The 263,479-nt window shown below is 48.9% G+C and overlaps 54 protein-coding genes and 3 non-coding genes across 57 annotated transcripts; 27 read left to right on the top strand and 30 right to left on the bottom strand.

Annotated features, from left to right (window-relative positions):
* Positions 1-48,440: 48,440 nt before the first annotated feature.
* On the top strand, positions 48,441-48,816 carry DCS_06480 (uncharacterized protein; the record flags this gene model as incomplete). The annotated part of the gene is made up of 2 exons (XM_040803770.1): positions 48,441-48,450; positions 48,539-48,816. 2 exons carry the CDS (start codon positions 48,441-48,443, stop codon positions 48,814-48,816), a joined length of 288 nt encoding a protein of 95 aa, XP_040653874.1.
* Positions 48,817-63,268: 14,452 nt separating this feature from the next.
* Positions 63,269-65,031, top strand: DCS_06479 (protein arginine N-methyltransferase; the record flags this gene model as incomplete). Its single annotated transcript, XM_040803769.1, has 3 exons — positions 63,269-63,899; positions 63,966-64,082; positions 64,154-65,031. The coding sequence occupies 3 exons, from the start codon at positions 63,269-63,271 to the stop codon at positions 65,029-65,031; spliced, it is 1,626 nt and encodes a 541-aa protein (XP_040653873.1).
* A 611-nt stretch (positions 65,032-65,642) lies between these two features.
* DCS_06478 (oligonucleotide transporter) lies at positions 65,643-67,701 on the bottom strand (the record flags this gene model as incomplete). The annotated part of the gene is made up of 5 exons (XM_040803768.1): positions 65,643-65,843; positions 65,926-65,934; positions 66,016-67,129; positions 67,217-67,338; positions 67,411-67,701. The coding sequence occupies 5 exons, from the start codon at positions 67,699-67,701 to the stop codon at positions 65,643-65,645; spliced, it is 1,737 nt and encodes a 578-aa protein (XP_040653872.1).
* Positions 67,702-70,508: 2,807 nt separating this feature from the next.
* DCS_06477 (WD repeat protein) lies at positions 70,509-74,961 on the bottom strand (the record flags this gene model as incomplete). The annotated part of the gene is made up of 9 exons (XM_040803767.1): positions 70,509-70,765; positions 70,821-71,049; positions 71,102-71,352; positions 71,406-71,652; positions 71,713-72,186; positions 72,252-73,332; positions 73,495-74,537; positions 74,605-74,802; positions 74,881-74,961. 9 exons carry the CDS (start codon positions 74,959-74,961, stop codon positions 70,509-70,511), a joined length of 3,861 nt encoding a protein of 1,286 aa, XP_040653871.1.
* Positions 74,962-78,865: 3,904 nt separating this feature from the next.
* Positions 78,866-81,002, top strand: DCS_06476 (Oligomeric Golgi complex subunit 6; the record flags this gene model as incomplete). The annotated part of the gene is made up of 2 exons (XM_040803766.1): positions 78,866-79,192; positions 79,248-81,002. 2 exons carry the CDS (start codon positions 78,866-78,868, stop codon positions 81,000-81,002), a joined length of 2,082 nt encoding a protein of 693 aa, XP_040653870.1.
* A 6,979-nt stretch (positions 81,003-87,981) lies between these two features.
* Positions 87,982-88,617, bottom strand: DCS_06475 (uncharacterized protein; the record flags this gene model as incomplete). Its single annotated transcript, XM_040803765.1, has 1 exon — positions 87,982-88,617. One exon carries the CDS (start codon positions 88,615-88,617, stop codon positions 87,982-87,984), a length of 636 nt encoding a protein of 211 aa, XP_040653869.1.
* A 2,455-nt stretch (positions 88,618-91,072) lies between these two features.
* On the top strand, positions 91,073-92,403 carry DCS_06474 (Oxysterol-binding protein; the record flags this gene model as incomplete). Its single annotated transcript, XM_040803764.1, has 2 exons — positions 91,073-91,141; positions 91,201-92,403. The coding sequence occupies 2 exons, from the start codon at positions 91,073-91,075 to the stop codon at positions 92,401-92,403; spliced, it is 1,272 nt and encodes a 423-aa protein (XP_040653868.1).
* A 430-nt stretch (positions 92,404-92,833) lies between these two features.
* Positions 92,834-94,146, bottom strand: DCS_06473 (putative FBA1-fructose-bisphosphate aldolase; the record flags this gene model as incomplete). The annotated part of the gene is made up of 4 exons (XM_040803763.1): positions 92,834-92,923; positions 92,983-93,756; positions 93,820-93,930; positions 94,039-94,146. The coding sequence occupies 4 exons, from the start codon at positions 94,144-94,146 to the stop codon at positions 92,834-92,836; spliced, it is 1,083 nt and encodes a 360-aa protein (XP_040653867.1).
* A 1,926-nt stretch (positions 94,147-96,072) lies between these two features.
* DCS_06472 (putative BCS1 protein precursor) lies at positions 96,073-97,464 on the bottom strand (the record flags this gene model as incomplete). Its single annotated transcript, XM_040803762.1, has 1 exon — positions 96,073-97,464. One exon carries the CDS (start codon positions 97,462-97,464, stop codon positions 96,073-96,075), a length of 1,392 nt encoding a protein of 463 aa, XP_040653866.1.
* A 1,216-nt stretch (positions 97,465-98,680) lies between these two features.
* On the top strand, positions 98,681-100,168 carry DCS_06471 (histone deacetylase phd1; the record flags this gene model as incomplete). Its single annotated transcript, XM_040803761.1, has 1 exon — positions 98,681-100,168. One exon carries the CDS (start codon positions 98,681-98,683, stop codon positions 100,166-100,168), a length of 1,488 nt encoding a protein of 495 aa, XP_040653865.1.
* A 472-nt stretch (positions 100,169-100,640) lies between these two features.
* On the bottom strand, positions 100,641-102,179 carry DCS_06470 (uncharacterized protein; the record flags this gene model as incomplete). Its single annotated transcript, XM_040803760.1, has 2 exons — positions 100,641-100,844; positions 100,959-102,179. The coding sequence occupies 2 exons, from the start codon at positions 102,177-102,179 to the stop codon at positions 100,641-100,643; spliced, it is 1,425 nt and encodes a 474-aa protein (XP_040653864.1).
* A 4,241-nt stretch (positions 102,180-106,420) lies between these two features.
* On the bottom strand, positions 106,421-108,030 carry DCS_06469 (uncharacterized protein; the record flags this gene model as incomplete). Its single annotated transcript, XM_040803759.1, has 2 exons — positions 106,421-107,623; positions 107,683-108,030. 2 exons carry the CDS (start codon positions 108,028-108,030, stop codon positions 106,421-106,423), a joined length of 1,551 nt encoding a protein of 516 aa, XP_040653863.1.
* A 1,213-nt stretch (positions 108,031-109,243) lies between these two features.
* DCS_06468 (uncharacterized protein) lies at positions 109,244-111,593 on the bottom strand (the record flags this gene model as incomplete). Its single annotated transcript, XM_040803758.1, has 5 exons — positions 109,244-110,860; positions 110,914-111,012; positions 111,084-111,204; positions 111,263-111,357; positions 111,414-111,593. 5 exons carry the CDS (start codon positions 111,591-111,593, stop codon positions 109,244-109,246), a joined length of 2,112 nt encoding a protein of 703 aa, XP_040653862.1.
* Positions 111,594-112,749: 1,156 nt separating this feature from the next.
* Positions 112,750-113,863, top strand: DCS_06467 (eukaryotic translation initiation factor 3 subunit EifCj; the record flags this gene model as incomplete). Its single annotated transcript, XM_040803757.1, has 3 exons — positions 112,750-112,768; positions 112,945-113,063; positions 113,138-113,863. 3 exons carry the CDS (start codon positions 112,750-112,752, stop codon positions 113,861-113,863), a joined length of 864 nt encoding a protein of 287 aa, XP_040653861.1.
* An 805-nt stretch (positions 113,864-114,668) lies between these two features.
* Positions 114,669-116,359, bottom strand: DCS_06466 (mitochondrial distribution and morphology protein; the record flags this gene model as incomplete). The annotated part of the gene is made up of 2 exons (XM_040803756.1): positions 114,669-116,057; positions 116,294-116,359. The coding sequence occupies 2 exons, from the start codon at positions 116,357-116,359 to the stop codon at positions 114,669-114,671; spliced, it is 1,455 nt and encodes a 484-aa protein (XP_040653860.1).
* Positions 116,360-117,679: 1,320 nt separating this feature from the next.
* On the top strand, positions 117,680-118,566 carry DCS_06465 (KH domain containing protein; the record flags this gene model as incomplete). The annotated part of the gene is made up of 3 exons (XM_040803755.1): positions 117,680-117,749; positions 117,806-117,948; positions 118,009-118,566. 3 exons carry the CDS (start codon positions 117,680-117,682, stop codon positions 118,564-118,566), a joined length of 771 nt encoding a protein of 256 aa, XP_040653859.1.
* Positions 118,567-119,582: 1,016 nt separating this feature from the next.
* On the top strand, positions 119,583-121,118 carry DCS_06464 (Enolase; the record flags this gene model as incomplete). Its single annotated transcript, XM_040803754.1, has 5 exons — positions 119,583-119,706; positions 119,765-120,018; positions 120,072-120,163; positions 120,214-120,264; positions 120,323-121,118. 5 exons carry the CDS (start codon positions 119,583-119,585, stop codon positions 121,116-121,118), a joined length of 1,317 nt encoding a protein of 438 aa, XP_040653858.1.
* A 5,199-nt stretch (positions 121,119-126,317) lies between these two features.
* DCS_06463 (uncharacterized protein) lies at positions 126,318-127,034 on the top strand (the record flags this gene model as incomplete). The annotated part of the gene is made up of 1 exon (XM_040803753.1): positions 126,318-127,034. One exon carries the CDS (start codon positions 126,318-126,320, stop codon positions 127,032-127,034), a length of 717 nt encoding a protein of 238 aa, XP_040653857.1.
* Positions 127,035-128,586: 1,552 nt separating this feature from the next.
* On the bottom strand, positions 128,587-128,658 carry DCS_t80. The gene has a single exon. It is a non-coding gene; the product is annotated as a tRNA-Gln (tRNA).
* Positions 128,659-128,753: 95 nt separating this feature from the next.
* DCS_t79 lies at positions 128,754-128,825 on the bottom strand. Its single transcript has one exon. It is a non-coding gene; the product is annotated as a tRNA-Gln (tRNA).
* Positions 128,826-129,897: 1,072 nt separating this feature from the next.
* On the bottom strand, positions 129,898-129,969 carry DCS_t78. Its single transcript has one exon. It is a non-coding gene; the product is annotated as a tRNA-Gln (tRNA).
* Positions 129,970-132,353: 2,384 nt separating this feature from the next.
* Positions 132,354-133,676, top strand: DCS_06462 (apurinic endonuclease; the record flags this gene model as incomplete). The annotated part of the gene is made up of 3 exons (XM_040803752.1): positions 132,354-132,555; positions 132,616-133,227; positions 133,306-133,676. 3 exons carry the CDS (start codon positions 132,354-132,356, stop codon positions 133,674-133,676), a joined length of 1,185 nt encoding a protein of 394 aa, XP_040653856.1.
* A 258-nt stretch (positions 133,677-133,934) lies between these two features.
* On the bottom strand, positions 133,935-137,557 carry DCS_06461 (checkpoint protein kinase; the record flags this gene model as incomplete). Its single annotated transcript, XM_040803751.1, has 3 exons — positions 133,935-136,042; positions 136,096-136,420; positions 136,583-137,557. 3 exons carry the CDS (start codon positions 137,555-137,557, stop codon positions 133,935-133,937), a joined length of 3,408 nt encoding a protein of 1,135 aa, XP_040653855.1.
* A 1,745-nt stretch (positions 137,558-139,302) lies between these two features.
* DCS_06460 (AMP deaminase) lies at positions 139,303-142,429 on the bottom strand (the record flags this gene model as incomplete). Its single annotated transcript, XM_040803750.1, has 5 exons — positions 139,303-139,684; positions 139,757-140,877; positions 140,941-141,896; positions 141,965-142,354; positions 142,423-142,429. The coding sequence occupies 5 exons, from the start codon at positions 142,427-142,429 to the stop codon at positions 139,303-139,305; spliced, it is 2,856 nt and encodes a 951-aa protein (XP_040653854.1).
* A 2,711-nt stretch (positions 142,430-145,140) lies between these two features.
* On the bottom strand, positions 145,141-146,558 carry DCS_06459 (UDP-N-acetylglucosamine transporter YEA4; the record flags this gene model as incomplete). The annotated part of the gene is made up of 5 exons (XM_040803749.1): positions 145,141-145,749; positions 145,818-146,161; positions 146,244-146,260; positions 146,333-146,358; positions 146,424-146,558. 5 exons carry the CDS (start codon positions 146,556-146,558, stop codon positions 145,141-145,143), a joined length of 1,131 nt encoding a protein of 376 aa, XP_040653853.1.
* Positions 146,559-147,785: 1,227 nt separating this feature from the next.
* Positions 147,786-149,648, bottom strand: DCS_06458 (protein phosphatase PP2A regulatory subunit B; the record flags this gene model as incomplete). The annotated part of the gene is made up of 6 exons (XM_040803748.1): positions 147,786-147,809; positions 147,862-148,442; positions 148,561-149,215; positions 149,281-149,378; positions 149,465-149,505; positions 149,605-149,648. 6 exons carry the CDS (start codon positions 149,646-149,648, stop codon positions 147,786-147,788), a joined length of 1,443 nt encoding a protein of 480 aa, XP_040653852.1.
* A 1,407-nt stretch (positions 149,649-151,055) lies between these two features.
* Positions 151,056-155,052, top strand: DCS_06457 (uncharacterized protein; the record flags this gene model as incomplete). The annotated part of the gene is made up of 3 exons (XM_040803747.1): positions 151,056-151,371; positions 151,432-154,380; positions 154,442-155,052. The coding sequence occupies 3 exons, from the start codon at positions 151,056-151,058 to the stop codon at positions 155,050-155,052; spliced, it is 3,876 nt and encodes a 1,291-aa protein (XP_040653851.1).
* Positions 155,053-156,036: 984 nt separating this feature from the next.
* On the bottom strand, positions 156,037-157,843 carry DCS_06456 (GTP-binding protein YchF; the record flags this gene model as incomplete). The annotated part of the gene is made up of 4 exons (XM_040803746.1): positions 156,037-156,588; positions 156,815-157,300; positions 157,360-157,431; positions 157,493-157,843. 4 exons carry the CDS (start codon positions 157,841-157,843, stop codon positions 156,037-156,039), a joined length of 1,461 nt encoding a protein of 486 aa, XP_040653850.1.
* Positions 157,844-158,677: 834 nt separating this feature from the next.
* Positions 158,678-159,503, top strand: DCS_06455 (UPF0326 protein hag1; the record flags this gene model as incomplete). The annotated part of the gene is made up of 2 exons (XM_040803745.1): positions 158,678-158,779; positions 158,838-159,503. The coding sequence occupies 2 exons, from the start codon at positions 158,678-158,680 to the stop codon at positions 159,501-159,503; spliced, it is 768 nt and encodes a 255-aa protein (XP_040653849.1).
* Positions 159,504-159,787: 284 nt separating this feature from the next.
* Positions 159,788-160,546, bottom strand: DCS_06454 (uncharacterized protein; the record flags this gene model as incomplete). The annotated part of the gene is made up of 1 exon (XM_040803744.1): positions 159,788-160,546. The coding sequence occupies one exon, from the start codon at positions 160,544-160,546 to the stop codon at positions 159,788-159,790; it is 759 nt and encodes a 252-aa protein (XP_040653848.1).
* Positions 160,547-160,821: 275 nt separating this feature from the next.
* On the top strand, positions 160,822-162,504 carry DCS_06453 (mitochondrial inner membrane translocase subunit TIM44; the record flags this gene model as incomplete). The annotated part of the gene is made up of 3 exons (XM_040803743.1): positions 160,822-161,777; positions 161,829-162,300; positions 162,355-162,504. The coding sequence occupies 3 exons, from the start codon at positions 160,822-160,824 to the stop codon at positions 162,502-162,504; spliced, it is 1,578 nt and encodes a 525-aa protein (XP_040653847.1).
* A 1,821-nt stretch (positions 162,505-164,325) lies between these two features.
* On the top strand, positions 164,326-167,181 carry DCS_06452 (vacuolar sorting protein; the record flags this gene model as incomplete). Its single annotated transcript, XM_040803742.1, has 4 exons — positions 164,326-164,459; positions 164,526-166,743; positions 166,815-166,961; positions 167,017-167,181. 4 exons carry the CDS (start codon positions 164,326-164,328, stop codon positions 167,179-167,181), a joined length of 2,664 nt encoding a protein of 887 aa, XP_040653846.1.
* A 1,389-nt stretch (positions 167,182-168,570) lies between these two features.
* Positions 168,571-171,327, top strand: DCS_06451 (Transferrin receptor-like, dimerization domain protein; the record flags this gene model as incomplete). Its single annotated transcript, XM_040803741.1, has 1 exon — positions 168,571-171,327. The coding sequence occupies one exon, from the start codon at positions 168,571-168,573 to the stop codon at positions 171,325-171,327; it is 2,757 nt and encodes a 918-aa protein (XP_040653845.1).
* Positions 171,328-171,633: 306 nt separating this feature from the next.
* On the bottom strand, positions 171,634-172,241 carry DCS_06450 (membrane-associated progesterone receptor component 1; the record flags this gene model as incomplete). The annotated part of the gene is made up of 2 exons (XM_040803740.1): positions 171,634-172,120; positions 172,189-172,241. 2 exons carry the CDS (start codon positions 172,239-172,241, stop codon positions 171,634-171,636), a joined length of 540 nt encoding a protein of 179 aa, XP_040653844.1.
* Positions 172,242-175,981: 3,740 nt separating this feature from the next.
* Positions 175,982-179,456, top strand: DCS_06449 (heavy metal tolerance protein; the record flags this gene model as incomplete). The annotated part of the gene is made up of 7 exons (XM_040803739.1): positions 175,982-177,988; positions 178,077-178,260; positions 178,319-178,349; positions 178,401-178,571; positions 178,619-178,958; positions 179,010-179,376; positions 179,437-179,456. 7 exons carry the CDS (start codon positions 175,982-175,984, stop codon positions 179,454-179,456), a joined length of 3,120 nt encoding a protein of 1,039 aa, XP_040653843.1.
* A 1,095-nt stretch (positions 179,457-180,551) lies between these two features.
* Positions 180,552-184,627, bottom strand: DCS_06448 (RING finger domain protein; the record flags this gene model as incomplete). Its single annotated transcript, XM_040803738.1, has 5 exons — positions 180,552-180,666; positions 180,733-181,727; positions 181,823-181,925; positions 182,990-183,936; positions 184,019-184,627. 5 exons carry the CDS (start codon positions 184,625-184,627, stop codon positions 180,552-180,554), a joined length of 2,769 nt encoding a protein of 922 aa, XP_040653842.1.
* Positions 184,628-189,041: 4,414 nt separating this feature from the next.
* Positions 189,042-190,700, top strand: DCS_06447 (galactokinase; the record flags this gene model as incomplete). The annotated part of the gene is made up of 2 exons (XM_040803737.1): positions 189,042-189,679; positions 189,746-190,700. 2 exons carry the CDS (start codon positions 189,042-189,044, stop codon positions 190,698-190,700), a joined length of 1,593 nt encoding a protein of 530 aa, XP_040653841.1.
* A 1,525-nt stretch (positions 190,701-192,225) lies between these two features.
* DCS_06446 (uncharacterized protein) lies at positions 192,226-192,498 on the top strand (the record flags this gene model as incomplete). Its single annotated transcript, XM_040803736.1, has 1 exon — positions 192,226-192,498. The coding sequence occupies one exon, from the start codon at positions 192,226-192,228 to the stop codon at positions 192,496-192,498; it is 273 nt and encodes a 90-aa protein (XP_040653840.1).
* Positions 192,499-196,564: 4,066 nt separating this feature from the next.
* On the top strand, positions 196,565-198,209 carry DCS_06445 (uncharacterized protein; the record flags this gene model as incomplete). The annotated part of the gene is made up of 2 exons (XM_040803735.1): positions 196,565-196,790; positions 196,828-198,209. The coding sequence occupies 2 exons, from the start codon at positions 196,565-196,567 to the stop codon at positions 198,207-198,209; spliced, it is 1,608 nt and encodes a 535-aa protein (XP_040653839.1).
* Positions 198,210-201,814: 3,605 nt separating this feature from the next.
* On the top strand, positions 201,815-204,662 carry DCS_06444 (Sulfatase domain containing protein; the record flags this gene model as incomplete). The annotated part of the gene is made up of 3 exons (XM_040803734.1): positions 201,815-202,047; positions 202,129-202,373; positions 202,441-204,662. 3 exons carry the CDS (start codon positions 201,815-201,817, stop codon positions 204,660-204,662), a joined length of 2,700 nt encoding a protein of 899 aa, XP_040653838.1.
* A 1,264-nt stretch (positions 204,663-205,926) lies between these two features.
* Positions 205,927-206,964, top strand: DCS_06443 (uncharacterized protein; the record flags this gene model as incomplete). Its single annotated transcript, XM_040803733.1, has 1 exon — positions 205,927-206,964. One exon carries the CDS (start codon positions 205,927-205,929, stop codon positions 206,962-206,964), a length of 1,038 nt encoding a protein of 345 aa, XP_040653837.1.
* Positions 206,965-208,083: 1,119 nt separating this feature from the next.
* Positions 208,084-209,406, bottom strand: DCS_06442 (ADP-ribosylglycohydrolase; the record flags this gene model as incomplete). Its single annotated transcript, XM_040803732.1, has 1 exon — positions 208,084-209,406. The coding sequence occupies one exon, from the start codon at positions 209,404-209,406 to the stop codon at positions 208,084-208,086; it is 1,323 nt and encodes a 440-aa protein (XP_040653836.1).
* A 2,121-nt stretch (positions 209,407-211,527) lies between these two features.
* On the top strand, positions 211,528-212,055 carry DCS_06441 (uncharacterized protein; the record flags this gene model as incomplete). The annotated part of the gene is made up of 1 exon (XM_040803731.1): positions 211,528-212,055. One exon carries the CDS (start codon positions 211,528-211,530, stop codon positions 212,053-212,055), a length of 528 nt encoding a protein of 175 aa, XP_040653835.1.
* Positions 212,056-212,782: 727 nt separating this feature from the next.
* Positions 212,783-213,684, bottom strand: DCS_06440 (ras-related GTPase, Rho2 subfamily; the record flags this gene model as incomplete). Its single annotated transcript, XM_040803730.1, has 4 exons — positions 212,783-213,073; positions 213,133-213,324; positions 213,440-213,518; positions 213,650-213,684. 4 exons carry the CDS (start codon positions 213,682-213,684, stop codon positions 212,783-212,785), a joined length of 597 nt encoding a protein of 198 aa, XP_040653834.1.
* Positions 213,685-217,221: 3,537 nt separating this feature from the next.
* Positions 217,222-221,147, top strand: DCS_06439 (stress response protein nst1; the record flags this gene model as incomplete). The annotated part of the gene is made up of 3 exons (XM_040803729.1): positions 217,222-218,613; positions 218,685-220,784; positions 220,848-221,147. 3 exons carry the CDS (start codon positions 217,222-217,224, stop codon positions 221,145-221,147), a joined length of 3,792 nt encoding a protein of 1,263 aa, XP_040653833.1.
* A 366-nt stretch (positions 221,148-221,513) lies between these two features.
* On the bottom strand, positions 221,514-222,356 carry DCS_06438 (uncharacterized protein; the record flags this gene model as incomplete). The annotated part of the gene is made up of 1 exon (XM_040803728.1): positions 221,514-222,356. The coding sequence occupies one exon, from the start codon at positions 222,354-222,356 to the stop codon at positions 221,514-221,516; it is 843 nt and encodes a 280-aa protein (XP_040653832.1).
* A 3,685-nt stretch (positions 222,357-226,041) lies between these two features.
* Positions 226,042-226,716, top strand: DCS_06437 (translation machinery-associated protein 20; the record flags this gene model as incomplete). Its single annotated transcript, XM_040803727.1, has 1 exon — positions 226,042-226,716. One exon carries the CDS (start codon positions 226,042-226,044, stop codon positions 226,714-226,716), a length of 675 nt encoding a protein of 224 aa, XP_040653831.1.
* Positions 226,717-228,080: 1,364 nt separating this feature from the next.
* DCS_06436 (uncharacterized protein) lies at positions 228,081-229,495 on the bottom strand (the record flags this gene model as incomplete). Its single annotated transcript, XM_040803726.1, has 4 exons — positions 228,081-228,993; positions 229,053-229,111; positions 229,178-229,336; positions 229,421-229,495. The coding sequence occupies 4 exons, from the start codon at positions 229,493-229,495 to the stop codon at positions 228,081-228,083; spliced, it is 1,206 nt and encodes a 401-aa protein (XP_040653830.1).
* Positions 229,496-231,635: 2,140 nt separating this feature from the next.
* DCS_06435 (uncharacterized protein) lies at positions 231,636-232,631 on the bottom strand (the record flags this gene model as incomplete). The annotated part of the gene is made up of 1 exon (XM_040803725.1): positions 231,636-232,631. The coding sequence occupies one exon, from the start codon at positions 232,629-232,631 to the stop codon at positions 231,636-231,638; it is 996 nt and encodes a 331-aa protein (XP_040653829.1).
* A 1,333-nt stretch (positions 232,632-233,964) lies between these two features.
* On the bottom strand, positions 233,965-235,150 carry DCS_06434 (uncharacterized protein; the record flags this gene model as incomplete). The annotated part of the gene is made up of 4 exons (XM_040803724.1): positions 233,965-234,372; positions 234,478-234,557; positions 234,639-234,732; positions 234,812-235,150. 4 exons carry the CDS (start codon positions 235,148-235,150, stop codon positions 233,965-233,967), a joined length of 921 nt encoding a protein of 306 aa, XP_040653828.1.
* Positions 235,151-238,158: 3,008 nt separating this feature from the next.
* On the top strand, positions 238,159-240,475 carry DCS_06433 (uncharacterized protein; the record flags this gene model as incomplete). Its single annotated transcript, XM_040803723.1, has 2 exons — positions 238,159-239,518; positions 239,574-240,475. 2 exons carry the CDS (start codon positions 238,159-238,161, stop codon positions 240,473-240,475), a joined length of 2,262 nt encoding a protein of 753 aa, XP_040653827.1.
* Positions 240,476-244,674: 4,199 nt separating this feature from the next.
* Positions 244,675-246,584, top strand: DCS_06432 (uncharacterized protein; the record flags this gene model as incomplete). Its single annotated transcript, XM_040803722.1, has 2 exons — positions 244,675-244,810; positions 244,879-246,584. 2 exons carry the CDS (start codon positions 244,675-244,677, stop codon positions 246,582-246,584), a joined length of 1,842 nt encoding a protein of 613 aa, XP_040653826.1.
* A 1,341-nt stretch (positions 246,585-247,925) lies between these two features.
* Positions 247,926-249,596, bottom strand: DCS_06431 (drug resistance protein; the record flags this gene model as incomplete). Its single annotated transcript, XM_040803721.1, has 1 exon — positions 247,926-249,596. One exon carries the CDS (start codon positions 249,594-249,596, stop codon positions 247,926-247,928), a length of 1,671 nt encoding a protein of 556 aa, XP_040653825.1.
* Positions 249,597-251,241: 1,645 nt separating this feature from the next.
* Positions 251,242-252,228, bottom strand: DCS_06430 (uncharacterized protein; the record flags this gene model as incomplete). Its single annotated transcript, XM_040803720.1, has 1 exon — positions 251,242-252,228. One exon carries the CDS (start codon positions 252,226-252,228, stop codon positions 251,242-251,244), a length of 987 nt encoding a protein of 328 aa, XP_040653824.1.
* A 508-nt stretch (positions 252,229-252,736) lies between these two features.
* Positions 252,737-254,687, bottom strand: DCS_06429 (uncharacterized protein; the record flags this gene model as incomplete). Its single annotated transcript, XM_040803719.1, has 4 exons — positions 252,737-253,657; positions 253,717-253,886; positions 253,940-254,040; positions 254,128-254,687. 4 exons carry the CDS (start codon positions 254,685-254,687, stop codon positions 252,737-252,739), a joined length of 1,752 nt encoding a protein of 583 aa, XP_040653823.1.
* A 4,758-nt stretch (positions 254,688-259,445) lies between these two features.
* Positions 259,446-260,365, top strand: DCS_06428 (uncharacterized protein; the record flags this gene model as incomplete). Its single annotated transcript, XM_040803718.1, has 2 exons — positions 259,446-259,584; positions 259,653-260,365. 2 exons carry the CDS (start codon positions 259,446-259,448, stop codon positions 260,363-260,365), a joined length of 852 nt encoding a protein of 283 aa, XP_040653822.1.
* A 1,011-nt stretch (positions 260,366-261,376) lies between these two features.
* On the bottom strand, positions 261,377-263,230 carry DCS_06427 (uncharacterized protein; the record flags this gene model as incomplete). The annotated part of the gene is made up of 5 exons (XM_040803717.1): positions 261,377-262,093; positions 262,158-262,384; positions 262,451-262,585; positions 262,660-262,948; positions 263,075-263,230. 5 exons carry the CDS (start codon positions 263,228-263,230, stop codon positions 261,377-261,379), a joined length of 1,524 nt encoding a protein of 507 aa, XP_040653821.1.
* Positions 263,231-263,479: the final 249 nt, after the last annotated feature.

Here is a 263,479-nt window from a genome sequence, read left to right as displayed (position 1 = left end):
AATACCCTTATTGTTCGACTGATTTGTACGCCTAGGAAGAAGGCGGCCTGTCCGCGGTCTTCGATTGGGTAAACCATATGTAGTTGTTGCTTCAACTTGTTAATATATGTACGGTTTGGTCCAATAAGTAGGCAGTCGTCGATATGGCTAACTATGTAAGTACTAGTAGTACTGTTATAGTAGATAGCCGGATTAGATACAAGGGGGCTGTATCCGTATTGTTGTAGCAGTTTGGTAAGTGCCTCCTGCTATTCTCTAGGTCCTTGTTTTAAGCCGTAGAGTGCCTTTTTCAAAAGGATGCCTTATTTGACTGCCGGATTGTAGCCTAGCTTAGCTAGTAGCTTAGCTAAATTATTAGTCTTATTAAGACTAATAAATGCTTCCAGTCCCTCAGGGATTTCAAGATAATTGACTTTAGGTAGCTCACTGTTTAGGAAAGCACCAATAAAGTCAATCTGTTCGACGTACCAGTTGTTCTGGGCAGCTAGGGCTAGTAGTATCCTCCAGGTAGGTGGAATACTAGTAGTTGCAAAAGTCTCTAGGTAATCGAGGCCTTCGATTTGCATAAATCCCTTAGCTACTAGTCGTGCCTTTGAATTTGATGGGGTTGTTCTGCTGGTCCTTTTTGACTCGTAGTACAAGTCGGCTTTTCAGAAGTCGTCTGCCAGTTGGTATTTCTTGAAGGGGGATAAAATAGAATACCCCTGCCTGGATAAGCTGCTGGAATTCCGAGAATATAGCACTTATCCACTGGTCTTTGTTATCTGACTTAAGTACCTGTTTCCAGCTAGTAGGGCTCGCTACTATTTAGTAGTTGCTTGGCCTTAGCTTGGTAGCATAGGTCCTGGATCCAATACGCTAGGTTAAGATCCATTGGGTCAGGGTTGTCTTCTGGTTCTGGTGCATCTGGAAGAGAGGTATCTGGTAGATCCTCTATTGGCTGGGCCAGGACCCCCTCTATTGTACTAGTCCTAGTAAGACTAGTTGGTCCGTTGGCTCCTTGCAACCTACTGGTCCTAGTAGGACTAGTAGGTCCGTTGGTTCCTTGTAACCTACTGGTCCTAGTAGGACTGGTAGGTCTACTAGTCCTAGTAGGACTAGTAGGTCCGTTGGCCCCTCTGTCTCCCTAGGTGTTAGGGACTAGAGGTATTTTGCGAGATATAGTCTTCTATCTCAATTTCCCCTCTGACTCTAGTTCTTGAAGACTAGGACTTAGTAGTCGTTGAAGTCCTTGGGAGATAGGGCCGATACCTTCTAGGACTTTAAGGAAGGTAGTTTTTGTAACTGCCCTTCTAGAAGGTATATACACAAGGTATGTTTTTGAACCTAGCGTTGCTAGTAGCCTTGCTGGTTCTATGCGTTGTGCTAATTTAGCACTTTGAATCCGTTTCTGGTGTGGGATCAGGACTTCGCAGTGGGCACCAATAGCCTTATAGGCTGTAAGGTTTGGTGGTGTTTTTAGCCCTTGTAATTCCTGCTTGAGCAATTGGTAGGGGCTTAAATCCCTGTTGGTAATTGCAGTATAGTTAACTAGGTTGACTATAGCAGGAAGTATAGCAGACCAGAGGAAAAGTAGGAGGCCGGCCCAGATTATTGTTGCGCGTAGTCGGTCCAGAATAACTCGTATAGACCGTTCGGTAAGTCCGTTTTGTTCGGGGGTGTATGGGCAAGACGTATCGAATAGTATTCCTTTGGTACCCAACCAGTCCTAAAGCAATGTATTGATTTCAGGTCCTCCATCGTAAAATAGCCTTTTTGGGTAACGGCTATAGTGTGTTTTTTAGGCTTTGAAAGAAGTTCTTTATAGCCTGGAGAATAGTTGGTCCTTCCTTATTAGGTAAGATGTATACCAACGGAATCGGGATTTTCGATCGATAAGTATTAGTCCAATGGATTTTCGGTCGTAGGATATAGGTTTAATCCCGAATATATCCCCTTCGATAGAATTAAGTACACAGTCTGGATCCTCGATTGGATCGTTTGACTGTCGTCTGGTAGATTTTGCCCGTATGCAAGCAAGGCATTGAAAATCGGTAGCCTTAATAGACGAGAAGTTAGGCAGCCCGCTAGTAATTTTACTAGTCTTTTTCAAAAGTGGCAGACTGATATGTCCTAATCGGATGTGCCAGATGCCTGCTTGTTGCAATAGTCTTTGGTAAGACTGGTTGCTGGATTCCGAACTAGTAGTCGGAATGGCCTGTTCCTCGGTACTAGCAGTGGGGACTGCCAGTAGGTCTGTTGCCTCTATAGGGATTGGGTCCTCTATAGGGTCTTTGTATAGGGTAACCTTAGTAAGGTCCCTTGATCCAACCGAACTAGTAGTTGGGCTAGGATCTAGTCCTGGTATAGGTACTTGACTAGGTACCGACCTAGGTGTAGATCTAGGCACCGGACTAGGCACCGATCTAGGTGCCGGACTAGGCACCGATCTAGGTACCGTCCAGTCTTCTGCCTCGTTGGCCCAGGAAGGTGATTGCGAAGGAATTTCCACTGTTATTCCGTAGCTACTATAGTAGCTAAAGTAGGCTGAGTCTGATTTGCTCAGATAGGGCGTATCTTGGCCTTCTTGTTGTAAGAAGAAGCCGTGCCTCTGGAAGTCGAGTAGGCCACATACTTGTCGGTTCGAGTTGTATAGGGATTCCTTAATAAGTGTTCCCCCTAATCCGTAGTGGCGGATTCCACTGATAATATTGACTTCCATTTTCGGAATATATAGTGCATCTTGTAGTACAAGAGTACTATAGGTTGGTGGATCGGTATTAATTAATACCGTAAATTCTGTATTTCCAATTCTACTAGGGTAGATTGGGCTACCTCCAGTTGTAATTGGTTGTGCCTGGGATTTTGTAATTGGTCGGAAGGTTGTAAACTTAGACCGATTATTTACCAAATGGCAGGTTGAGCCAGTATCGTAGAGTAGGCCTATATGGTATATATTAGCGTTAGTAACGTTGTATAGTGTACCAATATTACCTAAGTTAGGTAATATTTCCAATTCTTCTGTACAGTTAGAATCGGTATCTGATTCCTGGTAGGAATAAGATGAATCCATACAGCCAGCGGCTAGACTGTAGTTACCAACTAGGAAACTAGTAGTATCCTTTGGTTGGTTGGTCGATTGGTTGGATTTCTTTTTATTAGTTTGGCTCGACTGGTTAGATTTCTTTTTATTAAATTTCTCTTTCTTCTTTTTCTTAGGTACTTGGGATACCTTGTAGCTGAATGTATTCGATCCAGTAGTACTGGAGTTTCGATTTTCTTCCAGAAGGTTAACCATAAGGTATTGTAGACCTAGGGTATCTGTTTCAAGTCCTAAGGCTCGGGAAGACTGAATGGTATTGCGTTGCATAGCAACCCATTGTGGAAAAACAGGCTTAACTGTTGCAAGGTATCGGTTGGCTTGATCCAGTGGATCGATTGTTACTCCGGCTAGTTGTAGCCTAGTAAGTCGACTGTTAAATTCAGTATTAAATGCCTCGAGTATTCCTTTGTACCCCTTAAATGTAAGGGTGTGGTAAGCGTCGTATAGGTTAGAGCGTTTGGCTTTGTAACCTTCGGAGTATTGTTTTTTCAATAACAGGAAAACCTCAGTTGGGTTTTTGATCCATGCAATAGATGCTAAGGTTTCTTCCGTACAGCTGTCCCGTAATAGCATAAGCAAACGGGCCTGATTTCTGCTTGAGAAGTTGGATGCAATTGAAGGTTTATCCAGAAAACTTTCTAGGTCCAGGGCTTGAAGTTGAATTGATAGGGATTGCTCCCATAGCTCGTAATTCTCGGTGCCTTTGAGTTTTGCGTATTCCGGGAATTGGTAGACTTTTTTATTTAACTTGTAGCTGGAGTTAGAATCCTCTGTCTTTGTAATAGTAGTACTATTACTGAGATTGCTAAGAGTTGACTCGATTGTATTTAGTCGATCTTGTATCTGTGGAACAACAGTATTGAGTTGTTGCATAGATTGAGTATGTTGTCGTAAAAGTTTATCGATTTGCGTTTGCTGTACCAGTAGACGTTTTTCGATTTCCGACAGGTTAGTTCCCTGACCTTGATTGGTGGGATCCATTTTCTAGTTAGTAACTAGATTCCGATTTTGCCTTACCTACCTAGCTAGTAGTACTAGCAATAGGTCTTCTACTAGTAGTACTAGTAGGAGTTGAAGCTGTAGTTAGATGACCAACAGTTACCAGTAGTACTGGTAGACAACGTACTAGTAGTACTAGCCGTTGGGGGAGCCGTTTGGTAACCAGGGATTACCAGTAGTACTGGTAGATAACGTACTAGTAGTACTAGTAGTTGGGGGAGCCGTTTGGTGACCAGGGATTACCAGTAGTATAGTAGGTAACTTAGTAAGTCACAGGATTCGATCAATCGTTACCAGTAGTACTAGTAGGTAACTTAGTAAGTTACAGAGATCGATCCGGACGATTTACCAGTAGTACTGGTAGGCGACTTAGTAAGTCGCACAGATCAATTCCGGAGGATTGATTGTAGTCCTTCCGGGCTCATAACCTCTTGCAATTTGCGTGCGCAAGAGGAGGGGTAGTGGAAGTATATCGCACGGACCAGGGAATCAATCAAGCTGTTAGTAACAGCATAAGGGGTGCCAGTTAGTAACTGGGCAAGAGTGCACAATTAGTAGTACCGAATTATACAAGCGAATGCGATTATATTTCAAAAAGGAGAAACTATTCTAAGGGAATGGCTACTGCCTTATATAGGTGTAGAAGTGCAGTAAAGACTGTTCCAGCTTGTTCCATAAGTAGGGTAAGTAACATTCCGGCTTATTCCAAGAAGTTCCAGCTTATTCCATAAGTAGGGTAAGCAACATTCCGGCTTATTCCAAGAGGTTCCAGTACATTCCATAAGTAGGGTATGGAATATTCTAGAATATTCTAGAATGTTCTAGAGCATTCTGTACTATACCTAATTAGGCAAGTATCTCTAACAAATAGTTTAGAGAAATAGTATGTTGTATACTATTAGTCAGCTCTGTATACTTACTTATACTCTCAGTATAGTATAGTATATCTGCCAGCAGTAGTACTTCTAGCAGTTGCTACTGGTAGTAGCAATAATAGGATAGTATCCTATTTGGGTAGTCTTACTAGTATAAATCCTAGTATTTTAACAAGTATAACTCTTAAAAACAAAAGGGGAAATACCTCTTGGAATAAAAGGGGTAAAATAGGAAGGGTATATAGTAGAAGTTTAGTTGCACAAACTATTTAAAATAGATATTAATTAAGGCTATTTGTAATAGTAGGAAGTGTACTAGTTAGTAACTAGGCAAGAAATACAGATTTAAATAAGTTATATAATAGTACTAAGGGATAATTTAAAAAGAAAGACTATTGTATTTCTTATACTTATACAATATGTATTTATAGTATATATATATCTTATATAGTTTTATTCTATTCTAACTATTTATTATAAAGTTACTAGATAACTACTCTAGAGCTCTTAATAATATTTATTAAAAGACTTAAAGGAGGGAAAACTACTTAGTAACTAGGGCTTCTAGTTATATATATACTTTTTAGTAGGTCCTTTAGTTCCTTTTGTTTTTATATATTGGACTAAGCCTAATACTATAATATATTGTCTTACTTTATCTATTTAAAGTAAAGTTTATTTATAGCTATAATTAAACTACCCTTCCTTAGGCTAGTCTTCCTATTATTATAGCCCCCTTAAAAAGTTTATTAATTAGTTAGGTATTTACTAGGTATATAATATATATAGCCTCCTTCCTTTTTATTCTTTTCTTAGGAGCTTACTAATTACTTAGGGTAACTAGCTTTACTTTACTTTAGCCCCTCCTTAGGTATTTACTAAGTACCTAAGGCGCCCTACCTTACCTTACTTTTCCCTTTTATTAATCCCTTTATATTAAACTTTCTATTTATTTTTTATTTATACTTATTATTTTTCTTTTTTTTAATTATTATACCTGTTTATCTTTTAGCTCCTTACTATATAATTTTTATTATTAATCTCTTTACTACTTTTTACTATACCTTTTCTTTATTATTATTATTCCTTCCCTATAAGGTAGGTTATTACTTTTTTATTAAGGCTATTCTATATATTTTTTGGGTAGTTAACTAATAGATTAGTATTAAGAAGAGTTATTAATTTCTTTTTTACTATTATTACTCCTCCCTTATAGAGGATTTATTTACCTTTCTATTACTACTACTATTATTATATTTACTACTATAGGTACTCCTCCCCCCCCCTCTAAATATAGTTTAGGCCTGTATTATAGCTATTATACTAATAAGTTAAACTACTATTATACTTTAGGTAAATACTTAGTAAAGAGTAATTCCTTTAATAAGAAGTTTATACTTTTAGAGGAGGTATATAAAATATACCTTCCTTATATTAATTATCTTATTACTAATAGCTATAATAACTATATACTAAGCTATAGTACTAGTTACTATATATATATATATATATATATATATATATATATATACTAAATATATTTAAGTACTATATTTATTTACTATATACCCTTAGCTATATTGTACTTTATATAACCTTTATACTTATACTTAGTATAATATTTATATTTTAGTTAAGGCTTACCCTAAGGTTAGATTTATATTAAGTACTTATACTATCCTTTTACTTAAAGTTTTAGCCTTAGGCTAAGTTTAGGCCTATATCCTAGCTTTAGTTAAGATAAAGCCTACCTTTATATATTCTACTTATACCCTTACCCCTATACTAAGTATTATTTCCCCCCTTACTGCTATTAATAATAATAACCTAAACTATACTCTTATCCTTACCGTCAATACCTTAACTCTAACTTAAGTAGGTAGTCATTCTAGTACTATACTAAGTATATAGCTTAGCGTATTTACCTAAGGTATAGCCTAGGCCCTAATAGGTATCTAGAGTAATATATACGGCTTTACCTACTATTAGTAGGTATAGGAAGGTATTAGTATTAAGTTAGTAGCTACCTTAGCTAAAATATATTATAATATCAATAAGTTATATAAGTCTTATATAAATAGTTCCTTCTTATTATATTATTTTACCCCCTTTACTTTTTATATTATTTATAATAATAGTAGGTTATACCTATTTTATATAAATAATATATTTTTATTATATTACCCTATTACCTTTACCCTTTATATTACCTATATTACTTAGTACTTTTATTTTATACCCCTACCCTCCTTAGTTATATTTTACCCCTACTTAAGTATTATAATATATAGTTTTAAGACCCTCCCTAAGGAGAATATTAAGAAAAATAAAAGTAAGAACAAAGGTAAAAAGGGTTTAAAGAATTCTAATAAGTTTAAGTAATATAATTAGTATATATTTATAGTAGTATTAGGTAAGGTCCTTATTAAGGCTACTTTAGGATTAGTTTTTTCCTTTAGTATATTTAAAATTTAAAATTTTATTTTATAGCTTATTTATATTTTACTATTTATATAAGGATCTTCTTATTACTATATAAAATCTTTTAGGGCTTTTATTTATATAAAGGCCTTTATTAATTTTTAGGTTAATTATTTATAACCTAGCTATTTTATAAGGGTATTATATTATTCCCCTTAGCTTTAGGCCCCCCTTATTACTAAAATATATTTAATTTAGTATTCCTTTTATAAGGTATTATTCTTATTTTAGACTAATAATAGGCTTAGCTTTAAATCCTATACTACCTAACTAAGGGGTTATTTATTACCCTTTTAATAAGGTTTATATAAAAAGTAGAGTATAAGCCCTAAAAAATATTTAGTATTACTATAAGTAGTATTAGTACTATTAGTACTCTTGCAATTTGGATGCGCAAGAGGAGGGGGTAGTGGAAGTATATTGTACGGACCAGGGAATTAATCAAGCTGTTAGTAACAGTATAAGGGGTACCAGTTAGTAACTGGGTAAGAGTGTAAACTTAGTAGTACCAATTTACATAAACGAATGCGATTATTCTTCTACCTAAAGTATAAGGGAAGTACGGCTATTTATGCCTATAGAGTAGTACCGTATAGGTCCAGATTGTAGCTGCGCAGTTATACTATAGTCTGATCGCCCGTTTGGTTGCACAATGGTTTAATCGCCCATTTGGTCGCACAATGGTTTAATTGCCGTTTCGGTCGTATAATAGTTTAATTACCCGCAGTAGTACTGTGGGCTAGTAATAGCTAGTAGTAACTAGGAGAGCGGTAATTGTTATTCCGATTAATTAGCTCCTGTAGTCGACTGGCTACTATGTATATAAGTTGTATTGTAGTAGTAAGTTGGCCGGTAGTAGTACTACCGTTAGTCGTTCCGAGTAGTAGTTCGGAGAAGTAGTATATTATATACTATTGGTTAACTCGGTATGCTTACTAATACTTGCAGTATAGTATAGTATCTTTACTAGTAGTAGTACTACTAGTAACAATAGGATAGTATCCTATTTGGGTAGTCTTACTAGTATAAATACTAGTATTTTAATACCCCCTCTATTTAGCTAGTATAACTACTGCTAAATAGGGATCCCTTGGAGACCTAGTAGGCTAAGGTAGCGTTAGAAGAGATTAGCGGTAAGGGCCTTAGTAAGGCCATCGGTAGGTATAGACTTAGTGTTTAGGTAACTGATTTTGGCTAGTCCGTTTACTGCTTCTTGCCGAATATACCGGAACTTTAGCAGTATATGCTTTGTTCGGTTATGCTAATTGGGATTATTAGCGTTAGAGATAGATCCATTATTGTTGCACAAAAGTAGGATAGGCTTTTTAAGACCCTTGCCTATTTCTATAAATAAACTATCTAGCTATTTGAGTTCCCGAATAGCTTTTAGTAGGGTATCCGATTCTGCCTCTATGGTAGAAAGAGCAATAGTATTGGCCCTTTTTGATTTCCAGTAGATTGGTCTACCTACTAGGGTAAAGAGGTAACTACAGCTAGGAGTACTTAAGCAGGCTACTATTCTTACAATTTGGATGCGCAAGAGGAGGGGTAGTAGAAGTATATCGCACGGACCAGGGAATCAATTAAGCTGTTAGTAATAGCATAAGGGGTGCCAGTTAGTAACTGGGTAAGAGTGTACAATTGGTAGTACCGAATTATATAAATAAATGCAATTATTCTTCTACCTAAAGTATAAGGGAAGTACGGCTATTTATACCTATAGAGTAGTACTATGTAGGTCTAGATTGTAGCTGTGCAGTTATACTATAGTTTGATCGCCCGTTTGGTCGTACAATGGTTTAATTACCTATTTAGTTACATAATGGTTTAATTGCTGTTTCGGTCGTACGATAGTTTGATTGCCCGCAGTAGTACTGTGGGCTGACAATAGCTAGTAGCGACTGGGAGAGCGGTAATTGTTATTCCAATTAATTGGCTCCTGTAGTCAACTAGCTACTATATATACAAGTTGTATTGTAGTAGTGAGTTGGCCGGTAGTAGTACTACCGTTAGTCGTTCCGAGTAGTAGTTCGGAGAAATAGTATGTTGTATACTATTGGTTAACTCGGTATGCTTACTAATACTTGCAGTATAGTACAGTATCTTTACTAGTAGTAGTACTACTAGTAACAATAGGATAGTATCCTATTTGGGTAGTCTTACTAGTATAAATACTAGTATTTTAATACCCCCTCTATTTAGCTAGTATAACTACTGCTAAATAGGGATCCCTTAGAGACCTAGTAGGCTAAGGTAGCGTTGGAAGAGATCAGCGGTAAGGGCCTTAGTAAGGCTATCGGTAGGTATAGACTTAGTGTTTAGGTAACTGATTTTGGCTAGTCCGTTTACTGCTTCTTGCCGAATATACCGGAACTTTAGTAGTGTATGCTTTGTTTGGTTATGCTGATTGGGATTATTGGCGTTAGAGATAGATCTATTATTATTGTACAAAAGTAGAATAAGCTTTTTAAGACCCTTGCCTATTTCTGTAAATAAACTATCTAGCTATTTGAGTTCCCGAATAGCTTTTAGTAGGGCATCCGATTCTGCCTCTATAGTAGAAAGAGCAATAGTATTGGCCCTTTTTGATTTCCAGTAGATTGGTCTACCTGCTAGGGTAAAGAGGTACCAACAGGTAGACTTAGAGGAGTCTAAGTTACCTGCAAAGTCGCTATTGGAAAATCCGAGTAGATTGGGTACTGTAGGCTTAGACTAGTAGTAGATAGCTAGGTCTATAGTTCCTTTTAGATATCGAAGAAGGTTCTTACCGGCTGATAGCTGTAGGCTAGTAGCCTGGTGTATATACTGAGATAGCCATTGGATTGCAAAGGCTATATCTGGTCGGGTTAATAGTATAAGGTATATTAAAGTCCCTACTATTTGTTAGTATACCAGTTGGTCGGTTGCGGACAAGGAAGTAAGGGGCGTTATAGTAGCCTGCTTAAGTACTCCTGGCTGTAGTGGTATTGCTACTGCCTTGGCCTCCTTTAACCTAAATCGGGATAGGGCTTCCTTAATATACCCTTTTTGACTAAGAGTAATACCCTTAGTTGTTCGACTAATCTGTACGCCTAGGAAGAAGGCGGCTTGTCCGCAGTCTTTAATTGGGTAGACCTTATATAGTTATTGTTTTAACCTATTAATATATGCAAGGTTTGGTCCAATAAGTAGGCAGTTGTCGATATGGCTAACTATATAAGTACTAGTAGTACTATTATAGTAGATAGCTGGATCAGATACTAGAGGGCTGTATCCGTATTAGTGTAGCAGTTTGGTAAGTGCCTCCTACTACTCTTTAGGTCCTTGTTTTAGGCCGTAGAGTGCCTTTTTCAAAAGGATACCTTATTTAACTGCTGGATTATAGCCTAGCTTAGCTAGTAGCTTAGCTAGAGTATTAGTCTTGTTAAGACTAATAAATGCTTCCAGTGCCTTAGGAATTTTAAAGTAATTGACTTCGGTTAGCTTACTGTTTAGGAAAGCACTAATAAAGTTAATATATTCGACGTACTAGTTGTTTTGGGCGGCTAGGGCTAGTAGTATCCTCTAGGTAGGTGGAATACTAGTAGTTGCAAAAGTCTTAATGTAATTAAGGCCTTTAATTTGCATAAATCCCTTAGCTACTAGTTGTACCTTAAATTTAATAGGGTTATTCTGCTAATCCTTTTTAACTTATAGTATGAGTCGGCTTTTCAGAAGTCGTCTGCCAGTTGGTATTTCTTAAAGGGGGATAAAATAAAATACCCCTGCCTGAATAAGCTGCTAGAATTCCGAGAATATAGTACTTATCTACTGGTCTTTGTTGTCTGACTTAAGTACCTGTTTCCAGCTAGTAGGCTCGCTACTAACTAGTAGTTACTTTGCCTTAGCTTAGTAGTATAGGTCCTGGATCCAATACGCTAGGTTAAGATCTATTGGGTTAGGGTTGTCTTCTGGTTCTGGTAGTGCATCTGGAAGAGAGGTATCTGGTAGATCCTCTATTGGCTGGGCCAGGACCCCCTCTGTTGCGCTAGTCCTAGTAGGACTAGTTGGTCCGTTGGCTCCTTGCAACCTACTGGTCCTAGTAGGACTAGTAGGTCTACTAGCCCTAGTAGGGCTAGTAGGTCCGTTGGTTCCTTGCAACCTACTGGTCCTAGTAGGACTAGTAGGTCTACTAGCCCTAGTAGGGCTAGTAGGTCCGTTGGTTCCTTACAACCTACTGGTCCTAGTAGGACTAGTAGGTCTACTAGCCCTAGTAGGACTAGTAGGTCCGTTGGCCCCCTCTGTCTCCCTAGGTGTTAGGGGACTAGAGGTATTTTGCGAGATATAGTTTTCTATTTCAATTTCCCCCTCTGACTCTAGTCCTTGGAGACTAGGACTTAGTAGTCGTTGAAGTCCTTGGGAGATAGGGCCGATACCTTCTAGGACTTTAAGGAAGGTAGTTTTTGTAACTGCCCTTCTAGAAGGTATATATACAAAGTATATTTTTGAACCTAGGGTTGCTAGTAGCCTTACTAGTTCTATGCGTTATGCCAATTTAGTACTTTAAATCCGTTTCTGGTAAGGGATTAGGACTTTGCAGTAGGCACCAATAGCCTTATAGGCTGTAAGGTTTAGTAGCGTTTTTAGCCCTTGTAATTCCTGCTTAAGCAATTAGTAGGGGCTTAGATCCCTATTGGTAATTGCAGTATAGTTGACCAGGTTAACTATAGTAGGAAGTATAGTAGACTAGAGGAATAGTAGGAGGCTAGCCTAGATTATAGTTGCTTGTAGCTGGTCCAGAATAACTCGTATAGACCGTTTGGTAAGTCCATTTTGTTCGGGGGTATATAGGTAAGACGTATCGAATAGTATTCCTTTGGTACCCAACCAGTCCTAAAGCAGTATGTTGATTTCAGGTCCTCCATTATCAAATAGCCTTTTTAGGTAACGGCTATAGTATGTTTTTAGGCTTTAAAAGAAGTTCTTTTTAGCCTGGAGAATTATTGGTCCTTCCTTATTGGGTAGAATATGTACCTAACGGAATTGGGATTTGCGATCGATAAGGATTAGTCCAGTGGACTTTCGATCGTAGGATATAGGTTTAATCCCAAATGTATCCCCTTCAATTAAGTTAAGTGTATAGTCTGGATCCTCGATTGGATCCCTTAACTAGTGTCTGGTAGATTTTGCCCGTATACAGGCAAGGTATTGAAAATCGGTAACCTTAATAGATGAAAAGTTAGGTAACCTACTAGTAATTTTACTAGTCTTTTTCAATAATGGCAGACTGATATATCCTAGTCTAATATGCTAGAAACCTGCTTATTGCAGTAGTCTTTGGTAAGACTAGTTGCTGAATTCCGTACTAGTAGTCGGAATAGCCTGTTCCTTAGTACTAGCAGTAGGGACTGCTGGTAGGTCTGTTGCCTCTATAGGGATCGGGTCCTCTATAGGGTCTTTGTATAGGGTAGCTCTTAAAATGAAAAGGGGAAATACCTCTTGGAATAAAGGGGTAAAATAGGAAGGGTGCGCAGTGGAAGTTCAGTTGCACGGACTATCCAAAATGGATATCAATCGATGCTGTTAGTAACAGCAGGAAGTGCACCAGTTAGTAACTGGGCAGGGAATACAGATTTGAACAAGTCAAATAGTAGTGCCAAGGGACAATTCAGAAAAGAAAGACTGTTGTGTTTCTTGTGCTTGCTTGCGCGCGTGCGTGTGTTCAGCGTACGTCTTGTGTGTGTTGTTTAATTGTTCCGTAAGTTGGTTGAACCGATTGGAAAGATCATCATACTGCGGTTGTTGCCTTTGAATGATTGCCTCAAGTTCCGACATGATGGGTGTTTTAGTAGCCTGACCTTCCTTGGTGGAATCCATTTTGAAAACACAGACACAATCTAGTTAGTAACTAGATTTTCGGTTTACCTTTCTACTAGTAGTACTAGTAGTTACAACAAGTAGTACTTGTTGTATTAGCAGCTGGATGCTGCAGTTGAATTGATTTCCTGGAATTGCCGTAAGTAGTACTTACAGCAGAAGTGCTTCAGGAAGTACAACAAGTAGTACTTGTTGTGTTGGCAGCTGGGTCGATTGTTCCGGAGGATTTTGGTGTAGTCCTTCCGGGCTCATAACCTCTTAAAATGAAAAGGGGAAATACCTCTTGGAATAAAGGGGTAAAATAGGAAGGGTGCGCAGTGGAAGTTCAGTTGCACGGACTATCCAAAATGGATATCAATCGATGCTGTTAGTAACAGCAGGAAGTGCACCAGTTAGTAACTGGGCAGGGAATACAGATTTGAACAAGTCAAATAGTAGTGCCAAGGGACAATTCAGAAAAGAAAGACTGTTGTGTTTCTTGTGCTTGCTTGCGCGCGTGCGTGTGTTCAGCGTACGTCTTGTGTGTGTTGTACCTAACTATCTAAGAGTGTAGGAAAGGGAGGACCATTTTATACCTGAGAGGTAGTACCTCAATCAGTGCAATGTGCACGTGTTGGAATTCTGTCTTATTCCATACAATGCATCTCCGAACAATCTGCTTGCATTCAATGCAGCTCCAAATACTCTGGTTGAGTCATACTGCAAGTTGGTTGCAACTAGCAGGGTTGATCAGTATTAGGGTTCGGTCGCGACAGTACAGCAGCAGTGCTGCAGTAGTCGAGTGGGCCAGTAGTAGTACTGCTGGCAAGCAACTGCTAGTTGCAGTTGGGTGGGTCCTTCCGCGCAACAGTAGTACTGTTGGCGGGCAACTACTAGTAGTAGTTGGGAGCGCGTCAATTGACGGCCCGATCAATGATCTTGCTTGGTTGACCAAGTACCACTTTGCACGTAACGTGCGACAGTAGTAAATTGGCTGGGCAGTAGTACTGCCATCAATTGTACCAAGTCGGAGCGAGGAGAATTTGCATAGCAAGTGCAATTCGTCAACTCGATATACTACCTGTACGTGCAGTACAGTGGTAGTATATGGGCAAACAGTAGTACTGCTGCCCGGTGTTGCAAATGGCAACACATAGGATAGTATCCTATTTGGGTAGTCTTACTAGTATAAATACCAGTAATTTTAACAGTAGCCTTAGTAAGGTCCCTTGGGTTAGCCGAACTAGTAGTTGGGCTAGGACCTAGTCCTGGTCTAGGTCCCGGTCTCGGTACTGGACTAGGTACCGACCTAGGCACCGATCTAGGTGCCGACTGGGATGCCGATCTAGGTACCGACCAGTCTTCTGCCTCGTTAGCCCAGGAAGGTTACTGTAAGGAAATTTCCACTACTATTCCATAGCTACTGTAGTAGCTTAAGTGAGCTAAGTCTGGTTTTCTTAGATAGGGCGTATCTAGGCCTTCTTATTGTAGGAAGAAGCTATACCTCTAGAAGTTAAGTAGGCTATATATTTTTCGATTCGAGTTGTATAGGGACTACTTAATAAGCGTTCCCCTTAATCCATAGTGTTGTATCCCACTAATAATATTAACTTCCAGTTTCGGAATATATAGTACCTCTTGTAGTACAAGAGTACTATAGGTTGGTGGATTAGTATTAATTAATACTATAAATTCTACAGTTCTAATTCCACTAGGGTATATTGGGCTACCTCTAGTAGTAATTGGTTTTGCCTGGGATTTTGCAATTGGTCGAAAAGTTGTAAACTTAGACCGATTATTTACCAAATGGTAGGTTAAGCTAGTATTGTAAAGTAGGCCTATATAGTATACATTAGTATTAGTAATACTATATAGTGTACTAATATTACCTAAGTTAGGTAATATTTCCAATTCTTATGTAGAGTTAGAATCGGTATCTAATTCTTAATAGGAATTAGGTAAGTCCATACAGCTAGCTGTTAGGCTATAGTTACTAACTAGGAAACTAGTAGTATCCTTTGGTTACTTGGTCGATTGGTTGGATTTATTGGATTGGCTTATTTGGTTGGATTGGCTCGTTTTGGATTAACTGGGTTGACCGGATCTAGTAGATCTATTTCCTTTCTTCTTTTTCTTAGGTACTTGGGATACCTAGTAACTAAATGTATTTAATCCAGTAGTACTGGAGTTTTCTTTCAGTAGGTTAGCTATAAGATATTGCAGGTTAAGGATATCCGTTTGGAGTCCTAGGGCTCGAGAAGATGCAAGGGTACTATTCTGTATAGCGACCTATTGTAGAAATACAGGTTTAACTATTGTAAGGTAATAATTGGTTTAATCTAATGGATTAATTGTTATGCCGGCTAGTTGTAGCCTAGTAAGTCGACTGTTGAATTCGGTATTGAATGCGTAAAGTATTCCTTTATACCCCTTAAATGTAAGTTTATAGTAGGCCTTATATAGGTTAGAGCGTTTAGCTTTATAACCTTTGGAGTAATGCTTTTTCAAAGCAAGAAAATATTGGCTGGAATTTTAATATATATAGTTAATTTTAAGATTTCTTTTGAGTAACTATCCCGTAGTAGTATAAGTAAATTGGCTTAATTTCTGCTTAAAAAGCTAGAAGCAATTAAGGGCTTGTCCAGAAAGCCTTTTAGGTTAGGAGCTTAGAGTTAAATTAATAGGGATTACTCTTATAACTTATAGTTCTTAGTACCTTTAAGTTTTGTATATTCTAGGAATTAAAATGCCTTTTTATTTAGGGCATAGTTAGAGTAGGTATCTTCTGTCTTAGTAGTAGTAGTACTAGTACTAAGTGTTAACTTAATAACGTTTAGTTATTCCTGTATCTATAGGACAACAGTATTGAGTTGCTGTAACAATTCGTTAATTTGCGTTTGTTGTACCCGTAGATATTTTTTAATCTCCAATAGGTTGATCTTCTGACCTTGGTTGGTGGGATCTATTTTCTAGTTAGTAACTAGATTTAAATCTTACCTTACTTATCTAGCTAGTAGTACTAGCAATTAGGTCTCCTACTAGTAGTACTAGTAGGGAAAGGAGATGTAGCTTAGAGACCAAGCATTACCAGTAGTACTAGTAGGTAACGTACTAGTAGTACTAGTAGTTGGGAGAGCCGTAGTTTGGTGACCAAGAGTTACCAGTAGTACTGGTAGGTAACGTACTAGTAGTACTAGTAGTTGGGGGAGCCGTGGTTTGGTGACCAAGAGTTACCAGTAGTACTGGTAGGTAACGTACTAGTAGTATAGTAGTACCAGTAGTTGGGGGAGCCGTAGTTTGGTGACTAAGGATTACCAGTAGTACTGGTAGGTGACTTAGTAAGTCACAGATTCGACCAAGAGTTACTAGTCGTACTGGTGGGTGACTTAGTAAGTCACAGGATTCGATTAATCGTTACTAGTCGTACTGGTGGGTAACTTAGTAAGTCGTACAGATCAATTCCGGAGGATTAATTGTAGTCCTTCCGGGCTTATAACCTCTTGCAATTTGGATGCGCAAGAGGAGGGGTAGTGGAAGTATATCGTACGGACCAGGGAATCAATCAAGCTGTTAGTAACAGCATAAGGGGTGCCAGTTAGTAACTGGGCAAGAGTACACAATTAGTAGTACCGAATTATACGAATAAATGCGATTATTCTTCTACCTAAAGTGCAAGGGAAGTACGGCTATTTATACCTACAGAGTAGTACCGTATAGGTCCAGATTGTCGCTACGCAGTTAAACTATATTTTAATCGCCCGTTTGGTCGTACAATGGTTTGATTGCCTATTTAGTCGTACAATAGTTTGATTGCCGTTTCGGTCGCACAATAGTTTGATTGCCCGCAGTAGTACTGTGGGCTAACAATAGCTAGTAGCGACTAGGAGAGCGGCAATTGTTATTCCAATTAATTAGCTCCTGTAGTCAACTAGCTACTACGTATACAAGTTATATTGTAGTAGTAAGTTGGCCGGTAGTAGTACTACCGTTAGTCGTTCCGAGTAGTAGTTCGGAGAAATAGTATGTTATATACTATTGGTCAACTCGGTATGCTTACTAATACTCGCAGTATAGTACAGTATCTTTACTAGTAGTAGTACTACTAGTAACAATAGGATAGTATCCTATTTGGGTAGTCTTACTAGTATAAATACCAGTATTTTAATAACTATAACGCCCCTTACTCCCTTATCTACAACCGACTAACTAGTATACCAATAAATAGTAGGGACTTTAATATACCTTATACTATTAACCCGACTAAATATAGCCTTTACAATCCAATAGCTATCTTAATATATATACCAGGCTACTAGCCTGCAGCTATTAGCTAGTAAGAATCTTCTTCGATATCTAAAAGGAACTATAGACCTAGCTATTTACTACTAGTCTAAGTCTACAGTATCTAAATCCAATCTAGTTGGATTTTCTAATAGTAACTTTGCAGGTAACTTAGACTCCTCTAAGTCTACCTATAGGTACCTCTTTACCCTAGCAGGTAGACCAATCTACTGGAAATCAAAAAGGGCTAATACTATTGCTCTTTCTACTATAGAGGCAGAATCGGATGCCCTACTGGAAGCTATTCGGGAACTTAAATAGCTAGATAGTCTATTTACAGAAATAGGCAAGGGTCTTAAAAAGCCTATCCTACTTTTGTACAACAATAATAGATCTATCTCTAACGCCAATAATCCTAATTAATATAACCGAATAAAGCATATACTACTAAAGTTCCAGTATATTCGGTAAGAAGCAGCAAATAGGCTAGCCAAAATCAGTTACCTAAACACTAAGTCTATACCTACCGATAGCCGTACTAAGGCCCTTACCGCTAATCTCTTCTAACGTTACCTTAGCCTACTAGGTCTCTAAGGGATCCCTATTTAGTAGTAGTTATACTAGCTAAATAGAGGGGGTATTAAAATACTAGTATTTATACTAGTAAGACTACCCAAATAGAATACTATCCTATTGTTACTAGTAGTACTACTACTAGTAAAGATATTATACTATACTATAAGTATTAGTAAGCATATTAAGTTAACTAATAGTATACAATATACTACTTCTCCGAATTACTACTCGGAACGACTAACGGTAGTATTACTACCGGCCAACTTACTACTACAATACAACTTATATATATAGTAGCAAGTTAACTATAGGAGCCAATTAATCGGAATAACAATTACCGCTCTCCCAATCGCTACTAGCAATTTACTAGCCTATAGTACTACTGCGGGCAATTAAACTATTGTACGACCGAAACGGTAATTAAACCATTATACAACCAAATAGGTAATTAAACTATTATACAACCAAACGGGCGATTAAACTATAATATAACTATATAGCTACAATCTGGACCTATACGGTACTACTCTATAGGTATAAAATAGCCGTACTTCCCTTATACTTTAGGTAGAAGAATAATTGCATTTATTTATATAATTCGGTACTACTAATTGTATACTCTTACCTAGTTACTAACTAGTACCCCTTATGCTGTTACTAATAGCTTAATTAATTCCCTAGTCCGTACGATATACTTCTACTACTCTACTTCTTACGCATACAAATTGCAAGAGTAAGGACCCCAGTACAATACGTATAGTAAGGAAGGTAGGAGCACAAGAGGAAGTAAGAAATCGTAATAATAGCCTTAAAGGAAGCAGTAATTATAAAGGAGGAAAGAGGAAAAATATAACTTACCTATAATAAATATATAAGAAATACAAAGGGGTAGTACAATAGGTCTATAATAGAACCTTAGCTATAGAAGTATTAATATATATACCTAGTAACTACTTATAAATAGGATAGAGGAGCAGTACAATAGGGCTACAATAAAACCTTAGCTACAGAAGTATTAATATATACGCCTAGTAACTACCTATAAATAGGATAAAGGCAATAACTAATAAACAAAAAAGAAATAAGAGAGTTATTAGGTTAGTTAAGGACTACTGGAGGAATTAGGGAAGGAGGGGGATATATTATAATATTAGGCTTTACCTAATAAAGCTATATCCTAGGATAAAGTTACGTACTACCGTATATAACTTATATCCTATAACTAAGTAGGTATTAGAGTATAAGTACTTTAATACCTTATACTATAAGTTAGAGTTCTATGGATTTCTTAATAACTATTTCCAATTACTAAATACTAGTAGTACTAGTAACTCTATAACAATACCGGCCGTACTATTCGGATTTATTAGTCTCTAAATTCTCCTTACCCTTATTCTTACTCTTGTCCTCCTTAGTATTCTCCTTAGGGAGGGTCTTGAAACTATCCGTTATAGTACTTAGGTAGGGGCGGAACATAACCAAGGGGGGTAGGTACAGGGGTATAAAACAAAGGTACTAGGCAATATAGGTAATATAAGGGGCGGAGGCAATAGGGCAGTACAACGGAGATATATTATCTACATAAGACAAGCGCAACCTACTACTATTATAGGTAATATAAGGAGTAAAGGGGGCAGAATAGTATAATAAGAAGGAACTACCCGCATAAGACTTATATAACTTATAGATATTATAGTATATTTTAGCTAAGGTAGCTACTAACTTAGTATTAATACCCTCTTGCGCCTACTAATAGCAGGTAAGGCCGCATACGTTACTCTAAATACCTATTAGGGCCCGAGCTATACCCTAGGTAAATATACTAAGCTATATACTCGGTATAGTACCGGAACGGCGACCTGCTTAAGTTAGGGTTAAGGCGTTAGCGATAAGGATAAGGGCGCAATTTAGATTATTATTATTGTTAGCAGTAGTAGGGGGAGAGATAATACTTAGTATAGGGGTAAGGGTATAGGTAGAACGTATAGGGGTAGGCTCTATCTTGGCTAAAGCTAGGGTACAGGCCTAAACCCGGCCTAAGGCCAGAAACTTAGGCAAGAGGACGGTATAAGCGCCCGGTACGGATCTAACCTTAGGGCAGGCCTTAACCAAAAAATAGATATTGCACTAGGCGTAAGTGCAAAGGTCGTACAGGGTACAATACAGCTAAGGGTGCATAGTAAATAAATACAGTACCTAAACGCATTTAGCGTACGTATATATATACGTACGGTAACTAGTACTACGGCCCGGTATATAGTTATTACGGCCGCTAGTAATAAGGCAATTAATATAGGGGAGGTATATTCCGTATACCTCCTCCGGAGGTATAAACTCCTTATTAAAGGAATTGCCCTCCACTAAGTATTCGCCTAGGGCGCAGTAACGGTCTGACCTATCGGTATAATAGCCGTAATGCAGGCCCAAACTACGTCCGGGGGGGGGGGGGGAGGAGGAGTACCTATAGCGGTAGATATAACAGTAGTAGTAGTAACGGAAAAATAAATAAATCCTTTATAAGGGAGGAATAATAATAGTAAGAAAGAGATTAATAGTTCCTACTAATACCAGTCTATTAGCTAACTACTCGAGAAATATATAGAACGGCCCCAATAAGGAAGTAGTAACCTACCTTACAGGGGAGGAATAATAGTAATAGAAAAAAGGTATAGTAAGAAGTAGTAATAAGGTTAATAATAAAATTCGTACAGTAAGGAGCTAGAAGATAGGTAGGTATAATAGTTAAAAGAAGGAGGAACAATATATAAAAATAAGAAAGAAACAAAAAGGTTAATATAAAAGAATTAGTAAGGAGGAAAAGCAAAGTAAGGTAGGGCGCCTTAGGTACCTAGTAAATACCTAAGGAGGGGCCAAAGCGGGATAGAGCTAGTTACCTTAGGTAACTAGTAAGCTCCTAAGGAAAGGACAAAGGGGGAGGAGGCTATATATATTATGCACCTAGTAAATACCTAACTATTTAAAAAATAATTTAAGGGGGGCCTTAACAATAGGGAGGCTAGCCTAAGGAAAGGTAGTTCGGTTATAGCTATAGATAGACTTTACTTTAAATAGGCAGAGCAAAACAGTATATTATAGTATTAGGCTTTACCTAATATATAAAAACGGAGGGAACTAAGGGACCTACTAAGAAGTATATATATAACTAAAAGCCCTAGTTATATAGTAGTTTTCCCTCCTTTAAGTCTTTTAATAAATATTATTAAGAGTCCTAGAGCAGTTGCCTAGCAACTCTATAACAATGAAGTAAAATAGGTAATATAAAGGGTAAAAGCAATAAGGTAATATAATAAAGTTATATTATTTATATAAAATAGATATAAACTATTATTATTATAAGTAATATAAAAAGTAAAAGGGGTAAAATAATATAATAAAAGGGAACTATTTATATAAGACTTATATAACTTATAGATATTATAATATATTTTAGCTAAAGTAGCTACTAATTTAAAACTAATACCTTCCTATACTTACTAATAGTAGGTAAGACTATATATATTACTTTAGATACCTATTAGGACCTAAACTATACCCTAAATAAATATATTAAGCTATATACTTAGTATAATACTAAAATAAATTACTAGCCTAAGTTAGAGTTAAGGTATTAGTAGTAAGAATAAGGGTATAGTTTAAATTATTATTGTTAAAATACTAGGATTTATACTAGTAAGACTACCCAAATAGGATACTATCCTATTATTGCTACTACCAGTAGCAACTGCCAGAAGTACTACTGCTGGCAGATATACTATACTATACTGAGAGTATAAGTAAGTATACAGAGCTGACTAATAGTATACAACATACTATTTCTCTAAACTATTTGTCAGAGATACTTGCCTAATTAGGTATAGTACAGAATGCTCTAGAACATTCTAGAATATTCTAGAATATTCCATACCCTACTTATGGAATGTACTGGAACCTCTTGGAATAAGCCGGAATGTTGCTTACCCTACTTATGGAATAAGCTGGAACTTCTTGGAATAAGCCGGAATGTTACTTACCCTACTTATGGAACAAGCTGGAACAGTCTTTACTGCACTTCTACACCTATATAAGGCAGTAGCCATTCCCTTAGAATAGTTTCTCCTTTTTGAAATATAATCGCATTCGTTTGTATAATTTGGTACTACCAAGTTTGCACTCTTACCCAGTTACTAACTGGTTCCCCTTATGCTGTTACTAACAGCTTGATTGATTCCCTGGTCCGTGCGATATACTTCCACTACCCCTCCTCTTGCGCACCCAAATTGCAAGAATTATTATTAGTAATAGTAAAAGGGAAAATAATACCTAATATAGGAGTAACAATATAAGTAAAATATATAGGGGTAGGCTTTACTTTAGCTAAAGCTAAAGTATAAGCCTAAACCTAACCTAAGGCTAAAATTTTAAGCAAAAGGATAATATAAGTACTTAATATAGATTTAACCTTAAAATAGGCCTTCACTAAAATATAAATATTACGCTAAGCGTAAGTATAAAGGTTATATAAAGCGTAATATAGCTAAAGGTATGTAGTAAATAAATATAGTACCTAAATATATTTAGTATATATATATATATATATATAGTAATTAGTACTATAGCCTAATATATAGTTATTATAGCTACTAGTAATAAGGTAATTAATATAAAGGAGGTATATTCTATATACCTCCTCTAAAGGTATAAACTTCTTATTAAAGGAGTTACCCTTTATTAAGTATTTACCTAAAGCATAATAGTAGTCCGACTTATTGGTATAGTAGCTATAATAAGGGCCCAAACTATACCTAAGGGAAGGGGGGGAAGTACTTATAGCAATAGATATAATAGTAGTAGTAATAATAATAAAAAGGTAAATAAAATCCTCTATAAAGGAGGAGTAATAATAGTAAGAAAGAGATTAATAATTCCTACTAATACTATCCTATTAGCTAACTGCTTAAAGTATATATAAAACGGCCCTAATAAGAAAGTAATAACTAACTTTATAAGGGAGGAATAATAATAATAGAAAAAAGTATAATAGGAGGTAATAAAAGAATTAGTAATAAAATTATATAGTAAGGAGCTAAAAGATAAATAGGTATAATAATTAAAGGAAGGAGGAATAATAAAGTATAATAAGAAAAAAAACAAAAAGATTAATATAAAAAGAGCTATAAAGGGGAAAAGTAAGGTAAGGCTAAGTACCTTAGGTACTTAGTAAATACTTAAGGAGGGAATAAAGTAAGATAGAGCTAGTTACCTTTAAGTACTTAATAAATACCTAATAAGGAGTTAAAGCAAAGCGGAAATAGTTACTTTAAGTAATTAGTAAACTCCTAAGAGGAGGATAAAATAAGGAAAAGGCCATATATATTAAGCGCTTAATAAATACCTAAAAAAAATTATTTTAGGGGAGCTATAGATTAGGAAAGCTAGCCTAAGGAGGGGTAGTTTAGCTATAGCTATAAATAGATTTTACTTTTAGTATTAGGCTTAGCCCAATATAGGAGAATAAAGGGAACTAAGGGACCTACTAAAAGGAATATATATAACTAAAAGCCCTAGTTATTAAGTAGTTTTCCTTCCTTTAAGTCTTTTAATAAACATTATTAAGAGCCCTAAAGCAGTTTCTTAGTAACTCCTTAATATAAATATTATACAATTATTAAGTAATTACTATAAAAATCTTAATAAAGTTTACTAAAGGACTTAAAGAAAGAAAACTTATTTATTAATTAAAGCTTTCTTTTTATATATACTCCTTAAGTAAGTTTATTATTTTATTTTATTCTCTATTATATAGTTATACTTAGTTTAATATTATAATATATACTTTTATATAGGATTTAGCTTAGTAGTAATTAATTTTTTTTTATTATATATATATATATATACTTACTTATAATTATTTTTAAGTTATTTAAATACTTATTCTTAATATTAATACGTATATTAACTATTTAAAGTATTATTATATATAGTATTATTTATTTCTATAATATATATATATATATATATATATATATATATATATTAAATACTTAGTATTAAATTTCTAGTAGAGTATAGTACGAATTCTTATATATAAGTACAAGTAAGTACATATACTTACGTAAGTATTATTATGGAATTCTTGAACTTAACTATGGAGTACCTGTAATACTAGTACTCCTACTTAGTATTTATTATTCTACGTGCATACTTATATAAGTATACTCCGTACATAAGTATATATACTTATATTAATTAATACTGTACTCCGTACGGAGTATATTTATAGTTTGCTTAAGCAATAATAGTAGGGCTTACTAGCAGTAAACTGCTCTTGTAATTTGAACTAAACTACTACTCGTACTACGCCCTACCTAAAGGTAGTACTTACTATTATAGCGCGTACCCTACCGGATTGCGTACTTTTTCCCTCCTTTATCTTCAATTTCTAATATCTTTATAACTACAATAGCTATAGATATTCCAATAGTTAAGATATGTACCCAAGAGGCTATAGATTATCTTAATAAGTTTCCTAACGAAAAAATTACAAAGGTTGCCCGAATATTTAAAATCCCTCGTTAGCGCCTATAACAATAACTATCCGGTATTAGTCCAAAGACTAATATTTAAGGCCATAATACTACGCTAAGTCGGCTAGAAGAAAAGGTATTATATTGATATATTAATAGGCTTAATACTACTAATTTTACTTTTCGTTTAGAGTTTATTATAGATACTGTAAATTATATTCTATCGGAGAGCGTATTACTAAATTCCTTAGCCCTAGCCCTAACTATTGGAAAGAATTAGACTATAAGATTTATTTAACGGTATTAATATATAAGGCAATACTAAAAGAAGCTTAATTTAAACCGCTAGGCCTCTAAGGATATAGATATAGTTATATCCTACTTTTAATAGCTATAATTATTACAGAGTTGCTAGGCGACTGCTCTAGGACTCTCAATAATGTTTATTAAAAGACTTAAAGAATAGGAAAACTACTTAGCAACTAGGGCTTCTAGTTGTGTGCGTTCCTCCTAGTGGGTCCCTTGGTTCCCTCCGTTCTCCTATATCGGGCTAAGCCCGATACTATAATAATAATAGGTAATTAAAAGTAAAGGTATCCCCCCTATAGACATTTGGAATATAGACAAAATAGGCTTCCGAATTAGGGTTAGTAAAGACTAATTTATTATAACGAAAAGAAAAAGAGCTTATTTCTTTAGTATACTTAAGAATAAAGAGTTAGCAATAGCTATTAAGGCTATCTCTACTAATAGACAATATATACCTACCTTTCTTATACTAACTAGCTAGCTTTATATATTATAGTAGTACTGTATTCGAGAGCTTTATAACTGTAATGCGCGGATAGGTTAACAATAGTTAAGTAAGTAAGTAAGCTTTCTTTTAGAAATAAAGTAGTATTTAAGACTAAAGCTTAACCCTTCTTAAGTTTTTAGACTTACGTTCCTTTTGTAGCCGGAGTATATCCTACTCTTAGGCTGCCCTACCTTTCTATCTACCTAGGCTTTACCTATACGCCCCTATTTACCTGGGCTTTACCTATACGTCTAGCCTTATAATTATTCCCCCTCCTATAGGGACTGTCTTAGTACTATTCTAGAGACTCCTTAGTTAGTATTATTTAATTTAATTTAGGTAGACTTACTCTTAAAATGAAAGGGGAATTACCTCTTGGAATAAAGGGGTAAAATAGGAAGGGTGCGCAGTAGAAGTTCAGTTGCACGGACTATCCAAAATGGATATCAATCGAGGCTGTTAGTAACAGCAGGAAGTGCACCAGTTAGTAACTGGGCAGAGAATACAGATTTGAATAAGTTAAATAGTAGTGCTAAGGGACGATTTAGAAAAGAAAGACTATTGTGTTTCTTGTACTTTGCTTGCGTGCGTGCGTGTATTGTGTGTACCTAACTATTTAAGAGTGTAGGAAAGGGAGGACTATTTTATACCTAAGAGGTAGTACCTCAATTAGTACAATGTGTACGTATTGGAATTCTGTCTAATTCTATACAATGCATCTCCGAATAATCTGCTTGCATTTAATGCAGCTCTAAATACTCTGGTTAAGTTATACTGTAAGTTGGTTGTAACTAGCAGGGTTGATTAGTATTAGGGTTCGGTTGCGATAGTATAGCAGTAGTACTGCAGTAGTCGAGCGGGCCAGTAGTAGTACTACTGGCAAGCAACTGCTAGTTACAGTTAGGTAGGTCCTCCCGCGCAATAGTAGTACTGTTAGCGGGCAACTACTAGTAGTAGTTAGGAGCGCGTTAATTAACGGCCCGATTAATAATCTTGCTTGGTCGACTAAGTACTACTTTGCACGTAACGTGCGATAGTAGTAAATTAGCTGGGCAGTAGTACTACTATTAATTGTACTAAGTCGGAGCGAGGAGAATTTGTATAGTAAGTGCAATTCGTTAACTCGATATACTACCTATACGTACAGTACAGTAGTAGTATATGGGTAAGCAGTAGTACTGCTGCCTGGTATTGCAAATAGCAATACATAGGATAGTATCCTATTTAGGTAGTCTTACTAGTATAAATACTAGTAATTTTAACACCCCCTCTATTTAGCTAGTAAGGGTACTGCTAAATAGGAATCCTTTAAAGACCTAGTAGGCCAAGGTATCGTTAGAAGAGATTAGCAGTAAGGGCCTTAGTAAGACTATCGGTAGGTATTAACTTAGTATCGAGATAGCTGATTTTAGCCAAGCTACTTATTGCTTCTTGCCGAATGTACCGAAACTTTAGTAAGGTGTACTTAGTGCAAGAGTGCTGATTTAGGTTGTTGGTATTAGAGATGGATCTATTGTTATTGCATAGAAGTAGAATGGGTTTTTGAAGACTTTTACCTATTTCTGTAAATAGACTATCCAGCTATTTAAGTTCCCGAATTGCTTCTAGTAGGGTATTGGATTCTACCTCTATAGTTAAAAGAGCAATTGTGCTTGCCCTTTTTGACTTCCAGTAGATTAGTCTACCTACTAGGGTAAAGAGGTACCTATAGGTAGACTTAGAGGAATCTAAGTTACCTGCAAAGTCGCTGTCTGAAAATCCAGATAGGCTAGGTACTAGGGACTTAGACCAATAGCAAATAGCTAGGTCTATAGTTCCTTTTAGATATCGAAGAAGGTTCTTACCGGTTAATAGTTAGAGACTAGTAGCCTAATGCATATACCGAGATAGCTATTGGATTGCAAAGGCTGTGTCTGGTCGGGTTAATAGCATTAGGTATATTAGGGTCCTAACTATCTATTGGTATACTAATTGGTCGGTTGCGGGTAAGGGAGGAAGAGGTATTATTATAGCTTGTTTAAGTATACCTAGCTGTAATAGTATTGCTACCGCCTTAGCCCCCTCTAGCCTAAATCGCAATAGTACTTCTTCGATATACCCCTTTTGACTAAGGGTAATACCCTTAGTTGTTCGGCTAATCTATATGCCTAAGAAGAATGCAGCCTGCCCGTAATCTTTAATTGGGTAAACCTTATATAGTTTTTGTTTTAACTTATTAATATATATAAGGTTCGGCCCAATAAGCAAATAGTCGTTAATATAGCTAACTATATAGGTACTAGTAGTACTATTATAGTAGATAGCTAGATCGGATATAAGAGGGCAATATCTATATTGTTAGAGCAGTTTGGAAAGTATATCTTGCTACTCTTTAGGTCCTTGTTTAAGACTATAGAGTACTTTCTTTAAAAGAATGCCTTATTTAACTATTAGGTTGTAGCCTAGCTTAGCTAGTTACTTACCTATATTATTAGTCTTGTTAAGACTAATAAATACTTTTAGTCCATTAGGCATTTTAAGGAAATTAACTTTAGGTAGCTTACTGTTAAGGAAAGTACCAATAAAGTCGATTTATTTAATGTACTAATTATTCTGGGTAGTAAGAGCTAGTAGTATCCTTTAGGTAGGAGGAATACCTATAGCTGCAAAGGTCTTTAGGTAGTTAAGACCTTCGATGTGTATAAATCCTTTGGTTACTAAACGTACTTTGAATTTAATAGGATTGTTTTGCTAGTCCTTTTTGACTCGTAGGATAAGACGGCTTTTAAGGAGTTGTCTACTAGTTAGTATTTCTTAAAGTAGGATAAAATAAAATACTCCTACCAGGATAAGTTACTGAAATTCAGAGAATATAGTACTTATCCACTGGTCTTTGTTGTTTAATTTAAGTACCTGCTTCCAGCTAGTAGGCTTACTACTAACTAGTAGTTACTTTGCCTTAGCTTGGTAGTATAGGTTCTTAATCCAGCATGCTAGGTTGAAATCTACTGAATTAGAATTGTCTTCTAATTTAGGTTTATCTAGAAGAGAGGTATCTGGTAGATCCTCTGTTGGTTGGGCTAGGACCCCCTCTGTAGTACTAGTCCTAGTAGGACTAGTCGGTCCGTTGGCCTCTTGCAACCTACTAGTCCTAGCAGAACTAGTCGGTCCGTTGGCCAGTTGCAACCTACTAGTCCTAGTAGGACTAGTCGGTCCGTTGGCCAGTTGCAACCTACTAGTCCTAGTAGGACTAGTCGGTCCGTTGGCTAGTTGCAACCTACTAGTCCTAGTAGGACTAGTCGGTCCGTTGGCTAGTTGCAACCTACTAGTCCTAGTAGGACTAGTCGGTCCGTTGGCTAGTTGCAACCTACTAGTCCTAGTAGGACTAGTCGGTCCGTTGGCTAGTTGCAACCTACTAGTCCTAGTAGGACTAGTAGGTCTACTGGTCCTAGTAGGACTAGTAGGTCTACTGGTCCTAGTAGGACTAGTAGCCCCCTCTGTCTCCCTAGGTGTTAGGGGACTGGAGTTGCTTTACGAGATAGTAGTAGTTAAATCTACTATCTTAATTTCCCCCTCTGACTCTAGTCCTTTAATACTAGGACTTGGTAGTTGGGGAAGCCCTTGGGAGATAGGGCCAATACCTTCTAGGATTTTTAGGAAGGTAGTTTTTGTAACCGACCTCCTAGAAGGCACATATATAAGGTATATTTTTGAACCTAGCGTAGCTAGTAGCCTTGCTGGTTCTGTTCGGGATACTAGTTTAGTACTTTAAATCCGTTTCTGATAAGGAATTAGGACTTCGCAATATGCACCAATAGCCTTATAGGCCGTAAGATTTAGTGGTATTTTTAGTCCCTATAATTCCTGCTTTAGTAATTGGTAGGGACTTAAATCCCGATTCGAAATTGTAGTATAGTTAATAAGATTAACTATAGCAGGAAGAACGGTAGACTAAAGGAAAAGTAGAAGGCCTACCCAGATTATTATTGCACGTAGTCGGTCTAGGATAACTCGTATAGACCGTTCGGTAAGTCCGTTCTGTTCGGGTATATATAGGTAAGATGTATTAAATAGAATTCCTTTCTTACCCAACTAAGTCTAGAGCAATATATTAATTTCTATACTCTTATCGAAAAATAACTGTTTTGGGTAATAGTTATACTATCGTTTAAGGCTTTTGAAGAGATTCCGAATAGCCTAAAGAATAGTTAATCCCTCCTTGTTGGGTAAGATTAATACCTAACGGAAGCGGGATTTTCAATTAATTAGTATAAGACCTATAGACTTACGATTATAGGATACTAGTCGAATCCTAAATATATTACCTGCAATTAAATTAAGAACGTAGTCTGGATCGTTAATAGGATCCCTAGACTAGCGTCTAGTGGATTTGGCCTAAATATAGGTAAGGCATTGGAAATCGGTAGCCTGAATAGTCTAAAAGTTAGGCAACCTAGTAGTAATACTACTGGTCTTTTTTAAGAGTAGGAGACTAATGTATCCTAGTCGAATATACTAAATGCCCGCTTGTTGCAATAGTCTTTGGTAAGACTAGTTATTGGATTCCGAATAAGTAGTTAGAAGAACTTGTTCCCTAAGACTAGTAGTTGGGACTACTAGTTAGTCTGTTGCCTCTATAGGGATTGGGTCTTCTATAGGGTCTTTGAACAGGGTAGCCTTAGTAAGGTCCCTTAGTGTAGCCGAACTAATAGTTAGGCTAGGTACCGATCTGGGTACCGACCGAGGTACTATGGAAGGTGCCGACCGAAGTACCAGGGAAGGTACCGACCGAGGCACCAATAAAGGTACCGACTAATCCTTTGCTTCGGTAGCCCAAGGGGGGGGTTAGGAGGGAATTTCGACTGTAATTCCGTAGCTACTGTAGTAGCTAGAGTGGGAAGTATTTGATTTCGTTAGATAGGGCGTTTATTGACCTTGCTGTTGTAGGAAGAAGCCGTATTTCTGAAAGTTAAGGAGTCCGTATAACTGTCGATTTAAGTTATATAGATATTCCTTAATAAGTATTCCTCCAGACGTATAGTGGCGAATTCTACTAATAATACTAACCTTTAATTTCGGAATATATAGTGCTTCTTGTAAAACAAGAGTACTATAGATAGATAGATTAGTACGAATTAGTATAGTAAATTTAGTATAGCTAATACCTTTAGGATAAATTGGACTACCTCCTGTTGTAATTGGTTTTGCTTAGGATTTTGCAATAGGTCGGAAAGTTATAAACTTAAGCCGGTTGTTAACTAAATAATAGGTTGAGCCAGTATCGTAAAGTAGGCCCATTCGGTACGTATCGTTATTATTAACACAATATGTTATACCAATATTCCCTAAATCGGGTAATAGTACCAATTCTTATTCGGAATTAGAGTCGGTATCTAATTCCTAATAGGAATTAGGTAACCCTATACAGCCAGTTGATAGGCTGTAGTTACTAGTTAGAAAACTAGTAGTACCCTTGTTTAGTGTATGGTTTTTGGTTCGATTGTATTATTTGGGTCGATTGGGTCGATTAGGTGAATTAGGTTAATTGGGTTAGTTAGGTCGATTGGGTCGGTTGGGTCGGTTGGGTCGACTAGGTCTAGTAGACCTATTGTCTAGTGTTTTGGGTAGTTGAGTTATCCTGTAACTAAATGCTTGGAAACTAGGACTATTAGGATTTTAATGTTTTTCTAGTAAGTTAGTCTAAAGGTATTGTAAGTTAAGGGATACTATATTAATCCCCAAGATAGTATTAGTTTGGAGATTATTGCATTATATTGTAGCCTATTGTAAGAAAATAGGACTAATAGTTATAAGGTATCGATTTGCCTAATCTAAAGGGTTAATACTTACTCCAGTAAGTTAAAGTCGGGTAAGGTAGCTGTTGAATTCTAAATTAAACGCCTTAAGTGTTCCTTTGTACCCTTTAAGTGTAAGGTTGTAATAGGAATCGTAGAGATTGTAACGTTAGGCTGCCTGGCCCTTTAAGTACTATTGTTTTAGCGATAGATAGGTATCTATTGGGTTATAAATCTATGCAATTAATACTTGCGGGCCCTTAGAATAGCTATCCCGAAGTAGCATAAGTAGGGAGTATTAATTATAATATAAGTAACTAATAGTAATTAATGGGTTTTTTAGAAATTCCTCTAGGCGAAGGGAACTAAGTTAGATGGAAAGTAATTATTCCTATAAGTTAAAGTTCTTAGTATCTTTAAGCTTAGTATACTCTAGGAATAAGAATACCTTCTTGGATAGCTTAATATTAGAGCTTAAATTAGTTACCTTAGTAGTAGTAGTACTACTACTGTATATTGGGATTCCTTGGATAGGTATATGTTCGGGCTCTATTTTGTTAAGGCGTTTTTGAATTGGTATAATGGTGTTGTTTAATTGTTCCGTAAGTTGGTTGAACCGATTGGAAAGATTATTATACTATAGTTATTGCCTTTAAATAATTGCCTTAAGTTCCGATATAATGGGTGTTTTAGTAGCCTAACCTTCCTTAGTGGAATCCATTTTGAAAATACAGACACAATTTAGTTATTAACTAGATTTTCGGTTTACCTTTCTACTAGTAGTACTAGTAGTTGCAATAAGTAGTACTTGTTGTATTGGGAGCTGGATGCTGCAGTTAAATTGATTTCCTGGAATTACCGTAAGTAGTACTTATAGCAGAAGTGCTTTAGGAAGTATAACAAGTAGTACGCAGAAGTGCGTTAGGAAGTACAATAAGTAGTACTTATTGTATTGGTAGCTGGGTCGATTGTTCCGGAGGATTTTGGTATAGTCCTTCCGGGCTTATAACCTCTTAAAATAAAAGGGGAATTACCTCTTGGAATAAAGGGGTAAAATAGGAAGGGTACATAGTAGAAGTTTAGTTATACGGACTATCCAAAATAGATATTAATTAAGGCTATTAGTAACAGCAGGAAGTACACCAGTTAGTAACTAGGCAGAGAATATAGATTTAAATAAGTCAAATAGTAGTACTAAGGGATAATTTAGAAAAGAAAGACTATTATATTTCTTGTACTTTACTTATATGCGTATATGTATTGTGTGTACCTAACTATCTAAGAGTATAGGAAAGGGAGGACTATTTTATACCTAAGAGGTAGTACCTCAATTAGTGCAATATATACGTATTGGAATTCTGTCTAATTCCATACAATGTATCTCCGAACAATCTACTTGCATTTAATATAGCTCTAAATACTCTGGTTAAGTTATACTATAAGTTGGTTGTAACTAGTAGGGTTGATTAGTATTAGGGTTCGGTCGCGATAGTATAGCAGCAGTACTGCAGTAGTCGAGCGGGCCAGTAGTAGTACTACTAGCAAGCAACTGCTAGTTGCAGTTAGGTAGGTCCTTCTGCGCAACAGTAGTACTATTGGCGGGCAACTACTAGTAGTAGTTAGGAGCGCGTTAATTAACGGCCCGATTAATAATCTTACTTAGTCGACTAAGTACCACTTTGCACGTAACGTGCGACAGTAGTAAATTGGCTGGGCAGTAGTACTACTATTAATTGTACTAAGTCGGAGCAAGGAGAATTTGTATAGCAAGTACAATTCGTTAACTCAATATACTACCTATACGTACAGTACAGTAGTAGTATATAGGCAAGCAGTAGTACTACTGCCCGGTATTGCAAATAGCAATACATAGGATAGTATCCTATTTGGGTAGACTTACTAGTATAAATACCAGTAATTTTAACACTTACCTTATTGTATTATTCCTACTATTAGTTTAGTTATCCTCTACCTTCGGCTTATTAATCTAATTACTATTATATCTCTTATACTTAATTATTATTGTAGTATGCTTACTGGTTAGTACTGCCTTAGGCCGTTAATTAGTTACTATAGTACTTATTGTATTTATACCTATTGTTATACTATACCTAATATAGCCTTAGGTTTTAATACCCTAGGGATTCTGGCCTAAGGCTATTACTTTAATATATATATTTTATTATATTTTTATTAACTTCCTTTTTCTTTTCTTTTCTTCTTTAAGACTAGTACTATAATAATTTTATAGCTCTTTAATAGTATTTAATAATAATAGTAATAGTAATAATAATAATAGTAATAATAATATTCTCTTAATACTTAGTATAACTCTTTTTTATAAGTATTTTATATTAGGTAGAACCTTAGTCTTTCTTAGGACTAATAGCCTTAGTTACTAGTATAGGAAGGCCTAGCATTAGTCTATATAGAGGAAGGCTCTTTTATAACTTTAGGATAGAATCCCCTTAGGTAAGTCCCCCCCTATATTCCCTTTTACTAATAGGGCTAGGGCTAGGGCTTCCCTATATAATAATAATAGTAATATAGGTAGTATTAATAGTATACTAACTCTTTAACAAGTTAATAAAGGTAAGTAGTTTATAGTAGCCTTATATTTCCTTTTGCTTTTCTTTTACTTTTCCCTTAAGTTTATTTAGTTTTTCTTTTTCCTTTTTTTTTTTTTTTCCTTTTCCTTTCCCCTTATTTAAGGAGTTAGTAAGTAAAGCTAGGTTAGTAACTTCTTACTTAAAATATAGCCTACCTATAAGTAGTAGGAGTTCTACTATAGATAGGGTTAATATAGTTAAAAGGGTTAGTCCTAGGGATAATATTAATAAAGGTTAGGTTCCGCTAAATAATATAGGTAAGGTTAAAGGTATAGGATTAATCTCTAAGAATAGCCCTCCTATAGGAGGAGCTAAGGAGTTAATAACTTCCTATTAATATTAATCTTATATTTAGGTATAACTCTTTTATAGTAATATAGTATAGAATTCTTACCTTTAGTATATAGTATATTTTTATACTATAATTACTACCTATAAGTAGTTTAAGCTAAAAAAGCCCTACGTTTTTTTAACTAACTATATTTATCCTATAGTATAGTCCTCCTACTACTAGTAGTATAATAAGTAATATACTACTTACTCCTAAGTATATAGCTTTTAGCTCTTTAGAATTAGCTTATATTTACTAACTCTTTTAGGTATAGGTAGTAGTATTTATAGCTATAGATTATAATAACTTAGTTATAGTCTATAACTATATTTATTACCTTTACTTCTAAAGGGTAGAAGTATTCCTAAAGGTAAGTAATATATTACTTTAGGGTACTAATAGTAGTAATAATAATAATAGTAAGTACTTATTTCTTTTTTTACTTAAGGAATAGTATTAACTTATTATTTTTACTTAGTACTTAGGTAAGTCCTTTAATTTATCTAAGGGGTAATACTAAAGGGAGTACTATCTTACTAGTACTAAGTATATAAATAAAGTATATATTAAGTCGGAAGGAAGTTATTATATTATTTTTTACTAATATACTTATTAGGCTAATTAGGTTACTTATTACCTTATAATAGACTTATACTATAAAATACTTATTAAGTAATTACCCCTTCTACCCTTTAGATTAGTATATATTTTTATTATATTATAGGAATTATCCCTTAGGAGTTAGTTAATATTTTTCTTTTTTAGGCTACTATTAATCTAATTACTTAAAAAGTAATATAGTATTTTGGTCTTTTAGCTAAAAATACTAAGTACATATTTTAGTAAATAGCTCTTATAATATATAAGCGTAAGGTAATTATTATATTACTAAATAAGAATTTAAATAATAAGGTTACTTAGGTAATTTTATTATTTTATTCTATTTTTAGTAATACTAATAGTTACTTTATTTTTATTCCGTAAGAGTAATCTTATTATTAATAATAGGTTTATATATTTCCTTATATTTTATTTTCCTTTTCCCTTTATTTTATTATTTTTATTTTTAATTTAGTATAAATAGTAATAGCTTTAGGTCTATAGGTAGTCTAAGGGTTTTTATTAATATATTTTTTCCTTTTCTTACCTTAATACTCTTTTTATTCTTAAACTATTTTATAGTTTTCCTACTCCCCCTTTATATAAGTAGTAACTTATTACTAAGTTAATTAGTTTAGTTAGGAATTAGTATAGAATTAGTAGGTTATTAGTAGGGTAACTATATTTATACCCTATATTTATTACTATACCCTTTTGTTTAGGTTTTTATATAATTTTTTCCTTAGGCCTTTTTATTAAAGGTAGGTTACTATTACTTTTAGTATATTTTCTATATCCTTTTTATATACCTATTAATTATATTTTACTAGTTAGTCCTTTTATTTTATAAAATATAATTAGGCTCCCCTTAATTATTAATAGTTATATATTTCTTTAACTTCCTATTTACCCTCCTTATCTAATAGGTTTAAAAGTAGTATATTATTTATACTATTCCTTTTTTAGTCCTACTCCTTCTAAGGTTTTAGTAAGCTAATATAAAAGATATTATATAGGTATAAGTATTTATTAGGAAGTACTAAGCGGTATACCTATTGGTTGATTGTTTCTAAAATCCAAAAGGGCTTAATATACTTTAGTATTAGTTTTTATTTCTCCCCTTTAAGGTTAATATTCTATATAAATAGTAGTATTAAGTTACCTATATTAAGGGATAAAGGATTATACCTATAGTTATAGTATTTTGCCTATATTTCTATAGCTTTTCTTTAATACTCTTTTAGTTATTTCCTAATTTCTATTAGTTTTATTACTCTTACCTTTACTTTTAGAACTATTACTATATACCTATTATCCTTTTCTTTAGTATAGAACTATAGGTAGTAACCTAATAGTACTTAGTTTAGGGAGTAACCTATAGTTATATTAACTATATTATTATAAGTAAACTAAGCTACTTATAGTAAGTTAGCCTAATTAAATTAATCTTAATTAATAAAGTATTATAAGTAGTACTTTAGTACTTAGTTTATTCTTTTGGTTTACCTATTAGTTTATAGGTAAAATACTATTAATAGTCTTTTAGTTATCTAAAAGTAATAGTATAGTTCTAACTAAAATTAGCTTATAAATACTAGCCCTTTATTACTTAATACTCCCTTAAGTATACTAAAATAGAGCTTTATTTTGTAATAAAATAACTATACTAGCTTAGCTATATTAACTATAGTTTAGTATAGGAGGAATATAAAATATTTAGTTATTCTATTTACTATTACTAAAATTATATTTACCTTTTTTCCCTTAAATTAAGTAATAAATAGCCCTATAATAAAGTCTATTATTACTTTAGCCTAAGGTCTATTAGGAATTAATAGTAACTATAACTTTCTATAAGGGTAATATCTTCTTAAAAATACCCCTTAGTAAATTAAGTATATTTATATATAGTATTTTATACTTACTAATAAGCCCTTTTAGTAAACTACTTTTTATAGTAATTATATTATTCTTTTAACTCTAAAGTAGCCTATAAGAGGATTATTATAATATAGCTATAAAAGCTCTTAGTATACTATAGTTTTATTTAGGATATAGATATATTCTTAGAAATATAGTATCCTTCTTAAGTTTACTAACTAATCCTTATTAAGTATACTATTTTAGCTATAGATCTTTATACTTTATAGCCTTTTTATCTTTAGGTTTTTGCTTTAAATCTTATAAAGGTAGTCCTTTAGTAACTTAGGGGTAGTATTATATACTATTCTTTCCTTTAGGTTTTCCTTTACGGACTATTAAGTAATAGGCTATTTATAATTAGCCTATTTTCTAGCCTATTAGGCTATTTGGAAGGGGTTTAGTTATTATAATATTAGGCTTTGCCTAATAGAGCTATGTTTTAGGATAGAGTTACGTACTACCGTATGTAACTTATATCCTATAACTAAGCAGGCATTAGAGTATAAATACTCTAATACCTAGTACCTTAAGTTAGTATTCTATAGATTTCTTAATAACTATTTCTAACTACTAAATACTAATAGTATTAGTAACTTTATAATATTTAAGAAATCTCCCTTCGTTATAGTAAGTAGTAGGCCGTAGACTATTAAATAATAGATTAATAGGATAATAATATACTACCTAGCGAATAAAATACTACTACTAGTTAACTACTACCCGACTAGTTTATAGAAATCCAGTAGTTACGCTAGTAAATTACTGCAGTAATATAGTACTAAGCGTCCTAAGAGGTATAGCCCGGTACTATACTAGGATCGGTACGGACCCCCTTAACTATTAATAGCCTAGTAATACTTCCCTAAGTCTAATATAAACTAATACCAATAGGGGTACTATATAATAGAGATAAGACTATATTTATAATCTAGAAGATACTTATAGCCTATAAGCTAGTTACTAACCGTAAGTTTATCGGTACTAATAAGGACCAGTAGATATTTATCTAGTAGTACTTAGCGCCTAAGATTTAGTCCTATATTATAGCCTTCTTTAAAGTAGGGCTATTGTACTAGTACAACCTATTATAATTCTTAGCTTACCTTAAATCCGTTTTTACTAACCCTTATCGGATAGAGATAGTATAAACTAAGCTTAAATAACTAAAGTAAGTAAGCAATAAGGTATTTACCTTATTTTATATATACTTTAAACAAAAGTTAGTATTAGCTAAAGGAATAAATTAACCTAATAAAATTAAACTTATTAAGCTATATTATATACTTAATAAGACTATACGGAATAGTAGTATTAGGTACAATATCCTATAAGATAATTATAAGGCAGCCGTTAATATTTACTATAGTATTATAGTAAATATTAAATTATACCGCTTAAAGGAGAAATACTAAAATTGCTATAGCTATATAATAGTCCTAATAAAACCTATAACGGATAAGGACAGTAATATATAGATAACGGGTATTAATATAGTAATTATAAGGCGCTATTACCTAGTAACCTAAGGAATAAGGACTAGCCTAAGGCAGTCTTTAAGCTAGTATATAACTTAGGTCTCTTATAGTATAATTAATATATATAAGGAGGAGGGTACTTATTTATACTACGGATTTAAGTAGTACTTATTAAGAACTATAAAATACAGCCTATAGTATAACTAGTACAAAATCTATCTATTTATTAGGTAGATATAGAGAGGGAGAATATATAAGAAGAATCCTTAGATTAGTTCTTAGAAAATAAAGTACCCTTAAGCTAAGTCTTACATAAGGGTAAGATAGTATAAATAAGGACTAAAGCAAAAGGACTAAGCATTAAAAGAAGTAATTTTAGGATATTAAGGTATAGTTAGATAGGCTACCGTTCCTTATCCTAATACTTATAAATTCTACCTATTTCTTAAATATTTAAATCGATTATAGTTATAATTATTATAGTATAATTAGTAAATATATAGCCTAAAGTCTGTACCTTAAGCTTATTCTACTATTAGTATAGTACTAGTTAAAGATAGCTATAGTAGTAATATACCGCTAGGGTAGCCTAACGGAGGTATATTTATATATCTTATATATAGTATAAGTTACGCTTAATATAGATAGCTAGGAGTCTCTAGTTGTTGGTTCGGTTCTGGGGGAAACTGGTAATAAGAGATCTCTTTCAATGGATTCAATTTGGTACAAAAGGAGGGAAAAGAGGCTGCCCCTGAGCGGCCACTTTTATCCTCTCTGTGATCGTGCCCCACACGATTACGTGATCCTAGCCTACTATTGGCCACTATATACATACAACATATACAGGCAGCTCTTTAAAAAGTGCTTAAATCCTACCTGCTCCTTCTACTCCCTATCGACCCAACCTTCGATACGTATATCTATCTGATTCGTAGATACTAGTCGCTCCAGTACCTTATTAGGCTGGACCTTTGTCATTGCGTCGGCTGGGTTATCGCTACCGTTAATCCAACGGATTTCCGATATCTCCCGTCGCTTGTAGCTCTGTCGTATTGCCATAATGTCAATCATTAACCTCTTCTCGGTTGTTGATCCTAGTTTAACTAGGCATTCGTAGAGCGAATACGAGTCCGTACACATAATAAGAGGGATAGTCGGTATCTGTAGTCGGCTAGCAATAGTATTAACTGTTTGGGTTAATATATAGCCTATATCCAGTGCCGATACTGTACCGTATATCTCGGAAGTAAGTACACTCCTAGTAACTCGTTTACACTTGGTGGATAACCAATGTATAATGTTACCCTGTATTTTGAACTACTCATCTGTATGTTCAATTTCGTTGGCCAATACAATAATATAGCCAATCTGGGAGGTTAAGTCTTGGTTGTTGGTAAATAATCCATCCGCAAATATAAACATCTTAAGGTCCGTTATGGCTAATGGTAAAAATCGTAGTCTACGGTCCTTATAGTCTAATTGCTATTGTATGCGTTTGTTAAGTGCAATAATATCGCTATCGGTAGGTAATTGTGCCTGTGCTGCTACCGAATAGTCCGTTGCTGCCTCTGGTTGACAAATTGAGGCTAGGTAGGCTCTACGTGCCCGTTGTTGGATATATTGCTGGTTGCGGTCGGGATTATCTGCATCGACTAGTTGAAGGTTATTTGCCTGACCTTTCTGGCGTGTATTGATAGTACCGTTTTCAATACTAATCTGCAGACTATTAAAATCCTTAACGGATCTATCTGTTAGTATTGTCTTCGGCTTTGCCGTAATATTGTGTTTCTGTAGACTGTGGTCTTCTCTTTCCATAAATGCATTATTACCCAGTTGTATTGTATCATCAGTCTGCATGCCTATAATACCAATAGCTGTATTATTGGGGCGTGATACTATTAGGTATGGGTCGTAGCTGCTTTGATCTATTTCTAGCTGTTCCCTATGGTGGTTCTGGTACGTAAGGAACCAATGTACTCCAGCCTCTGGGATCCCGTATAATGGTTGCATAATGCGGAATATAGTACCCTCTGGGTACCTACTTATAATTTCCCGAGGCGGTCTCGCTAGGATTTCACGGTATAATAGTGTAGCCGATTAGGTGTATGCCTGCGTAATGTCCCGTAATGCTAGGTGGAATCCGTAATGTTGCTGTAGCATTGGGGCAATAGCCAATATCAGGCGCTGGCTATATCGGAGGATAGTCGGAGACTGTGTTAAAATAAACCGTTTATCGTGGTCACTATGGCCTTGTACTACTAGTCGGGATTTCTTAAACGGAACATTAATAGCCTTATCCTTTATTTCCCGTACTAGTCGCAGGCTAAAGATACGGGTCTTGTGTACCGTAGGGTCGAATTGGATAGGTATAATAATACTACGGCCAATCAGGCTATCAATTTCAGTAGCATTAGATAATTCAAACGGTTCGCCGGCAGTGGTAATCTTGCCCTATGCACGTAACTGTAGGGATAATTCCCTATCCTTGTGTTCCTTCTGCGATAGAAACGTATTATGTATATCCAGTACCTGTGTAGTAGCAAATAGCTGTGCAAAATCCTCGTTATAGGACATCTGCTGCCGCGTAGTCCGTAGAGGGTAACGACGCATAGTAGGTACTGTAACTGGTGTGCTTGGTGTATTTGGCTTACAGTGTATAGTACTAGTTGCAATACTTGGTGTATCTGGGTTACGTTGTATAGTAGGTGCTGTATCTAGGTTGCGTTGAGTAGTCGTTACGGTAACTAGTGTATCTGCGTTACGGCGGGTAGTAGTTGCAGTGACTAGTGTATCGGTTGCCTCTACTGTACTAGAGTCTTCGTAATACGGTTTAACGCAACTATTCCGGAAGGTCGATATCTTAGTACCGATATCCACACGAATATTAGCGTTATCAACACCCATGACCTTATAAGGTCCGGTCCATCCCGCTCGTTCTAATCCTTTAGCCGTACGGTATACTAGAACGTTACTACCAATCGGTAGTAATAATGGTAGTACTGCAGTAGTATCGGGACCGTTACGGGCCCGTAGCGTACTATTTACCTTTGTCTTAGCATATATAGCCCGCAGTTCCCGTATTGCATTATCTAAAGCCTTTGCGCGTTTTACCGTTCCTGCTGAAGGTGGTGAATCCATATGCAGTCTTGGTAATGCACCAAAAACAAGGAGTGTTGGTACTAGCCCATTAGGTCCTGCCGTATTATTTATAGCCTTTACAGCCATTTGTAATACGGCCTCCTTTGTAGCCAATTCTCCTAGTTCTTTACCTATAATTTGGTAGGCCCGGCGTAGTGGTCGGTGGTACCGTTTAATTTTACCAACTGACCAATGTGCCTCTGTCGGTACTTAGTGGCATATGATTCCCATTAATCGTACTTCTGCCCGGAATGCAGATGCAGTAAAATTGGTACCCGCATCTGTAGTTAGTATATTAGGAGGTCCTAAGTATGTATTAATCCAGCATTCTCGTAACTTTTCCCAGGTAGCCTGTGGAGTCATATTGGGTAGAAATCTTGCAGCCTGAAATGCAGTTGCGGCATCTACTATATGTAGGGTTTTATTGCTGTCTAGATCCATAATATCTACTATAATGTTATAGTTAAATTCCATATCGTCCTTTAACGTAAATTTAAATCTGGTAGGTGCGTTCCCCTTGATTTGGCAATATTGGCAGAATTTGTTCATTAATGCAATCCGGTCATATTCGACATCGTTACCGGAACGTTGCAATAAATTGTATAATTTAGCAACTGATGGGTGCCCAAATCGTCGGTGTATTTGGCGCATTTGTACATTTGTTAAATAGATAGCTGCGTTTTCTTCCGGTCTTAGTGAAAACTATAGGTGTCCCTATTTCCTAGTTACTGGTATTGTAATCTTGCCGGTCTTGGTGTATTTAACGATTTTATTCTTCTGTGAATTAAAGTATGCCCCTAGTCGGTCTAGGTCTCGTAGGTATAGTAGAAATAGTGTTTTGGTTCGCATAATATGGAATGTTATTGTTAAAATTACTAGTATTTATACTAATAAGACTACCCAAATAGGATACTATCCTATGTGTTGCTATTTGCAACACCGGGCAGTAGTACTACTGCTTGCCTATATACTACTACTGTACTGCACGTACAGGTAGTATATCGAGTTGACGAATTGCACTTGCTATGCAAATTCTCCTCGCTCCGACTTGGTACAATTAATAGCAGTTGTTACGGAGTCGCTAGGCGACTGCTCTAGGACTCTTAATAATATTTATTAAAAGACTTGAAGGATAGGAAAACTACTTAGCGACTAGGGCTTCTAGTTGTATGCGTTCCTCCTAGTAGGTCCCTTAGTTCCCTTCGTTCTCCTATATCGGGCTAAGCCTAATACCATAACATACCGTCTCGCTCTACCCGTTCGAAGTAAGGTCTAGCTATAGCTATAGCTAACCCACCCTTCCTTAGGCTGGCTTCCTAATCTATAGCTCCCCCCTTTTTTTTTTTTTTTTTTTTTTTGGTATTTATTAGGTACTAAGTGCGTGCGGCTTCCTCCCTGCGTTGTCCCCTGTCGGGAGCTTACTGGTTACCCGGAGTAACTAACTCTACCTTGCCTTAGCCCCTCCCTAGGTGTTTACTAGGTACCTAGGGTAACTAACTCTACCCTGCTTTATCCCCTCCTTAGGTATTCCCCGGGTGCCTATAGCGCCTAGCGTTACCTTACTTTTCCCCCTTACTACTCCCTTTATATTACCCTTTCCGTTCCCTTCCTGTTGCGCTTTATTGTTCCTCTTTCCTTTAACTATTATACCTGCCCGTTTTCTAGCTTTTTACCGTACGATTTGTTATTAACTCCTTTACTGCCTCCTATTGTACTTACTCCTCTATTACTGTTGTTCCTCCCCCGTAAGGTTAGTTACTGCTTCCTTGTTGGGGCCGTTCTGTATATCCTTCGGGCCGTTGGCTGATAAGCTGGTAATAATAGGAACTGTTGATCCTACTCTTGCTACTATTGCTCCTCCCTTGTGGAGGACTTTGTTACCTTTTCGTTGCTGCTACTGCTATTATATCTACTGCTGCGGGTGCTCCCCCCCCCCCCCCCGGACGCGGTTTGGGCCCGCATTACGGCTATTATACCGATAAGTCGGACCGTTGCTGCGCCTTAGGCGAATACTTAGTAGAGGGCGATTCCTCCGACAAGGAGTTCGTACCTCTAGAGGAGGTGCGCGGAATGTACCTCCCTTGCGTTAATCGCCTTGTTACTAGCAGCCGCAACAACTGCGTACCGGGCCGTAGTACTGGTTGCCGTATGTATACGCGCGCGTATGCTAAATGCGTCTAGGTGCTATATTTATTTGCTGCGCGCCCTTAGCTGCGTTGCGCCCTGCGCGACCTTTGTACTTGCGCCTAGTGTAACGTCTATATCCTGGTCGAGGCCCGCCCTAAGGTTAGAACCGTACCGGGCGCTTGTACTGTCCTCTCGCCCGAATTTCTGGCCCTAGGCCGGGTTTAGGCTTGCACCCTGGCCCTAGCCGAGATAGAGCCCGCCCCCGTGCGTCCTGCCTATACCCTCGCCCCCGTACCGGGTGTTGTCTCCCCCCCTGCCGCTACCGATAACGATAACCCGAACTGCGCCCTTGTCCTTGCTGCTAACGCCTTAACCCCGACTCGGGCTGGTGGCCGTTCCGGTAGCGTACCGAGCGCGCAGCTCGGCGTGTTCGCTTAGGGCGTGGCCCGGGCCCTAACGGGCATCCAGAGTAATATGCGCGGTCTTGCCTACCGTTAGCAGGCGCAGGAGGGCGTTAGTACCGAGTTAGTAGCTACCTTGGCCGAGATATGCTGTAATATCTACGAGTTGCGCGAGTCTTATGCGGATAGTTCCCCCTTGTTGCGCTATCCCGCCCCCTCTACTTCCTGCGTTACCCGCAATAGTAATAGGTTGTACCCGTCCTGCGTAGACAATGCAACTCCGTTGCGCTACCCTATTGCCTCCGCCCCTTATATTGCCTAAGTCGCCTGGCGCCTCTATTTTATACCCCCGCCCCTACCCCCCTTAATAACGTCCCGCCCCTGCCTAAGTACCGCAACGGACAGTTTCGAGACCCTCCCTAAGGAGGATACCGAGGCGGATAAGAGTAAGGAGGATACAGAGACCGATAAGTCTAAGTAGTACGGCTAGTGCGTATTTATAGTAGTAGTATTGGGTCGGGCCCTTATTGGGGGCGCTCTAGGGCTGGTTTTTCCCTTTAGTATAGTTAAAATTTTACGTTTCGTTTTGCGGCTTACCTGTACTCTACCGTTTGTATAGGGATCTCCCTATTACTGTATAAATTCCTCTAGGGCTTCCATTTATACTAGGGCCTCTATTGGTTCCTAGGTTAATTGTTCGTAACCCAGCTATTTTATAAGGGTATTGCATTACCCCCCTCGGCCTTAGGCCCCCCTTATTGTAAGGATGCGTTCGACTTAGTATTCCTTTTGTAAGGTACTGTTCTTATCTTAGACTAGTAGTAGGCCTAGCTCTAAATCCCGTACTACCTAACTGGGTAAGGGGTTGTTTGCTGCCCTTTCGATAAGGTCTATATAGAAAGTAGGGTGTAAGCCCTAAGGAATATCTAGTGTTACTATAAGTAGTGTTAGTACCGCTAGTACCGTAAACTTAGAAGCTACTTAGTCTAGCTTCCTGTATAGCCTGTTGGTTTTAATATATCTAAGGCTGAGCTAGACCTTGTTACCTACTTAGAACTTCTCTATTGGGCGACCCGAAGCTACTACCGACTTATATAGGCGTTATTGTATAAAGGTAATAGCTGCTTGTATAATTTCTGTTCCTTCCCTTAGGTATTATAGGAAAGTAATAGCCCTTCCTTTTGGTATTGTTATACTTACTTGGTTGTCCTTTACCCTAGGTATTGTACCGATTTTATAGCCTAATAATAGCTTGTTCGGGCTGACTCCTGTAACTAAAGACTCCCTATTGTTTAGGGTAAGCTGGTAGGCGGTTAGGTGGGCCGGCCAATCGAATTGCTTAAACGAGATTAGGATCCGTAGGGTAGCTTGAATTTCTTAATTTACCCTTTTAGTACCCCTATCCGTCTAGGGGTAGTATAACGTTAATAAGAGTTATTCCGTACTAATAAGGGAGTATAGGGATATCTAGAACTTACTAAGTCAGTTTAATCCCCGATCCGTTATAATCTGGGTAGGAAAACCCTTAAATTACTACTAATAGGTCTTAAACCGTTCCGCATAAGCCTCTATACTTATTGTAGTTATTGCCTTTAGTTAAATAAATTTAGAGAGGCGGTTTGTAATAACTATTAAGAATTAGGGGTCCTTATCGTTCTATACTAGTAGGTTGGTTATAAAGTTAATCGATATCTGCTTTTAATAACGGTCTGGTGGAGGGATTAGTTATAGGAGTCCCTGTCTTTATAGATAGCTCTTACGGCTCTAGTAGTAGTAGTAATTCCAAACATACCGTACTACGTCCTGTAATATACTATCCTAGTAGAAGTCCCGCTAAAGTACCCGGAATATTCCGTTTCGACTCGGGTAGCCCGATATAGGTAATTCGTATACCTATTGTATTATTTGCGTTATTAGTAGTTCCTAGGCTAGTAACTATAGGCGTCCCCTATAGTGTATTGCGCTATAGGTATTAATAGTATAATTGGCCGTTTGTTCTTTTATCTTTACTTTTACCGGGAATTTCTATATGCCTATTGTAACTGCTTGTCGTTAGGCTTTGTATATTATATCGTTTTGTAACGCCTAGTCCTATAATTCCTATAGGTAGGGTTCTGGGAAGAGTAGTCGGCCGGCTAGTGTATTCTGTAAAAATAGCGTTTCCTTCCCTATCTGTCCCTATACTGCTAGGAGTAGTTGGGATATATCGGTAGCTCTTTGTCCCCCTTCTGTCTCTGGATGGGGCCGGTCCGCCCTTGTGTTTGTAGCTATTGTCTCTTAGGCGCTTGGTACTTTACAGCCGGCCCGGGCCCGGTCTGTCTCCGTATTTGTAATTGCTGTATCCTGGGTGTCCTAGGCGTTAGGACCTTCTTATGCGGGTTGGCCTTTGGGCGCCTCCTGTAGTGTAGAGATTAATACCGGCCGAAGTATTTGTCTTAGGCGTAGTGCGTCCTCCTTGTCTTATTCCCGATACAAGAGTGCATCCGGCCGTTATACTTACAAGCCTAGTCTATACTATAGTAAGTAATTAAAGTTTACAAGGACTTCCGCCTACTGTACCTATTGTTCCGATATCTCCTGCGGTTTAGTAAAGTATTTGAGGTTCTTATAGTCCGTTAGAATAGTAAATAGTTCCGTAACGCCTTATAGGTCTGCTAACTATGCCTTAAGATAGCTAATAACTGCTAGGAGTTCCTTGTTATGGATTGTATAATTTCTTTCTGCTGGTATAAGTTTGGCTAAGTAGTAGGCTACTGGTTGTAGGACCCCCTTACTGTTGATTTGCAAGAGGTATCCGCTTAGTACTTTGCTTAAGAAATTGGTCTTAACGAGAGTCTTCCTATCTGGGTCCTATTATGCTAGGATTAGGTATAACGAAAAGGTACGCTTAAGGGATTAAAAGGCTGCGTTCTCTTTAGGTCCCTAGCGAAATAGTATACCCTTCCCTGTAAGGGCTGTAAGTAGTTCCGTAAGGCTTACAAAATTAGGAATAAATTCGCAATAGAAGTTTGCAAAACCTAGGAAGCTCCTAATCCCCCTTACCTTAGTAGGTAGTTGCTATTCTTAAATTGCAGTAATTTTCGTTAGGTCGGGCCTAACCTTTACGCCTGCTTGGATAATAAACCTAAGGTATTTAACTTCTGTTGTTATAAATACGCACTTATTGAGATCCAGGTACAAACTGGCTGCCCGGAGCTACTTAAGGATTTCCCTAACCTTAGTAAGGTGGTTAGCCTTCGATCCGGAGGTATAAATTAGGATATTGTTTAGGTAGGCTATAACCTACTCCCCTAATTTATCCTGTAATACCCTATTAATATATCTTTAGAATAAAGCTAGTACCCTAGCTAGACCGAAGGGGTAGACTAACTATTCGAATAAACCAAATTGTATACAGAATGCTATAAGCAGTTTGTCTCCTAGTACTATACGTAACTTGTAGAATGCTGCTTATACGTTTAGTTTAGTAAACTAGCGTATACCTAAGAGTAAGGATAGCGTTTCTTTAACTAGCAGGAGTAGGTAGTAATCTGTTACGGAGTCGCTAGGCGACTGCTCTAGGACTCTTAATAATGTTTATTAAAAGACTTAAAGGATAGGAAAACTACTTAGCGACTAGGGCTTCTAGTTGTATGCGTTCCTCCTAGTGGGTCCCTTGGTTCCCTCCGTTCTCCTATATTGGGCTAAGCCCGATACTATAATATACCGTCTCGCTCTACCCGTTTGAAGTAAGGTCTAGCTGTAGCCGTAGCTAACCTACCCTTCCTTAGGCTGGCTTCCCAATCTGTAGCTCCTCCTCTTTTTTTTTTTTTTTTTTTTTTCGGTATTTGTTAGGTACTAAGTGCGTACGGCCTCCTCCCCGCGTTGTCCCCTGTTGGGAGCTTGCTGGTTGCCCGGAGCGACTAACTCTACCCCGCCTTGGCCCCTCCCTGGGTATTTACCGGGTGCCTAAGGTAACTAACTCTACCCCGCTTCGTCCCCTCCTCGGGTGTTCCCCGGGTGCCTGTAGCGCCTGGCGTTACCTTGCTTTTCCCCCTTGCTACTCCCTTTGTATTGCCCTTTCCGTTCCCTTCCTATTGCGCTTTGTTGTTCCTCTTTCCTTTAACTATTGTACCTACCCGTTTTCTAGCTTCTTACCGTACGATTTGTTGTTAACTCCTTTGCTGCCTCTTGTTGCGCTTGCTCCTTTATTGCCGTCGTTCCTCCCCCGTAAGGTTAGTTACTGCTTCCTCGTCGGGGCCGTTCCGTATATCCTTCGGGCCGTTGGCTGACAAGCTGGTAATAATAGGAACTGTTGATCCTACTCTTGCTGCTATTGCTCCTCCCTTGTGGAGGACTTTGTTACCTTTTCGTTGCTGCTACCGCTATTATATCTGCCGCTGCAGGTACTCCCCCCCCCCCCCCGGATGCGGTTCGGGCCCGCGTTACGGCCATTATACCGATAAGTCGGACCGTCGCTGCGCCCTAGGCGAATACTTAGTGGAGGGCGATTCCTCCGACAAGAAGTTCGTACCTCCGGAGGAGGTACGCGGAATATGCCTCCCTTGCGTTAATCGCCTTGTTACCAGCGGCCGCAACGACTGCGTGCCGGGCCGTAGTGCTGGTTGCCGTACGTGCGCACGCGCGTACGCTAAATGCATTTAGGTACTGCATTTATTCGCCGCGCGCCCTTAGCTGCGTTGCGCCCTATGCAACCTTTGTGCTTGCGCCCAGCGTAACGTCTACATCCTAGTCGAGGCCCGCCCTAAGGTTGGAACCGTACCGGGCGCTTGCGCCGTCCTCTCGCCCGAATTTCTAGCCCTGGGCCGGGTTTGGGCTTGCACCCTGGCCCTGGCCGAGATGGAGCCCGCCTTCGTGCGTCCTGCCTACACCCTTGCCCCCGTGCCGGGTATTGTCTCCCCCCCCGCTGCCGCCGACGATGACGACCTAAACCGCGCCCTCGTCCTTACCGCTAACGCCTTAACCCCGACTCGGGCTGGTGGCCGTTCCGGCAGCGTACCAAGCGCGTAGCTCGGCGTATTCGCTTAGGGCGTAGCCCGGGCCCTGATGGGCATTTAGAGTGACGTGCGCGGTCTCGCCCGCCGTTAGCAGGCGCAGGAGGGCGTTAGTGCCGAGTTAGTGGCTACCTTGGCCGAGATGCGCTGCAATATCTGCAAGTCGCGCGAGTCTTGCGCGGATAGTTCCCCCTTATCGCGCTGTCCCGCCCCCTCTACTCCCTGCGTTACCCGCAATAGTAGTAGGTTGCGCCCGTCCCGCGTGGATAATGCGACTCCGTTGCGCCGCCCTGTTGCCTCCGCCCCTTATATCGCCTAAGTCGCCCGGCGCCTCCGTTTTATGCCCCTACCCCCGCCCCCCTCGATAACGTCCCGCCCCCGCCTAAGTACCGCAACGGACAGTTTCAAGACCCTCCCTAAGGAGGATACCGAGGAGGACGAGAGTAAGGAGGATATAGAGACCGACGAGTCTAAGTAGTACGGCTAGCGCGTATCCGTAGTAGTAGTGTTGGGTTGGGCCCTTGTCGGGGGCGCTCTGGGGCCGGTTTTTCCCTTCGGTATAGTTGAAATTTTACGTCTTGTTTTGCAGCTTGCTTGCGCTCCGCCGTTTGTATAGGGATCTCCCTATTACTGCGTAAATTCCTCTAGGGCTTCCGTTTGTACTAGGGCCTCTATCGGTTTCTAGGTTGGTTGTTCGTAACCTAGCTATTTTACAAGGGTATTGCGTTGCCCCCCTTGGCCTTGGGCCCCCCTTGTTGCGAGGATGCGTTCGACTTAGTATTCCTCTTGCAAGGTGCCGTCCTTGTCTTGGACTAGCAGTAGGCCTGGCTCCAAATCCCGTACTACCTAACTGGGTAAGGGGTTATTTGCTGCCCTTTCGATAAGGTCTATATAGAAGGTAGGGTGTAAGCCCCAAGGAACATCTAGTATTACTATAAGTGGTATTGGTACTGCTAGTACCGTAAACTTAGAAGCTACCCAGTCTAGCTTCCTGTATGGCCTGTTGGTTTTAATATGTCTAAGGCTGAGCTAGACCTTATTACCTACTTGGAACTTCTCTGCTAGGCGACCCGAAGCTACTGCCGACTTATATAGGCGTTGTTGTACAAAGGCGATAGCCGCTTGTATAATTTCTATACCTTCCCTTAGGTATTATAGGAAAGCAATAGCCCTCCCTTTTAGTGTTATTACGCTTGCCTGGTCGTCCTCTACCCTAGGTATTATACCAATTTCGTAGCCTAACAATAGCTTATTCGGGCTAACTCCTGTAACTAAAGACTCCCTATTGTTTAGGGTAAGCTGGCAGGCGGCTAGGTAGGCCGGCTAGTCGAATTGCTTAAACGAGATTAGGATCCATAGGGTAGCTTAAATTTCCTAATTTACCCTCTTGGTGCCCCTATCCGTCTGGGGGTAGTATAACGTTAATAAGAGTTATTCCGTACTAATAAGGGAGTACAGGGATATCCAGAACTTGCTAAGCTAGTTTGATCCCCGATCCGTTATAATTTAGGTAGGAAAACCCCTAAATCGCTACTAATAGGTCTTAAACCATTCCGCATAAGCCTCTGTACTTATTGTAGTTATTGCCTCTAGTTGAATGAATTTGGAGAGGCGGTTTGTAATAACTATTAAGAATTGGGGGTCCTTATCGTTCTGTACTGGTAGGTCGGTTATAAAGTCGATCGATATCTGCTTCTAATAACGGTCTGGCGGGGGGATTAGTTGTAGGAGTCCCTGTCTCTGTAGATAGCTCTTGCGGCTCCGGTAGCAGTAGTAATTCCGAACATACCGTACTACGTCCTGCGATATACCATCCCAGTGGAAGTCCCGCTAAAGTACCCGGAATGTTCCGTTTCGACTCGGGTAGCCCAATATAGGTAATTCGTATACCTGTTATATTATTCGCGTTGTTAGTAGTTCCTAGGCTAGTAACTATAGGCGTCCCCTATAGTGTGTTGCGCTGTAGGTACTAATAGTATAATCGGCCGTTTGTTCTTTTGTCTTTGCTTCTGCCGGGAATTTCTATGCGCCTATTGCAACTGCTTATTGTTGGGCTTTATATATTGTATCGTTTTGCAACGCCTGGTCCTACAATTCCTATAGGTAGGGTTCTGGGAAGAGCAATCGGCCGGCTAGCGTATCCTGTAAAAATAGCGTCTCCTTCCCTGTCTGTCCCTGTACTGCTGGGAGCAGTTGGGATATGTCGATAGCTCCTTGTCCCCCTTCCGTCTCTGGACGGGCCCGGTCCGCCCCCGTGTTTATAGCTATTGTGTCTTGGGCGCTTAGTACTTTGCAGCCGGCCCGGGCCCGGTCTGTCCTTGTATTTGTAATTACTGTATCCTGGGTGTCCTAGGCGTTGGGACCTTCTTGCGCGGGTTGGCCTCTAGGCGCCTCCTACAGTATAGAGATTAATACTGGCCGAAGTATTTATCCTAGGCGTAGTGCGTCCTTCTTGTCTTGTTCCCGACGCAAGAGCGTATCCGGCCGTTATGCTTGCGAGCCTGGTCTGTACTGTAGCGAGTAATTAAAGTTTGCAAGGACTTCCGCCTACTATACCTGTCGTTCCGATATCTCCTGCGGTTTAGTAAAGTATTCGAGGTTCTTGTAGTCCGTTAGAATCGTAAATGGTTCCGCAACGCCTCGTAGGTCTGCCGACTACGCCTTAAGATAGCTAATAACTGCTAGGAGTTTCTTGTTGTAGATTGTATAATTCCTTTCTACTGGTGTAAGTTTGGCTAAGTAGTAGGCTACTAGTTATAGGACCCCCTTGCTGTCGATTTGCAAGAGGCATCCGCCTAGTGCCTTGCCTGAGCAATCGGTCTTAACGAGAGTCTTCCTGTCTAGGTCCTATTATACTAGGATCGGGTATAACGAAAAGGTATACTTAAGGGATTGGAAGGCTGCGTCCTCTTCGGGTCCCTAGCGAAATAGTATACCCCCCCCTGTAAGGGCTGTAAGTAGTTCCGTAAGGCTTGCAAAATTAGGAATAAATTTGCGGTAGAAGTTTGCAAAACCGAGGAAGCTCCTAATCCCCCTTACCTTAGTAGGTAGTTGCTATTCTTAAATTGCAGCGATTTTCGCTGGGTCGGGCCTAACCTTTACGCCTGCTTGGATAATAAACCCAAGGTATTTAACTTCTGTTGTTGCGAATGCGCACTTATCGAGATCTAGGTACAGACCGGCTGCCTGGAGCCGCTTGAGGATTTCCCTAACCTTAGTAAGGTAGTCGGCCTTCGATCCGGAGGTATAGATTAGGATATCGTCTAGATAGGCTGTAACCTACTCCCCTAATTTATCCTGCAAAACCCCGTTGATATATCTTTGGAATAAAGCTGGTGCCCCGGCTAGACCGAAGGGGCAGACTAACTATTCGAATAGACCAAATTGTATACGGAATGCCGTAAGCGGTTTGTCTCCTGGCGCTATATGTAACTTATGGAATGCTGCTCGTACGTCCAGTTTAGTAAACTAGCGTACCCCTAAGAGTAAGCGTAGCGTTTCTTTAACTAGCGGGAGTGGGTAGCGATCCTATTGTATAATCTTATTTAGGGCCCGGTAGTCTATGCATAGCCTCTATCCTCCGTTTTCTTTCTTGGTAAGTAGTATTAGTGCTGCTGCTGCTAACGAACTTACCCGTATCTATCCCTTGTCCAGTAGGTCTGTAATCTGTTTGCGGACTTCGAGTAGTTAGTCTTGTAGCAAATTGTATAGTGGGCCCTAGGGTAGCTGTAGTGTTTCTCCCTTGTTGTTTTGTTGCAGTTGGATGTAGTGGTCCTGGGAGCCCCGGTGTGGTAGTAGGCCTAAGGCCTATTCCTTATCGAAGAGATTAGCGTAATCCTAGAGGGCTACCGGGAGAGTAGGTAGGGCTATTGCTGTTATATTTATGCTTCCGGGTGCTTGTAGTGCTGTTTCTTGTAGTTTTATTGCTATTTCTCGCAAGCTTGTTACTACTAGTACTCCTTGTTGTTTCCGTAAAAAGGTTTGTACTAGCGTAAGGTATACCTCCTAGGACCCGTCGGGAGGGCGGATGTCGTTTGCTTGTACGATTTAGTTACCTACCGCCCCGATTGTAAGGGTCCGATCTATTGCGTTTAGGGTAACCCGTTGGTGTTTTATCTATAGTAGACCTAATATAGCGTCTCGACTTAGGCCTAGGATAATGTATAGGAGTACTGGGCTCTCCTAGCTATTTATATCGATTGTCGTACAGACTATATTGGTTATTGTAGGGTAGGCGAGGGTATTGCCTGTATTCCGCCGAGATATTGTAACAGCCGTTTAGAGTAGCCGTTTTGTTAGAAGAGGGATAAGCTTAAGTTGCAGGCGTTAGGCTATCCTTTTGCTAATGGCCCTATAGTAGTTACAGCCGCTATCGATTTAAACATTAAGGAATCTTATAGAATTTACAAGTATAGCAATAAGGAAGGGTAGTCCGTCTATCCTTAGTGTAATCTTTTTAAACTTAGTCTCCTAATTCCCCTAGTTCCTTGTAGTCCGCTTGCCTGTAAACCCTTTGTACCTCTGTACGAGACTTAGCTTGGAGGCGCTTTATTTCCCTCCTCTTCCTTGGTCTCTAATTCCTTACGAATATATTCTTCTCCCCAAGCGGCCTAAATGCTTGTCCCTAGGGTATATAGGATTGCGGCTTGTTGTAGGTATTATTGGATATAGTAGCCTCCCTCCCTGTAGTGGATATATATACCGGCCGCCCTATGCCTGTCTCTTTCTTTTTGTATAACCTATTTCGCCCGCTGTTGGGGCCCGCCTTAGCCCCGGTTTGTTTTTGTTATTGGTCTAGTTATAGCCGCTCTAGGCCCGGCCGTAGCCCTAGAGCCTGCCGTATTGACCCCTAATATTGGGGTGTTGCCGTCCTTGTCGGGTCGGGGGGTCGCTCTGGCCGTCCCCTGGCCGGGCCCGCCCCAGTCCTTGATTTTATCCTTTATGCGTTGCGATTCTATTTCGGATGCAATTCGTTTATATGCGTCGACCGCCTTATTGTAGTTATCTATTGTAGTCCCCCGCCAGAGGATATAGTCCCTTATTCTCTTAGTTAGTCCAATTTGGAGCTTTATAAGTTTTACCTCGCTAGGCTAATGTATCCCTCCTGCTAGTATAAGCTTCTCTTCGAAGCGTATAAGGAACGCTAGGAACAACTCCGACGTCCCTTGCCTAATATCCTCCAGTTCAATAACCGCTAGTCGCTGGCGGTAGGGGTCGCTGTAAGCCGATTTAAGGTACGTTAGAAATTGGAACGGGTCGTAACCAATACGGGAGCCTTCCTCGAAGTACGTTATAACTTATCGCTGGACTTTAGCCGAGAGGTTTTGCTAAATAAAGATCCATTGGTCCTAGGCGGACCCGATAAAGTCCCTATCTACCCGGAGCTTGCAGTCCATGCAGAACTTCCAGGCTGCAAAGGTGCCCTTATTACCGTCGTACGGATCCCCGACCGGAATCGGTTTGCGTTTAATACGGGCCCGTAGTGTGCCCGATTTATCCCCGGTCCGTTCCTGCTGGGGGTCGATTGTTAAGGTGTCCATTGGCTGGGCCGACGAGTGCCCTGGGTCCTACTGTACCTATTGCTGCCTATTCTTTTATAGAGCTGAGATTTATACGGAGTACGTTTCCATTTAGGCATACATTCGGCCAAACTCCGTATGGACTTTTGCTATAAAGTCCTCTATGACTTGCTGGAGGTTAATTTCTTCGGGCTTCCCCTTATCCATTTTGACTTACGATAGTTAGGCTTTTCCTTCCTCCTAACCGGTATAAGTAAAGTCTTTTAAATATTACGGAGTCGCTAGGCGACTGCTCTAGGACTCTCAATAATGTTTATTAAAAGACTTAAAGGATAGGAAAACTACTTAGCGACTAGGGCTTCTAGTTATATGCGTTCCTCCTAGTGGGTCCCTTGGTTCCCTCCGTTCTCCTATATCGGGCTAAGCCCGATACTATAATACAATCCTATTATATAATCTTGTTTAGGGCCTAGTAGTCTATATATAGCCTTTATCCTTTGTTTTCCTTCTTGGTAAGTAGTATTAGTACTGCTACTGCTAACGAACTTACCCGTATTTATCCCTTGTCTAGTAGGTCTGTAATCTATTTGCAGACTTCGAGTAGTTAGTCTTGTAGTAAGTTATATAGTAGGCCCTAGGGTAGCTATAGTATTTCTCCCTTGTCGTTTTGTTACAGTTGGATATAGTAGTCCTAGGAGCCCTAGTGTAATAGTAGGCCTAAGGCCTGTTCCTTGTCGAAGAGATTAGTATAGTCCTAGAGGGCTACCGGGAGAGTAGGTAGGGCTATTGCTGTTATATTTATGCTTCCGGGTGCTTGTAGTACTGTTTCTTATAGTTTTATTGCTATTTCTTGTAAGCTTGTTACTACTAGTACCCCTTATTATTTCCGTAAAAAGGTTTGTACTAGCGTAAGGTGTACCTCCTGGGACCCGTTGGGAGGGCGGATATCGTTTGCTTATACGATTTGGTTACCTACCGCCCCGATTGTAAGGGTCCGATCTGTTGCATTTAGGGTAACCCGTTGGTGTTTTATCTATAGTAGACCTAATATAGCGTCTCGACTTAGGCCTAGGATAACGTATAGGAGTACTAGGCTCTCCTAGCTATCTATATTAATTGTCGTACGGACTATATTAGTTATTGTAGGGTAGGCGAGGGTATTGCCTGTATTCCGCCAAGATATTATAATAGCCGTTTGGAGTAGCCGTTTTGTTGGAAGAGGGATAAGCTTAAGTTATAGGTATTAGGCTATCCTTTTGCTAATAGCCCTATAGTAGTTGTAGCCGCTATCGATTTAAATCTTAAGGAATCTTATAGAATTTATAAGTATAGTAATAAGGAAGGGTAGTCTGTCTATCCTTAGTATAATCTTTTTAAACTCGGTCTCCTAATTCCCCTAGTTCCTTATAGTCCGCTTACCTGTAAACCCTTTATGCCTCTATGCAAGACTTAGCTTAGAGGCGCTTTATTTCCTTCCTCTTCCTTAGTCTTTAATTCCTTGTAAATATATTCTTCTCCCTAAGCGGCCTAAATGCTTATCCCTAGGGTATATAGGATTGCAGCTTATTATGGGTATTATTGGATATAGTAGCCTCCCTCCCTGCAGTAGATATATATACCGGCCGCCCTATGCCTGTCTCTCTCTTCCTGTATAACCTATTTCGCCTGCTGTTAGGGCCCGCTTTGGCCCTAGTTCGTTTTTGTTATCGGTCTAGTTATAGCCGCTCTAGGCCCGGCCGTAGCCCTAAAGCCCGCCGTATTAACCCCTAACATTAGGGTATTGCTATCCTTATTGGGTCGGGGGGTCGCCCTAGCCGTCCCTTAGCTAGGCCCGCCCCGGTCCCTAATTTTATCCTTTATGTATTGCAATTCCATTTCGGATGCAATTCGTTTATATACGTCGACCGCCTTGTTGTAGTTATCTATTATAGTCCCCTGCTAGAGGATATAGTCCCTTATTCTCTTAGTTAGCCTAATTCGGAGCTTTATAAGTTTTACCTCGCTAGGCTAATATATCCCTTCTGCTAGTATAAGCTTCTCTTCGAAGCGTATAAGGAACGCTAGGAACGACTCCAACGTCCCTTACCTAATATCCTCCAGTTCGACAACCGCTAATCGCTAGCGGTAGGGGTTAATATAAGCCGATTCGAGGTACGTTAGAAATTGGAATAGGTTGTAACCGATACGGGAGCCTTCCTTAAAGTACGTTGTAACTTATTGCTGGACTTTGGCTAAGAGGTTTTGCTAAACAAAGATCCATTAGTCCTAGGCGGACCCAATAAAGTCCCTATCTACCTAGAGCTTACGGTCTATATAGAACTTTCAGGCTATAAAGGTACCCTTATTGCTGTCGTATAGATCCCCAACCGGAATCGGTTTGCGTTTAATACGGGCCCGTAGTATATCCGACTTATCCCCGGTCCGTTCCTGCTGGGGGTCGATTGTTAAGGTATCTATTGGCTAGGCCGACGAGTGCCTTGGGTCCTGCTGTACCTATTGCTGCCTATTCTTCTATAGAGCTAAGATTTATATAGTGTACGTTTCCATTTGGGTATATATTCGGCTAAACTCCGTATAGACTTTTGCTATAAAGTCCTCTATAACTTACTGGAGGTTAATTTCTTTGGGCTTCCCCTTATCTATTTTAACTTACAATAGTTAGGCTTTTCCTTCCTCCTAACCGGTATAAGCAAAGTCTTTTAAATATTACGGAGTTACTAGGCAACTGCGCTAGGACTCTTAATAATATTTATTAAAAGACTTAAAGGATAGGAAAACTACTTAGCGACTAGGGCTTCTAGTCGTGTGCGTTCCTCCTAGTAGGTCCCTTGGTTCCCTCCGTTCTCCTATATTGGGCTAAGCCCGATACCATAACAGTAGTACTACTGCCCAGCCAATTTACTACTGTCGCACGTTACGTGCAAAGTAGTACTTAGTCGACCAAGCTAGATCATTAATCGGGCCGTCAATTGACGCGCTCCCAACTACTACTAGTAGTTACCCGCCAACAGTACTACTGTTGCGCGGGAGGACCTACCTAACTGCAACTAGCAGTTGCTTGCCAGTAGTACTACTACTGGCCCGCTCGACTACTGCAGTACTGCTGCTGTACTGTCGCGACCGAACCCTAATACTAATCAACCCTGCTAGTTGCAACCAACTTGCAGTATGACTCAACCAGAGTATTTAGAGCTGCATTAAATGCAAGCAGATTGTTCGGAGATGCATTATATAGAATCAGATAGAATTCCAACACGTACACATTGCACTAATTGAGGTACTACCTCTCAGGTATAAAATAGTCCTCCCTTTCCTACACTCTTAGATAGTTAGGTACACACAAGAAGCACACGCTAAAAACACACGCACGCGCGCAAGTAAGTACAAGAAATACAACAGTCTTTCTTTTCTGAATTGTCCCTTGGCACTCCTATTTGACTTGTTCAAATCTGTATTCCTTACCCAGTTACTAACTGGTGCACTTCCTGCTGTTACTAACAGCCTCGATTGATATCCATTTTGGATAGTCCGTGCAACTGAACTTCTACTGTGCACCCTTCCTATTTTACCCCTTTATTCCAAGAGGTAATTCCCCTTTTTATTTTAAGAGTATTAATATATATATTTAGTAACTACCTATAAATAGAATAAAGGCAACTATATATAAATAGAACAAAGGGGCAGTACAATAGGGCTACAATAAAACCTTAGCTATAAAAGCATTAATATATATATCTAGTAACTACCTACAAACAAAATAAAGGTAAAAAAAAAAAAAAAAAAATTATTAGGTTAATTAAGGACTACTAAAGGAATTAGGGAAGGAGGAGGATATAGTATAATATTAGGCTTTACCTAATAAAGCTATATCCTAGGATAGAGTTACATACTACCGTACGTAACTTATATCCTATAACTAAGCAGGTATTAAAGTATAAGTACTTTAATACCTAGTACCTTAAGTTAGTATTCCATAGATTTCTTAATAATTATTTCCGACCACTAGATACTAGTAATACTAGTAACTCCATAATATTAGTACCTCTTTAGGTTTACCTTTACCTTATTAAGGTTAGCCTTTTTCGGCTTATAAAGATATTTTATTACTTTTATTCCTACTTAGAGCTTAGGGCTTATTATTTTATAAAGGTATTTTACTATACTCTTATATATATATATTTCCTTCCCTTACTATACCTATAAGCTACTTTTATAATAGTACTAGTAAGTAGGTATTACTTAGGGCCTTACTCTTATAAGTAGGTCTTCTTAAGGGCCTATTTACTAAGTTAAATTTTCTTATTTTATATTTAATAATAAAATTAAGGACTATTAAGTCTATATACTAATATACTTATTACCTAATTAACCTTAGCTTATTTATAAAGGTCTATAGGTTATAGTAATTTAATAATACTTTTACTAAAATTATTATTCCTTTTATATATTATTACTAATATCTAAATAACTTAATAATAGTAAATATTTTATAGTTTAGTATTTTATAGTTTTATTCTATATTTAAGAATTTCTTTAACTAAAATACTATTAAATACTAATACCCTTAGTTATTTAGTTAGAATAGGATACCTACTATTATAAAACTTAATATATCTATCTTAATTTTAATAGGTCTTATTAGATTAAAATAATATAATAGTAAAGCCTTTCTAAATATATTTTTTAGCTCTTAAAAGGCTATTAGTTTTTTTTATTTAAATAGACTTTTCTTAGTTTTTTCTTATTTTTACTTCCTTTAAGGAGTATATATAGGGGTACTATAATTCCTAAATAGTTTTTAATAAATCTTTTAAAAAATTTATAAAACCTAAAAAATACTTAAATATTATAGAATAAGGTAGGCTCTTCCTATTAGGTTATAGCCTATACCTTAGTTAAATCTATTACTATTTTATCTTTAAATAGGATAAATCCTAAAAACTTAATTAATTTTTAGTACAATTTATACTTATCTAAATTAATATATAACTTTACTAACTATAACTACCTTAGAATCTCCTTAAGATATTTAGTATATTCCTAGTAGTTTTTTAAAAAGATTAGAATATTATTTAAGTATATAATATAAATTATATTTATATACCCTTAGAGTATTTAGTAGATATAGTATTAAAAGGTAGCTAGTATATTAATTAACCCAAATAGTATTACTAAGTATTTAAAATACCTATAGTATATTCTAAATACTATTTTTTATTTATTGCCTTTTTTAATTTAAATTTAATAGTAAGTATCCTTAATATTAATCTTAGAGAATACTATAGCTCCTTAGTATTAGTTTATAATCTTAGATATTAGTAGGAGGGTATATTAATTTTTTACTAAAACCTTATTAAGTCCTTAGTAATTTATATATAATTAAAGTATATTATTCTTTTTTAATATAAATAGAATAAGTAATCCTATAGGTAACTTTAAAGAGTAAATTTTATTAACTTATAGATTTTTATCTAAATATTTTCTAAGCTTTTTTAGCTTTATTTAAGAGAGTAAGTAAATTAATCTATATAGTAGTAATATATTTAGTTAAAGATTAATTATATAATCTATTTATTTATATACTAATAGGATCTTTATACTATTTATATTTAGGATATTCTTAAACTCTTTTAGCTTCTATAGGATCCCTTAGGGCTATTCCTAATAACTTTTTAGTAACTTAATAGGACTACCTTTTATTCCTATTACTATAAAGATCTTTACTTTATTCCTATATTTAACTTAAAACTTTTTAAGTAATAATAGCTATACCCTTAACTAATCCTACTAAAACTATTAATATACTCCTATACGGTTTAGGTAGATCCTTAAGTTAGTTAATATTAGTATCCTTAGTATAACCTATATTTAGTTTAGAGTTAGTCCTATATTAACTTTAATATAGTAATAGGTAAACTCCTTTTCTCCCCCTTTACTATTTATTATATATATAGGTACTTCCTATATCCTATAATTAATAGTTTAAAGACCCCCTATAGCTTAAAGGTTGCTTTTATTTATTAAGACTTAGTAAAGTCTATATTACCTTACTATTTATATATTAATAAGGTTTATATTAGTATAGCTATTTAGTCCTACCTTAACCTCTTAGGTAGTTTATCCTAGAATTATTATATTAGCTATAAACTAAGGTAGTACCCTATATTTTATATTACCGACTAAGGTAAGGGTAACTACCTTAGTTATTAAAAGTTTCCTATTTCTAGGGTTTTAGGTATTCTTTTACTTAATAGCCCTCCTTTTAATAGTTAAAATAGTAGTTATTCCTATTTTACTTTAGTAGTAGTAGGCCTTTACTACTATAAACCCTTTTTAAGCCTAGGGTTATAGATTTTTAAAAGAATTCCCTACTATTATATTAGGATTAGTATACTTTTATTTCCTTAGTAACTTTCCTTTAATAATTTAAGTTCTTTCCTTCTTTATATTAGTTTTCCTTTTTAGTTAGGTTTTAGTAAAGTCCTAAAGTTATTAGGCTAGTTAAACTATTTCTTCCTATATATACCCTTTAATATTCTTATATAGATTAATTTAATTCTATAACTTTAATAGTAACTTATTAAAATAAAAGTAAGTCTAGTTAGGCTTTAGTACTTTACTAAAGTATTTTTTAATTAAGTTTAAGTAAATACTAAACTCTATTAGGAATTAACCTTCTTATTATATTACTTTTTATTATTATACTATTAAGTAGGCTTAATAGTTAACTAAATCTCTTAGTAGGGTAAGTATTTATTTTTAGAAATAATCCTAATTATTTTTAGCTATAGTTTATTAGTCTTTTAGTAGTTTATTTAGGTACCTTTCCTAGTATACTTAGTCTTAGGCCTATATATAGTTAAGGGTTAATAGGATTTTTTAGTAGTTCTTCTTAAACTTCCGCCTTATTTTATTAAAGGTATAGTTTAAGTTATTAATCTATTTTTACCTTTTTTATAAAGCTATAGGTTACCTAAGATTTAGTATATTTTTTACCTTAACTTCCTAGTTATTCTTTAAGGAAGTATCTAACTCTCTTTAGGCCTTTTTCTTTACCTTCTTTAGTAATAGCTAGTACTTATCCTTAGGTAAGTATAAATTTCTTTTTCCTTTTCCTTTAGCCTCTTTAACTCTTATAGCTAAGCTAGTTATTTTTATACTATAGCTAGTATTTTCGGAATAAAGGGTTCCCTTTAGGTACTCCTTAGTATTATTTTAAGGGAACTTAGTATACTTAGTATAAGGGATACTTTTAGTATTATATTTATTTTACCCTTTAGTAGGAGGTATAGTATCTCTCTTATACTATATATAGTAGGTACTATTTTACTTAGGTAACTATAATAAAAGCTTTAGAATTATAACGTACGGATAGGTTAATAATAGTTAAGTAAGTAAGTAAGCCTTTTTTTAGAAATTAAGTAGTATTTAAAGCTAAAGCTTAGCCCTTCTTAAGTTTTTGGGCTTACGTTCCTTTTATAGCTAGGGTATACCCTACTCCTAGGCTACCCTACCTTCCTATTTACCCGGGCTTTACCTATATGCCCCTGTCTACCTGGGCTTTACCCGTACGCCTAGCCTTATAATAATAATATAGTTATTACTTTATTAAATAGTAGCTATTTAAATAATTAATTAAGCCTCTAATGGATTTAATACTTTAATTACTATATATCTATAACTAATAGCAAACGCCTACTAATCCTAAACGGCTATAGATTGCATTATATAATTAAGTTTATTTTATTTTATAAAGAAAAGAATATTATTCCTTTTGCCCTTCTACTATATCTTATATATCTTCTCCAACCGCTTAATATAGCTATTTTTTAGCCGCTAAAGCATTATTATACAAAGGCTCTTAACTTTATAGTCCGAGATAGCCTTATTAATATTACTAAGCTTAACTTCCTTTCAATAATCTAAGAAGTTCGAAAACAAGCCTTTAAATATACTATAATACTATTAGTATTTAAAAAGACCGGTATCTATCCTTTAAATCCTCAATTAGTTATTTAATTAATATAAATACAAGTACTAAAGACCCCCTCTCCTAATACCCTTAATATTAGTTCTTCTAACTTCTTAATACTAATAATACTATAGTAGGTTAGAAAGATTACTAAACGGCTAGAGGATTTAATAAACAATAAAAATAAGACTCTTAATAATACCTTTAACTATAACCTTAACCGTTTAATTCGAGGATCCTTAATAATAGCTATAGAGCTAATATAGGTAAAGAGGGACCTTTAGCGGATAAAGAAGGCAGAAAGAGCTTATTAACTTTATCGGGTATTAAAGAATAAGGTCCTTAAGACCGGTAGAATCCTTACAGTTAAACAAGGCCGTCGAATAGTAGAGTTAAAGGCAAATAACTATTACTTAGGCTCGAAGGAAGGTAAAGGCTGCGGATAAGAAACTCTATACTATAGCGAAACGGGTATTTATTAATACCGCGAAAAAGGCACAAAACTAACAAAGAACTAAAGTATTGGAATATCTATAGGTTTGCAATAAAAAGGGTGGTCTTTGTATTAGAAAACGCTATTGAATTGGAAGCTATTACCAAAGTACGCGATCCGGTGGGGTGCGCGCTGTAATAGTGAGCACCACCTTTAGGTGGGGCGTGGCACGAGTAACCCACGAGCCAAAATCTTCAACGACAAAAAATGTGTATAGAAGGCCTAGGCACTGTTTGCATTCCCAAGTACGCGGCGAAGTGGTAACATCCCAAGCGAAGTAATTCCATACCGAAGGTAAGAAGCCCTCTATGGAAAAAACAGGTTCCCCCTACCTTCCGAGCTCATTTCGTTTCCAGTACTCAGTATACACTCGGTATTGACATACATTCCAGCAATACTTGCCCATTCGCGAGTTTGTCGATCACAGCTCTCACCAAAAGTCTGGAAACTCCATTTTTTTACTTCACCAAACTGTCCTGGTGGCATGGCGACTCGGGATCTCACGTCGTCCCCAATTGCAGGCAATGGTCCTTCATCAGACACGTCGGATGACAGCGATTGGGCTGATATCGAAGCTGATGAAGAAGCGATATCGTTCGTATCGCTGTTTGACTCAACGACCTTCCAACTGCTCGATACCATGCTGGACCACTGTGAACAACACCATAACTTCAATTTGAGAGCCAATGTTGCACGGCTGCAACTTGATTTCATGGGGGCCGTCAAACTTGTGAACTTCATCCGCCATCGTGTGAGGAGTCAAAAGCCTTTGCCAGCTGCAATCTCCCATCATGACATTGACGATGACACCTACCTCGTACCAGTACTAGAAAATGATTCCGTCCTTTTCTCGTTGGAAGATGTCTTGGGGTCAGCTCGAGATTCTGATGGCGACCACAGTGATGAAACGACCAACGCCCTACAGGATCGCAATGCCCAGCTTGAGGCTGAGCTTGAATTGATTCGCAGAAACTTTATGCATTATCGCCTCGATGTTGAGAGAACGCTCGACCGCCGCTGGGGCGATGAGCACCAGCATGAACCGAAATTCTCGTCTCCCGATATTGAAATCAAGGACCAGTCAGACTACTATTTTGAATCCTACGCCTCAAATGGTATGTATTTCATCATTTCATCATCTCCCGGTCAACTAAATATACTTGCGGAGCTGATGCGCGCAGAAATCCATGAAACTATGCTGAAGGACCAGGTTCGTACGGATGCCTATCGAGATTTCATATATGAGAACAAGCATCTCTTTAAAGACAAGGTCGTACTGGACATCGGCTGCGGTACAGGTGTGTTTTCCGAATGTCCGTACTTTTGTATCCGGGATCGTTCCTAATATCTCCGTGTCCACTGATTGTAGGTATTCTGAGCATGTTTTGTGCCACTGCTGGGGCTGCGCAAGTCATTGCGGTCGACAAGTCAGAGATCATTATCAAGGCGAGAGAGAACATCTTCAACAATGGACTGTCGGCGATCGTGACCTGCCTAAGTGGAGCCATCGAAGATGTCAAGCTTCCGGTCGACAAAGTCGACATCATCGTCAGCGAATGGATGGGGTACTGTTTACTCTACGAAGCTATGCTGCCAAGCGTGCTCTATGCTCGTGACAAGTACCTCAAACCTGGCGGTCTGCTGGTGCCCAGCTCGGCCACTCTTTGGATCGCACCGGTCGATAACCAGAACTATTGCGCCGAGCACGTGTCCTATTGGCGGGATGTCTACGGCTTTGACATGAAGGCAATGCAGGAGGGCATATTTGATGACGTTCGCATTGAGGCAATGCCTGCCGAATTCATCTGCGGAAGCCCCTTTCCGTTCAAGACGTTTGACTTGCGCAAAACGAGGACAGAGGATTTAGTATTCACGGCAGACTGGCAGTCAGATCTAACAAGGAACATTGAGAGCATCGACGGGTTTCTAATTTGGTTTGATAATTTCTTCGCGACGTCTGGCGATGAACAACCTCCAGCGCCCCAAATGACTACCTCTGCTTGGGTCAAGAAGAAGCCTGGCAATGTAGCCTTCACAACCGGGCCATATGGGACCGAGACGCATTGGAAGCAGGGATTTCTACTTATCGACCCAAAATCCACCCAAACAAATGTATCGACGTCAAGTCAGTTGTCTGGGCAGGTAACCTTCGCAGTGCTCGAGGAGAATGCCCGCGCGCTAACGATTGATGCTCAATGGTCTGTGGCCGACCAAAAAAGAGCAAGTCAGTCATGGAAGCTCAGGTAGAACTTGAAAAGGCCAGGATCGGATTGACTCAAAACCTGTCAATGGTCCAAGTACGGAGCAGTAGTCGGCTATGGATGCATCAGATAGTCTTAATAATGTGGAACACCGAAGCATTGCAAGACTAAGTTGACGATGCTGAGGAATCCCTCCCCCAAAATAAACCCCTTCCAAAAGCAGTTAGTGAGAATGAAAAAAAAATCAAGTATAGATGTGCCGAATCATACAGATGCTAGGATAATGAGCGGCGTGTTTGATCGTCCCAAGAATTGAACCCAGTACCAGCTAAAAACGCCGCCCATGGCCCGGGCCAAGGTGAAGGACGGGACGTTATACATGCCTGCTGCCAGTCAATATTAACCCCCAAACTCTCTAAAGGATGACTTACCGACGGCGACGGCGACACCCCCGGGGACCCAGGGCCGCCATATCCTGCCTACAGACCAGGCTCTGACCATGGTTGTGCCCGCGAAGAGCAAACCAGCGCCTGTCGCCCACTCTTTTACCATGAATGGGAGCCCCTGGCCCGTGACAAGTCGGGCGGTGAATACCCAAACGTATGCCGTCGGAACTTGGAAGACCTCGCCGGGTATTGTATAGACCCTAATCCTCTATTAGTCCAGGATTTTTGCATCATTCTCTGGAGAGATACGACAAGGCTGCTCCCACGTAGTATAGAGACGATAAATCAGAGCACTGACAACAGCACCCACAGTGGCACCAATCACTTGACCCCAGAATTGGGCCTTTGGAGCTGCTCCAAGCAAGTGACCCGTCTTCAAGTCCTGCATCAGGTCACCCGCCTGCAATGCGCCCTGTTCCATAGGCATAAGCATCTAGGTTAGAGGGAACATGGGAGAAATGCAGCAACGGCCTAGAAGCTGCGGCGAGACGTACCGCTTCCGACTATGGACAGCGTCTGGTCAGCGTCTGGCCAGTTAAGAAGTTAAAACTGGGACCACGATGCAGGACAAGCAGGGCTCATACAATAGCACCAGCGACAAGGTTGATGAGAACCCTGGAGTTATTTGACTGAGGAATGACGAGGGCGAAAAAGAGCTGCGCAAGTTTGCTGATACCGGATACAGGGTTCAAGTCCGTTTCCCCAAGTGCCCTGGCCCCCATGATACTGAGGACCAGTGCTGCAAGAAGGGCAATGGCCGTTGCGTAGAGTGGCACGATGCCACCAAACACGAAGCGAATCGTGGCAATACATAACATGATGGACACGGCGAATCCTGCGATGAGGAGGCTAGAATCTATTAGATGCTCTGGTGGAGCGTCGGTAAGATTTTCCGGGGAAGCGTCGTTCCGTTCGTCCTCACCAATATTGTCATTGGGTGAATCACTGATGGATGGAACCTGTGGATGGATGTCGTCCTGACTGGGAATGAGAGTGTAGTAATGGGAAGTGCGCCGGGTAAGAACGGATATCGCACGACGAAGCACTTTGGGCACTTCACCCACTATTGATCGCATAGCCATGTTGCCAAGGTTGACAACCGCATCGGCGAGCATGATGGACAAAGCGATCCAGACAATCCAGCCTCTGCTACCACGCTCCCAGTTGTCAACAGGGCCGGGGGCCCATCCTCTGGACTTGGCCAGAGGACTTAGTACACCCCATCCAACAACTGCACCGAGGGCCATGTGAAGAGTGGTCTCGGCGCCCATAATGATGCCCTGGCCGACGTAGGCCAGACTAGGGTTGAGCGTCCATAGCCAATTATGAGCTGCGACAGTACCAAAAATGGGAATGTTGCGCAGGGCTGGAACGAAGTACGTGCATATGGTGAGAAGGCCCGAAGCGAGGAAACACAAAATCAAGGACCGCATACTGGATGCCGAGTCGGACGATGGCTGCGAGCCGGTTCCTGTCCCAGATCCCTCCTGGCCGGCTTCGGTAACTTCATTGGGCGGCGTCTCTTGACAGGGGGTGACGACGTCGGGGGTAAGGCTTGCGAAACCTCCATGAGCGGCAGCATCGAGATGCTGCTTACTCCAAGACAGACCCCCTTGATCGTGCAGCACGGATATGAGGACGGCTGTGCTGAAGCCACTTGGAAATTTCAGCCGCTCACGGATGATAAACTGGCGCCGTCTATACCCGAGCGTCCGGAGAAGTTAATCAATGTTATGTCTCGGCTGCTTGCCGTGCTGTGCGGTTGGAGGGTTTGGCATTACTCACAAAGGCACAGCGAAAACGACGCCGAAATAGCACAAGCCAAGGGACCAGGCAACCAGCTGTGGAAGGCTCAGCGAGAGAGCACCCTGTTCGTCTGGGGACAAAAGATATTCCATGGCTGGGATCTGCAGAGAACCATATGAGAACAAGATGCTGGGGGGGGGGACGCGACACGACAATTTGAGCTGTGATCTTACCACGCCGACGAAGCCGCAGCCTAGGGGCATGATAGCCATGCCGCACGCGACACTCTGGAGAAGGACATTCTCCACCGGCGTGAAGGGGAACTGCAAGTGGCGACGCAGCAGATTGAATACGCCAAATCCCATGAGGCTGGCAGGCATGGACATGATAGACACCCAGCCGGTCTGCAGGCCAAAATAAACATTGGCCGCGCATATTACTGTCCCGACCCCGAGCCCAACGGCAACGCTGCGCAGTGCAAAGTGGCGACCCAGTGGTAACGGGGACCCCGTTGTCGGGTCCATGGGTGAGCTCACTGTCGATTCTCAACTTTTCTGTTGCGGGCGAATATGAGCATGACAATAGAAAAGACTCCAGAGCTTGACTGACGGCTCCAATAGGAGCAGGCACAGAGCATAACAGTACTGAGTACTCGAACCATACTTAACATCGGCGCCCAGGAGGCACACCCCTACGTTTCCCCCCATACCTGTGACGCCTAGGCTTGCCGCTTATATAGATAGCACCGGCTTAGCTCCTATAGGGAAACCTCTAAGATATCCAACTGCTACTAGAGCTATTGTAACTACCCGGACTGTTATAACTGCTAGGGCTGCTGCTATAACTATTAGGGTTACTATAATTACTATGGTTGCTATACTTACAGAGTTATTTTAATTATCATAAGTACAGTCATTACTGAAGATATTGCAACTACTCTTGTTATTATAACTACGAAGGCCATTACCATAACTATTGCAGCTACTATAGCTACTAGTAATATAGTCCTGTTCTAGACAGGCATCTGCTAATAAGACTAAATACTAGATACTTATGTATAAATTCAAGATACTTCTTCCTATTATATATACAAAAGAAGATATTAAAATTGTAAGGCGCGCTACAGGCGTATAGGCCTTATAAGCAAATGTAGGGTGCAGTACCCGCACTAAGTGCAGATACTGGCGGATCTTTTGACAGTTTGGCCATTTAGTCGAACGGTTAACTGGTCTATTGTCTATATGGGTATACCTCCCCATATGTGTTACAAAAATAAAGAAGCATTTTATATAAGAATTCCCCAGGGCTATTATTATTAGCTTGACTTATCTTTGCAATTGATGCGCAAGAGGAGGGGATAGTGGAAGTGTATCGCACGGACTAGTGAATCAATTAGACTATTAGTAACAGCAATAAGGGGAGTGCCAGTTAGTAACTGGGCAAGAGTGCACAATTAGTAGTACCGAATTATACAAACGAATGCAATTGTTTCTTCTAGCTACAGTACAGGAAAAGAGCAGCTATTTATGTCTACAGAACAATCTCCAATAACAGCTTAATCGGAGATTCTATCGTAGGTTAAAAGCTCTATCGTACTATGGCTTAATGGCTGAAACCATTATACAGTTGGATGGCTGTTTCAGTTATACGTTAGTTGACTGCTTCCAGTCATAAGGTTAGATAGCTCGTCTCAGTCATTAGGTTAGCTAATTCCATCACATAATGATTGAGTGGTCCGGCCTATAATAGTATTATGGGCTGGCAAGCGCTAGTAGCAATTAGGAGAGCAGCAATTGTCGTTCCGATTAATTGGCTCTAGAGGTCGACTGTCTACTACCTATATAGGTTATATTATAGTAGTGAGTTGGTTGGTAGTAGTACTACCGTATGTCGCTCCGAGTCGTAGTTCGGAGAAGTAGTATGTTGTATACTATTGGTTAACTCAATATGCTTACCAATACTTGCAGTATAGTATAGCATCCGTACTAGGAGTACTACTACTAGTACTAATAGGATAGTATTCTATTTGGGTAGTCTTACTAGTATAAATACTAGTATTTTAACAACTTATACTTAAAAATTTCATATTAAGTTATTATAGCCTGGACTTACTTTTATAGCTTGCTTATAGGGGGAGAGCCTTATTTCTTTATTATCTTTTACTTAAAAGGTCTTTTAATAAATTTTTACTAGGATTTCTAGGGAATTGATATAGGAAATTTGTAATGAGCGGGACAGTTTAAAGACAGTTAGGTAAGTAAGTAAGCCTTCTTTCAGAAATTGAATAGTATTTAAGACTAAGTAAAGCTTGACCCCTTTTGAGCTTCCGTACTTATACTCCTTTTGTAGCCGGGGCGTGCCTTACTCCTAGGGCTACCCCGCCTTCCTGTCTACCCGAGCTTTACCCGGGCGCCTAGTCTTACAAAATCGATAATATTTGAAAGGGTTTTCCTTAGTATAAGTAATAACTTATCTTATAACTAGTTATATTATATAATAAAAGTTAACTAGTAAGAAAATTACAATACGAGTATTATTGTATTAGCCTAAGCCCAACTGGATAATATAAGACAAGGAGGATAACAGACCCACCCAAAAGCAAAGGGTATATATAGAAAGGAAGCCCTAACGGATAAGTAGTCCTTTTCTCTCTTTAAGTCTTTTACTAAACTTTATTGAGATTCTTAGAGCAGCTGCCTAGTAACTCCGTAATAAAAGTAAGAAGAAGATATAAGACTTTCTTAAAACGCCTACTTTTATAGAAACAAAAGGCTGTAGCTTATTATTACTCTTATTTAGTACTATTTTGCAAACCCTTTAAGGAATAAATATATAGTATTTAACAAGTACATTCCTTAGTATAGTATGTATATATTATAACCTATTTTGTTACGGAGTTAATAATTAGCTGCTCTAGGAATCTCAATAGTATTTACTGAAAGACTTAAAGGAAGAAAGACTACTTATTAGTTAGGGCTTCCTATTTGTATGCGCTCCTTAGGTAGGTCTGTTGTCTCCCTTTGTTATATGTTATACATATGGGCTTAGCCCGATACCGTAACATATTTAAGTATAATAAGTACTTATACGTTCAATTTTACTTAAACTAGGTTTAAATATTATATATAAGTAGCAAGCCTTAGTATTATAAGTATATATACGCTCATATATGTCTACTACATACTATAATTATTCTTTTAATAATTAATTAGCAATGAATAGCCCAGGACTCCTTATTACAAAAACATAATTAAACTACTACCAAAACGAATACGCATATACCAATTTATAGAGGAGAAAGGCAGGTGGGAAATAAGGAGAAATTGCTATATTACAGCCCGAAACTATCTAGTAACGAATTCGCGTCGGGCTCCTCAAAAACTGGGGGGACCGCTGCTGAAGCCTTCGCAGCCGATTTCGCAAACATATTTGCGCTCTCATCCTCGTCTCTTGGTTTCATCTCAAAGTCGCGCCGCGGAGGAGGCAAATCGTCGACAACCAAGGAGCTTCTTCGGCGCAACAGTTTTAGCGGGTTAACCTCACCACCAAACCCAGCCGTGGCTGGCTGCTGGAATTCCCAGTTTCGCACTATAGAACGAGACAGTCAACACACGGGTTCCTGCCTCTATCTGCTCCGACTTACCCAGATCTAGGCCCAGTAGATCGCATCCCATACGGTCGTACAATTTTGCGCTGTGCAGCACGAACTCCCATTCTACCCTTGGAGTTATTTTCGACGCCCCTCGGAGCGTTTGTAAAGTCTGCTGGCGAAGTTGCGAGTAAAGGACAACCAGAGCCGGGTCATCCGTGAGGAACAGCCGCGACTTGATGTCGGGCGAACTCGGAGTTTCAAGGAGCGCATACACAGGCATCTGTCACGCCAATTGTTAGCATTTGTACAGCTTTGGCCGACATTACACATACTACAAGGGCCCTGACTGCCATGTCCCTGCGGCCAAGCATCCAGAATGCCCACGATGCGAGCCATCGGTTTCCCTCCTGGGCTGCAAGGGGGAGAACCTCATCCTGAAGCAGCTTGCACAGAATTGGCCCGCCGTCTCCCTCGTATGCTCGTGTGATAGCAACGGCCAACTGAAGGTCTTTCAGTTGCTTCAAGCAAACTTCGGCGGCATCCTCGAGGTGGTCCGCAAGTAGGAAGAAGGCAGCAGCGTATTCTGTTCACCCACTCAGCATAGTGCGAACGTATCAAGACACACGTCAAACTCACCAAATCTTCGCTTGCCAAGCAACGCGTACGCATTCTTCAGCGCCGCTCTCTGCCATTTCGGGTCGTCGAAGTTGTTTGACAGCAACCGTTGCGTCGCCGCCTGCTCCCTATTCCAGCTGGCCATCCGCCACAGCCTCTGCAATACTGTTTTCTTGCGAAGAGCCAGGTAGAAGAGGCTGCAGTGAACAGGGTTCTTTTCTTCGGTTTTGATGTATTCGTTTTGAGCAATTATCTCGAACTGTGCCCTCTGTGCTGTCGGTCAGCCATTTCCAAATTACGAATCCGCGTGAGCCTTCAGGTCACTTACCAACGCCTTCACATCAGAAAGCCACATGAAGATGCCACTGCCACGAGCGTGATGCCAAAGCATCTGCCCGTGTGCCTGTCGCGAGACAAAGTCGGCGAGCAAGTCCTGACTGCTCGAATGATAGGCCCAGTTAATTTCCCTCCACGATAATAGCGCTTCGCCAGTCTGCCCCTTTCGTAAGGAATTTTGTCGGTAAAAGAGCATGAATCTGGCAGCATTCTCATCCATCGACCGACGATGCTGCTCCACAAGTGCTACGCACTCTACCATATCAGCAAGTTGTATCTGTTCATGACCCGTAAGCTGAGGTATCCCGATTCTTAGCAGTCGCTCATTGATAGCCACCGCCATCTGTTCAGAGAAAATCTCCGTGGCATCCCCGACTTCATCCTCCCGGCCCTCAACTCCCGGCATGTTGTACGTTCCATTCAAGTAGGAGTTCTTTGCCTTGCCGGGCACGAGACTCCGGGAGATCTAGAATACGACGGCTCCGTCAGCATTCTCAGTGCTTCAGAATATACAACCATCTGTCAACTCACCGGCATCGTGTGGAAGTCCTGCAAATCTAGACCAAGGTAGTCATCTACAGCTTCGCCCGGAATGAGGTACTTGAGTGTCTTGTGTAGAGCCGCAAGGATTTGCCGGACTTGAAAACTCTTTCCGGCCAATATACACTGGCTAAGGAACTGTGGGTGAAATAGGGGAATGGGGCCGTTGAATCTCTGGACGGCTTGGAACAGGTCCCACGACCCGTCCCTACGATTGGCCGTACGAAAATCCGCAATGAGAGAGTCAACACTGCCGGCATGTCTGTCGTATATGAATAACTGATTTCCAGCACCGACAACTAAATGGCCATCCCCAAGCCAGGTAGAATCCCCAATAGGGTGGGGCGTGAGGGGGCGAGTACTGATCTCTCGGATTGGTGCCCAAGCTGGCCCTTTGTTGAGGTAGTCAAACCGCATCTGAGATACCAGAATGACGCGATATTGGAAGCCCACAGCGAGAATTGACTGACTGTCCGGGGTGGATGTCCAGTCAAGATCTTGAATTTCGTCGTGCAGTTTGTAGTTCTGTTCATATTCCAGGCGGGAACCACCAATGTCCCATATCGTTAACTGGGATCTTGCTGAGTTCACCAATGCTGCCTTCTTTAGCATGCTGCCGCTCGCCAGAGCTGGGTTGGTAAGCCCTGTTTCCGTGCTGCACGTCGAAAGCCAGTCAACGCACCGGCGCGAAGGGTCGATGCGAGCTGTCCAGAGGTCGACCCGGCCAGTCCACGTATAGGACATGGCAATATCCCTGGCAAATACGTCCAAAGAGTCCGATGTTACCGGGAGTGAGCCAGCAGGATCAACGGGGAGGACATATTTTAGCGAATCGGGCATGTTTAGTTCGAAGCGACAGAACTCGAATATGGCCGCGCCCTCGTTGCCAGCTGGATCATCCAAATAGTGCGGTAGATTTGCCTCCCATACTATGCCTTGTCGATCCGAAGTTATCATGGCTACGTGAGCCGTCGTCGACTTTCTGGCATCAGGCCGAGGCAGTATGATAAGACAGAGCGGTGTACCTGAAATTTGGAACGCACATCGTGCAAGAGGAGCCGCTATCTCTGCCCTGCAATCCCATAGTGATAGCTCAGTTCCACAAATGAGAATGACGAAGCGGCCCTGTCGAAGGACACATATACGATGAATATGCCGCTTTTCAGGAATGGTGCTCCGGCGAGTTAAAGCCCTCAGGGGCGGCAATGACGACGAGTGTTGCCAGACAACGCACTCGCCAGCAGCGGTCCTCGACACAATAGCTCTACCACTAAAATTGCGCACTATCTTCTTTATAGGCGCAGAATGACCAGACCAAACTGTCTGCAGGGCAATGCCTTTGTCATTGTGTGTGGGGTCGAGGAGGTCTGCAACATCCCCCGTGAAGACGCCCACTCGGCCGTCAAACACGTGGAGGAGCATGTATAGTCGTCCGTCTGGCTTTCCACAGTACGTTTCGACCTGAATATGACTGAAGCGGTTGCCGAAAGGCTTAAGGAAGGACGATATGCTTTCAATCTGTCGAACCTGGACGTCCGCAATGTTTAGTATCTTTCCACTGCTTCTGGAGACTTTGCCGACATTTTCAAGAGCCCATGCTGAAATACCTCCGTTGCTGTAAAAAGCCAGACATATTTCGGGGTTCTTGCGAGCAATGGCCACAACGTAATCCAGGGCTACATCGTCAGTGCTATAATTGCTTGCCATGCGATCTTTCGCAGCACTTTCCACCGCAGTAGTAAAGTCACGGCCATCGATGATGCATACAAATCGACAGCTGGGCGAAGTAGGTATCCCGCTACCATTTTCATGGAGATCCACCTGCCCCCAGAGACGCCAGTATCGCCCGTCACTCGCATCCGGCGCAGTCCATATACGGACACGAAAGTCGAGACAAACTGTATACAGGACATTCTCGACGGTTTGGTCCAGGTGATAAGGTTTTCGCCACCTGATAGACGTGACGATGTCGGGGTGGCGGAGATAAGTCATATCAAATCGAACTTCGTCCGGACCGTAGGTTAGCCGCCTCCATACCTTTGGCAGTCGGTCGTGGTGACTGACACTAGCGATGTATGCCGAGTCGTATGAGATGATCGATGTCATGACCGGGTTGGGGAGAGATTTGATCCACGAGCAGGTGGGCGGATGGGTCTTGGTCGCGAAGAGTGAGAGCGTGGTGTTGCCAACGAGAAGCTCTTCGGAGCTGCCCCAGGATAGCGAACATGGCGCGGCTGACTTGAGTGAGGAGACTTCGAAATAAGCCTGCCGAGTCCACTGCTTGCTTATCAGCCCCGGTCAAAGGCCATGCGAGGAGCGTGCACGGTCAGTGGAGGTAGGTAACCTTTGGATTATCACCATCGACAGAGTTGACTGGTTGGTATATTCGAACTTGCTCAGCGGAACAGACGGCAACTTTTCCCGACGCCTCGTCAATTGCAATCGCTTCTAGCTGGTGCTCGTCATCGTCATCGTTGTACACGGTCTGGAGTACTGTTTGAGGGCCATCGAGTATGGTAAAGGCGCCGCCTGTTGTGTACACCTGTAGAGATCATGCCTGCCTCAGATTTTCGGAACCAGTCCGTGTATTTCGTGGTGGACCAGAAGCTCGAGAACTTACATTGAGATGCCGGCCTTGCCAGAGGCCAGTTGCCAGCCCCTGGACGCTGGACTGTGGCTTTCCCGGTAAAACAATAGCCATCCCTGCCAGATATGACTTCCTTCGTAGGCACGATACCTTGCCTCATCTACCGCGTTTAAGGTACCCAGACAGAATTACCATGAAAAGAAAGACCATGTCTGAGAGGTATTGCGATTGAGGTGGGCACAGCAGACTTTGCCAGCTTCAACATGCTACGGAGGTAATAGGACAGCAGGCACAAATTAATCACCCAGGTGCAAGGTGCAGTCGGCTATAAAGAATGTTCCAAGTGTCGGGTATATTGACACTATAGTGTACTTTGATCTATGTCCCTCGTGGGGGAGTCCTTGCGGCTTTCGATACTTCATGACCAAGCTTACTGACCTGTGCGCTAGATCAGCTGAGATGATACACTACTCCAATATACCGAAAACAATTTGTTGCATTCTGCCTAGACACTGGATAAATACGTATACTAAGAGCAATTATGATATAAAGAAAATATTATACTTTATACATTATATAATTATTCTATATATATTAGTTTTATTGTATTTAAGTTATAAGATAAAGTATAATATTTATTTATATTAATCCTTTTGTATAATTCTAAACTTAAAGAGCTAAAGTAAAAAGCAACTATAAATACTACCCTTAGTACTATAATAATTTCGCCTAGGTAGGGCAAAGGTATAGAATAGTAATTATGTTATTATAATAATATAGTTGTAAGGCTGTTATAATATTAGGCTTTGCCTAATAGAGCTATGTCTTAGGATAGAGTCACGTGCTACCGCACGTGACTGTACTCTATGACTAAGCAGGTATTGGAGTATAAGTACTCCAATGCCTGGTACTTAGGTTAGAGTTCTGTAGATTTCTTAACAACTATTTTCGACCACTAGATACTGGTAGTACTAGTGACTCCATAACAAAGGCGCACTATAAGCGTAGGCCTTAAAAGCAAATGTAAGGTGCAGTACCCGCACTAAGTGCGGATACCAGTAGATCTTTTAATAGTTTTGGCCATTTGGGCAAACGGTTAACTAGTCTATTGTCTATATATGCATACCTGTTGCGGAGCTATTAGGCAACTACTGTTACGGAGTCGCTAGGCGACTGCTCTAGGACTCTCAATGATATTTATTAAAAGACTTAAAGGAGGGAAAACTACTTAGCAACTAGGGCTTCTAGTTGTGTGCGTTCTTCCTAGTGGGTCCCTTGGTTCCCTCCGTTCTCTTGTATCGGGCTAAGCCCGATACTATAATAACTACTCTAGGAATCTCAATAAAGTTTATTAAAAAACCTAAAGGGGAAAAGGGCTACTTGTCTATTAGGGCTTCCTTTTTGTATATATTCTTTAAGTAGGTCTGTTGTCTCCCTTGTCTTATATTATTCAGTCGGGCTTTGTTACGGAGTTGCTAGGCGACTGCTCTAGGATATTACGGAGTTGTTAGGCGACTGCTCTAGGACTCTTAATAATATTTATTAAAAGACTTAAAGAAGGGAAAACTACTTAACAGTTAGGGCTTTTAGTTTACATGCGTTCCTTTAGTAGGTCCGTTAGTCCCTCTATTTTATATCCTATATTAAGCTAAGCCTAATACTATAACATTCTTACCTAGTTACTAACTAGTACACTTCTTACTATTACTAACAGCCTTAATTAATATCTATTTTGAATAGTTCGTACAATTATACTTCTATTATATACTCTTTCTATTTTCCCCCTTTTTATTTTAAGACTAACTAACTCTACTAGTTGTATACAACTAGTAGTATAACTTAACTTGTTATGGTCTTAGGCTTTGCCCAAGCACAGTAGTTAAGAAGAGCAGCAACGGCTCTTATAAGCGTAGCTAATTGACAAAGCATTGGCTTTCTTTGTTAATGTCACGAAGCTGACTAGCAGGAAGGCAGTATGCGCAAAGACTGTAGAATTTTCGGACTAAGGAGGAAGAAAAGAGACAGAAAACAGCAAGGGCGGCGAGGAACGGCCTATATACCCAGACGGTCCGCGCGTCACGTGACGGGGGGTGTAGGGTAGGCTAGGAAGAGAATACGATATACGATATTGTCACAGTTAATACGTACCCATTTACTAGATACAATAAGGGGGCGCCGCATAGCGCAACGGCTAGTAGCATAGCTACTGCTTATGCCCTACTGGGGTTAGTCCGTTATGTAACTAGAGTATTTAGAGCTGTATTGTATGTAAGTAGATTGTTTAGAGATATATTATATAGATGTTATGGTATCGGGCTTAGCCCGATATACAAGAACGGAGGGAACCAAGGGACCCACTAGGAAGCACGCACACAACTAGAAGCCCTAGTTGCCAAGTAGTTTTCCCTCCTTCAAGTCTTTTAATAAACATTATTAAGAGCCCTAGAGCAGTTGCCTAGTGACTCCTTAACAATAGAATTAGATAGAATTCCAATACGTATATATTATACTAATTAAGGTACTACCTCTTAAGTATAAAATAGTCCTACCTTTTCTATAATCTTAGATAGGAATAAGTAAGTATATAAGTATAATAAGAATACATAAGTCTTTCTTTTCTGAATTGCATCATAGTACTACTATTTGACTTATTTAAATCTGTATTCCCTGCTTAGTTACTAACTAGTGCCCTTTTTACTATTACTAATAGTATTAATTAATATTTATTTTGGATAGTCCGTATAACTGTACTTCTACTATATACTATTCTTCCTATTTTCCCCCTTTTATTTTTAAGAGTATTTAGTCGAATACTTAAGTTAATTAATCGGATATTATATTATTGGGTTTAGCTCAATATAGAATACAAAATGGAGGGAATAAATAGACCCACTAGGGAACGTACATAAACTAAAAGCCCTAATCGGTAAGTAGTTTTTTCTTCTTTAAGTCTTTTAATAAACATTATTAAGAGTCCTAGAGCAGTAGCCTAGTAACTCCGTAATATCGGAACTCTAATAGCTATTCTCCTAACTACTACTAGCCGCTATTAGCTAATAGTACTACTCTTAGTAATTTTAACTATAGTATAGGGGTAATTAAGCCGGTAACTTACTGTACAACACAACTAAGCAGGTAACCTACTGTATAGTATAACAGACTGGCTACCTAACTAAATAGGCTTATATACGTATATACAGTACGGTATAATAGACTAGCTACCTAACTTCACAGACTTATCTATACGCATATTAATATAGTAGTTATAGTCTCAACCTAGGTATATAAGGTTGTTAAGGTACTACCTTACAGGCATAAATAGTCCTATTTCCCCTATACTATACTTAATTAAATAATTGCATTCGTTTATATAATTTGGTACCCCTAAGTTTGTACTCTTATCTAGTTACTAACTAGTACCTATTTTGCTATAACCAATAGCGTAATTAATTCCCTAGTCCGTAAGATATACTTCTATTACCCTTACTTCTTATATACAAATTGTAAGAGTTATAATACGCCTTTTTTAAATACAGCTACATTAAATATAATGGAGGCAATAATTATTAAATAATAGTCTTAACTACCTAATACTATAAGATCTTTAAGGTATTTTAATATAAGAATTAAGAATAATTTAAGGATTTTATTAGGGGCAATATTTGAATTTGCTTTATAAGATCTCTTGCTAAAATATAAGACAAAATTGTTTATCTGAATTATGTTTTTATATAGCCTGAGTTCTATATAGTTTATATTTTAATTTTTTATTCGACTTCAGAAGTTTTGAAGGGCGTTCATTGTGTTCAGTAATACTAATTATAATACAATAGAACTAGGGTTATTTTAGTCGAATGATTAGGCTACTCGAAACCAGGGAGGGCTGTGGTTGGGTGGTAGTTTACTCGCCTGGGCAAGCTCTATCCACCATAACAGCGAAGCGATCGGTTCAAAAAGCGGCCTCGTACCAAACAAAACGCCAGGCACATGTCAACCCTGCCGCCTCTCCTGAGATTATATGCTAACATTCCCTGGGAGTAACCCATTCAATCAAGACATGGCCGTTGATTCGATATCGCTGGAAAGCCTGGGCAATAGTCTACTGGCACTCCCTGGCACGTCGGTATCAACAGCCTCCAAAGGCTCCAGTCCTCTTACGGAAAAGGTGACCGCCATACTGTCCACGTCTTATTCCGATGTGGAATTTCGGGAAGCTCTGTCCCTCCTTGATGCGAGAGGCGTAGAAAACAGTGCTAAATCCCGACGTCGAGTAAGACTTGATTTGCACAAGGAAGTCCTTGATAGTAACAGCTCAATCATTGATGAGTTTGGGCATATCGCGGAGGTAGGTGTTTCGTGCACAGCCAAGCCACTAATATGTGATCTGATTATCCGATTAGCAACTTTGCCGCATCAAAGCTACACTAGATAAACTCAACGAGGGATATGACGACATGAGGGAAGGAGTCATTGTTGCTCATGCTGCAACAATGCCAGCTCTAGGCGAGGCCAAAGCACACCTCGACGCACGAAGCCAAGTGGAAACGAAGCGAAAGATTTTGGAATCTTTCAAGGAACATTTTGTGCTGACAGGGGAGGAGATTGCAGCCCTAACGTCAAAATCTGAGCCTGTTGATGACCAGTTTTTCGACACTCTTTTGAAAGCGAAGCGGATTTGCCAGGATTGCGAGATTTTGCTCGGCTTCGAGGGACAGAAGCTCGGCTCTGACTTGATGGCACAGTCGTCCAAGAACATACATCTTGGCTTCCAGAAATTATACACATGGGTTCAGCGGGAGTTCAAGACGTTGAACCTTGAGAATTTGCAAATGAATCCATCGATTCGGAAAGCTCTCCGGGTTCTGGCTGAGAGGCCCTCCTTGTTTCAAAGCTGCCTGGACTTTTTCGCCGAGGCACGAGAGCGAATCCTCTCGGATGCATTCCACGTTGCTTTGACGGGAACGACAACCCTTGGCGTAGAGGAGCCTTCGGCAAAACCTATCGACCTGGCGGCACATGACCTTCTCCGATATGTTGGAGATATGTTTGCTTGGATCCACTCAGCAACCGTTAGTGAACGTGAGACTCTTGAGGTCTTATTCATTGCAGAGGGGGAAGAACTCGCTAGGGGACTCAAGTCCGGCCGAGACGCTGAGATCTGGCGTCTCGTGGCCGATGAGGACGAAAGTGACAACGAATTTAACGCGCTTCGAGCTCTAGGCGACTTGGTTGATCGAGATGTTGCCGGGGCGTCACGGACGCTTCGACAGAGAGTCGAGCAAGTCATTAGGTCAAACGAGGACATTATCTCAGCATACAAGCTCTCCATGCTTATTAACTTCTACCAAATCACATTTCAGAAGCTCCTCGGTATGGACTCCAACCTAGTAGAATGCATAAGGAGCCTCGAAGAGGAAGCTCTGCGCCAGTTCCGATCCCTTGTCAGGGATCATATCGCAACTCTGCAGGGTGAATTTCAGCACACACCACCAGACCTAGGCCCTCCCGCATTCTTACACGATGCACTTAAGCAATTAAAGGCGATAATGAAGACATTTGAGTCATCATTATCCTCGAATGACAGCAGAGAAGGTGACTTCGAGAAGGTGCTGGCTGAGGCTTTCGAACCTTTCATGTCGGGCTGTGACAACATGGCAGAATCTATGCAACTTCCGGACGGCGCGATTTTCCTCGTGAACTGCAAGCTTACGGCAGTGAAATGCCTTGGAGTCGCTGATTTTACCAACCGGAGAGCAGACCAGCTCAAGGATAGTATCCGCACTGAGACGGCAAAACTTATTGAAGATCAGCACCGCTTCTTCTGCGAGGGTTCTGGTTTAAGTCCTTTGCTGGGGCACAACGATGAGACATCAAAGGAGCAGCTGAACAAAGACACTATTTTGAAAGCCAGCCGCAGGCTGGACGAGTTTTTGCCTTCGGCGCTGATGGATGCCATGGAGAGGCTAAGGTATTTGCAGGACTCATCATTGGCTCACGAGGTAACGGAACTTGCGGCAAAGCGATTTTGTGAGGATTTTAAGGGGTTAGAGCAAGAGTTAGAGCGGGTCGATCGGGACTCAGAGAATCCAGGCGAACCCGGCTTGAGGTCTGTATTTCCAAGGACGACGACTGAGATTCAGGTCCTTCTATCATAGCTCTTACGAGTATTATCTCTGCTTGTAGCCAAGAACATTAATCAGTTTAGCAATGAGTAACTCTTGAGTCATTGGTGTTGCGGTATCAGGCTATGGGGTCAGTCCGTAACAATTGTTACGGACTGACCCCAGTAAGGCATAAGCAGTAGCCATGCTACTAGCCGTTGCGCCATGCGGCCCCCCCTTATTGCATCCAGCAAAAGGGTACGTATTGACAAAGAAAGCTAATGCTTTGTAAATTAGCCACGCTTACAAGGGCCGTTGCTGCTCTTCTTAACCATTGTACTTGGGCAAAGCCCAAGACCATAACATAATGGCTTCTTACGCTGTAATCCAGAAGTTGGTACTATTTAAGGCAAGTCTATTGATTTATACCGTTTAAATACTATAAGCCGTATCAAAAACTGGTTCAATTTACTAAGGACCTCTGAGATCCAGGCTATTGCGCAGTAATACTGTTGGTTCGGTTCTGGGGGATTCTAGTAACAAGAGATCTCTTTTAATAGATTCAATTTAGTACGAAAGGAGAGAAAAGAGGCTGTGCTAATACAGCTACTTCTATCCTCTCGATAATTGTGCGCTATATAATTACGTAATCCTAGTCCACCATTAGTTACTATATGCATACAATATATAAATACTATTGGAATATAAACAAAACTGGGATCCTTAAAGGCCTCGGTAGTAACGGCTTAGTACTTAAGAGGTCGGATAAGACATTCTAACTAAAGAATAAAGCAGGATAGCATTATTCGACTACTATTGTAGAATTTATATTGGTAATAAGCCAGGGTTAAGAGCTTAGATATAAGGCGCGCTATAGGGGTATATGCCTTATAAGCAAATGTAAGGTGTAGTACTTGTACTAAGTGCAGATACCTCTCTTCCAGATGCACTAGAACCAGAAGACAACCCTGACCCAATAGATCTTAACCTAGCGTATTGGATCCAGGACCTATACTACTAAGCTAAGGCAAAGCAACTACTAAATAGTAGCAAGCCTACTAGCTGGAAACAGGTACTTAAGTCAGACAATAAAGACCAGTAGATAAGTACTATATTCTTGGAATTCTAGTAGCTTATCCAGGTAGGGGTATTTTATTTTGTCCCCCTTTAAGAAATACTAACTGGCAGACGACTTCTGAAAAGCCGACTTATACTACGAGTCAAAAAGGATCAGTAGAATAACCCTATTAAATTCAAGGCACAAATAATAGCTAAGGGATTTATGCAAATTAAAGGCCTTAATTATATTAAGACTTTTGTAACTACTAGTATTCTACCTACCTAGAGGATACTACTAGCCTTAGCCGCCTAGAATAACTAGTACGTCGAACAAATTGACTTTATTGGTGCTTTCCTAAACAGTAAGCTACCCGAAGTTAATTACCTTAAAATTCCTAAGGGACTAGAAGTATTTATTAGTCTTAATAAGACTAATAATTTAGCTAAGCTACTGTTATAGTATCGGGCTTAGCCCGATATAGGAGAACGAAGGGAACCAAGGGACCTACTAGAAGGAACGCACACAACTAAAAGCCCTAGTTATTAGGTAGTTTTCCCTCCTTTAAGTCTTTTAATAAATATTATTAAGAGTCCTAGAGCAGTCGCCTAGCGACTCCGTAACATTTAAAAGACTTTACTTATACCGGTTAGGAGGAAGGAAAAGCCTAACTATCGTAAGTCAAAATGGATAAGGGGAAGCCTAAAGAAATTAACCTCCAGCAAGTTATAGAGGACTTTATGGCAAAAGTCCACACGGAGTTTGGCCGAATGCACGCCTAAATGGAAACGTACTCTGTATAAATCTCAGCTTTGCAGAAGAATAGGCAGCAACAGGCACAGCAGGACCCAGGGCACTCGTCGGCCCAGCCAATAGATACCTCAACAATCGACCCCTAGCAGGAGCGGACCGGGGACGAGTCGGGTATACTACGGGCCCGTATTAAACGCAAACCGATTCCGGTCGGGGACCCGTACAACGGCAACAAGGGTACCTTTGCAGCCTGGAAGTTCTGCATGGACCGCAAGCTCCGAGTGGATAAGGACTTCATCGGGTCCGCCCAGGACCAATGGATCTTCGTTTGGTAAAACCTCTCGGCCAAAGTCCAGCGACGAGTTATAACGTACTTCGAAGAAGGCTCCCGCATCGGTTACGACCCGTTCCAATTCCTAACGTACCTCGAATCGGCTTACAGCGACCCTTACCGCTAGCGACTAGCGGTTGTCGAACTGGAGGATATTAGGCAAGGGACGTCGGAGTCGTTTCCAGCGTTCCTTATACGCTTCGAAAAGAAGCTTATACTGGTAGGAGGGATGCATTGGCCTAGCGAGGTAAAACTTATAAAGCTCCGTATTGGGCTAACTAAGAGAATGAGGGACTATATCCTCTAGCGGGGGACTATAATAAACAACTATAACGAGGCGGTTAACGCATACAAACGAATCGCGTCCGAAATGGAATTGCAACGCATGGAGGATAAAATTAGGGACCGGGGCGGGCCCGGCCAGGGGACGGCCAGGGCGACCCCCCGACCCGACAAGGACGGCGACACCCCAATATTAGGGGTCAATACAGCAGGCTCTAGGGCTACGGCCGGGCCCAAAGCGGCTACAACCAGACCGACAACAAAAACGAACCAAGGCCAAAGCGGGCCCCAACAGTAGGCGAAATAGGTCATACGGGAAGAGAGAGACAGGCGTAGGGCGGCCGGTATATATATCCGCTGCAGGGAGGGAGGCTACTATATCCAATAATGCCTACAACGAGCCGCAATCCTATATACCCTAGGGACAAGCATTTAGGCCGCTTGGGGGGAAGAATATATTCGCAAGGAATTAGAGACCAAGGAAGAGGAGGGAAACAAAGCGCCTCTGAGCTAAGTCTTGCTCAAAGGCACTAAGGGTTTACAGGCAAGCGGACTATAAGGAACCAGGGGAATTAGGAAACCAAGTTCAAAAAGATTACACTAAGGATGGATAGACTACCCTTTCTTATTGCTATACTTGTAAATTCTACAAGGTTCCTTAATATTCAAATCAATAGCGGCTGCGACTGCTATAGGGCTATTAGCGAAAGGATAGCCCAACGCCTGCAACTTAAGCTTATCCCTCTTCTAACAAAACGGCTACTCCAAACGGCTGTTATAATATCTCGGCGGAATACAAGCAACACCCTTACCTACCCTACAATAACCAACATAGTCCGTATAACAATCGATATAGATAGCTGGGAGAGCCCAGTACTCCTATACGTTATCCCAGGCCTAAGTCGAGACGCTATACTAGGCCTACTATAAATAGAATACCGACGGGTAACCCTAAACGCAACAGATCGGACTCTTACAATCGGGGCGGTAGGTAACTAAATCGTATAAGCAAACGACATTCGCCCTTCCGATAGATCCCAGGAGGTATACCTTACGCTAGTACAAACCTTTTTACGGAAACAACAGGGAGTACTAGTAGTAACAAGCTTGCGAGAAATAGCAACGAAACTATAAGAAACAGCACTATAAGTACCTAGAAGCACAAATACAATAACAACAGCCCTACCTACTCTCCCGGCAGCCCTCTAGGACTACGCTAATCTTTTCGATAAGGAATAGGCCTTAGGCCTACCACTACACTAGGGCTCCTAAGACCACTACATCCGACTATAATAAAACGACAAGGGAGAAACGCTACAGCTACCCTAGGGCCCACTATACAATATACTACAAGACCAACTACTTAAAGTCCGCAAGCAGATTACAGACCTACTGGACAAAGGATAGATACGGGCAAGTTCGTTAGTAGCAGTAGCACTAATACTACTTACTAAGAAAGAAAACGGAGGATGGAGGCTATATGTAGACTACCGGGCCCTAAATAAGATTATACAACAGGATCGTTACCCACTCCCGCTGGTTAAGGAAACGCTCCGCTTACTCTCAGGGGCACGCTGGTTTACTAAACTGGACGTACGAGCAGTATTCCATAAGTTACGTATAGCGCCTAGAGATAAACCGCTTACGGCATTCCGTATACGATTTGGTCTATTCAAATAGTTAGTCTGTCCCTTCGGCCTAGCCGGAGCACTAGCTTTATTCCAGAGATACATTAACGGGGTATTGCAGGACAAATTAGGGGAGTGGGTTATAGCCTATCTAGACGATATCCTAATCTATACTTCCGGATCGAAGGCCGACCACATTACTAAGGTTAGGGAAATCCTCAAGCGGCTCCAGGCAGCCGGTCTTTACCTAGATCTCGATAAGTACGTATTCGCAACAATAAAAGTTAAATACCTTGGGTTTATTATCCAAGCAGGCGTTAAGGTTAGGCCCAACCTAGCGAAAATCGCTGCAATTCAAGAATAGTAACTACCTACTAAGGTGAGGGGGATTAGGAGCTTCCTAGGCTTTGCGAACTTCTACCGCAAATTTATTCCCAATTTTGCAAGCCTTACGGAACCACTTACAGCCCTTACAGGGAAGGGTATACTATTTTGCTAGGGACCCGAAGAAGACGCAGCCTTCCAATCCCTTAAGCGTACCTTTTCGTTATACCCAATCCTAGCACAATAGGACCCAGACAGGAAGACTCTTATTAAGACCGATTGCTTAGGCAAGGCACTAGGCGGATACCTCTTGCAAATCGACAGCAAGGGGGTCCTACGACCAGTAGCCTACTACTCAGCCAAACTTACACTAGCAGAAAGGAACTATACAATTTACGATAAGGAACTCCTAGCAGTTATTAGCTGTCTTAAGGCGTAGTCGGTAGACCTACGAGGCGTTACGGAACTATTTACTATTCTAACGGACTACAAGAACCTCAAATACTTTACCAAACCGCGGGAGATATCGGAACAACAGGCACAATAGGCGGAAGTCCTTGCAAACTTTAATTACTCGCTACAGTACAGACCGGGCTCGTAAGTACAATGGCCGGATGCGCTCTCGTATCGGGAACAAGACGAGGAGGATGCACTACGCCTAGGATAAATACTTCGGCCGGTATCAATCTCTATACTGCAGGAGGCGCCCAAAGGCTAACCCGCGCAAGAAGGTCCCAACGCCTAGGACACCCAGGATACAGCAATTACAAACACAGGCACAAATCGGGTAAATACAGGGACAGACCGGGCCCGGGCTGGCTGCAAAGTACTAAGTGCCCAAGATATAATAGCTACAAACACAAGGGCGGATCGGGCCCGTCCAGAGACAGAAGGGGGACAGGGAGCTATCGATACATCCCAACTGCCCCCAGCAGTACAGGGACTGCTCCCAGCAGTACAAGGATAAATAGGGAGGGAGACGCTATTTCCACAGGATACGCCAGCCGGCCGACTGCTCTTCCCGGAACCCTACCTATAGGAATTGTAGGACTAAGCGCTACAAAACAATACAATATACAAAGCTCGACGACAAGCAGTAGCAACAGGCGCGCGGAAATTCCCGGCAGAAGCGAAGACAAAAGAACAAACGGCCGATTGTACCATTAGTGCCTACGGCGCAATATACTATAGGGGACGCCTATAGGTACCTGCCTAGGAACTACTAACAACGCGAATAATACAATAGGTACACGAATCACCTATATCGGGCCACCCTAGTCGTAACGGAACATTCCGCGCACTTTAGCGGGACTTCCACTAGGATAGTATATTACAGGACGTAGCGCGGTATGTTTGGAATTACTACTGCTACTAGAGCTGTAAGAGCCGTCTACCGAGACAGGGACTCCTACAACCAATCCCCCTACCAGACCGTTACTGGAAGTAAATATCGATCGACTTTATAACCGACCTACTAGTACAGAACGATAAGGACCCCTAATTCTTAATGGTTATTACAGACCGCCTCTCCAAATTCATCCAACTTAAGGCAATAACTATAATAAGCGCAGAGGCTTATACAGAACGGTTCAAGACCTACTAGTAGCGATTTAGGGGTTTTCCCGCCCAGATTATAACGGATCGGGGATTAGACTGGCTCAGTAAGTTCTGGACATCCCTATGCTCCCTTATTGGTACGGAGTAACTCCTATTAACTTCACACTACCCCCAGACGGATAGGGGCACCGAGAGGGCAAATTAGGAAATTCAAGCTACCCTAAGGATCCTAATCTCGTTTAAGCAATTCGACTGGCCGGCCCACCTAGCCGCCTACCAGCTGGCCCTAAACAATAGGGAGTCTTTAGTTACAGGAGTTAGCCCAAACAAGCTATTGTTAGGCTACGAAATCGGTACAATACCGAGGGTAGAGGACGATCAGGCAAGCGTAATAATACCAAAAGGGAGGGTTATTGCTTTCCTACAATACCTAAGGGAAGGAACAGAAATTACACAAGCGGCTATTGCCTTTGTACAACAATACTTACACAAGTCGGCAGTAGCTTTAGGTCGCCTAGCAGAAAAGTTCTAGGTAGGCGATAAGGTCTAGCTTAGCCTTAGACATATTAAAACCAACAGGCTATACAGAAAGCTAGACTAGGTTGCTTCTAAGTTTATAGTACTAGCAGTACCAACACTACTTACAGTAACACTAGATATTCCTTAGGGCTTACACCCTACCTTCTATATAGACCTTATCGAAAGGGCAGCAAACGACCCCTTACCTAGTCAGGTGGTACGGGATTCGGAGCCAGGCCTACTGCTAGTCTAAAACGAGGACGGTACCTTGCAAGAGGAATACTAGGTCGAATGCATCCTTGCTACAAGGGGGGCCCGAGGCCGAGGGGGATAACGCAATGCCCTTGTAAAATGGCTGGGTTACGAACAACTAACCTGGGAACCGATAGAGGCTCTAGCACAAACGGAAGCCCTAGAGGAATTTACGCGGCAATAGGGAGATCCCTATACGAACGGCGGAGCGCGGGCAAGCCGCAAAACGAAACGTAAAATTTCAACTATACCGAAGGAAAAAATCGGCCCCGGAGCGCCCCCGATAAGGGCCCAACCCGATACTACCACTACGGACACACGCTAGCCGTACTACTTAGACTTGTCGGTCTCTGTATCCTCCTTACTCTCGTCCTCCTCGGTATCCTCCTCGGGGAGGGTCTCGAAACTGTCCGTTGCGGTACTCGGGCGGGGGCAGAACGTAACCGAGGGGGGCGGGGGCAGGGGCACAAAACGAAGGCGCCGGGCGACTTGGGCGATATAAGGGGCGGAGGCGATGGGGCGGCGCGACGGAGTCGCGTCGGCTATACGGGACGAGCGCGACCTGCTGCAATTGCGGGCGACGCGGGGAGTAGAGGGGGCGGGACGGCGCACCGAGGGGGAACCGCTAGCGCAAGACTCGCACGACTCATAAATATCGCGGCGCATCTCGGCCAAAGTGGCTACTAACTCGGCACTGACGCCCTCCTGCGCCTGCTGACGGCGGGCGAGGCCGCGCACGTTACTCTGGATACCCGTTAGGGCCCGAGCCACGCCCTGGGCAAACACGCCGAGCTGCATGCTCGGCACAGCGCCGGAACGGCCACCCGCTCGAGTCGGGGTTAAGGCGTTGGCGGTAAGGACGAGGGTGCGGTTCGGGTCGTCGTTGTCGTCGGCGGCGGCAGGGGGGGAGACAACACCCGGCACGGGGGCGAGGGTGTAGGCGGGGCGCACGGGGGCGGGCTCCATCTCGGCCAGAGCCAGGGTGCAAGCCCAAACTCGGCCTAGGGCCAGAAATTCGGGCGAGAGGACGACGCGAGCGCCCGGTACGGTCCCGACCTTGGGGCGGGCCTCGACCAGGATGTAGACGTTGCGCTGGGCGCAAGCACAAAGGTCGCGCAGGGCGCAACGCAGTTAAGGGCGCGCGGCGAACAAATGCGGTACCTAGACGCATTTAGCGTGCGCGCGCACGCACGTACGGCAGCCAGCACTACGGCCCGGCACGCAGTCGTTACGGCCGCTAGTAACGAGGCGATTAACGCAGGGGAGGCACATTCCGCGCACCTCCTCCGGAGGTACGAACTCCTTATCGGAGGAGTTACCCTCCACCAGGTAGTCGCCCAGGGCGCAACGGCGGTCCGACTTATCGGTATAGTAGCCATAACGAGGGCCCGAACCGCGTCCGGGAGGGGGGGGAGGAGCACTCGCGGCGGTAGATATAATGGCAGCGGCAGTAGCAACGAAAAGGTAAACAAGTCCTCTACGAGGGAGGAGCAACAGCGGCGAGAGTAGGATTAACAGTTCCTATCGTCACCAGCTTGTCAGCCAACGGCCCGAAGGACATACGGAACGGCCCTAACGAGGAAGCAGCAACCTACCTCACGGGGGAGGAACAACAGCAATAGGGGAGCAGGCGCAACAGGAGGCGGCAAAGGAGTTAACAACAATTGTACGGCGAGAAGCTAAAAAACGGGTAGGTACGATGGTTAAAGGAAAGAGGAACGAGAAGCGCAACAGAACGGGAACGGAGAAGGCAATATGGAGGGAGTAGCGAGGGGGAAAAGCGGGGTAACGCCGGGCGCCTTAGGCACCCGGCGAGCACCCGGTAAATACCCGAGGAGGGGACGGAACGGGGTGGAATTGGTTGCCCCGGGTAACCAGTAAACCCTAAATAGGGGACGATATAGGGAGGAGACCGCGCACGCCAAGCACCCAACGAATACCCGAAAAAAAAAAAAAAAAAAAATTCGGGGGAGCTACGGATTGGGAAAACCAGCCTTAGGAAGGGCGGTTTGGCTACGGCTATAGCCAGACTTTACTTCGAACGGGTGGAGCGAGACGGTATGTTATGGTATCGGGCTTAGCCCGATATAGGAGAACGAAGGGAACCAAGGGACCCACTAGGAGGAACGCATACAACTAGAAGCCCTAGTTGTTAGGTAGTTTTCCCTCCTTTAAGTCTTTTAATAAACATTATTGAGAGTCCTAGAGCAGTCGCCTAGCGACTCCGTAACAGCTACTAGCTAAGCTGTTATGGTATCGGGCTTAGCCCGATATAGGAGAACGGAGGGAACTAAGGGACCCACTAGGAGGAACGCACATAACTAGAAGCCCTAGTTGCCAAGTAGTTTTCCTATCCTTCAAGTCTTTTAATAAACATTATTGAGAGTCCTAGAGCAGTCGCCTAGCGACTCCGTAACACCTTACTTATTATTTTCTTTTTCTTTTCTTCCTCCTTAGTTCGAAAATTCTACAGTCTTTGCATATACTGCCTTCCTGCTAGTCAGCATCGTAACAATTAGGGTTAGTCCGTAATATAAGTATAACTAAATACTATAGTAAGTATAATTATATTCTGAATTTATTTTAAACTAGTATAAATTCAAAGTAATTATTATAAGTAAAATAATTATTATAAATTAAGAATAGCTCTTTTGTAAGTTACTTTCTATTTTTAAGTTTAATAATTCGGCTTTACTTTTCTTATACTAAGAGGGGAACTCTAAATACTATAAAATTACTAAGTTCTTACTTTAGGAATCTTATAAAGGTTTATTAAAAGACTTATATAAGGGAAGTCTATAATTAAACTAGAGCTTCTAATAAATAGGTTATTTAAGTAGGCCTATAACTACCTATTATAATAGGCGGACCGGTTTAAAGATAGTTAGGTAAGTAAATAGGCTTTCTTTTAGAAATTAAATAGTATTTAAGACTAAAGCTTAATCCCTTTTAAGCTTCTGTATATATACTCCTTTTATAGCCGGGGCGTACCCTACTCCTAGGGCGGCCCCGCCTTCCTGTTTATCTAAGCTCTACTTAGGCGCTTAGCCTTATACCTGTCTTATACTATGCTTATGTATAGCCTGAGACTGTAATAATCTGCTATATTAGTTCTACTAGTACTTATATAGTTAGTTATATTAATAACTGCTTCCTTAATTGAATTGTTATTATTTCAATTATTGCTAGCCCTTTATTATTAATTGCGGACTAGTATACAACTGCGGCTATTTTATTCTTGGATTGCCTAGACTAAAACACATGAAAGGAAGCTAGCAGTATCTCTTAACGCAAGTCTAATGCTGCGTTCAAGAGAAATGAACACATCACCATCGTCCTTCCAGTTTCCATTAACCTTTCATATCGACCGACTTCACTCACAAAATCATTGCCAGCATTCTTTGCCTGGGTAGATGCCACTATGTCTTCAGCCTCTGCAGCTACTTCATACTCCCAAGCTGCTGCGAGTAGCTGGTCCGCCTTTCTGAAGGTACGCTGCTGAATTACGATGGCTGCAACTGTGTAGCTAGGCTGACTGGTAGGATGTAGTCCATCGCTTCCTTCAACGGCGATCTCTCCTCCCTCACCGCGCCACCCTTCATTCTCTCCTCTCAGTCTCTCACTGAGTTCTCATCCTATTGGGCCACCCACCCACCAATCCTCACTGCCCCAGCAGCCGAGGCCGACCCAGCCAAACGCGCCTTGCTCGTCCTCAAATGGTTTCTTTCAACACTCAAGCACCAATACGCCAGTCGCAGCGAGCAGTTTGGCAACGAGAAGAAGCCTCTGAATCCTTTCCTTGGCGAGCTTTTTCTCGGTAAATGGACTGATGAGGTTGGCGAGACGACGCTTATCTCCGAACAAGTCAGCCACCACCCCCCAACGACCGCGTACTGCATCCACAATAAGAAGACCGGAGTCCAGCTTGAGGGCTACAACGCACAAAAGGCCACGTTCAAGAGTACAATTATTGTGAGGCAAATTGGGCATGCCGTGCTCACAGTCCCAACTAGATCAGCGAACAGCAAGCAAATGACGGAACGTTACCTCATCACACTTCCGAGCCTGCATATCGAGGGCCTGATTTTCGGCACTCCGTTTGTCGAGCTAGATGGTACAAGCACGATTACTAGTTCAAGCGGATACACTGCCAGAATTGACTACAGTGGAAGGGGCTGGCTTTCTGGCAAGAAGAACACCGTTACAGCCGTGCTGCACCCCACTGGCAAGGAAGAAAACGTGCTGTACAACATAACCGGGCAATGGACCAAGGAGTTCGAAATCTACGAGGGCCCTGCGAGGAATAACTCCAAGTCAACCCTCGTCTCGACCTATGATGCCGCCGGGACGGCCCAAACAGAGCTTCAGCTTGCGCCGGTCGAGAAGCAGCACCCTCTGGAATCCCGCAGAGCTTGGGCCAAAGTAGCTGAAGCTATCCAGAAGGGTGATATGGATGCAGTATCAACCGAGAAGAGCAAAATTGAGAATGCGCAGCGGAGCTTGCGAATCAAGGAACGAGAAGAGAGCAGAAGTTGGGAGAGACGGTACTTCGTTGCAGTCCAAGGTGACGACGAGACCCTGCTTGCGCTGGGAAAGGACGCTGGAATGCCAGCCAATGGCGATCAGGATAAAACGGGTGGTCTTTGGAGATATAGCAACGAGAAGGCAGCCTTGGTCTCAACCGAGCAGTTGAGCACCGTTGATGATCAACGGATTCGAAAGGATATCCTTGGACAAGAATCGCCGAGCTGAAACGACCCGCAGAGCATAATATGATAGGATGTCACCGTCCCAGCCGCAAGGGAAATGTACAGAATTCGTTGGGATGGGTGTTTATCATCATACACACGGAAGTAAATCCAAACGTGGCGCAAAGGAAGGTTGGCGACCGTTTGGGGTGCTGCTGTACAATCGTCGGAATGAATCCGATATTGCCTCCAAGACTAAGACTGTTCTATCAGGCAGCTATGGACATCATTCGGTGGCCCCCGTGTGGTATTTTGGAACGGACGCAAGGATGTCATGTCCATTATTGTAACACCTTGAAATTCCACACGTCACTCGCCGGTGCCACTGGCAGATGGCTAATCTCTATATAATTTTAGTTGACGCAAGCTTTGCCCCCAGATCGTGAACTTGTAAATCCGTCAGGCATTGCCCAGGGTTTGGTATACGCCCGTCCCTACACCTGTCCGGCGCAATTGAAGTCCTTCAGGGCCTCAGTCACTCGCTTAGACATGGTTTTTTCACCCTCTCGAACCCAGACGCGGGGCTGCGATTTTGACCATTAGCCGTTTCATTCGGTGCCGTATTAGCAGGGGGCAAACTTACGTCGAAATGTTTCTTGTTGGGCTTGTCTGCGCCGTCGGGGTTGCCAACCGATGTCAATAAATACTCTTTCTTGTTCAGCACGTAGTCTCGAATGCCGGACATGTAGGCGAACTGCATATCCGTATCCATGTTGACCTTCACGACGCCGTGGCCGATGGCGTCCAGGTACTCCTGCTTGGACGAGCCCGAGCCACCATGGAAGACAAAGAAGACGGGCTTGTCCATCTTGGAGCCGAGGGAAGCCTTGACGTGGGCTTGATGCTTGCCGAGGAGTTCGGGGTGCAACTTGACGTTGCCAGGCTTGTAGACGCCGTGCACATTTCCGAACCCGGCGGCGATGGAAAAGTACGGCGAGATGGGGGAGAGGGTCTTGTAGATGGTGAGAATATCCTCGGGCTGAGTGTAGAGGGCGTTGTTGTCGACATCCTCGTTGTTGACGCCATCCTCCTCACCTCCAGTAATGCCAATCTCCATCTCGAGCCACTGCTTCATGGGGGCAGCGCGCTTGAGGTACTTGGCAGTGGTTTCAATATTCCAGGATACATCCTCCTCAGACAGGTCGATCATGTGCGAGCTGAAGAGGGGTTCGCCGTTGGACTTGAAGTAGGCTTCATCGGCGTCGAGCATGCCATCTAGCCAGGGCAGGAGCTTCTTGGCACAATGATCAGTGTGCAAGACAACAGGAACGCCGTACGAGGGAGCGATGGAGCGGATGTAGTGAGCACCAGCGACTGAACCGGCGATGGAAGCAGCCTGGTCACCGTTGCTCACACCCTACCGACGACCTAAGTCAGCAACCGATGCGACCGGGGGTGGAGAACGCTGAGGCCCTGATACCTTCCCAGCAAAGTAGGCTGCGCCACCCTGCGACATCTGAAGGATGATGGGAGACTTGGCATCGCGGGCAGCCTCGAGGGAGGCGACGACGGTGGACGATGAGGTGACGTTCTGCAAATCGCATTAGCAGGCGATGAATTGGAATTGCCATCGAGGCAAGAGGATATGCCAACTGGAAGTGGAACATATCAAGGTCGAGAAGACACCGGGGAGACAGACAATGGCGGGAATAGCGAACTGCTTCTCGCGGGCGTACTCGAACAGACGGAGCACGTCATCGCCCACAATGACGCCTGACTTGCGGCTCAGAACATCGGTAGCACCCATTGTTGCTGCTTTGAGCTGTCGATTAAAATATCTGCATGAAAGACTTGTAAGTCACTTGCAGATTGACTGTTGGATGGGATTTTTGAAACTGGCAATGAAATGGGCAAAGTAAGAGAGGGATGAGGGGAGTCATATTGTGGGGTTCGTCGAAAATCGTTGGGTCCAGCGTCAAGGCGCTTGGAAGCATGAAACGACGGAATGGAAGGCGCGCAAGTAATACCAGTTAGGACCAAGCAGGGTTCGGCGATGACGGCGAGAGACGCGCGCGGGGTTTTCAATTCAAACAAATGACATCGCAAACACCCGACTGCCTATATATATGTCGAAAGCGAGTGGGGAAGGGCTTGTAGGACTTTTAGGGGCGAAGGAGGTAATTAATCAACTTACACGAGGGGGTAAAGCGAATTGTCGTCGATTTGACCGAGGAGTTGGCAGCAAAGGAAGCTGGAGAGAGGAGGAGGAAGTGTTGAGGGGTAGCGACGACGGCGAAGTCCGTGTAAGTAAGTACTTACACTATTACAGTATGAACAAGCGAGTACGGGGTACTGCTGTGAGTGTTAATTGTCCGAAGTGAAGGCGACGGAAGTGGGTGCCAACATGCGGGGCTCGTGCCATTTGCATTGGAAGTTGGACACCTTCCATGTTCTTCCATCCGTGAAAGTCGACGGAAAGCTATTACGGGACACCTGGAAGGGCATGACCATGAGCTCGCTCTCACTAATAAAGACGTACTTGCATGAATTCCTGCCCGCGTACATGTAGACTGGAAGACTAGCTTGGCTGCCTAGTACTGCCGACATATTGTCGATGGCCTCGTACAGTCGTACAGTACTCCCTGGGTCAACGGGCGTCACAAACTTGGGCAATTGCTCTTCGGCAGGCCATGATGATACTCTGTCGTAATTTGTGGCCTGCATTCATATATATGCATTCATTGTCGAACGATTTGTCATTCCTTCCAATTATATGCTTGTCATGCACATGGGGCTTGAGAGAGTGGCAACGTTCCGACCTACAAGCTCGAGGCGTTATGATGGTAGCTGATATTAGACACAAAATACGTCTGAGTATCTGATTATGCATGTTGCCCATGGGCCATGCATGCGCACTTGCACGGCATGATTCTAAGATGAGTATCCGGTCGCGTACTCGTACATGTACATCGTTCTTTCGCGGGCGGGGGCGATGCACCTGAACTTGATCACCGCCACGCTGCTTCATGAACGCTGTCGATAGTCCACCACGGTTGTCTCTTTCAACAAGTTCGGACAGTGGCTGCTCGTTACGCAGTATGCATTGCGGGTGGGAAAATCTGCGTCCGCATGACTGTGCACATGTCCGACGAACAGTTGAGCTGGAGATGGACCGAGTGGTAGGCTACTTGATACATCTCTTCCGACTGTTGTGACTGGCAGCTCTATCGAGCCATCGAGGCATTGACATAAGTGGTGCTTGGTGGGTATGACGGGGGTAGATGCGGCCCACCCCTTGTGACAAGCTCCATACATGGGTGCATGTCGTCATCCGATCGCTTTCAGTTACACCAGGAAAGAAAGAGAAGGGCGTCTGCCTCGTGATGCCAGCCCTCTTCCAACGCGGGGCAGTTGGAGCTTACTCGGACGTTCCATTTACATCCGGGCCTCGAACAGTCTTCCTTCACGTTTTGCCCTCTCCTTCAGTGCAGGGAGGGTCACCCGGGGAGCGACAACCGTACGGGTGACACGTAGACGCTTCGGCCTCGCAGCTCGGCCCGCCTCCCCCCCTCGTGAGTGGTAGGGCGAACGTTGTTCGCTTAATAACATTCGTTATCCAGGGGGGGGGTATCTCACTTCATCATTTTGTCAACGTCAATAGGGATATGAGGGACTGGCTCGTGTCTGGAGGTATGAACTATGTGCGGGCAAGGTGGCTTGGCTGGTTCCTCATCTATCTGACTGCACAGCCCCTGTCTGTTTCTGTATCAAACTTCTCCGGAATTAGGCTACCGGCCGAGTTAATTGCCCCTTCCATGTCATTCTTGTTGAAGAGGAACAGGCCCTGGATTGCAGCGGTGCTGAGAAGCCGGGTTGGCCCATTCGCACCCCGGTTTTCGACAGCCAGCCCTAGGTCTTCTAGTCGTTGCAGGAACCGTTCTCTTCCGCGGCCATCAGTATCAACGTCGCCGTAAAAGCGATCCCACATCCGTGCTGCTTGGTATTTCGTCGCCTCGCCGATTCGGATCATCATGTCCACTCGTCCGGGACGAATCAGGGCCGGGTCTAGGCGGTCTATATGATTCGTGGTCAGGAAGGCGATGCGCTCCTCGCCAGCGGCGACACCGTCCAGGGCGTTGAGCAGCCCCGAAAAGGTCACGCTCGCTCCCGAGTAACCGTCGGCATCGCGCTGCTTTCGATTCACGAACGCCGCATCGGCATCCTCGAGCAACAGAAAGCTTCTTTTCGGCAGTTTGGTCAGGAGAAACGCCAGCTTATCATCCGTCATGCCCGTCTCGCTCAAGTTGATCATTGCCACGCTGAAATCTAACTCTCCGGCTAGAGCTTGGATGAAAGAACTCTTGCCGCTTCCAGGGGGGCCAAACAATAGATAGCCCCTTCGATAGGGAATGCCTCGATCCACATACCACTGTTGTCTAAACAGGAAGTCCTTGACGTCATCGACGATGTTCTCCTCGATACCCTCGTCCAACACCACGGAGTCGAGTGGGCGCTTCTTTCTGGGATCGCCGAGGGGCTTCCACTCCAAGCCTCGTGCCGAGTACACAACCGTCTTACCCTCGCTTGCATTAGCCGCCAGCTTATGCGCTTCGCCGAAGACGGTCTCGAACACATGTCGGTTGGACCAGAGCGTGGTCAGCTGAACGGTCTCGTGCGGCTCCCCCGTGTTCATGTTCGCGGTACTGTGCTTTTCCCTGGTGACGGCAATGTAGGCCCCGCCAAACTTGACAATGTGCTGTCCATAACCAGGGTTGAGGAAGAAATGTGCATCCATCTTCCCGCCAACGCTGGCTCCCGCTGAATTAGTCGCCGTGGTGACGGACAAATTGTGTACGCGGGTGACCCGAGATGCGATGAACCCAACATTTTCATGGGGTTGTGATAGCCAGGCAAGGATCCAGGGGTAGGCAGGATCCTGTTTGCCGATCTCGACGTTGACGATCAGACGACGTCGAACGGCCCCGAGGACGACAATGGCGCCTCTGCGGGCAAAGGCTGCAGCGGCGCCAAGCGAGGCTAGCCCAATGCCGCCAGCGAACAAAGGATTGTCGAAGAGGGCATCGAGACTGAATGGCGAGTGCGGGGATGAAGCAGTCGACGCCATGTCGACAACCCCTGACGTTCAGACGGCGCCGCCGCTTCTGTCAGGTTCGCCTGGCACGGTACACAACGCAAGTGATGGGGTTTTGGTAACAATACGGAGTACGTTAGCCCGATAAAGAAATCCTCTGCCTTCGTTTCGGGAAATAGTGACTTGTGTAAGTACATGTACTCCGCGCGGAGTACCAGGGACTCGAACCAATCTCCTTGTATTACTCCGCACTGCGGGAACCGTAATCCAGGGTACGGAGTACTTACGTACGGAGTTCGTACATACTTACAGTAAATCATATAGGCTTCGTTTCGTGTCAGCCCCTTTTTGCTTCATGTACTCCATAGCTCGGATACAACAGAATATATAAATGAATATAACTCTGTGCAGATTATTATAATGCCTTGTCTATACCTATCTCTGAACGTATTTAAATCTTATATATATATCTTTCTTAATAAATTTCATACTGTTCCGGAGTCACTAGGCAGCTACTCTAGGAATCTCAATAAAGTTTATTAAAAAACTTAAAGGGGGAAAGGACCGCTTGTCCATTAGGGCTTCCTATGACTTTGGGGACTTATTAATATGGAATACACATCTGAGTATAGAATTTACAAGTAGTAATAATATATATATGTGAGTTTTCTAGCACTTACAATTTGAAGTATTAATAACTACACCAGTATTTCTTACACATTTATTTAATAGTATTCTTACTTACTATAACTCATCATATTACATGATATTACTAAGACGACAAAAGGTTGGTCTAAGTAAGTTACAGTGGAGTACAACTACTGTAGTCCTACTAATCCTTGCGTATTTCGGCGCTACAGTACAGTACATGTAATACATGCAGACTGTACACATGTACTGTACAAAGTAATTTCAATTGGTGAGTCGTGACCCAGACCCGCCCAAAATCAACTACTTACTGTAGTTGTACGGAGTAGATTACTGTACGACTTTATCGGCGTGACATGTACTTATTATTAGTACGGAGTACAGTACGAACTTTGTGCAACTCGACAAGCCACCGCCAATTCATTATCTCGTGGGGTTCATACTCAGACAGTCCGAATCTTTGTTTCGCGCTGGCCGGTGCCCCAATACCGACCCTACTCATCAGACCTCCCCAAGACCCCGAATCTCGAATCTCGGAACAAGCGTGCTTGATTCATTTACAAGTCGCAAAAGTGCCTCGTCGGCCTCGACGGCCACGAACATGGCCCCTTTCCAGCTCCCCGTCCCGAAGCCAAACTACCTGCCTCACAAGTTTGACGAATCCCAAGACTCCATTGTCGAGGAGTACAATTCTCCCTTGGGCCTGGCCGGCGAATTGCACAATATCAAGTTCTACAACAAGTGCAAACGCCTGGCTGAGGAGTCTGGCATCACCCGCCCCAAAGGCTACAATGTCTCCTTCCACTGCAATCCAGACATTGAGAAACACCACTTTGGCATGACACACCCCATGAAACCTTGGCGTCTGACCCTATCGAAGAGCCTCATATACTCGTACGGCATGTCATTCGCCATGGACAATTACATATCACGTGCTGCCACGTACGACGAACTTGCCGACTTCCACTCTACTGATTACCTCGACTTCCTAGGCACCGTCCTCCCCGAACCAGTGCCCCGCGATGTGGAGAGCCAGAACCCGGACCTCAAGTTCAACCTGGGTGGCAGTGATTGCCCTTTATTCGAAGGCCTTTACGATTACTGCTCCATGTCCGCCGGCGGCGCCCTGGATGCGGCAAGAAAGCTTTGCTCCAACCAGTCCGACATCGCCATAGCCTGGGGAGGCGGTCTCCATCATGCCAAGAAGGCCGAGGCATCCGGCTTCTGCTACATCAACGACATTGTCATTGCCATCCTGCAGCTGCTGCGATACCACCCCCGCGTGCTGTACATCGACATCGATGTCCACCATGGCGATGGCGTAGAAGAGGCCTTTTTCTCCACCGACCGGGTCATGACGGTATCGTTCCACAAGTACGACCCGAACAACTTCTTTCCCGGCACAGGGGCCTTGGACGACAACGGGCCCAAAAACGAGCACAACCCCGGGGCACACCATGCCATCAACGTTCCACTGAACGACGGCATCACCGACGAGCAGTACGACATGCTCTTCAACACCATTGTTGGCCGCACCGTCGAGAAATTTCGACCTAGTGCCGTTGTCCTACAGTGCGGCGCTGATTCCCTGGCAGGAGATCGGCTCGGCCGGTTCAACCTCCAGGTGCAGGGCCACGGTGCTTGTGTTGATTTTTGCAAAAAGATGAAACTACCCCTAATCCTCTTTGGCGGTGGCGGGTATACCCCTCGCAACGTTGCTCGCGCCTGGACCTACGAGACGAGCATCGCCATCGACTGCCAAGACAAGATCGACCCAATCCTCCCCCATCACACCCCGTGGCGAGAACAATTCCGCCACGAAACCCTCTTTCCAACTCTGGAGCAGATACTGGGCGAGCCACGCCAGAACAAAAACCCTCAGAAACGCCTGCAGGACATTGTACACCATGTCACCGAGCAGCTCCGCTTCGTCCAGGCAGCTCCCAGTGTACAGATGCAAGCCATCCCACCTGACCTAGGGGCCATTCGGGATGAGGTCGAGGATCGGCTCAGGGAGCAGGCCGCCGAAAGAAACGAGGAGCTGCGCCGCATCAAGGAAGCAGGCATCGCGGTACCGATGGAGTTTTGATCCGTTATCGCGACCGTGGTCTACCGTGGACCGGTAGGCATGCTGAAATGCAACGATTGTCGATACCCATCACCAGATAATCTCACATATCGACCAGTGTGCGTATATCCGTCTAATCACCCACACCCTCCATGCAAATCGGCGCCACATTCCGTACCTGGAGGTCTCCAGCACGCAACAGCGGCAGGGAGGGCATCAAGATTCAGAACAAGCCAGTGCCACTAGGTAGAACCAGGTAGGGTGGCTCTACCCTACCGGCAGCCAGTGACAATCAACTCAAATGTCCGATGCTGAACAGTGGAGGACAAGCGGTCACGCTTGAGGGAGAGGTGGGAATTGGAAACTGGAGCGAAACTTCATACGTCAAGCTGCCTTGGCTGGCTCGGGCACAAGGAGCTGCCGCCAACAAGGTAACGGACAAACAGACATCACGGGAAGCAGAGTGCCCGAGCCGTCGAATCATCCAATGTGTTCATCCTCCTGTCGACCCCCCCTCCCACATCTGCCCGACGGGGTACTTCTGCGCAGCCGGGATATCCGTCGGAACACCTTGCCTTCTCGCAAACTTCAGCTTGGTTTCAACCTCACCGTCCCTTTGCGAGTCTGAAGGACAGGAAGAGCGCATATCCAAGAAAGAAAGTGCACGAAGCGGTTGGCCTATGACGTCCTCAAGAGCCTTGATAATAACGAATCACGACGTTTTTGGCAGGGTCAAGGGAGGCCTGGATTATGATGTTAGGATGATTTCGTCCGAACGACTCCAAAATCATAGAATGAAGGAGTGACTTACTGTGCAGCCCGCCGCGACGCCATCAACGAACTGTCCGTCCTTGTAACCGCATTTTTTATCAACGACACCGTCGACGATAAGCTGAATGTTGAAACCCAACTTGGCGGTGCTGACAGCAGAATTCGGGGCGATGGAGAAAAAAATTCTCCCTTTCGCCAAGCCCGCACCAATATTCATCGGAGCTTTGTCACCTGCACCGTGTAAATCAACGAGGCTATCCCACACACACCCATCTTTGGCGCCCATGCCTTTCTTGTTGACATAATACTGGGCGGAGGTGAGTTTCCCTGCCCAGACATAGTCCTTTTGCTGGTCGTTCACCGTTAGTGCAACTCCCTGGCCGGGCTGTGCGATGGCAGGAATGACCATGCTCTCTGTTCCAGGATAGTCGGTGCGGCAGGTGGAGACAACTTCGTCGAGATCGTTCTGAATTGTGATATTACCGACACCTCGCTGGCAAAGTGTCGTATGGCTAGGACGGGTCAGCTCGAGAAAGCCATCCGAGTTGCAGAAGAGGCCACCGATGGACTCATTCCTCGCTCCCTGGGCCATGGGCCACTGAGTCTTCTGATATCCAGGCGGGCAGGCATAAGAGCACATGGTGTACGGGCTGCAGGAATCCCCGTCCCTACTAGTTCCAGTTCTGATATACTCGATGCTCGTGGTTTCGCTGGTGTAACCGGGGACATGCTGGAGGCCAGACCATCCACCTAAGCCCAGCCAATCCAACGCAACTGCGCCGAACTGCGAGGGAAACTCGGCGCACTTGATTGTGTTGCTTACAAACCGTTCATCCAAGCCAGAGGCACCTTCGGAACCGGAGTGGATTGGGGCCTTTGGATTTGAATCGGAGAGTGTCTTCCTAGGTGGTTCGGCCGGCGTCTCCGCGTGGGGTGGCTTGGATGGGGGTGGAGGCGGCGTATCTTTATCATCCTCCTTGAACTGGGCTCCGTTGAGAGACTCGCAATTCGCAGACTCGCCTTTTTTTTTCAAGCTGCCGTCTTGAAGTCCATGCCGGGCCACTTCGGCAGGGATAGGTTTTCCCTTGGGAGTCGTGTACACGTCCGGCGCAGAGACACACTTGATCACCAATTGCTGGCGCCGTTCATTCCTGGCCGCCGTATCCTCGTTGAGATGGCGGTGGAAGCGGCTGTGCGAGTGCGCAACGACACCCGCAGCCAAGGTGGTCGCGAGCGCGTAGTAGCCGATTAGGTTCTTCATGGCAATGCGATGATGATAAAGGTCGATACAGTCTGGTCCTGGGTTGCATCGCGAGCCGTTAGCAAACTGACTGTGACGGAGAACGTGAACGTGCCACAGGCGAGCTTCTGATCTAGCATCAGACAAACAAACCATGTACGCGCCAGAGGGGTGACGGAAGCAAGCCGATGAAGCGGCCCCCCTGAACTCGTGTGGCAAACTTGGACCACCGGACAGACCTACCGGAGTGTTAGGAGCGGTTGTATGGTAATCAAACTTGGCGACGCAAATGCGGAAGCGAGAGCAATGAACCAATGCGTTGGGCAAAAGAATGGGCGAACGGGCCAAAGGAGTGTGGACGAGCGTTGGCTCTAGCTGGATGACGAACGAAGCAATGCGATGCAGGCACGAAAGGCGAAGTAGTTATACAACTTCCTACAATTAAGTGTAAGTAGTACGTGAGTATGGAGAGAGCTACGGAGGAACAGATGAGAGATACGAGAGATGGGTCTTACCACCCGGTGCCAGCTGCTCTCTGCCAGGGGCACGGCACGGCGGCTACTGGGATAAAATGTACATTTGTTTAAGTGCAGGCACCATTTTGAAGATGATTCGTCGGGATAGGTTATTAATTTTCCAAGCCGTAATACTCCGTACAGGTAGTAATACTGTAACATGTTCCATCCATCCACTTCATTATCCTAGCCTAGCATAGCTCGAGTTAAGTGTATTGCACAGGTGCGCTACGCGTTTTTCGTGCACGTACAAGTACTTACTTACCAGTGCGTGCAGTATGTACTTGTAAGTAGTGCACTTAGTTGTACAGCGCTTATACACTCGGGCAAATCAACCCGAGTAATACTCTTTAAAGTACATGTACACTCCATATTTGTACAAGTATCTACAAGTACTGTATGTGCACATGCACATACTTGCACAACTTTAGTGCGGAAGAACTTGTTGTCCATTGTACATGTACTTACTTATGCAGGAAACCTGGTAGAGATCATGTGCCCCCAGGGAAGGACCCTGTTTGGGGAATTCCCAAGTACATTTGAGCGGCCGAGAGGCCACAGTGTATTACTCGTACAAGTTACTTCAAGTCCAGGTGTACATGAATGAGCACGTACCAGTATTATTACTTACCTGCACATGCACCAGCACTTGCAGCGAGTGGCGAGATGGAGTTGAGTACTGCACTTGAACGTGCAAGTAAGTACATGTAGTTGCAATACATGTACTGTAGCCGTAAAAAAGAGATCATGTACAAGTAGTATATGGCATACTTCTCAGTACATGTAAGTACAAGGAAGTGTACATGTATTACATGTTAGCTCGTGGATGATAAGTATACCTACCTAGTACGGACTAGGTTAGGTATACGGAGGATTAGTGAGTAATGTACTCCGTACAATGAGTTGTATCTCGGCGTACGGAGTAATACCACGTGCGCCCAAGTACACCTGCTTGTACATGTATACCTACCTTCCATGCACTGAACATGTACAGTACAAGTAATAGGCGTACATATAGTATATGTATAAGTATGTACATGTACAGAGTGCAGCAACAAGTAGTGCGAGTAAGTAAGTAATAGATGTACTTACAGCAGCACTATTATGTACATGTATGTATGTACAGTACAAGTTTACACTTGTGGAGTAGGTGGACATATTCATGTACGTACTGTTACGGGGCGGCGCTGTAAGACAAGGTGCCGCTCGTATTTGTGATATTTAACGTTCCATGTCTCTTTCACTAATGTACAATTGCTGTCCGCGTTCTTATACCTTTGTGCGCAGTAGCGTACGTGACTAAGCGGAATTGCACGTGATGATGCGGGCTCGCTCATGTGGGGCGCCGACTTTATCGCAGCGAGCCGTTGCTTGGGCAGCGCCCAAGTGAACATACGGGGTGTAACTGTAACCCCTTACACGTACTACTTCGTATAAGTGTAAGTGCTTCGTGCTGCTAATAAAGCGACTAGTACTCCGTTCTCTGCACGAAGTACGGAGTAATACGGAGTATTATATACCAAGCTGGTTCACCAGTATGAAGTATGTGTACTGCAAAGTACTTAAGTACATCTGCTTCGGTGTACAAATAAGTACATGGACACCTACTTTCAGCTGTGTCATTAGACAGGGAAGGCTTGTGCATCCGATTTCACCAAAGCAATTGCCGTTTGTGCGGAGTACCTGTTGGGACTTCCATCAATTACGGAGTACCACCCACCCCTACTACTTACTAGCACTGCTACGTGACTAAGTGTACAGTACTGTAGTCATATGTGCCAGTAAGTATTCGTCCAACGTCGTTGTACTTGCATGTAGCAAACGTGTACTCCGTAAGTACTGTAGCAATCCATCTGCATGCGTACCACTGGTACTTGTACAAATAAGTACTTGAACAAGAAACTCGTGTTGGTGGTGTAAGTAGGGAGTATTAATAATGCTCGTTGCTCGCGTCAGCACCTTGAAACCAAACAAACAAACGGCCGGGTCTCCAATTTAATTCTATTACCAGGGGGCACTTGTTTGTAAGTACTGTAAGTGAGTACATTTACACCAAAAAGTATTACTGCAAGTACACTTCAAGTTCTCCGTACAGCAAGTAAGTAAGTACTTCAGCCTAAGTAATACTCCGTAATACAAGTACTCCGTGCTCCCTACCGAGTATTCACGGCCGCATTGCACCACATTAACGAGTGGAAGGTTCGTGGATTCATTCAATCTTCACCAACAAAAAGTACATGGTGCGCTCCTCGGATTCTATTGAAATTTTGTAACCCAGCCTAGAAAATGCATGGATGCATATACATTCTTGCACATGTACAATAGTGCAAGCGAGCCTACTACAGTATTCCGTTAGGGAACACCTCTACCTGGGCGCCGTAGGAACTCAAGAGCGGTTCCCAGCTGGCTGGCCACTTCACGTGAGGTGAGACCACCAAGTACCCTGTAGTAATTTTTACCTTGTAAAATTTACTTGTACATATACTTGGAACAGGGTCATTTGAAGTACTTAGGTGTACATGTACAATATGCACCGTGCACTACTTGATCCGCAATTGTACACATACTTACAAGTACAAAGTACGGAGTTCATGTACATGTATGTACTGTACATGTATGTACTGTACATTATATCAATAATAACAACATCTCCTGCCCAGAGGTCGGTCACACGACAACGCACTGACTGCACCCATACTGTGCGTGCAAGTACAGTACATACTTACCTGTAGTTGTACGGTATAAGAACGCATGTACGACATGCACATGTAGTTACAGTATTATTACTTGTGAACACCAAAATGCACAGTGTTATTGTAATCTTAGTCACGTACTTTGCGCTGAAGTACTTACTTACATGTAGGTGTACCAGCATGCATGTCCTGCTTCGTACACATGTACAGTAACATACTGTACTCTGCATACTTCATGTACAAGTACAACTAAGTACATATTGTTATCCTCCATACGGAAGCACGTACCGTATGAATGAATGGGCCATTGTAGCAAACAATGCACCTACTGTGGCGTCCATGTCAACCGAAGTTACGAGGTGCGCCTGCAGTTTTGCTACATTATAGGAGCAAGTCAGGTGAAGCGCTCAACTCGGCTAGCAACGGATAAACATCCTAAATCTACCTGTAATATATACTGTTCAAGCAGAGCCTTCCTCAGCTAATTCAGGTGATCGCAGTGTACTGTAGTTATTGCAACGGCCGCTTGGATTCAATGTACTTCAGTAATACTGTACACGTTCAACATCGCATGCGGGTTACTACTTGTACGTACGGCAAGACTGGCCCTGCCGTACTTGCAGCATTTAACGTCTCGCTTACGCCTGCATGACCGACTTCTCCCGATAGCACAAACCACCCGTGTCGACAAGGAACCGTCTGGAAGCGAAAAGGCTCACGGGGATTACTTGAAGTATTTTTCTTTCCACAATTGCGCTTCTAATCGAACGTATCTGACAAGTTCAACACTTGAGATTCATGCATCGGAGGGAGTGTACTGTAACGCAAGCACAGTATGCACAGCAATGCACGGTTCTACGTCCAAGCATGTACAAGTCAATACATAAGTATCTATCAAGTATGTACGATAGTTGAGCCCAAATAACAGGCCGACTGCTGTGGCAATAATGCTTCTTCTACTTACTCCGTAGCTTCTTAAAAAAACAAAACCCACTCTAGTATCAGGCCGAGTCTGTGGATCGAGAGGCGATGAAAACACGGCAAGGCATCAAGCTCACTCATGTTCCCCAGGCGTGATGAAAGAGTCGCCGAGTTGGCTGAAAGGTTCCACTTGCCAGTCGTGAACGCTTCCTCGAAGATACGCATTGTGAGTACCGTCAACGTCCAAGGCCGGCATGGCGGCCATCATGTTGCCTTGGAAGGCACCATCCTGATAATCGTGTGCCCAACCTGGAGAGACCAGGTATTGGTAGGTTGGCCTCCCTGTTCTTGGGAGTAGCAAAGGATCTATGCACAGCCCGGGACCGATTGCAGAGAAATCAAGGCATAATTCAGCGTCATGCGGCGGCCGATGTGTCTGGGCCGCAAAGTTCCCTCCTCCTCCCGGTGGTATTTCTTCCTTGATTATTGGAACGTTTTCGTAGACAGGCTCGGACACTGTGGAAATGTCTTGGTAATAACTCGGCTGGTCGGGTTCCAGCATGATTCCCGACGGGCACCAGAACGGCATGTTCGGGGGCGGATCGTACAACGTCGCGCCTCTGGGAATCCCCATAGGATCGGGTTGCAGCTCGTAGCTCCATTGACCGGGACCGCGGCCGTACGCTGACCGCGAGTTGCTTGGATGTCCATTTGCATCCGGAATCAGAGCCACCCCTGATGTGGCGGATGCTTTCTTCTCCCGCCGGTGGCGATCGCCAGCCTCCTTGGGCTTCTTGCCCGATTTAGGGGCGTACTTGTAGTCGGGAAAGGCCGCCAGGTGCTTCTTTCGCTCCGTGTTCGCAAGGCCCTTGAACATGGCCTTGACAGCCGGCTTCTCCATACCCCACGATTCGCCACAGACCTGTGACACCACCTGCTGGTTATTCTTGTTCTTGGCGGGGATGACCTCCTCCTTCGCCACGCTGCTGTACGCTTTGCGGTAGAGCACGAAGTCGTTCAGCGGTCGCTTGACCTTTCCATTCCGCGTTCGTTCGATCAGCCGAGCCGACTCGTCGCGGTTGACGAATGCTTCAACGGCCTTGATCATTTCCCCGGACATGGACGCCGCCGCAAGCTCGCTGAGCGGCCGCAGGAGGGAGTACTGCTTCTTGCCCGCCTTGGCCTGCTTCCTCTTCTTGCCGACGGCTGCCCGGGTAAGCCGCCGGCTCTCCAGACGCGGCATGATCTTGCCGCCCATCGAGGCATCCAGCGTCTCGTGGGATGCGGGAGCATCGACGGCCGGTGGTGATAACTCAGGTGTGCGGAAGGCACGGGTCTGTTCGTCCTGTCAGCAACGGAGAGGCCTGCACGTGATGGCTTGATGCGAAAACATACACAGTCGTGTTGTCCGCTTGGAACGCATTCATCGAACCCGTCACAGGCCAAGCCACCTCTCGAGACAGACCATCCTCCCCGAGGAGGGCACGAGTTGGCGACCCACGAAGGCCATCCATTGACGGATGGGTAGCTTACGGAGGTCGTCGTCACAGTCGGGCATTGGTGTGGCAGGCCACCGTGACCTGCTGCCACATGTTGGTGAGGGCTCTGCGAATTGGCCTTGATGGCCTTCCCTGAAGCGAGCGACGAACCCTCGGCCGCCTTCAAGGAGTGCCCACGACGAGCCGGTCGGCCGACGGAGGAGGCGGGTGAAGGCGAGCGGAGTCTCATACCATGGATTTCCATCGTACAGACGGCGGAGGCTTCAAGAGTAGCGTATGGCGTAGTTATGGAAGATGGGCAGCACGTCGCACTCTGGCGTTGTCCCCAAGCCGAAGCGTGTACGATGTGGCCAACGGGAGCGTCGGGCCGTAGTCGACGATCACAAGACGAGAATCTCCAGCCCTTCTGGGCGCGAAGTCTTCTTATCAGCTGTAGGCGGCGACGTGGGTGGTCGGCCGCATCAAGAGATTCGTTGTCGTCTGCAGGAGCGTGAGGGGGGGAGTGGACGATGTGGTGTCTCGGCGCGGCTGGCCCGGACCCCTTCGAGAATGGATTCTAATGGGCTCTTATGCCTCGCCATTCTTGATCTCAAGCAAAACGTCTTTGTATCCATTGCGCACGACTATGTGTGTGTCCGAACATCTATAGTCCTGTTTCTCAGCCCTTCGTGCTCGTCTGCAGCCTCACGTACGCAATTGCGACGCAAGCCATGCCGCATCCGGCTACAAAGGACATATCACCGTGCACATCTCCTGGCAGATGATCGCCATGCGGCACGCAATCAGCGGCGTGGGTCCTTGCTCCTTGCTCGGTGCCATCGTGCGGCACCATCGCCTCACGCCCTGTTGGAGGACAACAAGCACGGGACAGAGCGACGACGTTCATGCACAATGACCCAAAAATATGCCGCAGCTGGAGTAACACGTTGCGGGCATGGCTATACCTGCCCAGTGCTGAGGTTCTGCAGGGACTCAAAGCAACGTATCGGAATATGGTTCGTGTCGGTTCCACGGAGCGTCCTGGTCCTTTGAACCCCAGAAACTGACAAACGTCCGGTGGGACACATATGTTTCGGTGCAGAGCGTACGGTGCTTTCATACTGATCAAACGTTCAGAATTATTTCGTCGCTTTTTTTGTGCAATCTGAGATGTGTCCCTGGCAGAGCTGCCGGAACCGAACGCGTAGTCGTTTCCTTCCTCGTGTTCGATCGGACTTGTCTGTGTATCATAATTCTGATTGAACATTGAAAAGGACACGGAGCTGGCGATAGAAAGAAGCCTCGTCGTGTCGATGATGATGAGGCACATCCTCAAACTCTGGGTTCGTAGGCTGGTGTCGATGTTGACAATGGGGTTGCGTCTCGCTGACGCTTGTCACCGTAGCCACCGCGAGCAAACGGCCAGCAGGGATGACCTTGACTGCCGTGAAGGACTGGGTGTAAGCATGGATGGGATGTTAGGCCCCGCCAGCTCCGGCAGCATTCTCCGTCAAAATATTTAGGTTGTGAACTGTGTTGCTGTCTCTGGCACTGCTTTTCTCGCCGTAGGCCGGTTCATGCGAAGTGTTGGATACCTCCAAGATTAACTGACGGTCCATAGTGGATGGCGCGGTCACGTCGATGATTGATGGATCGACGTTTCGTGCCAGCTGTTTGCTGTCGGTCGCCGCAGCGGGATTGGCGGGCGTTGAAGTTCGAGAAACTCCCAGCTCCGCGATGGCAGCTCTATCATGGACACTATCGAGGCAGGGAGATTGTGTTGGTTGGATGCGAATGGCCTCGTTCTGCGTCACAGCCCTGCCCACCGTGGTGGGCTGAAAATGAGATCCACCCGCAGTGTGAGCCATACCGATGATGCTAAGGTGGTGCAAAGTAGTAATCCCGTCATGGGCAGATGGCGGTTGAGGTGGTGTTGGTTGTCCCATCATGGGCATAGAAGGGTCTCGACCCGTGGAGACGGGAGATCGGACCAGCGGCTCCATGGTGTTGAAGCGGTCCTCAGGGCCCAGGATGACGGGCGAGACATCAGTATGCCCGGCAGGCGTAGGATTGGTGACGGAGCGGCCGGACGGGTTCAGCTTTAACTTGATCACAGTCCTAGGGGGGGCAAAGTCGGCTTCACCGCGTCGCTTGCAGGGACTGCAAATGAATCGGAACTCGGGACGTTCGGCCTCGTCCTTGCTAATGCCCAGGCACCTGCTGTGTTGCCAAACATTGCACCTCTCACAGGCGACACTATGCGTGCCGTCATCGATTTGTCCATACAACCCGCAGGTGCAGTCGAATACCCAGTCCTCGCAGTCATCCTCAAGATCCTGGAGGGCTTGCCTGCTTTTCTGCATCTCCGCTTGTAGTCGACGTTCTGACATTCGGCCAGCAGTAGTGTGAGCATTCTTACTATCCGCTGACAGTTGTGCCAGCTCTTCTTCATGTTGAAGCCGGCGAGTCTCTCGTTCCTGCAAGCGGCGCTGTCGCGAGAACATTCTGAAGTCTCGCGCCCGTTCCAACTTCAAGCGCTCTGCTTCTTCCTTCCGCTTGGTTTCCTCGGCCTCTCTTTTCTGTCGCTCTGCTTCCATGTCCATGACTTTCTGTTTTTGCAGCTCAGCCTTGCCCGCCAGTCGGCTTGACCTTTTCGCGTTAGCCATTTTGGCCAGGTTGAGGAGTTCTCGCTCTCTCTGCAGCTGATGACGTTTTTGTGACTCCTCCTGTTTTTCCAGGATGGGGACAAGGTGCATCTCCAGCTGTTTTCGCAACGTTGTTTCATTTCCGTCTCGTGTCCGGGACAGACTTTCCAGAACCCTCCTTACATCCTGGAGTGTGACGGCGATGCACTCCCAAACATGGCCTCCAAGTCCATCATCAACGGGCTCTACCTTGCCGCCACCTTCGACCCTGTGATCTGCGGAATTGGCCATCCGCCTTGCGCCGGATTGTTGTCGGGCTCGGAATGCTTTACCCTTTTTTGATTTCGTCCGAGGGGGTGCTTGGGGGGGTTCGCTCAATCGGTATACGCGATTGTCATCCAGAACATAGTAGGTCCGGTCTTCCTTGTCCCAACCGTACGGCTCGATTCGCTGGGCGTCAAGTTAGCGCCGGCGGCGGTAGAACAACCAAGAACAAAAGGTACCCAGCTGGCCTGTTCAACGTCTCTCTGCTCATCCATCTTTTCACGAAGGCGCTCTGGACGAATCATGGCCCATTGCGTCAGTCGTTGAAGGACTTGGATCTACGGACAAGGCGGTTACTATACAGCCATGTATGCCCGAGCGGATTATTTGACGGGTAATGGCAGTGTACCTTTGTGAATACATCGAAGTCGGCAAATTTGTGAGCGTTATCCTCGTTACCGAAAGGATTTCTCTCCTTGGGTGCCTTGGATGTGTACATCTTACGCATCTGGTCGTCGAGTACATCGCGACTACATGTGTTAGCATTAAGAATGTCATGGAGAAACAGGGGAGGGAGGGACAATATACGTTAGCCCACGTTGCGACGACACCAACTTGAGGACCGCAAGAGCAAGGTCCGGCAACAGGGTAGAGTGTGGGTTGAGGCACTCGGCCTCTATATGCTGCACGCGGTGAATTAGCGACTTCAATACTGCGCTAGCGGTACGGGTTGGCAAACCTCAACATCAACGGAGTCGTCAATGTTGGCCGCTCTACCGAAAATGTAGACCCATTGACAAAAGTTGGCAAATTGCCACATATTGCGAATGCGACAAAGCAGATTTGTGCCCGCATCGCAATCTATCTTTGCATCGGTCTTATCATCCGAAGCCTGCGAGGACCGCGTGCGTGATGACATCGCGTGGGTGGTAACCGTGACTGGCCGTGTCGCTGGTCGTCGGGATCGAAGCTGTTCCAAAGGAAATTTATGCACACTGCGAAGACGGTGACAAGCCGTGTCGCCGAGAGCTGCGAGGGGAGGGGGGCAAGGTAGGCTGACAAAGAAAAAATATTAAGAGTTGCGGTTGATTGGTTTCGTACAAGATCTTGGCTTGGGTGATTAAGTTTGGCGGGTTCTGTGGCACAGCTTCGAATGAAGTAGAGCTAATGCACATGTAATGGGTGTATATAAGTATGTATGTATGTTAGTGGCCCTCTAATAATGCACGATGATGAAGTTTGGACGACAGGGCAGGTCAAATCTCTTGTGGATTCAGTTCCAAGTAATAATCCCTTTACTTCGTAGATTAAAACCCCTTGTTCTTTGTACGACCGTATACGGTAGGATTAATCACAGATTAAATACTATATATATAACCTTTGTAATTAATTATATTTAATACAGTATGTGCTTTTTCAGATGCAAATTTCATAATTAATACTTCAAAATTACTCTGACATTTTTAAAAGTATAACAGTGCTATTACCAGCATCCTATAATTACTTAACATTTGAAAATACAGTAAATGCTGCATTTCTCTCAGTATTTAAGAAGTATAAATATGTGTATACTGTACAAATTGCACTAATTGTTATCAATATAATATTAAGGATAATGTCTATAAAATAAAATTAAAGTCTTATAAAGGATTTTTTTTTAAGCTTACAGTGTTTGCTAAACTCAATTTAAATAAGTAGATTGGCGCTTATTCGCGTCACCAATATGCAACATATTATTAATATTAATATGTTATTTCATTTGCAGAGACGAACCAGAAGCATACTGTACTTAAAACTCTGTTAATGCTAATTTAGGGATAATAAGTGGGAACCCTGGACAAGGCTGAAGTGAAACATGGAACGAACCCCGCCCATAGCGCTGCCTGCACTTACGAGCAAGATCAGGACCAAAATTCTGATCCTAACCACCTATTCTACGTTTCCGCCACATCCGGCTTTCCTACTTGCATCAGAAACATCTCACGGTCCTATGGCTTTGCGATTTCTTGACGCAACAACCGAATCTTACTTACCGCACGGATTCTTTGAAAAATTCAGTGACAAAAGCCGGCATCATGCCCTCCCAGAAACACGGTATGCCTTGTTCTCCCACCTGGGCCATTGAAACGGCTCATTTCAACCATGGTTGTCCATTCGAGTTCAGCCTCTGCGTAACAACGTACCCACCGTTGTCATGTTGCACTTCCCGAGGAAACATTCTGCATGAAAAATATTGGATAGTGTATCGCGACGTCGTGGTTCTATTCTAGCTGCTGACGGCAAATTCCCTGTAGATGACGAGTCGAATGACTCCAGTACCCCCCCCTCTTCCCCTCCAGTCGTTGCTGCTCGTCGACGCCAATTTGGCGATGAAGAAGACGATAGTGATGTAAAGATTCCATTTCCGAGCCTGGGCCAAACCGCCAACAGCCGTTGGCTAGCATGTACTGATGATATTCTTAGGTGCTTGATTCCTGGGATGCTGCCGAGGATTCCGAGGTAGAGCGTGAGAAAGCCCGGCACGCTGCGGAAATGAAAGCAAAGGCCGCCGCCGCCGCCGCCGCCGCCAAGAAGCCAAAGACACAGCGTGTCGCGGAACACCAAGCTGAACGTGCTCGTCAGCGCGCCATGGACGACGAAGAAAGTGACGACGACGAGACCGAGGCCGAGCGCCGCGAGCGCCTGCGCCGCACCGAGCAGGAAGCTGACCTCCATCATGCGGAGGATCTCTTTGGCCAGGTGGGCATAAATAGTGGTCGCAAGGCTCCCACCATTGGCACTGCCGTTGTAGTTGACTCGAATGACCCCACAACTACCGTCAACCTCGCCAGTCTCGCCCTGTTCAGCCCGCATACAAAGAAGCAGTTTGAGCTGTTGCGCGCCACAATTGCCCCCATCATTACAGGTAATTCCAAGAAGGCGCACTACGGCCTCTTCCTCGAGGAGTTCGTCAAGGAGCTCGCCAAGGATTTGTCCAGCGATCAAGTCAAGAAGGTTGCCAGCGCACTCACCCGCCTGAGCAATGAGAAGCTGAAGGACGAGAAGGCCGCTGATAAAGGTGGCAAGAAGTCCAAGGCCGCCAAGACCAAAGCTTCACTCGTCGCCAGCCGGCCTAACACGACGGATACGACGACATACGACAACGATGATTTCGGGGAGTATGCTGGCCTGCATCAATATGCGGACTGATGACAGCGATGCTGACAAGTTGATAGTGATGACTTTATGTGAAGTGGCTGACGGAGGAAATCTCGACTTTCCCGTCCCATTGCTGGCCGGCTAACATTTCTCGGACTGGGGTTGCGTACAGTATATTCGTCGCATTCTGCCTGAGCGAACGTGTTCTCGAATTCTTGGGCTGAGCATCTTAAAGTCACCGGAGCCCGCCTCTGTAACGCCAAATTTTTGGGTTGATGCCGTACACACGGGTAGATAGATCACTTGCGGTAGAACCGTTACGACCGTGGAGGGGACCGTGAGACTTCGGAGTGGAAGCAACGAATATGCCCCTCTCTTGACACGGAAGTGGTAGCTTGAGAGTTGCATTCAGCGCATTGAAATAGATTGGTTCTGCAACCTGGCATTTTGTTTTCTAGACATGGATGTGAGCTTGGCAACCGGGCCGAAATCTCGCCTGAATAGGGGAACGCTCTGCCAGAGCTGTAGAATGAAGGCAACAACGAACTTGAGAACCTGCCCTGTTCCTTGGAATGTTTCATTACGTCCTTTGTCCTGTTTCGCGGATACCTACTTTAGGTCGTTCGACAGATCGTGACTCTTGCCTCGTCCGCGGTGACTGTACCACGCCCACATAACGTCCCTAGCAACTTTCGGAGATATCTTGCTACGTCTGGTTTCACGCCAACGCCGCGCGTCAATTGACTTCGTGACTCGACATGTATAGGCTCGAAGGCCGTTGATTGTGACCTCGGTTTGCGCTGCGTTGCCAACACAACTACCCAGTAGAGAAAAGAGTGGAAGGAGGGGGGCTCCGTCAAACAACGTTGCCTGCCATGCCCATAAAGAGGGCATGGACAGCCAATGACAGTGTCCAGAATCCCACTTTTTTGAACCGTCGGACGCGGCTCTGCTGGTCTTCGACATCTTTTGCAAAAGCCTCGTACATCTCGGCCGACGCATCATTCATGAGTCCGCAGTCGAACACGGTCCAGCTGCCGTCAAAGTCGCCTAGACGCTTTATAATGCGACAGGCGATGGGTATATATGTCCTCTTGACATTAATGTACGCGACGATGGGACGTACCAGCGCCTGGTTAATGTAAGATATGTCTCGTGTGAAGAGCGGCACAGCGGCTTTGACATCATTAAGGTGGATCCGCAAGTCCATAATAAGGTACCGGCGGTTTTCTTCGTTTCGTTCGTTATCGTCCACTTCGGTCCGCTGCTCCTCCATCTTGCCGAATGCTTCCGAGAGATGTCCAGAGCGGTGAAGGGTGGGCACCGGATCAGCGCCGTGCTGCAGAAACCGCTCCCGGTTCAATGCTACTGCTTCTTCGAGCTGGTCGTAAAAGTCGGACACGACCTTGGTGATGCCGTCATCGGTATCCGCCGGAAACATGACGTCTGCAACGATGTCAACGTTTCCTTCGTAAATCCATCCAAATGGCCCTTCCACGCCGCGATTCAAATGATCAATCTTAAGCCCATCTATCCTAAGCCTGCTAAATCTCTTCCAGGCGTTTGACTCTCCAACCCCTGCCAAGGCCATGCCATGGTCGTGCCCGGACGCCACGCCGTGCGTCTGGCGCGGGTGGATTGTGAAGAGTGAGCCATCAAAGGACCCCGACATATGATTAGCTGATAAAAAGTCGTAGAAAAGCCACTGTTTGCGCAGCTGAGGGAGTTCGCAGGAGTAGATGCTCATTGAAAAGGGTCGGAATCCGTCCGGTTGATGTATTGTCAACAATAGGTCTTCAAGTTTGAAAGATTCGATCTCGAAATCTCCCGATTCATGCGCGTGGCGGTAAGACAGAGGGTCAATCTGACCCAGGGGCCATCGTACTGACGTTCGGTCCAGCACACCGCGGACTCCTGTTACCTCGACGTCCTTGAGCAAGCCTTTGCCATTCCACCAATTGATGAATGACAGCGTGACATTGACGTTCGCTATCGTCACATCGAACTGTGTGTAATTGCCATCGTCCTCCACGCCAGTTGCATTGGCAATCTGTGGATGCCGTCCTGCTGCCGCCACGGCCGCAGCATCGAATGAACCTTTGCTGACGGATGACTCAATTTGGCCTGGCCGTCGAGACACGAACACATTGCGGAAGGCGATAACACCGTTTCTCCATTTTGGGACAATGGCGGACTCGAAAACGACCGTGACGCCAGCAGATTGCGTCAAGTAGTCCCCAACCCACTTTGCCAGGGTTTCTACAAACCGTTAGTGCTACCAAGACTTTCGCACGCCGCTGACTTGAAACGCTTGCCTTGTGCGAAGACGGTGTTGATGGAAAAGATGAGGAGGGAGAAAAAGGTTGTTGTCCCTGCGAGTATCCAAACAAGATGGCCGAGCATGAACCACGAGACAAAGGCACCCCATTCATCGATATTCCAGGGTCGCATGCTCCTGATGGACATCCACTTGAACCTTACTCTGACTCTTTCCCAGAACCCATTCGCCGCAGCGAGAAGTTCTTCTTTTGTCGGACGATGTGGCATTTTTGGTAGATGAAGATATTTGGACATGGAAGAAGCCAACGAGTCGGCTTCGATGTCGTGGCGGTTTTTTTCTTCTCCATCGGCAGCGCAACCGACTTGATCGTCACTACCAGCTTTGGTGACTGGCAATGTCGCGTTCTTCGACTGCGGGCGTCCTGAAATTGCGCGTGGATTGTTGCTATACCTTCTTCGCTGCAGCTGCCAACGGAACGCAGGGCGTAGGCCGGACTGACAGCATCTTTTGTGAAGCGCAGGATGCTTGATTGAGGCCGAAGGATGAACGATATCCAGATCAAATGGAAAAATGGACAGGAAGGATTGGGGTTTCGTAATAACTGATGACTGCGAGTGAATCAACGACACTGGCCACAATCGACGGTCGCAAGGTCGCAACAAATGGCTGCGGAGAGGGCCATTTATGACTTGGGGTTGTTGGCTGGCTGCTCGAACGAAACTCCCCATAAGCCAGAAAGGGACGCCCTTAGACATTATGTCGGTTCATGGCGCTCAGGTCAAGCGATTGCGCTGATGGGAAGAAGTGCGATGGTATTCTTGTGGCAAGAACGGGCCGAGACGACGACTTTCGAAAACAATCGGTACCAGCCGGTACCTACATGTGGTAGATAGTTGTACTTGCAGTGCTTCTGCCGCGTAGTCGAAATAGTGCTTAGTACGGAGAACCTACTCCGTACTTGCTTAAGTCAAGTACTTACATGAAGGTAAGTAAGTAATAGTGGTATTAAGTACTCCGTACAACTACTGTAAGTACTGTAGTTTTAAGTACTTCAATGACCTCAGCGTTGGTACGGAGTACTACCAGCTGGCATGTTGGTATCAGTACGTACGGAGTACATACTTAAGCAAAAGCACTTGTAATACAAGTGTACAACTACAACGTACAGTATGTGCATGTACGGAGGAGTATTACTCCGTACAGTACTTATTACTTCATGCACCTTCATCGTGCGATAAGTACTTACTTACCTAAGTAGTACTTGCAATTACTCGGAACTTGTACAGTACTTACTTAAGTATATGAACCGTAAGTGCAGGTCATGTACCACTTAGTCGTCGGTTCTTGGCGTCGTTCTTGGCGAGCTGGACCAATCGATAAACATAGATAAGCCACCACAAATTTTCGTTCGCAACACACCAAAGTAGCCAAGTGCTGCCTTCAATCGGGTTCTCGGTTTCTACGACTGACCAGACGACTTGACAATATTGAAACACTTACATTGACGGAGTAGTTTGTGCGACGTAATCAAATCAACTATAGTACTACGATCCTAGGCCGTCGTGCAATAGTGTCGGCACATCACCATGCCCGCACCAACAGCCTTGAAAGGGACCGAGGCCCCGCTCGGCGTTGACATGGCAGTTCCAGGCCATGGTATGTATATCCGACTCTTTACTTCCGCCCAGATGAGCTGACCTGAAAACCCCCAGAATGCGATGATGAATTCCTTCTTGGAGCAAAAGATCACATGGCCACCGAATCACTCACTTCGGCGCCACGAGAACTTGACAGCGATGACGCCATGGCCATTGACGAAGAGGGACGGCCACGGTTCGCACCGGCCAGCGATATCGTACGCCAGCATCTCTACCAAGACATGGGGCTGATGTTTTTGTGACTGACTGTGAGATAGGACCCTGTCACCAGAGTTGAGATCCGCAAGGTTCCCGTACCGCCACACCGCATGACCCCTCTGAAGCAATCATGGCCCTCCATTTACCCTCCTCTAGTCGAGCACCTGAAGCTGCAATGCCGAATGAACATTAAACGAAAGACCGTGGAACTGAGAACCTCAAAGCACACCATCGACTCCGGTGCGCTACAAAAAGGCGAGGACTTTGTCAGGGCCTTTACTTTGGGCTTTGATGTCGATGATGCCGTCGCTCTGCTGCGATTAGACGACCTGTATATTGAGACATTTGAGATCAAGGACGTAAGGACCATGCATGGTGACAGCCAGACTCGTACCATTGGTCGAATAGCCGGCAAGGATGGCAAGACCAAGTTTGCCATCGAGAATGCTAGCCGCACAAGAATTGTGTTGGCGGACTCCAAGATTCACATCTTGGGAGGATTCAGGAACATACACATGGCACGGGAATCGGTTGTTAGCCTCATCCTCGGCAAGCCGCCTGGAAAAGTATACGGTAACCTGAGGACGGTTGCCGCTAGGATGAAAGAGCGTTTCTAATAGCAAGATGCGTAAAACCCATGGGAGCATGGCAAGGTGCTTCGGCAACGAAGAAACACATTTCCTGGCTCGGTCCCAGCTGAATGCCACAAATACAGGCGTTATCGTTACATTAGTAAACGGGGCTCACGAATGAGCAAGTGGCACCCAGTCGCATCCATTCAACGCCATATGAATCCTCACTCAAATTCGCAGCAAGGCTCGAGGCGGATAGATACAAGGCTTCGAGGCCAATAGTCCACAAAATGCGACGCATAAAGCAGGTACCTCGAAGCTGCCGCAATATTTGTTTTGGCGGTAGTGCACAAGGCATCTGACAATGGCGCGGTGGATCGAAGCCATTGGCCGATGGTAGGCTTCAAACTTGGCGAGAGGCCTGGAAAGATTTGAGTCATGGCTGGCCAGCTGAAGCTTTCTGGCCATGCGACGAATATGAGATCATTTTTCCCAACGTAGCTCCAAAGCCTGATGCCCCACCTTAATATTTAACTACTCATCGGGTCGCACCTTACTGTCTACTCCTCTCCCTCAACAAAAACCTCAAACATCTTCCCCCTTCGGCTAATTCTTTTTGAGAAAAAAAAATACTCGAGACGTCTAGTTCAGGTGCGTATTCACATGATGATCTAATTTCATTATGTCTACGCTTCCTTCGTCCCCTCCCCCAAATCGACTTCAATCTCGCCATCTGACAGTCCACCTTCCCCTCTCACCTCCGTCGTCAAGTGCCTGACACCCCTCTCTGGGAAACTCAATATCCATCGACAATTGCAACGACCAGGCAGGAGCCTAGGCATTTACTCCCTGTGTACACGCGGTTGAGTGCAAGATACCTCGCCGTGAGGATTGCCTCCAGTTGTTATCCACGTTTCTGAATTGCTCACGATTGTTGCCCCCACCTGATCTAGCGTTCTCCCATCCCAGAAATGCATTGTGGCCCCTATCTTCTTCATATACACGCCCTAACACGATGACTCGTTTAGAGAAATCTGATACGCTCATATATCTCATTCAAAATGGCCATCACCAAGGTTCATGCACGATCAGTCTACGACTCGCGAGGCAACCCCACTGTTGAGGTTGACGTCGTTACCGAGACAGGGCTCCATCGCGCCATTGTTCCATCCGGAGCTTCTACCGGTTCGTCGCCAGCTTTGTCTGCCGTTTGCATTTATGTGTTGCTTATTCTGAATTGTAGGCCAGCACGAAGCTTGTGAGCTACGCGATGGTGACAAGTCCAAATGGGGCGGCAAAGGCGTTGGCAAGGCCGTCGACAACGTTAATGCCATCATTGGCCCTGCCCTAATCAAAGAGGCCATCGATGTGAAGGATCAATCCAAGATCGATGCTTTCTTGAACGGACTCGACGGCACTCCCAACAAGACCAAGCTTGGCGCGAACGCCATCCTCGGTGTCAGCTTAGCTGTTGCCAAGGCCGGCGCCGCTGAAAAGGTTCATCGCTTTGTTCGCATGATAGCCGGAGAAATACTGATGGGGTATTTTAGGGTGTCCCTCTGTATGCTCACATTTCGGACCTCGCCGGAACAAAAAAGCCTTATGTCCTGCCCGTTCCTTTCATGAACGTCCTCAACGGCGGGTGAGACTTCCTTGACTGAAAAGTAAGGGGGAAAGTGCTGATTTGTCAAGTTCTCACGCCGGTGGCCGTCTTGCCTTCCAGGAGTTCATGATTGTCCCTTCGTAAGTTGCAACCAATATTTTTGGCAAACGTCAAAATGCTGACAGTGGCATCAACCAGTGCTGCCCCTTCTTTCTCGGAAGCCATGCGGCAGGGTGCTGAGGTTTACCAACAGCTCAAGAGCCTGGCGAAGAAGAAATATGGCCAGTCTGCCGGCAACGTTGGTGATGAGGGTGGTGTTGCTCCTGACATTCAGACTGCCGCAGAAGCCCTTGACCTTATCACAGACGCCATTGACAAGGCCGGCTACACAGGCAAAATGAATATTGCAATGGATGTTGCATCGAGCGAGTTCTACAAGGAGGCAGAGAAGAAGTACGACCTTGATTTCAAGAATCCCGAGAGCGATCCAGCCAAGTGGATCACATATGAGGAACTTGCCGCCATGTACTCTGACCTGGCGAAGAAGTACCCCATTGTTTCCATCGAAGATCCCTTTGCTGAGGATGACTGGGAGGCCTGGAGCTACTTCTACAAGTCCCAGGATATCCAGATTGTCGGTGATGATCTAACTGTCACCAACCCAGTGCGTATCAAGAAGGCGGTCGAGCTGAAAGCTTGCAACGCGCTTCTGCTCAAGGTCAACCAGATCGGTACTCTAACAGAGTCGATCCAGGCTGCCAAGGATTCATATGCCGACGGGTGGGGTGTCATGGTTTCTCACCGATCTGGTGAAACCGAGGATGTCACTATCGCCGATCTTGTCGTCGGAATCCGATCCGGCGAGATCAAGACTGGTGCTCCCTGCCGGTCCGAGCGTCTAGCCAAGCTCAATCAGATTCTCCGCATCGAAGAAGAGCTTGGTGACCAGGCCATCTATGCTGGCGAGAACTTCCGCAAGGCTGTCAACTTGTGAAAGGCCAGGGAGGCCCGGGCAAGGCAATCAAACTTTTTGACTCGGTCAACCAAAAGGATTGTGTCCAAATGGCCATAGAGAATTGAAGACATCTTCAATCTGCCCCAACTGAGTGACGAATTATTGTTTAGTAGGTGCTTTGCATCAATTCCCATGCCATCTGTATTGTACTAGTGATAGTTCTTAGGGCTTGTAAGTAATCGATTGGGCAGGAACCTGGCCCCCTCTTCTTACATGCAATCCGCAGCCAGGCAATTTAGCCATCACCCAGCTCTGACGCATGTACGGAGTACACTGCCATAGAAATACGGTCCCTGGGGACAGCTGTGCTGTCACAAACACAGAACCTGGCGACCAAGGCATCGAGGCAGTCGTAGTATAGAGGATTTTTAATGGTAGTTTCGCTTCAATGGCCAGGATAGATGAGGAAGAACGAACATCAACTTGATCTTGGCAAGTAGGAACACTACTTCTATTAATCAGTGCTCGGTCACTTCGGTCACTTATAGCACGTCAGCAGCCAATGATCCGAGGATATAGACTTCACTTATTATTAGTTGATAATATATTGTTTTAGCTCTAGCATTGGCTGAAGTACTAGGGCCGACTGAGAGTGTTTTATTTAGCCAAATCAGCTATTATTAATTAACTCGTTATTCTTTATTATGATATGACTTGTTGTTATCAGGACGAGTCGTAGTCTGTTAAATGCAAAAATGTATGACCAACTTATACCTAACCAACAGTGTAAGGCTAGGCGCACGGGTAAAGCCCGGGTAGACAGGAAGGTGGGGCAGCCTAGGAGTAGGGCACGCCCCGGCCACAAAAGGAATGTGAGCATGGAAACTCGAGAGGGGTCAAGCTTTAGTCTTGAATACTACTCGATTTCTGAAAGAAGGCTCACTTGCTTACCTGACTGTCGTCGAACTGGTCCGCCCATTACAGAAGCTTGAAAGGGGTCAAGCTTTAGTCTTAAATACTACTCGATTTCTGAAAGAAGGCTCACTTGCTTACCTGACTGTCTTCGAACTGGCCCGCCCATTAATTACAAGCTTGGACAGAGGAACAAGCTTTAGTCTTCAATATATCCTTACGCTTGAACAAGGCGCATTTGCTTACCTAACTATCTCCCAACGGGCTCGATCATTACAATTCTAAAGCTTCTACGGAGTATTCTAGTCACCTAAGCAAGGATGCCGCCTACAACACGCAGCACTAGGGATACGCCTTACGTCCTTCAGGAAGGCGGAAACAAACTCAATGCTAGGAAACCTCTCCAACGCCAAGTACGCTAAGCTCCCTCGATACAACGGCAAGTGAGTGCACACAAGGAACCATTAGTTCCAGAAAAGCTGGCTGCAATACGGGAACGGCCTAGCCCAGCTGCAGGAGCTACGGCAGCTAGAGGAACGAGAAAAGGAACTCCATACCCTTCTGGGGATAGGGACCGACAACCAGCAAAGAAAAGACAAAAGAAAGAACCAGACAAGAATCCGACGCTTCCTCAGTAAGCAGTTGCGAAATCGAGGTAAAGAATATCCCGGAACTTAGGCAACCTACTACACCCCAGAAGAGGCAGGAATGGCTTAACGACCTTAATTGCGTATTCAATAGAGCAAGGCGAAGGTTTAAGAAAGATTACCAGAAAATTCTCATAGCCCTGGATTATATACAGGCCCAAGGACGGGCGCGCTGGGAAAGATATTTGGACGAACTGCCGAAAGACCGCCGAGACGCAGCCGAGAACGACTGGGACCTTTTCCAAGAATGGACCCTCACCCTGCTAAAGGGAGGGGCCAACTACCGGGCCCACCTAGCAATACAACGGCAAAACGCAAAACAACGAGAAGGCCAGTCACCAATGGAGTTCAGCCTCTACTTGGACTCAATTGAAAACTGCTTCGAAAGGGCACTAGAATCCGAGCGGGCGTATACCTACTTCGGTAAGCTACTACCGGGATTGCAACGTCAGATCAACCTATACAAGAACATCGAAGATCATACCCGAGAAGAGATAGTCCAACTGGCTCAACGACTTTGGGATGCAACCGAACCCCGACCCAAGCGAAGACTGGAGGCGAAGGCGAAGGGGAGGCTACAGCGGGCTGCTTACCTTCATCAACCCGTCGAGGAGTTGGCGTACCGTCAACGTCGCCTATATCGCTCTCGTCATTACACAAAGAAGCCCCAGCCCTAGTCCTATTAGCAGAGGGGGACATACGGGGGGACTCACCGAAAGGGATTCCTGTTATGGTATCGGGCTTAGCCCGATATGGGATACAAGATGGAGGGACCAACAGACCCATCTGAGGAACGCACATAAACTAGAAGCCCTAACCGCCAAGTAGTTTTCCCTTCTTCAAGTCTTTTAATAAATATCATTGAGAGTCCTAGAGCAGTCGCCTAGCGACTCCGTAACAATTCCATCCCAAAGCCGCAGCAAAACCCGTCTCTGCATAGACCGACGCCGGGCCTCCCTACGCTGGTAACTAGGGCTATTAACCTCAGGAGAAGGCTAAGGTCCCGCCCGGCGCGGATCGTTTGCGAGAGGGAGTTATGCTGGACTTCAGGTGGCTGTATCGTTTTTGTTGTTGTCGTTACTGTCGCTGTCGTCGTCAATGCTGCCAAAAAGTCGTCGAATTATCGTGGTGCATTCTTAAGGAAGCAAAGAAAAGAAGGAAAATCAACAAAGACGCGATGGGGATATATATTGGAGCGACGACCTTGGCCAGAATCCCCAGGGTGTCGAAACCTAAGCCACCCTACAATATGGTTGCAGCATAGCAACGGAATGAACACGACGAATGCGACAGCAACCGATTGACGGCCTAAGGCAGAGCCCAAACGGGCACAAAGGCAAGTGCGAGAGACGCGACAGCAACCAGATTGACAGCCTTAGGCAGAGGACGGCCGCTATAACAATACGACTAGCAGTAGCCGACTAGCGACCGAGAACGGTCAGCACCTAGAAGGCCAGGATGCCGATTAAGGACAATGAGGCAAGCAGATACGATAAACGAGGTAAGTCTATTCGAACTAGGTTAAATAATGTGTCGCGCCGACGCGCCAACGGGCCTGTAACGGGGTTAAAGTCCGGGTAGTTAGTTGCGTAACGGTGTCCACATCTGCGCTATTTAAGCAGGCACAGAGGACACCTGGTGGTTGGCAACAATAGCATCAAGAACACCAATAGATTGATCCTGCCCCATGTCACGATCCTTGATTCGTTGTAGCCCTAGTCCAGGCGGACCCCCTTTTCCTCTGTTGCATCTTAATGCTAGCCGGGAAACTCCTGAAACGAGACCGAGACGGTCCCTATAGGAGGGGGATAATAATTGTAAGGCTAGGCGTAAGGGTAAAGCTCGGCTAAAGCCGGACAGCCGAGTAGGCCCAGACCAGTGGGGTCTGCCCTAACTCTAGGGGCTACTAGAGGTACGGAACTGCAGAAGCTTGGACAGAGGGACAAGCTTTAGTCTTGAATATATCCTCACGCTTGAATAAGGCGCACTTGCTTACCTAACTGTCTCCCAATGGGCTCGATCGTTGCACTAAGTATAGTAAGCTAGGGAGGTTACTGGAGAGCAAGAGGATAGAATGAATATCGAAAATGAGACTCTGGACATTAACCTTAATCGCCTAGTTCGAGGTTCCTTGACTACCTACAACTGTAGAGCCAATGCAGGTAATAAGGGACATCCAGTAGTTAAAGAAAGCAGAAAGGGCCCAGAAACTCTACTGAGCATCAAAAATATGGTTCTCAATACTAGTAGAACCTAGTAGGTAGATAAGCCCATCAAATAGTAGGTTAAAGCAATTAATGTCATTGCTCAGAATTGAAAGAAAGTTGTCCTAATGTGAAAGAAATTCAATACTACAGTGAGAAGTGCATTTATCAGTAATGCAAAACGTTATAACATTAAAAGGCGTATTAGAATATATATATGTCTATACTAGAGAGATCAGTCTTGGTAGTATAAAATATAGTTAGATTGAAAGCTATTATCAAAGTGCCTGTTAGTGCTTGGCTTGGTGGTGAGCACCACCTTGAGGTGGGGCGTGGTACGATTAGCTGTAGAGCTTACGGAGTACCTTCGGCTGTCCTTTAGATGTACCCACATCGCACCTCGGGTCACATGCTAGTTGAGTCAGACTCCAGAAGTATACCTTCCAGTTGCGACCAACACCCTGCAGCACGCCTGCCCACTTACTTGAACTCAGCGGCAGCTAAGCAATCGTTGTTCAGCGATCGAGCTGTATCGTGAGGATATCGCAAAGTTCGATGGCGAGCGTTGATATCACGCAGCATGTGTCGTTGCGACCAAGTAAGTTGTATACTCTCACCATGTACTCCTACTCCGTACTGCCAAGCTGCCCAGCCTGGAGGGTTGGTGCAAGTTATTTGTGGCTGCCGCAGCAGACTTGTAGACTCGAATCGATCAAGCCTTACGAGGTGTGCCGATACTGTTGCTAATTCCTTGCAGTGGCAGAAGCACAAGATATAAATGAACCGGTAATATTACCACTTCCATGTCTTCGTCCAGGAAATGCCGCGAAGCTAGCCTGGAAATGCACGCAGTGGCTAGTTCATTACTTTCAAACTACCATGGGCTCCGACGTATTCAGAATCTGACACCCTGACAGATCCCACCAGCAAGTGATACAACAGCAACGGCCGAGAGGAATAGCGAATGGAACGCCAGCGCCATGGTGAATGGCAGGGAATCCCCAGCACCAGATGGCGGACCAAAATCGAATGCCGTCACACTGCCTGATGACGAGACAAGGCAGAGGGGTCCAAAAGAAAGAACGATCGATGGCAGCAATACAGAGTACCCCCCGCTATCGTGTGAATCTTTGCATGAGCGATACGAACAGGAGGCGTGGAGAGCCGGCGGCGTTCGATTTGCCCCGCTCCGTATCCCGCTTACCCGACGCCTACAGACAGCGGCTGTTTTCTTCCACTGCATGTCAATCGTCGTCATAGTATCTATATTCTGGTTCACCTGCGCCAATCCCCTGTCATGGCCAATTCTGGTGCCGTATCTGGTACACTTAACGGCTTCTACCTCCCCAACCGATGGAACGCTGTCATATCGGTCCGAATGGCTCAGGTCCTTACCACTTTGGAAGCTGTTTGCCGGATACTACCCCATGAAACTGCATAAGACGCACGAATTGCCGCCAAACAGAAGATATATCATGGGCTACCATCCCCATGGTATCATCTCCCACGGCGCATGGTGCGCATTTGCAACCAACGCCCTAGGGTTCTCGGAAAAGTTCCCTGGGATCACTAATAGCTTGCTGACACTCGACTCCAACTTCCGCCTTCCCTTATACCGCGACTGGATTCTGGCCATGGGTATCCGGTCGGTTTCGAAGGAGTCCATCCGCAACATTTTGTCCAAGGGTGGGCCGGACAATGATGGCCGGGGTCGCGCTGTTACGATTGTGATTGGCGGTGCCCGTGAGTCCTTGGAAGCGCAACCTGGCTCTCTACGACTCATACTCAAGGGCCGCAAGGGATTCGTCAAGATGGCCCTTCGGACCGGTGCTGATCTAGTCCCTGTCATCGGCTTTGGCGAAAACGACCTGTATGACCAGCTCAGCCCTACAACACACCCGATGGTTCACAAATTGCAGATGTTCGTACTCAGGGTATTCAAGTTTACGATTCCCGCGCTCCACGGTCGTGGCCTTTTAAACTACGATGTCGGTCTTATGCCGTACCGCCGACGGGTCAACATTGTCATTGGAAAGCCGATAGAAGTACCAACCACTTTCGGATACCAGCCGTCACAGGATGATATTGATGAATATCATGACCTGTATGTTAAGGAAGTCGTAAAGCTTTACTCGGCGTATAAGGGGCAATTCTCCAACGGCGAAGTCCCTGGGCTACAGATCATATCATGAACTTCCGCAAGTGAATAACCACCCCATTGTTTCATTATGAGAGGGCTACGAAGAGCCGGTAAATTTATTGATAAGGTAGTTGTAAAATACGGAAATTTTGCTTAGATTTATATATATTGGCCCATAATGTTGTCTGATTATTCATTGCTATACTGAATTGGGATGTAGGGATGGATAAATGAGCCGTAAAAACAATATGGTGCTACAAAGAGGGGAAGGACAAGATCTACTACCCTATTCATTATCTTCTCTCCAATCCAACTAATGCTAACTGTTTCCCCTGGCCTGCCCTGATTGTGCATTGAAGCTGTAATAGTTCACGTTTTTTTTTTCTCGCATCCTGAAAGTTTGCTAGGTATAGTGATTTTGGTGTTTGGCTTGTAAGTAAGCCAATACAATTACCCCGACACAAAATCAGCAATTTATTACGTGTTAATGTCTTTTTATCTACTTGTTAGTTTTAGCTTTGCTACTCAGCAGGTACTAGTCATTAGACTGCATACTACTTAGATGCCAAAAATATATATACACTATGTTTTGCTTATGGAGTAGCAATAAATCATTATTTATTAAGTGTCTGGAAACTAACTAACTCTTTAAGTAGGCATGTCGGACGGAACACACGAGTACTTGTGGAAAGTACTCCTAAGGATAAAAATAGTTCACTTAAGAGGTAATAAAAGTAAGGCAGTCTGTGTGCTAGCAGGGTAAAGCCCGGGTAGACAGGGGTGCACGGGTAAAGACCGGGTGGACAGGGGCGCACGGGTAAAGCCCGGGTAGACAGGAAGGTGGGGCAGCCTAGGAGTAGGGTATGCCCCGGCCACAAAAGGAGCGCAAGCCCGAAAACTCAAGAAGGGTCAAGCTTTAGTCTTAAATACTACTCGATTTCTGAAAGAAGGCTCACTTACTTACCTAACTGTCGTCAACTGATCCGCGCGTTACACTCTGTACAAAGTTAATGCGCGTAGAGTCTGTCCCTCCTAATCTTAGTAAGGACGCGTGTTCTAGCTTAATCTATATATTTCTGCATTACCTATAATTTTATAAGTACAAACTCAATAAAAGTAAAAAGCAAAAAAAAAATACGCTTGTATCCGGACGAACTGCGGTCTCAAGAAACAGAAAATCTTTTGTGGTAATCATTATATATAATATGCAAGCTTGTATAGTTAGCTACTATAGTATAAACTCAATGAAAGAAAAAAAGAGCAGTAAAAATATAAGCTCGTACGCGGACGAACCGCGGTCCTAAGAATCAGAACCTTGCGTACTGACCATTACACTATGCAAGCTTGTACGGTTAGCCACTATTGTAATACATATAGGGAGCTGTGCCTATATAGACAATAGACCAGTTAACCGTTCGACCCTATAGCCAAACTGTCAAAAGATCTACCAGTATCCGCACTTAGTACAGGCACTGCACCTTACATTCGCTTATAAGGCCTATACGCCTGTAGCGCACCTTACAACTATGCTAACATGCCCTGGTATATTGAATCTTATTAATTTAATATGAAATGGCAAAAATGAAGACCATATTTGGACTTTAAGCTCGCACGCGGAATCGAACCGCGGTCTCAAGAATCAGAATCTTATGTGCTGACCATTACACCATGCAAGCTTGTACAGTTAGCCATTATGCTAAGATGCCCTGGTATATTAAATCTAGTTTATTTAAAACAAAATGGCAAAAATAAAGACCATATTTGGACTTTAAGCTCGCACGCGGAATCGAACCGCGGTCTCAAGAATCAGAATCTTATGTGCTAACCATTACACCATGCAAGCTTATATAATTAGCTTTTTAGAGAATTTAAGTAAGTTTACTGAAAAAGAACATACCAGTTTGTTATGGTATCGGGCTGCGCCCAATTATAGCAGAAGACAAGGGCAACTAAGATACAGGAGACTACAGATCTACTACCTAAGGGGCTTCCATATAAAGGAAGCCGTAACTTATAAGTAGACTTCCTTTCTATAAGTCCTTTAATAAAACAACATTGAGATTTCTAGAGCAGCTGCTTAGCAATACTATAATACATTTACATAGACAGAAGCAAAAAAAAATATTTTTTACTTTATTGTTACGGAGTCGCTAAGCGAGTACTCTAGGACTCTTAATAATATTTATTAAAAGACTTAAAGGAGGGAAAACTACTTAATAGTTAGTTAGGGCTTTTAGTTTATGTACGTTCCTCTAGTGGGTCCGTAGTCCCTCTATCTTGTGTCCTATATTGGGCTAAGCCCGATACCATAACATTTATGTATGTATGTATATATGTATTATATATTATGGTGGATAAGTTTTTGCCTTACTGTTACGGAGTTACTAGGCAACTGCTCTAGGGCTCTCAATGATGTTTATTAAAAGACTTGAAGGAGGGAAAACTACTTGGCAACTAGGGCTTCTAGTTGTGTGCGTTCTTCCTAGTGGGTCCCTTGGTTCCCTCCGTTCTCCTATATCGGGCTAAGCCCGATACCATAACACTTACGTACTTTACTTATTACGTAAAGTAACAAAGGCAAAAAATCGAAGCCTACTTACTTTACTGCCTCAATTAGAGCAGCAAAACTTTAAGCTCGTACGCGGACGAACCTCAGTCTCAAGAACAAGAAGATCATTTGCGGTAACCATTACACACACACACATGCAAGCTTGCATGGTTAGCCACTATAGTACAAACTCAATGGAAATTAAATTTTGCAGCAAAAATGTAAGCTCGTACGCGGACAAACCGCGGTCTTAAGAACCAGAAAATCTTTTGCGGTAACCATTACACATACAACATGCAAGCTTGTATGGTTAGCCACTATGGTACAAAACTCAATAGAAAATAAAAATTTGCAGCAAAAAAATGTAAGCTCGCACGCGGAATCGAACCACGGTCTCAAGAATCAGAGTCTTGTGTGCTGACCATTACACCATGCAAGCATGTTAGGCGTCAATCGTACCGACGCTCATACATGTCAGATGGCCAATCTAGTATTATATACTACCACACAACTGTAAATCACTCATGTCACCGTTGTTGATCTGTGTCTTTCTAGTCCAGTTGTCAAAGTCCACATACCAAGTGTATAGGTCCGAAGACCAAGGGTATATATGCCTCCGGGAGTATAGGGTTCACATTTCTTTCCAGAACGCGGCTGGCAGTCGAAGGATGGATGGAAAACTCCGTGCCTGTTTGTTGTCCACCAATTACTACTTCCCGTAGGCTGGTGCTTGGGATGAAGATGTACTAGTTGAGGCTTCCAGGAAGTCTTGCTTCATATAGTCTGAATATTGAAGGCCCTCGCTATAGTTGTTCGAAATAGCTCGTCCATATGAGACACTTCTTTTCTGTTGTCTAAAGTTGCTTCATTGGCTTGAACACGCTGTGTCGTGACCGTCAAAAAATACTACGCTCGTCGCCTCAGAGCTAAATATAATTCTGCTCAACGCTCACCGATATCCATGTGGTCGATACAGCGGCTCCAAGGTCGTGCCGCCACTCTCGCGAGGTAGCTGTTGTGACCTCTTGAGATATCTTGTCGATGTCAAGCTGAGCTGAAGCGAGGTTCGCGAAAGATGAGAAAGAATCCTAGTCTATGGAGTAGCGTGAGCTCTTTGCTACCTGTAGAATTTATTGACGGTAATCGCTTCTCTATAGGTCTGTAATTTGGGCTTCTTGGCCCTACTTCGCCTGTTCTGCAGCTTGTAAACATCCACAGCTGTTGCGATATGAGGGTCGGAGGAATTCCTGAAACACTGTAAATTGTCTGCCCGAATAAATTATGGGATGGTTAGTCCTTAGAATAGAGAGGCGAAGAGATATTTGAGCTGATGTTTCAGTGACCTTTCGAGCAAAAACACAGCCTATGTTGTTGGAAAGCAAAGAATGAAAACTGGAGCAGAATGCTATCTCAAGAACATTCCCTATACGCTAAAAACTTTATTCGCTTCTACCTAGAGAGTTTTCTCTTCAAAACATTGTGCCTGGGCCGGAGATAGACCAAAGCCAAGGGAAGTGCGCCGATCAGGCACCATAACCAGAAGAAACTACGAAGTACTGTACCATCTGTATACTTCTAGTCAGAATACAGTCCGTGTGTTCAATTGAAATGCGTATCCGAAGTAGAAAGAACTGGCCAGCATAGAATCGCTTGTAGCCGGGGGATATATATATATATACGTTACGTATCTATCGTTAGCTAACTGATTAGACAGGCAGGCCACTTCGCTTGCAAGAATATTTGCCGACACCTAGAGAAATCTACCGCATGTAAGCCTTCATTTTATCCAGTCATACTAAAAGCTTGCATCTCAGGCAATACGAACTATTCCTATTGCTTCAGGACTTCTAGTCTGCTGTATAAGGGTGTCAATAATAGCGTCAACGTCCCAATCCTCGATTGCAGGTAAATAGCGCAAGGAAATAAAGTTATTACATTGTCATAATGCAATATTATTATGAATAAATCTAGATACTATTGCAACAGATAGTAGGGGATCCGTTCTGGGGACATCCCTAGTGAATTAAGTATTGTAGGATAAGTTAATGATCAGTCTATTAGTATTCTTAATTGTATTGTTGCCTACTAAGGAGTACTAGATGTCTATAATACCTGCTTAAATAGGCGTGAAAGTAGATACTATTATATATAACTAACTACCCGGACTTTAACACGTTACAGGGACCTTGGCGCGACAGATGCACCAGAGTGAGCATACTTGAGCCATTTTGCGCTCTTTGTTTGCTCCTGTCATGTTGCGGTACTGACGCAAGAGCGAAAAGCAGGGATGACGAGTTAAGTATTACTCTGCAGGGTGATTCGGCTGTGTTGGCCGTTCAGTGAAAACGGCGTTGTCCGCCGTTCAGTGAAGTTGCTGTGCAAGATATTCATCGAAGCCACTGTATGCGGCGGTTCAGTGAACGGGACTGTGCTCGGCATTCAGTTAAAGCCACGGCGCAGGAGTTCAGTGAATGGACCTGTGCAGGACATTCAGTGAAAGCGTTGCATGCAAGCATTGTGTCGTGTTCAATTAGGCAAGCGTTACGTATTACAACTATTACACCAAGACATGCCACTCTGACCACCAGCTGCTCTAGTGACTCAGCAACTTGGCACGTCCCAAGCCATCTAGAATTGCAGCTACCAACTTCATTTCTCGCATGACGGTGGCATTTTTCATGAAATTCCCATTCGTTGATCGCTTTGGTCCATTAACTTTTGACGGCACATCCAGTTCTAGGTATGGTTCGTTCATCTCCGCGCAAGAAACCTGTGGTCTTGCAACAAGGTAAAAAAATAGTCAGCCCATCCACTCACACTCCAATGACGGCCAAGCGAAAGGCTGAAACGGAGCCGATGCGTCGGAAAAGCGACAACGATAAGTCTGCTGCATCATCTATCAACGTCAACAAGAAACGCAAATCCAGGGACAAGAAGGATGAATCCATGCCACTCACTCAGCGGACGGCGACTTCCGTCCTTGGGAAGGATATGCATATCGGCGCTCATGTCAGTGCAGCAGGGGGTATGTTCACAGTATGCCTTAATTGAAAGAATCAGTACTCTGACCCATACATATACGCAGGCGTTCATAATTCCATCAACAACGCCCTTCAGGTTGGCGCGAACTCGTTTGCACTTTTCCTCAAGTCCCAACGCAAGTGGGACAACCCCCCGTTATCAACCGAGGCGCGCGACCTCTTCCACAGCAACTGCGAGCAACACGGTTACAACGCCGCCCAGCATGTCCTCCCACACGGGTCGTACCTTGTCAACCTCGCACAGTCGGACGAGATAAAAGCGTCGCAAGCGTATAAGAGCTTCATCGATGACCTGCATCGGTGCGAGTTGCTTGGCATCAAGCTGTACAACTTCCATCCAGGATCGACGCTTGGGGACTCGCGCGCAGCGGCGATTGGCCGCATCGCCGCGCAGCTGAACAAGTCGCACAAGGAAACCAAGACGGTGGTGACGGTGCTGGAGAACATGGCTGGTGCGGGAAACATCATCGGGTCTACCTGGGAGGACCTAAGGGACATAATCGCCCTTGTCAAGGACAAGGAGCGTGTGGGGGTCTGCATCGACACGTGCCACGCCTTCGCGGCTGGCTACGATTTGCGAACGCCTGATGCATTCCATCAGACGATTCAAGCCTTTAACACGGTTGTCGGGGCCAAGTATCTCAAGGCGTTACACTGTAAGTACTGGACCCCTGTTCCCTTGCATCACGGAATCACGCCTGGCAGGGATATTGACAAACCGTCGTTCATTGTAGTAAACGATAGCAAGGCTCCATTCAAATCCAACCGCGATCTCCATGCCAATATCGGTACCGGCTTCCTAGGTCTGCGTGCTTTCCACAGCGTCATGAACCACGATGCTTTTCAGGGAATGCCCATGGTACTTGAGACGCCCATTGACCGCCAAAACAGTCAAGGCAAGGCAATCGAAGACAAGCAGGTTTGGGCTGATGAGATCAAGCTGCTAGAGAGCCTCATCGGTATGGACCCCGAGAGTGAAGAGTTCATAGTCAAGGAGAAGGAGTTGTGTCAGAAAGGCGAGGCTGAACGAAAAAAGGTTCAAGAGCAAGTCGACAGAAAGCTGAGCAAAGATGCGAACAAAAAGAAAAAGGGCAAGGCGGATTGACAAGTGATGCGCGGAGTAGATGAGACACGTACGCACATAGTGAACACCTGGGAACGATGCCATTGCCTGCCTGCTACAGGTATCGAGCCCCAAGCTCACATGCCGATTTCACTAGCCAGGCCAATGTTGAATGACACGTGGGATCCCATGAGCAACCATCATTACACTCGCTCGTTGGCCATATACATGACGCACTTCGCGTCCAGAGGCGCAAGCGAGGGGGCACCCGAGGCCATGATTGTAGTGTATCCCGTTCATCTACTTGCGAGATTTGGCATAGGCTTCCAGCTTGCCCATGAGCGACCGAAGACCCGTGCCTCTCTCGCTATTCGTCTCTAGCCACGATTCCATGCGCTCGCGGATGCGCTTCATCGACGTTTGAACTGGCATCTTGGTGTTTTCCTCAGCCTCGACGAACGAGGCCGGATTGAGGAGCACATCGAAGCAGTCGGCCCAGAGGTCCGTTTGCCAGTACCTCTTGAGGCCCTCGCGGATCTTGTACCTTCGTTCACTCTTTACCAGCCCAAGCTGGTCGCAGCGTGTCGTCTCTATATATTTGCCAAAGAGGAGGCAGTGGACGATGCCGGCGAGCCCGTGGTAATCGATCTGCCAAGTCCAAGGGCGACCCTCACGCATCTCGGCGCAGTCTTGCGCAGAAGTCTTCCAGTCGGCAATGAATTCGACTTCAGGTAGAAATGCCTCCATGTCGATACTTCGACCAAAGTCAATGAGAGTGAGTCCCCTCGACGACCAACCACCACTACCATCCGCTTTCCAATGCGTCGCCAAAGGTTGGCCAGCAGCCATCGAGTCCAGCCGCAGCAGGCAGTTGTCGGCTTTCAGGTCGCCGTGCATGATGCCGTTCGAGTGTAGGCTTTCGACTGTGCGTATCAGCTCAATAGCGAAGAACATGGCAAGCTGCTCATCCATGACACCGGATGGCTCCGAGCGGAAGTAGTTGACAATGTCCAGTAGGGTCCCGTGGGGGTGATAGGGGAGGAAGAGAAATGCCTCGTCTCGGTACAAATGCATTTCGAATGCGTAGGAGAGGGAATCGCTTGCTCGATGCTGAGGTCCCAGGCGGGCATGAGCCGTCCGCATTATGTGGAACTCCCATGCAGTAGGGGGGGATTCCATCTTCAGAGCTCTAAGTTCGTTGTGGTGAATAGTGGTAGAACCCTTGCCGAGAGGGAGAACATCATCCTGAAGGCCGTCGCCGCTCACAGATGGTGACTTCTCCACCAGATAGACGGGTGCGAATGCACCAGCGCCAAGCTCCCGCTTCACATGGTATTCGCTTCCCGTTTCTGGGAAGCAAATGGATATTGAGGCTGGAGGGAGCGGCGCCCTGTCAACAGCGCCCTTATTATTGGCCTTGCTCACCGCTTTAGCAAACCTGCGAATCTCGTGCCCGCGATCAAACCTGCCCTCGCCATGGTCGTAGAAGCCAGGATAGGATGCCAGCGAGGGTTGCATCTTTTCTAAAATATCCTTGCGTACTGTCTCATCCACGGGATTGCATAACCTATCCTTGATGATGGGTTGCTTGGGAAACAATGCCTTGCTTTTCGTTGATGACGTCGCAGCAACATTTCCTGCATTCAGTGAGACTGGGCGATTGGAAACCGGCGTCTCTTCATCCGCGATTTCGCGCAAGGTACTGAAGAGTGGTCCCAGGTCCAGAGTCTCGCTCATCGCAGGCGAGCCAGCATCAACCTTGCACGGCGTCTTCAGATGCCTATGGTACTCCGAGCTCATGTCTAACGAGCATTCCGTCCGTTCGGTGATGGGCGTCATGAATGGGAGTCGATTATTCGCCGTCTCAACCGGGTCTCTAAATGGGCGAGTCGGAGGGTCATAATCCTCAGGGGGAACAGGGACGAAGGTGGTGCGGGCTCTCGGAGTGAGGGTTTCAGCGTCTGTCTCGGCTTGCAGAGGGGAAGAATACTCTGCGAAATGGTCACTCTGCTCCACAGGCTCGATGATCTCTGTCTCATCTGGCCCTGATGTCTGCGCCTCCCTCGCCTCCTGGTCAGCTGCATTCTTGCCGGTGCCAACATCTGGAATATGTGACCGAGGTGGAAAATCGGACCATTCACTTGCACCCTCGGGATTATAATCACTATGCTCACTGGCATCGACGTGCTGCGGTGTGCCGGTGCTCTCAACTTCAGTTGTGTAGTCGCCATCTGTGTCGTAGTCATTGTCGTCAGCGCTCTCATCCTCTGGCGTGTCTGTCTTGATTGGCGCGTTGAAGATGTCGTAAATGTCGCTAGTTGCCGCTCTTGTGTGCAATGTCATCGTCGGCTCTGACATATCCCTCCTTCGAAGCTTGGGCCCTGATGGTGAATCCAAGTTTGCCTTGACTACTCCATGTCAACAACCAGTCGATTCTGCAACCTTTCCAGGAGATACTCACTAATTTGCGTCTCATTGAACTCCATCAGTCTGTTCTTCTTCTCGGCCCGTAGCTTTCCTTGCGGCTCCATGGTTGCACCATTCTCATCACGGAAGCACATGCGTTGGTTAATGTCGAGTGTGTTGGTATCCGAATGGCCACTTCTTCTGATACCATGCAAATGCCCATCTTGCCCCTGCACCAGGTTCATGTCCGTATCCCAGGTATTTTCAAGCCAACCCCGATGCTTCGCAATGACCTCCTCAAAGCTCAACTCTGTCCCAGGCTCCTCTGGGGTTGGGTAAATTGATGCAAGGCTTACAAATATGCACTCCTTTTTGCCCGTCTGTGGGTGTACAGTCACTTGGCTCTTTGATGGAACAACGGAGATGTTCTTGATTTGTGACAAGGACTGTATTACATGCCAGAGACAAAACGAATATAATTAGTCCTATCATCATCAACATGCCGGCATTGAAGGGAGGAACCAAGGAACGAGTGGTCATACCAGATCTCTGAACACGGTCATTTTTGGACCAAGAGTCTTCTTCCCAGCAGTCTTCAGCGACTCTCCCGCCCACCGTGTTGGTTGCATGCTGTTTTCCTTCTTCCTATCGGCAAGGGAGCCAATCGAGTCCCATCCCTTGGATCCATCGCTTCTAGAAGACAGGACAGGCGGTTTCACGTCAGCATCGGAGAAAACCTCAAGCTTTGGCTTTGCTGGTTTCGACACACTCAGTTGCCGCTGGCCTTGAGGGTTTTCGGAACGTGAGGTGACGTTGAATGGATCCATCTTGGTTGCTAACGCTGGGCGTATCAGAGGCAAGGCCGGCGATGCTGGTTCTGTTGTGGCCTCTGGCTGGTTGGCGAGCCTATTCTCGAACTCCCCGAACTTGCGCAGTAGCCGCTGCACAGGTTGAGCATCTCTCTCGATTCCAAGCTTGTAAACTTCTTCGGCTTGTGACCACCTTCCAGCACCCTCGAGCCATGCGGCATACTCTTCATAAAATAGGGCGAGCCCGTCCCCTATGCCGTGTCGAGACAAAAACAAGAATGTCTCACGAGGAGTGTCGGAGAAAAACTGAATATAGTAGATCCACAGCTTCAGGTATCGTGGGTCATTCTTATACTGTGTCGAGGTAATGAAGGTTTTGGTCGCTCGCTCAAGGAGTGTATGAAGCTGTGATTGCGGCGTGGCCTGCGTCGAGGGATATGCGTCGAGAGTCCAGCGCACATACCGGTCAAACACCTCCAAAGGGTCGTCTGATTCTGATAGAGCATTTAATTCGGCCTCGTATTCGGCACGAATGCAATCGTTGACATTTCTTGTGACCGAGGGCGTTGGGGTAGACAGTTTGTTATGAGTGCATGGTGAATAGATCTCTGCCAGCTTCTTGGCGGAACGGCCTCCGCGCAACGACTGAATATTCTCCTTGTGGCCCTCAATAAAGCTGAAGTCGATGAGATCCTCGGAATTTGTCATTGTGTGGCATTCACTTGTGGCAGCAGTCTGTTGATCGAGCTGGAACTGTTTGCGCAACCTTGTTATGCTGAAAGCCGAGAGGACGTTATCTCACAGATCGGTGGTTCACATTTGTTTACGACCCTGTTCGTTGCTGTGGTGGCAACGGCTCTTGAAATCTTGGAAGTAAATGTACATGTACAAGTGCTGTACACCAATAGCAGAGTTCAGTTCAAACACCACGGAACAACACACTAGTAGCCGAGGGCAACCAATCAAGTCTTGAAGCAATAGCGAACTCGGTATTATTGCTCCACTAATAAATTGAGCGTTGTTTCTTTCCATTGCGTAAGTACAGTAAGTACATCTGTATTCTCTACTTATAGTTAGCAGCCTACGGAGATATAATAAGGCAAGATGATAGAATTAAATAATACTTGTTAGTAAATATGTAATAATAATGTACTTGTATAATTTCGAAATGCTTTAAGCAATATATTTTCTACTTATTCTTGCTAATATTTAAACCAATTCATATCTTATTAGAGAGACTATACTAGTATATATATTGGTACTGCATGTGACGATATCGAATATCGTACTCTTTTTGTGGCTTACCCTACACTCTTTTATCACGTAATGCGCGGACTACCTATGTATATAGCCTCTTCCTCTCCGCACTTTCTGTTTCTTTCTCTTTTCTTCCTCCTTAGTTCGAAAATTCTACAGTCTTTGCACATACTGCCTTCCTGCTAGTCCGCATCATGACAATAATAAATTAAGTATTATAAGATAGGTTAGAATTAATCTATTAGTATTCTTCGTAATTGTGACGATATCGTATATCGTATTCTCTTCCTAGCCTACCCTACACCTTCCATCACGTGACGCGCGGACCGTCTGGGTATATAGGCCGTTCCTCGCCGCCCTTGTTGTTTTCTGTCGCTTTTCTTCCTCCTTAGTTCGAAAATTCTACAGTCTTTGCGCATACTGCCTTCCTGCTAGTCAGCTTCGTGACAGTAATGCTATTGTAGCCGACTACTAGGTGTCCTTTGTACCTGCTTAAATAGGCGTAATTGTAGATACCGTTACGTAACTAACTACCCGGACTTTAACCCCGTTATAGGCCCGTTGGCGCGTCGGCGCGACACTTTAGGTAGAACAGGCTTGCAAGGTGTACGACTGACTGTTACGCAAGACTGGCAAGAGGTCCGCTATTTCCAGGAGGCTTAATTGTACTGCTTGGACTGCATGGCCAGGCCGCACGTTGTGCGTCTTGAGTGGAAGAAGGGTTTTAGCATTGAGTTTACAGCCTGGAATGGTAAGCGTTTGGGCCTGAGTCGAGCCCCTACGCAAACACGCTATTACGAACATCAATTACAATCTTGCTTTCCAAGATGACTTGCATAAGTAGTGTTGATACTCATACAGCTAACAGTACGGAGTAGTGACCACTGCTTTTACCCTTCTGGGGCATCTCTGCAAAGAAGTGAGTTCTATAACAAGCGCATACCATCAGCGCATACCATCAGCGCATTTCCAAAGGCCACACTTCATCACAGAAAAAGTCGAAAACGAACCAAGAGTCTTTCTCAAATCAAAAGAGAAAGCAACATTTCAAACATAATGAGTGATCCAACGCACGTATATGTGCATCAATACTGGAATAGTTCGTTCACCAATGAATTATCGTAGGTTGCAGGTGATATCCACTCAGGTCTACTTACGATCTCCTCGACAGGCTTGGCAGTGTTATACAATTCACATTACGCATCATCTTCCTCCCCAGGCGCCTGGCTGGAATCTACAGGCCACTCCTCTGCTTGTGTAGTTTGGCGAAGGCTGCCACTTTGTTGGTCCCGGGTCAAGATACCAGGGAACATCCGAGGGTCGCTTCCTGACAGATGCAAATCGGCCATAGCCTCAGTTGGTCGCGCAACCGCCCGGCCAGATCTTGGCAACAGAGCAGAAGTCGTGGTCAGGGCAGCAGCCGCCGAGTCATCGCTATGTCCCGTACTCTCTACAAGTATAGTCGATGCGGGCAAGCTTAGGCTTGGCGCTGCCGCTGTCATTGAGGATTTGGCGCCCGCAAGGAAACTCGTGTCCTTGAGATCACTCCTCACGTCATAATTGACATAGCGTCTCAAGCTAAATAATAATTGAGTTAGCAATGATGAGTAGTTGCCCGCAACTGAAAACATGACACTTCGGCGGACTTACACATCTCTCTCCTGGACAAGAGTATGATATCGGAACTCCTCTCTCCTGTCTGGAACATTCGTCTTGTCCATTTTGTTCCCCTCCTTACCTGGCTTGTCAAAGTCAGGTCCAAGCCACTGTCTCTTGACGGATGCTTCATAGCCACTCTGCTTGACCGAGTTCTTCGCCAACTCACACATGTCAACAGGACTAAGTTTATAAATCTGCGCAGCCACGGCATATTCTTCGATCAATGGCTCCTTTGTGAATGCAAACTGCAGCGGATCGTCGGTTGAGAGAGATACGTTCAGGCCCCTCCTAAAATATTGGTGGAAAGGATTTCGCTCATAGGCCAGGAACAGAGCGTTGTTGCTCAGTGGCGACATGGCGATTCCGATTTGCTCCAGGTAGAATACATACTGCAGCAGCGGCACCTTGCGCAGCAGGAGCCCATGACTGATGCTATGGCAGCCCAGGACGGCAACTGCAAGATGCTCGCTATCGCCTGCCTCGCCACAATGGGGCCGCAGCACGAATGTATTCAGCCCGCGCTTTCTCCTCCAGTAGTTGAGGGACGCCATATTGGAAAATAGATAGTAGATCCAGTAGCTGTAGGGCGGGTTCTGTTTGCTATCCCACACCTTGGGTACTGGGAACTTTTTGAACAGCCGCCTCTCCACTTTGCTCTCATCATCGACACTGTCGAAGCCGATCACTCTCTGGAGAAAGACGTGCAGTTTTGGATGGCTCGATGGGTCCTTCGTAACTTCGAACAGAGGCTGGAAAACGTTTGTAACGACTTGTTCAAAACTCTCCATCAACCCGCTCGCCTTGTAGACATCGTACAGGCGCGGAATTTGGATCAACCATCGCACATTGTGCGAGAAAAGCTTGTTGTCCACAACCCAGGCCGCAAGCTTGTCCCATTCGTCTATCGACTTCCCGTAGACCGAGATGCGCCACTCAACCATTTGGTACTTGCTCGACTCGAGGTCAGATATGACTTCTTTTGTGATCTCGGCCAAGTAACGCCCATGGATGAAATTGTCCGTCTTGAGAAAGATGGTCCGTAGACGGGACTCGCCAATCGGGTTATACTTCAAGTTGAACTTGTCAAAACGGTGAAATGAATCGGTGTGTGCCTATATATGCCAGATTAGTCCAGGGTCCAAGCTTGCTCCACGGTCGAATTGGGGACGTCATACGTGCATATCCAATGTGTCGATGCTCAAGTCGTATGCGGTCAAGTTGATGCTAGCAAATACTTCGGCCAGGGTCAGGTGCTTGCCATCTCGGTAGAGGACAACCTCATTTGGGTATTTCTTCATTTTGCTCTTTATGAATCGCAAAAGATGCTTTTGGTTCATGCACGCAGAATGATGAACGTGCGTGTCCACCTTACGAACGTTGTAAAAATCTCGATGCGGGACCTTTTTGCTATCGGCGGTCTCCTGGTATTCGTTCAGCAGCACGTACAGGTTAAACTTGCCTTCCAGATACTGGAGACGGCGGAATGCAAAGCTCTTGCTGGGGCCGTCGGACGAGACAGTAAGAATGTTATCCAGATCCATGTAGAACTCTCTGATAGTGGGCACTCGAATGGCCGGCGTATCGGCATCGCCATTCGAAAACACCTGGTAAACCCCGCTCTCGTCCAGCTTGTAAGTCATGGTCATGTCGTTGTTGAGCAAGGGCGTCAGATCCTCCATGTCAAAGTCTTCACCAACATGCTCGCCTTGCTTCCGCCTCCGAGCAGGCTTCTTCGGCGTGACACTTGCATGGATCCCCTGATTTTTGTCGTGGCCATTCTGGAGGTTCCTGGGAAAGCTTGCGCGGCCCGTGTTACTCTGGCTCCACGCAGGTTCAGGTGGTGGCGGGTATATATGCCAATCAGGTCCATCCCGAGGGTTATCATCTGGACCTTGGGAGGAGAGGGTCATATATTTGCGCCTTATGTCAAGTATGTTCTGGATATTTTTGGATATGGCACTAAGTTCTGCAGTGATGTGCGGCTCAGTGTCGAATAGGCTGCTGTTGGGAAGGTCCACGGCGACCGCGTTGTTGACGTTCCACACATCAGATCCGGTGGACTGGGTTGGAGCAGCCTGTGAGAACTGCTCATGAGCTTTAATCTGCGGCACTGCGCCGACTTCGGATTTGTCTGCCCGACAGATTTAGCATTCATACCCAGCGGCACATTCGACCCCGAATGGAACGCATCTCGCTTACCGTCGCCAAAGTCGAGGATCAGAGAGTCGGCCCCGTAGTCAGTGGCTGGGCGAGATGCCGATAAAATGGCAGGACTGCCTTCTGGAGGTGAATGATTCCAACTAGAGGTCCCAGCACCGCGGCCCTCGATCTTACTACGTTGATAAAAAAGTTTGGCATCGGTCTGGGTCATCTGGCGTTCGGCCACTGGATCGTAAAAGGTGGTGCGCTGGGGTACGTCCCTGAGCAGCATACCGTCCTGGAACACATCTTGTTGATCCACATCGGGCGGTGTATCCTGCTCGCTGGGGTCGTTCATGTTCATGACTTGAGGGGGGCCGCCGTCGACTTCACCGTCCGATTCACTGGTCCGCAGCTGGCTAAATTGATTTTGAGAGTGAAGTGTTTCGTCTGAGGATATACAAATATCAGTCAAACCCAACTCGAGAGAAATCCGAGAGTCATTTGGCAATGCTTACCCATCATCGTGTGACCGGGAGGGGTGCGCCAGACGCGATGGAGAAAATGTGGTCGCGAAGAATTGACAGGCCTGATCAGCTAAGTCGGCGAAATTGCTGGTGGACGGACACGACAAATGCAGGTCAGGGCACGTTTGTCGAACACCAAGGTGGGGCCATTGTGGCTCGGCAGCCCAGCAGGGCCGATATCGCCACTCGTAGTGTCATTGTTCTCGTTCGCTTTTCAACCTACTATTAGTAGTTGCAAGTACTGTACTGTAAGTAGGTGTAATTACTCCCTCCGTACATGATGGCCATTACTATAACACGTCTCTTACTATGAAGCGAAGTACGCAATTAACTAAAGCATTGAATACTTGGTGCCAAAATAGCTTTACTAGGCTCATACGGACTGGGACCAGGAGTAAAAGTTAGGGCGAGTGCCTCGCAGTATCTCGATAGCAAGCTGGTGGCTTGGTCAACGTGATTTCGGTTTATTGTCGTCATAGTTGGCATGCCTGCACATTTGTAAAGTTACCATTGCGTTAAGTTTTGTAAATCCAACCCGATGCATGGAAATAATGCTATGCTACGAGCTAGTATGCAATGTATCGGAGGAAGTCTAAGCCTGAAAAATATTCGATTGGGCAAGCTGGTGTGCTAACGTGTCTGTGTCAGGGGCAACACAACGGCTGCATTTTCAACGGGGCAGTGTTCCTACCTAGCTAGGCCATCCATGGCCAATCCATTCCACGCGCTTCCCGTTCCACCCAACTCTTCAATTGAAGTATTCTACGTACGCTCTCGCTGTACCACAGCTACCTAGGGTTCATCCACCTGATTGGCTGGCTTGGTGTTTGCATGGCTAGTAGCAAAAGGGTTGACGTAAGAAATTGAGAGTGGACGGTCTTCAGGGCTTATGTTTTGTCAGTCTTGTAAGATGATGAACAAGGGAGAGTTTGTGTCAGCTGCCTGTGATCTCACGAGGTACGAAAATTAGTACACACCGTTGTGTTAGAGTTACTTTGATGGCTGAACTGCCACACGCAAAACTACAGTAAGGCTACCAAACATTCGGTATGTGAGAAAGCTGCAACTCGGGGAGAGAGCTATTAGGACTTCACAGCAATGTTAAGAATGAACAGGGGACACAAATCGGTATTGGGTGGAGGACGAAAAAATAATTGTTATATCTAGTTAGGAGCCTTCTGTTCATTTTTAGACGCCGCACTAAACTTACGCTGCGTTCGGCCACCATAACACCCCAGCACACAATAAATCCGTATGAACAGCCAATGGGATCTGAAATTGTACAGTTATTATTAACTTTTGACTCGAATAGCTAACAATGCAAGTCAATATTAATAGGTTGAATTTAATACATATATAAATAATTACTATAATGAAATTATTAGCTGCAATATTCTATTAATTGCTAAAATTGAAGTTCAGAAATATATTTTATGTACTTGCGTATATGTCAACTTATATTTAGCTATATTTGTAGTATTCTAGTAGTTGGCCACTGTATCTTTATTGCTTTTCTTAATGCGTTGTGTTATTATATGTGCTTCAGTGTAAAAAAATCACTTACTTGTACACAGTACGGAGTATGCCAGGTTTTATACTGCATGAGTACTTAGGCCATATGATCAAGCCTCCTATTTATGGCTTAGGAGACAATTACTCACAAGAGGTTCTTTTTCAAGATCAATTCTTCGTCCACTTCCCTGCCCTGCCCCCCTAAACTAGTAGACCCTCGGGTTGACAGCAGTACTGCTTCCTCCTATACTGCCTACAAGACAACAATATTATAAGCCCCTACTAGGATTTTTATGACCTTCCGATATGTTATAGTGTATAATTTATGTCTAGCAAGCAGGTCTTTCTTATCTAGAGTTTTATTGGCAATAGTTTATTGTTTAAGTGTTACGGAGTCGCTAGGCGACTGCTCTAGGACTCTCAATGATGTTTATTAAAAGACTTGAAGGAGGGAAAACTACTTGGCAACTAGGGCTTCTAGTTGTGTGCGTTCCTCCTAGTGGGCCCCTTGGTTCCCTCCGTTCTCCTATATCGGGCTAAGCCCGATACCATAACATTAAGAAAGCTTCACTGACAAATAAATGACAACGAAACTTATACTTGAAATTAGGTGAACTATTGTCTCTATCTACTGACCAGTGCAAACGATGAGCACAGAAGATAAAGAGTGATACAGTCTTGTAGTTAGCAGAGTAGTCACGGGTAGCTAGCTGCGGAAACTGTGGATGACCGTATTGATACTGAGACTTCCAGTAAAAAAGCTCTCCTGTCTTGCTTGAACAGCTCTGCCCTGGGCAATCACATGCCACGCACACGTATGCCTTGCTGGGCAGGTTATCTCCTGGAAAACCCATTATGTGTTCTTTATAATGGCGTTCTTGTCATGTTTGCTTATTCTTAGGAATAGTACTATGTTTGAAGCCCTGGGGCGCACTACCTCATTTGTTACCTTGCTACTGCTCAAGACTACATGTAAGTAAATACCAATGAAGTGTAATTACTAGAACATAATTTTTTTCGTTCATTTCGTCTCTGGATTTAACGTGTTTTTCATATAAGAGGATTGCCACTACACAACACCAATGCCAATCTTGCGGTTGAGTTGCGAGGGGAAATGAAGTAGCTAAATTTCAATTACCCCTTTGACAGGATAGATGCGTGGCTGGCAATTCGATTCGTTTCACGCCATCCCCACCTCTATTTCCTTTTCTTTACTTCCATTCGATCCTCTCGCTTATCCCCCTGATAGGACGTTGGCTTTGTTACTCTCGGCTTCCCCCACGAACCCATTGAGTATAGTGCCCCAGAGCCAAAGACCACCAGTGCACCGGCTAGCGTCCCACTGGCTAGTCTGTTACCGAACAACCAGATGCTGAGAAGGAGGCTGACGAGTTTTCGGATGTTGAGAACAATCGTAACCGTTAGTGCTGAAGTGGTGGCAGCGAGAAGGTTTACCCCGCGAATGCAGGCGTACTGAGTCAATACATTGGTGGCCAGATACACCAGCTGATTAGGCACATAAGCGACGTTTGATGCCTTCATAGGCGAAAGCGGCAACGCCAGAAGTTCGCTCCCCGTCATCCGTTTCAGGACACGCATCATGGAAGGAAGAAATGGAAGGAACAACGGCAACGACAGCATGTGAGAGTAAAAAAGGTTTTCTCTCCACTGCGGTCCGTACTGCCGATATGTGGCCTCTGTGTAGAGACCCATGATGGCCGATAGCAGTTGAGCTACAAAAAGTATAAGTAGCCCCGTATTGAAGGCTGGGCGGGAACTATCATCGTCGTCGAGTGTGGAAGCCGACTGTAGAGAATGATACAGCTGTTAGAGAAGCGCCTCGCAACAGAGAAATCCAGGCGGTTCGGACGTACTGTTTCCTTTGCGTCCGACCAGGCAGCCAACGCAATGCCGAAAGTCAGTAGAAAAACAGCAAGCGCCTGGATGCGGGTATACCGCTTGCCGTAGAGGTACCCTGCGATCATAGTTGTGATGCTTCCACCAGATCGTAGGATTATGTGTACCGGAACTGATATATCGTAGCTAAATGCATGGTTGTTGAGGACATTGACGCCAAAAAAGAGCACAATGTTGACGACCCATCGTGATAGTGGAACTTTGGCTGGCGATATAAAAAATGGCGGTCGGGTCCTATCAAACTGTGCGATATAGCCGGTAATGGCCACAAAGAGAAACTGCACAAAGGTAAGGAGCGTCCCTAGACACCAGTAAGTTTTGAACAGCTAATATGCCTTCCCCTTGAGCAGAAGTCGTGGACAGTGCAGTCACCACTCACTTACCCCCAGCAGGTTCAAAGCTGGGGTGGGCAAGAGAAATTTCAGGTCAGCTTGGGGAAACCCGTCGGGCGAGGACTCCATCGGTTACGTACTTGATGATGGCTTCCAGAGCATAGACCTATCAGTTCCGAATCAACCTTCCTGTCTGCGGCGGCAACACATTCGAAATTCAGCATAGCGTACATTGGAGCAGCATCCCCCAAAAACAAGACCTAGCATCACGGCCACGACGAGTGTTGGCCCGGTTTCTATGGCGACTCGTTGCACAGCAGAGGAAAGGCTAGAATAGCCATCCCTTTCGAGCGCTGCTTTGCGCATGGTGCTGGTCGCGATGGCCACGCAGCGGGACGCTGATGCAATGCGGTTGGATTGTGTTGGCCAGGTAGGTGTGGAACTGGAGAAAGGAGGTTTGGTTAGTCAGCAGTACAACCTTGGGCATACAACAACACTGGGATACTGAGAATGTCAATACTCTGGACAGAGTACCTGTGCACGAGTAGTCAATCCGCACGGAATACAGAGGCGCTGTACTTGTAAATAATCCCAATGACTCAAAAAATGCGTCTTTTCATTCCCAATATATTAAAAAGGTTGGTAGCAGATTTCCTTCACCCATTCCGACGTGCTCGGTATTACTTGAGCCTTAGTTTACTATAGTGGATTCATGCTCACTGTACTCTGTAATTACTCCGTCCGTACTTCATTCCGTACTCCGTTCTTCGTATTTCACAGTAGTATCCGCTGGGAATAGAGTCCCTGCACAATTGCATACGAAATTGGCGATCATGACATCGGTGCAGGCACGGTATTTCAGGCATATAAATCTGCCAGCTATCAGGGCAACTGACTGGTTGGGTGCGACTGACAACACAATCTATTACTGGAGTAAACCATGCCAACGAAACTCTCAGTGTATGCAACACACAGGTATCGCACTCCCTTCCCGAGATCGCACGCTTGACGAATCCTGTAGACGTGGCCGTGTGAGGGTTTTAGGAAGATATATTTACCAAGTATGTGGAACATACCCAGGTGACAGAAGCATCATTTGAGGCCCCCCCTGTCGTTGGCTTGTGTCCATTCACTAACTAATCATGGGCGGCGCAAAACCTTTCCACAAAAACTGTCGCACACGCTCACCGGGTTCGTTGAAGCACCAGACAACGCTTCACCCTCGTGCCAAACCCAGGTACTCCGAACTGTAAGCAAACTCCCAATGTGGGTGCTTCCACGTGCGATTTGTCGCTCATCTATCTCTGCCCCACCTCTCCGCCCAGGCAAGATAGACCGCATCACACACGCTCTGCAACGGCGATACATCGACTTCACCGATCCCACTACACCAAGACGAACAATTACCTGGCAAGGTGAACCCATCTCCCTCCAACACAGGTCCAGGGGTATCTTGGATGCCCCGCGGTCCGCCCAAACGACACGAGTGTTGCCGCAAGCCGCGATATCCTGAGACACCTACCCATTTGCAACCTATGGGATAGCATACCAGTACGTCGGCCTTGATCTCGACCCCAGTTCCCGATCATCAAATTACAGTGCCGAGAAGACGAAGAGCTTGGGTTCATTGTAAGCAGGACGATCTCGCACGCGGGCAGCGTTCACTCACGTTGTTCGTTGCAGCAATAGCAATGCTATCCTCAAACGGGTGCCAGCTCATATGCAGAATCTTCTTGTTGAAATCAATCTGGTCCGCATCTGTCTCTTTACGCATCCTCTGGGCACCTCCGACGGGGCTGCCTGCTCTGGAGCCGTTCTTCTTGCCACCATTCGTCGTCGGACTCGTTGACGCATTGATGGGTGTAGGTACGCCTACTTTTTTGGCCTTAAATGCCGACTTGTCTGCTTGGAGGACCACCTCAACTTCCCTATCAGGGTCTGATGGGTATATCATGAAATTGTTGTTATAGCTCCCTGTCATGACGTTTTTCGAGTCACCGGAGAAAACTACTTCGAACTTGTCGAAAATGCTGTCATTCTCGTACGTGTCACATAGCCGCTGCCGCAGGTGCTCATGGATTGGTATTGTCTTGACTGGCTGCCGCTCCATGTTAATGTCCCAGATTTTGACAGTAAGATAGTCGCGCGACAGAATATATCGTCCGTCGTATGAAAAGCGGACATCTGATATAGATGAGATTATCTCCGAGAAGAAGGAACGTTCGGAAGGGTCTTCTTCTTGCTCAAAGACTGCACAGACGCGATCAGCTGGATGTTCGATTCATGGGAAAGGAGCATGCGATGGACAAGGACAAAGAAGTGCAGTGGGGTGAGTAAACAATGTGGCGTGTGTAGGGTAAAGATTTACGTTTGGCGTGCTGATCGCATAGTGCACTTTCGCGCATGTCGGCCAGTTTAATCGTGCCCTTGGAGCTGGCGTACATGAACCAATTGCAGCTCACGGGGTGAAACTCGGCGGCAGTGATGACTTCAGTCAACTCCTCCATATTTGCGGGCTTGATGTCAACGATGTTGAAGCTTTGGTCTTGTATATTGAGGTTCCACAAGTTAATGCGGAGATCATCGCTGCTGACAAAGGTCTCGCCATCGCTGTTGACAGAAATGCTGTTGATATGATAGGCATGGGCGTTGGCGTAGGTCCGGCGCGGCACGGCCGCAACGACGGTGTCGTGATGTGTCAGGCGTGGGAGTTTGAGGTCGGTTGCGTGGCGGAAGTTTTGACTGGTGGCAAGGGGTCGGGAAGCTCCTCCGCCTCCAGCAACATTGCCAGGAGTGGGTTCGTGAGAGAGATTGTTCTCAGCCACAACCTTCAACGACTTCTCGAAGACTTTCCACAGCTTAATTGTTTTGTCATTTGTGGAGAGCAGGTAGTGAGATGCATTTTGACGGCGGCACCATTTGATCTTGTTAATCTTTTCCTCGATCTCCAGTGACTTGAGGTAATCGAACTCGGGCTCATGAGACTGAAATTCGGTATGAAACTTGTACTCGCAAGACTTTTTCTGCACATCGAGAATCAGGAGATTGCCAGCACCGATAAAAGTTTTAAAGCTATGAAGAAACGTACCGTTTCATTCCGCTCGAAGAGGACGACCCGACCACCTTTGTCTCCCGTAGCTAGGTAGTTTCCAGTGTGGTCGAACTCGACGGTGGAGATAATATCAGCTGCAGTGTGGGGGCAGCACAAGTTAGTCAGCACGGAGACAGCGGCTTGGGGGGGGGAGGCGGAGAGCGCAGAATTCGTTGCACACCTTCGGTGATATCCTCAACGTCACCTTTGTCGCCGAAGCACCTGTATTTCGTATCGTTAGCATGAAAGAACAGGAGGAAGTTGATGGGCTGTGGCAGACGACATCGTCACACAATCGAAAATCGAGTGGAGCTGACATACTGGGTGAACTTCCACGTAGGCGAATTAGCTTCGCTGTCAACCATTTTGGTGGGCAGCGAGAGCGAGCTGGGAATGCAAGAGGTTTGGAAGCGTCAGGCGAAGCCAAGAGCGGACGCAAGTGTGTTGAAGCTGGGAAGACGACAGATGGCGTAGGAGGTATCGATCAATCGTAGTACTGAGGTGGGTGATGCCCAAAGGACGACGCGGATGCGGGAGAGGTACCCGCTGCAGCTCGGCAGTCAGATAAGACAAGGACGAGAAGTACGCGCTGGAGCTGTGATTGGGAAGCTGGGGTCGTATCATGTGTGGTTGACGTGAAGTCGAGATCAGCGAGATGGCGGTTGCGGAATGGAAGCAGTGGATGCGAAAGCGGCGGGTTACTGGCCAGGTGTGGGGGGGGGGGGGGGGGGTTTGACGATGAGCCTTCGATATGTTAATTCCAAGTTCGGAGTAGTGGTGGGCAGGCAGTACATGTACTGTACATACTGTACTGTACAGTACATCCCTTGCATCTACGGAGTACCCGAGTACTTACGTACGTAGTCTAACGCAGTCGGGTACGAACAGCTTGCATATAACCAAAATTCCTCATATTTTAATACTATTCTCTTCTTGCTTCAAATTCTATATATTAGCCAATTATAACTGTACAAATAAGACTAATTGAGAGATGATAAGTAAATTAATATAAGTAAAGTACGCATAATAATTTTATATAGAAGATATGTGTTACATCGAAAGTTTTGCTTTTTATAATTACAAATAATTGAATTTCTATAAGTTCATAGCTCTGGCAAGTGAATTAAATTATAAAATTATAAATTATATGTATGTATATGTATGTATATATGTATATATATAATTATTTCTTCTTCTTCTTCTTATTCTATTTTTATAAGTAATTGTTTAAAAAAAACTCCATGTAGTATTATTAAATTATTAATATTGATACATAATAATGAAGAGAAGAAGATAATAAGCAATTATAAAACACTGTTTTAATTGAATTTGAACTCTGTGGGCAATAGGAGCAATGAGACGTCATTGAAAATGATTCTGCAGAGTTATTGCTTATCCCAACGTAAATGTGAGTTTGAGTGCGAAAGTGGAGTTTTGACGTAGCTTGAGGTATGTCTGGAGTGCGTACTACTGTCCAGAGTACGGAGTACTACTTATACTAGCATTTGTACGGAGTAGTGAACCTCACAAACTGATCTCAGCAACTGCAACTGCCGAATCGCAAGTAAGCCAACCACGACACGGAACAACCTAGACCAGGCGCCTTCTCACCATTGCCTCGTAACGATCTTAACGCGCACGTGTTGACAGTAAATAAGCTCCTGTCAGCATCTTTATGTATCTCGTCTTCAACACTCCTCACACGAAACAGTGCCGTCTTAACTCATCACGAGGCCGATGACTTCACGACTGTTGACTGTCAAGTCGAATGAATGCAAGTGTTAAACCCCTTCCTTAACGCTTTCTTCAAGAGCCCTATTGTTGCCCAGTGCTCCCCTGTGCACCACCATATTCTACTTGTTCCCCTGACGGATGTGCTTCTCACGACCCGTGAAACCGAGAATGGTGCTTCACTCCAAGATACCGTTGCCTCGGATGAGTTCCTCAGCAGCCACGTCCTTCGCATTCTCGCCCCCGAAAAAGATGTTGGGCAGAGCTTGCGAGATGTGAGAGGGAAGGCCAAGCAATTCTCGACCCTTAATGGGAGAAGTGTCGTCATTAAGGACTCGGTTGTATACAGCAACAAAGGTGCGCACCATTACTCGACGATTAAAGCCTTCGCGGATACTAACCATCTTGGGTCCTAAGGCTTCAAGTCCCTCGTGCAGGCCCAGCTCCTTAATGATGCCACCTGGTACCCTGACGTGTTCGAACCTCGACAATGGCTGATCTACTACATCTCCAAACCCTTGGTAGGCACCTGGGAGGAAGTCAGGGCCACTCCCGCGGTCCAAACCCCGGATATTCGGCAGATCAAGGCTATGGAGCGACAGAAGGTTCAAAATGGCGAGTCTGCCTCCAAGACTACAGGGCCACGCAAGAAAGATGTTCAAAACTTCCACGATTTACTCACCCACTTCCCCATGATTGCACGACATATGCGACCCAATCTCGAGAACCTGTTCGTTGAATTTTCCACAGTTGTCGAGAAGAATTTTCCCTCTTCATCGCCCTCCACAAATATTGTACCCGATAGCAGCGCAGAATGTCGCTCAGTTGTGGACATGAGCGAGGGACTGCCTAGTAGCTTAACGACGCAAGACGACAGAGAAAGACCGGGTAGTTTACCAGTGAACGAAAACTTTTATGCCGAAGACGACGAGGATATTATGCGAGCGTCCCTGGAGACGGCTGTCACAACTGCCATCGATCTTTTCCAGAGCGTGGACAAACAACAGCTCTCCTTGCTCGGTGCCACGACGGACCTGACGGGCCCTCTTGTTGAGAAGCTGATTGAGCGCTATGTTACAGAACATCTCCACCACCAGCTGTTTCCAAAGCTGAGCGGGTTACGGCGTCCCATGGACCTAGAACTGGAGGCAAAGATAAGACATATGGAGTATATCGACATAACACAACTAGGACTGGAAATCGATGGCGGCTCCAAGGCCAAGCATGACCTACTCGTTCAACTTTGCCCTGTCATCGAAGAGTTCAAAAAAATTACGCATGCCCGTAGCCCCGCTGAGATGATGGACACTCTGCTATCAACCATGAAGTCAGTCTCGCAGCTGACCAACACTTCTAAACCTCAAGACGGGCACGAGCCGGCTTCCGAAAAAGCGATGATGACAGTCAACGCCGACACCCTAGTCTCGCTACTGCTTTACGTCATCATTCGATCGCAAGTCAAGAATCTCCAGGCTCGACTCATCTACATGCGGAGCTTCATATTCGTAGACGACATCGACAGCGGTGAGATGGGATACGCATTAAGCACCTTTGAAGCTGTTTTATCATACCTCAGCCTGGATTCGGCCGGCCTGCGCAAGGCTAGCAAGATAAACAAGTCTTTATGGGATGTCATCAAACATGGCAACCTTCATGAACTGAAGAACATCATGGAGCCGAGCACGTCGGCTGTGGAGTGCGACGACCACAGTGATTTTGGCGTGTCTCATGCTGCTTCAAAAGCGACCCGAAGACCGTCGTTCAGCTGGGTCTTTACAAACGGCTCGTCCAGGAGACCATCGTTTGCTCTCTCAGTCTCGGATCGCTTCTCGCACGGGTCAAATCTAAGCCACGTCTTTCCGTTCCAGTCAACTGGCGGATACTCGCGAGACTTCCCTCCCGCAAAGAAAATCAAGCGAGTAGCGATGGACACCAGGAGTCTGTCGAGCAGTTCAGAACACTCGCTTCACTCATGCACAGGAAGCATTGGGACACTGGGAAGTGTCATCGAGGGAGATGTGTCGGTGGAAAGACTGGCGCGCACGGGGGACTCTTCTGGTGAATCGATACTCATGATGGCGGTGCAGAACGGGCAAGCAGAGTCGCTCCGGTACCTCCTTTCCCTCTCAGTCCACTTCCCCGTGGAGTTTGTTCTAGAGGATATGAACAACGAAGACACGTCGCTTCTCAGTGCTGCCATACAGCTGGGACACAGCAGGATGATCGACATGATTTTGGACCACATTAGCTCACTGGCAACGTGCGAACAGCTGGCCCGGTATCTCTCAGAGCAAGACATCTGGGGCCGCAGCGTCGGCCACTATCTGTTCCACACACCCTCCCTGATCGACCGGATTGGCAGCTTAATACCGTGGCGGCAACGTGATAAGAATGGTCAAACGCCGCTTTTTGCGCTGTGCAGGTCCTATGACCACGCAAACTACCATGACATGATCGAAAGTGGGCTCAGAGTAGCTCGTGAGGCGCAGGGTGATCGCCTACCGCTGCACATCGACGAACATGTTGATGGCAAGGGAAACACGCTCCTGCACATTATAAACGAGCCGAGACTAGCCTTGCGCATCTTGCAATGCTGTGATGTGGATGTCAACGCGACGAATGACAGGCGCTTCACGGCGCTTATGGTGGCGAGCAAGTATGGGAGATACGACATGGTGAGGTGTCTCTTTGCCGACCCTCGCGTGGACGTGGGGGCACGAGAAATGCGCGGACTCACGGCGGTTGAGCTTGCGAAAGACGACGATGTTCGGAACAAGATCGACGACCTGAGTCTATTCAGCATGCCCGTCGGCCGAGCCGGGCGCATCACCAGCGTTGTCAGGGCCTTCTTTGTGGAAGACGGGAGCGTGCGGTTGGTTCTGAAGTCTGCAGCTCCAACAGACCACGACAGCTACACAGTGACGACGAGCCGGCGCTCGCTGAACGAGTTTGAGCAGCTGGCCCACCTCCTGGCGAGCGAGCACCCGGCATCATGGATGCCGTCGATCGCAGATACAAGGTCACCATTCCAGCTACCAACGAAGCCATCTCGGGCGATCCTGCGAGACATACAGACGAGGATGGACTGGTTCCTGAGGGTGATGCTGGACCACCCAACCCTGGCGACGCACGAGATGCTCTGGGAGTTTTTTCTCGTGCCCGAGTTGCAGCTGGACGTCATGGAGCAGCGCACCAAGCTCAAGGCGGAGATGAGACTGGAGAAGATCAAGGAAGAGTTTGAGCCTGTGGAGGACGTGCGGGACGTGGAACAATTCGTGAACCATGCGCGGGAGATGGTACGGGGCGTCAGCTTCTCCATCAAGAACACAACTAGGAGAGCCAACGGGCTCGCGCTCGCGACCTGCGGTAAGCGTTCCCAAGGGCTCCTGCCAAACAGAAAATGTAGATGCTGATGACTCGGTCGCAGACATGTACGACTCGATCATGTTGCTCCATTGGCACGCGGCAGCCGCCGAGTACATTCCATCATCGCACGCTCGTGCGCTGGAACGATATGGCCGGGCTCTGATGCCGACACAGTCAAATCCTCAGAGAACGCTGCACACGACGCTGCTTGCCATGCAGTCGACCGTGCAGGCGATGCTGTCAGCACTGGGCCGGCCGGGCAGTCTGATCAGCCAAATCTCGGCGGCCCAGAGGGAAGCTGACCGGAACGAGAACGTCGGTGGACGAGCATCGCGATGGCCTTTGGGCTTGCTGGACGAAACAAGGCAACGCCTTCAGGACGGGAAGAAGCAGCGTGCACGCAAATGGCGCCAGGACGCAGAGATGCTTTCGCGGGAGTTGCGGTTCACGCAACAGACAGTGGCGAGTGAGCTGGCAGGGTGGCAAGAAATGCACGAAAAAATGGGCCGGCAGGCGATCCGCGAGTTTGCTCGAGGCATGGTCGTGCAAGAGCGGATGAGGCTGGATGGCATGATTCGGGCCCTCAGCAATGCGAAGCCTCTGCGACCGGGCGGCCCGGGTCTGTTGTCGGCGGTGAAGAATGGCGCGTTAGCCGAGAGAGGGCTCGTGTAGGTGAGAGGGAGGCTCAGAGCGAGAGTGCGCTGGCCACGATCTAGGTGGGTGGCAAGCTTGATGCGACTTGGTGAATGGACGACCAGGTGTTGGGCCTCTTCCTCCGCTGTGTTGGGTTCTGGAATAGCTAAAGTACAATGTTATATGGCCAACTGCGCAGTTGTGCGGTTGTATGTTGATCCGAAAAATTGGAGGGCAGACAAAACAGGTGTGCTATGGGCATAATATGAGCAGGTAGTGCCATTCAGGCAGGTCTCCAATCTTAAGATACTCTCACAGCCTCATCGTTGGTCGCCGTCGTCGCTGGCAGTTCTCGAACATGAAGCGGGAATGAAGCAGAAGCCAAAGGCCGTCACGAGCTCGAGTAAGGGACAGGGATGAATGATGGCGCACACCAGGGTGCAGCAGACGCCTTCTTATTAACCTTCGTCCCGCACTCACCTACCTCAACCATCCTCACCAATCATCGCTTCAAGGTTGCACAGCGCGCGAGGGCCACCCCCTCACTCGGCCGAGATTTATACCCGTGCATTCTCTCCCAGGTCAACAAAGATATGAATGAAGAAGCCAGCATGCATAAGGAAGTTAACGTGGACGAGGAAATCAAAATGGATGAGTCAAATGGATGGAAAATAATCTGCTGTCGCCGAAGTCGCGTGCGCATCTTCTCAATGAGAGTCACTCCAAAAAGCAAGATGCCTAGGCATCCTTTCAATAGCAGGTGGAACAAGGCGCTTTTGAGATGTACGCAGATGCGTCTTCAATGGACGAAGAGGGAGAATGTGTGCAATGAATCGTCGTCGTATGATACAGAACAGTGCCATCTGGGGGATAAGGGGAGCGAAGGAGTATGGCACCGATTCTTGGCGTATGATGTTTCAGGTTGGCACCGTAGGCATGCACGGGGTTAGCGACTGTGTGACTGAGAGCATTTCCTGCATTTTCTACTTGAAGGTGACGTGCAGTTATTCCGATTTGCAGAAATCAGCCCTTGGCAGCGCCGGCCTTAATGAGGAGAATGTCTCCATCCTCAACGACATATTCTTTGCCCTTGGTCATCATTTTGCCTTTTGCCTTGACCTCGGCCTCGTCGCCTAATTCCTTCAGCATGTTGAAGTTGAACACGATGGCCTGAATGAACGTTTTCTCAAAGTCCGTGTGGATGACACCGGCGGCTTGGGGAGCCTTGGTGCCGACACGAATGGTCCATTGTCGAACCTCGTCAGCGCCCGTCGTAAAGAAACTGCCCAGTTGAAGAGTCTTGCGCATCTGCGTGACGATCTTTGGGAGAGCCGACTCGGCGCCGACGTTCTTTTGCTCCTCTTTGGCTGCTTCCTCTGACTCGAAGCGAGTCAAGCGTTCCTCGTACGAAACGGAAATGGGGATAATGGGATCTCCGGCCGCATTCTCCTTGATCCACTCGGCGACCTTGGGCAAATACTTGTTCTTCTTGCGAACAAAATCTTTTTCAGACAGATTGACCAGGTAGACAACAGGCTTGGCCGTCAAGAGGAACAGGGGGTTGATGACTTCGACCTGAGCGTTCAGTTAGCAATCATTTCAGACCAAGAGTAGTTTTAATTGCTCGACGGAAACAAAAGCTTTATGGTCAGATGGGACGTTATCTCAGTATGCACTCTAAGCGTTGTATGTGTGAGGCATTCGAAGAGCTGGGATTATTCAGGCCAATGGCCTTTTGTCATCACGTAAAGCAGGCATGCGCAGAAGGAAGGGGGGGGGAGGGGGGGGGTGGTTGCCTTACCTCCTTTGGTGTCCAGTTACCTTTTCGGACATCCTTGCCATCCTGGAGCCAGGCGAGGACCTTCTCGATCATATCCTGTTCCTGCTTGGCCTTTTTGAGCTCCAAACTTTGACCACCCATTCGAGTTTTCTTCTTCTGGTTCTCGAGAGCTTTTTCGACGAACTCGATGTCCTTAAGTCTCAACTCCTCGCTGATGATGTCAAGGTCGCGAGTAGGGTTGACATCACCCTCAACATGTATAATTTCCGCATCGTCGAAACACCGGACGACCTGGAAGATGGCATCCACAGCCCGGATGTGAGACAGGAAGGCATTGCCCAAGCCCGCACCAGTGGAGGAGCCACGGGTCAGGCCAGCGATGTCGTAGACCGTCAGGTTGGCCGGTACCACAGACTTCGGCTTGTATTTCTCAACCAGCCAGTCGAATCGGTCATCGGGGACAATGACACGGGCCTCTTCAGGATCGATGGTGGCGTAGGGAAAGTTCTTTTACAGCTATCAGTACCCGGTATAAAGTGCGAGGGTCAAGTGAGGAGACTTCATACAGCTGGGTTGCCTAGTGAGCATTTTGTGATGGCTTGGAACAGAGTTGATTTGCCGACGTTGGCCAGGCCGACCTGAAGGAGGCAGTTTTAGTGGACGATCGTGTCAGGACGGTTCAGAGCCGGGGCGGCTCACAATGCCACTCTTGAGGTTGTTCCCGGGCCTGCCCAAAGGAATCTTTTCTTCCACGACCTGCTTCTTGGGTGGCATCTTGTTTCTTGATTTTGCGTACTGGCGACGCGGGGTATAGGAGAGGATGCACCTCAGAGCTAGTGCTTGTCCAGATGCGGCAGACCTTGCTGCGCGGAGTAGGAAAGGGGGAGCAAAAGAAGCGAACGGGAGAAAAGGAGAGACGGAGAGGGAAGTCGTAGTGGCAGAATTGGCCGTTGCCAGCCTCAACCGTCGCTTTTGCGAAGCACTGAAGAACCTGCAGGAAAAAAGAAGAATTGTGAGAGGGGCAAGTGGATGGAGAAGGGCAATGCACATTGTGAATTTGGCGAAATTTGATCGTTTCCGCCATTGCGGGAAGTCGGAAGACGGAAGGAGTTTTTCCCGTGCTGGAGACGACCAATCCGCACCGTTATTAGTAAATATCTCCTGGTAATATTACTCTAACCCAAGTGTTATTACCTAGTAATTAGGTAAGTACTCCGTACAGCTCACACAATCAAAGTTGCACAGTAATACACCGTACATGTACATATGTACATGTATTAGTTGCAGTTCAGTGTTGTTGCGCAATGCACCTTGATCTACTTACCGAGTACTGTACAGTACAACTACTTAGTGTATAGGTAGTAAGTACATACTTAAGTACGGAATATTACTGTACATGCACTGTACAGTACACCAACGCACCAAACAGTACATGCGCTTAAGTAAGTACAGTAGTACGACATGTCGTGTGCTAGCACCACACAAGCACAAGTACAAATACTCACTACTTCAGGATACCCACCTACTACTGTACAATACCTACTGAACAGTACTTGTAGCAAGCTGCTGTTAGCGGGTAGCCAATGATAACTGTGGTAGGCATTTCGCTGACGTCGACTTGCAAACCATCTCCTCTCCGCTACTGGTCGCAACAAGCAGCGGTTCCCACGAAACAGGACATGCTGAGGATGAAAGTACTATTGCGTTCTTTTGTATCAGACCTTCGAGTGACCTATCCATGCTAACCTGGCAGAGTGGCTGCTTCTGCTCCTGCCCTCCTTCTTTCTTGACATATTGTCAACGATAGCTAGCTACGCCATCGCCAAAACAAGCTGGTGCGAGGACCAAAGATTCATTCATCTCCCCATTCCCCACAATCCAGTCATGCCTGGCGAAAACAGCAACAGGGAGTTGACTCGCCGGCATCGTTCAACACTCTCACTGCAGAAGACGGATATTGTTATTCATGTCTATGACCTGCTTCCGGTGGGCCAAACCGCACGTGATTTGTCAAGGACCAATGGATGACTGACATATAAGATAGCCCGGCAGGCTATCGTCGATCCTTTGGACGTTCGGTGCATCGCTGCTCCATTCAGGCGTCGTCATCGGCGGCCGCGAATACGCATACGGCGGCCACGACAAGCGCAATGCCACCGGCGTGTACTGGACGAAACCGAAAACGGAGCCACCTGGTGGCACGTTTCGGTGCGAGATACTCCACGGGTTCACTCTAGCGGCCGACGAGGAAATTGACGCGAGCATTCGACAGGCATCCGACGAGTTCCTCGGGACATCTTATAACCTTCTCACAAGAAACTGCAATCATTTCACATCATACCTCTGTAAGAAACTTACGGGCAAACAAGGTCCCGGATGGCTGAACCGCGCCGCTAGCATCGGCGTTGCCTTGCCCTGTGTCGTGCCCCGAGGGTGGATTGAGCCGCCCGAGTGTGAACAGGCCGATGGCGAACTTGCCGATGAGGATGGGGAGCATGAGGATGAGAATTCTCACATGCTCGAGCAGTCTCGGCTGCATTTCCTTTCCAATGGTGTACGAGTGCTCGCGCATTCGAGTGTCAATGACGCTGAGTGGAGCGGAGAAGAGCAATCCAGGCTGCATGGAGATGGCAGCAGGAAGGGAAAGCAAGTCTTGCGAGATGGTACTGGGCGACAACGTCCTCCCGCCGAACGAGTCCAACGACGATAACGCGCCCTTTCTACCCCTGATCTCGAAACCATACACATGCAGCGCAAGGTGTGCAGGGCGCTCGAGCCCTTGAAGGGGAAGTGCGATACCACAAATCGTCCTGATGATGGCTCAGAGTTGAGTCTGCTAGGGCGATGACTCCTGTCACACCATTCCGTGACCTTTCTTCTACGCTGACTAGTCACTGGTGCAGCATGGGCCGCGCAGAAGCATGGCAATGAATTCATTTTCGCCCCTCTATGGCTGGCAGATACCTTTACTTTAATGGTGCATGCAAACAAATCCTATAGACGCCGCGGCTTCTCGCTTCTCGTTCCTCCAAACTTGATGCGTGTGGAGTCGGCAACGCGTACAATCTTGTCGCGAAAGACCTTGCCCTCGGGGCTCATCAAAACTTTGACCGCTGCCTCTCGCCCCTGCCCAAATCCTCGCAGCACCAGTTCCAAGCGCCTGATCTTCATGGGCCACCCTGTGTGGATGAGTCGCTCCAGCACATATTTCGTCAATGAATAAGCCGAGTCGAAGGTCCCCCGTCGTGACTTCTTGAAGCCAATATTGCCGCAGGACATGGATATGATGGGCTCTCGGTTAGGTTTGGAGCAGGTGATGTGTGTGTTGTGCTTGTGGGAAAAAATATGAAAGTGATATGGTTCCAACTCATCTTCCTTGGCTTGTGCAGGTGGGACAGGCTTGCCCGAGAGCGCGCTCGTATCGATATTCGATTTGTTGAGGGCCTGAAAGACCATGCTCTGCGATAGGTCCGACATGGCGTTCGGCTGCTGCGAGCTTTTGCCGCGGGCCGTCTGCGAGGAGCCGTAGATGTTTTCGAGCAACGACTCCGTCTTTGGCCGTGCCTGTACTCGCTTGGGCTTATCGTCCTCCCATCGTATGCTCGTTTGAGACAGACATCGTGCTTTCCAGAAAGCGTGTTTAGGCGCTACAGCCTCGCCGGGGAGGAATAGAGGCCGTGCCGCCAGACAACTCGTCAATGGTCGCTTCATTGTGCTCGCATTGAACGGAAGCTTCAGTTGTGAAATGTCCATCGCCCCAGCAAGCGGCTATTGGCACTAAAACAGGTACGAGCGGCCAAGGGTTCTGGGGCCAATTTGCCGTAGTTTTGCCGCTGCTCCACTTGTTTTGTCCTGCTTCCTTGATTGATGCTGTCGGCGCAGGCGGCTTTCGGAGAGAAATTTATTTCCGTCTCCACGAGCAGCTATCCCGAGCTCTTCACCTTCCTGTATAGCATTGTATCTGCGCCTTGTCCACGAGCAAGTTGACACTTTCTTGTGGACCGCCACTCCAGAATTTCGATTTCAGCATGAAAGCTTTCGTTCGCACCTCGGCGAAGTCGCAAATTGCCTTCACGAGGGCCTCGGCTCAGATAATCCACTCTCATGGCAGATCACCAGCCTACCGGAGGTTAGCCTCCCGGCTCTTCTCCTCGCTGGTCTCCAGTCGCCATGGTTATGGCATCCAGCCAAACCCCTTGGAGGGCACCGTATTGTCTCCTTTGCGATCCCGTTTTCTCCCCCCCGAACTTTGCATCGTCTCCCCCTCCAATCAGTTTCGGCAGTTCCATCTCGCCAGCAGGAGATGCCGACCGGAGATGCCCAAGACACAAGGTGCCGACCAGCCAAAGACCACGTCGGCCGAATCCAAGACTGAGACCGAGAAAGAAAAGTCTACGAAGGCCAAGGGTGACGAAGACGGCGACAACGCCAAGGCCAGAGACAAGCAGGAAGGGGAAAACGAAGACGGGAAGAAGAAAAAGGAGGATCTTCCGCCTCCCCCGCCTCATGGAGACAAGACTCCTTGGCAGGTCTTCACCGAGACCATGAACTCAGAGTTCCAAGCCTCGAAGGAGTGGAACGAGTCCACCAAGCAAATCGGCGCCGCCGCGCATCAGTTTTCGGAGAGCGAGTCTGTCCGCAGAGCCCGCGAAGCGTACGAGAAGTCGACAGATGCCGTCTCCTCCACCGCGTCCAAGGCGGTACGATCGACAGCCGGTGCCATTGGCAAGGGTGCTGCGTGGACATGGGATACGTCCGTGGTCAAGGGCGTACGCAAGGCAGCCAATGTCACTGGCGAGGCCGTTGACAAAGCCACCAAACCCATTCGCGATACCGAGGCGTACAGGAACGTCAAGGATGTCATTGACGATGGTAGCTCTTCGCGATACGGCGGATGGGTCGAGAAGGAGGAGCGGAAGAGGAGGAGGGCGGCCTGGGAAGCCCAGCGTGACAATGCTGGCCAAGTTTTGGAGGAAGACCCGAAGTAGGTCCCGGAAACGAAGTGTGACTGTACGGGAAACTGACATTGTTACAGCGCCGGCACCAACGTCACCCTTCACAAAGACGCGGCCTGGAAGGAGGCCTGGAAGGACTTCCGCGATACCAACAAGTTTGTCCAGGGCATCTTCACCATGCGTGGCAAATATGAGGAGTCGGAGAACCCGCTTATATCGACTGCTCGGAGCATTACCGATCGTATCGGTGGATTCTTCGCCGAGAATGAGACGGCCATGGTGATCAAAAAGTTCCGAACCATCGATCCAAACTTCCAGGTGGAGCCATTCCTTCAGGAGCTTCGAGAGTACATTCTCCCCGAGGTGCTGGATGCCTATGTCAAGGGAGATACCGAGACGCTGAAGCTGTGGCTGTCTGCTGCGCAGTACTCCGTGTACGAGGCGCTGACGAAGCAATACCTTCAAGCGGGCATGAAGTCTGACGGCCGGATTCTGGACATCAGAAATGTCGACATCTTGCGAGCCCGCATGCTCGACCCTGGCGAAGTTCCCGTATTCATAATTACCTGTCGCACACAAGAGGTTCATGTATATCGCAATGCGAAGTCGAACGAACTTGCCGCCGGCATGGAAGACAAGGTGCAGCTGGTCACCTACGCCATCGGAATCACGAGAGTGCCCGAAGATGTAAACAACCCGGAGACAAGAGGCTGGCGATTGATTGAGATGCAAAAGAGTGGCAGGGACTGGTACTGATCGGACACCGTGCAGTTCTAATTGCGTCACCCGACTTGATCGTGGTGGTAATATCTCATCTGTTCAATACTTTGTATGATACGTTTGTCTTCGTCTGTACGGAGAACGATTTGCGGCCTTGAGGATCGGTAGGTGATGGGGGGCGAAGGCATTTAGGCAATGCTATCGGCCTGAAAACACATATGACACAGGAACAATGGCGGGTACTTCTCCGGCTATACCAACAATCAAGAAGAACAACACCGCTCTGCTTGAGGCCTCGATGGCGGAGGCTTCTGAACTACATGGTTAGGAAGGCAAGGTGGGATGAATAAATCAGACACAATTTGCCATGCCATGCGCCTGGACCAGTGAAACGTATCAACTACCTCTCAAGTACGGAGTACTTAGACCTAATTCATAGGTGACTCCTGAAGCTGTTTGAGCTATGTATAAAGTACACCTACTTGAATTTGTCGCACACGTATTACGGAGTATTACGGTATACTGAACTCCGTATGGAGTAAGTAAAATTGTAATGACTCACATTATAGTAGTACGGAGTTACAGTACGTGGCAAAAAGTATTTGCCTCCCCCCCTAGGTACTACATTCTAAGTCCAATCAAACCTAATCATTTCCGTTAGTATTATAACAATCAAATAGCTATATGCGCATCAAACGTAGCAATAACAATGCCTCAAAGCAGCTGTAACGATGCCTCGAGGCAAGGAATTATCGCAGCAAATGTGATTACGGATTTGCAAGCTACCTCTCGACGGACGAGTCGATAGATTCGTTATCTTCGAGATTTAGAAGCTGATTGATACAATGCCCCATTGCGTTGAGGCTATTATTATTGCAGTAGCGGGGTGGTAGACGAAATATTTATTGTTATAATACTAACAAAATACATTATGTTTGACTTGACCAGGAATGCGGTACCTAAGAAGGGGCAAATACTTTTTGCCCCCCCACTGTAAGTACTCCGTAAGTACGGAGTACAAAGTAGTGATATTCCTACTCCGTAGATTGTTCAAGTAATTAATACTTGTAAAAGTACGGAGTACATGTACTTACTACCCCGAAGCTAGGATAGTGCTTAGTAAGTACTAACAACGGCAAACTGGAGAGCATCTAATATAGCATGTTGGATAATTATGTATTACTACAACGAGCATAGGTGCAGCTTCACTCCGTAAGTGCCTAATATATAAGTAGAAGCAAGTATACTCCGTATTTTAATATTATAGCACAGATACTACACTGTACTGCACCGTCCGAAGCACCCGAGCAGTAGGTGTACTGTATTGTAGGTACCGTACCTGTACTTACTTAAGTACACCGTCTGACGTACTTTGTAGGTGTACAAGTAAGTAAGTACTCTGGACTGCAAGTACTTGTACTTAAGAACTTATGGATACTCCGTATAGTACGGAGTATACTTTAAGTACTTATGTACAGTACTACTTACTTTTACTGACATGCACAAAGTATGGAATGCTTTGCTGGATTTTTCTTGTCATAGCCTCACGTGACGCCGTCTATTCCTTGTGGTCGTTGGTTGTCACTGGCTGCATGCGCAACACGGACCTGGCTCTTTGGTGGCTGAATCGCCAACAAGCAAGCTTCCCATCCCGACCCCCCGCCGCCGTCTCGTCGTCATCAGCGCCAACTTGTGCACACCATCCGATCCATTCCACGCTGCGAACAGCCCTGACAGGTCTGAGCCCTTCGAAGGCAACTGCCGACGACGGCAGTCAATGCCGGCATCGAGGTACTTCCTCTTGCAATTCCGCTCAACCTTCTCCACCGTCGTCGAACCACAATCTTGACGGCAACGATGGCAACAACTGCCCAACCTGACGACCAGGCTCGCCTCCTTGAGGATGCCTTGGCAGCTGTGAGACAGCAAACATCATTGATGCGGAAATGCCTCGACACTCCCGGGAAACTTATGGACGCCCTCAAGTGCTGGTTTGTGCTCGGACGTAACGTACAACCTCCGAATGCTGGCTGACCCGCCCCTTCGTGCACCTTCAGCTCGACCCTTGTTTCTGAACTTCGCACCAGCAGCCTTGGGCCGAAGCAATACTATGAGCTCTACATGTCTGTATTCGATGCCCTGCGCTATTTGTCTGTTCACCTGCGCGAGAACCACCCGGTCAACCACCTCGCCGACCTGTACGAGTTGGTTCAGTATGCCGGCAACATCATTCCGCGATTGTACCTCATGATTACTGTTGGAACGGCTTACATGTCGATCGCGGATGCACCCGTCAAGGAACTCATGAAGGACATGATGGACATGAGCCGAGGGGTCCAACATCCCATTCGCGGGCTCTTCCTTCGATACTACCTGTCAGGACAGGCACGAGACTTCCTCCCCACGACTGACAGCGAGGGACCGGAGGGAAATCTGAGCGACTCGATCAACTTTATCTTGACGAATTTTGTGGAGATGAACAAGCTGTGGGTGCGGTTGCAGCACCAGGGTCACTCCAGGGAGCGGGAGCAGAGGATCCGCGAACGAAAGGAACTCCAGCTGCTGGTGGGCAGCAATATTGTTCGTCTGAGCCAGCTTGTTGACCTCGAAACGTACAAGACTGGCATCCTCGGGCCTTTGCTGGAGCAAGTCGTGCAGTGCCGCGATGTTCTGGCGCAGGAGTACCTTCTCGAAGTCATCACCCAGGTGTTCCCGGATGAATTCCACCTTCATACCCTGGACCGATTCCTCGCTGCAGTCTCTAGGTTAAACCCGCACGTGGACGTGAAATCCATCGTTATTGGGCTTATGGACCGGCTATCAGAGTACGCCGACCGGGAAGGGTCTACTGGCAAGGGTACCGACCAGGAGAAGGCCGAAGCCGAGGCCGAGGCACTGTCAGACTTGTTGGAAAAAGCCAAGCTCCAGGAAGACGGCGGCCTAAAAGCAGCAGTAAGTGCCGAGTTAGAACCTCACGCAGCAGGCGCGACGGCAGTTGAGCCAGGCCCAACCGAGCAGGGTCAAGGGGGTCCCTCGGCCGAACCAGCAGGCAACGACACCAATGCTGTCGGTGGTGAGTCGACCTCGTCGGCCGAGATGGGGGCCGCAGCCGTCAATGGAAAAGAGGCAGATGGCACAAGCGTTCAACTCTACGAAATCTTCTTTGCGCAGGTCAAGAATCTGGTCGAGGCGCAGCATCTTCCCGTCCAAGACAGCATTGCCTTGCTTGTTTCCCTGTGCAACCTCGCACTCAACAACTACCCCGAACGCTTGGATTACGTCGACCAGATACTGGCTTTTGCGACGATAAAATCCAAAGAGAACATCAACAACGCCGACATGCACTCACCGGCGGCCCAGCAGAGCCTTCTTGCCCTGCTTCAGGCGCCATTGATGCGGTACACGTCCATGTTCACGGCCCTTTCACTCCCTACCTATGTCCCATTGTTCCAATGCCAATCCTACCCTACTCGACGTGCCGTGGCTGGTGGTATCCTGCGAGCGCTGTTGAAGGACCATGTCAAGATTTCCTCTGTTTCTCAGCTCGAGAACGTCCTCGAGGTCATGTCAGTGCTCATCAAGGAGGGCTCACAAGCTCCCCAAGGGTATCCAGGTATTTCGCAGAGGCGGGCTGTGGAGACGGACGAGACCATGGAAGAACAAAGCTGGCTGGCGAGGATGGTGCACTTACTGCAGGCCGAGGACAACGACACACAGTTCAAGCTGTTGCAAATGGCCCGGAAAGCGTACGCGGATGGCAATGATCGCATACGGACGACAAGCCCGCCACTCATCACTGCATGTCTCAAGCTTGCTAGAAGGTTCAAGCTTCGGGAGCACTACGACGATAAATGGGAAACGCAAAGCAACTCCCTCTTCAAGTTCGTCCACTCGATCCTGAGCACACTCTACACCCGCGTCAACGGTACCGGCGCCTCTGAGTTGGTGCTGCGCCTGTTTTGCAGCGCCGGGCAAGTCGCCGACTCGACTGGCTTTGAGGAGGTTGCCTACGAGTTCTACGCCCAGGCGTTCACTGTGTACGAAGAAGCCGTGTCGGATTCCAAAGCGCAGTTTCAGGCAGTCTGTATTATCGCCGCCTCTCTCCATCAGACCCGTCACTTTGGCAAGGAAAACTATGACACGCTTATTACGAAGTGTGCGCAGCATGGTAGCAAACTTCTGCGGAAGCCCGATCAGTGTCGCGCGGTGTATTTGGCCAGCCACTTGTGGTGGGCTACCCCAGTGGCGTCCAACGGAGAGACCGAAGAGACCGAGGTGAGTTTGAATCCTCCGAGAGAGAGACGTGTGGGAAGTTGGAATGCGGCCGTGCTAATGGCAACCGACAGCTCTACCGCGATGGCAAGCGGGTGCTTGAATGCTTGCAGCGGGCACTTCGAGTTGCGGACTCTTGCATGGAGACTGCCACGTCCATCGAGCTCTTCGTGGAGATACTAGACCGATATGTCTATTACTTTGACCAGCAGAATGAATCGGTATATAAGCTCATTCGCGAACAAAAAGTCCTCGCTTACTGAAAGCCACAAACAGGTCACTACCAAATATCTCAACGGTTTGATTGAGCTGATACATTCGAACCTGGCCGGGAACCAGCAGGACTCAGTGTCCGTCGAAACAAGCAAGAAGCACTTCCACCAGACGCTGGAGAACATCAAGAGTAGACAGTATGAAGGCGTGGTGCTATACCCCAGCTAGCCGAGTATGCTCGGACGCGGTTGGTACGATTGTTGAAGCTTTTGGAGGGTTGCAGGGGTGCGTGCGTGTACGAGTACTAGTAGATGACTCCCATCGCACAACAGCATGGGGAACAGGCGCTGCGTGTGTGGGAGGAGTGCTGCTTGCGCTTTTCCCGTGGTCAATTCTTCATGGACCTTGCTTCAAACCTGGACCCGGCACATTTCCCACTGATAAGCCTATGGTCGAGTATAGTACAAGGAAGTGATCTTTACCGGGCTCGGAAACCACCAGTTCAGGGGAAATTCCGACGATCTAAGAGAGGCGGCGGCATGCCCTGCTCCGCCAGAGGGAGAGTGAAATCCAACCACAGCCACGCGTACAGCCAAAGTACGTGCACACCCCTTTCCACCGTACGCTTACTCGTACTGGTAGGTACTAAGATACGTGATGGTGTGTAATGAAGGTGCAGGCTTCTCACTGCAGGTCAATCCCGAAAAATTAGACACTGTAGTACTAATACACTCCGTACTGGACGTCGACTTGCTGGGAGCGCAGCTGCTACTCCATACATCATGTACTTACAACATACTAGGTACCTAGTACTTACAGCAATCTAAGTAGTAATACTCGGCGCACTTAGAACCCGCACTCGGTACGGAGTACTCGTTCCCAACATCAACAGCTTGTAATTACAGTACGTACTTGTACGGACAGAGTAATATAATTAACCTACCAAGTACGGAGTACGTCCGTACTTACAATACGGAGTACTCTAGGGCCTCCTTGCCAGTGGGTCCTGATGCATAGTACGGAGTGACAGTACCCCTATGAGTACTAACGGTAATTATAATGTTAGAACAGTACTCCGTATCTAGTACAGAGTACTGAGTACTTACAACTACGCCTTGTGGTGCGACAAGCCCCTCCGACCTTCCCCAGTACCTGGGTGTACCGATCATTCGCGCCAAGGCAAGCAAGCATAGAGAGTCAAGGCGCTACATTTATGTACTATCCAAGTACCCATACTTCAGTGTAGGTACCCGAGGGGTTCTGCGGCGTCTTTATTACGTGGCAGAGCATCCATTCGCCCACCTCCCAAGTCACATCGACGACGATTCTGCTTCTCCGTCTGGCATCGAAAGGCTGACCCATGACCGGCGAGCCATCTAGTTCCTATCCATCGGACACGGGCGCTTCCCGGTACCATGCGACGTATGCTGTTGGCTTCGTTGGCTCACTCGTTTCCCTTTGACGCTCATTTTCGCTGATCCGACCCTGATCTCCTGACCAACGACACTGCCACCCTCGATTGGAACTACATCACCTCACTCTCCTCTGACCTGCATGGCCACCGTCGTCCGGTCCGGACATACGTTGCGGCTGTGTAGTCGCTACGCCTAGCCCATCATGCCCTCGGAGAAACAGCCATTCTACGATCCAGTGCCGCCAACGTACGATGAAGCGTTGGCCTCCAGTAGTCGAGGCTGGGAGTTTCCCGTATCCTCCACCGACGAGCGCGAAATCGATGAAGCCGAGGCCGAATCACTTCTTCCGCACGCTGAATCTTCAGCCAGCTCCTCGCAGCGGCCAAATGGGTATCGGCCTCCGACCGTCGAAACGGATGACGAGGATAGTCTCTTTGGCAGTGTCAGCGATGGCGACGACGACGAAGAGGCCGCCCATGTGCGGCGAGAGATGCAAGAAATGGAGATTGAGGAACCACCGCGGCTGCGGAGATCGATTTGGAGGAAGAGGATATCTCTCCGGCTCTCCCTACCCCGATGGAAGTGGTCCTGGAGGCCAAGGCTACCTCGGCTGCGGATCCGTCTTCCGTCGCGGACCCCGGCATCCGACGCCGAAGATGGCGACAACAATGTGACGCGCACCGAACCGAGGAGGTGGGGGTGGCCCGCGATTGACAATCTGACGATGATCCTGGTATTTGCCCGCATCATTGCCCTCATCATCATCGTCGGAGTCGTCTACTTCCTCTTCGCCAGTGGCATTTTCGGCGGTCTGTCCTCGCGCCTCAATGCAGGCATGCGCTTCGATCCCGAGGACCTCCGTTTGCACATCCAGCGAAGCGTCGAGCCCATGCGATTACGGGCATCGGTTCAGCACTTTTCCAACTACGCACATATGGCCGGCACCGAAGGCGACTACGCGACGGCGCTGGACGTACAGAGCATGTTCAACAGGGCTGGACTTGACAAGGTCGACATGGACGAGTACTACGTCTACGTCAACTATCCGACGAAGGACGGCCGGACCGTTCAAATATTGGACGAGAAGGGCGACAAGCCGATTTGGACCGCCAGGCTAGAGGAAAAGGAAGGCGGGAAGGAAACAGCCGGGCGGCAGACGTATGCCTTTCACGGCCACTCCAAGTCGGGCGATGTCAAAGGGCCGCTCATTTACGCCAACTATGGCTCGCGCGATGATTTCAAGTGGCTTCGGGACCGGGGTGTCAACACCAAGGGCGCCGTTGCCTTGGTGCGATACTACGGCACCGAGTCCAACCGTGCACTCAAGGTCAAGGCAGCGGAGCTTGCCGGGTTCGCGGGCTGCATCACATACAGTGACCCGGCCGACGACGGCTTCCTCAAGGGCGAGGTGGCACCTCACGGGCGCTTCATGCCCTCGGACGGTGTTCAGCTCGGCGCAGTCAGCTTGGTGAACTGGGTGGTTGGCGATGTCCTGACGCCAGGGTGGGAGAGCAAGAAGGACATGCCGCGGATGAAAGTCAACGAGACAGCTGGCCTGGTCAAAATCCCGAGCCTTCCGTTGGCGTGGAGGGACGCCCAGATGCTGCTGCGACATATCAAAGGCCACGGCGAAAGGGCACCCAAGGCATGGCAGGGCGGCGTTCCCGATGTTGGCGAGTGGTGGACGGGTGATGGCTCAACACGCATGGTGAGGCTGAAGAACGAGCAGGTCGAGATCGAACAGCAGCCCATCTGGAACGTCTACGGCAAGATCATCGGGATGGAGCAGACGGCAAAGTCCATCATAGTGGGGAATCACCGAGATGCTTGGGCCTTTGGCGCCACCGATCCCCACTCTGGGACGGCGATCATGATCGAGCTGGCCCGCATCTTTGGCGACCTTCTCTCTCGAGGCTGGAGACCTCTCCGCACCATCGAGTTCATGTCCTGGGACGCCGAGGAGTACAACCTCATCGGTTCGACCGAGTTTGTCGAAAACAACCTTGAAAGGTTACGAGAGAGTGCGTACGCGTACATCAACCTGGACACCGCCGTGGCCGGGACCGAGTTCCGCGCCACAGGCTCGCCGGCGCTGCAAAAGGCGCTGCTTCGCGCGCTGAGCAGGGTCACCGATCCCAATACCAATGCCACCCTTCGGCAAGCCTGGAACCCGCCGAATGGACGGATGGGCGGGCCGGGCGCCAGAGGCGACTACGTTGCCTTCCAGGACATTGCAGGAACGAGCTCGCTGGACCTCAAGTTCACGGGCGAGAGGTTTCCGAGCCACTCGAGCTACGACAATTTCGACCTCGTGGAAAAAGTAATCGATCCTGGTTTTGTGCACCATACACTGATGGGCCAAGTGGTGGGCTTGATCATGCTGGACCTGGCCGACCGCGCCATCCTCCCATTCGACCTGGTCAACTACGCCGAGGCTCTCAGGCATTGGGTGGAGGAGCTGGGCAAGTGGATCAAGAGCAAGGGGGGCGACAAGGACGAGAGTTCGAAGTTGCCGCTGCATGAGCTCGAAGATGCCGTCACCTTGGTGAAGATGAATGCCGAGACGTTTGAAAAGTGGGAGCTCGAGTGGGACCGCCAGATGCTTCAGGGCCGCAGATGGAAAGCGGACGAACTGGGGGCGTCTCGCATGGTATACAACGATAAGATGGCCGCGTTCGAGACGGCGCTGTTGGATCTAGAGCTTGGCGGCGGCGTGAGTTGTCGGCCCCCGACCGCAGGAGAGGAAGAAGCCGCTGACGATGACATGCAGATCCCAAACCGGACGCAATTCAAGCACGTCGTCTTCGGTCCCCAGCTTTGGTCCGGGGACGACGAAGCCTTCTTCCCGGCGATCCGTGACCCTGTGGAGGCAGGGGATTGGGTCCTCGCTCGTCGCATCATAGCCAAAACGGCGACCATTTTGCGCCTGGCAGCGACGGTTCTGCAGATGGACAAGTGAGATGATGGGATTTCCTTGCGCGTGGGTGGTATATCAATCGTTTCCCATTTGGCTGGGCCCTTTCCCTCCCCTTTCTCTTCCGCTTTCCTTTGTCTTTTTGACTGCCGATATTGTTCCGAGGTGCATCCATCGCATGGAGTTGGGATATACACATATGATGTGCTTGGAGTGACGTGCGTTGTTAAGCCAATTCTGCCAGATGAGGGTTCACCAGTTTCGGATTGGGACGCAGTTTGCACATGTCACCATGTTCTGTTCTTCAATACAACCAGCCGCAACGCTCGCTGGCATGCGCGGTCCGATACTCTACTTGGGGCCGGTGCTTTCTCCATACTCGTGAGCAGATACCAGCTTGCCGACAACGTCGTACTTCTCCAGGAACCTCTCCTCCCAGCCTTGAAGGGCCTCGAGCTCATCCCTGCCCAGCCCGTCGAGAGGGTCGAGCGGGCCATCGAGGTCCTTTGTCAGCATTTCCTCATCGAAGCTCCCGCAGGCGAGGCCGCGGCTGGCGTCGCGACCAGCAAAGTTGGAGTACGGGCCTCCGGGCCCGTAAAAGTTGCGGCCGCGAGAGACGTCGAAGACGCGGCCACGAACGGCGAAATAGACTGGACCGTCGTTCTCGCCGTTGAAGGGGAGAAGGGTGCGCGGCGTGTAGGTTCGGAAGACGACGGGCGGCGGGGGACGGTGCAGCGAACGGTTGGACGAGGAAGCGCCGCGGAAGAAGGTCGCATGGAGCGAGTAGAGGAGGATCAAGGCGAGGATGGCGTTGAGGGGCGTGAGAATGCCGGCGGAGCTGAAAGGCAGGTTAGCGATGCGGATCAACGGTTTGGGCCGCCCGAGCGTGACGAAGGATGCCTGTACTCAGCGGCTTCTCTGACGGCTTCGTGAGCCATGCGATGCTCGACATAGTCCATCGTGGCTGCAATCGTTGGTTGCAAGTAGCGAGCTGTTTGATCGAGTTGCTTGAGCAAGGTGGATGTGGTTATTGGAAGTGGTCACCAGGTGGATGTGGTGGGGTTGGTGCTTATCATCGCTCCATTCTGCCTCGATGTCTCGTAAAAGTACTGTATGTACTTGCAAGTAAGTACAAGCATGGAGTACGTACTTGCAAGAGCGCAAGTGCACCAGCGAATCTCTGCTACTTGTACGGAGTACAGAGTATTCTTGGACTTGCCTAAGCCTGCTTTCACCCGAATGCAAGCACTGTACACCTACTCGTACGTCGCATTGAGCAGTAATAGTACTGTTCGTGTGGTCGCTTCTACGTGTATGCACAGTGCTCATTGGTATATTTGCTTTCTACCTCGTGCACCTATATGTCTACATTCAAATACATGTGCTAAGTGCATTATCATACGTCGCCTGAAGCCATGCAGAAGGACTTGGTGCCTCGAGGGTACGTACGGCTTAGCAAGTATTACACAATTCTGCTCGTAGTATCTCCATGAAAACAAAGGGAAACGCACAGCGTCCAGGAACTACGGAGTGCACCGTGCATTGTTCTCATCCTTTTCAGAAGGTACCGACCTAGGGACTAGCACCTAACCTATTAGTAGGGAGGCATCATCAGACTCACATTCGGAACCTGTTCTCGTTCGCCGCCTTGCACGAGGATAGAGGTCGACGGCCGTGGCGGACTTGACACGCCATGGGTGTTGACTTGCAGCCGGTGTGCGCCTTGAGCTGCGATGAGCCAGCGACGTGCATGGATGGCCGCCATCGTTTCGGACCAGTACCATGTAATTAATATCTGCCCAAGGCAGTGCGGACCTTGGATTCGTGACTGTTCTAAAAACCCTCCGCACCCCGACATGCGCGCATACTTATATGGCCGATAAACGCACGTCTGCAGTCCTATTGCCTGCAAGCTGGTACTGCACTCGTACGGCAGCCGCTCACTTGATGGAGGCATGCCACAAACAATTGTACATTGTACTCGACGTGGTAGCAAGTAAGTAACACGCAGTAGCTGTCGGATATTTGCCCGCGTATGCTTTCGCGGCTCCAAACGTCGGCGAGCTCATCCTCGTATTCGGGTGAAACATGACTGGGCCATATCACGCGCAGTGTTCCGAACTTGTATTGGGTCTCATGTCTCGCACGAAGGCAGCGGGCGCCACGCCAGGGCGCATCGGATGGTGTAGGGGAAAATTCTTCAGGCAACAGGCATCCTGGTCCAGACACATCATGCTCGTTGTAATTACTCCGTACAGCACACTTTCTTATTGTAACACAAGAGTATTGCTCGGTTAGTACGGCGGAGTACCTGGTACACTTGAGTTACTACCAATGTTCCTTACTTACATCTACTTCGTACGGCCAGGTACCCTTGGCGGCTGGCAGCTAATACTTGCGGTAATAATTACATGTCCATGTACGGAGTACTCCGTTATTACTCCGTACGTACTTGCATGCGGACTCTGTCTTTGACAAGTAATACTAGGTATATTACTGAGGCACGACAAGTACTATTCATACCTCTTAGTACTTACATGCGCTACTCCTCCGTGCTTGTGCTGGATTGCGGTGCAGATACTTGCAGGTTACAGCACAACTACACCAAAGGGCCAGCCTGAGTCTCCGAATCCCGGTCCCGTTGTTGCCATTGCACGGTGTGCCCAAGACCAGCAGCAGCAGCGTAATATACTGCATGTACAAGAACGATGAAACAGAAGCCCGAGCAATCCACGCCAGATCCAGGGTTGTGCGGGATTGACGTGGTGGGAAAATCCCTGGCCGCGCCAGTCCAGAAGCTTGTCCGAAAGGTGGCTGGTAAACTAAGATCCCTGTGATTCGCTACCGCGACATTGGCACCGCTGTGCTTGGCAATTTTCCGAGGTCGTGAGAGGGCCACGGAGGAGCCCAGTCGCCACAAAAGCCGCATCCAACAACGATGAGTGGATTGCCTGCAGTTGAGATGCAGCCGCCGTTGCAATTGCGGTTGTCAGGCTGAAGTGGCTTGGTTGGCACTATGCACGAGTATTAGGAGAGTACCACCTCCATATGTACAGTGTGTATGTACGTATACCTACCAGGACGTAATCGTAGAAGTAGGCATTGCAAGCGCCTACCTGGAAATGTTGCGTGTCGCTCATGAGTTCTACTAGCCCTGGGGTGTATCGGCAGTACGGAGTAAGTACTCGTGCTGGTATTACTGGTGGTACAGATTCTGCATGAAGTGCTCGCAGCCGTTAGGTGTAGTGGTTGGCTCCTAAAGACTAGTCGGTGGCCCAACGTGTGTGTGGTGGTGTGTGTGTGCCTGCCTGCATGTATCGACTACGGTCGGTATTCCAGTTTGCGTGTAATCGTACTCGTCGTAGCAAATACTTGCAAGTATTAATTGTAATCCGTATGGGTGGCAAGTTACTGTCACGGTACGGAGTAATTAGCGCCTGCTTGTACTACGCACTGCCTGGATCCTAGGACTTGATACGGAGTACCACACATGAACAGGCCTTGGCCACCATTGCTTGCTTTTGCGGACGTTCAAACATCAAGCAATGGCCTAGGAGGCATTCAGTCGTGCCTTTGATCGCGCCGCACCGTGCTACAACCAACCACTTCGATGAGTCACAAGCCCATGGCGACCACGGCCAACGGAAGGAGAATCTGGCCAGGAGAGGGCCCAGCGGTTGACCGATCGTTGATTTGTTGCGCTGGTTCCATAATCACTTCACGCCCCTGCGTGACCTGCACTGTTACGCGCGCATCTGTCTCTCTACATGCACGGAGCCATGATGGTATGGAGGGTGCAAAGGTAGGCATCACGCACGTGAGGCTACGACAACATGTACGACGTGCCCTCCGTTCTCCGTGCGTTACTCGTACATGCTAGCACCAGCAGCCATACATCTACTTACACGCATCACCGCTCATATCATCTAGTACCGCAGACCATAGACTTACACTTCCAAGTGCTGCAGAGTACGGAGTAATATTATCCTGCAAAAATTCGCATCCCGAAGCCCGTCCGCCTCTGGTGGCTGGCTGCCCATGTACCTTCCCGTAATTAAACATGCCCCTGCCAGATTTGTTGGCCTCAACGACATGCATGCCAGGGATGAGCAGGAGCAACCAACTTACATATAGAGTAGGTACACCGACTGGCAGGCAGCGTCTTTCGTCCTACCAGTCCCGTTGCCTGTGTCGTCAAACCCAACACGACGCTGCGCGAACAAACGTTCCCACCTACCTAGCACTGCATGCCGCATCCATCCGAGCCGAGTCTTGCAAGATAGAACGGCTACGGTAGGGCAAGAAGTTGCTCGCCTGCCCGGCAAACACGTCAAGCACCAGCACCTTTCTGATTCCCTCCTCGCTTTTGCCTCCTGTATCTCTTGGTGCTGGCTCGCTGCATTCCGCCGCACTGCCATCCGGCTGCCTTCCTTCATAATCTTCGAAGTCTCTCTCTGTTCCGCCTTGCCATTGACGGCCCCTGATCCTGCACCCTGTGTATGAGTTGCCCTTCATTCCCCTGGCGCCTCACCCCGCCGACTTCGGCTTCAGCACTGTTACTGTCACCGGATTGCGACGTCTCGCCTAGTCTGAACTGACTGATCTGATCTGATCCGATCCGGCCTGATCCGACCTCGCCAGTCGACTCGCCCGAGAGGCCCTTTCTCGTCCGACAATCTCGGTGGAGGCAACGTCTTGCATGGATTCCTCTCCAGAGACGGGCTCGGCTGGATTGCCAGCCCTGTACTACTTGTACCCGGCTGTCGTCTTTCTCTACTTCAACTGTTCGTCCCTCGCCTCCGTCTGTACCCTGAAGCGCTTCAAGGACGACGATGTCACAAGGCCAGAGACCGCTAGCCGTTCAGCGGTCCTCGCCCTCCTCGCCCTCTGTGTCTTCTCTTGCGCCGCCCAGCTAACCACCTATGCGCTGCATGCCTTCGCTCAGAAGCAGTGGCCTCGCGAGGACCATCTGATTGTTGGCACCTTCTCTAGCCTGCTCATATTTGGCATGCAAGCGAGCGTGCTCTCCGACCACGGCAGAACTGTCGGCCATCCCTTTGTCGGTTCCTGGTTCTTGGCTTTGGCCTTTGAGACCGCCATCGCCATCCTCTCGGCGAGAGCGATCCTCTCGAACCATGCCTCTAGCAGGTACGACATGACCGAGCTGATGCTCGTAGGCTTGAGGGTATTGACCCTTACGCTTCTCATCGCCTCGCCACGCCTCGCACCCGGACCTAAAGCACCTGTCGAGGCAGGCGACGAGGAGCGCCAGTCGTTATTGGCCCAGGCTGTGGACGGGGACCAGGCTCGGACGACCGGCAAAACTCAGTACGGCGCGGCGGCCGCTTCGGACCAAGCTTCGGTTTCTTCCGAATTCGCATGGGAACGCATCGAAAGAGAAACCCTTGAAGCCAGGCAGAGGCGCCTGAAGCAAGGCGGCAACTGGTTCGAGTACGCAAAGGAATTCATGGTAAGAGCCCCCTCGCGCGTGCCCAGTGCACCGCGCCACATTCGCCCGAGTTCCAAGTTGACCCCTTCCTTACAGCTCTTCTTTCCGTACATCTGGCCTGTCGGCAACCGATCCCTCCAGCTTCACGCAGCAGGCGTTGTTCTCTGTATTTTTGCATCTAATGCGCTTCATCTCCTCATCCCTCGACAGACCGGCATCATCATGGACAGCTTGAGCGGCACAAACTCAACCAGTCCGTGGATCGCAGTCATCGTATTTGCCGCTTTGCGCCTGGCCGCGTCCGAGACGGGCATCGAGCTCCTCCGCCAGAGGCTCTGGATTCCAGTGAAGTACTATTCCCGCGATTCCATCAGCCGGGCGGCATATTCTCACATAATGCACCTTTCTGCCGACTTTCACGACTCGAAAAGTTCATCCGACATGATGTCGGCCATCTTCGGCGGAACTGCCCTCTCCAGTGTTGTCGAAAATATCCTGCTTCAGGCGGCGCCCATGCTCATCGACATGTGTGTAGCCATTGTGTATCTGTCAGTCACGTTTGGCCCGTACGAAGGTCTCATAACCGTCGTTACCGGAGCAACCTTCTTTCTCATGGCCAGTCGTTTTGTGGCCATCTCGAAAGCTGGCTGCCGCAAGCGAATCCACGCTTTGTACCAGGAGAGTAACGTTAGACACGCCGGATTGCTCGGCTGGCAAACTGTCAGCGCCTTCAATCAGATTGGCTACGAGGACAATCGGCACGCGAACTCGGTGACAAATCGCTGGCTGCACGAGAAGCAGTACGCCATCAGCCGGCATATGTCTGTCGCCTTCCAAACCATGGTTCTCACTTGCGGCTTGCTCGTGAGCGCTTTCTTGGCAGTGTCCAGAATCCAAACGGGCAAGGCAACGTCTGGACAGTTTGCCATGCTGCTCATGTACTGGGCCCAGCTCACCTCGCCACTTCAATTCTTTGCCCGGCTGGCTGAAGATGTGAGTGACGAGTTCATTGACGCAGAGACATTGCTCCATGTTATGCAGACGAAGCCAACGGTTGAAAACAAAAAAGGGGCACGTCCGCTGAAGTTCGTTGCCGGAAACGTCGATTTCCAGCGAGTTTCCTTCAGCTACAATGGCCAAAAGGAAACCATCAAGAACATCAGCTTGAACGTCGCCCCAGGTGAGAAGGTGGCTTTTGTGGGCTCCACAGGAGCCGGCAAGTCGACGATGCTCAGGCTTCTCGGCCGCTTCTACGACGTGAGCGATGGCTGTATTCGAATCGATGGCCAGGACATCCGCGAAGTCGATCTCTTCAGGCGAGTAGCACTGCTTCATTCGTCTCTAGCTCGCGCTGACACCGCCCCGTAGCCTCCGAGATCGTATCGGCATTGTCCCCCAGAATCCCATCTTGTTCGATGACACCATCATGAACAACGTCCGGTATGGCCGAATAACGGCCAGTGACGAAGAAGTGTTTGAAGCTTGCAAGGCAGCCTGTATTCATGACAAGATCAAAGACTTCACGAATGGTATGCCCAGCTGCGTGCCACCCGAATTCATGCCCTTTACTGATCCCGCCCCATTCAGGATACGATGCACGAGTTGGAGAGCGGGGCGTGTGAGTGATCGATGCCCTGGCCACTACCAGATGCACTGCTGACCGCCGCAGAAAACTTTCCGGCGGCGAACTCCAGCGAGTCGCCATCGCCAGGGCTATTTTGAAGAAGCCGGACATTGTTCTCCTCGACGAGGCGACGAGCGCGGTGGACACTGATACTGAGCAGAATATCCAGAAATCTTTCGGGAGTCTCTGTCGAGGACGCACGACGTTCATCGTGGCGTAAGCCTGACCTGTGACCTGCTAGGCATAACGGCTAACGTAAGCAGGCACCGGCTGTCGACGATCATGAATGCCGACCGAATTGTAGTTGTGGAACACGGCGAGCTGATCGAGCAGGGTAGCCATCAGGAACTTGTTGCCGCTGGTGGCCGCTACGCAGACTTGTGGTCGAAGCAAGTTTTCCTGCAACCCCACGGAAAGGCAAATGATGTTGCTAAATTCATCGACGACCGACCGGACCCGGCGGCGGATGCTTCTGCCTCAGCGCCGACCACTGTTGGGCAGGGCAAGGGTGAGGCAGGTGGTGGTGATGGTGGTGAGATGGTTCGTACCGAGATGGGGCAGGCTCGCGAAGAGTGCAAAGCGCCCCAGCAGCGGGCGAGGGAGGTATGTCCTGGCTGTTGCACGCTGGGCCGAGTGATTGCTAAGTCTGCGCAGGGGTACAAGTTGAATCCGGTTGCGCCCGAATTTACGCCTCGGGAACTATCCAAGTCTGCTTCTGAAGGCCACAATTCGCTGCCGGGTGCCGTCGGCACCTCTGACAACGTTGGTGACGTCGCCGTCGCCGCCAGCCTGCCTGCCAGCCAGCAATGGTCAGACGACGTCACAGGTGTTGAACCAGGAGAGGGCCCAGATTCCAAGCGGAATATCGCGTCACCCGGAAACGAGGGAACTCGAGTGAAGATGATGACGCCGGTCGGAGAAGCAGCAGAGCACGGGCAGGTCGACTTGTCAGACAACGACGGCATTGGTCCTCTGACGAAGAAGACGCATGCGACGAACAAGTCTGCAGGGGACTGTGGCGGTACGTCGTTGGACTGCTTGACTCGATGGTGAGAACGGAAGGGTACTGAACTGGCAATAGACGCATCTTCCGATGCCTAGCAGGCATCGGCGGGCGATGGCGGACAACACGTGTGTGGAATCGTGCGAGAGGTCGAGTTCCTTGAGCTGAAGCACCCACGATATTCGAGACGGGTGCAATCCAAAAGCGAGCCATGGCTTGCTGGCCAAGAACCGGACTCTAGGAGCAGCCCTCCACCAATTCAACTTGTTGGCAAGGGAGAGCGATCGCCTGTACGTCGGCTCAAAATTGCCGCCATCGAGGCTGAGCTAACCCGGCTCGCATTTCCAGCGTCGTGCATCGGCCCCGCAAGCTCAACCACTGGCCTCGCACTCCCATATCCCTAGGCCTACCAGTCGGTGCTCGCTGGTTCTGCGACCCATTCTCGCAGCCGCGTCGGGAGAAGACCGGAACAGCTCACACGTCGCCATGGACAATGAGATGAATGTGGCGAGCGCGTCAACTTTCGTCGTTGCAGGAAAGGAGAATGGAACTCCACGGAAAGGCGGCGCACTCTCCACGCCCAATGGGGTCTCAGCAAGGGGCCATCGAGGAGGACGCCGAGGTCGGAGTTCCTGGCTCCGTAGCCGACGAGGTCGTGCAGGGATCAGGACGGAAGCTGCAAATAACTAATAGGTAGAGTGCTGGGCTGTCGAATAGCCTCATGTTTATGGGGCGGGGGCCCTGGCACTTCCCGACTGGAACAAAGTTTAAGACTCTACGCTTCTGGTTTGTTAGCTTCTTGATGACGGCCGGATGCATTTTTCTTCTAGGTTTGGCGAGAAACACGCCTACGTATTCTTCAATTGACATTGTATCGACGGTGAATTAGAAGAGGATAAATATAGCTTGTTTTTTGGCCATGTCTTGTCTGCCTTAAAACTGTTCCTTGGGTTCGTCTACATTGTAGGCAATAACAATGCACAATGACGAGCGAGGACAACGGGACCGGGGCGAGCCCGCTTGTAGTTCAGCATCTTGTGACATCCTGCCCGCATTTCGGGTATATATATATCTGAATCATTTGACATGCGCCAAGTGTCCAAGGCAAATGTACAGCAAAGAGAATCCACTTGATCAGTTGTCATGTCGTGTGTTGCCTGCGCCTGCCCTCTGTGGGTTCGACAATAGCGCCGCTACGAGGCGTTGTTGCTGTTGCTGCTGTTGCTGCCGTTGTTGCTGTTGCTGGAATTGTTGGTATTATTGCTGCCAGCAGTGCCGCCGCCGCCGCCGCCGAGCATGCTTCGTGCCCTGCGAGAAGTTAGTGACGACAGGAAAGCGGGACATGGAAGCACCGAAAATTCAAGGGTAATTCACATCTCTGCAATGTTAGGGTCGGCCATGAGGCTGTTGAGATCGGGCATAGCACCACCGGCGCCAGCACCACCAAACTGATTTGCCATATCGCGCAGGCGGGGGTTGCTCATGAGGTTGTTCATTAGGTCGGGGTTGCCCATGAGGTTCTGCGCCATGCTTGCGAACATGGGGTTGTTCATGATGGAGGCAAAGTCGGGCATGCCGCCACCGCCACCGCCAGCACCGCCGAACATGGAGGCGAGACTGCCAAGGTCGGGCATGCCGCCCGGACCGGCATTGGCTCCGGCAGGGTTGCGGGACCGGCTTCCGTCGTCGGGATCCAATTCCTCGACGCGGCGTTTCGCCGTCTCGAATCCTTTCTTCATGGCCTCGGAGCCTCCGTTGCCCTCATATTCGATGCCCATGCCATAAGCCTCCATGGCACCCTTGGCGTCGCCGAGGGCGAAGCGGGCGAGGCCGAGGCGGGACCAGGCCTTGGTGTAGGTTGGATCGATGGCGACGGCGGCCTCGGCGTCGATACGGGCAGATACATGGTCCTTGGCGGCCGAGTGGGCGGCGGCGCGGTTCGAAAGGAAGACGGCGTTGGTGGGAAGCAGGCTCAGGGCCTGGGTGTAGAGGTCGATGGCAGTCGAGTAGTCCTTCTGGGCCATGGCGGCGTTGCCTCTGCTCTTGAGGGCCTCAGCCTTCTTCTGCTCTTCGGCAACTTGGCTGGGGTCCGCAGCAGCAGCCGAAGCATCGGTGGTTGTGTTTCCGGCCGGCGTAGACGCCTTGAGCTTCTCGTAGACGGAATAAATCTGCAGCAGGGATTGAGAGCCTACGGCGGCGCGCACAGCGTTCTCGTCGGCAGCATCGACCTTGAAGGACTCGGAAATGCAGTTGATGGCCACGTCAACCGAGTCTTTATCGTCGGCGGTGAGGGTGCCGTCGGAGGCCGAGGTGGAGAGGAAGTCGCAAATGGCAAGCGCCAGCCGCTGCTTGGAGGTGTGTTGAGTGGTCTGCGGGGTCGCCGTTTTAGCTACGAGGATGCCATGTAGAGCAGCGGTTGAGACGCATGACGATGCGGTGGCGGAGGGGGAGGGACTATGCATACCATGGCAGCGATGGCGAGACGAGCCGAGAAGGGAGCGGAGAGGAGAGCAGGTGTGTTGCTGCTCGTTTGTGGTGGCAAAGAGGCCCAGGCAAGGTGAGCAGCACTATTAGCGGCGTAAATTGTTAGGATGTTTGGCGGTTGGCGGTGCAGAAGTACTCGTGTGTCATTGATTACGTACCTACGATTTTTGAATTGGAGTTGGTGGGATCAGCACGCCGTCCCGGCACACGTACTCCGTAATCGAGCTAGAACATTCCGCGGTCCACTCGCTATTACACCTACAACTACGGAGTATTCATATTTATTTCCTACCACGGAGTAGTCTGCGCAGTAATTACTTGTCGGTACCCATTGGCAGAACTACAACAGCACGTACTTACTCTTCTTAATTTAAGCATGTGGTTCACTAGCACTCCGTACAGCACATTGCCCAAGTGCTCAGTACCGCACATGTGCAGCTGCACGTGTTGAGCACTATTCCGTACAAATGTAGTGAATTCTTGTGCGTACAGTGCTCAATCCTCGCACATTTAACATGTCATTCTCTGTACGCTACGGTGGAAGCTGGCTGAGCTGCTGGATGGGTTGGGTTTGTGCTTATATCGTACCTACAGACATGGCATGGCGTCCCTACAGAGTACGAGCACATATGTGGGCTACGATCATTCTGCCAGCAACCGTAACGCGAGAATACGGAGTAGATGTAGTGTTTTGTCTTGATTTCCACAATACGTAAACATGAGCCGTTACGAACCGCTTCACTGCCTCGAGAATGCATCTACCATATTTGCGTCATCGGCGCTTGTACTGAGTGCAAATGAGACCTAGGCTTGAATATAGGCGTTGAAGGACGGGTACATGGAATGTATGATTGGGCGCAAGAACTTTCCAAAGCCGATGCGTACTCCTTTGATCGGTCATGATATGAGTGGAATGCCTTTCAAATCATGGGCTCTCGTTCTTGGAAACAATGCACCGCCTCCTCCCGGGCCGGCCGGGCAAGTCAGAAGCAACACCTGATTCATTCATTCATTCTTGTACTCGTAATTACCCATTGCTCGTTCCATCTGACCTCGGTCGCGTGGTATTGTGTGGAAACGCCATGCCATGCCATGCCATCACGCTGATACAAACAGCTGCTCGCCCTGGGGATCCGTCCCCCCTTACCTGCCCCGCCTCCGTCTATCCACGTTCTTCACACGTCGGTTGTGCATGGCGACCACCCTGCGGGATTTGGAGTAGACCCTAGCTGCGTCCTTGAGCATGACGTAGAGACAGCCACCGACGAGGCTCCGACCCCACTGCTGCTGTAGCAAAGCTGGACGCTGGCCGATGCCGTATTGGCTCCAGGGGCCGTGAGGGGCCGCAGTCCACCTCCTGGGCAGTGCCAGCCGCAGCAACTCGCCCATGGCGAATGAAATGCCAGGCATGACGAGGGCGCCGACGATGGCGTTGGAAACATGAGATAGGATGGCACCGATACCAATCCGTCTCGGCGGTGCGGGAGGGGCCTCGTGTCCATCCTCTCGATCCTCGTGCAGATTCGGGTCCAGGTTCCCGTCCAGCTCCAGCTCCTCGTCCGCCTGCCCGTTCCGGTCCTCGTCGAAGGCACCTCCGGCTCCATCTTGACCGTTGCCGCCGTCGTCATCCTCCTCGGGCCCAACGATGGCGTGGAGGCCCAGGTCCAACGGCGCACCGTCCTCGTCGACAGCGACGTCTCCAATCTGGAGCTCCACCATTATTTCGCCGTCATGGTCGCCGGGGAGAAAAGCGGGATCCTCTTGACCGACTTCTACGTGGTCACGACGCCGTCCTCGCCCAACGTCTTCGTCCTGGTGCAGCACATCGAGAAGGCCCTGGAGGAGTGTCATGATGCCGCCATCGGCCTGGCGCTGCTGGTCGTTGGCTCCCCGCTGGACCTGGTCATCGGGTCGTTCCTCTGCGGGCGGCAGTCCAACAAGTTGCCCGTTGAGGCTCATCTCATAGGGCAACACGAGCTCCCTCCACAGGTTCCAGTATATGGAGCGAATGTAGGGGAAGACAGACATGGCGAGCTGCGGCGAGGGTGGCCAGGTCAGAAAGTCGTCGTGGTGCATCATGTGGTAGATGCCGTACTGTTGGAAAGAATCGACGTCAGCTCACATAGCCTTCTCGAGTATCGGTGCACCGACGGGGAGGAGGAGGAGGAGGACGTACGACGGAAGCGACAGGTAGGAAGACTTTGTTGCTAAGACTTGGAAGCAGGCGGCCAAACAAGAGAGTCGGCGCCACGTTTGTCATGACGAGAGCGCTCCATATTCTCTCTTTGATGAAGCCGACGTTGCTGGCGTTCCTCCCATCGACCACCATGTCCGGGCCCAACACGAAGCGGATGAGGGCGTCCCTGCCGGCAAAGGTCCACAAGGCCATGGCTCCGTACATCTGCAGGCTGAACTGAACGCCCAGGGAGAGGCCGGTGAAGAGGACGACGGGACTGAGGCGGGTGAATCGACGATGAACGGCATCGGTGGCGGCCACGACGGGATCCCACGGTCCCTCGAGCTTGATGGTGGACTTGCAGACGGGGCAGACGAGCGGCTTGCTGGAGCGCTCGCAGTCGGTAACCCAGGCGAGCATGCAGTCCTGGTGTGCCTCGAGCGTGCAAGGGCACGGGTCGACCCATGAGCCGGGCGGATCCGAGTCGTGCTCGTCGGTCAGGCAGATGAAGCATCGACGCGGAGCATCGGGAGGTAGCAGGGCAGCGGCGGCCTCGACGTCGGCGGGAGGCTGAGCCGATGCGGCATCATCAACCCCGTGCGACTCCATGGTTGGCGGTCGGTGAACGGCAGGTAGCTGTCGCTTGGGCGGGGATAGCCAAGGAGGAGCACGGATTCTCCCACGGGCATGAGGATAGGATTCGGCAACTAAGCGGCTGACCAAGGGATGTTAGCGGAGATGCGGCGCGAAGTGAAGCTCGAGAAGGCAAAAAAAAAAAATGCTGTAAATGGACTGCAGGGGTGAGCCGTCATGGGATGTGGCGACAAGGCCCGATGGGTTCAACAACGTTGACTAGCAATGAAGGCTCGAGAGGAATGGAGCGGAACGAGAGATGAAAGCGCCTTGTGGTGTTGCAGTAACTGTGTGACCAGCTTTCCCAAGCCAGTGCTCCGTACAAGACGGAGCACTAGCGCAGGTTCCCACTAGAGAGCAGTTTTCTATTGTTCACCCACTAATTATTAGCTGTGAGAGTACAGTGGACGTGCAAGTACATAACATGTACTCCGTACTCCGTACACATGTAAGTGTAACTAACCAATTACAAGTACGTACTGTACTGTACTCAGCAGGTACCTAGTACATTATTTGTAGTTATTCCATGCGCAGCCGCTGTATTTTGCATCAATGGGCAGATCCATATGTCGGAACCCGAGTTCTGTCCTTTGACTTATCCTTCCAAAAAGCAAATCACCCAATGGCAGCGATGGCGGACAAGTGACGTCGGTGATGACCGGGTGTTGCGGCCAATCAGACAAAGGAAGCGAATCGCTGCCCTTGCACGTTGGTCGTGTCGGCTGGAAGGCTCACTGCTAAAAGGGCCAGGTCAGGCGGGATGGGCGAAAGACGAGGGATCAACCCATTCATTCGTGACCGCGACGGCTGCCTCTCGTCAAGCGACGCGACGCTGCTCAATTTTAGGTTCAAGCTTGCAACCCCTACTCGTGCTGGCGGCGGATGGGAAGAGCTCGACGACAGCTAACCTAGCAATCGCCGAGGCCGAGAACTGAGCTTGGAAATTACACTCAGCGTAACGTTCGAGATGCGTACCAAACAAGAGATAGTCGGACGACCAAGAGGAGAGGTTTACACAAGGGGGAAAATACCGTGGCGGAACCGAGGAGTCAGACAGTCAGGGACTGGACGAAAGAGTGAGTGAAGTATCTACTGGCTGGCGTATGGGTCAGGAATAAGGAGTATAAGTAGTTGTAGTACTGTAATTAACAAGGAAACGCATAGCTACGCTACTCCGTACATGTATCCTACCCCTCGTTCCCTACGCACATATTTGTATACACAAGTACGGAGTACAGTAAGTATGTATTACTAGTATACTTACTCTGGACATTTTTGCAGCTACGAGTACAAGTACGTACGTAGTACGACCAGTCACTGCCATGACTTTGGACTCTACACTGGGCTTGCTCCGAGGGGTTCGGATTCAATCATTATTAGCAGCTACGCGGCTTGCCCGTCGCAGCCAGTCATCTCGGCTGCACCATGGCGACGTCATCACACAGGAATAATTGAGGTATTGACAATTATGGAGCTGGTCAGGTGGCTGTCGACCAGCACGCCAGACGCGGCAGGAGTTTCGCTGGTTCGGAATGCATCGTTCCAAACTTTTACGATCGTCTCATGTGCACATGCGCATCCGCATGGTGGCTCACCTGCTGCTCTACAGCTTCTGACACAAGAGGGGCGGTATGTACGATGGAAGACGATGTGGTAGGGCTTTCTGGTTGGTGTGCGGGTAAGAGGAACGCAACCCAGTGAACTCATCGAGTCGGATGGTCTCTTTCGATTTAATGTACCTTGTCCGCACCAACTCCGCCGTCACCTCCCACGAGCTCATCAGATTGCCAGGCCGTCATCCATTCAACTCGTGGGAACAACTCAACTCAACCTCGTGGAAAGAGCATGCTTCCTCTACCAAACGCGTTGTACATGCGAGCATACCCGTGGCGAGTGTGCTCTTCAATCTCTTCCCCATCAAACATTAGTTCGACGTTTCGCAGTATGCCCAGGGCCGACTCGACGCAAGGGGCTCCATGGTTATTTGTGCTAAATATAATGCAACGTCATCGTCGTCGTTAGCAACATATCATCAGCCACGGACAAACAGAAACTAGGAGGCCTACAGGGCAGTTGGCGCAGGTGCAGCTTGAGCCGCAGCTGCAGGAGCCCGAGGTAGCACATCCGCAGTCGCCCATGATGAATGGATGATGTATTTGATGAGAACGGGTGGACGTTGATGCTGATGGATGAATGCGTTGTTGAAGAGGAGAAATTGGGGTAGACGGGTCAAGTGTGCGTGGTGGAGGAAGATGTGGCGGGTGAGGGCGTCTTTAAATACAGCAAGTCGGATGCCGTGGTGCTCAAGGCACAAGGAGGGCAACGGCAACGACACCAGTGCCTCGATTCCGCATAGTGACTCGTATCATGCATGCACCGACCTTGCCGACGAAGCAACGTACCTACCTAATCGCGAGAAGTGCACCCAAGTGCGGAGAAGGCATGCAAATGGGAAGACCTACCCCTCATTGCCAGGCAAATGAGATGCGAGCATGGGGGTAGGGTTCACGAAGTGGCGTTGGACGACGCCGCCGACGAATGAAGTCAAGGAGAGGTTGGCCGATGTAGTTCCACGTACTCGCTAGCGGCGTTTGGATCTAAACGCAATCGAGAGTGAGAGACGCCATGAGACGGCCAAAATCGGACCCAGCACAATTGCCGCACCGTTCACCCCCCTTTGCCATCGTCCAGGTTGGGGAGGAGAAGGAGTCGGGAGTTGGCGTTTCGAGATCGCTCGAGCCTCGTTACCAATCGCCCGGACCTAAGGACTTGAGTTGCTGGTTGGCACACTTGAGGTGCTTCACTGGCCAACGGTTGCGACCAACAGTCGGTTCCCTCTTTCCTCTCTCTCCGCACAATGCAGTAAATTACAGTATGTAAGTACTGACGTCGCATTTGCGGAGCCAGTCAACGGGACCTAGGTACCTACTTGGTAATACGGGGAGCATGCGAGCACTTGCATTCAGACCAGGGATATAGGTAGGTACTATACACTCATATACTTGAGAATATACTTGTTTACCTATCTTTGGCGCCTTTGTGCCGTCCCAACATACCTCACCGAGCGCTAATCTTTATCATTGCCACTGCGGCATGTTCTCTCTCGTCAGCAAGATCAAGGGTGGGTCTGGCATGGCAGGTACATCACACAGACACATCAACTTACACTTGCAGTATTTACGGCAATATGTACTTGCAAGTACGGATACATGTGCATGTGCAAATGCCGACGGCGGACTTGCGATAATCTGTCTTGGGAGATTGGCGTCGGCTGGTTGGCGGTGTCAGCCGATGCTATGCAAATACCACCGCATCGAATATCGTGTCAATCGGTCAATTCTTCTGGGCCGTTGTGAGTTCTAGCCTTCTACTTGTACGTTGTACATGTACACCACGCTGCAAAGTTGTACATGCACACGCACGAGTTAGATGCATGCAATTGCTACTACATGTGTTCTGTACATGGGTATGCTCACGTACCTGAAATGGACGCACCTTTGAATCCTCACATGCACTGCACATAAGATGCGGGGTGCCTTTTGGCAGTGCTACCGTCTCATCGGTCGTCACGGGGTGCAAGGAATAGTTATGATTACTCATGATGCAGGGCAGGGCAAGGTGACTTGACGGGATGCATGTCCCGTACGGAGTACTCTGCACGGACACTATTGTATTAGTCTACAAGTATACAAGTGTATGTCGGAATGGCGCATACGAAGTCGAAAAATACACGCGTGGAAATGGGGAATCGTGTGATTCTTGTTCGCCATGTATATCAGCAGGTGAGATACAAGTACTCCATCGACATGCGCATTGTAGGATTGGTGCTCAGTAGGTGCTCCGTCTGGAATACACCTACAGCACTCCGTACTTGCTCCGCGTATGGCAACTACGAAATACTACAATGAAGGCATAATACTTGTGGGTATCTGTACCTAGAACGTACAGTACGGGACGCACTTACAGTACATTGCAGTAGGCGTTCGTACTCGTAACGGTACATGAGTAATAACCCGTGACCCGTAACCGGCATTGATATACGGAGTACGGAGTACTAGTGGGCACTTCATTATAAGTATGGCCACGGAGCACCTGCTTATACTTATACAGGAGGTACTATCAGTCACGGAGTACTGTACAGTACGGAGTACAAGGGCGCATTAATAGTGCAAGTAAGTACTGTAAGTACGGAGCAAGTACGTACTTCTTGCCCGAGTACGGAGTAGAATTTGAGTACGGTAGCTGAATAATTTCACCCCGCCTTCTTGGGCTGTGCTGTGCCCATACCACAGTCGACCACGATCGAGACCACATCCCAGGTGGCAAAGAATCGAACAGGACAAGAAAGTCGGGCCATACTGCTCACGGGTAAGACGTTTCGACAGCTGAAATGTCTCGCAGCTCCGTGCCAATCGCCGCCGCTCTCTCGGACATTTACCCCGTCACCGATGCCGTACGGGAGGGTCCGCGTTGGAACAAGCTGCTCACACGGTTTGCCGACATCTACCACCACTCGGCCACCTTCGTCGCCCGCTCGCCCGGCCGCGTCAACATCATTGGCGAGCATATCGATTATTCCCTTTACTCAGTCCTACCGATGGCCGTGACGGCCGATGCCCTCCTCGCCGTGTCCGCCAAGCCCGTCGACGACGGTGCCGCCAGCTTCGTCATCCAACTGGCCAATGTCGACGACGCCAAGTTTGCGTCCAAAGAGTTTTCCTTGCTCATGGATGAAAAGGTCCAAATTGACGCGAGCAAATTTGAGTGGACAAACTACTTCAAATGTGGCTTGAGCGGCGCCTTGGAGCTTTTGCGAAAGAAAAGGGGCCACGGCTTCAAGCCGCGCAGCATGGAGGTTCTGATGGACGGAAACATCCCCGTCGGAGGCGGCCTGAGCTCGAGCGCCGCGTTCGTGACGGCCAGTGCTCTTGCCGTCCTAGCCGCGCACGGAGAAGGCGCCGTCGACAAGAAGGAGCTGACCGAACTGGCCATGGTGAGCGAGCGCGCCGTTGGCGTCAACTCGGGAGGGTAAGGACAGCATCGCATTGGCAGGCGCCCCTCCGTTCCTTGACCACGGGAGACTGATTCCCCCAGAATGGACCAAGCAGCGTCCGTATTTTCCGAACCGGGATCGGCACTCTTCGTCACCTTCAGCCCCGGGCTTGACGCTCGACCGGTGCGGTTTCCGGCGACCAAGCCTGAACTGTGCTCCGTCATCGCCCAGAGCTTCGTCACGTCGAACAAGCAAGTGACGGGCCCGATACACTACAACCTACGTGTTGTCGAGGTGACGTTGGCCGCCGCCTACCTCAACGCACTTGTCAACCCTCCCGGGACGGCACTGCCAACCGATGGCGGGCCGCTGGGCACAAGCCTCCATGCTTTCCACGAAACCTACTTCCACCACCAGAGAAGCTCGGACGACGGTGCCGTCAAGCACGAGACCAAGGAACAGGAGCTTCAAAGGCTCATCACGCTGACACGCGAGACGCTCACTCAGGAGGAGGGGTACACGAAGGAAGAAATTGCGCAAGCGCTAGGGCAGCCTGTTTCGGAGCTCGAGAGGCGCTTCCTGGCAAGTTTCCCGGTACGAACGGAGCGGTTCAAGCTGCGGCAACGAGCGCTCCATGTTTTCACCGAGGCCCTCCGCGTGCTCCAGTTCCTCGCTCGCCTGGAGCGCCCCTCGGACGGCGGCCCGGTCGACGCGGCGGTGCTCGGGCACGATCTCGGTCGGCTGATGAACGAAACTCAAGAATCCTGCAGGAGCCTCTTTGAGTGCAGCTGCCCCGAACTCGATCAGATCTGCACCATCGCGCGGGCCGCGGGCGCGTGGGGCAGCAGACTGACGGGTGCCGGCTGGGGAGGCTGCAGCGTGCACCTGGTACCTGCCGACAAGGTAGCGGATGTCAAGGCCGCCCTGGAGACGGATTATTATGCCGGAAAGGGGCTCACGGAGGAGCAGCGCGAGAGGGCCGTCGTGGTGAGCCGGCCCGCCGGCGGGAGTGCCCTATACATGGTGGACGAGAGCCTCGTCGGCCAGACGAGCTGATGCGGGGGAAGATGCGACAAGTCCTCTGCTTCGACGCGCCACACAATTTCATAGGCGGCAAGGACGTTGACGAGGACTGGTTCCTAGAGCGGAGGACCTCGCGCCGTCCGCAGGAGGGTCGGATGTCGGGGCGTCACCTACGACCAATTGCTTCACGTGCCGCGTGGGCTGGGCCGTCAGCATGATCAGTCGAGAATTCTCTCACATGACGACCGCAGTAGACCATCGCCGTGCGTTACGATTCGTAGCTCATGGGACAAGTCAGTCAGTCAGTCAGTCCGTCAAGGTAGGAGGGACGAGAAGGATGCAGGGAAGACGCCCAAGGCCACACAGGCCAGCGTCCGAGTCGACGGCGGCGCCAAACAAGGGGAATGGAGCCCGCGAAAACGCGGCATCCATCCCTCGCTGAGCGCGAACACTTGCACCGGGCCAGGCATCCCGCAAGTACGCACCGCACGCATCTCTCAAGGCCGATTGCACTCTGTAAAGCTACCTGCACCTTTGTGCATGGCAGCGGAGGCAATTTCGTCGTGTCAGCCCGATACGATACATCTGCAACATGTGAGGTCACGCTCACTGCGCAGCCGGATGGGCAAGAACGTGCACAGGATACCAACGCCACCGAGCGGAGGCGGGTTTGCCTTTGGGGGCCAAGCTCGAGCAGAAGAGTGTCGCCGAATGGACAAGCTCCGAGCTGACGATACCTCCTCGTACCACATGGCCTTTGCCGGCAAACTGCTGGGAGGTTCGTCATCATCCAGGCGCGCACGGGAGTGACGGAATCAAGACGAGACCAGACGAGACGAGACGAGACGAGACCAGACGAGACCAGACGAGACCAGACGAGACCAGACGAGACGAGGAATGGCGAAGATGGGAGACGGGGGGGCAGGACAGGGCAGGGCAGGGCGAAAAGGCCAAGACACAAGTCGTGTTCGCCGTCGGATCCATGGCTCTCTCCAGCCGCAGATGGACGGACCAATGACCAACTCGCCGGTCCATCGGCAGTTTCGACATCAGCCGCACCCGGATGCGACCTTGTGCAGCCAGCCCTCGTGGACTTTTGCGCTCGCACGGTGGTGTCAAAGTACCTGCAACGCCGCCGGGCTTGCCAGCAGTATTCGAGTCGGCGACCCGTATGAATCTTGATCGAACAGACACCTCTTGCCAGGTACCTTGTCACGGAGCGCACGTAGGTGATCTGACGACGCGAGTTGTACATGGGGCGTCCGGGTATTCAATATAGCCGGTAAAACGTGCGGCTCGTGGTCCGACCGGGAAGTGGGCAACTTGAAGCCGCAGCCTGCAAGTGACGGCGGCTAGTGGCGGTAGTAGCCTGGTGGGTACGGAGTACGGCACTCGGGCACCGTGGGCTGTCACTCGGAACTTGCGGCCTGCTGGGGTCCTGACGAGCCGCCACTGGCAGCACATATACTGCACGTGTGCATGAAATATGGGTAGCACACCGCACAACACCACTTGTCCAGGTCGGCGGTAGGCGGTGGCTTCCGTCGTTTAAGCATCCATGATGCGAGACAGCACGCACCGCCCCGCCAGAGGAACAAGTGCATCCGACTGCGCTTCGCCCATATATTCGGTGACGAGGCTGGAAGGCGACGACAAGGCGACAGGGCGACAAGGTTTTGCTTCAGCCATGATGCGAGAGGCAACATCCGACGAGGCGATTATGGGCTTTCGGTGTGGCCTGGGCGTGCGAGCAGCAGCAAGGTGCACCATGGCAACGGGACAGCATCAGTCGATGCGTCCAGCCGAGTCGACTCATGACAGTGCCGAGTAGATGCAAGCACGGCTGCAAGCACGACTGCATGTACGCGCAAACGAGCACCTGATTGCTACGAGTTCGGAGTGCCATGCACGAACACGGAATGCAGTGTGTCGCAGCTGCTATGGTATGTACCAAACAGTGCCACGCAGGACACGTATCGAGTACAAGGCGCACACGGAGCTGTAAATAATAGGCATAACACGAGGTTAGTATTTGCACTCAGGTGAGGAGTGCTCCCCAGTACCTTTTTATCAGGGCAATACTTCCAACTCGCGCGAGCTACCGCTGGTGTGCCCGTACCAAAGGACCCTTGAGCGAGTGATGCTTGCAAGTGATGCTGACAATGTCTACCAGTGCTGAGGTTCCGCATCGGTACTGTATTATTCGTTTGCGACATGCCAGCATGTAAGTCTGGAGCATCAAATCGGGTCTGTACACTCTAGCCCTATAGATACGATGCATGCAAATGAAATGCACCGAGTACACACCTGTCGTATACAGGTATAAGTACTGGGGCATATGTTGCATCACCCTGCTACCTGCGTGCACCTGCACCCCCATACCAAAGCAGCGTGGAATTCTGCCAACCATTGTATGCAGTGAGTGTATGTATCTTGTACGTTCTCTGACTGCAGAGTGCGCACAAGTAATAGGTACTTCGCAGTATTATTATGCAAGTACGGAGAATTCACTCTGGAGTCCGTACTTACTGTAAGATGCGAGCACGTCAGTGCATACAGTCACTTGACAAAAATGACGATTCAGTTTTGGTATCGCTACTCCTACAAATTGAATCGACATTTTTGCCACCCCACTGTACAAGTGCTTGCGTGCACGCACAGCAATACTCCACCTTGCGCCCCTGTTATTACTGCCGTGCCACTGCTCAAGCTGGTTTGTGGGGTAATTATAGGGGTAATTATAGGGTACGGAGTACGGAGTACTTGCAAGTACAAGTACATGCAACACTGTGTGTGAAGGAGTCTCAGCCTTGGCTTCCCACCTACGCTCAACGCAAATGACACACGGACGCGGCTGCGGCGGCAAGTGCGCCGAAAGTTGGGGGCTCCTCACCACCCACCGTCACCACCCACCGCCGGGCCACCAGCCATCCTGTCGGTGCAGGACAGCAATACAGGTGTGCACTGAGCGCCGTACTGGATTGCCTGCACTTTTAAGCGTCCTCTGCACCCCCCCCCCCCAGGGGCGTCGACGGTGACGCGGCTTGGCAATGCTGTCGTTTCAATATGTCTCTGAGAACCTTGTCCTTTCTTCAGCCCTCGGCGAGGTGGGTCGTGACGATAAATTGCAACCCGAGCACGGAGTACTCCGTAATTACCGTGTCCATGCTTCTCACGAAGAGCCCGACCGGCTCGGGGACCTGTCGTCCCAAGCCGGATCCCGCATCTCGGGTACGTGGTGCTTCCTGCCGCGATGTGTACATGGGAGCGAGCACAGGCTGGAGAACAAGGACGCCCTACTCGGCACAGCACGGAGCACAACAAGCACATATGCAACACAGCACCTTGAAGTTCACGCAGGGCGTCGTACAGCGACGCAGGTGCAGATGTCTAGACCTTCATGCCTCCCAAACGACGACGCACTGTGCATGCATCATGCTCGCAGATGAGCGCAATCGCGGCATGGAATAACGTCGGAAATTTCGGCACCATTTTCTTCGGTCACAAGTCCATCCCCCCCTCCTCCGCGGTTGGCAGCACGCTGATGGCAGGGGAGGCAACGACTGCACTGTATAGGAGGGAGTACTACAGGCGCCAGGTGGAGAGAGTCAGCCCGATTTCTTCCGGCGAAAGCACGTATGCGCCCCGGTTCTGAGTGCTGGGTGCCGAATGGTGGGTACTGAGGGCTCGATGCTGAGGGCTGAATGCTGACTGCTGGGTCTTTCCCGCTGCGCAAAACCGTTCTCTTCGTACGAGATACTGGAGATGCCCAGTTCCTTGGCATTTGGAGTGCCAGTGCCGAGAGAGCAAGCGAGCGAGTGCCGTCGAAAACATGAAACTTTGGACAATGGGATGCCTTGTTTTCCTGCTAGGCACTTGCGACTCCCGTCCATTCGCAATAATTATACGGAGTCTGGATGTATCAGGGGATGCCCCCAGCAGTACCGTACAAGTACTCCGTACACCACCCACACCTATACAACATGTATGTACTCCGTGCACCTACACAACATGCATGTATTACTCTTGTACTCCGTACACCTACACAACATATTTGTACGTACACCTACACAATATGTATGTACTCCGTACACGCAGGTATACACAGAGTACGCACAACTCGTCGATTCTTAGGTGCTATTCATAGGTGCTGTCCCTCACAGTTGAGACGTGTATACCAACGAGCCTCGCACAAAGGACATCTGGAGAGACTGGCGGGCCTGGCGCTGCCCGGCTACTGGCAGCACGTCTACTGTATACGGTGGCACTGCTGGCCGCAGGCCATGGGTACCTAGGTGGGTTCTACAGAGTAATTACTAGGTACTGACTGACATGAGGTTGAGTACAAGTAGGTGCGTATGAGCGAGCATCCAGTCCAGCTTGACCAAGGTGCCACCCAGGTACAATAATTAGTACGTCAAGGATGGTGAACCAAACGGTCGCATTTTCTTTGAAGTGTTACCACAAGGACGGCTGTGTTCCATGCCGTTGCAGGCAGTCGCGGGTACATGTACGGAGTACGCATATGCAAGTACAAGAAATGCCCTCGTAGCTGTGCCGTGAGCAGTGTGGCATTAATACTTGCAGTATGCAGAGAGCACCGAGCCATGCCATGCCCTGGCACCCAAACGCCACCGGGATCCAGCCCAACGGCCTGGTCCCTTCTCCTGCCGTCCCCAAATGCCGCCGCCATGAGACTCCATGCTAGGTAGCGAGACCCTTGACCGGCTGCCAAAGTCATGTACGTACTACTAGGTACCAACGTCGCCTAGCAGTGCATGGACAGAAAGTACCTACTAGGTACCTAGAGATACACGCACAGAATTACGGAGTACAGTACATGTCCGGCAGTACATGCACAGTCCGAGGCACCTAAGTAGTAGTCGGTCAGTACAGTACATTACATGTACAGCGTAATGCAGGCAAGCAAGTTAGTGGATGGACCCTGACAGCCGAAGCGTCACAGACCCGATTCACCATCCCCCCAACCAACTACCATGCACACCTCCGCGACCAGCAAAACACCAGCCAGCCACCCGCCCACCACGCTACACAAGGAGTGCTCGTTGGTGCAGTAGGTCTGGGCTTGTCCATCCAAGATACTTCGGACCATATACCCTGCCATGCACGCGGATCAAGGCGTGGGCGCTGGTAGCCGTACGCGTGCGGCACCTACAGCCATCTGCACCCTGCGGCATGCCCGTCGACCTCGGCGGCAACCGGCGACCAAGCAGCAGCTTGACGGCATCTGCTGCGCTGCCCAAAGCCTGGCCAGCCGCCCCAGGCACACGGGAGGCACGCTACAGGTGTAGGCGTGCTCCCATGGCGAGGTAGGTGTGCGTGCACAGTGACAGGTGCGGTGCCCGTACTTACGAGAGGAGGACGAGCGAGCAGGTACCCACGCAGCATGTCCAAGTCCTGCTGCCGGCGAGCCCGTGGCCTCGTTATCGGCATGGACGACGCATGCCGATTGCATCTCTCCGCTGCCTACACATACAGATCGTTTTGCCCGGGTAAGCCACAAGGCGCCATATTAAAGCAGTTACTGCCCCTCCTTTTCCGTCCTCTCGTGCATTGGCGTCCTGCGCCTGCCCGTCTGTGTTTGCCCTGCCAACTCGTCGTCGGTGCTCCTCGCTCGCACACTGCCGTTTCCGTGCCCACCCGCTGCTCTCGAGACGAGCCGCACCTCGTGCCGGTGGCCGGTGAAACGTCGAGGTGACGTCTTGTCGTCGACGCCGTCTGGTCGACGCGAGTCGATGCTTTCCGAACCCCCCTGCCACCCTCGTCCTCGAGCAAGGCGCCTCGGTCGACCGTCGTCCGCCCATGTGACGTGCAACGGCGCCACCGTCGCAACCGACACTCGAAGCGAGCACCTGCTGCCCGACTCTGGCCGCAACATGTCTTCCGTCTCAAGCCCGGCCTCGGTCATGACGCCCGACTCGGATGCCGGCAGCTTGAGGGGTTCCTCGCCGTCGGTCGAGGGCCACGACTGCCGGGCCATGGTTCGTCGTCTCCTATCCCGCTACAGCAGGAACGAGATTGACCAGCTTCTCCGAGAGGAGGGAGGCAAGCCTTCTCCGTCCGCCCGGGCACCTGCGAGACGAAACGCTGACGGCCGCCGGCGTAGGTGGACCGGTGGTGGATCACCATGCCGGCCCAGCGTCTGACCGGGAAGCAACCGTGGCGAGGCACGTCGGACCGGTCCCGAACTCGTCTTCGCCCGCGAGGCAACCGTCCGCCGCCAAAGGCTCATCCTCGTCCGAGGAGCCGGCGGCCGAAAGTCCGACGCAGGCCAAATCCGCCGTCGCCAGGCCGGGCGGCCGCGCACCGCCGTACAAGCAGGACTACCTCTGCGGCTTTTGCTCCGAGATTGGCATCAACAAGACGTGCACGCGACGAAACGACCTGCGTCGCCACATTGATCAGTTCCACAACACCAACGCCCAATGGCTATGCCAGCACCGCGGCTGCCACATGACGTTTGACTGGCAGACGGCCTATCAGATCCACCTCCGGAACGAGCACGGCGGCTCGCAGATGCGCATGGAGGAGGCCAAGGTCCTCCTGTGTCCCCAAACCGTCTTCGCCTGCGGCTACGAGGGCTGCTTCCACCTGCTCGAGGCGCCGACCGATGCCGAAGCTCCGTCGACCTGGAAGACCTACACGACCCATCTCACCAGGCACTGCGAGGAGGGCCGGGCGACGAGACGGTGGTCCTACAGCCACAGGATGCGCAACCTGCTGAGGCAGCACCGCTTCGCGCCCGCCTGGGACGCCACCGTCTCCAAGACCGACCAGAGCCGGCTGCGGTGGGATCCGGTCGCGAGCCGCACGCTGCGCAAGCTTCTCGAAACGAGACATTGGGGTACGCTGTCGAGCCTGATCAACTGCGTCGTCGTCATGGGATCCGCCCGAGACAAGGCCGCCCAGGCCGAGGCCATGCTGCCTCTGCACCTGCCCATCAAGAAGGTGTGCCCCGCGGCCGCCATCAAGCACGAGATGCCGAGCGCCTCTCGCGCGGAGCAACAACCGCCCCAGGACGGCTCGGGGCTCGACCCCCCCCCGTGTGGCTTGACCGACGACAGCTTCGCGCCGTACCCGAGAGCGGCACCGCTGCCTCCCTCGCATCTCTCCAACCCGCTAGCCTTTCAGCCGGCCCTGTCCATGCCGGCAAGGTACGCGAGCTTTGACGGCCACGGAAGTGTCTCGCCGACGACTCCGCCGCAAGCCATGTTCACCATGCCGGCACCAGAGTTGTACCAGCCCGCCGGACAGGTGTCGCAGGTGTCCCAGATGCACCGAGGGTACCTGACCGCCGCGTATGCCGTGTCGCCGATGAACGACGCCGGCGGCGTACTGATGGCCGATGGGTGCGACGCGTCTGCCGTCCCTCGTCGCCAGCCGAGCAGCTGGACCGACGTGTACGGGTCAGGCGGAGGACTCCAGAGCCCAACGCTCACGGATGGGTGCTACGGCGTCGGCCGCTCCCTGAGTCCCGTCGAACGAGACGGCGTCGGGACGTACATGCCGACGCACTCCTGACGGTGCCGGCTTGGATGGGGGGACGGATGATGCTTTCGTCGCCATCTTGGTCGATGGCTACGGCATGAGCGACGGATGAGCGCCTGGGGTGGGCGGACGTGAGGACGGCACGCAGCGACCTGCCATCGACCGCCTGGACCCGATGCGTGCGTGAATGGTGGAGAGAAAAGGCAATGGTCGGTATTCGGACTGCACAGAACGGGCCGGGTAGCGAGCGAGCGGGCAACGCACCGCCAGGCCATACGCACAAACCAGCCCACGATTGTTTGCACGCCACCGTTGGCCGCTGCCTCTCGTCGACTCTGGTTGGACGCAGAATGAACCCCCCGGGAATCGACGGCGAGGCGAGGCGAGGCCATTCCCTCCATCTTGGGCTCGGAATAAATAGGGCAGCCAAAGGCAGAATCCGACATGCGGCGGGACCGTTCTCGTCAAGCTGGGCCGCCTCCCGGGTCAGGACAGAGCGGGCCGATGTTCACTCTCGTGCGGCTTGTACGAACCAGCATAATGAGTCGGGAGTCGGACGAGGTAAAACTTGTTGGATGCCCCCCCCCCCCCCCCCCGCCGCCCCCGCTCCGATGATGAGCTCGAGTGTCAAGAGCGTCAACTGAATGCAATTCGCGACTTGGCATGTCAAAGATATGCGGCACGTGCACGTGGACACTCATACTTGTACTCTGTCCGTAGTTGGTCCATTGGCAACCTTGTTCTCTCGGAAGTGGACATGCGCCCGCAGGTTCGAGTATCGGCAGTCAGTGAGAATGACTCGCGAGGACACAGCCTTTGTGTACGTTTTGTCGATACTATGCAGTATGCTTGCTACCACGTTGGTCGGCGAGAATGTATAGCAGTGCGCACCTGTATTTGCACATTTACCTTGCCTGCAAAACGGAAGATTCATTCGTCAACTTTAAACAGCCCCGTCCAGTTGTCACGTGCCACGTGCAGTTCCGCTTTATTGCTGTAACTTGGATGCGATAACCAGATAATATTTTGCATTGCGTACCAAGTTATATGTTGGCAAGTGCCAATGTGTCGGAATCTGTACGAGCACAGGGTAGCTATCGCGTGCCGTGTCCACGGTATGACATGTACCAAGTATTAATACATATACTCCGTACTTCAGTACACCTACATTGCATCCGTTGTTATTTACATCCTTAAACGGCGTGCTATCTGCAGCAAGCGGCCTATCTGATAGACAATCCAGGCACCAAATGCGGCGGATCCCCAGTAGCTTGACGCGACAGCAAAGCCCTCCTCGTGCGGCTACGCGCTCTGAGATGCATAAAACCACCGTGCATTCGCTCCGCATTATTGGGGAAGTTGTTGATGGCGAGTGTCGCTATGCGTGCACTCGTGCTCATGAGCACATACGCATTTGCACTGCAATTGCAAGTTTCTCTCCCGTAGGTGTACTGCAAGTGGACTGTACATGCCCTTGGCGTTAATACAGCATGCTGGAAACTGTGCGGTGGCAGTGAATCCCCGCCACGCGTCCGCCCATGATGAGAGGCTTGTGGCGCAGGCTCCTTTGTTCGCATGCGAAACGGAACACCCGGAACAATCAAATGGCTGCGGTCGGCCCGCGGAGGTTTCAGCCAAATATAGCCTAGCAAGCGGGGCACCGCCGCTGCTCCAGCCGTCCTCTCCCCGATTGGTGTGGCGGGCGGGAACCTGCCGTCACGCTTCTGGCATTTGCCCCCTCGGCCGCCAGCCCCTTTCTTTCTCTGCCCATGTGGCGTACAGAGTAATACAGCATCGCTACCCGTCATGCACACGTGGGACCGGCTAGGTGAGTATGGGATGCCAACACGCTACGTACTTGCATGCAAAACTGGTAGATGTATTCCGTACGGAGTACAGTACTTCCATGCATCTATTCTACCTCGGTATCCGTTTGGCAGTGTGCACGTAAGTACTTGCACACCTACATGTACAGTAATTAGTAGTATACTTACTCCGTACCAAGCGTTGCCAAGCTGAACGGGTACCCAAAACCGAGTGCGAAATCGGGCAGCAGATGCACTACAAGCAGGGCAAGTACAGTACTAGATACCTAGTATCTAGTACTCCGAGGTACGGACAACTTGTGCATGTACTTAAGTACGTACACTTGGTAATGGTGCCATCATGTACTTGTACAAGTACGGAGTGCGGAGCAAGCAAGTACTGTACAGTACTTATGAGAACTCCGTGCATGCAAGTACCCCGAACACCTGCACGCATACTAACCAGTATTAACCGACTCCAACGATTCCTGAATCCTTCCGACATATTCACGCACCTAAACGATCACCTGCCCATGGCCCTGTAGAGGTACGAAGATGCCTGCAGGGACAGCTGTACAGTACATGCATTACTTGGTGCAATCCTGTACTGTGCGCATTTGCATCTGCAGCGCATTAATGCAGTACATGAGCGTACGTACCATCGATCGATCCTCTCCTCATCAACAGTCTGAGGAAGTCATTGCTTGACGCATGAGACCTTTCTGACGTCCGCTGCAAGAAGTAACAGCCGGGCATAAATCGCCCGAGCCGCCTCAGATCCGTGGTAAATTCGTTAGTACAGTGTACATGTACCTGTACTCTGTACATGCTACTCCCTACTCCCTACTCCATTGTTGTATGTACTTGTACTTGTACGGAGTACCACCCACCAATTTACTGTGCATTTTGCATATCGCAGTGCCCGAAAATGCAATTCTCGTATATGTATATAAAGGTGGTGTACTTGACGGAGCCGGCGTACGAGATAGGCATCGTACAACGACAATCATGAGGGACATGTTGCCTCCGCCTCCACCAGGTAGCCAACCAACCATCCTACCAACCATACTACCAACCATCCTACCAACCATCCTACCATCCTACCAACTATCCAACCATCCTACCAACTATCCTACCAACTATTCTACCGACCATCCTCCCGTGAACCAAAGTATCGTACTGTACTCGTACCTCTACAGACATGTACCTCGGAAGCATACTACTTGTGCTCGTAGTACGTATTAAGAATTAATCACTGCAAGCAAGTACCAATATTACCTACTGCACTGAGCAAGTACTTGCACCTCCAGGTAAGTACTGTACTGTATTGTACTGTACTGTGCATGAAAGGAGGTACCTACCATATAAGTACATGTATTACTACTCCGTAAATATAAACACCTTCAGTACGGAGTACGGAGTACTCAGGTGTATACTGGTACGGTGTAATTAATAAACAAGTACTTATAGCACTCCCTAGAGTGCCCCGTAATTAGTGCCCATTCAAGAGATGCGGCCCGTTCGTTCTCGTGTGTCCACCCCCCCCCCCGATCGTCGCCCCTCCCCCGCTTTTCCTCCGCTGCATTATCACTTACTTACATGCACAAGTTACTCCGTACTTCGTATATCATTATATGTACATGTCCAGAAATGGCTGTTCTGCTGCCCCGTGCCCCTTCTACAGGTATTAATTAATTGACGCTCTTTGAATCCTTGGCCATTCTCCTCAGGTACGGTGCACCATTTTTGCTCGTCACAATCACCCTCGCCGCCCTCGCCGTCTCGCCTCGCCAACTCGTGTCCGCCTCCCAGTTGCCCTCATGTTGGCCCGGGATGCATCCAACGCTCGCCTCTCTCATTTTCGCCATCTTCTCCGTATCCGTCCTTTCCACAAAGCTCCTTCGCCTGTACCTAAATGCTCACTCCTTCTCCGCCGTCGCCTTCGTCATCTTCCTACCGATATTCGTCCTGCCCGACGCCGTCTTGATATGTTCTGAGTGGCTATTTCTGCGCCGCAAGAATGGCACCTTGCCGTTCATGGCCTTCGCTGTCGCATGCCTGATCAGGTACTTGCTCTCTCGATGAGAGTCTCCTTCCCTGCTTCTCCCGTGGAATTTTGCTGATCAAGGTCGACGCGTCATCATCAGCCTAATCACCTTCTTTGCAGCCACCTCCCAGCTGAGCTTCTTTTGGCAGACGGGTGGTGAGATCGAATGGTCCGATGCCGCCTCCTTCGCCCTCCACGGCGAGGGTCGCAAGGTGCTCCTGAGCGGTTCCGGCACCGCAATCGTCGTCAGCGGTGTCATTCTTGCCATTTCCTGGACCGTCCAGACCATGCTCTATCGAGCCGTGGGCATCCTGCTGGTAACCGTTGAGGACCATCTCGTCTCGAGTACGCCTGCCAGCTCTTTCCCTCCTCTACACTCTTCCTTCATGCTTCCGTTGACAAACTGGCACAGTCTTTCGATGGACCCTGCGAAAGCTGGGATGGGAAGCGTATGCCAAGCAAGGCGATGAATCCTTTCTGCCCCTGAGAGAGTATGTGTACGACAGCGATTCCGATTCCGATGATACGGCGAGCGAACGCACACTTCCCGTCGGAGGGGGCAATCTCACTCCGGATCGACCCATGACTCGACGGTGCCTCGTGTCCTGGGGAGTGGCCATCGCCGCACTCGTAACCTTTGTCGGCAATGTTTTGATATTCGACCCCGATCGTCCATATGGTCGCGTTCTCACCACGCTTCCCCTTCCCTTGCTCGACACCTTCAAGACAAAGCACATTGCATGCTCCGGGAGTGCATGGCCGCTCCCAGAACTCATCCAGCGGCAAAATTGGGAGCTGCCTGAGGGGTACTTCAAGGGCTGGGCTCCCGGCCTTGACAATCACTTCGCGCGCACGTATAGGGAGAGGAGGCCAGCTTGGCTACCCCGACCAGTTCCCTCCGGCTTCTCCAGATGGGATCCGGAGACGAGGCGTTTGATGAAGGACAACGCCAACGGCTCATCGTCCCCGACAACCACGGCAGCCCTACACGATGGCTCCTCGTCGACACTCGCTCATGATGGCAGGTGTCCCGAACCTGTTGTCGACGATCCCTTTTACAACCCAATCAACGACCCGATGAAGATCAGCAACCTGGCAAACGACCTCCTGCAACCTCTGCGGGAGACACTCGAGTCGGTGGATATAAAACACATTGCCCTCATTCAGATGGAGAGCATGCGTGAGGAACTGTTTCCTCTTCGCCATGGGTCGGATTTTCACCGACTAATCATGAAGTCTCACGACGAGCTGGACTATGACGCCACCAACGATCTGCTATCTCGCCTTACTGTCAACACGGAGAAACTTACCGGCATGGCGGGAAATTTCAAGAGCCGAGACGGCCAGCCGTTTACCCGCAAGTCGACGGAGTGGAACGATACGACTGACGCCGGCTTTGGGGGCATCAACATTGTTGGTGCGCACACGACGAGCAGCGTCTCAACCAAGAGCACGGCCGCCATCCACTGTGGCATCTGGCCCATGCCGGTAGACATGTTTGAAGAGTCCGAGTCGCAGAACTACCAACCCTGCATCCCCCAGATTCTAGAGCTTTTCAACAGCATGAAGCAAAACTCTTCCGGATCCGATTACCGCCATCGTCAGTGGTATCCTGCCTTTTTCCAGTCAGTCACCGACCGCTATGACAGACAGGACGTCTTCGACAGTCGAATCGGCTTCAAGCACATCGTGACAAAGGCTCGTATCGAGGAAGACGGGTCAAAGAATTCTGGCCTCGAAGAAATCAACTATTTTGGATATCCAGAACCGGTTTTGAAGCGATATCTAAGGGACTACATTGCAAAGGCGACAGCTGACGACCAGCGCATGTTCCTATCGCACTTCACCAGCACGACACACCATCCGTGGGCAACGCCCAAGTCGTTCAAGACCTTGGACTACATGGGCTCCGCCCACGGCGGCTTGACGGACTCGCACAAGGATATGAACAAGTACCTTAACACGATACGCTGGAACGATGCCTGGCTGGGCGATTTGATGCAAATGCTTGACGATCATGGTATTGCCAACGAGACCCTGGTTGTACTTGTTGGCGACCATGGCCAAGCCTTTTCTGAGGACTTCCAGAAGACGGGAACGTACGAGAATGGTCACATCAGCAACTTTCGAGTCCCTATTACTTTTCGCCACCCCCACATCCCTCGGGTGCAGCATGTCGTGAACGCGACTTCGATAAGCATTATCCCTACTATTCTCGACCTTCTCATCAGCACCGGCTCGCTCAACAAGCAGGACACGGCGGCCGCTTCGGACCTGATCCAGGACTTTGAGGGTCAGTCCCTCATTCGGCCGTACAAGACAACGTACAACGGCCGTCGGGCCTGGAACTTTGGCATCGTTAACCCGGGCGGCCGGATGCTTTCCGTGACCTCGGCAGATGCACCGTGGCGACTCGTGTTGCCTCTCGACGGAAAGACAGAGTACGTCTTCAGTGACATGGGGAAAGATCCTCTCGAACTGGATCGCATGCTGCGATGGTCCATGAATAGCCTCGTGTCCGAGGTGCGGCGGAAATACGGCGAGGGCGCGGCAACCTGGCTCGCCGAGGCAGAGCCGGTAGCACGGTGGTGGGGGATGGAGCGAAAACGGCTCTGGCAGTACGAGGAGAAGTAATCTTCCATTATTGCCCGGCTGTAGGATTGTATAGCGGCGGTGATTTTCTGAGAGTTCGAAGCATGGTGGATGGTGTTCATACTATGGCTGGCTGGAGACTTGATTTGCATGCATTTCACTTGCATTTTGCGCCCTTGATTGCATACAGCGGAGTTTGTTTGGGTCCATGGGTGGGTGGTTTAGATGGCATGGCAACTATATTGGGTACTCACGCTGAGCGTGGATAGTAAATTGAATCAGCCAAGGCATTATTCAGACCTACTTGACCCCATTGATCCGCTTCAGAACATCGTCGAAGAAGGAGTTTGAGAAAGTGTAGCAGCATAGCTGTTGTCGACTTGCTGCCACTTCATGTCAACTCGAGCTGCGCGATCCGGCAGCAAAAGCACCCGCCACTCTTGAAGGAGACCGATGAGATTTCGAGTCTATTCCATCAGCCAATACTCGTAGCGTTCAGCTAGATTCATTGCGGCTGAGGAATCTTGTTGGCAGATCAGGACTTTCCAAATCTTTCTTGCCAGCGGCATATTCACTGCAGCCAGCCCGGAGGCGGAACCGATATCAGTGAATGCGGGCAAGTTGATGGCGGATTTCCTAGATAGAGTCGTCGAGAGACTGGATTCACTACCATCTGTGCTTTTCCATATCAAGGGCACCAGTTTAAATAGTATCTCGTATTGCTGCCTATAAATTGATTCGATGAAATGGACTGGCCACTGCTGCTTTCTTCCCTTCTCCAACATCTGTACATACTATCGCCAGACCTTGCCATTCCCGCTGGTCATCGAAGACATCAGCGTTCCTCCGATTCTTAATTGAAACAAATTCAACGAGGAAATCAACGAGGAAATCAAGGAGAATGAGATCGGCAATGAAAGGCAACGTGGAAGGAGCCGGGTTGGAAACTTGTCACGGCAACAATCACCTCCAAGCTCACTTTCACTTTTGCGGAACAGATGGACGTCTGACGCCCAGTCCATATGCCGTCGAGTATTTTTCTCCCGAGGTGCAAACGAGCCTCAGCCGATACGATCAGGGAGACAATGCCTTCGTTCATAGTCGCTTGGAGAGCATATCATCAAACGAGAGCGACGGTTCAAGTCCTGCAAGCCGCATTCCGAGCAGATCAATACCTACCTTCAACGGCGTTCCGTGCCGAGATGTGCTAGAAGCTGTTGAGAGGAAGATGCAATTCATCAGTTTAGCGGGTGAGAGCACAAACTCTCCAATAAAGTATCGCTTCCATGGCAGCCAGTTTGCCAGGATGGAAAACTTGGCTAGCCACTGTGTTTCTGCGACGATGACGCCGCATCAAAACGGCGACTTGCACGATGAATGCCCTAACCGCAGCACCGATGCAATACTCGACGGATATCTTCCTCGATCTGCCCTGTCTAAAATTCGACCGCATCTCCCCATGAGAGGAGAGATCGCTCTTCACGTCCCGTCAGCTGCCCCCAATCCCCCATCTCATGCTTCCGAGCAGCACATGACTTCAACTGCCACAAAAGCTGAACAGGTGCTTACGCTGAAGGGGTCCAAGGTCTTCACCCCCATGAGGGCACTTCAGAACTTGGAGAAGGTAGCGCAGAAAAGCGTTGCTGGGCTGGGTTGGTCGCACCAGAGTCTATCTCACAAGTTCTCGAACAACTACCGTGGGCAGCATACGGACAAGAATGCCGGACGTGAAGACCTACCTGACGAGCTCAACTGCTCCCTCTGGCTGACGAATCTCCCGGCGGACCTCAGCTATCCCGAGCTCATCACGGCGATTGGCGCCCGCGGCCGTGTGTACGGTACCTTTATCAATTACCCCGACAACAAGCAATTCCGTACAGCGGCCGCCAAGGTCGTATTCTTCACGCATGAACCCGCGCAGCGACTCAAGGCCGAATCATGGTCTCGTGGGTTCTATATCCGCGACCACCGCGTACGCATCTCTTACAACCGCATCAAGAGCGCCACGCAGCCGACCTCACGGCAGAAGAACTCGCGCGTGCTGCTTATTACTGGCCGTGTCGATTTCGTCAACATTGAAAGCATCCGTGCCTGGCTCAACGAGCGAATCATTTGGCAAGAAGATAGGGCCATTGAGCTCATCAGGGCCAAAGACCGCGCAGTCGTCGAGTGGCGATTCTGCAGCTACCGCAACCAGGCCGAAATGGCCAAACTAGCACTCGAGAAGGAGCGTCCAACAGGATTTGAGATGGTCGAGTTCGGCGAGGATCCGTGCGAAAAGGGCGATACAATGGCCTCATACGGTGTTGCTGCCGAGAGGATCATGGGCGCAGCATCATATTAGAGTCTGCCGCCTGCTCCAGATGCATCGCACACGGACAATGATATGAATGGCGAAGATTTTCGAGGCCATCTGGTACAGGAGACGAGATTTGCATGGCTATGAAGGTGTACGACAGGTATGTGTCGCCAAGTTGATGAGATATGGATGACAATGTTTAGAAGGTTGGAACTGCCGACTCGATAAACGAGTGCAGTGGTACCGTTGTGGCCTCCGAATTGATACAAGAATCACCGGGTCTGATAAACTCTCGCACAAATCTATCATGACTGCCGGGTAAGGTTTCATGGCGAAGAAGCCCTGGCGGCTGATTCTGGGTCACAGATGACGTGACCGAGGTGTCAGGGGCGGTCTTTGCCAGGGGACGACGGGGTTGGAAGGGATACATGGGCTGCAGGGATAAAACTCATATACTTGGATACAGACAGATTCCCGTGAGAGGGATTCTGCTGACTGTGGCAAGATGAGTCAACCGGCAATGCTATTTGAAGGCATGGCGACTAAGACTTGTCGTGGTTGGGTATCAGCCACCGTAATGCTGTTTCTTGTCACTGGTGGGAGCATCATCGAGGCTCCAATCCGGGTGGGGTGACCAAACGACGTTGTATTGACGCGAAGCGGCCGCCTCGAGATGATTAGTGGAAGCTCCAGCTATTCGTCGGATGTGATGATGATACCGATGACTGAGTAGCTATGAGTGCTGAATGACAAGACAGAACGCATGACGATGGGGTATCGCTGGTCGGCTTGGGGCTGACACTTCCACACCTGCAACCGATGATGAATAGAAGATTCTAGATACTGAGTAGGTGTATGTACTCCGTAACAGATACTACTTGTAGTTCAAGACAAAATCGTCAATGGCTCCCGCACTATTCAGCAATGCCAAGTGCTAAACAGGAAAGAGGGCCTTCAGGAATCACGTCGTGCCCCCGGGACACGTAGCCAGTATGCACAACGGCGACGCACCGTCCACCAAAGCGCCGACCACTAGTATGAGTTCATTTCTATTATATTCACTTCTTCCAGGAAAAAATGCAGTGCAAGGCATCAACGTGCCTATCTATGCATGAGGACAATATCGAGGGTACGACTAGGACAGTTCCCAGCAAGGTAGGTGGTCTACTTCCGCCTGAACCACTTGCTCTTCTTCTCTGTGTCTTCCTTGGATCTCTCGTTCCGCCTCTGCCCGTCCTGGGCCATCCGTGCCTGCAGCTCCATAACCTTCCTCTCCATATCTGCCTCTGTCGGCATTGGCCTCCCTCCGTCCGGCGCCGTGTCCTTATCCTCTGATCCCTTGTAGCTCCCCTCCGTGACGCCCAGCATCTGGCACAGGCCCTCGGCCTTATTCATCAGCCATGAGCCGTACCGCAGGCCGTTTCGCCAATGCGTCGGCAAGGCGCTGTAGCCGACGTAGGCGCCGACTAGGGCGCCCGCGAAGCATGCGTTTGTGTCGGCATCCCCACCGCACATGATGAGATTCGTCACGAGCCGCTCGAAGATGGTCGCCTGGGAAGAGAGTGTGGCGTCCGAGGATCGCATGGCAAGCCTAAGCAGGTGAATGCCAGACCCAAGCGTCTTGTACACGTAGCCCAACTTCATGGAGTCGTCGAGCTGCAGCACCTCGAGCCCGTCGACTCTGACGTGCCGGCGCAACTCGGCAATATCCAGGTCCGGCTCGGCGCCGCGTGACGTATCCTGCAGCCCACGTTCCCTGTACCCGGCGTACCAAGCGATGGCTTGCTCGACGAGGACGTCGATGTCCTCCTCTCGGCAAACCTCGTGCAGGACCAGGCTCCGAACCAGGGCCGTGCCGATGGCGCATGAGATGATGCATCGGGGATCGACGTGGGTGACGACGGAAAAGTCGGCGGCCAGCTGAAAGGTCTCATCCACGCTCTTGTCGAGACAGACGAGCGCCAGCGGGTGGGTGCGCATCAGACTCCCATTCGGAGCGGCGTTGTATTTTGAGTTGGTCCAGTGTTGCCTCGCCGTGCCCTCGGGATCGTCGAGGTACCCTTTCGTCCGGACGATGGACCCTACGGTTCGCCCTAGGCCGAGGGGCAGAGTGTCGAGCGCTCGCAGCCCATACCGAACCCAGATGTGCAGCCGCGATGCCAGGTCGCCTGGGCTGGACAGCCCTAGATTGCTGTGAAGGCAGGAGAGGAGGATGAGCAGCGCGTGGTCCGTATCGTCGGTCCATTCACCTGGCTCGTGCGGCCCGCGGTGAGAATCCCGTCGAAATGGCGTCGCTTCTGATGGCGGAGCGAGAACAAACCTGCGCTCGGGATACGACTTGGCCGACACCTCGGCCGAGAGAAACTCGGTATACAGGCCTATGGCATCGCCGAGGGCCGAGCCAAAGAGACAACCGATAATACGGTCGTGGAGGCTCGTCTTGGCGAGAGCGAGCGCGCCTTGCTCCGATAGCTTGAATCGTGCCATTGGGTTGGAGTTGTGGTTGGGGTTCTATTGCAGGGACGCTGAGCACTGTTGGGACGAGGACGACGATGATGATGCGGAGATCATCCAAGGAACGACGAATAGGAAAAAACACCTCTCGGGCCGCTTCCGTTACCTTTCCCACGACCACTCCGATCCTATTCACGGTGTTTCCTGTTCACGGGGATTCCATTTAGGCATGTACAATTTGATCTAGCGGTGAGGGCTGGGCGAGTAATCGTCATACCTGAAATACAGTGGCCGCGAAAGCGAGCGAGCCCGTCTAGGCGCTAGCCAAGCAATCAGGCAGTCATGTCTTTTGGTCAAACTACTACAAGTATTAATTACTACATGTACTCCGTGGGTACCGCCAAAGTGTCTCTGCATGTGCTCCGTACTTGTACTGTACTGGTACTGTACTTGTACTGTGCTTGTACGAGTACAGCATATGCCCAGTACAGAAGGTCAAGTAGTTGGCTGTAATACTTGGTTCGGTTCGCATCGGTGCAGTAATCATCAGCACCCAAGTACGTACAAGGGTGTGTAGAGTACCTAGTAGGTACTACTGTAATACAATAAAGTACTCCCTACTCCGTATAAGCACTGTAGTAAGTAATACTGTAGTATTCGGCGACGAAAATGAACAGGATCCGCTAGACTCATCATGAATCGTGCTTATTACCGCGCCGTCGTACTCTTCATTTTCCCCATTTACAGTTGATACAACATTCGAAATAGCTCTCATCGACCTTTGCAGTCCAACTTTCTAGCCGATGCTATAGCCATCATGTCCTTGCTCCGTGATTTACCTGAAGTGCTATCGAAAACACACAACTATTCTACTACGATGGGACTCGAGTAATGGGGTATATACCACATGAACGCGATCATGGCCATCATCAATAACTACTTCCAAGTTCATTCGTGCCCCCTGCTGTTCTATTATCCGGCCCTGACGAAATCGTATTCTGTCGAATCGAATCTGACAAGCCTCACCACGGTGTAGCGGCAGGTCCACGTCTTGGACCTTGTGTGCACGTCGCTTCTAGAACGGACATGGAGCCATTCACGGGACCATGATGTACAATAAACCGCAAATTTGGGCATCTTTTCCTCGAGTGCAATTAGAAGAATTTAACAATGCTCAAAGCCAGTGAAGACGCAGCTCTTTAGTCACCGTTCTGAAATTCATGAAATATATTTGTCGTGATAGTATTGTGCCGCAGAAGCGTGACTGTGGAGTGTGCCATGCGCCATATTAAAAAAAAGATGGCAAGAGTGTGCAGTGTGATCCTCTTGCTGAGAACAAGCGACAGTGTCTTCCAGCTCAGATGCAAAATTGGTGCGGCGAAGATGTAATTTCTAGCTCACCAGAGTTTCAATCTCTCTCTCCCATTCCATGGGTATGTATGATGGAAGATGTAAGAACGACCGAAAAAACCTATTCTCGTTCGGCTGCTTTCATGCGCAACTATGAAAGATGAACTGCATTGACACGGAAAATCGATTCCGCTCTTTAGCATTTCGTTGGCTTAAGTTCGTATGAGGCATGTCCAGCAAGAAAGGTCATGAGCGACGGATCGATACTGACGTCGTCGCCGGGAGCCCCTTTCTCCGGCTCCGAACATCGTTAACCCCTGCACACTTGGCCCGACGACGCTAACAGTTGCCAGCAAAATTATTGACCATCTTTGAAGCATCATCACGCTTGCAACATCGTCAACCACGCCGGCATCATTTCGCCCTTTACGCTCCCTTCAACGACATCAACAAGCTTCCTCGCTTCCAAATATCGACGCCATTGCCGCAGGGCCACCCTAGCTCTCTCAATACCGGGCCGTCCAGCCCAGATCATCTCGTCGATTGTACGTCGCATTAGCAACCGGGCAGGGTTCAAAGCCAAGCCAGACTCTCCTGCCAGCTTCGCCGGCGTATATTTTGGGCCATCTTGAAGATCCAAAATACAACCGTGGCTCGGCTCCATCGAACCAAGCTGCGAAGCGACGGGCTCCGTCGAGGCTACAATACCGACCAGCTGGCCAAAAGCGCAAGGGGAGAATATCGTCAGCTCCATTGGGGCGGGAGTTTTGCAAATTTACCGAGACCGCCGTGAGCATACTCGACATGCCTTTGTCCCTCTCATTTCGCGGCCTTTTCTGCCGTCGCGCCTTGACAAGCCCCGGCGCCGCCTTTTCTCGTCTCTTTTCCACAACCACATCTGCCATGGCACGCCTCCCACCCAAAGTCGCGGCCAAGCCCGCCCGCAAGAACCGCCAGGCGCCTAAATCCGAAAATTACCTGCGCATCAAGATTCTCAAGCAAAACATGTTCTCGCCCGCACCGCCGCCTCTGCGCATGGCCCGCCAGCGTTACCTGCGACATTGGACCATCCACCGCGCTTGGCAGCTATTCCGCAGGCAGCAGCATGATGCCATTGCAAAAGAACGCTACAGGATGCACGCCGGCATGTTCAACGCCTGTGAAGAGTTGCGCAAGACGGTCGGGCCTGAGGGAAGGGGCGAGGGATACCTGTACCGTGTCGCGATGGAGAAGAAGGGTGTGTATGGACTCAATGGTGTTCCGATCGAGTATGCGAGGTTTCAGACGGATACTCCGTCCAAGGAGCCATGGAATCATGAGTGGAAGAAGTAGGAGCCGTCACTGTGAGCGGAAAAGCATCAGGCGAGCAGGATCGCGTTGTCAACTGCATTATTGGCAGACAGCCGTTTGTATGTCGCGGAAGGACGAGACATGGTATGAACGAGAACTTCTACATAGCCAACCAATTTTTTCACCATATGATCAAGCTGTTTTTGCCTTTACATCCTTGTTTCGCTCATTATCAATCAAGCCAATATGCCGCTTTTAATTTCCTGGCCAGAGCCTTCCTCCTCCGTCGCGTCCGCAAATCGGGCACCTCGACGAGCCCAGGGATGTGATCATGACATGGAATAAAAAAAAGCCAAATGCACAAACAAACGGTGAAATCTGGTGTACGCCCCGAGGTCCTGCCACGACTAGCAGTGCAACAGCTCAGAATGCGGCCGCCCCCCTTCTTAGATCATGCTCCGAGCTTGTATGTGTATGTAGTGAAGTGAGTGAGTTCGACGGAAAAGATGCAAAAAAGAATACTTCGCTTGCCGGGCCCAACGAAAGAAAAGTGAAAAAAGACACGCCGACAGGGCCGCCTTGGACAGGAGGGCGGCACAAGGTGTTGGCAATCTAGGCATAGGTCGATGAGTGTCGTGAATATCGGTCGTTGTATCCAGAGCCGAATTTACCGCCATCGTCGACCGACTTGTCCGGAAATCGCTAGCCAGGACCTCCTGTGCCGTCGATAACGTCTAAAGAATGGCCTCCGCCAGAGGTAGTCGTCATCTCATAGAATGACGCAGCAGCCTGAACCCTCGCCTTTCTCAAACGTCAAGAGGGCTGCTCGAGTAGCTGCCTCGAACACGTCGTCGACACCCTCGCCGCTCAGACTGGAACACTCCAGATATCTTCTTGCTCCGATTTCGCGAGCCGTCATTTCGCCTTCGTGGGATGTGACGAATCGCAAAGACTTTTTACGCATATCCTCGATCGCAACTGGGTCTTCGCGCAGGTCCTTTTTCAGCCCAACCAGAATAATAGGCACGTCAGCGCAGAGGCGCTGTGCCTCTTCAATCCACTAGAGAAGGTCGTCAGGATGGAAAGCGAGGGCAGAACGAAGGGGAGGATCTGTCCGACCTTGTGCTTCACATTGTCGAGGGAATCAGGCGTATCGATGGAGAATCCTATCAGGATGACATGCGCTTTGGCGTATGCAAGGGGTCGTAGTCTCTCGTAGTCCTCCTGACCGGCTGTATCCCAGAGAGCCAGCTGTACAGACTTTCCATCCACTCTGCAATCGGTGACGTAGTTTTCGAAGACTGTGGGAATCTGCGTCATACGTCGTCAGCCATGACCGATTGCCGTCCGTCCTGGCTGGACGAGACCTACGTAATGCTATCGGCTGTTAGCAGGTTGCGGCCGAATGGTGAGCAAAGAGACGTACAGTTGGAAAGTATCCCAAAGTAAATACACTTAACAGACTCGTCTTGCCGCAGGCACCATCTCCGATGATAACTAGCTTTCTGTGACAAAATCAGTCAGTTGCATGCCGAAGGCGAAACCCGCACGCATCCGAGCTGCCCAGGCCACGGTGACTGGTAAAACGCATGTGGGAAGAATCAGAGGTTTGGACAAGCCAAGTGCAAAGACATACCTGCGGATGACGTTCTGAGGACTCGCGCCTGACATTGTGGGGGGGCGAAGCGCAGAGCTTCGAGGATGGGGGGCCGACAGCTTGTCTTGTCTTAGCGATTCCCGGAAGCCGACAGTCGAGAAATGCTGTCTGCAGCAGCGCTCGGAGCTGGGGGGGAGGGCGACAGAAGTCCCTGCCCAGCCTCAACCGTTCCAATGGGCGGGCAGTGATGCAGAATCTACGTCGATTGTGATGGCGCGTAGGGTAGTGTCCGCTTGACGTCAACAAGCACCCTGAGCAGTCAATGTTCAAAGTGTCTGTATGGATCGGTTTCTAGGTCGATGCTGTGGCAGGGCTTGTTGGCGAAAGAATTTGTCGAATACGAGCTGAGGAGAAAGAGAAGTGGTAAAAATACGAGGATGAGACGATGTACGTTGTCGAAGCACTGTTTGGATCGAGCCTGGAGTGGACCAAACTGCAGCCAGGGGCGGTGGGGGGTGCCCCAGCCAGGGATGTTATCAATCAGTCGGACGAAGTCGGACCGTTCGGGAGAAGGAGAGAAAGAACAGGATCCCTAGATGGCATAAAGAATCGTCACAGGTATCAACAGAGGGCTTTAGAACGTGTTTTTTCTTGGTGAAAGCAGACGGACCTGTCAGTACGAAAATAACAAACCGCCGTCCAACAGCCGGACTCTTTGACTCCAGGAGAGAGGAGGGGGCATCAACTAGGACAAGTACATCGAGTTCAAGTACAAGTACATGTACTCCGTACGAATTGCATGTACTTATTACGGACTAAGTACATGTACTTGCAGTATCCGTACTCCCTACGGAGTACATGTACGGAGTACACCCGCTTAAGTTGCGGAGTACAAGTACTTACTGTACATGTACTTGTACGCAACGTAGTTGGGTGGGCTCCACTTCGGATTATGTAATTAGCTGTTGCAGTCGCTCGCCACCCTGTCCACTAGCTCGCCAGCTCCGCCAGCCTCGTTCGTCACCAGCCAAATGGAGAGGGAAAAGCAAGGCTAGTGGCGTGTGTGTGAAATACTTACAAGCAAGCATTACTCCGTCCAAAGTATTGCTGTATTTATACTTACTAATAACTTCCTCACTAGAGTGAACTTGTACAGTGCACCACATTTCCTGATTGTACTGTACTCCCACAAGTATGCGCAAATTTTATACGTGGCGCGCGGAACAAGAACGAGTACGAGCATGAGTGGCTTCAAGAATCCAATCCAACATACGCGAATTATTCAGCAGCAATAATGTCTACTTGTTCATGTTGATACAACGATAAATGAGTATTAAAAGAAAAATAAAACAAAATAAATACTGCGTACTGCATGCTGTTTGACCCGCCGTACGACAATGAGTGCATGTCCGGACACACAGAGGAACAACGGAACAGGAACAGAAGCAGATGACGATTGGTTTCGGGTGTCATGAATGCGCTCGCAAGCTCCTGCACATCGCTGCTGACGTTGATTGTAACATCAATGGGCAACGACTGACGGTGTGCGTTGTGAACCTGCACCGAAGCGAACGTACCATAATGAACTAATGCGAGAAATACATGCACAATGCTCCGACCGGAGTATTATGCTCGGCCTGCCACGGCCGTCTCACACCTGTGTTCCTGAACGCGCACGTGTCCCTGGGCGACCTTTGAAAGGGGCCGGTCAAACTGGTCAGACTGGTCATTCCCCATCGGATTGTGTCGCTATCATTCCGATGTGAGTCGTTCGACCACCAGGTTCAAGTTCCGGAACATGTAGTGCTCGCATCGCCAACTGCATATAATATATTAGCTGGCTACGGTAGCATGAATACGCTTTGCATACACTTAATCAGGAGCTTAAATCGGCTCCCAAACTAATGCTAGTTATGTTGCTGCGTCACTGTCTGAGGATGGCCGTGCACGAACATTTTACTCCCATACTTACATTTCGTTCTCGTTCAAACTCATGGGCAGACGGACAGAGTCGAACATGGTCAGTTGTCAGCACTCCACATAACCAAATCCTATTGCGCATTCCGCTTCATATCATTTTCATCACGGAGCCCCGAAATTTCCGACAATAATGATCTGGAACAATGCTTATCACAAGGATGGATAGCTTGGGTGAATGATAGCTTGGACCAGTTCGATGGAGTACGCTTCACTGTAGCTCAGCAGATTGAGCAAGTGGTTTCAAGCGGCCATGGCACTATGATGATAAGTCTCGACCATTTTCTCGTGATTGTCCTATCCCATTTTCTGAAAGACATCCTTCCCTGAGTGCAAGCAGCTGAACCGTTGCTTCCCTCCGTCCTTGTGAAAGCATGCATAAATACCGCCAGTGCCCTACGTTCGTAGACCTGCCAACGTAGATTGATTGGTTACCCTTACGAAACGGCTGGCACAAATTGAGAAGATATTTATATTAAAAAAAAAAAAAAAAGAGAGAGTCGAGGCGCATTATATAGGCCACTGAATATCGTTCAAATGTTGTTGGAAGAGATGATGTGACGACTATATTTCCAGTAGGTTCCCGTGCTGCAGGTGTCGCTGGTAGACATCGGTGATGATTGACGTCCATCCCCAACCTACCCAACTTTTATTTGTTGTATTCGTCCTAGCAGCGACGTACTGTACTTAGCCGACACCGTACCTACATTATTAATTACTTGTTCGGAACAATCTGTAAGTACTCTGTAACCGTACACCATGCCGAATCGGATACCATCCGACTGTGCGGGGTACCTTCCTATCTCTTACGGGTATACATATGTATGGTTACTAGTTACTAAGCTACTCAAGCTGAACAAGAAGGGCATTACCAGCAACGGAGTACGGAGTACTGGTATCTACAGTAGTATTACCTGGTTTGTGTCTACTTCGTACACAGCAAACACAAGTATGTACTGTAAGTATAGTAGCTGTCGAGTCATACCCATGGAATAACCAAGGTAAACCGGTGGGTACACACACAGTACTAGCCCATACATTCGTCGGAGCTGCTTAGTTGAGGTTGAGGTCACAAACACCAAGGTCTTCCATGCAAGGTAATCCTGTTTATAATGAGAAAAATCCTAAATCCAAAATCCAAAAAAACCGCCGTTCTCCTACCTACTGCGTACAAATTCATTTTGGGAGGCATCTCTCAAGCGGACTTGTTCTCTTCATGGCATGTTGCGCTAATAGGCTACAAGCGCGCTACGTACAGGTTTACATGTACTACTTCCTCTATCAAAGCCCCCCCCCCCACTGCGTCATTGCTGACCTAAGGTAACCCTGAGACCTTGCAGTTTGTGCCTAGGCCTCAATTCGGAGCGCCTCGAAGGCTGGCAGCCACCACTAACTGATAGGGCCTCATCAATCTCTCACGCTCCACCCACGCCTTGCGAACCACGTCTCTCTCTTCGCCGACCATTCTCACCACCGTCTGCCTGCGCACCCCTCCGCCCGCAACGATACACCTACGCGTCCCTTTGTGAACGACACGCTGCCTGAAATTACCAGGACCGACTGCTCATTATCGGGAACCCGTCGCAGCCGACTCTTCTTGATGGTGTCGCCTGCACTCGCTTCGTAGACGTACGATGCCGGCCTCCAAACAGAACCCGGCCGCTTCTACATCGGCATCGCCTCGCAGCACTGCCAAGTACACCAACAAGGATGGCTCCAAGTTTATCACCGTTCCCAAGGGCAGCGGCAGCCCTACAGACTCGTCACAGCCTTCGACACCGACCAACCCCGCCAAGGCCTACAATCTGCCGACTGCACCACCACCACCACCACCTCCTGCTGCCGAGCCCCCTGTCCTGGTGAATCGCAAAAAGCAGAAGCGACGTCAAAAGGCGGCGGCCAAGTCGGCCGCTGAGCAGGCGGCCAACGGCCACGCGAACCCCGCACCTGCACACGGCATCTCTTCGGATCTTGTGACGGCTGATGACCAGGACCTGAGTGCCACTGACGACGAGGTCGACTCTTCCCATGACTTGTCCAACGAGTTTCCGGAGCCATCTTCGAAAGGAAAGAAGGCAAAGAAGAAGAAGAAGAAGCGGCAAGGTGCCCTCGAGCCGTCGCTCGCGCGGATGAATGACCCCACGGACCTGCCTGCCGGTGCGCGGGGCCCGGGCATCTCTCGAGACAAGATATGGAGCACCGGAAATCACGAAGAGCGGGAGCGCATCAAGGAATTTTGGCTCGGCTTGGGCGAGGATGAGCGAAAGTCCCTTGTCAAGGTCGAGAAAGACGCCGTTCTCCGGAAGATGAAGGAGCAACAGAAGCATACCTGTAGCTGCACCGTCTGCGGCCGCAAGAGGACCGCCATCGAGGAGGAGCTGGAGGGACTCTACGACGCCTACTACCTCGAGCTCGAGCAGTTCGCAAATCAGGGAGACGGTCCGCCAATGCTGCCGCCGCCGCCTCGAGATTTTCCGATTCGTGCCCCCCGACGCCTACCCTCTCGATACCCACCCCAACCGCCGTCCCACGGTCGAATAGTCGAGCAGGTCGGGGACGAGGACGACGAGGACCTCGAGGAGGTCTACAGCGAAGGAGAAGGAGAGGGCGAGGGCGACGACTTTAGCGACGACGAACCCCCCGAGGAGTTCAACAACCCCCACGACCGAGACCTGGCCGACTTCCTCACGTTTGGGAATAGCCTACAGGTCAAGGGTACGCAGCTCCTCCTAGAATTTGTCAGCACATATGGTAACATGGACTTAGGCGGCATTCTCACCGTGGCGGATGACCTTCTCAAGAACGACGGCAAGCGCTTCATCGAGATGATGGAGCAGCTCGCCGAGCGCAGGATGGCCCGCGAGGAAGACGCGCGCGAGCACCTCTCTCGCACCTATGGCCATCCCGACGACTCGTACGCTCATCCCCACAACCACCCGCCTCCGGAGGAGGACGAATACGAAGATGAAGAGGATGAGGAAGACGACTACGACGACAGTCAAGATGATGAGTACGAGGATGAAGAGGTATGCCGCGCCCAAACCCCACGAGCCCGCACCTGCTACTCTCGAGATTCCATGCTGAATGCCGCTTCCAGGACCAAATGACGGAGGAGCAACGCATGGAAGAGGGCCGACGCATGTTTCAAATATTCGCCGCCCGCATGTTCGAACAGCGCGTCCTGTCAGCCTACAAGGAAAAGGTAGCGAAGGAGCGGCAGCAGAAGCTGTTGGAGGAGCTCGAGGAGGAGAGCCGGCAGGTTGATGAGCAGAGGGCCAAGAAGGCGAAGAGCGCGCAGAAGAAGAAGGACAAGGCGGCGCAGAAGAAGCAGGCGCTCGCGGAGGAAAAGGCGCGCCGGGAAGCCGAAAAGGCGAACGAGGAGGCCGCGAGGTTGGCGGCTGAGCAGCAGAAGCTTGCCGACCAGAAACAGCGAAGCGAGGAGAAGCGACGGCAAAAGGAAGCCCAGCGCAAGGCCGAAGAGGAAGCGCGGTTGAAGAAGGAGGCGGACCGGCAACGGCGGATCCACGAGCAGCGAGAAAAGCAGGCTGAGCAGGAACGCAAGGCCCGCGAGGCAAAGGAGCGCGAGAAGAAGCTAAAGGATGAGCAGCGGCAAAGAGAACAGGAGGCCCGCGAGCAACGGGAACGCGAGGCCCAGGAGCGAAAGGAGAAGCAAGACCGCGACAAGCGCGAAAAGGGGGCTCGGGCGGCCAAAGCCCACAGGGAAGCCCAGGAGGCGACGGATGCCCGGGGACGCGCCAAGGAGGAAAAGGCGGCCCAGCGAGCGGCAAACAACCAGCAGGTCCCCAAACGAAGCCAGCAACATGCCGCCTCGAACCCGGCAGGCCTGCCTCAGCACTCGCCCGCCCCGGCGGCTTTTGCTTCCCCCAAGATTCCCATAGCTACGCCGATTATCCCCAAGGCGCCGACGCCGATACGGCAACGGACCTTGTCGCACCAACAACAACAACAAGACCCAGGCCAGACAAGCTCCGCCGCTTCTCAGTCGGCTTCGGGGCCGAGTCAAAATCCGTCCCCTCACTCGGCGACACCAGCTCACAACAGCCCGGCACCAATCGGGCAGGAACGAAAGGTGAGCGGCGGCATCTCGGCGGCGATGCTCGCAGCCCATGCCATGTCACCGCAGAACTCGCAGTCGCATGCTCCGGCTCCAGGCCACACGCCCCCCTTCCAGGTTCCTTCGGTAGGGATGCAGCCGCCTCCGGGGCTTGTCCACCAGCGCGCCCCTGGGTTCCCAGGCTCGGCGGCGCATGATGCCATGTTCCCGCTCGCCTTCAGGCCGGCCCCCGGCATGATGATCCCGCCGCCGGGCATCAACGGGCCGGGCAGTCGAGGATTCCCGCCGATGCACATGCCCCCTCCTGGCTTTTCACACGGCCCTGGCGACCAGTTTCCGCTGAATCAAATGTTCGCCATGTCCAAGGATGCGACGGCAACGCCAACGCACGCCCGGCAGGGCTCCGTCGGTTACGACTCGGTCGTCCCCGGCATGTCGGCGCTGCCGATCGGAAGGCCAACTCCGATTCGACGGCCTGGCAGCATCTCCCAGGAGCGGTCGCGAGACGAGGACGAGGGCCCCAAGCGGCTGGGGAGCCGAGCTCTCCTCGAGGACGACGAGCCTCTGCCGTCGGACCTGAATCAGAGCAGCCTCCGCAATCACCCGCCTGGCTTTTCTCGCCCCGGCTTCGCTGCGAGCCCATACTTGGAATCGGCGTTTCCCTTGGCGCACAACCCCTGGGGCCCGCCGGTGGGAGGAGCGCAGGCTTTCCCGCCGCCGCCGGGATTCGGGAACGCCGCGTGGGCCTCCCCGACGATGCCGGCGATGCCGCCCGGCTTCAGCGTCGGCTCACCCGCCGGCCTCGGCTCCATGCGCGCGTCGGTGCCACGTCACGTCGCCGTCCGGCTGATGCTCTGCCAGGCATGCCAGGCCTTGGCCAACGTCGGCAGCGCCGACATGGACGGGTACGTCGCGCTCGACCTCATCCACTCGCAGATCGAAACGCAGTCGGGCGACCCCAGCATCATGGAGCAGGACCTTCTCAACCTGTGCGACACCGAAGGCAGCGGCTCGAACGGCGGCGGTTCGTTTGACGTGAAGCGGGACGCCGACGGTCATGGCAAGCACCTGATCCGGTGGGTGCCGGACGTCGGCGACGGGACGAACTCTCGCTGCCGCGCGGTAGGAGCGCCCGGGGAGATCGGGAGCCCGCTGACGAGCCAGGCGACGCTGCGGGGCATCTAGAAGAGTTCCAGCGAGTCGGGTCAGAACGGCAGCCCGTCGAAGCGCAAGAACTTGCTGGAGAGAATCGGAATCACGACGCGAAGCACGACGCCGGTGCCGCGCTCGAACAGCACAGCCAGCGTCGGCCGCGCGGCCTCGTCCCTGAGCGAGGTCCAGTGCACGCTCGACGACGTGGAGAGGCCGGATGGCGACGAGAGCGTGCTCAACAGCAAGGTCGACACGTGGGAAGGATTCTTTGAGCCAAGAGGGGGTCGCGTTGACCAGCAGGGCCTTTCGCGCCGATACCACAGCGACCTCTGAGCTGGACGACGCTCCCGCGGACGCGGTCCGATGTGGGGTTGGCAGTGTTTGTTCGATATCAGATATCGAGTATCGCCGTATCGTTCATGCCCAACGCTGCGGTACTTTTTCTACATGTAATAACTTGGGCAAACGATGGCGCGGCGTGACCATGTGCATGCATGCGTGGCTGCAAATGTGGCCCATGTATTCAATATCATCGGCGCTATGCGTATGCTACATTTACAATATCCTCCTCCTGCGGTGCATCCCAAACTCTGCCGACGCATGGTCCCGTTCAGACATGTCTCCGTCGCAGTTGCCGTGCGATGCTGGCTAAACTCTTGCATGGCCGTCGGAAGAATTCTAGACGGCGCGAACCGTCCCCTAGTGCGCTTGGTCCATGAAGGGATTCGGGCTTCCCGGAGCGCCATCGCGCTGCATGTGCTGTTGTTCCTGCATCAACGGGGCGCGGGACTCCTGATGGTGCTTCTTGGTGGCTGCGCGGGCGAGCGCGACAGCCTCCGCCTTGGCCGCCATGCTCTTCTGGTTACGACGATCGCGGCAGCAAAGGAAGGTGAGTGAGCCGAGGCCGACGACGATGATGACGGCAAACACGATGGCGATGATGATGCCGCCCGTTTCGAGATTGTTGTGCAGGACCATGCAGATGTCCTCGTTGTTGACCCCGATGGTGCACTTGAGACCCGGGGCGCACTCGCTCCTGGCCACCTGGGTGGGCGTGCACGTCTGCGTCTTCTGCACCCCGTCCGCGGTGGTCAAGAGGCAGGTGGTGGTGTCAATGGTCGAGGTCGTGAAGCATTCTGCGCCGTGGAGCTTGGTCGGGGCCGGCGTGGCGGTGTCTCGCCTCAGGAACTCGGCGAGCTCGACCGTCTCCGACACCTGAGAGCGCAGGTCCAGTGCTAGGTACCGCCTGCGAAGGTCGCCACCTTGAGGGAGACGGTCACAGCGCCGAGAAATTGCCTCCGCCTCGACGGCGGCCTCGTCTTCGGAGCATCCGGCGTCAAGGAAGCAGCTTTGAATGTCGTCGGGAGCGGTGCCAGTGAGGCCGGCAAGGCAGCTGGCGAGCACGGAGCGGTCGGCGCAGTCGGCGGTGAGCGACGATGAGTGTAGGGAGAGACAATCGTGGCGGACGATACCGGCGAGGGAGGATGGCAAGTCGCAAAGGAGGAGAAGGGTGGCGGCGAGCGAGAAGCGAACGGGCGACATGTTGGGCGAAACAATCGAGCGGCCCCAATGTATGGATGGGGAGCTTCAAGAGCGTCGCGTGTTTGGCAGAAGGGCCACGGCGCGAGACGAAGCTCAGCTCGGCTCTGCAATGAGACGGCGATGCTGGTCCTTTGTGGCCCCTGAGGAGGAAGAGCAAGACTTGGCTTGAGGCGAGCAGAGAACAGCAATCGATGACGATGGATGGGTATGAGCAGGAGGAAAGAAATGGGAATGGAAGCAAGCACAAGAGGGACAGCTGGTGAGCGGTGTCTGGTCAGCCTGGTCCCCGAAAAGGAGTAGGCGCATTCAGGTACATTTGCTGGGGACCTGTATTATGATGATATTAAGTTCTAGCGCCCTATCCAGTACCTGGTACGTTCTAGTGCAAGCATCTGTTTGGCCATGTACTGTAAGTACTCACTTGGCCATGTACTGTTAAGTACTTGCATTTTAGGTTTGTGTACTCTGTACTCCGTGCTGTACCTACTCCGTACTGTACATACTCCGTACTATGTACTTAGGTATTTGCGTGTCGGTGAGCATGTACCTACACAGTACAGTACTCAGTACGGAGCAGTTGCACACCTACTAGTACATGTACACTTAAAAAAAAACTGGTTACCTCGTACTGTAGTCCAAGTAATATTTACTACTGTTAAAGTACTTGGGTGCTGCATACCAACAGTACTTGTGCAAAGTGCTTACAGTGCATAGTACTGTTTTCTGAGCTTGATGGCAGGAATTGTTCCGAAGTCCTCCGTACTCCGACGTCCCATGCGCAAGCACTCCACAGCCAGCGCTGACCCATTTTTAGAGGGTTTTGGGGGAGGGCGGGGGGGGGGGGGGGCGCCTCGCGACTTTGGCTGAGGCGGCTGAAGCTGTTAGGTGCGCAGTGACGACGTACCCCGTTCTTGTACTTATTGGGTACCTACATGTAATAGTAAGTATTACCTGTACGGAGTACTCCGTAGCAGGAAGGTTAATACACCTGCAAACGCAAGTACGCTGAAGCCCCTGTTTCTTGGATATTTGTGCTGTCGAACCAGCCTAATGATTCACCAGTACTGACAGACACCACATCTCACGAAATCCGAGCACCATGTCCAACCAACAATGATGTGCCGCTTCCCTAATTGGTCGCTTCTTCATCTGCTACTGCATTATTACATCAACGGACGATGTTGGTGGGTAGGCAGTAGTGTGCTAGGTGGCTGGCCATGTTCTTGAAGAACTGCGACAGATGAAGCAAAAGAGAAGTAGTTTGTTCCCACGGTATCCTCACTTCGTACAGAGCGCTGGAGCTCGTATCCAGGACCCATTTTTGGTTATGAGTAATACTATTGATGCAGCATCTACTCCGTAATATTGCACGAAAGGCCGCTGCGCAAATCTGCCAAAGCTTATTTCCATTACTCTGGTACGGACTGTAGCGTACAAATACAAGCTTCCATGTGCTGGTATGAGAACCGGCGTAACGCTTTTGCACCAACATTCTGTTCCACCTTTCAATGGAGTAGCTCATGTACATGCACTGTACAGCAAGTACTGTATTACGCGTGGCGGAGTACAGAGTACTTGCAGGTGCTGTAAGTACCTAGTATTACTTAGTGCAGTCTGCGCCACGCCACTCGGCCAAAGGAATGGCATGGCGGCAAATTCCTGGCGGAAGGGCAATGGCAGAGGCTGAGGCAGTGCTGGGTCTGCAGTTTGCGCAGCCCCTTTGGCTTCCGTTTTGATTTTGATTTATTTTTGGCAATTATTGAGCTGCTCACCTGGCCCTAGCAGGGGTCGATGTGATTGACTGGATGGATACTACGAGAACATCAATGAGCACGACTGGTGCCACAGCTGGTTGCCCCACGGTCAGTCACGTCGGCTGCCAGGTATTACCAACTTACTTACAAGTACTTACCTACCTAAGTAATACTTGGGTACGGAGTACTCCGTGCGCTGTACAGCACAGTACATGTGAACATCTGGACGGCGAAAATACCCTATACCGATAGCACATAACACACCAACAAGTACAGAACGGAGAATACCTACCAACCTCAACACATGTCATGTAAATGTTGAACATGATCATAATAATACCCGCAAGGAAGCATGAAGTACGTACCTATACAGCAGGTTGTACGGAGGACTTGGGTAATCAATCGAGTCCATGCCGAGTGATTCAGATACCTCCTGATACTCACTAGTACTTGGAGTAACGCGTACTCCGTACTGTACTTGTAGTAATAATATTGATGTACAGTATGCGTTGGGAACTGAGCCATTTGAGCCACGACTGTATCAAGTACGAACAAGTTGGACCACTACCACCTGTACAATCATTTGCTTGTGAAATAAAACACGGCAATACTCGTACCATCTAACATGAACTGCGCCTACTGGGATCGTGCGGTTCCATCTCGCCGCGTGGATTATTCGGATGGTACTCATGAGAGCAACGCCAGATGTTGGACTGCACGTGAGTCGACGTCATCATCGAGAAGCCACCTTGAGCCGATCGACCCTCAACCGCTTTCTCCTTCTTTCTCTCCTCTGCGCACGAGTAGACAAGATCCCTCTGTACCCGCAACGCCCGTCTTCATTCCGCTTCTTCTCTTCTCCGCACCACCCATCCGCCAGCTTGCCTCATATCGGCGCCACGATGCCCTTGGAAACCCCTCTCTCGACGCAGGAATGGGAAAAGAAGCTCGTCGGCAAGAGGCTGCACGAAACCGACTCGGACGAAAAGGTACCGGCCTACTCCAACCCTCCTTGTCCCCCTTTCGCCGCGTCTGTTACATCTGACCGTCTTGGCCTGCACTGACCAAACGGCGCAGTCATTTTGCAATGGCGACCTGCCCGCCGTCCACCGCATCATCTACCCTGGACAGTTGATCAAGAAGGACCATGACGAGAACCGGCTCAACGTTTACATGAACTCGGAAGGCTTGGTGACCCATATTCTGTACGGGTAGATGGGTAGATACGCCGGCGGAGACTGCTGGCTGGCCGGGAGACGGCTTGACAGGCACTTCGACACGGCCAACCATTGCTTACCGAACAGAATTGTAAGCACCGGATAGTAACATAAGTATGCTGCAAAATGGGCACCATGTATCTATCTGGCAATACCCTATACAGGTACGGCAACGGCTGTCTCGACCAGGTGGTGATCCGTTGAAAGGTGTCATATGGTCCCAAGACATGCTTGCATTGCCGACCCGTGTGCTAAAACCACCGGAACAGGTCATGGCTACTTCCGTAATAGCAATGCTGCCATGCATGAGCCCTGCCTCGTGCATTCTCGTCGTGTAAAGCACGCATTCCCTTGGTGGGCTTCAGTGATGGTTGGTGCCTGCAAAGCAAAGGGGCACTCTGGAGCTTGGTAGGAGTTGGTACGGCGGGGTGTGCTGTAGTTGTGCTGTAGGTACCGCTGTCAGTATCCGATTTAGGCATTGATATTAATATTAGTTGGTGTTCATACCAAACAGAGTACCGACCCCGCCATCGCCAATCCATCACCAACCACCAACCACCAACCGCGGGGCAGCTTTGCTCGGTCTCTCATCAACTTTTTCCCCTCCAACAACCGACCCATCGCCAGCCCCAACGTCTTGTCCATCAGGACCAGCATCCCTCCTTGTCGGCCGCCCTTTCAAGAAGCGCCCAAAATGTTTAAAAAGGAGTGAGGATGCCCGCGCAGTCAGATCAATGCTCGGCAGCTCGCCTTGCTTCCGTCTCGTTCGCTGCTGACCGAGCTCGCCGCAGCATTCAAGCCGCCCCCAAGCAGAAGCTCAAGTCTTCGGTCCAGCGCTCCCTCCGACAGTCGCTCCTCTCGACCTACCCGCTCCTCACACCGCACATTGACGAGATTCTGCCGAAAAAGGCCTCGCTCTCGAGCATGAAGCTGCCCGACCGCAACACCCTCTACGTCCTCGACGCCGAACCGCTCTTCTACCAGCAGGACACGGCCGTGCTCATCCCCCACCTGCGTCTCGTCCACCGTTTCCCCCAGGGCTTCCCCACGATTCGTATCGATCGCGGCGCCATCCGCTTCGTCCTCTCGGGCGCCACCCTCATGGCCCCAGGCCTAACTTCCAAAGGCGGCCGACTACCGATCGAAGGTGCACTGAAGCAGCTCCCGGAGGGACAGGAGATGGATCAGCGCGTCGACGATGACGGTAGGTGGAGTCGCGAGCTGGCCAAGGGGGAACCGGTCGTGATCATGGCCGAGGGCAAGGAAGAGGCCTGCGCTGTCGGCACCCTCGTCGTCGGCACGGACGAGGTCAAGGCAAAGGGCAAAGGGCCCGTCGTCGAGGATGCACACTTCCTGGGAGATGGCCTCTGGAATCTTGGCAAGGAGTGATGGCCATGACCGCTGCACTCATTCATGGATGAGCAAACGACGAACACGACGACGACGACGAGGGCACCGAAGTTAACACAGTCAGTACAAACAGCACCATTTGCATGCACGGAGACTTGAATCTGGGACCGCAAATAATGCATGACAACGAGAACGGCGTATCGATGTAAGAAAGACGCGGTCCAACAGCAGAGACTGCGACGTATTGCCCTACTCCTAAAGTTCAGCTCGCCTCGGGGTCGCCCATGGACCCGTTGCCATCATTCGTACAGTTGGCATTCGGCTGTACCTATAGACATTTCCAGCTTGCTGCAAAGTTTCTGCCGTGCAAAATTACCCGAGTTCATTCTGACGAATACAGAGGTAGCGCTTGCGAGGTCAGCGGAGGAGGGCGCCGGGCCAGAACCGACACTTTGTACATGCTGCCATACCTCATTCTAATCGACCTTGTCATTCCATGCTTGCTTTTAAATCTCTGCTACGCCGATGATTGTGTTGCAAAGGCGTTGCGTCACTTTGGAAGGCCTTGTATCGAACGGCTCGGCTGTAGATGTTGCACGTTGATGCCTATCAGGATACAGCACACTGCAAGCCCAGACTATAGTGTCCAAGAGTTGACACATAAGCAACGCACAATGACAGGCTCCTCTAGACGAGCCCTCCACACGGTCCCGCTCTAACCCGCTGCATTTGCATCGAATATCCTTTGCACATCTTGCAACCCGTCTCACCAGATATCAACATCGGCCAGTACGAATGTCGCAAAGAAAATACAAGTACCAGTGCCCATGTTCCGGTGAAGCTACAGGAGGAAAATAAGCTCTCTGATGAGTATGAACAATCCTTGTTGTGATATGGCCTCGATCTTTATGCTATTCTCAGCTGATGCTGGTTACCTCAATAATCACCAACATACATTTGTACGTCGCCAACGTTTCTCATGACTCCTTTCTTGGCATTTCATCTACCCGTGAGAATTCATCATCAAGGTTACCGACGCCAACGACTGGTCTACACGGCAATTCAAGAAGAATGTGCCGATTCAACTTTGGCCCAGCCCATATGGAACACTATTTCATGTCGATTTTGGCTTGGGACAAACTTCAAAACGTTTTTTTAGGTTACCGAACGTTATAGAATCATCCAAACTAACCTGTGTGACCAAGGAAGCTAGAGGAATAGCGAGCATGCAACCGCGAAAGCTCGGCCAATGTACTTGTATGGTGTTGTAACGACGCGAGATATTCAACAATTGCTCCGTGTCAGATGCTCCTTTGCCCGAATATTACGCCTCTGATTTTCAGGCCAATGTGCTTCCAACAGCATGCTCAATCAAAAGCCTGTGGGGAGCGCACACGAAATTGTCACTTTCTCGCCAAAGCGTAACCTACACTTGGCCAGTGACTAGGGACCGTGCAAAACCGACCGTGAGCCAGCTGGTTTGCGTCGTCGTCAGCAATAGTGCGAGCATCCACTTCCCAGACCTTCGAATTCAGCGGATAACGCTCGTTCTTGTCTCCCGGGAGATGCTTGAGCGAGACCGGATAACCCCGATAGAAGGAGGGAGGTCTAATGCCGATGCTTCTGCAGATAGGCAGTAGTGGCTGTTCTCGAAAGTAGCCACACTCCCAGAAATCCAGACTCAGCATGTACTGCTGGGAGACGGCAGTGAATGATTCTTCCGAGGTCATGTATGAATGCCGTTCATTGTCGATCGTTTCGACAGAATAGACGAAATCTTTGTCAAGGCCTGTCAATATTCCTACCCATAGTTCTTTTGGCACGACGAGAGAGACCAGAAGTGGCAACTCAAACGCAGCCAGAACATTTTCGGTAAAGGGACAGCCAAAGACAAGCTTCCAAGCGCGGTAGAGCTCTTGGGAGCGAAATATGAAGTAACTTTCATCCATGACGGCTTCACCGTCGACGGCATTCTTTCTCACACCGAACGGGTGGTAACGAAGGATTCGGTGCTGGATGTAACGCCATATGGTGAACCGCAGTTTCGTAATGACGATTGAAAGTCCCCACTGGATGGCGAGCTGAAGTGCAGATACCAGCCGAGGAAGGTTAATTGTCGGCTCCGTGCCGGCGAGGCCATCGACAGAAGCCATGGAGGCGACAAGCACGGCGAATACCGAACGACGTACGCCTGGGATATTCCATCCATCGACAGGCCGTGGCAACGACAGGAGGCGGCGAAAAAATCGGAACTGCAAAAGCAGCTGTATTCTCACGTGAAAACTGCCTCCATCACAACGGAGAACTTCCATGGTGCTGAACGACGCCATTAGTTCACGAATAGCCAGCCGACGGGGCCTGGTGCTGATTCCTACCTATAATCGAAAGTGTGATCGTAGTTGTATTCAGGCATGACTTTAGGGCGATAGTTTTCCTGTATAACAGACGTTACAAACTGAAAAAGAAAAAGGTCAAACGTGGCTGTCGAGTGAGTACTGACGGAACCTGAAAGGTTGTAGATGTTGGTATCGGAATCCGAGTCATCGAAGAAGGAATCAAGATTGTCGATAATATGATCTGCGCGGATTGCAGAAGGGTTTCCAGTGTCAAGGGAGCCAACTAGTTGCGATTTGGCTTTGTAGACTATCATGCTCGCATCCTGTATTGTCTGTGAACATGGGTTTCCGCAACTGCCGGAGCATGAGGAACCAAACACCGACAGGGTGAGGCATTCTGTACTTACGTCAGAAGGACACTGCAAAACCCTCTCGTCGTCACCAACAAGGCCATCAATGTGACGTGGCTGTTTTCCATCCATGTTGAAATCTTGCATAAAACAGCAGTACTGAAAGTAATGAACAACCTCGAAGCAGGATCGATCTCCAGAGAAGAAGCTCATGCGTGTGTCGACAGGCGAAGGAAACAGGCGAATAGCGGAGAGTTGAGGGCCCCTTTTATAGTTGTTGCCGTTTCATGGCAAAACAGGGCCACGCAATTCATCCAAAGCCATATGTGAGCAACTGTACGTCTGTGACTGCATGGTGGAGCCGGCATCTCTATCGAGAATCACATCCGGCACCTATATCAGCGAGGCCGCCGACAGGAGGCGTAGGTCTCATGGTGGGCGGTGTCAGTGAATGAAGTTTACATATCTATCCGAGATGGCACCGTATTTTATACAGTTATTCACTCATCGATGTGTCCATTGTATGCGAAGTGATGAGTATTGTTTCTTGGCGAGAGCGGTGTTGAGAGCGAACCCCTGACGGATCAGTGAAACGGCAGAACGTCAAATACCTATGAAGATATTCAAAGAAGAGTACTCTAGGAAGCAAAATTTTACGCCCACATTGTTTTATCTTTGTGGGTGACGCGTTGATTACGGAGGCAAGGGACATGGGGTCGGCGGTTGGTCCGTTTGCTTCGCGTCCCGGGCAGCCAGTCATTCGCGAGCAGGTAACCCCCCGCCTTCTTTGCTGAAAGTTTTCTTCTACTTGAATGTTGAAAGTTCCTTGAATATTGCTCTAATCTCTTGAGTCAAGATTTTGGTTGTTATCACTTGTTGCTTTCAAAGCCGAGTCTCTGGCACCGCCACAGCGTTACTGAGTGTTGAGGAGTTTTCAAACGTCCGCCACTATGCTATGGGAGATTCAACTATGGCTGGTACTTGGAATTTCTTCGAGGTGATGCTATCCAAACTGGCATTTGAGCTGACAAGAAGAGCATCTGGACAGGTGCATCTCACCCGTGTGCCACAACTTCCAAGGCTAGTCACGATAAATCTGCGAGGAACGGTCACGACGAGCAAATACTCATATGTGACGAACAGGCTTGCTTCGGGTAATTATTAACATAATAATGATCGATATAATACACAAAGCGTTGCACTCCGATCAGGGATCAAGCTCGATGCTGCGAAAACAACAGTTTATCGGCGCCATAAACGGTTTTTGATTTGTGTTCTATTCCGACCGTCAACAGATCGACAGCGGATTAATCTTGCCGATTCTCTACTTCGTACCCTTTGCGAGATCGAACTTTGTTCAGTTCGACACCAGGATGTCCAGACACTGGTGGCGATGTCGCTCAACCCCCTGCCCGAGCGACTTCGACTTGTCGGCTGTTGACAAAACAAATCAATGATTTTATAAAAAATACTGAACCAATTCACGCCCCCGAACCCCCTCAAATCGAAACTTGCAGGCTAGACATCCTCGAGAACGATGTCCCTCATTGCCTTGCTATGGCAGGACCAATACAAGATGGGTCGAGGGGGGTTTGTGCATTTTCGGAATCGATCACCCGATGGGCTTGTTCCAGAACATATCCCTCTGATTCTCTTACATTTCCTACAATAGTATGTCGCAAATTCGTCGCGTTAAGATTTGGGAGGTCCATTCTCATCCAAATTAACCTGAGTTTCCGTTGGCTGGTGTCGAGTGCGCAATAGTTGAGTTACTTCCATCTCTGCCCAATACAACTTCTGAGTCCGAATACCACTGCCTGTTCTGATGATTCCAATATGCATGCTACACTATCAAGCATATGCGTGCCGAGTTCTTTCTCCAGTAGATGGCTTGTCCACATTCCGACACACATATGTATTAGCAAATCAGTTGCCTGGAGCCTGGATTTCTAATCTAAAGCATAATCTGCTGGCGTTGTCTTGGTGTAAATCCTCGTCGATAGATTACCGACGCCCCTTCTGCCAGGAAGCTCCTCCAGGAACATTTCCTATCGTGCCCTGACTGAATAGTGTACCACTGGATATCGTCGAGGGCCATGATATTTCGGGCATCTGTCAGGGCTAAAGTACAAGGAAGGAGGAGGGGAGGCAGTGCAAGGGTCAGAGTGTGGGACTCAGTCATGTTCGATAATAGTTCCTGATAATAGTTCCTGATAATGTTTGCTATCTAGACCAAACAGCGGCAGCTTTGTCTATGAAAAATAGCTTGTAACTAACCCAGGGCGGGTGCCTCCTCAAGAACCATGATGTGATTAGATACTGGAACAGTTTGCTGTACAAAAGCATCGCGGCGATGATTGAATTCGGCCTCGGCGTTGAACCTCGTCAGCGCCTCCTTCGTGATGGCCTCTCTCGTTGTCTTCTGCTCTGCGAACCGTCCCTCTTTTCGACACTGCACGTGGAAATCGTCAAACCATTTCCGGAATGCTGGCCTCCCCTTCATGCGTCTGCGGTCGTTGGATGTTCGTATCTTTCGATCTTCGGCGCCCGCCTCAGCTCCACCGCCCCTGCCAACGTCTCCGTTTAGAGAGGGAGGCGGCACCCACATCATGCGACAGCAAGAGACATACTCGTACATTGCCTCGAGACTATCGAATGGCTGATTCCAGCACTCGCCGGTGGGAAGTCCGAGGAACTCGATGACATCGTCCGGTTCCGAAGTGAGGAATACCTTGGCCAGCTTCCTGTTTTTCTTTTCAATCTCGGGCACACGCAGCCAGAGGGCGGTTTCGTCTATCGTCAGACCGTAGGGTCTGATGGTGGAGCCCAAGATGTTCCATACATCACCATGGGCGTGTTTGAAGAGCATCCAGTTCATCTCGTCAAGGGTGCCGAAAATGCGGACATCGACCTGGACATGCCTTTCCTCGGTGGTGGCACCGTCGGCAGGATCCGAGATCGATGCCGGCCAAGGTAGTGCGTAGTTTGAAAAGCTCGTTTCGCTGAGCAAGCTTTGCACGGCGCCAAGAGCGTTGCCGATCACTTCCAAGCTTCGGAGGAGCGTCTGGTCGTCATGTTTTGGTCGAGCCAGCATAATATCGACATCACCGAAATCGTCCTTGGCTGGGCCGTGAACAGGTGTCGCAACGCAGTCGTAGAGTTCCTTCAGCCTCTCGTGGCAACTAGCCTTGACCTTCTCGTACACAGGCTTTGGCATGCGAGGGGTGCTGAGAGGATGACTGCCCGAGCTAAAAGCCGAACCACCCATGAGGTGCGGCCAGGATGTGCAGGTGGAGAGCGCTGGAGAGAGCACGGCTGTCCGATCTGGTCGTTGGTAGAAGGAGATAGGAAGCTCTCTCCGAGCACCTAGGCTGGGACGGGAGCGAAATCTGTGTTAATACTGCGTGCTGGTGCTAATGCTGACGGAGTCTCGACGTGCGAGACGCGGGAGCATCAAAGGAGACGAGGTGTGATGCTGATGTTGGACTATTGGACCCTTCCGTCGTCAGGCCCTCATCAGAGAAGGGGAGCGCTCGAGCGTTGCAGATGGAGGAGGATGTGCTTGCGAGAGAGCTATCCACGCTGGGAGTATGTGTATTCCAAACGACGAATGGATATCAAACTGCGGTTGTCGGAAAGTTGCACGATAATGGATATGAGCTGTAGGGAGGATACCGCGAAAGGAGGGACCGAACCGAATCGACCGCTCGTGCAAGATGCCCAAGGACGAACCGACAGTCGCAGCTCGTGATAAATGCCGGCACGGATTATCAGGCACAAGGCTGCGGTGGCGCATTCGAAAATCCCCGTGAGCTGGCTTGGGTTGCTAGATGTGTTTTCGTGAATGATGATGGGATTATGTTGGGAGCGAAGGAGGTTCTGTTGAATGCAAGACGGATGATGCGTGTGACGTGGACCGCTTGCGGGTGCCAGTCAGGGCCTATACAGCTGCTCGCATGTTTAGTGCGTCATTGCAGGCGTGTTGGCCCTCCTACAGACCTGAAGGCTCGTAGCACACGGTACCAACAGGGAACTAATACTGTGCTGGTACCTTCAAGCACGTCGTAGTTTGACCAAGCTAAACAAAGGTCGAACACGCAACAATAACCGATTGACCATCTCCGTCGGCACGGGTCAGAAAGCCTTTGGTGTTTACCTTCAGGAGCAAGAGGCTCAGGCAGAAGGATGGGGAGAAACGGTTGGCTCTTCCTTGAATGCCTTGTTTGAGCATGCTGCGATGACTAGAATCGTGGGCTCCTCACAGAGATGCCGCATGGAACGACGGATGCCCAAAGAATGCCACCACTCCTTGACTCCCCAAGCATCTGTTCCTCAACAACGGCAAGAAAACACGACACAAGGATCCACAATGCGCTGACCAGCTCCGCGCGAACGACAGGACGGTGCTGGAGACCCGTTGAAGAAGTATGGAATGACGGCGATGGCGGGTGAAGGGAAGCAGAATACAGCGGCAGCGAATCCAATCCATATGCAGACGAGTATATGTGTACGTATGTGATGTTGTCCACATCACATACGTATCGCCTACTCTTGACGATGAGAATGTAGATAGAAATACATGTTGCGTCTCCATAAATGCTTTACAAGATTTGGAAGGAAGCCATCATCATCATCGGCAGAGCCAGGTAAAGGGCGTGACCAAGGGTAAGTCCCGCCGCAGCACCTGCGACCGGCTTGGTGGGCGTGGCACTGGCACCCGTGACCGTGGTCGCGTTGGTGTGGGTGGCGGAGCTGGTGGCGGGGCTGATGGTGGCGGAGCTGGTGGCGGCCGTTGCCGTCGCCGTCGAGGTGGCTGACGCCTTCGCGAAGCTGTCGTACTTTTGGACGACAAACTTGACAATCTCCTTGTCGTACTTTTCAAAATATTCGCTGTGGACCTCTTTGACATCGCCATGGTCACAGTACCTGTCACCCTTGTCGCAGTAGGAGACGAGGCGGTCGGCATAGACGTTGCACTGCTCAACACTTGCTCGGACGCGTGGGAAAATCTGTCAAGGTTCCCGTCAGCGGGCGTTGGGGTCAAGACGACGACGGGGATTCGGTATTCGGGATCCGGGCGAGGCGGGGACGAGGTCAGGAGAGGGGGAGCGTACGCCGTTGTTGGTGCTAGTTCCCTTGTCGTAGGTGACGTTGGCGATGTGGGTTGGGTCGCCAAAGAGGACGACGGCGACGACTGTACGCTTGTCAGTACACAATACACGACGTTACGGCTGCCTCGACGGTCACGCCGTGTTGCGTATTGGGATAGTCTTACCGTGATCCTCGACGAGCTTCTGAGGGAGAGCGGTTATGTTGTTCAAGGGCTCTCCTGAGCCGCCGCAGATGGAGTCGACGGTGATGTGAGCACCCTGTCCGTGCAGATCTGGTCAGCATAGGCCGCAGAGGTGTCGTCGCGCCGACGCTGCGTCATGGGAGAATGCTATTTACCTGCGAGTAGCCCATGATGACAATCTTGCTGTCGGGACAGGCCTTGACGTGCTCGTTGACGGCCTTTTGCAGGGCCTCGGCACCGGCCTTCAACGACTCGTCGTAGGATGGATCGACCAGGGTGGCCGGATAGTCGATCGGAACAACGGTCGAGCCCCGGATCTGGCTGGCGACGCTGTCGGCGACGGTGCCCGCGAGGCCGGTGCCCTTGTCTTCACCGGTGCCACGGGCGACCAAGATGCGCAGGCCCTTTTCGCAGCTGTCGCCGGGGGCGGCCGAGGGGGCTGCCGAGACCGAGCTGCCGGCGAGGGCGAGGGCGACAATGATGCGACCGCGCATGGTGACGGGGGAGGGGGGAGAAAGGTTTGGAAAAAGAAGATGAAGACGAGAAAAATCCAGGTAGATGTATATGTATGTGTACAAGGCAAGGCAAGGCAAGGCAAGGCAAGGCAATGCGTATGGGGTAAACCAAACACCGAACTCGAACCCGTACCAGAGGATTGCGCGCTTTCAACGAGTGACGAAGGGAGAGCAAAGGGGAGGAGGAAAGGAGCAAGTGCTCGTGGTGTACGGAGTAGTATTGGTGAGTATTAATATTATCAAGTACGGAGTACGGAGTAGGTGTACGGAGTATTATTACGGTGCAAGCACTGTACGGAGTACTGTAGCAAGTATTACCCTGTGGATGGGTTGGTGGTGGGTACCTATGGTGGTTGAGTGGGTGGAGGAACTGGTGGTGGACGATGGATCTGCTTGTACGAAGTACCAAGTACCAGCCTAGGTAAGTACCTAGGTAAGTAAATCGAGTACAGTACGGAGTACACTTTACTTACAAGTAATGTAATTATCCTACTCCGCACAGGGACTCGTATAAGTCTACTTACATGTGGCGAGTACAAGCATGTACATGGGGTGAATGCAAAGTAAGTACAACTACTTGTACTTACTGTAAGTAGGAAGCACTTGATTGGGATATGGAGCAAGGACACTCAATACTTGCACTCTCTGTGCAGTGTTTCGCCCATCGGGCCGCCAAGTTCGGATCGTGCGCCGGCCGCAACGGCGCCACCCCGCCAGGCCATTCCGGTTGCACGTTAGTGTCATGTCTCGTCGGGTCAGGGGAGGCGCCAGGCGTTATCGACGAGGACCTTGACTTGTACAAATCGCTGGCGGGATCATGATATGCTGTACTGCGTAGTTGGTAACTTACTGTACTTGAGCGAACTTCTAATTGCACCTGTTAAATGCATGTAGTACTCCGTAGATGTACAATGTTGTTGCTTTCCAGTCAGTGTACTTGCATGTATAGTACTTGTACTCCGTACTTGCCTGCAAGTACATCCACTAGCTAGCTGTACTGTAGTTGTGACCGCCGGACTATGCCCAGCAGCTCCAAGTACTTGTACTGTAGGTATTAAGTACTCCGTAGTTACAGTTGTACTCCGTAGGTCTCGTCGTGTCCGTTGACCAGGTGCATCTCCACCGTGCACCCCATCCGACGAAGGATTATCGAATCATGGGAGCAGGGAATGCCGAATCTGCCCACCATCCCCGGATGAACAAACGGAAGCGATTCCGTTTTCTGTCCATTGCTCCGAAGTTGAGCGAGATGGCAGGTAAGTACATGTACTTTCACAAGTCGGAGGACAAGTACGGTAGGCTGACGAGAGTATGCGTACATTAAGTACATGTAGGTACTCCTCATAAGAGCGTTGCTGTATTATTACTCCGCACATGTAAGTAAATACAGTACCTACAGTACCTAGGTAGGGATACACCTACAACTAAGTACACTTAAACTGTACATCTATGCCAATGGCAGTACCCAACCCAAATACACGTGCTTACTTACATACAGCAAGTAAGTAGTACTCTAGGTGTACATGTACTTGGGTGTTCATGTAGAGTACAAGCAGGCCCTCGCAGTAGCAAGTGCATGTCCATACTCCGTACAGTAGTATTGATAGGTAATTACTTACAGCACAGTACTCGTACAATCCAGAAACCGCGCCAGAGCCTGCACGGCCCCGATTGGGTAGGCACGAACAACGACGTGCACACTAGTGCCGTGCGCCCGAGCCTCACAGAAAGTCTTGGGCGTCGCTATGCATGTTTTTATCGCTTCGTCTGTGTCATTGTAGCATTCATTTCCCGTGCAAGTACGGAGAACTTGGAATGTCTAGGAGTAGTCGTCCATCTGATTTGACTCACAAAGTGGATAGATATCACAGCACGGAGGAGCTAGATCATGCATGTACTTACAGTGGGTGAGCAAAAGTACATTTACAAGCAAGTAGAATAGGCCTACCCTACCTGTCACACTTCTCGACAAGGCACCAAGACAGATGATGATCCATGTGCTATACTTGGGCATCCATCAAGATGGAGTACTTAAGTATTTATTCCTCCGTACACCGATTACATGCTTACTCTGGTAACGGAGCATTTTGACTGATCTTGTACTTTTAGCTTTGTATCCGCCAACGCGGTGAGGAGTCATTCCCGCAGAGTGCTTGGGTGCCACTGTCACCTGAATGCCGTGTCCTGCAAGGATATGCCTGCTCTGTATGTTCACATCACCGCTTGCTTGTACTTAGTTTTCACCACCTGGGACTATGATGACTTTGCACGATCAAAAAGACCAGAACAACGTCTGCGGATGAGCAAGTGTTACCCGGTCATTGTCCGGTACGGTAGATGGACCAGGTCTGCAGTCACTTCCCAATAGGACCAGCCGTTGCGCAGGCTGCACCGTACTGCGCAAGGTCTCCGTTACGCACCTTGGCTGGATGGATAGATCGTGGCACTGGAGAGTCGAAGAATCGACAAGGAACCTACCGATAACTCTTACATCGACAGTAGGTACGTGCACGGAAGATGGCAGCCACATGACGATACTTCCTCGCCAAGATTGCTCTAGCAACTCCTAGAGCGAGATACTTGGCATTCTCGCCATGTTCTGGCACCATGCTTTGGTGGCGTTCCTACAGATCGATGGTGCCCGCGAGTGCTGATGACTACTCGTAGGTGCCAGACAGCACTAGTATCCATCGTAGGTAAAGTATGATTCACAAGTCCGCTTCTCCTCCACTCGCAGGCAGGCAAGCGGCAAGTTGAGTCATGAGGCGACGGGTATCGTGGGCCCCTTCGTTACTGCAGCCAACATGCAGGAACCGTTGAGAATGTTTCGGCTTGCCTCAGCCTGATTGGGTCTTCGACCCTCGATCCTCAAGTATGACCTCTGCGGATGGAGATGTTGTCAAGTATAAATTCACCAGGTCCTGCCTCGAACCGCCAGCACAATCGCAGAGCCGGAGCCAGAGACACGACAACACACAGAAACGACCATGGACTTCCGCAACATCCATCGCGAGCAAGTCTCCGACTTCGTCTGGAAGTGGCGCTGCAAATTCCTTCGCGGCGACGATGCGGGCCCCAAGAAGGCATCCGATCTCGACTCGGCCAGTGACGACGAGGATGCCAACGGCGCTGCCGGCACGTTCAGCAAGGACCCAACTTTCGGCACCGACGCCGCCGTCAAGACCATGTATGAGGGTCGCAACTCATCATGTGCAAACTACGAATGGGTCGATTACCCGCCCAAGCAGCTTTCCAGGACGGCCGCCCGCGTACAAGATCGCGTAGCCATCAAGGTGTACAAGGTCAAGGATCGCGACAAGCCTTGCATCGCCGGTCACTTCCCGCTCAAGCACCACCGCCTTGAAATCCAAAACGCCGGCTTGGTCGCGGCCCTGCAGCCTATCCTGAAGAAGGAAAATGTTCACCTCGACGTAAACTCGACGGCGACCTTCCATGAGCCCTTTCGGTCACTCTGGTTTTGCCATGGTGACATTGTCGAGCTGCACCAGTCCACCAACGCCTCCTCCCCCCTCAAGCCGTACCTCACCCTGTTTCTGCGTATCTTGGATGGCATTTTTTCCGACCTGCAAGCCAAGTGGAAGCATCTGCAGGCCAGCGGCCTCGTCGACTTCCACTCCGCCTGGGCCCTTTTCTCTCGGGGGTGTACCCTCTACAGCCATGGCCTGAACGCCGATTTTCTCGCCAAGGTGGAGGGAACCGAGTACGTCCGTGAAGAAAAGGCCCTTTCTCTCCAAATCAGGATCAAGACCTTGGTATTCGACGGTCAGCGTTTCGTCTGGCGGGCCACGCGGCTGGTCATAGACGAGTACGAGGGCAACAAACCCATCAAGGAACTGCAGCACCACCCCATATCCTTCCACCCGTCCGGCGACGACGTCACCGAGCGCCTCATTCAACGCGGTAAAAAGGTTCTGGACCTCCAGGGTCTACGTTACTGCTCATACAACGGCATCGCCATCCAGTCAGCCGGCAAGGAGGTCAGCAAGCACCTTGTCCAAGGCCGCATCCTCATCGACGTCTTCGGCTACAACAAGCATCACCTGGCTCAAGGCCGCCGGGAGAGGAAAGAGGCCCGGGCCTCGTGGTGCGACGAGTATCTCTTTGGCTCCTACTCCGATTCGGACTCGGTGTCCAGCTTGTCCTCATTCTCTAGCCTTTGCAACCTCGACGGCTCAAGCGAGCGGCGCCTGGCGGGCAGGCTCGATGGAAATCGGCCCAGCGAGTTCCAAATAGCAAAGAGCAAGAAGGAAATTATGCAGAGGGAGGAGGACCTTCAGTTCATGTCCGGCACCATCGGCGGCTTTGCCTTGAAGAATAAGCTCTGGGGTGAGTGCTTGCTCCGCTGACCGGCCTTGGCATGATTTGCTGACCTGGGTTACAGTCGAGTTCTACGTCGAAGAAATCGAGCCCATGGCGTGGAATGACACCGCCTTCTCCCACCTCGTATACGACTCGCAGCAGAAGGACCTCGTTCTGTCCTTTGTCGAGAACCACAAACCCGGACGGGATCGGCCGCAGCCTGGCTTGTCGGCCGACCCTGCCGCCCCGATGGACGATGTCATCGTCGGCAAGGGCCAGGGGCTCATCGTCCTCCTCTCCGGGCCTCCGGGCACGGGCAAGACGCTCACAGCCGAAGCCGTGGCCGACCAAGCGCACAAGCCGCTGTACTACCTGCAAGCCGAGGACCTCGGCCTCAACGCCGCGGCGCTGTGCGCGAACATTAAGCGTGTTTTTCAGATGGCGACTGAGTGGGACGCCGTCATCCTGCTCGACGAAGCCGACGTCTTTATGGCCGAGCGCAACCCCAACGACATCCACAGGAACGAGCTTGTGAGCATCTTCCTGCGCGAGCTAGAGTACTTTCGCGGCATCATCTTTCTCACGACAAACCTCTACAACACCATCGACACCGCCTTCCGCAGCCGGGTTAGCCTGCATCTGCTGTTCCACGCGCTCGACCGGAACGCTCGCGAGACAGTTTGGAGGAAGTTCCTCGACAGGCTTCCCGGGATGAGGAAGCATCCGGTTGCCGACGACGACGACGACGACGATGACGCCGAAACCAGACCGGCCGCGACATGGGTCCTCGATAATGGTGATATCCACCAGCTGAGCCTGTGGAGTCTCAACGGTCGTGAGATTAAGAATGCTGTGCGCATGGTCCACAGTTGGTGCCAACAAAAGGGATACACCATGACGCTCGAGAGGCTGGAGAGCGGCATCAGGGTGACGAACCCGCATGCGACCAAGTCGGTGGATACTGATGACAGCTTGTATGAGTAAAAACGCTTGGCGTCGAGAGGACTCTATTTGCACAGGCAAGGTGGAGAATCTGCACCTTGCCAATTCGTCATGGTCCATGGAATATGGGGCTTCCGAGGCGGAGCAGGACATTATCCGCTCGGGCACGCTCTATGGCGCTCATGGTTTGTTTCTTCCAAGAGCCTGCCTGCATGTCGCTGGTATTTTGGGCGTCGTTGCTGATGTATTGATATTGTTACCTTTCCATGAGTGGTGCATCGCTTCAGCAGGAACAATCGCTCAAGTAAAAAGTCGACGATTTGCACATAGATGTATGCCTCTTTTTTGCCCGCAAGCTTTGAAAATTGCATGATTGCACATTAATGATCCTTGTGGCCGTGCCCACTTTATGGCAGCATGTCGTCCAAGCTGTCTGCCGATACCTCGTGCGGCCTAGGTCTCTCGTCCGACCTCCGACCTTGTGCTGAAGTTCCGGGATGGCACTGCACTTATCGACCATGTTACGCGGCTTCCAAGTTCGACCTCACAATTCTGTACATGATGAAATGTCTCCGCAGCTTCATGACACGACAGGGTTGAGGAGACGATAAACGGCTTCATGATGCCTTCCAAGGAGAGAAGCCGTCAATGCCATCCACGAACTAAGCGGAGGATGTATTGGACCCCTACTGCCTCTATTCTCCTTGAGATGATCCAGCACGGGCAGGAACACGTATCCGGAGTGTGCAAGTGCTGGCAAATGGGCTTGAAAGGTCACCACAAGGGCCAAAGTATGGTCATGGTTGATTCAGGCGCCACAATTACTGGATGTGATTGGCCAACACATCCGTACCTGGTCGTTTTCATGATGAGGACATGCCCAAGTCTGGGATTCCAAGATTACGCGACAGACGCTCCCTCGTGTGGCAAGATCCAGATGACCATAGGGCCTCAGCCCGATTTTGGTAGTACCAGACCGTTGTTGACAGACCATTGTTGACAGACCAATTTGCTCACAACCTTGGCTTGTCTGCTCATCCTCCCCGCATGCTGCGGCGGACGGGATGATACATGATCATTACAACTCTGTGCCCATTCATGAATCCCGGCAAAAGGTTGGCGCTCCTGGCGCCGAGCGACAGACGCGCAGAGGGGAAGGCGGGTTGCAGTCCCAATGACGACTTGTCGGTTGCGAGCAAGGAGAGCTGGAGGCGACCCCGTCGCACGGTGCTGGCGTTGGCCATCACTTTTGGGGGCAGCAAGGAAGGAAGAAAGGTTACGAGGAGGGGAGGGGAGTCATCGCCGCTGTGAAGGTGTGGGGGGTGAGACACGACATGGTGTTGCGGACGGGCCGGGCGACAGAAAAGCGGGACAAGGCGAGAATCGTCGTTGTTCCTGAAAGGACACACAGGTAGGCAGAGAACCACGTGGAGGTTTGCAAGGCAGACCCATTATTGGCTTCGCGGTTGGTGATGAGCTTCGGTGCTAGTGTCGGGGGCCAGCATCTTGCGACGGCACGTTGTTGATGAAACGGACAAGTCATACGGCGCTCGCATGCATCGACGGAATGGATGCTACCTCTTGTGAGCAGCCTCCGTCGAGCTGGCGAGTAGGCGAGAGAGATGTAGCCACCAGGGTGCGTAATTGTGTCTTGGCATCAGCATGGCTGTCGAGGACCAACGTTGGTACCTGTGAGACACAACAGGGGATGGGGGGTCCGAAGAGAGACAGGACCGAAAGTCGTCGTGATGCGCGTGCACCCATCCAGAAAAGCAACGGCCGAGCAAGGCGACGAGGGCGGAGGAGCCGGGGTCGAACAGGAAGAAGGCAATGGCGCTCGTGGAGGAGGGTTCGTCGCGGCCGTTGGGTCTCGGCAGGCAGGCAAGGCAGCAAAGCGACTGATGAACAAAGTCTGGAATTGTGATTGTGGCGTTTGTTGCTCGCATTGTTTCTCGTTTGTTTCTCGTTTGTTTCTTGCTGCCGAAGTCGACGGAGTTCCATGAGGCAGCAGGCCCTGCTGACGATGTATGAAAGCTGGCAGCCCGCCTAATATTTAAAATATGTATTTATTTATATATTAATTAATTAATTAATTACTTTGGTTAGCACAAGGTGACGGTTACAACGGGCATGGGTCGGCACTTGTAAGTACTTAGGTGAGCAGGCGTGTCCGTACTGTATCTATGTACGTACGAGAACGAGACACTCAACGACGCCGTCAGCACATTTTTTTTTTACTCCGTATTGATGTGCGGAACAGACAATTATTTTTCCTCGGGCTAGTACAAATGGGGGTGTTGCTCGATGCTTTCGGTAATTGATTGGTACTGTACAAGGTACAAAGGTGTGCATCCCAGATACCTAGAGAGAACGTAGGCCAATGGCTCGACCTCGACATATCTGGAAGTCTAGGCAAGTATCAGGTGCAGTAAGAATAGGTACACTGGACACTGGACTCTTGTCCGCACGAGCGATCTGCCCCCCTCCAGCTTCATCCTCTCGCTCCCAGTAGCCACATGGAACCTGTCTCGTTGTCATTTCCGCATCGCCCCTACGACGAAGATTGCTCATGAAGACATCACCATCTGCGACGCCCTCGTACGGGTACATGTATGTCTTCGGACGACGGACTGCAGACGACAGAGTTTGCGAATCACTTGGTACTGCCTCGCCTAGCTGCGCCATGATCGACGAGGCTGTGTGGGTGGGCTGGTGAGGTCCCTTGTCATCATCTAACCAGTTCCCATCCCTCCTTGCCCCTTGGTCGCCCGAGCTTCAGCTTACGAGTCTCGTTGCGCCCAGATGTGCATGCTGTGCACCATGTATGCAAGTACTTGCTGCACTCGTGGACGCCTTGGTTCTTTCCGCTCCTCGCATGCATCGGCTTACCCGACGACCTGAACAGGTACAAACGAGAACGAGGGTCTGTCTTATCGTCGTTGGCACGAATGACGGATCACAATGACAGCCATGTACGGTATTCGCCATCGACACGGACTGTGACTGATTGGCCATTGCTCGCACGTACGTGCACCGGTGTGTGCAGGCAATCACCATGCTCGTCCATGGGACGACTTCGCCTTTGCCATGCAAACATGGCAAACGATACCCCGTGCACTAGGACCAAATCACGCCTGCTCATGTCTTGTTTCGGCCCAATTCCAAGACACCATGTCCGAGCCAGTCTTCTAGAAGGACGGCAGAAGGACGGACCAAAACCAAGGGGCGTCACCCGGGAGGGACGGGACCCGGGAGGGCGAGACCAGGGTCGTACCGCTGCAAATTTGCGCCTCCGTCATGCGACGCCATGATGCTTGCCTGTCCGCCCGTCGGTCCGTCACCTTTGGCACTGGAAACTCGTCCTTTGCTCGTACGAATACGGCACAGCATTCGCGTGCATGCGGCTTACACATGCGACCGGCGTCGCCATGGTCCAGTCGCGTTTCAGAACCCGTTGCGAACTCGAGACCTGCACCGAGTCTGCGGTGATAAAAATGCCACCTTTTGATGAAACGGCCCGTCGGTTGGGTCGGCTGTGGTGTGTCGTCGACAGGGATTCCCAGACACCCCGACGCCGGCAGGGGGGCCCTCCTGTCGAAGAGAGATGGAAGCAGAGAAGAAAAGGTTGGCTGAGTATTGCAGAGTTGTAATCACTTCCATCGTCTGCCCGCCCATCCGCCCCGTTCCGTCGCGCTCCCAGGTCCCCTTCCTCAACTCTGCACTACGCCACCTTGACGTTCACATTCGCATCCGCGTTCGAATTTACATGCAAGCATCCACGCATCTACGCACAACACATGTACACATACAAATCATTGACATCCACCTCTACATACGGATACAAGCACGAGCTGATCATTTCTCCAACGGCTCGGGAAAGAGGAGCCCCGTTGCTCGCTCCCGCTCTCCGGTTCCCGTCCAACCGTCCGTCAAACGCACGCCCATCCGACCTCTTCAAAACAGCAACCGGCCGAAAGCAAGGCTAGGCGCCGGATCATCATCCCCCCTTCTCCCACCGCACACGGTTGTATGAAGAACCGTCCACCCCCATCTTCGCATCCTGCTTTCTCGTTTCCCGTTCGCCGTCTCGCCTTTGTGCGCCGCGAGCGCCCTGAGACGAGAGTTGCCTTCTCGTTTGGTCTTTTTATCGACTCTCCATCTCTCGGACGGAGAGGAGACGGAGACGGACAACCCACCCACGACACTCCCGATCGTCAGGGGCCGTTCGTCATAGGATAGTCATGTACCACTACCGCCAAGCAGACGACGCCAACGTAAGACCGTTGACGGACGAGGATCACCGCCAGCTCCTCCTCCTCGTTCAGCGCTATGGCGTTCCCAGCCTCCTCTGCGCCCTCACCGGTTCACCCGACTCCTGTAAGAGAACGTCTCCTGCTGCGTCTGCCCCGTCGGTCCGACCTGTCCGGATGGCTAACAACTCCCAGCGGGAGCCTCGACCTTCTCGACTGCCACCCTTCTCAGCAATCCCAGCGCTCCGTCGCTGGCCTGGACAAGCTCGGAGGCGTCCCAGTGCCGATCCGACGGCGGCTCCATTCACACCCGGTGCACTTGGCCCGAGCCCGCGGCGGAGTGGAAGGCCGCCCGTCACGATCCGGAGACGACCAAGATGGCCGGACGCTCGTGGCTCGACTCGCCGGGGCCGGTTCCCTCTCCGCTGCCGCTGCCCCTCCCGCTGACCCTCGGCGACGTCACCTCGCGCCCATCTCCGCGGCTTGTGGCGCCGACGACGAAGAAGTACCAGTGCCCCATGTGCTTTCTCGACGCGAACCCCGTCGGATTCGGTCGCAAGAGCGACTTCAAGAAGCACCTGCACAACTTCCACGGTTCCGACGTCGTCTGGATCTGCCGCACCAAGGGCTGTCAACTTTCCTTCTCCACCGAGAGATCGTACAGCACGCACGCCAAGGAGGCTCACAGGATGCGCGCCCTGCCCAACAGCGTTGCCCGCACGGAGCTGTGTGCCCAGGTCGTCTTCGCCTGCGGCTTCGACGCCTGCAGAGAACGGCTGTTCGAGGCCCACGCTGCCGACGACGCCGCCGCCACCCGGGACAAGCTCTTTGAGCACATTGCCAAGCACTTCGAGGACGGCCTCGACGTCCGGCGTTGGGAGTACAACGTGCTCGTCCAGAATCTGATGCGCCAGACGCAGGTCAAGCACACCTGGAAGACGTGCATCTGGCCCAAGGAGAAGAGACAGCAGCTGTCGTGGTGCCCGCGGTCGTCCGGGGACTTGAGGCGCATGCTCAAGTGCCGCCACCTCGGCAACGACAACTCGACGCTCGTTCGACTCGCCTACATCCTCGGCACCGCACCCTTTACGGCGCCGTCGACGCCGCCGCCGCGCGAGATTGACGTGTACTTCCAGCTGCCCTACCGGAGCCTCTGCCTGATTGACACGGCTGGGCATTCCGCGACGAGCGCGAGCTCCCCCAAGGTCGAGGATGACGGCGCCTCAACATTTACCCTCACAAAGCGACGATCGAGCCGATCGAGCCTGACTCAATCCGTGTTCAGGCTGCCGAGCCGACAGGGGAAACGTGCGTCCAGGCCGCCCACGCCGACGGCAGCACCGGGGCCAACGGCGGCGCCGGCGCCAACGCAGGCGAGTGTCGTGGCCGGCGCCAACGGCGGACCTGGCATCGCCACTTCCCTCCACGGGATGAGCACCGTCGACAGTGGCGATACCGTCATGGCCGATGAGCCGTCGTCCGGGCCGCACCCAGGTACGCCGTTCCCGATCCCGAACGAGACGGCGTGGCCGACCGACGCGCCCAAGCTTGCGCCGGAAACGCCCCACGGGGTGCCGAAGCAGTGGGACGCGACTCCGTCCGGGGACGCGACCCTCGTGTACGCGATGCATAATGCCCTGCTCATGGAGCAGAATCCGCACCAGTCTTGGTGCCCGACCGATTCCCTCTACTCCTATTCTCCGCAAGCCGGCATGTCACCGGCCATCTACGACTACGCCATCAACCCGAGTCAGCTGCCGACGGTCCGGCCTGCAACGCCCGTACCGCACAAGCGACCAGCCTCGTGGGGACGGGTGATGAGCATGGAGAGTGCGCGGCCGGTCAAGAAGGCCGCGGCATGCCCACCCGAGATGCTGCACACGACAGTGCTGGGAACGTAACCCGGGTCCTGGCCTAGCTGTACGCATTGTCACTTCTCTTACGCCCCTTTCCGCGGGCATTTTCCACCGCCATCACGGCTGATGTCGCCATCGCCTAGGTCCGTCTGCCATTCTCTTCAGACATAGCTGACTGAAGGGGTCGACGTGTTTCATGGATTGATGTTCATTGTTCGCAACGCAGGGCTCACCGACTACTGTTTCTGGATTTGATAATACGACACGAGATGCAGCGTATATCTAGAGGATAGGAAGACGGGACTCAATAGTTTACTTAAGCGGTGAAGAGTACTAATTTCATGGACCTGTTTTTCGGCGCATTTTCCTATCCTTCCTATTGTTCGTTCTTGAAGGGGACCGAAGCGAATGGATTGGCCAGCCGATAGTCTCAGTCGCGCACATATGCACAAGGTTCTGGCGAGGCGTACAAGGGAGGATTCCTACATCCGCACGCTGCTCGACATGGCTTGGCTCGGTGAAGAGAGGGAATGGAGAGATGGAATGGACATGCGGGCGTCGAGGGGCGATCTGATGCTCTTGGGGCTTTCAACCGAAGCTTCCAACCGAATGATTGATTCGTTCGCAGTAGACGACGGTACATGATGATTTGCAGGGCAAATGAACACGACTTTTACATGGATGGATGTTTGCTAAACGCTGCGTTTTCGTTGACGGATGGCCAAGACGTACGTGCAATTGAGATGCTGCTGTTATTTCTATAGGGTAAGGTAAGAGTGTGCGGCTTGCACGGCTAGCTACGGACGGCGGACGATGTTGACGATGGCACGGGTCGGGCCACACTGGCACGTGCGATGTTGCCGTCCTTTCCTTCTTTGCATGGTAAATTCTTACGGGTGACGTTTTACTTTCTTGATTTTCTGGCCGTGAGCCTCAACACACCCAAAAGTTTCCGATTGCTGGGACTCGCTTGGCGGTGGAAGTCTTCCGGAGGAACCGTGACAGAGTTACTACATAAGAGACAATCGAAGGTCTCGCACAATGAAGTGGAGCGTCTTGAACCACGCCGTTCAGGGCATCGTTCTGTTCATGTGAAAACGCCGCCAAGCAGGCCTTTTACGCCCACTCCAAAGGGTCAGGCTCGGGATGAAGATGGTCTAGAACCCTGGACAAGTCGCGTACGTGTCCGGGGACACGACTGTCAGGTGCCGTAATTGCAGGACGTGAGGGACTTGACAAACATACGATGCGGGGTACTGGGTAAGCAGATTGGATGGGCACGGTGCGGAATGGAGCATATGAATCTATTATTATCTATTTTGTACGACCTCCCTGGCGGAGCATCGTGTCGGACGATGCATCACGGCATCTTGGCCTCCACCCGTGTCACGAGTCTTCGCTCTGCCGCTCGAGCTCGGCCTTTTCGTCGGCCGTCAGGGCCGCCTCTGCTTGGCCCATCTTGACGGTCACAGTCAACGCCAAGGAGACGACAGAGAGGGCGACGCCGGTCCAGAAACCGATCTGGTACTGGGTCCGGGGGTCCAACTCCCGTCCGTCGGCCTCGACCTTGGCCGAGACGGCGAGCTCAGCGATTCCCAACCAGAAGGCGATGCCGAGGTAGAGGAGGCTGTTGATGAGCCCTCCGGCGGCGGCCTGGTGGCGGCGCGGCATGGCGGTGGTGATGTAGACGTTGGTGACGTTAAAAGTGATGTCGACGCCGATGGTGCCGCCAAGCATGGCGGGGAAGATGTAGGCCCAGTACAGGAAGCTCGTCGACCCTTCCTCCGGCATGAGGGCAAAGAGGAGGGTCGAGAGAAGAAAGCCGAGGCAGGATATGACCATGAGGATGCGGTTGGGGACGAGATGGAGGATGAAGCCGCCGGTGATGGCGAGGATCATGCCGCCAACAGCCATGGGGGTGAACCAAGCGGCCGTGAGCATGGCGGACGCATGCATGACCGTCTCAATGTAGAAGCTGGCGTAGAAGAGGAAGAGGCCGAAGACGCCGTAGGAGCAGAAGAGGGCGCCCATGAGTCGCTTGAGGCCTCGCCGCTGGCGAAAGATTTCAGGCGAGAGCAGCGGTTGCTTCGCGACCCAGCCTTCGACGTACACGGCTGCGGCGAGGAAGATCAGGCCGGCGAGGAGAGAGAGGTAGACGTAGGGCGTCCGCCATCCGTCGGGCGCGTGGCCGCCGTCGGTGAAGGCGAAGACGACGAGGATGAGACCGGGGACGATGGTGACGACCCCCCACCAGTCCATGCTGACGTTCGGGTCGACCGCTCTCTCGGACCGAGGGATGGTCGTCAGTAGGGCGGCGAGGGCGATGGCGAAACCGACGGCGGCGCCGATCCAAAAGTACCACCGCCAGGTGAGGAAGGCGACGGCGAGGGCGCCGACGAAGATGCCGACGTAGAAGCCGAGGCAGGCAAAGGCACCGTAGATGGCGAAGACGAGGTTCTTACGCGGGCCCGGTCGGTACGTCTGGCTCAGGAGGGCGAGGCCGGCGGGGAGGAAGGCGGCGGGCCCGATGCCCTGCATGGCGCGGCAGAGGATGAGCATGATGGGGCTCGTGCTGAAGCCGGCGACGATGGACCAGAGGAGGAGCCAGGCGTGACCGGCGAGGAAGACGACGCGGCTGCCGTAGAGGTCACAGAGCCGGGCGCAGGGTTGGAGGAGGGCAGCGGTGGTGAGGTTCGTGACGCCGGCGGGCCAGGTGCGGGCGGCGATGGCGATGTCGAGGGCGTCGGCGAGGGGCGGCAGCACGATGCTGAATCCGCTGATGAAGTACTCGCTCAGCATCATGGAGAGGACGATGGTGGTGACGAAGCCGACCTCGGCGAGCCAGTGGGCGAAGAGGGGCGGACGCCGGCGACCGAGGTGGGCCAGATCGAGGGGAGAGGGAGCAGGAGGGGGAGCAGACTCTTGATCGCCTCCCTTGGCCTCCTCCCCTTTACCGGAGGAAGCATCGGCGGGGGAGCCGGTGCCGGTGCCGGTGCCGGTGCCGGAACGGGGGTCGGGACGGGAACCCGCATCCGCGCCACGCACGGAGGCTGTCATGGCGTGCGGAGGCGTGTCATCGACCGACTGAGGTGGCATCAACGTCCAGCAGCAAGAAGACGAAGATGAAGGAGAAGAAAGAGAGGGGCAGATCGGATGACGGATGGGGATGATCAGAGAGCATGAGAAAGGGGGGGGGGGGATCCGGGACCCAGCCTGGCGCGGTGTGCACAGATACAGGCCGAGGGGCAGCGACTCGCGCAAGGTTTTTATAGTTTAGCTAGCTGCTGGTGACCGGGCAGCGGGCGGGACCTGACAACATCGTGGCAGACGCAAGTGTAAAGTGTGCCAGCAGCTTGTAGTGTAATTACCAATCATCCAGGGCACGGTTGAGGGGAAAAGCATACAAGTGTTTTTTCAGCCATGTTGAGATCGAGACCGGTGCATGGATGACGAATCCTGGCCCCGTCGCATTTCATCTGCTTTACCGTAGTAGTTGGACGGAGTCGACGACGCGGCACCTTTCGGAACCGAGCCTGCGTCTTGGCTTCCGCATGGGGACGTTCCACGTTCAAGCACGGCGCCCGCCGAGGATCCACGGCCAGGTACAGTCGTAGGGAGCCCAGTCTAGAGGGCTCTGTGCCAGGCTGGCCGTCGCTCTCTCGTCGCTTGTTCATGAGGCTCAGTGGAAGATGGTTGGCCAATGGCTGGGACAATCCAGGGCCAGTGTGAGCAGCCTCCCGCCCCACCGGCCGTTCTGTGGGGCCGGCAGATGATGCTCGCAGCCCGGCCCGTCCGGCACTTGCGTCTTGGCTGCCTGTCTGGGCTTAGCGTCACCGAAGGGGGACCGTCCGCCGCCGCCCGGCACGGCGGTGTGCGTCGCGGTGAGAGGAAGGTGAGTAGAGGGTGAGAGGAAGGTGAGAGGAAGGTGAGAGGAAGGTGAGAGGAAGGTGAGAGGAAGGTGAGAGGAAGGCGCGAGTAAGGTAAAAGGAAGGTGCGAGGAAGATACGAGGAAGGTAGGAGGAGGCTGAGGGGATGGCGAGAAGGTGAGAGCAAGGTATGCGCAAGGTGAGAGACAGGTGGGAGATCGGTGGGAGATCGGTGGGAGATTGGTGAGCTAGTTCACCAGTTAATGCATACGAAGATGCACGCGAACAAGAAGGAATACAGCTGTGCGGCAGGTACATGCACGCGGCTGAGATGCGTTACGAGTAGGCACGCAGGACTATGCGTAGTGTGCGTGGGTATGAATTAGCCAAGGGCATCCATGATGAGGGAGGCGGTCAATGACTCATTCCACTCACCACTCATGATAGCCGGCATTACGTGCTTGAGATCTACAGCAACATACCACTAGTAGGACTGACGCATGCACATTCGGACTCGCCGCCATGCATCAGGAAGCACTGGAGAGAAAGAGAAGGTGATGCACAATCAACAATTCCATTCAGCCACTGTCTATCTTATCCATCGACGCATTGCCAAATTCACTGTCATGCCATTCAGTGGACCCCTCTCTACCATTCCTTTCATCCGCATGCCCTGTGATGTTCCCAAACGGGTGAGAGTTCGGACGTCCCCAAGCCGACGAGAGTTGGCGTGCTCCCAGGCCAGTAAAAGCAGATGTGCTCCCAGGCCAGGGAAAGTAGATCTGCTCCCAAGCCAGTGAGCGAGAGAATTCACATGGCCTGAAACCAGTGGATGCTCAAAGCAAGCCGGAAATTGGTCCATCTTGGCGCCTTCGCCTTGTGTCACCCCGCCCGCCATCGTCCTCTGTCACCCGTCGCCTCTTTGCTGCTGGGTACTGGATTGTTACTTCCAAAAAGCGTCTGCCGTCGACCGTCGTCGTCTCGCCCAAGACCACATCCGTCGTGCGTCCGTCTTCTACCTGAATCTTGATGTTGACCACCGACGGTTCCTGTTCGGTCGGTTGAACGACGGGCGCCATGACGTTGACCCCATCGTCATTATTGTTGACGGCTGAGAGCACATTGGCAGTGCCACCAACAGCCGCAGCCACAGCCGCAGCCTCGTTTGGAACAGAACCAAAAGTGTCACCTCGACGCTCGGAGATGGTAAATTCGTGCACAGAGTCTGCGGATGGTGACTTGATGGGGGCACTTTGAAGGTCTAGGAACTCGCCCTCGTCATACCAGTCCTCCAAGCTGGGAAGAACGACTTCGAGTTTTGATTTGGTATCCATTGATTCCAGGCGCTGATCGGGAACGTCGTCGCCATTGCCGGCTTGACCCACGCCCTGATGGGGTGTCGAGAAATCTGCCGTCGCCTCGACCAGTCGATGGAGGGCTTCTGCCGCTGGCCAAGGCGACGCACCATCGTGATCCGACAAATCCGAACCGTTCCCCTCCTTGCATTCATTCAAAGAGTGAGGCAGAGGGTACTCCAGTTCCGTCTCATCCGAGCCGTCCTCAAACACGTTGGGCGGGTACGCCCCGTGAGAAGAAATGTCGGTCCCGACGGACCCATATCCACCTGTTGGCCGCAGTCCACGGCCACACTCAGGGGCGCCGACGATATGGTCGCCAGGATCGGCTGCACCTCCGCGGTCCCTTTCGTTAGCTTTCTCTGCCGAGGACATGATTGGGTTCTGCATCGTCGGAACCGGGGTTTGAGGCAGCTTCCTGATATGCGACTGCAAATGAAGAGCTCGGGGACATCTCCAGAAAGACATGGAGAAATAGGAGCGGGAAGACTGAGCGTTGGGTAGAAGCTAGGGGGGTTTATAGGGAAATCACCAACGATCCCACAGCTAACCAAACACGTACTCTTGTTCGTTTCAAAGGTCATTCAACCCATTGTTCCGACCACTTCATGGCACGATTCGTGCCACCTTGTGCGTTGAACGGGATCAATGAGAGCTTCGTGAGGAAGCGAGAGCGCACGCACGGTGGGCGTGAAAGCAATGATTGTCAAGGCCGCTCATCATTGGCCCATTCAGCTATTCATCGATCGCACAGTTTGCGGAGACGGCCTGCACGCATTGTGATGGAACATCCATGCCCGATGACCTGTACGCTTTCACTCCCAAAATCGCTGTTGTCGTGTGTTCGTCATTGTAGGCCGCCGATTCATGCTTCTCATGTCACTTGGAAGCCATCATCGTCATCGGCATCGTCGTCATCGGCATCGTCGTTGTCGTAATTCGCCGCATCCGTTGATCGCAACCAACCAGACGTCGGTCAATCCCCTTCCGATACCGATTCATCGTCTCCTTCGCCGTCCAAAACTACCTCGTGGCCGTTCCCCTCGTGCATGCCCATGGCCGTGACGCAGCCCACCGCCGACAGGGCTGCAACGCCCCACCAACCCCATGCGACGACGCCGATGTCGAGACCGAAGCCGTACCATCGCGCCCCGATGACGGGACCGACGGTGCGGAAGCCCGCCGACACGCTCTGGCCGAGGCCGTGGATGGTGCCCAGCACACTCGGGTGAGGACTGCAGTTGTTGAGCAAAATGATGCTCGCCGGAAGGGTAAAGGTGCGTGCCGTCACCTGCAGCAGGAGCACCAAGATGATGCCGATCCAGATGAAGGGGCCTGCCGCCGGCTGAGGTGGCGTCGTCGACGAGGGGACTATGGACAGGTAGGGAGCGGCAAAGTAGGCAACGGGGAAGAGGAAGAGAAAGTATCGAAAGGAGCGCATGGTGCCGAGCCGTTGCTGGATCGGGGGGTAGAGCTTGACCTGGAGCAGCATGCCCAAGATGCCGAGGATCGAGGTGGCAAAGCCGACCGTCGACGCCGGCATGCCGAGGCCGCCGGTGAAGAGCAGCGGGAGGTGACGTCGCTGATGGCCGGATCCGTGGGCCGTGTAGCGCGGCGTCGACAGGAACAGGGCCCAGATATTGGCAAAGGCGCCGAGGTGAAAGTCGTAGAATGCGCTCGTGACGAGCGTGAACAGGACGTTGCGCGTCCAGATGCGGCGGAATGGAAGCCGGCCTGCAGCCTTGACCGCCACCTTTTCTTGCATGAGCTCCACGGGGCCAACGTCCCGGCGTGGAACTGGGTCATAGGCCACGACGGCCTGGCCAACCACGGCCTGCTTGATGCGGTTACCCAGATGCAGGCCGTAGTCAAACTTGCCTCGTCTCTCCTCGGACGTCTGCGGCCGTTGGTAAGCTTGCGTCGACGGATACGCCGAGCGGGTTCATCGCCACTCACCTCTCGGAGAAAGAGAAATACAAGGGCCGTGACGATGGTCAAGAGTGCGCAGTTGATGAGGCTCGGGAGCGCAAATGGGTAGTCGTGAATCCACTTGTAACCCAAGACGGCGTCAGCTCCGAAGAGGCCGGGGAGAGTCTTGGCCGGATCGGCGAGGATACCGCCCATGACTGTCCGTGTCAGCGACAAGCTCGTCTGAACCGAGTGGACGGCACGGCGTTACCTGGCCCCAGAATACCAGCCACGTTGAAGCTCATGGGGAGGAGGAGGAAGGCGCGCGACTGATACTTTTTCTCTCTCGTAATCTCGGCAATCATGGTGCGACTGGCAGATGTGGGCGTTGAGTTGATCGTCAGCCGGTGCCGACGGCGTCATCGTACCATGGACGACGGAGACTTGAAGAAGACTCACATGATGCCGACCGTCCCGTTGATGCCCCCCCCGAAAGCTCTCCAAAAGGCGGCCGCCCAGAAGGAGGTGGCGAATCCGTAGCCCAGACACGAAAAGGCGGTGCCCGCGAGCCCGACGACGAGCACCGACTTTCGGCCACACCAGGTTGCATCGGCGGCTTTCCCCCAGAGCATGGCGGTGACTACCTGGGCGCCGGTGAAGCACCCCTGCAACAGGCCTGCCTGCTGGGAGATGCGAGCGTCCGAGGCAGAATCGTCCATGGACTTGAGCTGATAGAAGACGTAGGCCTGCAGGGAGGCCACCTGCAGGAAGTCGACGAGGCGGCACAGGAAGAGGAGGAGCAGCTGGTCCTTGTGCGGCAGGGAAGCCCAGGAGACGACGGCACGTTCCCTCTCGCCTTGGCTGAGAACGGACGAGCCCATGCCCTGCATTTTCTGCAGCTCCCCATCCTCGGCAGGCTGCCAGCTGCCGCGCGAACCCGTGGTGCCATGCCGTGAGTGTTGTCTAGGGGTTTGGCCGGCCGAGTAGTCATTGTTGAGGGATCTGCTGTGCGAGGCCATCTCGGGAGGTTCTCTAAGAGGCGGCTGCCAGAGCAGTTGTCTGGTGGTTGGTGCTCTCAAACTCAAGGGGGGGGGGGGGCAACCGATAGCGTGAAAGAGCCAGGCAACGTCGATCGAAGTATTCCGTATTGTCGTCACAGAGGCTGGCTGGCTGGCTGGCTGGTGTTGTACAGTATTCTCGCCGTCACCTTCCTGCGTGCTCGGCGCACAGGATAGTCAGACGGGTGGCCCACCTCGGAGCGTTAGATAAAAAAAAGAAGCGAATTGAATGGTTGCTCTATTTTTGAAATCATTCGTAGGGGACGCCAAGCGACGAGGCAAGACAGGCCAAGCCGTAGGGGTGCAGTGTCTGTCCATCGAGACGCGTCCCTGGATTTGCGAGAAAGAAAAGCAAGGACGGCATACTTACTTGTACTCTTGCACGTGTACATAAATGGGTGCACATGTACTCCGTATGCAAGGAAGTAATGGAGCAATACATGTATTACTCCGTATACGGAGTTTCCTGCAATCCGTACTCCGTATTCCTTGTCTACGAACTGCGGGCAGTTCAGTTTGAGAAGGTGCTGCCTGCTCACGGTCATGACGTCGCTTGTGGACCCAATGGGTGCCAGGCTGGTGGGTTCGCGGGGTTCAGATAGTGAGCAGAGGGCGTGCAATTAAGCAAGTACGCGATAGCGGCGTACCTCGCACTCTGTAATACTCGTACTTACTGTACTCCGTGCCCGTACCTGTAACTATTATCACTCCGCACACTTAATGGACTTTAAGTGCGGGTCATCCGTCGTCCTCGTGCTGCCCATCTCGTATGGTACAGTAATAATACCCGTGCATTTCAACTACTTAGGTGTGGCTTGTACGGAGTACTCACCGGTATGATTTATAGATTTATAATCCCCTACAAATGCTCAGACCACACCGGCACCGTCCTCGTCGCTGTCGACATTGACGGGATGGAGGCACCATCCGCCATCCATCATGGATCGTACGTGGCCATGCACAACCAATTTCCGGACGTGGCTCGCGTCTTCGAAGATCAGTACGATATTTTGCTTCGTACGACAAGCCAGTATCATCACAACTAGGAAATCTCACTGCGCATTCAGAGCATGCGAAAACCTACCCTGTATTGAGTAGGGAGTACCAGGATTGCCGCGGGCAGGAGCCTTCAGGTCTGTTACCAATTGTCACAATTTCCATGGAAAAATAGCAGCAGCATTCAATATGCCTCATGTCTTGCTGCTCCAGTGCAGAATCGCTCGTCTGTCTACTCATGCCAACGCCTAGAACATTCCAGCTGCGCGCTGCCTATCCTAGAGAGCACGGTGAGCATGACGCGCGGTCAGGTTAGGGCATTGAATCTTGTATTCCATCTGATCTTGTCTTTGTGGCTTTTGAAAACCCATGCCACGAGCCCCCCCTAGGGTCCTGCCTGTTCTGCCGTACCGGTGGCATCCGAGTTCGCTCGCACGCATGGCCGGAGCGTCATCGGCACCTCTGCCGCAGGCGTGGCTTGGCGGGGAGAGGTTGGCAATCGGAAGTAGGGGTGCCGAAATCGATGCAACTGATCATTATCCTGGCTATGGAATAGTCCCCGGTGGCCTTCTTTTCTTCTTGGACCCAAAGCCTGGCCGTCATCGCTACGTGTACCCGCATCGGTAGAAGTGGATGAAGTTTGCATCTCCATTACGGCAAGGAGTACAGCAGGGTCCTACGTGAACAGAAGCAGATGCAGAGTGTTTGCGGCAACAATTGATCGCGATTCCGGCACGCCATCACAGAGCATCGATTCGGAGAGTCGTCGGATGGTCGTGAGTGCGCGCTGCTGTACTCCGTAGGTAGATGCGGTTACTTTACCAAGAGCTCGCTCGCCATTGCCTGTCACAGTATTGCCCCACTCCCGGTTGCTATTGGCGCACAGAAAGCCGCCGTGCTCGCAGTCTCGTTCCAAATACATTCGCATATTGTATTACCACGCAAGCACGTCCGTCAGTACTAGTTATTACATGGCGCGTAGAAAATTAGATTTGGCAGTTTGTTTTGGCATATGTTCAGCATTTGTGCTTGGCCATTGTCGGCGTCGTGATGCCGATGCTAGTCTTGGCATTGGCACAGGTATATGCGCATACGGTATACATGCACTTACTTACATGTATGTATTATTACTCCGTAGTTGCATGCGTATAAGCAAGTAGGCGTACAGTACTTGTATGGACTCCGTACTTTGCTTGTCTGTTGGTGTCAATGCGCAGTTGTCCAATGTGTTTTTCATGTTTTGCACTCCGCGCGCTGACAACCCGTGGGTTTCCCGTAACAGCGTCGGTACACCTACTCCGTACATGCAGGCACATGCACACGGATGCTGGTATTGAGTACTTGCTTGACTTACGGAGTGTGCGCACTGGCTCTGCAGGGCAAGCATCTAAATGTACCTAGAGGTGCCTAGTATTAGGTGCACAGTTGGCATCTGTACCTGGGCTCCATCCTTGGGGGTCACAAAGCAACAGAATCTTGAAGGCAAAAGAAATTTCTTGGCTGGAAAAAACAAGCACGGAACAGGGGCGGAGATTGGTTTTGCGAATTGGTCAAGCCACAAACGCTCGTTCCATCTTCCAATCGTCCCCTGAGCCATGTGGCGGTTCTTGGAGCTGAAGTACGGAGTAATAATAATACTTACTTGCCTGAGTACTTGTACACCCGCAAGGATAGCACGTGTCCATGTACCACCTACGAGCACGGAGTACTTACTCCAGAGTTCTCTGCGTCCAGTATTCCGTACATGCGCTGTACACCTACAACTAGTTGCACGTGGAAGCACTCTTGCATGTGCAGGATGTAAAGAATTTCGGATAGTAATTAACCACATAATTCCGTACATGCAAGTACAGTACATGTGTTAGATGGGCACGGGTCGATAGGGCCATGAACTACCATCTGACAGAGTACGGTTGCAATGAAGGTTTCATGTACATGTACATGTACAGTACCTCCATGCACACAATAGCAGGCCTAAGGAATTATTACTGTAGTACTCCGTACTGTACATATACTCCGTACGGAGTGCATGCTTCTCTCTCTCTGCACGGAGTGCGCCGTACTATGAGCAAATAAGTACTGTTCTTGTACTGTAGACGTCACCGATTATTTTCCATCGCCAAGTACCATTGATGTCACAACTACTTTGAACCAGACATGCCTTGCTCCATCGTACTCTTTGCGTCCGGGAGAACCCTGGAATGCATGTACTCCGTACGAAGTACATAGATGTGTTTCCAAGCAACGGGCTTTTCTTCCTATTCTATCGCAAGTATTTGATCTTTCGCAATATTACTGTGCAGTACATGTACACCTACATGTGCAAGCGCTTGCGCGTCTGAGACTCCTACTGCTACATACAGTCCGGTCAGTACCACATGGATATCATATGATGGAGGCAGTAATACCTGCAAAGCAACAAGCAAGCAAGTACTTGTACGGTATTACGGAGTATTTCGTGCTGTACTCCGTACTTAACAGTACGGATGGATACGTTTGACTGCTAGGAAATCAAGTACTTGTACTCCGTACTCCGTGCTTGTACACCTACCGTAACCAAGTACTGTACATTGGGTGCACAACCCCTGCCAGTACTTACCACACGGCCCGGGGTGCGATCCTGGAGAAGCAGGTACGACTGGGAGCTTCGCCGCCACGGGTGGGGCGTCGCCAGCCCAGCCCAAGCTCCACGCACTGATCACGCCTCACAAACGTCGTCCTAATCCTTCCTTCCATCCTTGGCTTGAACGGGAAAATGGATGGATGCCCCTATTTTGACAGTCGCTGGCATCTTGTCCCATCCCAACCCATCCTCTCGCCCGCTCCCTTTCGTGCTCTCACCCTCCCGCCGCTACGAAGTAATAATACTTACTAGGCATTGGAAACGCCGTCCACCATGATTCCTTGGCACCAATGATGCCATTGTCTGCCAGTGGGCGTCTTGGCGGCCTGACTCCTGCCGTCGTGGCCCTTTCTTTTGGTAGGTGCTTCGCTGAAACGGATTCACGTCCTTGGACCTATCCGTAATACTTACGTCCGGACTACCCTACGCGTAAGTGTAAGTACTTGCCTAGGCGTACGCGTGCTGCAGGTGTGCATGGCATTGCTTACACCTAGTTCTGGGTGTCTACGGAGTACGAGCTCAGATACGAGTCTTGCGCGGTACGAGGACGGCCATGATTCCCGCCGCTGACCGGGCCGGCCTTGTTTGAGATGCCTGCTCGTCGACGGACGTCGGCAAGTGTAAAGGGTCCTGGCGCAACTCCCAGCCTCTACTGCCCATTGATGCAGTACTTTCACTGGTTTAAACTCGTGCCGCCAAATCCCACCGAACAATCGAGGGCCCATTGGCTTTCTTGTTGCCTTGTGGCCGGCTAGCTCAAGGTCAGAGACCGTCTGCTTCGGCAAGCACCCTTCGATTGTGACGAGTTTTGACCGACCTGACAGCCCTCGTCTTTGCTTCCTCGCTGCCGGTGCCATCTCCAGGGACGCCGACGCCAGCTTCGCTTCTTTCTCACTCAAAGCGATCTCGGCTCCCACCCGTCCTAAAATCGTCTTGTGACAACTCGCTTCGCCATTCTTTTTGTTCTCCCTGGTTTTGCGCACGAGACTGTCGCTCGACTCGGTGGACATATTGATCGTACCGCCGCCTCTCTTTCGCCGTGGCCAGCTTGCCGTGCCTTTATTCTCCGTCGCCGAATCTCTTTTCCAGAATCTATCGACATGGCCTTCTCGTCGACGTACCGACCACGGCCGGTGACGGACATCTTCACGACCGACACCGACATCAACCGCCGCACATGCACCCGCGGGGTACCCATGAGAGTCCTCATCCTCGGTCTCGGCCGCACCGGCACTGCTTGTAGGTTGACACGCCTCGCCCAGAATCACTGCGCGCCTCGGCAGTCCATTGACAGAGATTTGCTCCAGCGATGCGATCGGCCCTCAAGCAGCTCGGCTACGTCGACACGTATCACATGATGAGCTGCTCCATAGAAAACCCCCCCGATGCCCTCATGTGGATGGACGCGCTGTGCGCCAAGTACGACGGTCAGGGCACCCCCTTCACGCGCGCGGACTGGGATCAGCTGCTCGGAAATGCGCAAGCTGTTTGCGACTGGCCAAGCATCGCCTTCGCCAAGGAGCTCATCGAGGCTTACCCCGAGGCTAAGGTGGTTCTGACGAACCGAGACGTCCACAGCTGGCACGCCTCGACGATGAGGACCGTCTACTGGCGCGTCACCGATCCCGAGCTGCGCTGGCTCTCGCACTTTGACTGGGCCGCTGCCATGTACTACCCGATGCTCAAGAAATTCTTCGACACCTTTTTCGAGGGCGACTTCCCCAACCGCGGCAAGGACGTCTTCCGCCGCCACTACGACGAGGTTCGCCGCCTCGTGCCCGAGGGGAATTTGCTCGAGTACAAGGTGACGGACGGCTGGGGACCGCTGTGCGACTTTCTCGGCCAGCCCATCCCCAAGGGAATCCCATTTCCAAACGTCAACGACAACTCGGACTTTGTTACGCGCTCGCGCCGGCGAAACCGCTGCCAGATGTACAACGTTGTGCTACGGTACGCCATGTGGCTGTTGATGCTGGCCCTGGCCATCGTCGCCCTGCGTCCGCTCATGGCCCTCGTGTAAGGCAACTGTTGACCAGCGGGCAGGCCACACCTCTGCCATGGTATTATTGGAGACGCCTGCCACCCTGCCGGCGATGCTGGGTAGCTCTTGATGGGACTTGCGCATGTATCCACGAAACAGTTTCGCCGGGTGTACAACTTCTTCCTTGTCAATCTTTTGTTGTTCCCTCTTTTCATCCTTGTTAGCCTATCGCCAATTGCATTCTCCGTCGACGCCTGCCATCAAGGAAAAGGCGTGTGGTGGGCCTGAACAGGAAGCGAAAGGTACCTGTCAGACTATGATGACTTGAGTTGGAACGCCGAGGCTGCGAATGAAGGAATCAGCAGGACGGGACAACATGCGTCGACGGAGGAAGCCGCAGAAGCACCTGGAAATGCGACCATGGCTCGCAGATGGTGCCGATTGTTTCCTGGAATGCCCGTTATCTGACCGCCTTCCCGCATGAAGCAGGTATTACTGTAGATGGTTCGGTGGGTCGGCATGGGCTCCTGTCAGCTAAGGTGCTCTTATGCAGTGCTCACGAAGCATGGTCGAGACTGCAACAGCAGAGTCGAATGTTGCTTTCCAACCCCAACGCCTTTGCGGCCAATGCCTGCGAGATGAATGGATGCGAATGCTACCGACGCTTCCCATCCCATGCCTTTTGCATCTCGTTGGAACACACTGGTCAACTAGACCGTGCCGTCAGGTCAGACCAAAGGGGAGTCGGGAATGCGATGACGTTGATTATTCTACAAATACCCTCATGTGAATGCAACATGCTCATGAACACACAGGTAAATCGGAGCCCGCCATCAGGTCAAACCAAAGAGGAGGCGAAAGGTCCGAAGAAGACGTTCAATGTTCTACATATGCTTGTACTCTGAATGTGAATGCAACATGCTCATCGAAATACAGATCAATCAGAGTGCGCCGTTTGGTCAGACAAGTGAGGAGGCGGGCGTTGCTAAGGCGCTCCATGTTCAACATATACTCCCCCATGTAAATGCAATATGCATGCTATCCAACTCATCAACCCATCGTCGCCTTATCCATCACCTGCTGCTGCTCTACTTGCTCTATTTGTTCGGCCTGCTCGGCATCGCGCGGCTGGTCCTTATCGCTGCGCTTGCCCAGCTGGGTCGTGTCCCAGCCCTGGCTCTCGAGGTACTCGCGGAATCGTCGGTCCTCGAGCGTGATGGTGTCCTGACAGATGTTGGGGATGAAGAGGAAAGCGATGAGGGCCGAGAGGAGGGCGAGACTGGATGCGACCCAGAAAGGATACTGGGCCGACTGCGTCTTGTTTCCACCGGCCTTTTGAATGTAGGGAAAGACCAAGGTGCCGATGAAGGCGCCGATCTTACCGACGGCCGCGGCGATGCCGTAATAGCGACCGCGAACGCCCGTCGCGCACGTCTTGGCGGCGAGGAGACCAATGTTGTTACCGGGCCCGAGCTCGCCAAGAGACATGAAGATGCCGTAGACGATGGCGAATGCGGCGATGTGCAGCTCGATCTTGTCGTACACGCCGGCCAGGATGTAACCCACGAGGGCCTGGGAGGTGACACCGAGGACGAGGGTGTACTTGGGGCCGATCCAGTCGCTGACGAAAGCGCCGATGAGGGTGCCGGGCAGGTAAAAGATGTTGATCACCGTGTTCCAGCCGAAGACGGTGGTGAGGGGGGCGTCGTCGCCGTAGATGCCGCTGAGGATGGACGACGAATAGATGCCGAAGGCGTACGAGCTGAACTGCAATCCAAGGACCGTCAGCGATCGTCGCGGCGAGGGATGGGTCCTCGTCGCCCAGACTCACGTTGTAGAGGAACCAGATGAGGCTGACGCAGAGCAAGCGTGGCCAGTAGAATTTGAGGACGAGCCAGTACGGCGTCTGCTTGGTCATGGCCTCCCTGGTGAAGCCTTCGGGCTCCCGGAGGCGCAGGCGCATGATGAATAGCGACAGGGGGAAGATGACGCCGATGCCGAGCGACGTGCGCCAGATGACGCTGTAGTTTGTGTCGTGGGTCGCGGCGGCGATGACATCTGCGGCGAAGGGCCGAGGTAAGCAAGCATCTTCAACCTTGAGGGTCGCACGAAGGGAGCACTTACAAGGAATGAAGGCGCCAAATACGAAGCCCAAGTCGATCATGGTGTTGGTGAAAAGAATGAACCAGCGGTTGCGGGTGCCCTTCTTAAGGTCTCCGGTCGACTCGGCGCAGCCGACGCTTCCGGCAGGATACTCGCCTGCAGTGGCGAGAGGTGAGTTTGAGGACCGACGGCGGACGGGTAGGGCAGAGGAGGGAGGGGGGTTGCCGCACCACCGATGCCGATGCCGACAAAGAAGCGCCAGGCGGCCAACATGTTGAACATGCCGACGGCGTCACCCTGGAAGTAGGAGCCCGTGGCGAGGGCGGTGAAGATGATGAGGATGACGGTGGAGAGCACGAGCGAGTTGTTGCGCGACCAGCGGTCCGAGGTGAAGCCGAAGACAACCTGGCCGATGACGGTGCCGGCAAAGGCGATGCCGGCTACATACTTGGCCGCCTCAGAGTTTGTGTATATCTCACGGTACTGCAACTTGAGAACGGTGTTGACGGAGCCGATGACCTGGAGGCGCGTCAGCACGGGCGCCAGAGGCATGCCGAGGTAACCACAAGCCGATGCATAGGCACGGGCCATGGCCACGACAACGGCTCGTGGAGAAGACTAGAGGCTGCTCGAGGAGACACTCACGTTGTTGATGTAGCCATCGGAGAAGAGTCCGGCGCCGCAGGCGAAGACGGGCAAGGCGGCCTCGAGAAAGGGCTTCTGACGACGCTCCTCGACGGCCACATCGACGGCCGCGTCGACGTCCTCCTCGGACTGGGTCGAGCGGCGGAAGAGGCCCATGATTGCGTTCGGGATTCGCCCCTTTGGAGTAACGATGGTTCGACGGGCGAAGGGGATACCTTGGGCGCACACCGGCGCTTTTCCGACGGGACGTGAGAAAGAAACAAAGCAGCAGAAGGACAAGTCTCCGGCCACGGTGCGAGGCCCAACTGGTGCGAGCGCAAGTATAAATAGGAAGCGTAGGGGGGGCACAGGGAAGTGCAGGGTCTCTGTATGACGACAGAGCAAAAACGGCGGCCTGGGGCGCCC

Source organism: Drechmeria coniospora, chromosome 03, assembly GCF_001625195.1.
Source record: "Drechmeria coniospora strain ARSEF 6962 chromosome 03, whole genome shotgun sequence".
NCBI classification, from domain to species: Eukaryota; Fungi; Ascomycota; class Sordariomycetes; order Hypocreales; family Ophiocordycipitaceae; genus Drechmeria; species Drechmeria coniospora.
This window is presented reverse-complemented; position numbering and strand designations above follow the sequence as displayed.